General features: G+C 41.2%; 7 protein-coding genes and 1 long non-coding RNA gene across 18 annotated transcripts; 6 read left to right on the top strand and 2 right to left on the bottom strand.

The window, feature by feature from the left end:
* The first annotated feature begins 46,106 nt into the window (after positions 1-46,106).
* On the top strand, positions 46,107-59,766 carry LOC128440315 (ATP-binding cassette sub-family G member 4-like). 2 transcript variants are annotated; one of them, XM_053422996.1, is made up of 15 exons: positions 46,110-46,160; positions 46,212-46,371; positions 47,960-48,077; positions 48,301-48,433; positions 48,611-48,661; positions 51,414-51,559; positions 52,536-52,659; positions 52,850-52,964; positions 53,058-53,200; positions 54,242-54,340; positions 54,507-54,675; positions 56,119-56,219; positions 57,957-58,115; positions 58,198-58,316; positions 59,541-59,766. In XM_053422996.1, the coding sequence occupies exons 1-15, from the start codon at positions 46,110-46,112 to the stop codon at positions 59,764-59,766; spliced, it is 1,914 nt and encodes a 637-aa protein (XP_053278971.1). The 2 variants fall into 2 exon arrangements, with proteins under 2 accessions (XP_053278973.1, XP_053278971.1); XM_053422998.1 differs by having other exon boundaries at positions 46,107-46,371.
* A 4,043-nt stretch (positions 59,767-63,809) lies between these two features.
* akap1b (A kinase (PRKA) anchor protein 1b) lies at positions 63,810-83,126 on the top strand. Of its 2 annotated transcripts, XM_053422522.1 has the most exons (12): positions 63,816-63,964; positions 67,762-67,918; positions 68,188-69,827; positions 72,485-72,609; positions 72,982-73,108; positions 73,272-73,399; positions 74,225-74,402; positions 74,949-75,099; positions 77,463-77,530; positions 77,726-77,799; positions 77,877-77,942; positions 78,758-83,126. In XM_053422522.1, the coding sequence occupies exons 3-12, from the start codon at positions 68,213-68,215 to the stop codon at positions 78,818-78,820; spliced, it is 2,595 nt and encodes an 864-aa protein (XP_053278497.1). In that variant the 5' UTR covers positions 63,816-63,964; positions 67,762-67,918; positions 68,188-68,212; the 3' UTR covers positions 78,821-83,126. The 2 variants fall into 2 exon arrangements, with proteins under 2 accessions (XP_053278496.1, XP_053278497.1); XM_053422521.1 differs by lacking the exon at positions 67,762-67,918 and having other exon boundaries at positions 63,810-63,964.
* Positions 83,127-87,987: 4,861 nt separating this feature from the next.
* Positions 87,988-100,523, bottom strand: cuedc1b (CUE domain containing 1b). Of its 3 annotated transcripts, none has more exons than XM_053422466.1 (11): positions 100,391-100,523; positions 95,473-96,017; positions 94,922-95,049; positions 94,101-94,227; positions 93,437-93,698; positions 92,339-92,404; positions 92,096-92,176; positions 91,717-91,807; positions 90,992-91,050; positions 90,736-90,805; positions 87,988-89,771 (listed from the first exon to the last, which is right to left on the bottom strand). In XM_053422466.1, coding segments are annotated over exons 2-11 (1,197 nt in total). In that variant the 5' UTR covers positions 95,785-96,017; positions 100,391-100,523; the 3' UTR covers positions 87,988-89,770. The 3 variants fall into 3 exon arrangements, with proteins under 3 accessions (XP_053278441.1, XP_053278443.1, XP_053278442.1); XM_053422468.1 differs by having other exon boundaries at positions 93,437-93,695; XM_053422467.1 differs by lacking the exon at positions 100,391-100,523 and adding an exon at positions 100,174-100,384.
* A 3,720-nt stretch (positions 100,524-104,243) lies between these two features.
* Positions 104,244-118,971, top strand: wsb1 (WD repeat and SOCS box containing 1). Its single transcript, XM_053422182.1, has 9 exons — positions 104,244-104,643; positions 106,194-106,362; positions 108,216-108,499; positions 109,685-109,816; positions 110,779-110,879; positions 113,131-113,303; positions 113,774-113,887; positions 115,003-115,110; positions 116,724-118,971. The coding sequence occupies exons 1-9, from the start codon at positions 104,604-104,606 to the stop codon at positions 116,884-116,886; spliced, it is 1,284 nt and encodes a 427-aa protein (XP_053278157.1). The 5' UTR covers positions 104,244-104,603; the 3' UTR covers positions 116,887-118,971.
* A 13,196-nt stretch (positions 118,972-132,167) lies between these two features.
* On the top strand, positions 132,168-159,576 carry LOC128439866 (kinase suppressor of Ras 1). Of its 2 annotated transcripts, XM_053422344.1 has the most exons (19): positions 132,168-132,276; positions 134,936-135,070; positions 145,319-145,466; positions 145,921-146,245; positions 146,728-146,891; positions 146,976-147,042; positions 148,941-149,024; positions 149,123-149,184; positions 149,441-149,553; positions 149,689-149,863; positions 151,375-151,432; positions 151,830-151,884; positions 152,795-153,028; positions 153,107-153,303; positions 153,488-153,584; positions 155,932-156,065; positions 156,161-156,292; positions 156,661-156,796; positions 156,904-159,576. In XM_053422344.1, exons 3-19 carry the CDS (start codon positions 145,358-145,360, stop codon positions 157,048-157,050), a joined length of 2,289 nt encoding a protein of 762 aa, XP_053278319.1. In that variant the 5' UTR covers positions 132,168-132,276; positions 134,936-135,070; positions 145,319-145,357; the 3' UTR covers positions 157,051-159,576. The 2 variants fall into 2 exon arrangements, with proteins under 2 accessions (XP_053278319.1, XP_053278318.1); XM_053422343.1 differs by lacking the exons at positions 132,168-132,276; positions 134,936-135,070 and adding an exon at positions 139,016-139,173.
* A 1,831-nt stretch (positions 159,577-161,407) lies between these two features.
* On the top strand, positions 161,408-171,851 carry LOC128439864 (galectin-9). The gene is made up of 8 exons (XM_053422342.1): positions 161,408-161,569; positions 163,110-163,198; positions 166,464-166,668; positions 168,985-169,104; positions 169,206-169,385; positions 169,614-169,696; positions 170,873-171,029; positions 171,213-171,851. The coding sequence occupies exons 1-8, from the start codon at positions 161,537-161,539 to the stop codon at positions 171,354-171,356; spliced, it is 1,011 nt and encodes a 336-aa protein (XP_053278317.1). The 5' UTR covers positions 161,408-161,536; the 3' UTR covers positions 171,357-171,851.
* A 3,992-nt stretch (positions 171,852-175,843) lies between these two features.
* Positions 175,844-288,027, top strand: myo18ab (myosin XVIIIA b). Of its 6 annotated transcripts, XM_053422336.1 has the most exons (42): positions 175,844-176,870; positions 206,031-206,096; positions 207,023-207,110; positions 207,940-208,046; positions 209,350-209,526; positions 210,330-210,540; positions 211,464-211,606; positions 211,831-211,931; positions 213,650-213,713; positions 214,126-214,270; positions 218,026-218,196; positions 218,708-218,798; positions 220,540-220,732; positions 221,133-221,219; positions 226,013-226,154; positions 226,267-226,426; positions 227,548-227,734; positions 228,398-228,605; positions 229,662-229,771; positions 235,541-235,606; positions 239,352-239,480; positions 248,936-249,079; positions 249,459-249,548; positions 249,814-249,933; positions 253,272-253,383; positions 253,876-254,003; positions 254,223-254,377; positions 254,741-254,864; positions 256,409-256,516; positions 256,657-256,749; positions 258,370-258,480; positions 259,211-259,315; positions 260,012-260,158; positions 261,819-261,932; positions 268,300-268,416; positions 270,214-270,297; positions 271,224-271,361; positions 274,301-274,486; positions 274,675-274,814; positions 276,381-276,425; positions 281,642-281,764; positions 285,914-288,027. In XM_053422336.1, the coding sequence occupies exons 1-42, from the start codon at positions 175,854-175,856 to the stop codon at positions 286,077-286,079; spliced, it is 6,213 nt and encodes a 2,070-aa protein (XP_053278311.1). In that variant the 5' UTR covers positions 175,844-175,853; the 3' UTR covers positions 286,080-288,027. The 6 variants fall into 6 exon arrangements, with proteins under 6 accessions (XP_053278311.1, XP_053278313.1, XP_053278312.1 ...); XM_053422338.1 differs by lacking the exon at positions 206,031-206,096; XM_053422337.1 differs by lacking the exon at positions 276,381-276,425.
* LOC128439865 (uncharacterized) lies at positions 224,959-228,463 on the bottom strand. The gene is made up of 3 exons (XR_008338459.1): positions 228,349-228,463; positions 225,986-226,133; positions 224,959-225,314 (listed from the first exon to the last, which is right to left on the bottom strand). It is a non-coding gene; the product is annotated as an uncharacterized LOC128439865 (long non-coding RNA).
* Positions 288,028-288,358: the final 331 nt, after the last annotated feature.

Raw genomic sequence — 288,358 nt, 5'->3', positions numbered from 1 at the left:
GAACATACTTTTCTTGAGTCTACAAATTGTCATCAACAAACATGTCATAATTATACTATAAAGATCTTGTTAGAGCTGCAAGTGAATTGCTATTGTTCTGCAGTAAGATATCAACCTCTGTAAATCCTATAAAAATGAAAGATGAAGACTGTTTTCCCAAACCAGATCTGCAATTATTGTTATCTTGCATTGTCGGGCATGCTACCAGACTGGTTCACAATGGCAATGTTGGTTGCATATCAATCACGTAGAATTTTGTGTTACCATTCATGATGCCAAGAGGTTGAATAGTAATGACTCATAAGGACTTTGGTACTCCTGTGACTTTTCCTCTTATGGCATGAATTTACTATAAAACTATCTGGTAGAATGTCACAATCTTCAATTACTATTTTGTTTTTTTACAAACAATCATAGCTAACCCTAACCCCAATTTTTCATACTGACCCTGGTAATTACAGCCCCACAAAATCAGGCGTGGCTCTAGACTGCTAGTCTTGTTTAACAGTGATCCCAGTCCTTGTCCAACCTTAACCAAGTGTCTTAGTTATCTAACCTTCATTTCATAGGCCAAAGTGACAATCTAACCATATCAAGATATCATAGAAATATAAACTTATTCTGGGATCTGTTCTGATTAAATTCAACTAAATGCTTGTTTCTTGTGATATTAAATAATTGCTAAATGAATGTAGGCACTGTTCCTAAACCTCTAAATGAACTAACTGCCCTGATAATGGTGCAAAATATGAAGTACATGGTTTTTGGAGATCCAAAATACGCAGACATCTTGACCAGCTGAACATTGCATTATGTCTCTCTCAGCCCTCACTCATCCTCAGGTTTACTGAACCAGCAGCTCCCAACACCCCTGAACGGCTGCTGAGCAGAGGGCTGTGGTTTGCACCCTGCAGCAAAGCCACTCTGGTCCAGTCTGGCACAGTCCAGCCCCAGGGCCAGACTCACTGGGGAATTTCAGCTGAATTCAATTTCACCTCTGGCCTCTGCAGCTTGAGCCACACAGACACAAAGGGCTAAGTTTCACATTGAACGTGAGAACCCCCTCATCTTCTGACCCCTATTACCATAACAACCGACCAGAAAATGGAACTCAGGGAATGAGAAAGGAGAGATTAAGTTGAGGCAAAATGGTTCATTTTTTAGACCTCGGTTTACCTTTCTCACTCGCAGAGAAGGGAATTTTCCTTTTTGTGTTGCTGTGACACACACAGCATGCACAGATATCCCCTGAAGGGTCACTCTGAGGAGTTAGGAAAATGTACTTCAGCTGTATAAGAGTAAAAATATTTGCAGTTCTAGATTTAATTCATGGAAAACATGTTCAATCCAAGGATCAACTTTATGCCTGGCTTCTTAACTTCCGACTCCACAAGTAACCTCAGCATTTCTCTTTCACAGCGTCAGTTGTTCTTTCAGATTGGTATTATCGGCTCATTTTAATGGCATGACTGTTTTCAGAACATTTTATAAAAGGTTGTGGCTACAGGTTTCCTAATAGTTAACATCTTTAAAAGAAGTAACAGTTAGCAACAGTGTTGTCCATCTTAACCAGGGTTTGATCCATGTTTTTACATGACTGAAACAAGAGAGAGCAGGTGTTAAAATGAATAAAGGCCAAATAAGGACGAAGATCAGAACATAATATATGGGATAGACTGTACATGTTTAGATGAACTTAAGTGAAATAAATGGTAACTATCAGGGGATTTGGGTTTAAAAAGGACAATGCCAAATCTTATTTTTTGTTCAAATCAGATTCAAGATTTAACAGAAATCTGGTGCAGATATAAAAGCTGCCCAATGCAAATATAAAGCAGCCTGAGAGAGAAACATGATCTGTAACTAAAATAAAAGGAGCAGACAGCGATGCAAACAGCACCGCCAACATTGAACACACCATATGTTCTTATTTTCTCTTCTTTACAAGGCAGACCATTGACTGCTTCCACTTCTTTCCTGCATCACTTCATTTGAAGTCTGTCATATATTGAGTCACACGAATACTTTATATGTCGTTTACCATGAAAAACTCTGTCATCTGAGAGCTTCTTTCCTTGCCATAGCTTTTAGATGTAGCTTATCCATGGAGGTCATCTTAAAGAATTCTTCTAGCCACAGTTCCTCTTTCAGTTCATCTCATAGCTGTCATGCAGCACTGTGTTTGGACCAGGCTTATTAAAACAGTGTCCTTCAAAAGGCAAATGGCTAGATAGTAATGAAAAATAATTCCACGAATGCTTTAATGATTCTTCTAATTCCTGGTTTGCCTCATGGTTTGACTCAGACCATCATTTTGGGAGCATGGCTTGGTTGAGATCTCGGTTTTGAAAACGATCAAAATGTCAGTTCTGACTTGAATGTGCCTGATGGATTCTGCAGTCTCAGAGTTATAATCGAGCTTGATCTCACTACACTAGTCTAACTCATAGTGGTAATTGTGGAATAAAAGGCAGTTTTGTCCTATTATTAAAGTAATGAGAGCTCAACGGGCTGCACCTGCAGTGGTGTCGGTGTGTTGGGGTATGATGGTTGTGTTGCCTTGTATTGTGAAACAAGACAGTGGATGACTTAACCTGAACCTGTATTTTTTGTCCCTCTCGGTTCATGTCTCGTTCGACCCCTTACAGACAGTGGTATTTCCAAAGGGACTGTGCACGATTTCCCCGGAAGGTTTAAAATTTAGAGGAATCCTCGAGCGTAAACTGATATGAATATCTTTATCTCGTTTGTAGCACCCATTCTATGTAACTGAACAAGGTTGAAATAGGTTATAAGTGCAAAATTGGAATTCTCCAGTTTGCTCCTGATGTTTTGTAAATGTCTTTATTTTAATGCAATATTGCTGGGAAACAAGTTTAGAGTTCAACATAAGGTATGTTATATATATATAGATTTGAATACTATATATTGAGTCGTTTCATTTGGAATCAGTGACCAGACAGAACCCCCACTCCCCCCCCCCCCCCCTGTCCTCAGAGCCTGTGGTCATTACTGCCCTCCAGACTGCTTTTATCATCTCTATAAATTTCTGCTGGCCCCGACTCGGCATAATGAGGAGACCTGCATGGCTGTCAACCTGCACCTCGCACCCCTGTCGAGAGAGAACAGAGGGGTATGAAATTGGTTGAGGGAAGCTGGAGAGAGACAGTCAGAGATGTAGAGTTAAAAAGAGAGAGTAAACCCTCATGCCCCACCGCCACCTGACAACATTTAACGTACTTCTTTCCATAATTCAATAATGTGTACCCTCAATTACTTGATTAGTTACCTTGAATCAAATGATTTATACCATGACTAAATTGTGCTGTAAATGACTTAATTCAAGTTCAATTCAGTTCAGAGTGTTATTTCAGTATAAGATTGGGACAGCCTATGAACTGTAGATATACTACAGAATTTAAGTAAAACACAGTACTGGTAGGTTGTCGTTGAAGTACTTTACAGCATAAATGACCTCTTTCATGATCATATGATGGATGTTAGTTCATAGAGACTCAGCTTCGGTAGAACCTCAATCTAGCAAATGCACAGAAATAACGGCTTGAGCTAAATATTGTACAAAAGACAATTCAAAGAGGGAGGGATTATATCACTACATTCAAAGAACAATTCAGTACAGTATACTCAGCCCTAAGTCCGGCCATGATTTAAATTGTGAATGAAAGATTCACAATATTGTCCTCCCTAACACGAATGGTCACTGCAAATTTGATATGAAGACTGTATATTTATGATGCATGTTTTTCATGTTTTAGTTCTCAGGCCCCTGGAAGTGTTTTCTGTAACATGACATATGTGTGACCAAATAAATAAGCAACAAAAAAAAGTTTGGATTTGGAATAAAACATCTATAATTATTGTTTATGTAAAGGTCAAATTCGGTGGACAGAGAAACAAGACATCATCTTTTCAAACATTGCTTACATAAATAGACAAACACAGAAATCTCTCATAGCAAAGACTGACCTTTTGTGAATGTAATACAGAATCAGGCTGATGAAAAAGCTAGATTAGACTTTAAATTAGATTTTAAATGATCAATGGTATAAGATCTAATGTAGGACGGGACGTTACTCCACAGTTTAGGGGCAGAAACAGAGAAAGAGTGGTCTCCTTGGGTTTTCAACAGAAAACTGGGACTGTGGAGAGTTGTTGTGAGGATGACCTGTGACCTGGGGGCAGAGAAAGCTACCAGGAGATCAGAAGTATAATGAGGGGCAAGACCTTTCAGAGCTTAGTAAACCAATAGCAGAATTTGGATTCTGTATTGAACTGGCAGCCAGTGCAAGTTTACCAGAATGGGAATGATATGTCTTTTTTTTTTTTAACTACTATTAGTTAGTACGGTTAGAAGTCTAACAGCTGCATTTTGGACCATTTTGTCATTGGGAGAGGGTGGAGCCTTATGTACAGAGATTTAAAATAACTTAGCTAAAAGGAGATAAAAGCATGGATGATTGTTTTGGGATTATAATTTTTGCATAAACATGACCTTTAATTTAGCTTTAGTCCGTAGCTGATAAAAGCTGCCTTTCACAACACAAAAAAAACTGTTACAGTGTCTTCTTCATCTTCTTCTTCTTTGCTCAGTCCACCCCTTCTTCTTCTTCTTCTTTGTTCATGTACTAAAACTGTCCTTTTATACTGAAAACATTTCTGTTATTGTTTTTCTGGGAACTGCACCTCCTTGCAGCTGGCTGGTACAACTGCTTTGGGGGGAAGTGACAAACAGCTCTGGAGAGACAGACCAGCTCTGACCTCAGTGACCCAAGGTTTATGTGAGAGAGAGAGAGAGAGAGAGAGAGAGAGAGAGAGAGAGAGAGAGAGAGAGAGAGAGAGAGAGAGAGAGAGAGAAAAAAAACATGTAAGCCAGCTGAACTCGTCTACCTCTCCACTGCCGTGCGTCGTTTTTTGATGTCAGACAGAAGAACGTTGCATCACTGCTGACGCCCGTGCAGCCGGTAAACGAAACACTCTCTGACAGCTGATGCATTGCACGGACGGCGGCCGGCGATGAACCCTGCAGCAACAGCCCCGTCATCCAGCAGCAGCACGGCACCTCCTCTGGCTCGGTCTCATGCCCTCCCACGCTGCCAGGAGCTGTCTCCGAACCGCCCGCGCTCGGTTATGTAAGGGGATAATCCTCTGTAGTCGTTAAAATGATGCACAACACTGGAGGTATACTGCCACATAACTATTTGATGTCTTTGGTGAAATCAGTGCATTAATGTTTGATAAACCTAATACCTCGCAGCAGATCAAAGCGCCATATATGAAATTCCTCCACTAACGAAACCCCCACTGGACTGTATCTAAAATGCAGAAGAATATTTGAGGGGCTGCTGCTTCTCCCTCTGACACGTTAATGACCCCAGCGTCTCCAGACTCCCTGGCTCTTTCTCAGACATCTCAATCACCCTCCTCACTGCTCCGAGAGAAAAAACTCATTTCACACGAACACTGTGTGGCTCCTCCGACAGAAAGAAAATGGCAGCCTCTCCATCATCCAGCAAACCATAAGCCTTCCTTTATTTCCCTTCCTCATTAAACTCTGAATAACTCAGTAGAGAGGCGGAGGGTGGAGAGACAAAAGTGATTGAATTCTGGTGGAGGAATAAAAGACCCTTGAGGTTGCCATTTTGAATGTGAGCCATGTTGAACAGGCTTCATCCAGAGATCCCAGAGACAATGGAGCAGCGAAGAATGGCCTATAGACCGAGCTCCAGACCAGCTGACCCACTGTAGATAATGTACCATCGGTGTTGTGTCATTGTACTGGGAGGCTGGGGTCATTATGATGACCCATCAGGACCTCGTAGGGAAGTAGGCAAAGGCGGAGGAATGAGCGGTGACAGGGAGGTCAGAGGCAAATGGCGGCACCACACTTGATATCTCTGTTCCGAAGGTGCGCCGAACATTCTCGTATTGAATGCAGCCCAATTATTTCAATACACCAGCAATCCTGGGAAAATGGGAACGCAAGACAAGAAAAATGGGTTTGACATTCAGCCAGGCGGGCCGAGGGAGGTAACAAGTTCACAGCCCTTTCACAAAACATGGCTGCCTGCTGTGTGATGGATCATGGAGCCTCAGACGGGCCATTAGGGGTGGGACTCGAGGAGGAACACATGGAGACCCGGTCCCCCCACGAAGAAGGGAGTCATCCTGACAGTTGAACAAATGAACTCCTGATGGTTGTGATGTATGCAGCTCCAACAGCTTTTTCTGAGTTGCCCCATACGGAGCCACAATACTGCGGCTAAAAAGACGACAAGGCCGATGCTTGAGACAACACCTCACATTCACACGTATTCTGAAAACAAAGAAAAATGTCCTGAATGATGTTGCTGAATCAATGCAGTTGAGACCTCACAATAGTGCCCCTCAGCTGCAACTGACGGATTATTTAATCAAAATGAGGCAAACCTCCAGAAATCTTGTGTCTTTAGATTCCACAAAGCGACTGCAGGAGATTGATTTAGAACAGCAGAGGTCATGATTTGTCATTCTTTTCATTTCCTCTTTTGATGGGTCTTCCTTAATGATTCCCTCTATTATAGATAAATGATGATGACGATGAGAAATCTTGACCTGTAGGGAGTCAAGCATCATCTGTCATTAGACCTTTGTCTTTCAAAATGTTTGTAATACAGATTTCTGTGTCAAAGCCCAATCTGAGATAACATGGATAATGGTTGGTTTCAAAAGCTGAACAGTACTAACTGTGACGGCTAAACTGACCTTCAAAGCGTGTGCAAAATCAGTGGAGTGCTCCTTTAAAGTCCCGAGTTGAAAATGATTTTTTTTGCCACTTATATGTGGGCTTTAGTTAGGCTGGACCTACCTGAATAGAAAAGGAATTGTGACTAATATAATGAAATGAGTGTCGCCAGTAAATCTTCACTTCATGAAAAAAGAAAATATCAGCTTCAGTATGTCTGTTATTTCAGAGATGATGACTACTGCCGTTATTACTGTAAACATATTGTAAGTAAAGCTTATCAGTTAATAAAAAGTCAGGAGGCAAGAATGTATAGTGACTAAACATCATTTTGAAATTGTATAACTAACTGCTTCCTTTCGGTGTCTAATGTCGAATACATTGCATTCTTTTTTGTGGTTGCTGTCTGGACATTTATGTGCAAGATATCTTTAAAGTAAGCTTAATCAGACTTTGTTAATTAATCTGCATCTGTTTGGATAATCAATTGACAAATTTACAAATTTTTAGATTTAAAACTCAAAATCTAACTTATGGAAATCAGTTTCTGCTCTTTGTCAAATCTCACTGTAAACTTAATTTGTATGAATAACAAAAGCAGTTTCAGGATGTAGGAAATTACACTGTTTTTCACAATTGTCTGTCATTTTACCCCAAAATATGAATCATGAAAATTACCAGCAATTTGATCAGAAATATAACAATTATTGGTAAATTTAGCCATAAGCCCAAATTGCCCAAAAAGTGAAAACGCACACACAAACACGATCTACAATATTCCTTGAATATGACAATATAATAATAATAATAATAATAATGATAATAATAATAATAATAATAATAATAATAATAATAATAATAATAGTAAGTAGAATATGAATAATAATACAAATTATAATATGAACTGTTCAAAATTCGATCTCTTCTTGCCATAGTATCCATGGTGTGCCCCACTTCCACAGCTCAGGAATAATAAACCTGTCAAAAACAAGTCTCCTGGGAAGCCACTGTTGACACTTAGTTGTCAGTGGCAAAGCATGCTGGGATGGCTAATGGGACTGGCCCTCAGGGGGCCCTCAGATGGAGGACAGTCACAGACAGGTGAGCTGTCAGTCGTGTTTAATATAAAATAATAATCAATAATAACCTTTCTGCCTTTGTTGACTTAAAAACTAAAGAGGTTTGGCTTTTACAGGTATCTTTAATTAATCCTTAATTGTAACTTTGATTAAATGCAGAAAACATAATTAGATTTGGGGAAATTAAGTTTAAGAGAGGGCAGCAAGAATTTATAGTTATGAAACCAACTAGTGGACAACCTCACTCGTATTCAGTACAGACAATAGAAAGATGTTCTGGGACAAACACATTTAAGACCCCTCCACACAACTTGAAATGTAATCATGCCTCTGTCACAAGCCCTGCACCGCAAACACACCCACACACACGCACACGCACATGCACACACACGCACACACACGCACACACACACACACACACGAGTGAGAGTGAACAACCAGGCTACAGTGCGTCTCTATGATCTCTGCCTTATCGTAACCACGTGTCAGCATTCATCAAGCTCGTCCTCCCTCACCACACGTGTGCACATGAACATCTGAGCTGGTCAACGGATCAGTTTCCGTACAGTGATGGAAGCCGCTTGAGTTTCAGTACTCTCACTCTGCTGACGGATGGTGCTGAGAGGAGATGCTGGGATGCACAGCGGCTCATTCAGTGTGTCAGTCAGTCCTGTTCCACAATTCCGTGGCAGCACACACAGAGTTTTTTCCAAGTCATAAAACAAGCAGATGTAAAAGGACTGTATGCACAATGTACACAAACTAAACAGGAGTTTGGAGGCAGTACAAAAAGCAAGTAGAAGGAAACAGAGTGAGCAGTTGTTGGGTCTTCCCTGGGCACTGACCTGGACAGCATAGCAAACACAGCGCCGGTCAGCCTCTCATCTTGCTTCTCCTCTCAGATTTCACACTCCAGCTCCCTCCTGGCCGCCTTTTGAAGTTGGTCCCTCCGCTGTTTGTGAGGTAAAAGTCGTTGGCAGAGGAGGGAATGAGGGAGAGTGAGAGGGAGATGAGGTGAAGTCTTTGTCTCTTGCCTTTTTTCCTTCATCCTCCTCTTCCTCCTTTTCCTCTTCTTCTTCTGAGTCTATTTACTTCCCCTTGTATTCTTCACAAGCTGAAATCTGCAACTCCTCTTGCTCTTCCATTGCATAAAAATAAAATAAAAAATGAACACACACACTTACACACTACTGGGAGAGGAGGAGAAAAGGGACATAATAGAGAGAGAGAGAGAGAGAGAGAGCAGCAACAAAAGTCTCAGTCACCTTGTCTCCCTCCTGTTCAAATTTAGAGGCTGCTTTTCAGGCTGCAAGGCAAACTCTACTGGGCATGCCCACAACTAAGCACACTTTGTAATGAACACTCACTTCTTGTGTTCTCCCTCCTCCCTCACGGCTCTTTCTCTCCCTCCCTTCCCAACCCAGTCCTCCCTCCCCCCCTCCTTGCAGGTCTCAGTACAGCAGGGATTAGGAATGCTGCTTGGACCTATGTCAGAAAATAAAGACAATAAATAGTGCAATGCAATTTAAGATAAAATTTAAAAGAAAATATTTTGCTGAGTAACATCATTTCAATCACAAACTGCCAAAAATACCATTATTACTCGTGTGCAGAATATTTTCGGTCCAATAGTTCAGTCATGTGCAATTTAAACGGCTCTCTGAACTTCAGAGATGTCAAATTTTATCAAAACTGATGGACATGTCATTGGAAATGGCAAGGCAATACATTTTGATTCTGTGCGTCATTTCTGCTTCAGTAAGATAAAAACATTATTTAGATCTGTGTGGCTTTTCTATTTAAAGTATGCCTGGGCGGGGCTACGTTGTGCCTTATTACAGATCCCACCAATACACGTGGAGATATGACTAAACCTAAAGCAGATACAGGAACAGCCAAGCATTGCGTCCTCTGGTCTGTGTGACGTCTGTGACGTCAGCCTCGTGTCTGTGCTATCTCAGGCTCAGCTGACCCAGATTCTCCCCAGCACACTATCAGGACATTATGTATCAAACCCAGGCTATGGAATGAGGACAACATGTTCAGAGGGTGACAGACAGTGGTAAAGAGAAATCCAAGCAGATAAAGTTCCCCTGGCATCTGTATTGTGTTTCGCAGTAAAAGAGGCTACATTATAAACACTATCAAAAGGGAAATTGGAAAATTTTAATTCAAAGAAAAGCTTTGGAATCACTAAAAACATTAAAGCCAAATTATATAATCAACTGAATAATTCTGTGGCCAGAGCAGCTGTTCAGGCCAGGAGGATGGAGACAACAATGTAATCCTGGAGCCATCCTGAGCAGACAGCAATCCATCTGCACCTTCCAAAATGTGGCAAGCAGGACCAGGTCAAGGAGGAAGAGTTCCAGACGGCTGGAGGCCTGACCCTGAGAGGGCAGAGGTCATGGGAAGCAGTGGGTCAATATGAAAATGAGAGGTCAATGCCATTGCTGGATAAGCCAGAGCCGCATGTGTCTGGGTCGCAGAGGTTGATGGAGCGAGGGGGAGTGGCAGGAGAGTGTGAAGAGGTCAAAATTAAAAGCTGCAAAGTCGAACAAAGGAGGTGACCGGCCAGTCAAGCTTGGGGAGTCACAGTCAAGCTTAATTCAGAAATACTGTGAGTACGAAGAAAGGAGCAAACGTCAGCTCCACAACTTTCACTCATTTAAACAGAAATCAAGTGAGTATGTGCCTAAAAGGAGGTAGTTTGTATAATAAAGGCCAAAGTGTTTATACGTCCACACATGAGGTGGGAAAAACCCTACCATCATAACCTCTTCCTGGCCCCCACTGCCAGAACTCTGTTGTTGTGTGTCTCTGTAGCCCTCAGAAGATTAATTTAGCAAATGAGGAAAAGGCCCTGCCTATTTTCCACAAAGGTATTCATGTTTAAACCAACCTATGCAAACGGATCCGTGATGCCGTTTAGACAATTGTACCCACGACTCTGTACTTCTGCTAAGATGTCAGCGCCTGTGGTGTCCTGGTTCATCTGCTATAGGGTGTTATGTGTAATCATTTGTCACAGAGGATGGCAAAGTAGCTGATTTTCTGAATTTCAAAAACCTGTTGTGTTGGCGCAGTGCTTCAAACCGATTTATTTCTCTTGACAGGTTCAATTCAGACAATAGATTATGTCAGAAAATAGCCAGACCAATGGTGTGGCTATTTCTTTGTCCAAAAGACACCCAAACCCACTTAGTTCTGACTAACCAAACCCCAGTTTAAACTGCGTGCCAGTCCAGTTGGGTAGGGTCCCACTGTATTGCTGAGGGTGTCAAATGTCTCGCATCCAAGAGGATCAGAGGGATCATGCCATCAGATCTGACCATGTTGTACATCACACTCATTTGATATTCCTGCTATTTCGGACCAAGATTGCTGTTAAATTTGTGGCTCATGGTTCTGTTGCTAGTGTGGATGTCAATGCTGGAACAGGTCTGACTGTCCTTGGGTCCCTCTTTTAAATTGATACATGTTGACTCTAAGTCAAGTGGGGTTTCCAACGGTCCCTTTTATGATCCGACGCTCTTGGACTGGGGAAGACCTCTGATTAACAGGCCTCTAGCCATACAGCTCTCCAGTTAACTCTTGGCAACTCCTGTCAGGAGACTCCCCTGTCAGGAACAAAACAGACAAATTAGCCTTGGCCGTGTCAAAACCATCTGAGCCTGCGGACCACACTGGCCTGCTGCTCTGAGCTCAATACTGGCTCATTAGCCTGCTCATCCTGGCATCTGAGGACCTGTGACCTAAGCTATTGTCTGGCTTGAGCCTATCCTGGTGTGAGCCTCAGCTCTCAACAAAGACATGTCATTATATTTGGCTTGGCTGCCCCCCTCAGCAACAACATGCAGCCCCCAGCTGCCTGTCCTGGACTAAATGAAGTGGGTCAGGCAAACATGACGCACTGCTCATAAACTTTAACCCCGTCAACGACCACCACCCCACCGACCTGCCACCTCAACTGGGCAGGGAATGACATGCTGTTTACAGGCAATAGACGTGCTCCTTTGCAAACACAGATGTGTGAGGTGAACTGCAGCGAGCTTACACTAAATGCATAGTGAGGGGCGGTGGAAAGCAATACTGGTGGCAAGGCAGTTATTTAGTTTTCTCATTCTCTCAGTCAATAAACCAAAAAGGAGTAGCTAAGGAACAAACAGACATGTTGAACTTGCTAAGCAGTGTTGCGTCTGTATGTTATAGTGTCGTCTATTGATCCTACCTTACTAATGTAAAACAAGAAATTCACTCATGTTGAGAATGAGGTCACTATGATCTAATTTGGAATGGACATGAAAATAAAAAGCAATCAAAATAACTTAAAACTGACCTATTAGCTCAGAAATCACAATTCAGCAACAAGCTACTGTAACAATAGATAAACTGTAGGTAATGTGTCCCAAGGCGATCCTCAAGTCACGGCAGGGAAATCTCAAACTATTAAACAGCAGATAGATACAGTTTGTCTTCCAGACTTTAGAATCAATGTTGACAAAGTAGGATATCCAATAAAAACTGCACCACCACACCTGTAACATAAAATATTAAATGTCATTCATTTCATTCATTTCATTAAACCAGTTAGTTTAGCATTCTGATCAGAACAGACTTAAAAATGTATTATTCAGCTGGTAGAAAACATCTCCTAAACACTCGGCTCATACAACTTATGACCGGATGTGAAACGGTCATAATTCCTCTTTCACACACAGTCACCTATTGATAAAACAATTAATTGATCTCACAATCAATTGTATTGATCTTGTGCTGCCGGTATTGGCAGGGTATGGTTGGATGCTATCATAATGACAAATAAGCTCAAAGTATCATCTGCACAAATGAGGGAACAGCCATTTTGTAAACCCCTGCAGCCCGCTGTAACTACACATACTGTAACACAGGATCGTTCTAGAGACATAGGCTTATCTGCAGAGGCAGTGTAAGGGACAGTGTGTTGAGAATAGTGACTTGAGTTAAACTACAGGAGATGAAACATGAAACAAGGCGGCGGACTGAGAAGTGGTGATACAGGCAGCACAAGACTTCCCTCTTGTCCTTTGCGGTGGCTGTTTAACAGCTAGTGCAGGTGGAGGGACCCCATGGATGCAGCACTAGCACCACCCGTTGGACAAAAATCATACTGCATTTAATCTATTGAGGGATCAATCCCTGAAAATCCTTTGGCTATATAGGATGTCTGTGTGTGGTAGGAAAATATTATTATATATTTATTGATACATATAGATACATATTTAACCAGCATATTAAGTTTGTCCCAACCCCAGGTCAAGCACTATACCTCCGGTGGTTTTGTGTGTACAGTGTGATCACACTGGAGATAAATAAGAAAGCTCAGAGAAAAAGTTGTAATAACTGCTCATTGTAGTGAAGCAGCCTGTTTCACTGCAAACCAACTATAGGGTCACATGAAGAATATAGATATTATACAGCAGCTTTTGACATGTCACAGGAAACATGGGGACGTGATAAATGATTTTCATAATTGATCGGATCCCTTCAGAGTTCCTACGACACACTGCATTGAGCAAGCGCCAGAGGTGTTAATCTACGAAAACAAATCATTAAAAATGTAGTCTGATTATAGTAAATCATTGTTGTCACTGTCACACTGTCAACGCTCTTGTGAGATAACTGTTGCATAAAGGCTGCTGAGATCTTTTCTGTGACACACACAAGAGAGGGGGAATAGCTGGAACTATCTCATAACTGTCGTATCACATGTAACTAATATATCACTTTGAAAGTCCCCCCCCCCCCCCCCCCCCACACACACACACACAAACACACACGCACACAAAGTCTCTTCTCAAGTAATGTAAAAAAAAACTGGTCCAAAATGACATCTTGATGTTACTTGCTTTGTCAGATCAACAGACCAAACCGAAAGATATATGTTTTATCTTTTATTATGATGTTAACGCCTCATTTAAGAGAACGGAACAAGCAAGCGTTTGTTATTTTAACCTAAAACACTCAAGGATTCATTTATATATTATTAAAAAAGTAAAGCAACCAATAAATCCATTAACTAACCTTGAAACTCTTTGCGGGATTATCAATGACATTTTTGTTGCTATATAAACTGGCTCTATTAGAAGCTAAATGCTAAATGGACGTTTTACCGTTTCGTATCAAAGGCTTGCAAGCTGTTCTGTAGCCGTCTAAACATAAATCTAGGTAGAGTGATCTGAGACAGTTATTCGTCCGAGCCGTCATGACCTACCTGCTCAGTTGCAAGTCGTCTAGCAGGAGGTTCTGGAGGCTTCTGAATTCCTCTGTTTGAACCAGGACCGCAGCTCTGAGCAGCAAAACCACATCAGCTCCACTTTTATAGTCTGGATCCTGCAGCAGACCGAGAATTGAGTGAATAGATTTCCAAGACAAAACCCACACTTCAATCGATCCGACCTTGAAAAGAAGAAATACATTGTCATCGATGATGCTCCTTGTAGGAGAGTGATTCACATGCAAACAGCCGACATCAATCGGTGCTCTATTAAGAGACACTCCTGTCATTACACTGAAAAGGTTATCAGACCATCTGGACTCGGCACTGCAGTCGATAACGTGAGAAAGCACAACTGGAGTTATTTGATGTGGGGATTGAGGATTAAAGTATGATATGGATATTCTCCTGACAACATTTTTTTGTTTTATAAATTAGACTATTAGCTACATGACCACAAGATAAAATTGGGTTCCCTGCACTTTATAGTTGAGAGGTTCCAACTTCTTTATTGAAAAAAGGCAATTATGATTATTCACATGTATTGAGGCCTATTGAGCTTTCTGAACAGGCACATGGTCGACAGTTTAAATGAATAGCTGCTTCCATGCTGAGAAAAGAAAAAAGGGGCCTGAGTTATCTCCAGAGATACTGTCAATGATAATACGTGATCAATCACAAATTAGTATCAAAGCTCTAATAGAAGAGCACTATTAAATAGCAATGATTCACCCGTCTACAATAATTGCTTTGGATTTTTTTTACAGGGAACCAAAATCCTCCTGTTTTTTTTCTGTGACCCCCATAAACTAGATTTAAGGAGGCACTGGAGTTATCCCAGTAGGAGTTCTGGGCAAAGTTCACACATTTGCTTCTTTGACTTATGGATCAGTGCATTTTAATAAACACATGTGAGCCACACTTTGTAGAGCCGTGACCTAAATTTCATCATGCAAATGACCATAATGAAGACAGTTTAACTAAATAACAGACATACCTGCTATAGTCACAGCTGGTAAAAGACCTGAGCCTTATGTCAATAGGCCCTACATCCCTAATGCATGGGAGCAGTGTCCTCTACGAAAAGTATCAGGAATGCATCCGAGGATCCTATATTCGTTTTAGTCATTGAAACTCTAACAAAAACCTAACCCTAACCATTTTCTAACTTGTCTCGAGCTCTTTACTTACATTATAAAGTTATGCATTATTTATTTTAAAGACAAATTTTTGCTCCTCAGTGAAGGTTTTGGTTTGAATCTCTTTTTTATAGGCAGAGAATGACAAACATTTTACAAATGTGAGTTAGAGCATTAAAATCAATAATGTATTAAACTTCCTCACTGTGCTTACACATCAATATATCAATGTATATTGTACTAATGTTATATTTTTTTATGATGACATTTTATTGAATTTACTATTGTTATTGCTTTATTGCCCATCACTCCAAGCAAAGAAAACAAAACGCCTGAGCAAATAACAGGAATTAGCAAAAACCTATCCAATGACAATCAATGTTATATCAACAGATTATATTTTTGTTAGGTGAAGAGCTTTTAAATTCTGTGACTTTTACAATGATTCAAATATAACACTCACCAATTCACATTCACCACTCTCCAGCTCCATCTGCTGTGGGTCAACAAGATTACCACATCCTGGCTCTTCTCAGTGTATATTGTGGTTTCAGTCTCCTTCTTTGACTTAATGAGTTCCTCAGGGAACAGCCAATGAGAAGAGACCAATTAGATGTTTGATGGCAGAATACAGGTTTCCTGCTCAGCCTGTGTCTTGTACTCTGAAGCAGGAGTTGCAGTTATCGACGTAGCTTTATGTTTAACTTCAAGGTTTAATTCTACGAAGCTGGTTTACTTTCTAGAGTAAATTACCGTGGTTACATGCTAAGTGTTAACCTGCTCCAGATAACAGATCAAAACCTGTCAACGACCCAACTCCTGACCAATCAGATGACTGGAAAACCAGAGTCATCGAGCTACAGGATCCTGACAGGGACAAAAGAGGTTGGTCTGTAGCTTAGTGAGAAAATAATGTCAGCAGATATTTAATAGATGAGTTGAATCTTTCATAGAGAGCTTCTAATGAACAGGGGGAGAGTTTATCACAGTGTGTAAATACATCACAACTGTTATAGCTTCATTTAAATTCAACAAAGACGTCATGATTACCGACATAATAGCTAAGAGTGTTGATGTGAATTATATTACAGATCCCAATTATCAACAAACAATATTTCCATTATAAATTAATATTTCAGTCAGGCTGAGGTCATCAACTACTTCTCTTCTCTCTGCTTTGGCAACAGAAACAGTCTGACATCAACTAAATAAAAATGTATCTGCATCAAACGTGTTCAGAATAGTTTGAATATGATCAGACAATAAACTGAAATACTCAGTTACAAACTTAATACAATTATACTGCCTAATTACAGATTTGTTATGCCTTATACTTTAAAGAATTAATATCTTCTTATTCTTTTGTTATTATATACATTTCACTTGTTGAATGTCACTTTTGGATGTTTTATTACAAACTCTACAGCATTTCTTAATAGGAGCTTTATTCATGGTTCTGATGATGCCACTTAAGGAGCCTGTTCTGCATGAACATGCTTGTATCTGGATAAGAAAACCCAGAGTTAACTAAGACATTTAATAACCGGTTTTGTAGTACAGATTATCAGAACGGTTGATGTTAGGTTAAATGAAGCTGAATAATGAATTTACCTTCACCTGATCTGAGGAAGATTAATATACCCTATTTTGTGTATATCCTGTGTGCCGATAAAGCTCAGCCCAGTTTTGTTATTGTTGAAAACGAAGTTAGGGTGTGAGAAGCAGATGTCTAAAAAATAAGAAATACATTTCTGCTGCATAAACCTGCCTTGACAACTGTTCATTCTCTTTTAATTACAATTAATTACAACACATGTAAAGAGGATCCTTTATTCAGATGTTGTTGTCACTCAACAGTCGATACTAATCATAGATGAACGTTGTTTACTTGTCCACCTATGAAATAAAGACATATGCAGACAACTCCAGCGCCGGCTCTGATCCCGTGTTGATGCACATCAGTTGCTGAATCTTCACCACTTTGTAAAGTTCAGAATGATTTTCTCGTTTTCTTTGGGAATGTAACACCCAATGCCTACAAACAAGATCCATTTGATGTATTATTAATCTGATTCAAAATGACATTGACTGATCAACTGATAGTTTAATAATGGACTTACCAACATCTGTTGCTATGATTGTGTTATTTGGGAATTGGACCAAAACCTCCCAGTATGTGTGGTCTTCTTGACTTCCAGCCAAACCATTCACACTCTCCAGGAATGGGCCATAGTTTGGATCCTCTGTGTAGGTAAACCTGCAGGACCAAACACAAGAACAAATTACATCCACTAAGTAAGTTTTCGTTAAATGATCAAGAGCGTGGGTCACCACGGATGCATCTGATACTGACTCTGACCTTCAAATGTTACTAATTAGCTTTTATCAGGTTAAAATTATCTTCTAAATTTTCATCCTGCTAAGTATGGTCTTGGAACACAGACAGTCAAGAACATCGAGCTGGCCTAGATTAAGATCAAACTGAGCAAGTCCAAGAAGAGGGCAATGAAGAAGTGGAGAAAGGGAAGATCTCCCGCAAAGACCCAGCTGCCATCTCCCAAGACTCTCAGAGAGTGATATAGAGATTACCTCAACTGCCCTCTTTGCCTGACCTCAGCAACTCTATGAACGGTAAATAGTTAATTATCATCTGCATTAACTGAACTTTGAACTAATTCATTATAAGTGTGACCTGGCACAACACTGAGAATAACTATATATTAAACTTTTTAAGTTGTGCAATCAAATATGTTTTGTGTCTCCAGATGAGTTTTATTTGGTGGAAAAGGGGCTAAAATGGCTCTTTTGATAGTAATAGTTGCCGACCCCTGGGTTAACCTAATAGTCAGGGGTGGACTGGCCATCTGGCATACCGGGCATCGTCCCAGTGGGCCGTTGACCCAATGTGGGCCGGTCTGGTCCGCTCTGTTTTTTTTTTTGTTTTTTTTTTTCTCTTCTTCCTCTCTAAATTCCCTCCAATTGGGCCGCCCAATTGGCTACAGAGGGCTAGCAGTGTGTTGCCAGCATCGACGCATATTATTGGTCTATTGTTTGTCATTGTCAATCAATCATGGGCTGACAGACTCAGAGAGCCCTGACAGTGCTGTCAATCACAACACAAACCAGGGTGGGGCGGGACCTCATGGCATTGGCGGGGGGAGTCGCGGGACGGGCTGCTGCTGAGACAGAAACTTAAAATGGATAATAAGAGTAAAAAGCGCCCGGGTGGCGCTGAGAAGCATCGGGAAAAAAAGCTGAAGTCTCTGGAGGTGGAGGCTGCTAAATGTGCCAAACTGACGGAGCTATTTGGTGCCGGGTTCACCAGCTCAGCAGCAGCAGCTGCGCCGGGAGACGAGCGAGGAGGACTCGACAATGATGAGCGAGTGGAGGCAGACGTGGTAAGTAACGTTGGCCTGGGGCTGGCTAGGCTACATTTTTGAGACATGTCCAAAACAAAGTAGAAAACGTTTTTGATTTTGTTTTAAAATGCCGAATTGTGCTATTATGGGTTATTATTGTTCAGATGATTTAGCTAAGCTAGCTAAGAGCTGCTAACGTCGTTTACTGTTGCCATAGCTGAGCTGTAAATAGAGATGCAGAATCAAGCTGTATTGAAAACAGAATACAAGTAAACCTATAAGGAATAATTAGTTTAATTAGAAATATTTGCCATTGAATTTATTGTAATCTTTTTATTCATTTATTGTTTATTGAGGTGATAACTATTTAATAGGTATAATTTGTGTGTAAATGTTCCACTGATAAGGTGAGAAATATTTAATATTATTGTTATTATTATCACACAAGTTTTATTGTGCTTATGTGTTGATCCTTAATGGTGTGATCATGTACACTAAATGATCAATTATTCTCCATTACAGGTTGTTGTGATATATTTCAGGAGTCGTTCTCCCTCTGTTTTATATGTGGACATTTGGGACCACTGTTAGAATTTGGTTAGTTTATCATGTATTTTTTAATGTATAAATTCATACTTCATAATTATAATAATTTTCAAAAGGTTTTAAAAGAGGTTTTCCTTCCAGGGAAAGACTCTCCCATCCACGACCTGACTATTAACTTTGACAACTCTGTGTGGGCAACCACCCCTAACCAGCTTTGGGGGGGCCCAGCTTGCAAAAGTTTGAGAACCCCTGCTCTAAAGGCATACTTATGCACAGATGCACAAAATAATTACCATACAAAGTCATTGAGAAGGTTGGGGAAGTTAATTATAAAGTACGACAACCCGGAAAGCGTAAAGGGGAGCAGATATACCATGTTAATCTCTTGAAGAAATTGCATGACAGAGAGACATTGTTTACTGGCCGTACCCCAAGGGAGCCAAAATAATTAGCCCGGGAAGCAGTGAGTTTTGGCCCCGAACTTTCCCCTCACAAGCAACAGCAAGCAAAGGAGCTGGTAGACCGCAACCAAGATGTGTTCTCATCCCTCCCGGGCTGCACACACCTGGTGGAGCATGAAGTACGCACCCCAGGAAGGAAAAACAGTAAACCAAAGGCCGTATCGGGTACGAGAGGCCCGCAGAAAAGTGATTGAGGAAGATGTAAGCAAGATGTTGGAATTGAATGTGATGAAGAGTCAAAGAATGCCTGGTCAAGCCCTATCATCCTGGTGGCCAAGCCTGATAACACAGTACGTTTCTGTAATGACTTTAGAAAGCTGAATGCTACGTCTGAATTTGATGTATACCCAATGCCTTGTGTTGACGAAAAGTCAAATTAATTAAAATGTATATTTTGGGGGTCACATTAAATTGCTGTGTATATTAAATATCAACAAGAAAGCTAAGATAATATAATACAACATAATAAAAACTGAACTCATGGTCCGACCTCTGATAGGCTGAGTTTCACCCGTCTGCACGTGGGTATCGCTTTGTGTTGGTCCTGGTGGATTACGCAACGCGATATCCAGAGGCAGTGCCACTGCGCACCATCTCTGCAAAGAGTTTTGCGCAGGCACTGTTTCAGGTCATCTCCCGAGTCGGGACTCATGGTCCGACCTCTGATAGGCTGAGTTCCAAATTTGCAATCTGTACCTCTAAAGACACTTCTTCAACACTTTGAAATGAAATGAAAGCGCTTCTGCAAGTTCCACTTTGATCAAAATGATTTCATTTAGCAGCCCACTTCTTTTTGGTGCTCTGGTTCTTCTCTGGAGGTTATACATACATATATATATATATACATTGGACATACACAAAAGTGTTACATTTCTAGGCTTGGTCCTATCTACTGAACATGTGTGAAGATGTTTCTTCTTTTTCTCATGCAATGACAGTTTTACCACGCTGGTATAGCAGAAAGATTCAATGTTGTTCAACATATTAAAAAAGACCAAAAGCAGTTTTCTACCCAGATCCAGTGTGTTGGCACATTATTGCCATAATCTAAATGTCATAATTTGACATCTTATCTATATGTGGTAGTGGGGGATGGTCAGCGTCGGCTACAGGAGGGAGGGAGTGGAGATGGGGTGCTGGGATCGGTGCCTGGGAGAGAGTCTAATTGTACTCAGGTGTTCCAGTTCCACTAATGACTCTATCCCCTTATCAGCAGTAGCGAGCTGGGGCTCGGGACGGGCACGAGAAGAGCCAGTGCACGCCCGGAGAAGAAACGATACGCTGCAAAGCGAATGATGATATGCGTATGAGAAGTTTGATTTATGTTTTATATGGGTGTCTGAAGTAATAAAAGAAACTACTGAGACACACTTACCTGCGTCCCCACTGTTTCCTGACGACTAACCCACGGTGACAAGGGAGATCCTGTTACACTGGAGCCCAACCGGATCGTTATGGAACAGGAGAGGGACCAGAACCCGACACAGCCGGCCGTGGCGCTCGGCCAGATGACGGAGGGCGTCGCGGCCATGCAGCGGGAGCAGGCCGCATTTAATCGGCAGTTCCCGGGGATGCTCCAGAGCCAGATGGAGCATCTTTTCTCCAAGCCGACCGTAGCGCCGCTCCCCGCGGCATGCTCCCCGTTGGCGGGTATAACCCTCCATAAGATGTCGGAGGCGGACGACCCGCAGTCCTTTCTGGAAATGTTTGAGTCACATCAGGAGGGCAGTGCTGGACCGGCTGGGGCTGACGCCGGAGGACCATCGCCGGAGGCTCCGGGACGCCAGGCTGGGGGAGGACCGGCTGTTCGCCTACGCGCAACAGCTGCGTGATGCGGCTACACGGTGGCTGCAGCCCGGGGGCTCCTCAGCGGAGGACACGATGCTTGGGAAGGTGGTCCTGGAACAGTTCATGTGGGGGCTACCGGACCGGACCTCGGCGTGGGTGCGATATCACCGACCAGCGACGCTGGAAGCGGCCGTCACTCTCGCGGAGGACCACCTCGCCGTACATCCTGACGGCCAGGGCGGAGGCAACCGCTCCCCCACCCGGACCCGACCGATCCCAGCCCCTCGGCGAAGGGGCCCTCCTCAGCCCCATAACCCGGGGCGGGGCCCACCTGATCCCCGTGTTAACCCTGTTTTGTCTCGGTTCTTTCACCCGCAGGTCCCAGCCGCTACAGGCACCGCTCCCAACCCGCAGGGGGCGCCTCGGATGCCTGGGCAGGAGTGTTGGAGGTGCGGACAGCTCGGACACTTCCGGGAGGCGTGCCCCCTCATGGAGGTGGGGCAAGTGATCCGGGTTGCCGGCCCTGCAACACCCTCCCCCGGTCCGGGAGCGACATACAGCATCCCGGTAAGAATTCAGGGGGCTGTACATCAGGCTATGGTGGACTCAGGCTGCATGCAGTCCATGATTCACCAGAACCTGGTTCGACCCGGGGCTTTGGTGGAGGCTTGTTGGGTAAATATTAGGTGTGTGCATGGGGATATTCACAGATACCTGATGGTGACAGTGGAAATTAGACACCAGGGGAAAAAGAATAGTACAAAGGTCGCGGTTAGCTCCCACCTGACGCACCCCCTAATCCTAGGGACTGATTGGCCGGGGTTTCATTCTGTAGTGGGGCAATGTGTGGGGGTGCGCTCACAACAGACAGGGACATATGACGTGTGCGCTGCGCTCAGAGGTGACGCAAGGTTGTCCGACACTGCAGACAGGGGGGAGGAACCAGCAGTGACTCCACAGGAGGCGCCGCTGGTTCCTGAATTTCACTCCATGGAAGATTTTCCACTCGAACAGTCTCGTGATGACACTCTACGCTCAGCCTTTGATCAGGTGATACAAATTGATGGTCACATGGTGCGCCCTGACGCTGCGCAGACGTTCCCATATTTTTCATTGATCAGGGACAGGCTATACCAAGTGAGTCGTGACACTCAATTAGGAGGAGAAACCACCCAGTTGCTGGTGCCTAAAAGCAGTCGGGAAATGGTTTTCCAGGCTCATTTTAACCCAATGGCTGGTCACCTGGGGTATGATAAAACACTAAGCCGGATAATGACCCGAATCTATTGGCCTGGCATTCGCGGGGAGGTGCGCAGCTGGTGCGCGTCTTGCCGTGAATGTCAACTGGTGAACCAACCAGCCATCCCAAGAGCGCCATTGCGCCCGCTACCATTAATGGAGGTTCCATTTGAGCGCATTGGTATGGACCTCATCGGGCCATTTCACCCGTCTGCACGTGGGTATCGCTTTGTGTTGGTCCTGGTGGATTACGCAACGCGATATCCAGAGGCAGTGCCACTGCGCACCATCTCTGCAAAGAGTTTTGCGCAGGCACTGTTTCAGGTCATCTCCCGAGTCGGGATCCCAAAAGAGATCCTGACTGACCAAGGCACCTCGTTTATGTCACAAACACTTAAAGAACTTTACGGATTACTGGGAGTCAAATCTATTCGGACCAGTGTGTACCACCCACAGACTGATGGGCTGGTCGAGCGCCTGAATAAGACATTGAAATCCATGATCCGTAAGTTCATTCACGAAGACGAGCGCAATTGGGCTAAATGGCTTGATCCTCTGTTGTTTGCAGTGCGGGAGGTACCCCAGGCCTCCACGGGATTTTCTCCCTTTGAACTTTTGTTTGGCAGAAAACCACGGGGTATACTGGACATACTTAGAGAAAACTGGGAGGAAGGTCCAAGCCCCAGTAAGAACGAAATTCAGTACGTCCTGGACTTGAGAGCGAAACTCCACACACTGGGGCGGTTATCACGGGAGAATTTGCTCCAGGCCCAGGCACGTCAACAGCGCCTGTACAACAGAAGAGCCAAGCTTAGACAATTTACACCGGGAGAAAAAGTACTTGTATTACTTCCCTCTTCTAGCTCTAAATTACTCGCCAAGTGGCAAGGGCCCTTTGTGGTCACACAGCGGGTGGGGGATGTCGATTACGAGGTTGTGCGTTCTGACAGGGGTGGAGCCACACAGATATACCACCTCAACCTCCTTAAAGCATGGAGAGAGGCAGAGCCTGTTTCTCTGGTGTCGCTGGTGAGTGAAAGAGATGAGTAGGGACCCGAGGTACCAAATTCTATCAATCCGGCCTCGCTCCCTTGTGATGACCATCTCTCCCCGGCCCACAGAGCAGAGATTGCCATGTTGCAGCAGCATTTTGCTGACGTGTTTTCCCCCTTGCCAGGCCGCACAAAGCTCATACAACATCACGTTGAGACTTCCCCTGGGTGAGTGTGCGTTCACGACCCTATAGGCTTCCTGAACGTAAAAGAAAAATTGTTCAGGAAGAATTGGCAGCTATGCTCAAGATGGGGGTAATAGAAGAGTCTAACAGCGCCTGGTGCAGCCCCATCCTTCTTGTCGCCAAGAAGGATGGGTCTGTACGGGTCTGCGTGGACTACCGCAAGGTGAACGATGTCTCACAGTTTGATGCATATCCAATGCCCCGGGTCGACGAGCTCCTGGATCGGCTAGGCACTGCATGTTTTTTCTCCACACTGGATCTGACCAAGGGCTACTGGCAAATTCCCCTATCTCCAGAGTCTAAGGAGAAAACGGCCTTTGCGACTCCGTATGGGTTATACCAATTTGTCACACTGCCGTTCGGGTTGTTCTGGGCTCCGACCACTTTCCAACGCCTCATGGACGGGGTGCTGCGTCCGCACGCTGCATATGCCGCCGCCTACCTGGATGACGTCATCATTCACAGTAACACCTGGGCGGAGCACGTGCAGCGGGTGGCCGCAGTGCTGGAGTCTCTGAGGCAGGCCGGACTCACAGCCAACCCGAAGAAGTGCGCAGTTGGACGGAGGGAGGTTCGGTATCTAGGGTACCACTTGGGCGGCGGGCAGGTGCGCCCTCAGGTGGATAAAACGGCAGCTATCGCAGAAGTCCAAAAAAGAGGTGAGACGGTTCTTGGGTCTGGCGGGGTACTACAGGCGGTTCATCCCCGCGTTCGCTGACCTGACCAGCCCACTGACCGATCTGACCCGAAAAGGTGCCTCAGATCCGGTCCAGTGGTCGGAGCAGTGCCAACAGGCATTCGAGAGGGTAAAACAGGTCCTCTGTGGGGAACCACTTCTCCATACACCTAACTTTTCTCTGCCCTTTCTCTTACAGACTGACGCGTCGAACAGGGGGCTGGGGGCGGTTTTGTCTCAGCAGTAAATGCTGTAAATCAGCCGTAAACTGTCAGAGAGAGAGGCCAGATACAGCACAATAGAAAAAGAGTGCCTGGCAATCCGGTGGGCGGTCGACACCCTTCGATATTACCTTCTGGGACGCTCTTTCACCCTCTGTTCGGACCATGCTCCGCTCCAGTGGCTCCACCGCATGAAAGATGCAAACGCGCGGATCACCCGTTGGTATTTGGCCTTACAACCCTTCAAATTCAAGGTGATCCTAGGCCTGTCGCGATATGCAATAAATCAATTAATTGCGCGATAAATTAAAATGAGCGATAATTTTTTGCCGGCTGCAATAAATCGCCGGATGGTGTTTTTTTGCCCCAACTGAATTCTTCAAGGCAGCGCGCAGGGTTAGGCATTCAGTTGGTGATGGTTATTATTTCCTGCAGCGCAGCCTTAAAGGCCGAGCTGAGGGCACAATAAGTTAACCCCCTCGTCACGTCTCAGTCACTTGTAGCATTGGTCTCTATGTGGGAGGCGGAGCCCTGGCGTTGCGCAGTGCAGAGTGCAGCATGAAAGTCCCGAGAGGAGAAGAGAAAAAACATTTGGAAGAATAAAAAGATGGAGTTGGTTTCTAAGCCGAACGCGACAGCTGCCGTGTGGGAGCACTTCGGCTTCAAACCCAACGGCCGGGGCGAACCAAATAACTTATGCGAGCCGACATGTCGCATTTGTTTGAAAACAGTATTGACAAAACGCGGTAATACAACAAACCTGCATCTTCACCTGAAACACAATCACCCGATGCAGTTTTCCCAGCTTGGGAAAAAACAAACAGTTGGGAAGTCTCCGTCTTCCCAACTGTCCACAATCACTGGGGCGTTTAGTCGGCAAACAAAGTACAAACAGGACAGCGCAAAATGGTGCGCGCTCACTGACTGTGTAGTTCGCTTCATTGCTAGAGAGATGATGCCTTGCATTATTATGCCATTATCATTATATAAGTTGAAAATGGTGTCAAAACGGCAATATTATCGCTTATCGCAATAATTTCTGGGGCAATTAATCGCACAGAAAAATGTGTTATCGTGACAGGCCTAGGTGATCCATAGACCGGGTGCACAGATGGTTGTGGCCGACTTCCTCTCCCGTTCAGAGTGGGGGTGGGAGTAGGTTAGGCCGGACGGCTCCCCGGCCTAAGTCGGGCGGTGGAGGTATGTGGTAGTGGGGGATGGTCAGCGTCGGCTACAGGAGGGAGGGAGTGGAGATGGGGTGCTGGGATCGGTGCCTGGGAGAGAGTCTAATTATACTCAGGTGTTCCAGTTCCACGAATGACTCTATCCCCTTATCAGCAGTAGCGAGCTGGGGCTCGGGACGGGAACGAGAGGAGCCAGTGCACGCCCGGAGAAGGAGCGATACGCTGCAAAGCGAATGATGATATGCGTATGAGAAGTTTGATTTATGTTTTGTATGTTGAATATCGAAAAAAGAGGAGATGTGACCCGGCCCGGAGGAAGCCCGGGGCCCCCGTCTGGAGCTAGGCCCAGACGGAGGGCTCGATGGCGAGCGCCTGGTGGCCGGGTTTGCCACGGAGCCCGGTCGGGCACAGCCCGAACAAACTACGTGGCACCCCCCCTCTCTTCATCTCATGGGCCCACCACCTGTGGGAAGACCCGTTGGGGTTGGGTGCGCAGCCACATGGGTGGCAGCGAAGGTCAGGGGTCTCGACGGACCAGACCCGGGCGGCAGAAGCTGGCTCTGGGGACGTGGAACGTCACCTCGCTGTGGGGAAAGGAACCGGAGCTTGTGAGGGAGGTGGAGCGCTATCAGTTAGATCTGGTGGGGCTTACCTCCACGCACAGTCTCAGCTCTGGTACCGTACTCCTGGATAAGGGTTGGACTCTATTCTTCTCCGGAGTTGCCAAGGGCGTGAGGCGCCGGGCGGGTGTGGGGATACTCATAAATCCCCGGCTGAGCGCCGCGGTGTTGGAGTTTACCCCGGTAGACGAGAGGGTCGCCTCCCTGCGCCTAAGGGTTGTAGGGGGGAAAACTCTGACTGTTGTTTGTGCGTATGCACCAAACAGCAGCTCAGAGTACTCGGCCTTCTTGGAGACCATGAATGGAGTCCTGTATGGGGCTCCAGTAGGGGACTCCGTAGTTCTGCTGGGTGACTTCAACGCCCACGTGGGCAACGATGGAGACACCTGGAGAGGCGTGGTGGGGAGGAACGGCCTCCCTGATCTGAACCCGAGCGGTCGTTTGTTATTGGACTTCTGTGCTAGCCATGGATTATCCATAACAAACACCATGTTCGAACATAAGGGTGCTCATAAGTGTACCTGGTACCAGAGTACCCTAGGCCGAAGATCAATGATCGATTTTGTGATCGTGTCATCTGATCTGAGGCCGCATGTTTTGGACACTCGGGTAAAGAGAGGGGCGGAACTGTCAACTGACCACCATCTGGTTGTGAGTTGGATCAGGGAATGGGGGAAATTTCCGGATAGACCTGGTAAGCCCAAACGAGTAGTGCGGGTGAACTGGGAACGTCTGGAGGAGGCCCCCGTCCTAGGTATCTTCAACTCACACCTCCGGCGAAGTTTTTCTGGCATTCCTGTGGAGGTTGGGGGCATTGAGCCGGAGTGGGCGGTGTTCAAAGCCTCCATTGCTGAAGCTGCGGCGGCTAGCTGTGGCCTCAGGGTCTTAGGCTCCTCAAGGGGCGGTAACCCTCGGACACCGTGGTGGACACCGGTGGTCAGGGAAGCCGTCCGATTGAAGAAGGAGGCCTTCCGGGATATGATATCCTGGAGGACTCCTGACTCGGTTGCAGGGTACCGACAGGCCCGAAGGGCTGCAGCTGCTGCCGTGTCGGAGGCTAAGCAGCGGGTGTGGGAGAAGTTCGGAGAGGCCATGGAGAAGGACTTTCGGTCGGCACCAAAGTGTTTCTGGAAGACTATCCGGCACCTCAGGAGGGGGAAACGGGGAACCATCCAAGCTGTGTACAGTAAGGATGGGACTCTGTTGACCTCAACTGAGGAGGTAGTCGGACGTTGGAAGGAACTCTTTGAGGAACTCCTGAATCCGAATAACACGCCCTCTATGTTGGAGGCAGAGCTCGAGGTTGATGGTGTTTCGTCGTCAATTTCCCTGGTGGAGGTCACTGAGGTAGTCAAACATCTCCGCAGTGGCAAAGCCCCAGGGATTGATGAGATCCAGCCAGAAATGCTAAAGGCTCTGGGTGTTGAGGGGCTGTCATGGTTGACACGCCTATTCAACATCGCGTGGGAGTCGGGTACAGTGCCAAAGGAGTGGCAAACCGGGGTGGTGGTTCCCCTGTACAAAAAGGGGGACCAGAGAGTGTGTGCCAATTACCGGGGTATCACACTTCTCAGCCTCCCTGGTAAAGTCTACTCCAAGGTGCTGGAAAGGAGGGTTCGGCCGATCGTCGAACCTCAGATTGAAGAGGAACAATGCGGTTTTCGCCCCGGACGTGGAACTACGGACCAGCTCTTCACTCTCGCAAGGATCCTGGAGGGGGCCTGGGAGTATGCCCATCCGGTCTACATGTGTTTTGTGGATCTGGAGAAGGCGTATGACCGGGTCCCCCGGGAGAAACTGTGGGAGGTGCTGCGGGAGTATGGGGTAAGGGGGTCTATCCTCAGGGCCATCCAATCCCTGTACTCCCAAAGCGAGAGCTGTGTTCGCGTCCTCGGCAGCCAGTCAGTTTCGTTCTCAGTGGGAGCTGGTCTCCGCCAGGGCTGCGCCTTGTCACCAATCCTGTTTGTGATATACATGGACAGGATATCAAGGCGTAGTTGTGGTGGGGAGGGGTTGCAGTTCGGTGGTCTGAGGATCTCGTCACTGCTTTTTGCAGATGACGTGGTCCTCATTGGATCATCGGCCTGTGACCTTCAGCACTCACTGGATCGGCTGGCGGCCGAGTGTGAAGCGGCTGGGATGAGGATCAGCACCGCTAAATCTGAGGCCATGACTCTTAGCAGGAAACCGATGGATTGCTTACTCCGGGTAGGAAATGAGTCTTTAGCCCAAGTGAAGGAGTTCAAGTACCTCGGGGTCTTGTTCGCGAGTGAGGGTACTATGGAGCGTGAGATTGGCCGGAGAATTGGAGCAGCGGGGGCGGTATTGCGTTCGCTTTACCGCACCGTTGTAACGAAAAGAGAGCTGAGCCGCAAGGCAAAGCTCTCGATCTACCGGTCGATCTTCGTTCCTATCCTCACCTATGGTCATGAGGGCTGGGTGATGACCGAAAGGACGAGATCGCGGGTACAAGCGGCCGAGATGAGTTTTCCCAGAAGGGTGGCTGGCGTCTCCCTTAGGGATAGGGTGAGAAGCTCAGCCATCCGTGAGGAACTCGGATTAGAGCCGCTGCTCCTTTACTTAGAAAGGAGTCAGCTGAGGTGGTTCGGGCATCTGGTAAGGATGCCCACTGGGCGCCTTCCTTGGGAGGTGTTTCAGGCACGTCCAGTGGGGAGGAGACCTCGGGGAAGACCCAGGACTAGGTGGAGAGATTATATCTCAACACTGGCCTGGGAACGCCTCGGGATCCCCCCGTCAGAGTTGGTCAATGTGGCCCGGGAAAGGGAAGTCTGGGGCCCCCTGCTTGAGCTGCTCCCCCCGCGACCCGACCCCGGATAAGCGGACGAAAATGAGATGAGATGAGATGGGTGTCTGAAGTAATAAAAGAAACTACTGAGACACACTTACCTGTGTCCCCACTGTTTCCTGACTAACCCACGGTGACAAGGGAGATCCTGTTACACTATAATTACTTTGTTTATGCTTTTTTATCTGAAGCTTTCAGGGCAAATCACGACCCTGCTTCATACCAAACAGCTACATTCATCTGTACCATGGCAGAGCCATTTTACCAAGAAGGCTGAAATGGCATTTTGAAAATAGCTTATCGGAGCATATTTTTTTTTTTTTTTGTGAATGTGATAGATTATAAATCATGTGAAAGGCTGAATTTAATTGGTTGTAACTGAGCCTTTCAGTGTCAGACTGTGAAGCATTTACCTATCTTAGCTTAGCTTAGCCTTACGGCCCACTCTTAATAAAGGCTTTGGGTTTGCATAGTTATTATAATCACATGTTTACTTTTTTTTGTATGTTACTCATATTTACCTTTTTATACGGTGGCCGAGCTCAATTCACTGCAACAAAACACCTACAAATAGAAATAAACACATGCATGTATACATCTATTTATATTCATTTTAGAGACGTAATCTTTTTTTTAGAAACAAGATAGGCAAGAAACACAAATATATGTTGATAATGAAAAGCCAAAGACATAACATTATTTTATGCGGAAAACAAACAAGGTAAATAAATAATAGTAATGACAATAATAGAATAGAAAATGAAAAAAGATGAATAAGTAAATACACACATACACCCTATAATAAACCTGAATATATCCTATAATATAGTATAATATAATATATAATAATAGGTTTTATAATATAATGAAGAATAAAAAGCATCATCATATTTAATATGCATCTCTCCAGCGATGAGGTGGGGCACCTGGCCAGGTGAGCGGCGAGGTGAGCAAGGTAGAGGCCGACAATCCCAACCCCCGCCAAGGCGACACCAGAGCCCTGTGTCCCCCTACCTGGGGGAACAGGCAGAGCATATGGACACACATACCTTAAATTGCAAGGGCTAATATTACTAAGCGAGAGAAAACAGAAACGATTGGGTATGTTTATAAGTGTGTGTGTGTGTGTGTGCATGTATATCTATTGTTGTGAGGGTGTGTTAATTTGCAGTGCGTTGAGTTCTCTCATCCACGGTATATTTATTTCTATTTATTTTTCTCTGATCTCTCGTCAGGTGGTGAGGGTGGCTCGCTAAGTGCTATAGTCCATGTGTTGTGAATCTGTCGCAGTTCTTCCTCAGGACAGACTGGACTCTACTGTGACTCGGTATCAAAAACTTGGGCTTAAATGGGCCATGGTTCGCTCATTAGCATGCAAACTTTAGTGGAAGCAGAGGAGTAATAGAAATAGAAACAAGCGTTAACATTGGTGTTGCTCTGGAGACAGCTCAGGGAGAGTGAAGGAATGAAGTTTGATGCTGAACTACAAGGTGATACACTGAATATGTGTATTGCTTAGTAAACAGAACCTTTTTTTAAATCATCTTTACATCCCCATCCTATAACCCTGTCCCTGTGTGTTTGTGTGTGTTTGTGTGTGTGTTTTTCCCCTCATCACTGTTAATACACTGACACGGGCTGATGTGGTTACCCGACCTGTTTTGCAATGTTTTCCAAGTGTCACTTGAGGTGATATTATGAAATAATGTTTGCACTGGTAAATTCTGCTAACCGTACAATGAACAATGACTTGCAAATAAATTGAACTGTCAAGGTGAGTTTACTAACTTACTCACTACTCACCTCTCATTCTCTATAGGCATACTTATGCACAGATGCACAAACTAATTATGTGAATGAATTTGGATAAGACATACACGAAGCAACAATATTTTAATCATTAAAAGTCAAATTAATTCAAATGTTTATCTTTCGGGTGCATCCACTGGATGTATTCTCCCCTCTGACCACTAGATGGCGGCAGAGTGCTTCCAAAACCTTCCTTGGTATGTGTAGTATTTGCACCATCAGGCATTAGAGGGATACAATCGCCACCTCGGCTGCATTAAGACCGGAAACGGTTTGATGCGAATTCGCGACAATCTTCTACAAGAGGCTAAATTAGCCTGCTCCAGATAACAGATCAAAACATGTCAACGACCCAACTCCTGACCAATCAGATGACTGGAAAACCAGAGTCATCGAGCTACAGGATCCTGACAGGGACAAAAGAGGTTGGTCTGTAGCTTAGTGAGAAAATAATGTCAGCAGATATTTAATAGATGAGTTGAATCTTTCATAGAGAGCTTCTAATGAACAGGGGGAGAGTTTATCACAGTGTGTAAATACATCACAACTGTTATAGCTTCAAGACTTGTTGATTACTGACATGTTGGGATTTTACATTTTAGCTGGTCTGGGTGTCTGACTGAACTCTAAACAATAAAGAAAGGAGGGTGCGGGCAGGAGCAGTTTGGGCCAGATATAAGGCCTTCACACAAATGACTTATAATAGCTGTTGCTGCTTGGTGTTAATCATGAATCTTTTACTTGTTCTCATTTCTAACTTTTTATATTAAAGCATAACTCCCTTAGCATCATAAGACAACACACAGAGTTCAAGCAGCTGTCCCAGGTTCTGGGGGACAGACAGGGTGATGTTGTTTTGGTTTAGAGGTTTCGAATGTTTAATCAAACAGAACATACAGCCGATAGAGCAGGAACACAATATTCTTTACTCCAATGAACAACACCACTGACCAACAAAGCGTCAGCTGTGTCAAGGCTGGTCAGGAAGTGAACATTTAGCCTAGCAACCATCAGAGGAGGAGCGAATCGGAGCTGCTCTTCATATCCGTATTCCAATGCCAAGAGGGTGGACTTAGCCTGCGCACCATCGAGGAAGAACCAAGGAAATCTTCCCCTCGTTATTGACCAATCCTGTTCTATCTACTGCTTTAAAAAAGTACAGACGCCTTCTGTTTGATGCGACTCATGCCCGGTGCCGCTAGAGGGCCGGGGGCTGTGCTTTTCATGCCCATTGTTTTGTTGTAACTTTTCAAACCTTTTCATTGCTTCTAAATAAATACTTGAATTAGACCAGACCGGCTCTTCTCATATTTAGGATAAACGAATATCCAACAACACATAATAGCTGAGAATGTTGATGTTTATCATATTACAGATCCCAATTATCAACACACAATATTTCCATTATAAATGAATATTTCAGTCAAGCTGATATTGTCACAGTTCAACTACTTCTCTTCTCTCTGCTTTGGAAACAGAAACAGTCTGACATCACCTAAAAAAATGTATCTGCATCAAATGTGTTCAGAATAGTTTGAATATGATCAGACAATAAACTGAAATACTCAGTTACAACCTCAATATAATTCATCTGATTATTTAGTTTTTTTTAGCCTTATACTTTTAAGAAGTTAATATCTACTTATTCTTTTTATTCTTTTGTTATTATTTACATTTCACTTGTTGAATGTCACTTTTGGATGTTGTTATTACAAAGGCGGGTATCAGCATTTCTTCTTATATGTTAATAAAAGTTTTATTCATGGTTGTGATGATGCCGCTTAAGGACTCTGGATAAGAAAACTCAGAGTTAACTGAGACAGTTAATAACCAGTTTTGTAGTTAAGATTATCAGGATGGTTGATGTTAGGTTGACGGATCTGTCGCCTTGTCACTAATGTTGACAACAGTTCATTCTCTTTTAATTACAATCAATTACAACACATGTAATGCAGATCCTTTATTCAGATGTTGTTGTCACTCAACAGTCAATACTAATCATAGATGAACGTTGTTTACTTGTCCACCTATGAAATAAAGACATATGCAGACAACTCCAGCGCCGGCTCTGATCCCGTGTTGATGCACATCAGTTGCTGAATCTCCACCACTTTGTAAAGTTCAGAATGATTTTCTCGTTTTCTTTGGGAATGTAACACCCAATGCCTACAAACAAGATCCATTTGATGTATTATTAATCTGATTCAAAATGACATTGACTGATCAACTGATAGTTTAATAATGGACTTACCAACATCTGTTGCTATGATTGTGTTATTTGGGAATTGGACAAAAACCTCCCAGTATGTGTGGTCTTCTTGACTTCCAGCCAAACCATTCACACTCTCCAGGAATGGGCCATAGTTTGGATCCTCTCTGTAGGTAAACCTGCAGGTCCAAACACAAGAACAAATTACATCCACTAAGTAAGTTTTCGTTAAATGATCAAGAGCGTGGGTCACCACGGATGCATCTGATACTGACTCTGACCTTCAAATGTTACTAATTAGCTTTTATCAGGTTAAAATTATCTTCTAAATTTTCATCCTGCTAAGTATGGTCTTGGAACACAGACAGTCAAGAACATCGAGCTGGCCTAGATTAAGATCAAACTGAGCAAGTCCAAGAAGAGGGCAATGAAGAAGTGGAGAAAGGGAAGATCTCCCGCAAAGACCCAGCTGCCATCTCCCAAGACTCTCAGAGAGTGATATAGAGATTACCTCAACTGCCCTCTTTGCCTGACCTCAGCAACTCTATGAACGGTAAATAGTTAATTATCATCTGCATTAACTGAACTTTGAACTAGTTCATTTTAAGTGTGAACTGGCACAACACAACAATATTGAGTATAACTATGTATAACATTTTATAAGTTGTGCTATTAAATATGTTTTGCGGCTCCAGATAGTCAAAGTTGCCGACCCCTGGGTTAAACTATTAGGCAGGTGTTTTTGTGAAGCTAAAACAGAAGCTGTTTGTTTGCAGTGTAACTTAGTTTGTCATGGATCTGGTTAAAAGAACTTTGCCACCACCAACCCATCTAATCTAGACAGTGTCTATATCTCAGACTTAAAGGAGATCCAACTTAACCGATCAGAATGAATAACACAGTTTCCAGTTGTAGGCTCACTCTCAGTTGACAGTGGTTGTTATGATCTTACTTAAAGTCTGTGTTTGAGTTCATGAGTCGATTCAGTGCACCCAGTAGAATCCCTCTTGGAGCCACAGAAGTGATGAAGCTCAGCTGTGGGGTGCTTAGTAGATTGCTTTTCACTATCACCTCAATGGGAGCAAAACCATGATCTGAATGACAGATGAAAAACAACATGGGAATCTGTTAAAAGGATTTCTTGACATTCAATCTCCATAACAATCATTTGAAATAACATGTTTTCGAATTTAACAGCATACCTGCAGTCAGAGTCCCAGGACTCAGCAGCAGCAGCAGCAGCAGCGCTGCAGAGTGGAGGGCAGGCTTCACCATCATCAAGGCTGTGGGGTAGTGGACGGAGCTGACTGAAAGCTGTCCCAGGCACTGGGTTTTATTCCCTAATCACTGTTTACACACTGACGTGGTCGAGGTGGTTTCCCGATTATGTTTTGCAATGTTCTCCCAAGTGTCACCTTGAGGTGATATATGAAATAATGTTTGCACTGGTAAATTCTGGTAACAGTACAATGAACAATGACTTGCAAATAAATTGAACTGTCAAGGTGAGTTTACTAACTTACTCACTACTCACCTTGCTAGACTGGCATTCTCTAAAGGCGTACTTATGCACAGATGCACAAAATAATTATGTGAATGAATTTGTATAAGACATAAATATCAAGCTGGTTTAGCAGAAAGATTCAATGTTGTTAAAAATATTAAAAAAGGCCAAAAGCAGGATTCAGTGTGTTGGGTCATAATTGCCATAATTTAAATGTCATAATTTGACATCTTATCTATTAATACTTTGTTTACGCTTATTTTTTCTGAAGCTTTGAGGGGAAATCACGACCCTGCTTCATACCAAACAGCTACATCCATCTGTACCATGGCAGCGCCATTTTACCAAGATGGCTGAAATGGCCTTTTGAAAATAGCTAATTGGATCATTTGTTTTTCTTTGTGAATGTGACTTGTGAATTGGTTGTAACTGAGCCTTTCAGTGTCAGACTGCGAAGCATTTACCTATCTTAGCTTATCTTAGCCTTACAGCCCATTCTTAATAAAGGCTTTGGGTTTGCATAGTTATTAAAATCACATGTTTACTTTCTTTTGTATGTTACTCTTATTTACCTATTTATACGGTGGCCGAGCTCAATGCACTGCAACAAAACACAAGCAAATAGAAATAAACACATACAGTGCTGTGAAAAAGCATTTGCCCCCTTCCTGGTTTCTTATGTTTTTGCATATTTGTCAAACTTTAATGTTTCAGATCATTAAACAAATTTTGATATTAGACAAAGATAACCCGAGTCAATATAAAATGCAGTTTTTAAATGATGATTTCATTTATTATGGGTAAAAAGCTATCCAAACCTACCTGGTCCTTTGTGAAAAAGCAATTGCCCCCTAAATCTACTAACTGGTTGTGCAACCCTTGGCAGCAACAACTGCAATCAAGCATTTGCGATAACTGGCCATGAGTCTTTCACATCGCTGTGGGATCTTTTAGCCTACTCCCCTGGGTCAGACAGGTTCTATTTAAGTGATTTCTTTATTCAACAGGTCTGGCAGTATCAGGCCTGGGTGTGGCTTGTGAAATTTAATTCAGCTTTCCGAAAAATGTTGTTAATCACAATTCATTCATGATTTATCATGGGGGGGCAATTACTTTTTCACATAGGGCCAGGTAGGTTTGGATAGCTTTTTTCCCTTAATAAATGAAATCATCATTTATAAATTGCATTTTATATTTAGTTGGGTTATCTTTGTCTAATATACAAATTTGTTTAATGATCTGAAACAATTAAAGGTGACAAAATCATCATATTTAATATGCATCCCTTCAGGGAGGAGGTGGGGCACCTGACCAGGCGAGCGGCGAGTTGAGCGAGGTAGAGGCCGTCAATCCCAACCCTCACCAAGCCGACACCAGAGCCCCGCTTCCCCCTACCAGAGCATACGGACACACATTAACACCTTAATTGCAACGGCTAATATTACTAAGCGAGAGAAAGCAGAAACCATCGGTGTGTAGATGTTAATGGTTAAAGGTGTGTGCGTGTGTGTGTGTGTGTGTGCGTGTGTGTGTGTGTGTGTGTGTGTGTGTGTGTGTGTGTGTGTGTGTGTGTGTGTGTGCATGTCTATCTATAGTTGTGAGGGTAAGTAATTTAAATGTATTTTTCTCTGATCTCTTGTCAGGTGGTGAGGGTGGTTCTCTAAATGCTATAGTCGATGTGAAAATGTCCTTTGAGCCGCAGTTCTTCCTCAGGACAGACTTGACTCTGCTGTGACTCGGTATCAAAAACTTGGGCTTAAATGGGCCATAGTTTGCTCATTAGCATGCAAACTTTAGTGGAAGCAGAGGAGTAATAGAAATAGAAACAAGCGTTAACATTGGTGTTGCTCTGGAGACAGCTCATGGAGAGTGAAGGAATGAAGTTTGATGCTGAACTAGCCGGACTTGTCACTACAAGTTGACACACTGAATATGTGTCTTGAAGTTCTTTGCTTAGTAGACAGAACCTTTTTTTTAAATCATCTTTACATCCCCATCCTATGACCCCCTCACTGTGTTTGTGTGTGTGTGTGTGTGTGTGTGTGTGTGTGTGTGTGTGTGTGTGTGTGTGTGTGTGTGTGTGTGTGTGTGTGACTGCAACAAGTCCAATCATCCTGTTTGACACCAGGTGTGTACACTGGAGAATGTCTCCCCTTTGGCTGACAGACAAGGGGGGTCTATTGTATATATTTGTATATTCTCAAGTCAGAACTTGTCAGCCTCAAGTGTCCCGGTGCACTCAGACTCGGAGATATGCACTTCTTGTGGTGGCTTGTTGGTCAATTGTCCCATCCACAAAAACTTTGAGGAATTTAACAGTGTCTCCAACTTCCGCAGGATGTTTCCCAACAAGCTTTCCATATGAAATTTCCATTCAAGCTGTAGTTGACAGTTATATGGTTTAATATATTGTAAAAATGTAATTACATTTAAATTATTAATTAAATGTTGAGCCATTTACCACCTATATGAGCAGATAACAAACAATTTCAGTGTGATGGAATGCTGACAAACAAAACATCAAAACATAGATCAAATTTTGACATTTGCATTAAAAGATATTAAACAAATGTATGTAACTTGGCATGGACTAGGGTTCAGACCACTGTCTTGCCCATTCTTTACCTTGTTTTATTTTTATATGTATATTTGTCCATTGCACTGAATCAACCAATACTTTGAATCAATACAATTTTACTTAAACTAGAAACTGATTTAGCAGCTGATGGGACTCTATTAGGATAATGACTATCCATTTTGGCCTAGGTTTAAAATGTGGGAAAAAAGTCCCTCGGTGTGGAATTGTGGGTTACATAAACATAAGCCTACACCTGTCACCCATGATGAAGATTAGAAAGGCAGAAATCCACATTTCTATGAAACAGGGGAGTCATGTCTCTAGCCCATGTGACCCAGTCCTGACAGGAGGGTCCGCACAGTGGTTCAGTGTCCTTTCTCAATCCGTCCTGCAGCGTTCCAGCCCACCCACCCCCCGGCTGCACTGATCCGCCCTCTCTGCTCTGAGCTGTGGGGCATTCAGCGATGCTGTAGATGCTGCAGAAGGCTGGAACGGAGGATAACATCATTCTCAGAGGAGGACATCAACTCTTTACTGGAAAGCAGCTCATGTAAGCTCTTAATATTTTTCCTAAGAAGCGTAACTTAGATTTTCTTATGACTCATATTCCCCTTTAACAAGCTTGCAAAGTAGAACCAGTACCTACCTACAACAAATAGTGAATTGTTATTCTTTAAATCAAAGTAGGGTGCTTCAGTACAGCTAAGGAATTGATTAGAATACATTCAATGTTGTTTTTTTATATTTAGCAGTCTTTTAAATGTAGCAAAAAAATCATGTTTTCATTAGAATATGGGGATATTTATTATTAACTTAAAAATTACATTTTAAATGACAACACAGGCATGAATCTCCTTAGTTTGTGAAGTTGTTTTACGATGCAGAGAAAGAAGCCTGATGATTTGGTTGATGTTTGCGAATTGAAATGATTGAACCAGAGTTATTGTCCATCAAATCACTTAATTGTAAAAGAAAAGAAGTGGAATCATCATCTCTTGGTTCAAAGACAACTGAAATGTGCTATTAATTTAACATTTTGTTATTTTATGTCTCTTAATATTCAGCTACTGAAGTTGATTTTAAACTCTTCCAGCTCCAACTATTGAGTTGATTTACTGTGTTGTGACATTAATTCATAGCTGAGAACATACAACTATGAATGGCCCTTCGAGAGTAAAAAAGTTCACAAGAACAACTGAATTATTTTTCAATAAGCTAATATTTACTCTGTAATTATATAGTGTTAGTGGTTGAGTCCTACTCTTTATTTTATCCACTAACTACTGATAAAATGTTAAAATGATAAAATCAGCAGAGATACACAGGTAAGAATACATATGTTAACTAAGGAGACTAAACATTTTCTGAAGAGATCTACATGTGCTCACCGTGGAGGTTTAGCCGTTGATGTTGAAGTTGGAATGGAGGTTGAAATACAAATTCTGAAGCAAAATGGGAATGCTGACAGAAGCTCAGAAGTGTAAGCACTGAATGAAATGGAAGTTTCGAGCGTAAATAATGATTGAAGAGCTGAAGTGACTTAAAGATTCACTAAATGTGGGAACACTGAAAGGAATCAAAATGCCAGTTTAAGTGATACATCGAAGAAATTGGTGCAGTTCATGTAATATAAACGAAATATTATATATTGCTGGTAGTTTACACAAATTTCACAACCAATCTCATAAGATTACAACTACCATTTAAGAGTAAAAGAAAAGAAAAGAAAACTTTTGTTTCAGATCATCTATTATCATCCATTATTAATGATGATCACCAACATCATACAAGCAGTTTATGGTTCTCTTTATTGATCGCTGATGAGCTGTCGTTCTGCCGACACTGTGAACATGAGAGAATGCTACACACACACAGAGTTTTGCAGTGGCTCATGGAGTCTGAGCTTGTTGTAGCTCTGACAAGTTTTTTTTTTCTGTCCAGTGAATTGGTTCTCACCCATACTGAGTCATGGGAGACCAGTACTGTTGACCTACTGGCCTGATCTTAATAGCCTTATGCTCAGTCTTCTGGTGTTGTGTAAGAGCCGCCAGTCTGACTCTCAGGCTTGATGTCCACTTGCAGAACAGTCCAAGTATAGCGTGCCATTTTGTCAGCTGCTAGGTGAAAATCCAGCTGACACAACACAGTGCATACAGCTGTTAGACAAGACTCCAAGCAGTGTGTGATTCGTCTTTCAGCGTTTTTACAGGTACCCATTACATCTACCTGCAGCCTATACAATCTGTTTCACGTACAGCTCAGTGGACTGGGTCACATCATATTGTTTGTCTCTAGGTTTGGCTTGGAAAGCTAAATTGGACCATGAGAGTTTATAATGACAGCCGCTGAACTAATTTATGTAATTCATTTTTGTTCCTAAAGTGGGTGTGTAGTCTGCAACCTCAGGGAATTAAAAAGTCCATTCTAAACCTGGCTGTATGGAATGGACTATTCCATACCAAACAGTGGTAAAGCTTGTGTAGCTTTCTTTCGGAAACAGTAAAAGTCAATCCACTGAACTTTAAAGCTCTCCGCTACATGAAACAGCTGTGCAGGAGAGGGCTGCACAGCTGTTTATTCAAAGTTCAGTGACGTTTGACCCAGTTATCTCCCAATTTTACGGAAAATACCCAAACCTGTACATACTAAACAAATTAAGGTTTTTGTTCCATGGAGGTGCTATTATTTTAGATTTTTGTCTTTTTGTTCACTAGTCAAAAGTTTTCAATCATACACTTACGTCAATGATAATTAGGTGTGAACACATTTTATTACAAATTAAAGACATTTTTGAAGATATTAGTAGGTAAGAAAAGGTGGGAAGGTATATCCGATAAATATGATGTAAGACAAGATTTATAATTCTTCTTAAGCTCATTGACCTCATTCACCAAAGAATAGTGACTTTGAGACATCCTGAAAACTTTACTTGAAGCATTCATTATTTCATAAGAACACTTCAATCTTTTTTTTTCTCCCTTTATTCTCTTTTATCATGAAATTTAATTCAGATAACAACAATAAAGAAAGATTATCAAAGAATACTTGCAAAACAATTACCCAGTATATATATTTTACCTGATTGTGAGAAATAACTTTGTTCTTTCTATGCACTTTCTAAGGCCATGACCTCTGGACTCTAGTGGTTGACATGTCCGTCAACCAGTATGGATACATCAATTAATGATCAGAAATTCAACCTTACATGAAGTAAATTTACTGAAATCAGTCAAACAAGCACATAGAAATGATGAATGTTGGCATCAAAGAAATCCTGTGGGCCCTGTGCCAGCAGCATATTATGACCCACATCACATTGTATTCTTAAGCAACGTCCATCAACCAGAGTAATAATGGCAGGCACTAAAGAGGAGGTCAGGTGATTTAATGGAAACAGTGACAAAGTTCACATTTGGGGGAGGTTGAGCTTGTTGGATGGATGCACAAAACACAAAAGACCCCAGTTTGTATTTCATTCCAAACCAGTAGTCAGTGTCCCACAGTTCCAGAGCCTTAACTACACCTTAACTACGTGGTTATGGAGCTCAAGCATGGCTCTGGAAGATCCCTTCATTTCCTCAATAGAGATTTTTGTTATCAGACAAACTGCTGTAACATTTATGGTAGACTTACAGAAAACTACAAGATGATGAAACAATGTGAGATGCTCCTGTAGAAGCCACACTTTTGTATGATGTCAACTTCCTTTAAAGAAAAACATGTTTTATTCGAATGTCGAGGAGATATACTACTAAACCCAGAAACCTCAGGGGTAATAGAGACGTCACCAATTTGTGCATCTCGCTGTTACGATCAAATTGTTTACCACAACCATGTCGGCTATGATCGGATCCTTCAGTGTTTGTTGCTCAAAATCAAATGTTTTATAGTTATGATAATAAGCCATGAGGCCTGGTTTCTGGCTCAAGCTCTTTTTGGAACCATGATGAACCTCAAGGAAGTACCTGCTCAAGACCAAACCCCAATTTGACCCTAAACTAAAATAGTCTATGCTTAAACCATACCATTTTATGTTACTCTCCACTGCTATCATTAAAAAAACTAGGGAATATATTTTGGTAAAATGGTGTTCATTCCTACAGTTAAGATCCAGATACTTGTATTATCTATGCCGAGGTGCATTGAAACTATGCTAGCAGCACAATTAGAAGCAGGAGCATCAGCAAACAGTTGTGTTTTCATCCTATTCTCCATGAGGATGAGGAAAAATGGCTACCTGGCCACCAGACAGAGCAAACTTACCCTTTGTCCTCTCCTGTAACTTTCAACTGGTGGAAATGTTTAGTTAAGTTAGCTGATTATCAAACTGCTATTTGCCTTTTGATATGAAGCACAGTGGGATCAGTTATACCACAATCCGTGCGTGTCAAGCACCAATCCAGATCCCAAATCATGTGACCAACATATAAGCATGCAAAGCAAACTCTGTTTTTTTGGTTAGAAGAAGAAAGAATCTTTTTCCTTGAGCTTCTTTCCTGGAACTGTTTGCACTCTTCCAAATAGAGAATATATGCACAGCAGGGCCAAGGGGATTTCTCAGCATTCCCTTGATCTGATGTTGGCTCCCTAACTCTCTCAGGCGAGTCTATAGATGATTTGCAGGTGGGGTAAATATAGCCTATTACTCTGTTGTCTCGTTATGGTTTTCTATCACTCCCTAAGTTTGAATGGCCTCTTTGGAAGAATGGCTCCTATGTTTACAGGCATTTTCAGTTCCTGCCTGCTCTGGAGCTAAACCACCAATTTAACAGCTTTTGTTTCACTAGTCACACTACTTGGTTTACTAGTAGCTGGCAGACAGGTCACCGTGTTTAAAGTTATGTCAGATGTCAGATATTCGGTGTCCCCACAATGAAATATCTGTCCTTAGGAAACCTAAAAAATGCAACCAATCCAAAGGCTATACATAAATCCTGCCTGTTTGGCAATCAAAGCAGCGGATTAATGATCAATTATGTGTGCACACAAATTTAAATTGCCATTCAAAAATTTAGCGCAACACGTAGTATAACCATTGTACAACAAGTGATTACAACAACAGTGATCCAGTGATACAATTCTCCACAGCCGCATTTAACATAAGAAATGCAGCTCCTGTTACACCCATGTCTGAAGACATCCTCCTTTTATATTCAGTAGGCTATTCAATTTCATTATCCTAAAAACCCTGAGTCTCCCCCATACCAGGATGGTTTGACCCTACCTGGCACACGCCACCTGTCATCACCTGTCAATCACTGCTGCCTTGAAAACTCATTAATGGAGTCGTGGTTGAAGCGTAGAAGCATTGCTGCTGAAAACACGGAGGGACGAAGAAGGCGAAACCAGAGCCAGCTAAATTCTGTCAGTATTCAGAACAATATTTTTTAATGGGATTTACGTCCACGAGTTGCAACCCACCCAAGGCTTTTGGTTTTTTCTGTGGGGAGAGATTAGCCCAACAAATAGTTCAAGAGATACCACTACAAATGAGCAATGGTATGCACATTGATGGAGTTCTAAATCGTTTGTTGATGTTTTTCCAATTTTTTTTGCCCAATTTGCTTTCCCCACATATGTTGTGTGATCCATTCCATAAAGAATCAGACCGCTCTTCGGTTCGCAAAGTTATCACCATCAAGTCATCTTGGCGAGTAAAGTCTATTTCCAAATAATTTCCAAAAGAGACACACATCCAACATAGTGGCATAACCATCAAAGTAAGGCGGTCAAACAACTCTCACCCTTAATACCTGTTGACAGCAAGGGACTTTCTACTTTGTGAAGAAACATCATATCATTGTCTCATAGCTGCTACAAACACACCTAGACAATATTCCTAGTCTGTACCTCTGTACCTGTCCAGAGTGGACCCCCGCCCAATGTCATCTGGGACTGGCTACAGCTCCCCATGTGATCTTCAAGGCACAAGTGTTATATTTGTCAGGATGAATGGATGGATCTCTCATGTGAGATTTCTCAAGTCTGCTCGGACAGAATCCTAATCGTCACTAATTACATTACATTACATATCATTTAGCTCATGAGTACAATTTGCTTTAAAAAAGCCAAACCCCAAGTGTTACTTGTAAGTGCCACATACAAGTGGAACCACACTTAATCATTCACTCTTTCATTAAATATGAACACCAGAGTTGACGATGGTAATTAGACATCATCTTCTTAACCAAGCTGTAGTCGGAAGAGATGTGTTTTAGTCTGCTGCGGAAGATGTGTAAACTTTCTGCTGTCCTGATGTCACTTGGGAGCTCATTCCACAATTTAGGAGCCAGGACAGCAAGCAGTCTGGATTTTGTTGAGTGGCTAGGTGTCCCGTGCAGTGAGCAAGCCGATTGGCCGATGCAGAGTGGACGGACTGGGGTGTAAGGTTTAACCATGTCCTGGGTGTAGACTGGACCCGATCCGTTCGCAGCACAGTACGCAACTAGCTGTGTCTTGAAGCGGAGATGGGCAGCCACAAAAGCCGAGCGTCATCGTTTGATTCCACTGTTGCAAGTTGTGCAGTAAAGGCCGGCGCATGCTTCTGCAACTGCGTCGGCGGCTTTTCACGCAGCTGTGTCACAGGACTCTTTGTCATTCATGCTTCCCCAAGCATGTCTCGTCTTACAAAGCAATTCCCCGCCAGAACACTAGGCGGAGTAATGTTTTTTGTCGAAGACGACCTTAGAGACTCCTTCTTTCTTCGTCGATTGTTTATTTACATAGCCACTGCGGCTCCTTGTAGCCTTTTTCTGGCGGACAAATCCACCAGTCAGTGACGGGTTATACAAGTGGTCATACTTTCGGATCTCTTCTGCCAAACGCTCTTCTATTTGGTCCATATTCGTTCTTCCAAATCTTTCGATGTTTCTGCCGGTATTATGTGGCATGAAACCGGAAATGAGACTCCGGAAAGGATGTAGTTAGCAGACCAATCACAGCCTTGCGGGCTGCGTAAGGCTCGCCGAGCTTTGTCGTATAGTTAGAAAAATGGGGCGACGCACGTAAGCACGTAAGAAGAGATACATAAGCACGTAAGGGGCCCGGAAGGGCTCTTGCGCTTGCGGGCCCGTGAAAGCGCAGAAGCATGCGCCGGCCTTAAGGCTTTGCGTGAAATCTTGTCAATTCCTCCACCTATCACGTTGTTGTTTATTTTTTGTTGAGAGATAATTACATGTTGACGCAGTTCTCAGACTTTTTTCTGTACATGAATGTAGTGGTTGGAAGAGACAAAGAACTACAAGTAGATGATTCGATTTTACACCATAGAGAGATCTATGGTACACAAGATCTTCAGATTAGACTTTTGTTCAATTCAGTTGATTCACACAAGGTACCAGATTTTTCTCATCGCTTTGATGTCCCCATTAAGCTGCATCCACCTGAGCACTTCATTTGAGTCTCATGAGTCTTTAATGAAGATGTATTTGGGCCATCAAGTTTTAAAGTCAGATACAAGTTTAACAGTGGTGTTGTAGATAATCTGAAGTGGTATGATCCCAGTTCACTGAGTTCTCTACCTCCTCCATGGACCTCCCTTCTCCTCCAGAACACAGCAGCTGACTCGTGACATTTTGGCAGACATAGCATGTCTCTTCTTTTTCCTTCCTCCTTCGTAGGAGCACGACATTCTCAAAAGAGTGTTCTCTGGCTTCTCACTCAATGATAGCAGGGAAATGTGTCTGCATGTATGTGTAATCTGGAAGGCGAGTGACAGAGCAGGCATTTCCCATACAATAACTTGGCTAAGTCCTTGGTAGTGTACCTCAGTCTGCAGTTTTTTCCCAAACTGGAAACTCTAGCCCCCTCCTGCTCCAAGCAGATCAAGGGTAGAAAAGAAAGTTGATTTTAATCCACAAGGAGATTATGAACCCCATGAGTGATTAAATGAGACTTCTGTCTCAAAAAGGATAAATTACTGTACCACCTCAGACTTGGGAACCATTTTTACAGTGGTCAGTGCGGAACAAAGTAGATTAAACGTATCTCCATTTCAGTGATCATTAATCACCCTGCGATCACAGGGAGGATTGCATATTTCTGCTGCTTAGAGTCCTGCCAGGACAATGGTCGTGGATTTTGTCTGACGGTGGTCATACCTAAGCTACCTTTTCCCAGGAAACATATATAAATCTCCAATGAGGCTTGACTGAAAATGCACTATTACTAATGTTTTGTGACTTGAACATTTTCTAGAAATCTTCGACATAAAATCTTCAAACTGACTCACTGACTAAATAAGTAGGTGGCTTTCAATACACCTGTTTTAAAGAATTTGTGTTTTTTTTTTACTACACAATAGTGGAAATGAGGAAAACTAGAAAAAAAAACTAAAAGAAAACTGGATCCACAGCCTAATCAGATCTGATAAATGTTTCTCATTCCATTCCATGCACTTTTTTGCATAATCCTGTAATAGTCTGACCGAACCCCCCCCCCCCCCCCCCCCCCCCCCGAAAAAATGCAATATCAATGTTCTTTTTGGTTTCATATCCATAGCAACTAAAGTGGAAAACTTAAACTTAAATATGTCCATGTTTTGTTTTGTTCTGTCAACTATGTACTGAAAAGAGGGGGCACATACATGAAATGTATTTGTGTTGAGGATTTTTTTTGACCTTTCTCTTACCCTTCTGTACACAAACAGAGCGCAGGTATGGACAATAAGGCATTGGAACCGGATTCTGTGAGCATCCCCATGGAGGAGGCCATTATTTGTAACAGAGACGGCCAACCTCTGGCCCAGCTTCAACCTCAGCAGCAGCAGGAGCCGTCCATGTTGACCCACTTGAAGAAGGTTGAAAACGATATCACTGAAGCCCAACGTTTCTCCCACCTACCCAAACGCTCAGCGGTGGACCTGGAGTTCAAAGACCTCTCCTACACCATCCAAGAGGGACCATGCTGGAGGAGGAGAGGTATCACACATCTGCTATCATGTCTCTTTCAATCAGTTTGTGAATGGGTAGGCTAGTGAGCTGTACAGTATAACTACCATATAGGTACTTACAACTAGAGATAGGATCACATCAGTAATGCTTGTGTGAACATGTCACCTTGGTTCTGAGCCATGACTACATTTTTAAGTACCTTAGTACACCAAGGTTCAGACAACACCGTTCTTCTTTTTTTATTTGTGAAATGGTGAAAACAGAAAGTGACATAAAAGAGATACACAGATATGTACGTAATGAAAAGACATACAGGCATGACATAATGCAGTTAAAGTGATGTGTATGATAATGTAGTGATTGAATACAGTTTTTTTAGGGTGTGTTTGCGTGGGTGTGTGTGTTTTTGTGCGTGTGTGTGTGTGTGTGTTTGCGTGTGTGTGTGCCAGCGATGTCTGCATGAGTCCATGGTACAGGTCTATGTTTTAACTGGTTGATTGAGAGATGAAAGGATGTGGTGTTTGTACTGAGGTAGTAATAAATATATGACGATATTTTATACATGTTACCAAAACAATGAAATAAATAAATAAAATCAAATAAAAAAATACATACATACAGTATACCCTATAATATACCCAAATATACCCTATAATATAGTATAATGAAATATATTATATAATAAAAACCATCACAACAATTATTATGCATCTCTTCAGCGGTGGGGCCTTACACCTTACAAGGCGAAAAGCAAGGCCCCCAGACATTCTGCTGTTTTTCAGACATGAACTGAAGAAGATGCGTCGGACTTTCTGCTGAGTTTGCATTTCAGACATGAACAACGCAGCAGGAGATTCTCTGCTCAGATCCATTCAAAACAGCAAAGAAATCTCATAATGCATCAATTCTGCTGCAGAGATCACATATTTTTGTTTCCAGTACATCGACATCGGTGTATGTGTTATGTACACTTTGTGTCCTCACATCTCCCTCTGGAGAATACCCGGAGATTATCCGGAGTTCAGTGTATGTGTGGAAGCAGCTACCCCACATACTACCCAAACCACCTCTGGGTTCGATTCTGCTATATTTGGTGTCTTCATAAATAATGCCAGCAGTAATTTTTTTAAGTAAATCAGTCAAACTTACATAAACCACACACATGAACAGTCATTAAAGCATATTCAGATTTATTTAATGAAAAACATTGACTATAAAAATCTTCATTGCAGTCAAACTAGGTAGGATGAACAAATAAATGTGTTTCTAAACATTTTTGACAGATTTTGCCCATTTGTAATAGCGAGGTGTATCTTAGTCCTTCAATGCTGCATACCAAGTTTGGTCAAAGTTGAGAGTTTCTATTCATTTTGCAGTTTGCATTTGGCTTACTTGGATCCCATGCTCTGCCTTGACCTTGGTTCTCCCCTAACCCCACTCAACTTGCCAAGTTAAATCTAAATTGGATTAAAACTGCCCGGGTTATCACTGTTTATTTTATTGTAACTCTGATTACAAAGATCTGCCTACTACCGCATTGCGCAGGTGTAATACTTTGCTATTTTCCTTCCTGTTGTTGTTAAATGTCAACTAGCGTCCTCTCTGTTGTTGTTAGGGTGCAAAGCCCTACTGAAGTGCCTGTCTGGAAGGTTCTGCAGTAGGGAGCTGATCGGTATCATGGGGCCCTCAGGTGCCGGGAAGTCCACCTTAATGAACATTTTGGCTGGATACAGGTGAGAGAGCAAAAATTGCCCTATGCAGCTATTTTAAAACAAAAGTAATCTTGTCTTTATCTGAGACAAAGCATTTCTGCTGCAAACAGCCAAAAGCAGGTTAATAATTCTGTTATCATCAGGTTTTTACTCAACGAGCCCATGTAGTCCTGCCTTCAGTCCATTCAATGTCGCCAACTGATAAGTTCATTATTTGTGTATGTGTGTCCTTCCTGCTAACCAGGGAGACGGGGATGAAGGGTCAGATCATGGTCAATGGTAAACCCAGGGACCTGAGGAAATTCAGGAAAATGTCCTGCTACATCATGCAGGAGGACATGCTGCTGCCACATCTCACTACACGGGAGGCCATGATGGTGAGCTAATACAGTACTGACAGGCCCATAGCAATAATATTATACTTTCTGAACGTGAAACAGATGATCGTTAGTGTGTTGAGGTGCAAAAGTCTTAAGGCTGAAACCTACTGCTGGTGCTTCACAGAGAATACATGTTGCTTAACACAATTGTGACTGTATTTCTCTTTATTGCAGGTTTCGGCCAACTTGAAGCTGAATGAGACTAAAGATGTGAAAAAAGCACTGGTGAGCTAAACAAATTACATCTTCTTAGTTCACAGACACTAACAAAAACTGGTTAACAATATTTCTTCCCCTTGAAAAGCAAATCATGAGTAACAACAAACGCATCGTGACACATTCACAGTTATCACAGTTTATTGGAGGAATGCTTCTTTCTGGTGACAGTTAGGACACACCTGCGTTTGTCAAACATCTGTCCCTTTGCTCTTTGAATATCACCAGCATTAGAGATCACTAAAGATGTTTTGATCCAAATCAAACATATAATTCAGCTGATGTGTTCAAAAATATTTGTCAGGCTCAACCTGGCAATGGTATTTTGTGTACATTCAGATTTTTTTTTTAATAAATGACCACCTACCATTTGCCGACAAGGTAAAAATGCTCTAATAAGAATGAATGAGTTTCTCTGACACGTGAGTAAATATCAATACAACAGGTCCAGACAGTGTTTCAGATTAATCACCTCCACTGTGGCAGCCGCCATCATCTGATTTCCTCCACCACAATCGATCCTCATTTTTTTTACACTTCTCATAATAATCACCCAGTTTTGTTTGGCTACAGCTTCATTGTAGGGCTGTGTGCAGCGCTCTGTGCCCAACTGTCGTCTGTCGGACTATGAGAAATCTCTCCTCTTGGTGGTACAGTGGACCGTCAACACATCCATAAAGGTTTTTACCTGTGGGAGCTGTGTGGGTTCCCGCAACAATTACTCTGGTACACATGAGAGTGAACTGCAGAGGAGGGAAGTAGCTAAGTAGAAATACTTCCTAACTGTACTTAAGTAGATTTTGTCACATATCTGTACTTTACTTGAGAACTGATTTTCCTGATGACTTTTTACTTTTACTCGCTACATTTGAGCACAAATTTCTGTACTTTCTACTTCGTATACTCTCAAAACTGACTCGTTACTTGAGCAGAGGAGATGCGCCTCTACGCACGGCCCACTTCTCTCTCACTCACTTGTGTGCCCGCTGCCTCCAGAGATGTGCAGGTGCGGCGGCGTGTTTGCCGTCGGGGGGGCAGCACATGACCTTAAAAGTCCGGATGTTGATCGGGCTGCCTTGGTCGACCGCAGGTTCACCTTCAGAAACATTGTTAAGAGTTTTACTTCCTCTAGATCAGCCATTCCCAAACACCTTTAATCACAACTATATGATCCACAAACAGGACTAGAATCATACATATTATTAATTTTATAGCAAAAATAATTATATATGAACGCAGGCATATGCAGTGCAAATCAAATAACATCCACATTTAAGCATAACAATTTGCACAAAAAAAAGAGGTACAAATAGGGTATTGTTAAAAATATATTCTCACTGTTTGTATAACAGAGCACGTCAAGGATATCCTGGAGAAGACATATACATTTGAGGCGTAAACAAATATACTTAAGGCGTTTAAGCTGGGCCTGCAACAGGTACTCACTTGAGTCCTTTCTGCGAGTCCTCTTTTTAGTTTTGAATGATTCAGTTGGACTTTCTGATTTCTGAAATTTGGCCTGCAGCAAAACGAGACTGGGTCCAGTGATTTTTTTCTCCTCTGTACTAGCACTGGGCAGGCTGTTAACAAAAGAGAAACTATCTTATTTTGTGTGCCTATAGAACTTGTTTCCCTTTGCTGAGTTATCATAAGGGGCATTTTGTATCATTCCTGCTACTGATGTAAGGTCAATGTTTAGTGATATTTACAGAATTATTTAGTGGTTATACTGTGGTCTATAAGTGTTATATAGGTAGACACAAGAGGCACTTGTTTATTCTGTTGTGTTGATTATTTGTTGTCCCTAGAAGTTCAGATGCACTAGTCCAATACTTTTTGAACCTCTTGTAGGGTTTCAAATTTGTAAAATTATACATTATATGCATATTGGTGTTATAATTTTTCAGTAAGTTGAAATAAATCCTGAAGAGGACAATTTTGGGTGGTTTTGTGTCTGTATAGGAGTACTATAAAAAGCACTTTGCATTTTTTATTTTGGTACTTCTACTTTTGCTTTTGATACTTAAGTACATTTCAACACCAGATACTTTTGATACTTAAGTACATTTAATATGAGCTACTTTACGACTTTTACTCAAGTCATTTTCTGACTGGTTCAGTTACAGTAAGGATACAGGCAAATAAAAAATAATCACTTAAGTTAAGTTAAGTTACAGAGCTGTGGTGGGGGATTTTCCCATAAAAAGTTAGATTGAGTTAGAATCCTTGAAAGGACATGTTCCACTCCCTCGTTCGAATTTTCAGAACTCCAAAATCTGTAAATATTAAATTTCTGGTGTTAAACTGCTGCTAGTTACAATGGATAATAAATTAATAGAAATGAAGCATTGAACCATATATGAACATTAAAAAGAGGGAGATGGGTGGGGTAGGGCAGCATTATTTTTATATTTGTTTGATTATATTGTTTTGACATGATATATACTTTCCCTGACACATTAAAAGTTCAAATGCGTTAGATTTAGTGGCATCTAGTGTTGAAGTAGCATTTTGAAACCAACTGAATATACCTCACCTTACCCTCCCATTCTAAGTATATAGGAGGACCTGCAGTGGCTTCCAGGGAATGTAAAAAACGGGAAAGGCACTCTCTAGAGCGAGTGTTTACTTTGTCTATTGTCTGTCTTCTTTTTTTCACTCATAGCTCAACATATGTATTTTAATAAATGTTAAAAGAGAAAGTTCATCAAACTGACAGATCATGAAACCCCATTCTGTCCTTCCTGCTCTTCCTGTTCAGGTGAATGAGATTCTGACTGCCTTAGGGCTCCTTGAATGTGCTCACACTCGCACCAGCTCGCTGTCAGGAGGTCAGTGTAAACGGCTGGCCATCGCCCTTGAGCTGGTCAACAATCCTCCAGTCATGTTCTTTGATGAGCCCACAAGGTGAGTCAGGCACTAGTGTCCTGCATAGGACTTACTTCATTTTATCTGTGTAGATTGTGTAACTGGATGAATTGAATTGTTGAAAATGCCACATACAGTAGATTTGAAAGTGCCCACCATTAACAAGTTCATAATGTTAATTTGAGGTTTTTCTACAACAGGTTTACAGTTTATCTGTATATAAAGATAAACAAATGACTGCTTCCCCAAAGTGAAGCCAAATTATCTCGATTGCCACCTGGTGGCTGACTGCAGAATAGGTCATAAATCCATCTTCCTCCATGTTAACTAAAACGTCCAGTACACATCAAATAAATTATTCTCAAAGATGGTTTATGTTATTTTAGGTCGTTCTTATCACACTGATGGACGTTCAAGTGTGAAACATTATGATGGACGGATGAGACCATCCCCCGATCAGTACTGCTCAGCTTTCTAATCCAGGATATTTTGGCTTTATTTCTGGATAGTGGGAGGAAGTGGAGACATGTTGTTTATCTTTAAATATAGTCTGTTGTTTACATACAGAACTGATGGGCTGATTAGATTTCGGGAGTCAAAGTTCGTCTCTGTGACCTTGTGAAAAATTCATCTTCAATGCATCATTTCAGGAACAAATTTTGCACAGTCATTTACATGGATTCAAGGATGAACTTATAGGATTCTGAAGGTCATAAGTCAAGGTCATTGGTTGCATTTTATATCCAAAAGTTCAAAATCTATTCGATTGTGACATTATAATTTTTCTTCAAAAACATTCTTTCTGATTTTTTCAATGCAACTTGACAGTTAAATTGGAATTATTTTCGTTTGAAAAATTGTATTCTGTAATTCTACTAAATTCTGACTCACAGGTTGTGTACCCTTCGCTGAATTAAACACGAAAACAATATCTAATGAGAGCTTGGCTTTTCAAATGACTTCCCAGCTGCTCATTAAAGGTGTCACTTCTGTTTGTGTGTCTCTCTCTCTTCAGTGGCTTAGACAGTGCATCGTGCTATCAGGTGGTCTCACTAATGCGTTCTCTGGCGCTGGGAGGACGGACCATCATCTGCACCATCCACCAACCTAGTGCCAAACTGTTTGAGATGTTTGACAAGGTAGGCCTCTGACAATAAAGGAGGAAATAAGGAACTGTTTTCAACCTCCAGATGCTATTTATCATATGAGAAGCTGTGGTAATATTTTACACAGGCCTTTTCTGTTTAAAGAAAGGTCCCAGTTTAAAGAAAGGTCCCAGTTTTTGAAAAGTGTTTTACTTGTTGCATTAAACAATCTTTCCTTCCACAGCTTTACATTCTCAGTCAGGGACAATGTATCTACAAAGGCTCAGTCCCTTACCTCATCCCCTATTTGAAGAGTCTGGGCCTTTACTGTCCCACCTACCACAATCCTGCAGACTTCAGTATGTTCACTCCACATTTACACATGTATTTGCTGAGGATGATTTCACATCACCCATTATGTTAATTTCCTTCTGCTTTTGTCTCCGCTTCAGTTATTGAAATTGCATCAGGAGAGTATGGAGACTTGAACCCTGTGTTGTTCGAGGCAGTCCAAGGTGGAATGTGTGCACTAGAGGAGAAGAAGAACCAGTGTGGTACCAATGGGACGTCGGTCTGTGCCACAAAGTACCCTACGGTGCGTAGTAGGTAATGTGCTGTTAAACTGCAGTCAAGGCTGAATTATCACCTGAAAGAAAGACGGTGCTATCCTGGAGCTACTGACCTTCAGTAACCCCACATTTTCATTGTATGGTAATATTTGGTGGTGATTCAATAGATTGCTAAATTGTTTGGTGATATGCACCAACAAAGCATAATATTATATAATGGGAATGGTAGATTGCTGCAATAACAGCAGTAAACTACCTTAGCAGATGATATGACCTTCACTTCATAAGCATGAACTTCCCTAGCGGGGTCAAGGAGTTGGACACCAACAAATCAATAATTTCCAAATTCCTGTTGGTACAAACACAGAGGTGGCGAGAAGGTTCCGGGTTAGGCCAGGATCTTTCTATGTGCAGTTTGAATGTTCTCCCCAGGACTTAGTGGGTTTTATTTGGGTACTCAGGCTTCCTCTGACATGCTGATTGTGACTAAGTTAATTGGAGACTCTAAATTAACTGTAGGTGTGAATGATAGAGTGACTGGTTGTTGTCTCTGTATATTGGCCATGCGGCCGGTCCATAGTGTCCCTCGGACTTTAAGCAGTATACATAAAGTATTGATGGATGTATTGTTAGTGATTATTCCCCATCAGCTTGGCTGCAAGTTACAAGTTTTGTGTAACCATGTTAAATGTTCAATTTAAACAAAGAAGAAGGAGTTCCTCAAGTCCAGTTCTTCGTGAGTAGCCATGTCTGAGCTGGACAAAGACAAACGTCTTTCCTGTGAGCATACATTGATCCATCTGTCTAGTGAGGTTAGCATTAGTCTGCCCCCGATTCTACTGCAAAAGCAATGCCTCATATGCTTGATCGTCCTCCAGGTTGGTGCCTTAACAGCAGTATCTGGCCTTGCAGTGCGTAGCAGACCTAGGCTCTACAACTTTTAAGCACAAAACATGGTCTTTTGAACAGACCAGAAATATATTGCTGCTGACTGTAGTATGCTGTGGTGTACTGCATTTTCATGTGTTTTATAATCACTGTTATAATATTACCTGTTTCTATTACAGAATGCTGGACACATCGAGAGCCATACTTTTTCCACAAGCACACTAACACAGTTCTGTATCCTCTTCAAGAGAACCCTCATAACAATATGTCGAGACCAGGTAGGTGACATCTTTAAAAACTATTGCACAAATATTTAGTTTACTAGTTAAAAATGTGTAACTGTCAGATACAGTGATCTTACAATCAAGTGAAAACTGTCCGACAGTTTAACCCTCCAAGTCTAAGATTGTCATCTATTTTACTCTGCATTTGATCTGTTGCCAGGTTTTGACCCACCTCAGACTGATGTCCCACATCGCCATAGGTGTGTTAATAGGCTTGCTCTATCTGAACATTGGCAATGATGCCAGCAAGGTCTTTAACAACACTGGGTTCCTCTTCTTCTCCATGCTTTTCCTCATGTTTGGTGCGCTCATGCCAACCGTGTTAACCTGTGAGTATGATCTAGGGCTGGGAATTGACTAATATTTACAGTGTCAGGATGGTACCCCTGGTCAAATTGATGTTAATGTGTTATAGTTGCGTCAGTAGAAAATGAACTGATTTCATAAAATTAAAAGAGAAATATTATTTTCAACATATTAAGCAAGAATTTGTCTTACATTGTTTAGTACAATGTCAGAGTAAAACAAAGAAGTACCAAACTAAAGTTTGGACACTTTGTAATGCTTTATCATTATTCTGACTCCTCATACCTTGCTCCTACATCAGCCATGTGTTCTTCCAAGCAGCTATTGAAACCCTGACAATTAAAATAACTGATGCACAAAGCAGGTGAAGGAAAGAAGAAGATGATAAGGTGTTTCCAGATGGCTGTTTCCACAAATCATAAAGTAATTAGGAAGTGGCAGTTTAAAGTTATGATGGAGGTCAAGTTGAGATCTGGAAGAGCAGGAAGGACTGCTGATTGCTAGACAGGCAAATTAATGAACTCCCAGACCTTCAGGAAGATTTAGTAGATTCTGCAGGGGTTGTGCACTCTTCTATCTGCACAAATATTACCTTGTTGAAGAATCATCAAAGGGAAAACCTGTTCTTGGTCCTCAACACAAATTCCTCATCAGAAGCTTGAAAAGGAAAATCAAAACAAGCCTTATTTGTTTTTGATTCAAAGAAAGTCTTGCGGGCTGTGAAGGAAAATTTCATGAATTTAAAACACCTCTTCGGTCAGTCATAGAAACATTTCACTGGCAGAGGGAAGAATGGATTCAAGTAAATAACAGACAATTCTGGAAGTTAACATCACACCATCGGTGAAAAAATAAAAGATGAAAAATATTCTTGCTTTTTCAACAGGATAATGATACTAAAGGCAACTCATAATGCACCATGCACAACCTCGGCCCCTTAATACAAACATTATCAAACATCGGAGGATAAATGGGTTTACTGTATTTTTAAAGCGCTTTTGAAGTCTTATCAACCACTCAAAGTTCTTTACAGTTCAAGTCACAGTCACCCATTCACACACACATTCGTACAACGCTTCTATATGCTCTACTAAATTACTCGTCATTCATACACTGCACCGCACCTGTCAAAGCTCAGTATCTTGACCAAGGACACTTAACGCAGTATAAAGGGAGCCAGGGATAAAACCTCCAAGCTTCTGTGGATGGCCCAATCTAACTCTTGAGAGAATCCTTGAAAGAATCTTTACTGCTACAAAAAGCTGCTTGTCAAAAGCACTGACCCACAAGGTGCCCAAACCTAAGTTTCAGGATGTTTTCTTCTTTTATTATTTTGAAACTCATATAGATGAAAACAGAACAGAAATGTCTAACTTCATGCCTTTTGGAAATTTGTTAACTTTCAAAATCTTAAATATTGTGTCATAAACAGATGAATGTACATGTTTCAATGCACCATTATTCAGTTCCTCTGGAGATGTCTGTGTTCCTGAGGGAGCACCTTAACTACTGGTACAGCCTGAAAGCCTACTACCTTGCCAAGACAATGGCTGATATCCCATTTCAGGTGAGCTAGCAGTGTAGAATTTGAAGGGTTGGGCTGGGTCATTCTGCCAAACCACACACGCAGCAAAATACCACTACATAGTTCACTACTGCACTCTAGTGTTTGTTGAAGGTACTATCTGTTTTTTTTCCAATGCACAGCTCGCATCTCTGCTAGACTTGATCTCTTACCACATTTACACCTGATGGTAAAATAAATACTGCTGATCAAATTTGAATTGAATTGAGCTTGACCACATGAAAGTACAGGTGTACATACACCCAAGTGGAGGATAGACTTCGATCAGATGAGCCAAACCAACACTGGAGGTGGTCAGGGGCACATTTGACCATATTAAACACAGGTGTAAATGCAACTGCATTCTCAATCAAAATAAAACAACTCTGTGATCAGTTGTTTTTGATTCAGCTGAGGATCAAACTCACTTTGACACCAGCTTCACTTCAGTTTCCAGGACCATCAAAATACCCCACCAACATCCATTAACGTTTGGCTCTTTCTTCAGTAGGAGAGACAGTCAGCATTCATTCTAATGGCTCTGCTGTAGTCACAGGCATACATTAGTGATGCAGACATGACACCCCTGTGGACACTCATTTCTGCCACTTTTTCTGTGCTGTGACGCGTTTTAGGAACTCTGTAATAACATCTGTCCCCTGAAACAAGAAACGCCACAGTTTCACCTTATTTGTATACATTGTGGTCCACCTACAGCACAACACAGCTATGCTAACAAGGCTAGCGGTCATACTAGCCTGTAGCCCAGGGGTGTCCAAACTATGGCCCGCGGGCCAACTGCGGCCCGCTATCCATTTTTAATTGGCCTGCATCAATGTCTTAAAATATTATTTTTTTTATTTATTTTTTAAACTAACAATTTAGTAGCACTTATAGCACTTTGTTTTGCTTTATTTTTGAAGAAATTTTACTTTCTTGATTCTTGTTGTTCTGGGTTTATACCCTCGGTGTTGATGCACTTATGGCCGGCCCATGCCTCTGCGTTTTCAGAGACATGCAAGAAGGGGTGCGCAAGCAAGCAAGAGCCCCTTGCGTGCCTCTTGTGTGCTTGCGTACAACTTCTTGCGTGCTTGCATGCGTTGCCCAATTTTTGTAACTATACGACAAATATACGCAAGCCTCACGCAGCCCTCAAGGCTGTGATTGGTCCGCTAAGTACATCTTTTCCGGAGAACATTTCAAGTTTCATGCCTCATAATACCGGCAGAAACCACGGAAGATTTAGAAGAAAGAATATGGACCAAATAGAAGTGCGTTTGGCAGAAGAGGTCCGAAAGTATGACCACTTGTATAACCCGTCATTGACAGAATACAAGGACACGCAGATGGCCTGCAATTCCTTGAAGGACATCTCGGCTTACTTCGGTTTGCAGGTCGACGAGTGTAGGAAGCTGTGGAGAAAGATCAGGGACAAATTTGTCCTCCAGAAAAAGTAATAAAGTAATAAACAGTCGGCCCTATTGCAGGCCTGCTGAGTCGGTGCTGCACTGGTTTTTAAACACACATTTAGCAACCGACGTGTGTCAACCAGTCCACACAGCACCTAGCATCTCACACTCAAGAAGACAAACTCCGCTACTGGCAATGTGACAGGGGTCTATCACCTTTTTCAGTGGGTTCACCTGTGTTTAAAACCTGTCTGAGTTTTTGTGTACAAACAAAGATATTGAGATGAACTATTCTTTCACTAATTAACGCTTAATCAAAGTGTTATTTTAGGTTATCTGCCCCATCATGTACTGCAGCATAGTGTACTGGATGACGGAACAGCCACCTGAAGCCACCCGCTACCTACTCTTCTTAGCCCTGTCCACCTGTACGGCCCTGGTAGCCCAATCCCTCGGCCTGCTGGTGGGGGCCGCTTCCAGCTCACTACAGGTATGGCTGGTATGCATTGGTACACATGAACTTTCTTGGCATACATTACACATCTAAAACAGATAATGCTCTCCGCATCCAGGTAGCCACATTTGTTGGACCTGTCACAGCTATCCCAGTGCTGCTTTTCTCCGGATTCTTTGTGAACTTTGACACAATACCCAAGTATCTGCAATGGAGCTCATACGTGTCTTATGTCAGGTGGGTAACTCTGTAACTCAGCAAAAAGTTTCCTATTTTCAATTCACATTCACATTACAAACGGTAAATATTTGGTTAACATGATTTACATGAAATGAAGTGCGAAATAAAAAAACACCTAATAATGAATGACTAAATAACAATTTAATGTGTTTTGGTTTTTTAGCTGTGGGGCATTACATGTGGAGATGCAGGTCACTAAGTCAATCTAGATCAAACTATATTTATCAGTAATCCATATTTATTAAAACATGGCACTTTTTCAGAAATCTGGTGGTCATTTCTACTTTTGGCAAGTTGTTCTTTTAGATCTGTGGATACAGCAACTTCAAAATAATTAACAAGGGTCAAGAAACATAGCAATAGATATGGAGACAGGTTTTTAACAAACTTCCAGGTTGGCCCAGCATACTAAATTATTTATACTGTATAGCTGTCCATCGAGAAAATCCCTCACAGTTTGTAGACCAAATTAGTCATTCAGTTTGATCCATAGTACTGTACACTTACTGCAGTTTTGCACTCACCTATTCTGTGTATTTCAGGGATTATTTAAAATGTTACTCCCAATAAAGTGATCTAGATAGTTTACAGCCTGTAACAAACCAAAATGTAATAACCTGAAATCTTTTTCCAACCACTTCACACATATGTATAAAATAGATATTTGTGATCATGGTCCCTCAGAGGTTGATTTTTGAGTAGTTTTCCAACACTCCAATCAACAGAGATTGCAGTCCATAAAAGCTTTGTCAAGAGATAGTTCATGAATTTTAATAAATTTGTCCGTGGCTATTCATGGTCCCTAGAGGATCTACTGTATTTGAATGTGAGTTTTTTAATCATCTGGCTAAGCAATCCAATTCAGAGTCAGACATGTTCATGGTATCCATATGATGAACATTCTGCATTTTAGATACTTAGTGGCCTCTCTTTAAGACACATGTCAAATTTCTAACCTAATAACAAGATTGCCTTTAAATCTACTAACACACCCCCAAGAGAATTAACTCCACTGACTTACCTCACCTCATGGACTACTCTTCTTACTATGCTAAGGACAATCTTTATAGTTGAACCAAATTTTTTATAATCTTCTCCCACTAACCAAATCAGCCATTGGTCATGTGTTTAATTTCTTTTGATATTTTGACTCAGAATCAAGAGACGATGCACGATTAGCAATTGTGAATTGGCCTCAATGGTTGTATCTCATTCCCACAGGTATGGGTTTGAAGGAGTGATCCTGTCTATCTACGGGATGAACCGCTCCGAACTGGAGTGTCCCGGGAAGGTGTGTAAATTCCAACAGCCTGAGGAGGTTCTGCAGTTACTGGATGTGGAAGACGCAAAGCTCTACATAGATTTCATAGTCCTAGGCATTTTCTTCATCGTCCTACGACTGGCCACCTACGTTGTCCTGCGCTACAAGATCAATTCTGAGCGATAGGTTTTTTAAATCAAATGGCTCTCCCTGATGTCGTCGCTTCCTGATCTTTATCTATGCACAAAAAAACAACCTCTGTAATGTGGGAATTTCATTTAATTTTACACATTGCTGCCAACAGGACAGGCAATACATTCTGACTGCCCTGTTTTACCTCAGACATAGGAACTTAACTTCTGCACACACAGCCAGACCAGTCATGAGGACGGAGGGCAGATATACTGCAGCCTCAAACTGTACATTTCATATTCCTGTAAGACAGAAATGTTTTCACAACAAGGCAGATGTGCTCATACAGCGTTTACATTCCCACAAACAACCGGATGACACACTGGAGAACAGGTTGCATGTGTTGCGCCTGAAAGAGTGAAAATAAATTACAAGTTTCCAGCTCAATCATGGTGTCATTATAACTGCACACTGGATGAGAGCAGTATGTATGAGTTATTTTTTTCTCTTTTTCTCATCTTATGAATGAATATGGAGTCCTAAAGCATTTATTTCCTGTTTATCAATGTAATCATTTGAGCTAGATTGTTTTTAACATGTTGATAGTTGTAAATTAAGCTCTGTTACGATTGCCTACCAATATTTGGTGTTTTTATACTCATCCTATAATACAATCAAAAATCTTACAGATCATAGTTGGAAGAAAATTGTCAGCCTTAATGATTTTATACTGAGCTGTATTATATGCATATGCAATATCAACGTTTTTAAGCAAAATAGGTGAATTACTCACTTTAATCACTGTTCATTTGTTTCCTGAATACGTCCAGTAATGTCACATGGACACAGCATGCTCACGCTGTGAGGTTTGGTGCTATCTGAAGCTTAATGTTTGATCTGAATGTAAACTTTTTTAATGTGCTGTTTGAGGGTTAAGACTTGGTTTTAGAGTTAGGGTTAGAATGCGGTTTAGCTTAGGGTTAGGCAGATATTTCTATAGCACCTACCCAATGAATCAGTTTATCACTGTTAAGTGAAAACATTATGTCATCTCCTCTCACACAGACATTCCCATAGATCATCTCTGAGCTCTGCTCTCTGTCTCAAATGTTAGACAATGTCACGTATGAAGAATTCATCAGATTGTCGGGTTCATATATGTAACAGGGACATTTTTTAAACATACAGACGAGTGGTAGAGCACACAGGAGGCAGGACATAATGTATAAAGTCTCTTGTGTCCCTTCAAGAATTTCAGCATCGGTCCTTATAGCCAAATGCTCTCGAATCTTGTTGTATCTTGAAGTTGATGTGTCTTCTATGGCTCCTCTTTTTCATCCAGAACTATTTGTATTATTTCAGTTTAGCATCACATGTAAGAAACACATTTTTCAGTGTTCAGACCCTTCAACATCTCAGGGCAAATCTCCTCTCACCCAGGTGCCTTACCACTGCTACCTCAGTGTGATATGAATGAGGGCTTCCTCTGAGTTCCACGTCTTTTGTGAAACGGCATTATCCATTGGTCAGTCACTTGGGTTGATACCACATAAAATAATGTACAGCCTTACACTGGAACATGATGCCTATTATGGACAACTCATTGTGTAGCACAGAAGTCCCAAAGCAAAGCATAATTTAGGTTCAAATATGTCCGACTGTTACTCCCCAACAGATCCCATCTTAAATCTGTCTACGACCTATCCAGAGACTCCAAGAAGGATGATAGTCTGAACACATGTTTCTTTGAATAAGTCTGACATGAAAACAAGTAAGACTCTGACACCATCACTAATCTTTTTTTAGCCTCCTCTCACCACCACGCACCAGCACACACACTGGTTCCTGTTTGCAAATGTTCGCTGTTTTTCACTGTTACTAATAAACTTGTTTTCGCACTAGCTGGCATTGTTTGATTATTTATCTTATATTACACGGGGTCTCATAAGGAGTCTTGTCATGTACACAAGCAGAAATGGACCTTCAGGAAATACATGAAAAGCTGCTTTATTGATATTTCATTATGGGATTAAGCCTGGAGTCGTGGGTATGTGACCACACTTTACACTAAAAGCTGCAGATCAAAGCAGGTTTACCATGTAGATAGGAGGTTTTGTTTTCATCTGGATTTGTTAGTTTGTCTGTTATGGGTAAACATTTTCAAGTTTAAATAAGTGCATTTGATCCTAAATTATAATTTCTCAAAATGCTACAGAATCCCAACATTTGTGAGAGACAGGGAGGTACAGTCATCACCCAAGGATCCGTTTCCCTGCAAAGCTGCACAGGATGAGTTTTTTAATTGTTTTGTAGATGGGAAGACTATCTTGCTTGATCTAATAGTGATAGATCTTGACCAAGGCTTGCTGTAGGTTGTATACTGGGAGCTTATGTATAGGTTCAAAGCTGTGGTAGATGGATATGTCCTTCGGTAACTTTTGGAAAGAACTTTTTGGAGGAACTTTTCACACAACAAACTGAAAAACATCATCCATTACTTTCTCTTACCAGGGAACAAGATCTTACTTTTGTTCAACATCGTCCAAACCTTTGAGCGTATGATTATCAGCTTGTTCATGTCGTCATCATGACACACCATGCTGTAAATGACTCTGTAAAGCCACTTTCAGACATGACCTGCTCTGCTATTTGCTTCAGTCAACGTTTCAGGGAGTACATTTGAAGGTCTTACAGCCACCAACCACTGACAATCTCCTCTGCAGCTAGATCAACTTGTGAAAACTTGAGAAGATCCAAAATCAAATCAATTCCCTAATAAAGAGGTGTATCGAACCACCATTATATGTGAAGGTAATGGACAAATTGTTTTGGTAAATAAATAAATCCATGGCTGTGTCTAATTATTTCTATTTTTTCAAACTACATGGGAATGTGGACATTTAACTAGCAAACTACAACTGCAGAATATGATTTACTGCAATGTCATCTACATAACTCTATTGCAAACAATATCTAGTTTGTTGGGTGCGCTCTTTGGCTCAATTTCATGGGGTAATGGCTTCCTGGACGAGCATTTAGCCCAATGTCAATCATTTGTCATTCCATATTGCAGGGCCAGGCAGATAATGCTAAGTGCAAGCTCTACTCTTCCTCTCACCCTCATCCTCCTCACTCTGCAAATTAGAAAGCATCTACCTGAGGAGTCTGGTTTTGTTGTGGATGTTTGTTGTTCTTTTTTGGGGTGGGGGTGGGGGGTTAAAGATATGATTAGGTCGGCATGGTGTCAATCATGGAAAAATAAGGAATGGGCTCCTCTACCTATTCTACCTGTTCTGCGTGTTCTACCTGTTTCTGATCTCCTGGAAAGCATGTAAACCATTTAGAAGCCCACTGGGAAAGAGCCCGGTCTGCCAGACCCACCACTGACAACATTTCACATATTTAAATTGTGTCATACAAATCCTCTTCGATGGAAAATGTTCGCAAATACATTTTCAGTTTTGCATGATCTCTCTCTCTCTCTCTGTGTGTGTGTGTGTGTGTGTATGTGTGTGTGTGTGCACATAAACGAGAAAAACTAGGATAGTGAGATCAGTTTTCTTTTACATTCATTTTCCTGTAGGCTTTAATTAGACTTGACAGTACCTTTATCTTAACAAGAACCATGTTATGATATGGCGCCTCATCAATATAATTGAACTCAATTTAATAAATTAAATAAAGATTTTTTATTCTTTTGGTCTGGTAACTGGAAATCTTCTCTAATAGACTGGTCAGATATGAGAAGAGCTTCAAACTGGATCTTTGCTAATCTTCTCTTCGATTCTTTTTTTATGAGATGATGATTGACATATGACATTTATCTCGCGGCATATTCCACCTTGTGCTGTTACTGCATGTTTTAAGTGGATCTGACGCCAGTTCGGTTCAGATTTGCGCCACGATGACACGGTGAGCCAGAAGGGTGCTAATCATAGACTGTGCACAAAGGGGGAGCTTATTCGGACATGACACCTTCAGGCCTGAGCTGCCATCAAAGTCATGCAAATGCGTGTCTGACATAGTAGCCTTCTACTCTACTGCATTCTCAGTTAACGCGAGATCAAGGACGAGCAGAGCGCCCAAGTATCGCGAGGCTTCACCAGCTGTTGGGTCTGTTTTTTTTTTGGGAGTGATGCTAGTCGGTCAACACGTGGGGAGTAGAGACTGACTTTCCAAAGAGGACACGTTAGAGAAAGCCCAACTAGCAGTAGAGCTCTCACCGTGGCGGCGCCGTGGAACCTAAAATACTGTAAGTAAACCCAGACACTGCGGAGAGGAGGGGGCGCGTTGAGCGGCGAAGGTGGAGGAGCGTGCTAGTCAGTAGCATCTGCATCATGTCCACACCGTGCAACTTAGTTCAAATCCTCACACGGAGGCGTCACACACGCACATCGTGAGAAAACACCGGTTGACTGACATCGCCCGCGGCGCCCTGGGAGCTGTTTGCGGTGCCCGGTGCCGCTGGAGGGGCGCAGTGATCCCATGTCATTGAAACGACTAGCCCACACATCTCAGTGAGTTCACAGCCAGCGCACTCGTGCTAGCCTCTGTCCCTGTTGTGTAAGTGAAATCCCCCCTGATTCCCTCGCTCCTGTCGTCTCTGTGCATCGGACTGACAACCGGATCGTGTGGCCTGGATGGTGACAAACGCGTCCCGGCACAATGTCCCCGGCTCTCAGTCAGCCCAGGCCGGCTAGCAGGCTAACTCCGGAGGTCTGAGGCCCAGGCAGAGCATGAGCGCTCCTCGACTCGAAATGTCCTTTAACCCTGCGCCACTGTGACACTTGCCCTCGGTGGTGCGTTGTGGTGCGTGTAAAGCTGCGTTATGCAATGGCTGCGTGTAGTGGCCCACAACACTGTGTTCAGTGTGGTGAATGGAAGTCCTGAGGTCGGGTCAAACACGAGGCTTTAACCGTGTTACCGGCCGACCGCTCATGGTCGCCGGGCCAAAAGCAATGCAGTGTGGGGAATGTGCGTGTAGCCGCCCCGTGGTTTTAATACGTGTTTACAATGATCGGAGACGTGTTTTTAGGATTATAACCAAAAGGCTGGTTAGTTGGCTAACTTAGGTGATGCCTGCTTCCCCGCACTGCGGCCTGCCAGCCAGCCATGCTTTATTCCCAGCAGTGTAACGTCAGGTCACAGCCTCCAGCCCGAGTCACACCAGACTCCCCGTGGATATCTGTCATTTAACACTCGACCATGCTTCTTGCAGATTGCTGTGGGTTTTATCCCCCGTCCCAAGTTCCTCTGTGGATATTTAGAGTGCCCTGGTTAATTCGGCTCCAATGTCAGGGGCACACGTTTCCATAAATTGCTCCCATTGCCTGCTAACTTGTCCCACGCCAGTTCAGTTTATTTAAGACACAGGCAGGATGAGGTGCAGACAGACACACGTCCCGGGTCTTGTTTTTATCTCGTAGTCTTCCTGCACTGAGGCGTCAGCATGTTAAGGTTTAATCAGAGAAGTTAGCGTGCAGCTTCACGTTGTCGCACGGACCGGTTAGCTAGTGCCATTAGCCGATGTTTTTATGGAGCGGACGCACACGGGGATGATAGTCTTGCGTTTACACGCCAGTGCCGGACGACGCCACTGGGATTATGTATTACGCTCGTCGTGTGTATTATGAGCACGTAGCTCGTGGGATATTAGCGAAGTCGCCTCTGGACGTCGGGTCGTCTAATGGACAACGAGGAAGACGGAGGTGCGGTTTTCCCGACGCGTTCTTGAGGCAGTGAGGTGCTTTTCTCTGGGGTTTGGTTGTCCGTGGGCTAAACAGCAGGATTAGCATGTAGCTAACATCAACGCGACTGTAGAGGTGCAGCCACCGTTGCCTTCTGGTGTCCCGTCAGTGTGAGGTGATTGTAATTATTATTCCACACAGGAGACGTGTTGAGGAGCCGGCCTGCATTTCAACCTGCAGGCAGATTCCACATCAATGTTAATGTCGCCCTCAAGAATTGGGCTTGTGTTTTGCAAACCACACTCCTCCATGAGAGCAGGCAGTGACTGAAGAACAGCACAGTGGAGTTAACTCCATGTCGGCGGCGCAGAGTCCTGCCTAGTTACTAGATGTCAGATGTTACTAACCCTGGATTGACCTTTTTCTGATATCGTAAGCTCAAAGGTCATGTTGCGTGACAGGGAGCGAGCCTGTGCTGAGTGAGTGCAGAACAATGAGGCTGATAAGAGAAAGTGTATATATATCACAAAGGATCAGCAGAAGTGTGGTGTGTAATAGGGGCACGTCGTTATTGGGTGATGAGGGTGCTAGTAAGGACACTAGACTGTATCCACTGTGCAAGCTGCTTAGGTGGCTTGTGCTGGGCTTGTTGGAAGTTTCCAACATGTAAATTAAGCCTGACCACTCCCCTATTCAAGCCACCAAGGTCACAGAGCCGGAGCCTGACTGGAAGGTCAGGATCAGCACCGGGGAATACCAGTCCGTCCTGTAAGGAGCGCTGTGGATTGGTTTGACTCTCCGTAACTTGTATTATAACCTTGTTCAAGGTGAATGTAGTGTGGGCAACCATTTCATAGGCACATGCTCAGATCAGCCACAACATAACAAGGGTTAGATATAGTTGAATGTTGTGTAAGTGTTTATTTATGTGTTTGGTTGTGTGTTTATATATTTACTTTAAACACACACAAAGTTGCATTAAATAAAAAGTTCATTATTTGATTTACTCGTTTCCTGTTCTAGGCCCATATGGTGACCTTTTAATTGTTGATCACTTAAATTTTTGCACTTTTATTGCTATAATGAAATTTTTAGCTTTATCGTGAAAATACATTTTTTAAACTCTGGAGCACTCCCTGTTCAGGCCCAAATCGTTTGTTGATGAGCAAACTCCTAAAAATAATAGATTCCTTATTTAGTGTGCAAAAGTTGAAGGGTAAACGCTTGTCTAGTAGTAGTAGTTGTACGTGCTGATTACAAAGCTTTACATTTTCTGCTATAACCTATAAGCTTACCTAAGATAAACCAACAAACCACAAACTTGCCTTATGCCGTAACCAACTGTGGTTAGAGGTTATGACGCAAATGTCTTTTCATAAATTAGGAATTCTGTGTTCAGTTACATCGTGTAGCTCTATGATATGTTGGAGGTTTGGAGTTAACCCAGTCTCAAGTGGCTGTTGCTTTCAGCTCACCAGTTCATTGGGGATTCTTGTCATATGATCCCTTAGAAACTGAACTGGCTGCTTATTCTTAGCCAGGAAGAACCAGGTGCACATCTTACACACTCTTTATTTCCTAGATGTGAGTATATTGTTGGAGCTCATGGACAGTCCATCTTACTTTTCTGCTTGCTATAGAGGCTGTAGACCTTTTGATGAGTCTTGTTTATTTCCGTTGGATTGAATTCATAATATTTATCTACATAATTGCTGTTTACACATAATGTCTATAGTGCTAATGCTTTTTCTGTGATACTGACCTGAAGCCATGCAGCAACAGGTTTCAAAATTCACCTATTGATGTGTTCAGAGATACTTTGACATTTAACAGCAGCGTTTGTATTACATCAACTTACCAAATCCACTTGGACACTTTACAGATTCTTGTCATATTTGTATTTCAAACCATGGAGCGAATTGGCAAAGGACCCCTTGCTGATTTTGACTTTCAGTATGTCTGCACAGCATTAACTGTTAAACTTGAACGTCCATGATTACAGGAGCTTTGACCAAAATCAGAGAGAATGCATATTAACAGTTGATTGACCTATTTCAGGTTGAAATTTTCAACCTGAAATACACGACTGATGATTTCTGTTTCACCTAATGATCACATGTCTTCCAGTGCCTATTTTCACTGGTTGAATTGACTTGCTAAGAGACAGACGACAGCTGCAAAACCCTATTTTATCAATGCTCATCTTATTACTAAACAAAGTGTCCAACAACAAGTAGTCACTGACGGAATGTAGCTCAATCTTTACATTGCATATTTAATGTAGAAAATAAGTAATATAAATGTTTTTCGCAACATTATAGCATGTCATTAATGTAACTGTTTCATTTCCCTTACTTGACAGATGCACAAAGCTTTCATTTCCTAGTCCTGGAACTACAAATTACTACAATTACCATTTTGGCCAATTCTCAGTATTTAGGTTTGGGATTGGGATCTGACATCTCCACTCCTATGTATCCTGCTGTTATAAAAGCCTACCTAAGACTCACAATCTTGCTGTGAGTGCCCTAACCCCAAGGTTGGATCTTAAAACTGTCATGCCCTCAGTAGTTACACATGGATGCATCGTTGTTTTCAAGAGGATCACAGCAGACTTATTGATGATATGAAATACAATTTTTGTTTTTTTGTCTAGCGTATTGCCCGTCCGTTAAAAGAATTGATTAAAGGGTGAAATTAAATTCTTAAATCGTACCAGTTTTGCCAGACCTGCTATGAATTGCATTCAGTCAACTAATACTAATCTGTCTGTCTTTGCAACTTTCAGGTGTAGCTGCTAGTGTCCTGAGGAAATGCCGCTGAGGTTTCGCGCGGTTGTACCCTACACGCTTCCCGGAGTACTCGCACTTATCGGCTGGTGGTGGTACATCTCGCGGAAGAAAGAGCGGCTCATCAGTCTTGGCAACCCAGAGGAGGCTCCGACTGACATAGGCCTTCGAACATCTCCAGCAGAGGGTAGCAATGGTTTGATTGAAAAAGGCACTGTGTCCCCCACAAATGACACAGAATGCCCAACCCACAGACCCCCAAAGGTCACTGACAAGAAAAGCGATCCTGAGAACATTTCCTTAATCCATGTCCTGGACAGCAAAGCATCACCTTTCCCAGAACTAAATTCTGGAGAAGCCGCCTCTCTTCTTGGCAGAATAAGGGGAGAGGAAGTCCATAATGCCTGTGTCTTGCCGGAACCAGCATTTGGCAAAGGCGACAGCCTGCAGGTGTCTTGGAAAGACCATAAAGACCAAGAGAAAAGCTCATCACTTGGTTTGGTAACAGAGTTGGAGATACACCAGCTCAATGATCCAGCCTCTGCTCCAGAAGCCTCGGTAGAGGAGGAGGTCTTGCCTTGCCGGTCTAATGAGGTCACCAGCTGCCCCCCCACAACAGCCTACCTGTCTGATGCAGAGAGGCCTGAGCCAGAGGGAGAAGTTGCAAAGTACCACAGCACTATTAATGCCCAAGATGAGATCATTGTTTGTGCAGTCACCCCAGCCAAAGTGCAGAGAGGGATCCGATCAGAAGCTGACAATCTAGAAACGCCATCGGCGCAGGATCTTCATCAACCTATTCTAACGAGCACACCTGCAGATACGGATCCAACCTCCATAGCCTCGACCATTGCACAAGACTCCATCACCTCATCAGTGAGCCGAGGGGACATCCAAATACACAGCAGCAGTGAAGAGGAGCAGGATCTTGAGCGTCTGGCAGCTGGACTCATATGTGGGGTCATTTCGGCAGCCACCCAGGAGGTCCTTGGGGTTAACATGTGCCAGGTCACAGACAACAGCCAGCCCAGCTGCAGCAGCAGCACACCACTGGCTAGCAGCAGACAACACTCCAAACAGGAGCCAATCATAACTGCACAGCAGGACCACCATCATCTACTGACAAGCTCCTCGCAGATCAGCTGTGAGTCTCGAGAGGCAACAGAGCAAGAACAGCTAGGAATGACTAATGGATGCTCCTCAGCTCCCTTATGGGAGACCGATGAGATCAGGCAAAGGGTTCATCAGACAAACACTCAGACAGGCCACTGGCCAACCCCATCGCAGGAAGAAGCACAGAGTGTGCCACTGCTAAACACGCAACTGAAAGGTGATGAAGTAGCCGTGCTGGCCGAGGACTCAGCCTGCAGCACATGCCACTCTGAGGATGGCATCAGCAGCGAGGATCTTCAAAACAGCATGTTCGATAACCAAATGGATGTAATCCAAGTGACAGACTTGTCAGCAAGAGAAGCCACACAGCCTGGGTCGCTGGTTGAGACTGCCACAGACCCATCAGTTTTGGACGTGACTGAAGAAAACTCTGTAGATGCTGCATGTGAAATAAAGAGACTCAACGGAATGGGCCTGAGGAATGGAGCTCATGGGACATGTGAGGTGGAGACGGACCAGTCGGGAGGTGAGACATCAATCTGATTGTTCTGTGCTTTGGTGTAAGCAGTGTTGCTAACTATGACATTTTGTGATTTAAGAATATGAGCTATACAAATGAAATCTGATACTGATATGAAAAAAACAAGAAACTACACAATACTATACAGTATTGCAATCTAAACATATTTTCCCCTCTAATCAACTCATCTTGCCTGTGTGGGGATCCACCAGTGCACTGCTGATACGTGACACACTCAAGTAGATGTTAACATTGAATGATATAGAATAGGTCAAATCTATTGGCAGTTATCCCGAAGCTATTTGAGTCAGTATCACACCAATAGACCATATGACTGTTGGATCGGTGCATCCTTAACTCCCCTTGTGAAAATGTCTGACATCCTCCAGGAACCATCATCAGTCTTCAACTGGCCCAGCCTTTTTGATCTCCCCCAGCTCCCTTTCACTAAAAAGGTCTGGTACCATCCACTAAGTGAGCCCCCAATTCAAACTCGTTTTAATTACACTTCTAAATGTAATTACTGAGCCAACGTCAAAGACTGCAGCACAGATCTAATACATGACTGCACCGCCTTTCTGCTCCAGTGGCTTCAATCAATCCAACATCTAGGTCAGAGAGTTTTCCCGAAAATCAAGTTTGAACAGATTTCACATGACTCACACTCTGTTAAATATATTCAGAGGAGGTTGAACACTTAAACACATTCCTCTGGTCTGTGATGCCTCCTCAGCTGCTGCTCAGAGGTGAGCCCACAGATTTTTTTTTATAAGGCAGTTGCGTTGTACAAAGACTGACAGTCTCACCTTTGATCATAACTTTACCACTTACATTGTAGAACCCACAATACTTCCACACGCTGCTTCTACGATGCTCTGGTGTCATGATACTCCGCTCAGGAAGGCTTTGCTTGCTAGCCTTTGACCTATTTTACAGATTGGTCAAGGGGGTGCAATAGATCAAGCTGACAGTGAAAGCCCTCTGCTGGATCTGGAGACAAACTACTTCACGTGGTCTGATGCGCTTCTAGATTGGATATTTTGAATTTGGATTGGCCATTACAGGTTGAATACAAACATTTCCAAACAAGTTGAATAAATTGGTAGAATTTTGAATAAAAGTGACAGCTCTAAAATTGACTCCATGGCCCTTTCTCCGATATGGTATGGCAACTCCATAGGACCCGTCCTGTCAGAGAACATAGTTCCCCATGGTATTCCCCTTCAGCCAGCTGGTATGACGTCACTGTGGAATTTGATCTGCCCAAGCTCAGAATACTCCTGAAGCAGCTTGATGGCCTCCTCCTCCCTGAGGCCTTCAGGGTGCAGTTTGTCCCACGTGTCTCGTGTCAGACCTACCTTTCCTGAAATGCCCACATGACCAGAATAGTCCTCTTCTGCTTGGCTGGGATGACATTCAATATTTAATTAGTGCAGTAGTATCAAATACTTTGTTATTGTAGTGGAACGCTTTTGTTGTGAAGCAGTGATCATGATGTTTGTGTCTTTGTCTTTTCGTAGAAGGACATGAGTGAGCACTTTGACTGGAGATCTGAGTGGAAAAAAAGCATTACCTATTAAATGCAACCAGGCTGATTGTGATGTAAAATTCAACGTAAATACTCATCTTTACACCAGCACACTAATGTCTCTCAAAAACCTCATTTAAATGCTTAACATATCCCCAAAGCAGGGTTGAAGAATATTCATCCTCGAGGCAAAAAGTACAAAAAGCCTCTCAGATATACAAAAATGTTTCCCTCATAGTGCATATAGACAATATCATAAAATAGTAGAGTAACATGCGCTCCAAGGTCGTGCCTTCAGGCTTCATGTCTGTAAGGTCACTGTCAGGGTGAAAGAAACCTATGCAGCTGTTATGTGTCACTGCTGGAATCATAGTGACTCGAGAAAATAAAACAAGGTACAGACTTTCCCATAGAAATGAACAAAACATTTATTTTGTTGAAGTAAAAGAACCGGCCAGTTTGCAGCAATGTGCTTGCTGTGATGAAAAAGACTTATTCAAGTGTCGTTCAAGCTGGAAACTTGCAGCTAAACTGGATGAGTTACAAGTCACTTGAATGACGTAAATACTCTTCAGCAGAGTTTGAGTGGACAGCAAGTCCACACTGACAGAGACAATATTCTCCAGGCAGGTTTTGTAGTATACAAGCTTAAAGCAAGGAAGCTGAAACCTCGTTCAGTTTGAGAAGTTTTGAAGGAGCCTTGTTGTTTGAGTCAAATTGTTTGTTGTGTGCAAACACTGTATTTTCCTCCTGTGCAAAAACAAAAGTCTGCTATGAAATCTGAATATGCTGGTGACTTTGCGAAAGCCCTTCAGGCATTTGGCGAGACGTTTTACTTTGAAAAGTAAACAAAGGGAACTGAATATATTTGCTGAGCCGTTTAATGTTGATGAGCCTGAAAACCTACAACACAATCACTGAGCCGAGAAGCAACGACAAGTTCAAAGCTCAGGACAACTCTTCTGAAGTTCTCCTAAACTGTTTTTATGTCCCAAGGATTTCCTGTGTGCAAGAAGTAGTGTAGGATATAATGTGCACCTGTGCCTGAACTATTAACATTGTTGTGAATCAGAACATTGCTGGTAAAGGGGATGGTCACTGATCATTGTCTGTGTATGTATGTTTGTGTGTCCAGGCTCTGATGTGAATAGTATGGACTCAATGGACAGTGGCTGCACTATGGGTACTGGGGAAAGCCAGAGCAACCACGCTGTCCCCTCGGGCTCTGAGCTCATCATCTGGGAGATCGAGGTGCCAAAGGTGAGTCAGGACAAGTGACGGGATAAAAAGGGATAAAGCTCACTTCCTCTTTCCCAGCGTTTGTGCAGCAGTTTACCCATATATGACTGACTCTTAATAAAATTGACTTGGAAGAAACAGCTTTCCAATATTTTGGAATATAATAATATAATTGCAGACTGAGAATTCATTGAAAAGATCAGGTGATTTTTCTTTTTTGAAATGTATTGTCTCAAGACTAAACTTACTAGACACAAATAATTTATAGGGAATAAGTTTGTTTGTATTAAGAAGAGTCTGTATTGTGGCTTGGCTCTTGGTGTTTGTTACGTTCTTGTTTTGTATTAATGCGTGGACCTTTTGACCTCTCATCTACGTTTCTTCCTGAACCAGCAACTTGTCGGGCGGTTAATCGGCAAGCAGGGAAGATTCGTCAGCTTCATCAAGCAAAACTCTGGTGCAAAGATCTACATCTCCACCCTGCCTTACACCCAGGACTTCCAGATCTGTCACATAGAGGGTGAGTGAGGCCGACCACGTCTTCACTTATACTCATGTCGATTTGGTGTGAAGGGGTTGGGATGGCAGGAAACCAGATTGTCAGTGGGAGAAAACCAGCAGATCGTGTCACAGAAACTTGTTCTGGACTGCACCTAAACTAACTGTGAGGTCTCTCTCTGCAGGTACGCAGCAGCAGGTGGACAAAGCCCTGTCGTTGATTGGGAAGAAGTTCAAAGATCTGGACTTAACAAACCTATATGCACCTCCAGTGCCCCAACTCGCATTGCCATCACTTCCTATGACCTCCTGGGTAAGGATGGGCCATATAACTCCTGAAAATCCTTTTAGTTTTGTAATGTTAATCAAATTGACTAATTTAGTCCTTGTTGTGTGGAAGTTACACGACAAAGACATTAAGCCGTTCAGTGGCCTCACCTTGAGCCACAGTTGGTGACAGGTGCCATTTTGGATTCATTTTTAGTTCGGTAAAATACAGATTTGTTAAGCTGAACAGCCAACAAATCTCTCATTCCCTTTTGCCTCTCTCTCAGACATCATAGTGCAGTGACAAAATATGTTGTTAAAGTCCAGTCAACCCAGTAGAATATGTAGTTTATATACAATACTGGTTGAAATAACAATATTCATAATTTTCATCCAAATAAGCTACCTAGAAGTACAGAATGGAAAAATCGAGATTCAGAACCTGTAAAAATCTTTCGTACTCCATCCTGTCACATTAGAACGACAAAGCACCACAAGTGTTTCCTCTGGTCACTGGTGAGAAAATATACTGCAACAGATAATCCAGTTAAAAGACTAAAACGACACCAACATGCTGCACATACACGTAGGTTTGTTCTCATGTCAGACAGGACTTTACAACATTGGAACATGAATTCATCAATAGTCATTTTCTTCTACATCCCAGTGTTTGCAAAGTAGATTTTACAATTGGCATAATTCAAGCTATAACCTTCAAGGTGTTTTATCTTGAATGTTTATTCATTGGCTGCTGCTTTACATTCCAGGACAAGATTAGTGAGGTTTTAGTCAAATTACATGAGCTCTAGATGGTAATTGTCCTAATTTGCTGGAGCAGTAACAGTTCCTGACTTGTCATTTGACCTCTCAGCTCCTGCTCCCCAGTGGAGTGACAGTTGAAGTGATAGTGGTGAACATCGTGTCAGCCGGCCACATCTTTGTCCAGCAGCACACGCACCCCACCTTCCACGCCCTGCGAAGCCTCGACCAGCAGATGTTCCTCTGCTACTCCCAGCCCGGCACCCCGGCCCTGCCCTCACCTGCTGAAGGTAACCGTGATCACATGGTGGGATCAGAGCACACTCTTGATGTTTCTGCCCTTTCAGTCATTCTCTTCCCTTGTAAATCGTTGACACCATAAGCTGCTTGAACTGCATCTTCAAATATCACCCAAAAAAAAAAAAGTTAAATTGGTGAGAACAAAAATAATTGGTTAAGGACTGTGGACTTTCTTTTCTTAGCAAATTAAAAAGAAGCAAAATTGTGTTTCATCAAGTTGCATTTTATGCAACTTGTTAGATTTAATTAATATATATTAGAGTGAAGAAGGGTCATATGCATTGTTACCAGCTGCATGTCTTGTCATCTTACATGAAACTCAAGGCAGTTTAAGTGTGCACACGCTTTATTAGATAAATCAAATCCTGCTTTAAGATTATAAATTACTTTTTTAAAATTTGACTTGGTAAATATTTAGTTTCTATTAAAGTCAGCACTTCAACACAAAAATAGTTGCCATGACCACAGGGCATGACTCAGCGTGGTTTCCCTTGGACCTACAGCATCAATAATTTGTGTGTTTGTGTGTCTTCCAGTTGGTGTGATCTGTGCAGCTCCGGCGGTGGAAGGTGCCTGGTGGAGAGCCCAGGTCATCACCTTCTATAAAGAAACCAATGAGGTGGAGATTAGATATGTGGATTACGGAGGCTACGACAGAGTGAAAATCGACTCACTACGACAAATAAGGTGAGTTTCTCTGTATTAAAACCATTTAAACAGATGGACGACATGACTGCTCCCCAAAAGTGAAGCCTTAACCTCTTCAATGAACCCTGGTGGCTGGCTGCAGTATATGTCATAAACCTTGTGTCCTCCATGATGGTGGATGAAACATTCACAAAACTAAAGTTAAAAACAAGTTTTTCTCAAAGATGGTTCCTGTAATTTTAGGTAGTTCTTACCACACTGCTGTATGTTCAAGGGTTGATGGTCTTTTGGGGGTTGGCTTTAATTACTTATTTAATGCTATAAAACAGGGGTTTACAACTGGTTTTGTCCCAGGGACCACCATTCTGACTAGAAAGTAATCCGCGGCCCACTCGTGTGCGTGCGTGCGTGTGAGTGAGGAAGCTATAACATTTGGTTTTCCATGTTGGTTTTATTTAAAAACCTAACAAATCTAGGAAAATCTGTGTAAAAAACGACAAAAACGTTTGATTTTTCAGTGCTTAAGAATTGAAAACCAAATTAAAATGCATTTTGTAGCTGTACTGCACCTCAGACCCATATGTACATCAATATATAACGTTCATGACTTAAATGTACAATTACAGTAAAAAAAAAATTACGAATGCGTCAAGCTTTTCATAGACTTGACGTTTGCATCTCTCCCTTGCATGGAGCTGTTCAACTTATTAAGCTCCGCAAAAACATCTGTGAGGTACGCAGGGGGCCGCGGACCCCTGGTTGAAAACCCCTGCTATAAAAACTCCTGACTCCAAGTGATGTCTTGGTAAGATTACAGTGTTCATGTAAAGTTGAGACTTGTTGTTACACTCAAAACTTTAAAATTGAAAAGGGTTTCTTGGAAGCATATTGCCAGGACTTCTCTGGACTTCACAATCCAGAAACAAGCCAGAACTGTAATAAAAACAAATGTAGGGGAAATAGTGGTGGAACAATATGCCAGTAACATTTCATGCTCGGCGTGAATGTTGTTATAAGAGGTTCCCGTTGCGGCTACTGCCGGACGTGTAGAGGGGGCAGTGGGTAAGTTCACAGTCCAGACTGCTTGGAGGCAGAGAGAGCCGAGCAGAATCATAGCCTGGTGGATAAAGATGTTTCTCAGTGTGGTGTATCAGCGTCTGGTATCTTCTCCCAGAGGGCAGGAGACTGAAGGGGCTATGACAGGGATGAGTGGGGTCACTGACTGGGGTCGCTCACTGTGCTGGTGCTGTTGTGGGCTCGGCGTGTGATGGAAATATCCTAGAGGCAGGGAGCAGTGACCTGTGCAGCCTCATTTCTCTGCCATGTAGGGTAAAGGCCAATGTATGCTTCTCCGTTTTGACGGACACGGACAGATAGGACCGCCCTCTCCAAAGTGGAACGCCCTCTCCGTGCCTCTCCGAGGCTCCTCGGAGAGCTTTTCGTGCCGCGCTCATTTTTCTAACTATACGTCGAAATGACGGACAGCCCACGGATAGCACTTGGCTGTGATTGGTCCGCTAACGCCAGCATTTCGGAATGGAAACTTCCTGTTCCATTCCCTACATCACAATAAACCAAAATCACAACTACGACTCTATGATTAATGTGACAAGTGTGTTAAGCCAGCAGCGTTGTCCGGCTGAATGTGGCTGGTTAGAGCACTTACGGCATGTGTGTACGGTCACATACGGTTATAACGAACTTTCATAACGGGGCTAGCGGGCTAGCCACCATGCTAACTGCGGTGGGAACAGCGCAAAAACCCGCTGACTTTAATCCCACGGCTGTCATGACACTGTTTCTCAAACACCGTCAGGTTAGAAGCAAACACTTGGTAGTAGTTAGTATCGGGAGTCCCTGCTGACTGTGTGTGGAAGCTGGGCGGAAGCTAGCTGCCTCCGTGTAGCTTCAAGCTGTTGCAGCTGTTGAATTAGCAACGCAGTTTGGAAACAAGACCGGGGAACCGCTGCGTTAAGACATGATAACAAAAGCATTTTGACCCGCTGGGTGTCACTTTATTCAGCAAAAACTGTCGCGTCATCAACATCCTTTTTGTTAGTTGCCATCGTTCACTGTGTGTGAGGAGCCGGGAGGACGTAAATAAACCAGCGTGGACTTCTTCTATATACCTCATGAAGTAGGCTTGTCTAAGCTCGACTGGACTCGGAGAAGCTGAGGCCTTAAGAGACTCTAGAGGGGGCTATTGTTTTTGTTCTGGAATTCCTAAACCAAAGAGGAGGTATAATATCATACGTGTTTTAATATTATTATTACTCACTGACAATATAGAACGTTTCAGAAAAAAATCTTAAAGCTCCACGTTTTTAATCTTTTCCCAGTATTTTTTAGATTAAATATGCCTCTAACATGTGATTTTCCTTTTCCCTCTTCTTATTTTCCAGGTCTGATTTTGTAACACTACCATTTCAAGGTGCCGAAGTGCTGCTCGACAGCATCGCCCCGATTCCAGGTACAACATTGTTTGTCTTTACACATTTAAAAACGTACAGAATCAACACCAGTTTGACAGTGGAAGTGTCAGTTCTTTCAGTGTTGTCTTAATTTAATTTGTGAATTTGTCCAAGTCTGAACTAATGTGTGCAAAGTGCAGATATAGTTAGTTGGAACTGATATGTTGTGACCTATGTGAAATGTGTTTCATCAGGAGAGGATCGTTTTTCACCAGAGGCGACATCGGCGTTGGAGGAGCTGACCAGAGGAGTGGCGCTGCTTGCACAGGTGAGACCACCTCCACCACTGAAGCTCTGCCCAGAGTCAACACTCGTCTCTAACCTTTCATTTGTCTTTCCGTGAAGGTATCGAACTATGACAACAACACAGGCCTCCCGCTGGTCCACCTGTGGAATATGGTCGGAGAGGAGGTATGATGCTCTGCTACACCTACATGAACAATCTCACTGTGCTCCACACTGAGGGTGACGTCTACCTGCAGTTTTACTGGAAATGTTAATGTAGATACTGCAACACGACTTAAAATAACTACTTTGTTCCATGTCCCTCAGTGCTCCAAACCAACTTATTAATGCACAAGTGCCTCTAACTCTTTCATTAATGTGCACCCACAATTTTTCACTGTGCCCTTTGCCAATAATACACATAATAAACCTCTGCTTGACAGTTCCAATATACATTGACAATTGCTGTATTGCCTCCCTGTACACTTCTAAATTATTTCCTTTGGTGTTAAGCTGCCATCGGTTAAACTCAATATTTCCTGCTCAGTTCTTCTCAAAAAAAACGTTCAATTACTCAAAATTTATAATAAACATTTGTGGACCCAATTATCTGGACATTCTGGTGTTTACCGTTTACACAGAGCGCAATAAATTGTCCTGGCCAGACACATTCACAACAAAAGAACATTTCTGGATCCTTCAGGCAAGCGGTGGAGCCAGGGTAGAGCACACAGGAGGCGGAACATGATCCTGTGTATATTAGTGCTATTGTTAACAGCACATCAACACTGGCGCCACACACACATTTTTGGAGCAACTGACATTTACCCTCTAACATACAGCTCCTCTATAAAATTTCAGGAACAAGTGCGCGTGTCAAGCCAGTATCTGTCTTCAATGTGAATTCAATTTGGAATTTCATTCATGGCAATTTATGCATTAAAAATTGAAGCAATTTAGAGACGACTGAAAAGGATGAATGACTTTTTGTCTCTTTCCAGGTGATTTCAGTGAACCGTACCCTGGCAGAGAGAGGCCTGGGTTCTTGGGTGGAGGGATTTTGAACTCCTAACATGCTCTGACCTCGACACCTCCAACTGCACCCCCCCAGTCTCTCGTGGTCAGCAATCTGGGATCCTGACCCGTGCCCCCAGCCCTACCACTGGATCTAAGAAGATTGTTCTTCTCGACTTTCTTTCATCATTTTTGTTTTTGTTTTCTTTTGTTGTGGTTGTCATCGTTACCCTCCCTCATTCCTTTTGAAAAGAAAATGTAAAGATTGTTTGCAGGCATACTCTAAAAGAACCCAGCACTGCTTTAAAATGAGACAACGTCCCCCTCTTGTACTTGTACAAAAAGAACTCCAAGAAGGAAAGGGAAGAGGTACTTGGGAATTTTTTTTTAAAGAAAAATCTATATTATAACTAAATAAAGGTGCAGAAAATATTTTTTCCTCCTCCATCCTACCTTCATTTTTGCTCTGGGCCTTTGCACTTTGACTGTGGATCATCATGCTGTGTGGAAGGACTGGCGCCTCCATCAGACTATGTAGAGTGAGTTTCACTGACACATCGGCTAGAGTCGCCTGTAGGGCTTTGCTTTTCAAACTTGACTCAGCAGATGTTGTGGTCAGAGAGTCGCCTGGATAGAATGTGGGGGGGCAGAGAAACTGAGACTGTTGACCCTGGTGGAGCACAGAGCACCCAGCTGGTCTGTTCAGCCCTGTGGCCTCATGAGACATGGACTTCTCTGGGGTCTCCCTCCAGAGCTACAGCACCTCCAGCTCGTATAGAAGAGCGAGCTGGTTGCCTCTGCTCTACGACTCTCCACCAACTTTCACTGCGTTAAAGAAGAACCAGGAATTTCAAGCACCCAGACAACAAGCAGTTGAATAGCTTTTCCCAGTGGAACTTGGAAAGTTGGGCAATAGTTCTCAAAGTCATTATTTCCAAGGTGCATTTTTCTAACTGCCTGTTCAAGGCGACATCCAGCTGATACGCTTCTTTGTGTTGGGCCTGTTTTACTTTTGTTCTATTTTTAAAAACTGACTTTACTGTAAACACTTATTACAATATTGTAGTGGCTCTAAGTCCTAACATTGAGTGTCCCCAAAGTCCTGAGACCTGATGATACACACTCACTGAGCACTTTATTAGGAACAGCTGCCTATTCACGCTGCGATCTGAGGAACAATCCATAGTCATGGAGACACAGGTCAGACGCTTCAGTTAAATGTTCAGTGCGTAGAATTTAGTGACATCTAGTGGTGAAGGTGCATTTTGCAGCTGAAAAGTCCTCACTTCACCCTCCCCTCCAAAACATGAGAACATGTGGTAGTTTGTCCAGTTTGGACGACCGTAGAAAAATAACATGGCGGCCTCCATAGAGATGACCTGCTCCTGTTGTACATATAAAGTATTTAAATATAAAAGTCCCATTCTGAATTAAAGAAAATAAACTTATCAAATTTAGATGAACATACACTATTGAAAACATCCCTAGGATTATTTATATTAAATTCCTGCCAATCGATCCCATTCACCTGAATCCTACACACTGAACTTTTTTATGTTCACAACAGAGTGACTAAAAAAACAGATCCCTGGGATTGTTGGGGCCAGATCTGCTGGTTTGAATATTTCTGAACCCTCTGATCTCCTGAGATTCTCAGTTTCTTGTGTCCAAATTGAGCCCAACAATATCCAGTGAATAGCAGCTCTGTATTTTCTAAGAGGTCACACACACACCTGAATGTTTCAGTGGTGAACCGTCGCCTCCTGTTCACTTCCAATCTGTGTGAGCAAAGAGGTGACTGAATTACTTCCTCTAGCGAGGCAGATTGCAGCATGGCTTCCTGTGGACAACTTTGACCCGCGATACGTTTGTCCGTGCCATCTGTGTGGTGTTCCCAACAAAGTGCTCAGTGAATTTATATACAGTACATTAGTGCACAAGATATTTCTATGGAGATAAAAACACAATCTGAATAATGTTGCACTCCCATTCAAAATTTAGTAGATGTTCTGCAACTACTTCACGTCCCCAGGTTTAATCCTAATTCCAAAGAAAGTGGACTGTGTCAGCTGGTTGCTGCATTAATACATTATATTAGTGATTAATGTGACGTAATGGCAGACTGCTGCTGTTACTGTGACTTCAATAAGGGACCCATGAAAAAGGAAGTGTCACTGTTGCCCTCACTGTAGACTTGCTGCGTCCTATGGCACATTTTAAACTTATCAATGCTCGACACTGACAGTTTTCATCAGGCTGATGCCTGTGTTCACTAGCAGAGCAGAGCCTTGTTCTTCACATGTGGACAACAGTTAACTTTATCTTTCAATTCTTCAGAGCATCACGTCCTCAAGGCCAAACCTGAGGAATGCTGAGCTGGTGTAGTGAAGCATTAACATTAGTGATCCTGGATAGAAAGTATCATGAAGCTGATCTTCAGCTGACCCTTAACTCTGGGTTTTTCACTCCCGCTGTCAGCGTTATTCATGTGGAAGTTCATCATCAGAGACATTGGCTTCTTGAGGTGAATGTTTTTAATTTGAACAAAATGCAAGAGCAGAAAGAAGTATCGAAATATTCTTATTACAGATGTGAATTCATAGGTTAAAGAAGAACTTTTTTTTGCCTTTCAACATAAAGAGCAATCATCTGTTTCCCCTTTCTCTGGAGATGGGACATCATTCTCAGATGTTACACATGAGAATTTAACAGTAATCTGTCTGACCTAAAGGATGCTCTTGTGATTTAATAGGAGCTAATTAAGAGCATGTGGATTTCTTTGTCTAATAGACAGTGAGTAGGAAAGGCCTTGACTGCCGTCCACTTCAGGCAGAACAAGTCATTATTAATATCTGTGCAGCTTGTGGTACCATGGTAATATATCCCAGTTAACTGTGAGCCAGATTTGTGATGCACAAAAATGTGAATAACAATTTGAGAGGAAAAAAATGGGATCAAACCAAGTCTGCTGATTGAGAAACAGGATGACTTCAGATTGTTGACATCTTGTTGAGGGGAGTTTTACAAAAGAGACTCAGGGGTTATTGTTCACAGATTAGTTACCAGGTTAATGATCTAGTAAACACGACATGTTCAGATGAAGAACGAGTTAAAACGTTAAGAGGGGGTTGATGAGGACGAGGCCACGCTGGTGATGTGAGGATCCATGATAACTTTGGCTTTAAGAACCGGATCTAGACGTGCTGATGCTGCTCACCGAACCCCTGGATTAGTTTATCCACATGTGAAGAACAGGGTCCTGCTGCGCTGGGAGCATTTTACCACGGGTTTTAACTTCTATCTCTTCAACTGTCTTTTCACTATTGTAGACATTTGTTTATTTTTGTCAGACATGTTTATTCAGTATCATGCAGTCCGACCTTCCCTGTGTTTGCACGTATATACTAACAATCGACTCAGCTGGACGTGGCTGAGTGAAGAAGGGATTCCTTTCCACATTATGACTCTAATTCTAAATAACGTTGGATCTACATATGTCATAGTTTTAATGAGGTTTTTCAGTGGAAAAAAATGTTATTCTAGCAATAAGGCAGCTTTATTTGGACTATTTGAAGGACAGAATGTTGGGGGGGGGGGGGGTATTAACTGTTTAAATATCTGACACTCATGTCTAGAAGGATAACCGCTGTCAACGGTAACACACTGTAAGGTAATCTACACTTGTTCAGTTCAATAATTTATCTCAGGAATGGTTAATAGGGTGATGAAAGCAACATGCACGAGGGCAGCTGATGGTGGATTGTGCTAGAAAACATTGGATAGTGACGTGCAGTAAGTGGGTCGTCAGTGTGTGTGTTGACCTCCTGATGAAGGTCAACACACGTCGGTGCTGGGATCGGAGCAGTAGCCATATTGTCTGTCCCTGGCCTGTGTGCATCCTTCCTGTTTCACATGGACTCTGCTCCTCTCTCTCTCTCCTTTTTTTAAACAACTGTTTAAAATAACCCCTCATCCATCCCACCGCTGCCCCCTGCTGCCCATAGACCCTGTAGACTAGTGTTAATTTCTTTGTATATAAGATATTGGACTGTACTTTTCTATAACACTGGAGAGAACAAGCTATAAAGGGAACATTTTTTTCGTTTGGTCTGCTCTAGTTCATCCCCCCGCCTCCTCAATCAACTCACTCACTGTTGTCACGCCGTGGGACTGATTTGTAAGTGTTTGCACAGCTAGACAAGTCATCATTTGATTATTTAAATGGATGTTAAGCTGTCGTTGCCTAAAAGCATTTAACATGTACAGATCAGGTTTTTTTGCTAGGCCCATCTTTAAGTTTGATTTGCTGATTGTACAGATCTATTAGGGAGAAAAAAATAAAAGTTATTGAAAGTGTTTTGGCATTTTCTTTTTCCGTGTCTTCATTGGTGATGTGTGATGAGAACATTTCTACAATAGATTGAAAGGGATTTACAAAACAAGAGGATACATGTCAAGATATGGTTGATTTCAGATTTTCATATATATATATACATAATGTGATGGAGCTGCAAATAACCCTTGAAGGGGCTTAATCACGGTGCTCTCCAATAGAACTGCTAGTGGGTCATCTACCTGATATTTTCACAAAGTCTGTCTGTAGCTCCTATATCCCACACACCGTTCATTTCACCGGCTCCGCACTTGGTACCTGTAATTTTAAGAGCCCAAGGATATGCATTATTGAATTCGGTGCGATTTATAGACCCAATGCTTTCAATATTAATGAGAACAAAAGATGACCAGCGCTCTGTAGCCGTCAGGCTGTGGACCAAGTTGTATCTTCTTTTACGTCCTTGGATAAACTACAGCACTACCAGATCCAGAGACAGACAGTCACAGGTGACGCAGGGACTGATTTCCATGGCAAAAACATTCATAGAATCACCTCTCCTGCTACGACATTTGTTGCTGCAATTCTTTATATCGAGCTGAATAACAGCTTTTATTTTGAAAAGTTGTGAGCTTGTTTCTGAAGACTGTCGATTGCTTAACAGATGTCAGAAATGAAAATTTAACGTAACATATGAAACAAATTATAGGAGTTGAAAAAATCATTCAAACTTAAATATAAGTGTAAGAAATTTTTTCTTTTATGTAAAACATTGACTATAAAATTCGCTATTTCAGATAAACCAGGTAGGATTAACAAAGTTTTCTAACTTCTCTCTGGACACAAACAATCATTCAGTACTGTTTGAGGAGGACTCACTAAGGAAAAGGAACAAATCTGAAAGTTTAGAAAGGGCATTGCACTAGTTTAAACAAAAAACAAGAAATCTATACACCGACAGATACATGGTCGTCCTAAAAATAAATTGGGATGACATGATTTGTAAGTATAGTTTACAAGGAGAACCCAAAAGGAAAACATAGCAAAGAGGAGAACTGCCTTAAGGGTGTGTGTGTGTGTGAAATCATGACTTGTGACAAAAGGTTTTGCTTTATAGAAAAAAATTTAATGGTTAATATATTTACAAATATACAGTAATTCATAAAGAAATGACCATGGTACAGCACGAGTAAGAAAGGACTAAGAAATCCTCACGTAAGAAAACTTCTGTGGAAATCAAAATGTAAAAACAGAACAATCACTAATAACCATAACATGAGTGTGAAGAGAAATAAACCTGTGTGACGTTAAACCTGCAGCACAGCATCTGCACAGTGATGTGATTTCTGTTGATATGACACATTCTCACACTGTGATGAGGCTTGACAGTCATGACACACAGCACTGCACCTGTACAACACATGAGCATCAACACACAAGTCAGCCACAAACGACTGACTGAGCCAATCAGACATCAGACTAAAGAGAAAATCCACCCAAATGACTTCTACAGGCCCTTCCCCTCAAACTGTTATTAGGATGAGGAGTGTGCCGGTGGCAGAATGTTCAGCATTTATTATTCAACAGAAAGTTTAAGTGAGATGAAATTAACTCAAAATCAAAATATTAAATTGATTTCAGCTGAAAACTAAATTTTAGAAAACCTTTAATACAATATAAAATATACATTTCCCCACATTGCTATAACCGATGATGGATATTTTCTTTTGTTTTTTTTAATATGTATTTGTCAAATTTCTTTTTTTGGTTGCACACTGATCATGTCTTTAAATTTAAGACAGTCTGTTAACTAGGATGACTCTTGGTAGAGCGCATACCTGCCCCAACGGTTAAATTCAATCAAGCAGAAAAAAATTCCAAACATAAATATCCTAACAGATCCATGAATTATTCGCTGGGATAACTGTGAAAAAGTTCTCCCTCTTTATTTTAAAGAAGGTGAAAAAAATAGATGCACCCCCTGGTTCAGATCTACAACAAAATCTAAGTGAGTTCTTCCCTGACCCAAACCACAGCCTACCACCAAGTGTGGTCGTAATGCATTCAGTTGCTTCTGTGTAAAACAGACAGGGGGTGAAAACATAACTTCCTTGTTTTAAGTAATTAAACACAAACTGAACTGTGATTGTAAATGACAAGCACCCACATCAGTGAATTCAAATGTCAAATGAACTTTATGATTGCAGCTTAAAATTCAATTATTGAGCGATATTCTTTATATTTGTGTTCAATTTTAGTCATTTCTGATGAGTTGTGTTATGAAAATCTTTCATAAGGAGGATGTTCATGTTCCAAATACCAGCGTGCTTGAGTGTGAAGCACTACGTGGTTTGAGTTGGGTCGTTCTTAGCGTATTTTCCCTTTAGTGCTCGGTCACATGTGGACATCGTTGAAATCATGCTCTGTGTATCGGAAGACTAATCATTTAGTGAGTAACTTTAAAACAGAAAAGCTGAATGTGATGTGACCGATGAGTAGAGGAAGCAACTTGAACTTCTTTCTCAAACTCTTTTGCATCATCTTATGCAAAAAGTAATCCTGGTCTCCTTTATGTTACACTCTGGCCAAACAGTCAAAATGATGCTTTAAGTTCACAAGAATAACCTGAATGGCAGATCTGTGCTCGTCAGGTGTGTCAAACTAATCAAAGTGGAGCAGAATATCTCTCTGGACAGGTGGGGGGAGGGGGGATGCTATGTGGTGGGGGGGAGGGGTCCCTGAGAGGAGAACACATCAACAGCTTCCCCACAACAAGTCAGACAAATATAGTCTCTAGCAGATCCTAAAAGAGCCTCAAACACTGTTCTTCTCCACTAAGTGTTACAGGCCGTGGATATGTGAGTGTGTGGTGATATTGTGTACATGTGGAGTCAAAAGTGACCGAGTGAGGGAGTGCGTGTGAAACAAAAGCCGCCCATCCCCTCAGCCTTCTTAAGACTCGTGTGGTCGTCGGGTTGCCTCGTTAAACCTATTTTAAATGGTTATTTTCATAATTAGATTAAAGACAGTGTTTTGCCTCTGTACACCAGCCCTGTAGAGGCCTCTGCCCATTCACCTGGGAAACAGATGAAACCAGGCAGGACTTGCAGGATGATGGAGGGAGATGAGCTTACTGGTGTTTGCTGGTAATGCAGCAGGATGAAATCCTGAAGTGTTGGGGCTAAAGTAGATTAATATCTTCTGCTCAGATTCCCCCAAATGCTGCAAAAACTAATACTAATAATGTCAATGATCTCCAGACCGGTGTTGACAGCAATATCCAAGCATTGAAAATTACATTTTATAGTAATGTTATTTTCTCTGTTGAGCCTATGAAAATGAAATCGGAAGCCATTAGTAGTTTATATATATATATATATATATATATATACTTCATTCATGGCTACATTTCAAATTCACTGTGGTGGTGTACAAAGGCAAACTCATAAATTATCACTGCCTGAATCCTTATGGAAGCAACTGTGCCTGTCATGCCTGTTCAATTCCCCAAAAGCCGATAAATGTCCATTGAAAATTCTCTCTGATCTTCAAAAGGAAAACTCTGCAAGTTGATCTCATCAATGTTCAAACACACTGGAGCTAAAATCTCAGTGAGAAATGAGGCGACTCTTACAGCCGACACAGGCCAACGTCCGGGTAATTCTGATGGAGGGATTGCTTTGTGGATTAACTTCTTACAGAAACACTGCTCTCTCTCTCCTCTTAATCCGCACCTCAACCTGCTGACTGTCCAACACATACACAGGAGCAGCACCACCAGTCTTCCGGTGACGCTGTGAAATCTACTCTTGAGGTGCTGCCAAGTGGAACCAGTGTGGGTCGGCCTGTAAACACAACCTGCAGGAGCGAGCGTTGGACAGCAGGTCAACAACAGTCATGTCGCTGCCCTCACACTCGCTACAGCCCAGCACTGTGTCTCTCTCTTCTGCTTTTAGAATTCACTCTTCAAACATTAAATGAGAATATGAACAACAACCATTTCCTGAATAAGAGAGGTCAACCCTGACCAGATAACTGGTTTTGCACATTTCAGCCCATTCCTTAAAGCTAACTTTGTTTCTTTTTGGCCACTGGTTGGCAGCAGTAGACGTAAAATTGCTACATATTGCTTTCTGAAGTTGATATAAATGTGTCAGCACAGAGAAGCGACACATCCAGCACACACAGAGCAACACAAGGGTTCATTTGAAGTCGTGCTTACGACGCAGACACCTGATAATCAGTAAATTGTGGCTTCTTCCACCATCAGACTGCTGACAGCGATTGGAAACCACTGCTGGGCGCCAACAGACCAGCAGATCAGCCTCAGAAGCGACTGACAGATCACAGCCAGTGGATTCGGCTCAAGTGGAATGACTGATACTGGACTCACTGGAAAGCCGAACACCTGTCAGCGGTCTCCTGTTCTCTGGAACTTTGCAGATTTCAGGGACAATTGAACACAAGCTGAGGATTTATCAACCGACACAATGTGACAATACTGACCATGTGACCTGTTTTCCACAACCTAAGCCAGACCAAGATACAACCCCTCCCAACATAACGCTGAGAGTTTTGTGGTTTTAGATTTTTGCTCAGTTTTGGTCTCCACCTCAGAAAAACATTTGACATTTTGGCTGAAAAGGAGCCATTATGTTACCGAGCTAGTTGCTATTTGGTTCTCCACAGGAAGTGTTTTATCCGAGCGTTGGTGATTGGTCCGGTGGTTCCCACGTTTTCACATCATCATGATCCTAGATTCATATAAAAGTATTCATAAATGGAGCTTACAGTAAATGGTCTACAACATGCATTTACACTGAAATGGTCCATTGACTGGTTACTGCCCAACATTCAAACTTTGCTCATCACTGAATCAGCAAATAGTTTGTTAAATACTTTTAATCAAAGGGGAAAGAGAACGTTCACATGACTGAGAATAATAATCCAAAAGTGATGAGAAAAAAAATTGTATGTACAAAAGGGAGAAAGTAAATTCTTCTAAATTGTCTATATCTGAAATCCAGACACTTTCCCAAGAAATCTTTGCAATGCAATTCTACTACACACATTTACGCTTAGTGTTCCTCTCCCGACATCCTCTGTTCACACAGGCTACATCAGCCTGGTACTACTTCTCTAAACCATGCTAGATTCACATCTACACATACAAAGGAAATGCACAGCAGAACGGTGAGGATGAAAACCTCAAAAGCTTTTTTTTTTTTTCATTTTCCCCAACTTCAGTCCCCCACTTCATTGTCATCCTCCCAAACACACACACTTGACCATCACAATTCTCTGACGTGACTCGCTGGGAGAGGACAGGGACGACCTGAGATACAGCAAAGAGCTCAGAAGGACAACTTGGATTTCATCAACTTCTTGCAAAAACCATTTAACGTAAGAGTTGTGGAAACTTGGTAGATTATCAGCAAAGTTCCTCTGGAGGTGGCATGAGAGAAAACATTAAGCAAACCAACAGGGCAGGACCCTGGAAATGCAAGGGCTTATGGGTAGGAGGAGGTAGATGTTGACATCTGGTAGCCACTCGTCAACATTTGCTCTGACGAGCATTTGATTTTTTTTTTTTTGCTATTATTTGTATACTTTTTATGTGGATCACTCTTTCTGCTATGCTGCCAGGGGTCACCATGGGCCGTGTAGGGGTGATGGTACCCAAACCGACCAGCAGGAGTCACTGATAAGCATTTCTAATTTGTCCTTTCTGCTTCTCTGCCATTAACCCACACATGATCAGTTTTACTGTCATTGAAGTTGTGTTGTTGTTGTTGTGTAGGGATGTGACACCCACTCTGACAACATCAGCTGGGCTGACTCTGACATTTAGAATACCTCTCTCAGTTCAAACGACACCAGCTTGTATGCTGGGATTAAAGTTTCATAGTGTTTGCTATTTGAAAGTGTGAAACTCAGGTCTGCCACCCATGTTTAATGTTCTCACCACACTATCTCATCACAGCTTTCACCCGTGCTGCTACAATAGACTGGTCGGCACTCTGACAAACAAACCAAACCAGTCGTTCTTTAAAAGGAGCACCGTCTTTTAACTGGGATCGGGTGAGCTACATCACAAGCGGCCACAATGTTCTGACAGCAAAGAGTTTCTGTTCCATAACCCCTGACGTTGAGAAACAGCTAAATATCACAATCTGGATAAGAAAACATGGTAAAAAAGAGCTCTACATGGTTGAGTGTATATAAAGGGGAATGTGCACACTTTGGATTTGAAATGCCCGAACTGAGGGACCCCGCTCACAGACTGCTACTGAACACAACAGGAGAAGTAACAAAGGTTCACAAGGTGTGTGTTTCCTCTAAAGGAACTAAAGGAAGCCGTTAACAAATACTGGTGAGGACTAATGCTTTTTTCCTTTACATTTAAAACTATATATCAACAAAGTGTTATAATACAGATAAGACGTTTATAGACAGTCAGCCCAGTGCTGGGAACAGCCCATTTCTGCTCCCTGGGTAAAGGAAGGGAAGGGAGGGGCGGGGGCTCAACTCATTGCTGAGCCTTGTATTGGCTGGTCTGGATGAGGGTGGGGGTGGGCAGGTGGAGACTGGAAGAGCTGCAAGGCCACCACCCGTGGGTCATGTTGCTCTGTCCATGGAAACCCTGACATGGTGCAGCACGGGAGGATCTGAAAGGCAGAGCAGAGTCCGGATGAATACAACTGGGACTGAACAATTCCACAGACAACACAGGGTTGTGTGGTGACCTTTGTCTTTTTTAACAAAGCTACAAAAATGTGATTGTTCACAACAAAACCATGACACTGACACATACGCAATCCCAAATTATTTTTTGTCCCCATCTGTTATGACAGATCTTAAGTATACGTATAAATAAATAAGTATTACATATAAGTAATATATTCTGTATTTCTAAATATATTTCTACTTTAATTTATCTCTTCATTTATTTAATTATATATATTTACATATTTATTCATTCATTTCATACCTACATACTTATGTTATTTATTACCTTTCATAAACCGATACCAGTGTGATGTTAATACCACATATAAATTCTTCTTATATCAGGGTTCTCAGGAGTTTCGGAGTATTCACTTTCACTTTGCCTTACACACAAATAAATATAAAGTTGGTGCCTATGATAAAGGTATTAATGAATAGCCCATAAAAGATCATGGGCCCTACTGTATATTTATTTTCTTTTTTCAAAGGGATGTTGCAAGCTGTTAGGTAAAGTTTAACTTGATCTGAACCAATATGAAAAGCTCCCTCTGCCAATGAGCATTAACTTCAAAAAATTACATCTGATCAACAGCTTTTTAAATCATTTTCTAATGAGATTTGTGATGAAACCAAACTCTAAACTGTGAATTCTGTTGACGGTAGAACAGTATGTATGATATCGGTTTGGTGTTGGGTTTGTGGTAAATTGTGTATCTATTAGAGACAAGTGTAAGGAGTGAGATGGTGATTTGTATCAGTATATGAATATCTGTATTGTTTTTTCATTAAACACTTTAAATGAGGTGTCCATATGGCTTATATTAACTGTGAAAGAAAACTTGTACCCAAACAGTGACCGGACTCTTGTGAAGCTCCCTGAGGAACACCCGAGGAGCATCTCACCATGATATCGGCTCATTACGTTGTTCAGTCTCTTCCTGAGTGTTTGCCCTCCTCCGTTGACCATCTTCGTCTGGTCACAAACACAAATGCTGAGTTAGAAGATCCCCTTCAACAAATGTTAATTTATACATTGCCCTCTCTTGCTTTGAGTGCTTCTGATTGATCGTCAAGCAGATGAACTTAAGTTCAAATTCTATGCATTAGAATTGAAGCGTAGCTCTGTGGTTATGGATGTGGGTGTGACATCGCTTCTTACCACAGGGGTTTCCCTCCACATTGTCCAGGAGATTGGCTGTAGAGTTGGCTGTGCCCAGTCTGACAGGAGCTTAGTTAAGAACACCATGGTCTCAGTGATGTGGACAAACAGATACGTTACGGAGGCTGATACATGACAGGTGTTTGCTCTTTGTATAGAACAGAATTTCACTTGTTAGCTGTCATTGAGGACAAGAATGTACAAAGTCAGATGTTACTGCTGAATGAATTGCTGTTATTAAAAGGTCCAGTGTGTAGGACTTAGGTGAAAGAGATCAAGTGGCAGAAACTTTATATAAATCCTAGTGATGTTTTACCAAGTGTTCAAATTGTAATTTAATTATTTTTCTGTACCCTAGAATGGCCCGTTTATATTTAAATACTTTATATTTAGATCAGGAGCTCTCTACGGAGGCCGCCATGTTTTCTACAGTAGACCAAACTGGACAATCTCAACACCTTTCGAGTTTTTATGACAACTGAAGACTCCAACAGGTTCTCTTTCATGTCTTGAAAGGGGAGGGTGAGGTGAAGGGCATTCAGCCGCAACATGACACTTCACCACTAGATGTCACTAAATTCTACACACTGAACCTTTAAAGCAGAATTAAATCCTCTCCTTCTCTTTAAATGGAATTTGATTGTTGTAAGTAAATACGATTCGACTTTATAATAAAAAATATAAAATGATCCAGATAATGTGAGCAAGTTTTGACCAAAGGATACGAATGGTGCTTCAGGAGCCTTCTTTTTGACTTTCTCCTCTTTGTCTTCTCTGAAAACGTCCTGGCAATTTCAAACAGCTTCTTTCTCGTTGCTGCAAGTGAAAAAGTAATAATAAATAATTAACTGCACCAGACAAGGACCTTGACCATTAGGGTGTTTGTATCTTATCTGTAACAGTAATAATTATGGCTTTGTCAACTGTTGTTTCTGCAATTACTTGTTTTCTCTGCTGCAACAAAATGTTACCAAGATGTTATTTCAAAAACTGGTACACACTGAAATATACTTTGTTTACAGTTACACATCTACCTTAAAAGGTTATTGCAGTGCTTTGTGGAATACTACTAATAGTAGTATTACTGTCAACCGTGAGACTTACATTTGCCCATGAGTTTGAGTTTGTCTCTGAACAGAGCGTCATCTGAGATGGCCTCCATTGAAGCCGCAGTGTGCTGTTCTCCTGCACGCAAACATATGTTAAGTATTTATAGTGTGAATCCAGCATCAACAAATATCAAAGGGACACACACACTCACACACAGACCCAGTGCTATCAGAGAAGTCAGAGAGCAGAAACATTATAAATAGCTTTGGCAGAAGAAGCCGGATGAGTGATATCTACCTGTGGAACTCTCCATGCTAGATGAATTACTGGACTTTGATTTCTTTGATTCATACTTCAAGCGATCTAAAAACAGAGAGCAGATGTTGTTGATGTGAGGAAGACGGGAAGAACAAGATGTGAAGATTTCAGGTAGAATGATAGAAATTCCCAAAGGTCTAAACCACCACATCAATTCATCCTGACAAGCATCTGATGAGGAGGGAAAACAGTTTAAAGCTTTGTTGCACCAGAACAGCCGCAACAAACCGTTTGACCAATCATCAATCGTGTATCAAAAAGCTGGTCTTAACAAGGCCAACATTTCTGAAAGTATTAAATGATTGTATTTGGGCTGCTTACAACATTTCTCTGTAAACGGTCTTTCCTCAAAAATGGTGTTAAATCAGTTAAGAGCTAAATAGTTGGTTTATCACCATGTGAAGAACAAGGGCTGTTGATAGAAGACACTGAAGATCTTTTGAAGACTTAAGATCCATAAAAGACGATGGGCCTGTGGACGAATAAATGTCTTGAGCTTTAACTCAAAATTGTTGAAATCTGAGCTAGTAGACATTTATTTAAAGTCAGGCTTTAACTTTCATCTCATAATTTTGTCCTCTTTCTTTTTAATTGTATGTGAATAAGGACATTTAGGAAACTGAGAACTCAGCAGTTCGTCCTGTTATGTAAAATTACTGTTTATTTTTCATTATAATTTTCTTAAATCTTTAAGGTTCAGTCTGAATGTTATGACTTGGGAGGGAGAATGCGTTGGATCATAAGATGAGTGCAGACAAATGCAGAAATAACACAAACAGCAGCAGCAAGAAACCAAAATTATGATTACTGCTTAACCTCAAGGAGGTAACCTTTGCTTTTATCATCTGGATTCTTTCAGTTTAAACTAGATTGGCACTCAGCGGAGTGCATGCTTCTCCCAACAGTCACCTTATGAAAGCACATTTAAATTCACTGGATCCTGATTTTATCAGGATCTGCACCAAATTGGATTCACAACATCAAATGTGTAGGTTTTTATGTTCTACGCATCATTTCCACTGAAACCCAAACAATACTATGAGCAGGATTCCTCTGTGGAATGAGTCACGGTCATACCTCTCTCTAAGGCGATGAGGAACTCGCGGTTGCGCTGCAGCTCTTTCATAAACTCCTCGTTCTGGAGGAAGAGGGCGATGCGCTCGTCATCCAGGTACTGCTTCAGTTTCTTGTCTTGCTCGGAGCCGCCCGTTGTTAATCCCGCACCTCCAGTGGTCCCTGCAGCTCCGGACCGAGAGCTAGACTGGGCTGTCCACTGGCTTATTGGAGAAACTGAGGAGGTTGACGATGAAGGCTGGGACACACTGCTCTGAGAGCTCTGCTGGGATTAAGACAGCATGGGTCATTGGTAAAACAAATCAATTCATGTGCTTAGATGAGAGATCACTTGAAAAGTTGTTCAGTATAATCACTGGTATCTTGAAACACAGCGGCCTGTGCTACTGCTGCTGTCAAACCCCACACTAACAATCTTCTACTGCCATTCACCAACAGCAGTTTACTTTACCTAACCCTGGTGATACTCATATATAAACATGAGTGGCATACAAACTGGACTACTACTACTATAAGTGCTCTATGGAGATTGCTCCACATTTTGGAATATACCAACTATTCGCTTTCTCTCTGAGAGTTAGATGAGATGATGAATATTTGTCTAATTTGTTATCTCTGTTTGACGCCACACTGATAAACACACAAACTTAATGCTCAGAGTTTTTACCTTTATACTGTTCAACTGCTGCGGCAAAATACGTAGAAAATCATCCGGGAGGTTTCCAAGCATTGGAGGGTTCCAGTTCCGGTAGCTTCGGACCTGCTGGTGACCGGGAGGTGGCTGGACTTCAAATCTAAGAGTCACAGAACAGAATAGTAATTCTACCAACGGCTTTAGGCTCACTACTATTATTTAAAGACCAGAGTGAAATCAGAGACACAAAAAGAATCGTAAACTCCTGTTCGTAGTTAGCGATGCATTGATTCCCTGACATTTCATCTAGCGCCATTATCAGGTTAGAGTCACATGCTGTCATATTTAATGACGAATACATGCAAAACAAAGATGTTCCCCTCAGACTTGGTCGAACCTTTTTCTTTAATGGTAATTTAATTATTTTCAGCATGTTAGCATTTTCACTGGGATCAGGCCGATGTTGTGATGTCAAGTGTTGAAGGTTAGATAAGTGTGTTGTCTACATTTTCATGGAATTATGAATCATGTAATAGAATGCACTGAGTTCAAATGAAAAGTGATCAGTGTGGCTAATTACTGAAAGGTTTTTTTAATACAAACAATATTGAACAATGCAGAGACGCACCTCTGATATGAGAGAATTGTGATCATTTTGAATCATCGGTCAATAAACCTCTTCTAGAATCAAGTAATGGTTTCATGTTTAAAGTGCCTAAAGTATGTAGAACTACACCAGCAAAGCACGTTAACCTTTAGCCACCTACAAAGCAAGTTTCTAAAGTAGCTCCTAATCTGATAATTACAATATCAAGGCTTAAGCTTCTTCTGAGGATGTCCAGTCCCTTACTCACCTTGGTGGGGGGGTTGGTGGGGTCTCTGGATATTTCCTGTCATAAATGTGCATATCATACGTCGGTGGAGAGTAGACTGGAGGCGGTTCCTCATCAGAACTGTCAGGTTCTAGTGTTCGCTCCAGAATCTAGAAACAAAGACAATATGAGCTTTTTTCCCTTCAAATGTTTTACCCTCAAACTAGTCAGTTTAGACCAGAGGGAAATGTAACATGCCACATTTAGCCCTCTCTGTGATATTGTATTTATTTTGTAAAATTAAGATGGACAATCAGCAGCCTCTGTATGTGTAAATTGGTGGGTTTGCTCTGTTAAGCATTTGATACATTCATTCTGTAAAATAAAACCAGGGCTCATAATTATTCTTTCCTTTTAATGGACTCGACTCGAAAAAAATAAAAAGGGGAAGCACGTACATGTCTGAATGTTCCTGATGTTTGTGCAGGTAATGCATAATAGTGTAATTCAGATCAAATATGATGTTTTTTTTTTATGAAAACAAATCCATGGATTCCTAACTGGTGTGGGTGCCCTTGGTCCTTTTCACTGACCTCAGGTGGGATACTGTCATCTGAATCCGAACTGTCATCCGAGCCCTGTCCGTCAATGCTCATCTGGAGCAGCTGGTCGATGGTGGCGTCCACAGCTCCGTTGTTGGAGCGCAGCACGCACTCAATCACCTCATAGTCCATAGTGGGGAACATGGTCTTGAAGTCCTCCATGGCCTGGTTGAACTCCAGGCGTCGGACCTGCCGGTTGGATCTGCTGTTGTTGAGCTGACCCTGTCCGCTGCCGCTCCCGCCACCACTTCCGTTGCTTCTGGAGCCTCCATTGCTGCTGCTGCGTCTGAATAGGCTGGTCATCCTGTCTCACGTGCCACCAACCTACTGACAGGGTGGCTCTACTTTTCTGTCACCACCACCACAAGAACTACGGCCCCTTCAGTCTCACTTGCTTTTCGTTGTCCCGCCCAGTGCTGCAGGGACTGTACCAGTCAGGTGGTGACAGAAATGAAAAAGTCCAAGTTTCTGTCACCAGGTAAAGGTTAGAGTCAAAATCCACCCAGGAACATGCATAGCTGCATCACAGGGGTCACCTACAGAGAAAGGACAGACAAAGGATTAGTTACTAACACTTAGTTTTAAAATGAAATTATACCACTGTAAGTCCTATTCAAAATGTGCTTATGGCTAGGGGCTAATTGGTTGGCATGTGGAGTGGCTGAGACACACTACGATTACCTTTCACTGGATCATGCTGAGCGCACAGAGGTGCGGAGCCCTGAGGCCACAGAGGTTTAGAAATCTGCCTGCAGTTTGTCAACTGTGATGTTGGATTCTTAATTTTCTTATCAAACAGAACTTAAAGCTGTTCCCACTGTTTCCTGTTTTTACCATATTCCCCGAAAAACCCTGGACAGTAAGACAGAGTCACTCAGCACTTTATAAGGAACACGATCCAAACACTGAAGAGTTCTTCCATTTGATCTCAAACAGCCTCTGGTGCTCATGTCAACTTTCCTCTGAGATTCTGCTCCATGTTGACATGACTGCATCACATCATCTCTGCACGTTAATGCTGTCAATCTCCCCATAAAAGAAAACACCACAAAAAAGATGCATGTCAACTATTAAAACTTCCAGTGGCAACAAAACTAAATTGACAATCTGTGCACTGGAGGTGAAGCCTGATTAAACTCAAGGTGGTTTGCTAACTGTATGTGGCTTTTGCAGAAAGTGATCATCAGCATCACAGAACCTCAGGTAAAGTGGAACAGAATTGTAAATTGGTCAAGTCAATGTCGCTGGCCATGGAGAACGGGGATTTTGAAAATGCTGACACACAGATAGCAGAAGGACACAGCCACATGAAATATGCAGCTATAATTAAACTAAGAACTATTTTTAAATTTTTTCTACAGTATCTAGATTTTCTTTAACGACAACCTTCAAAACATGCTATATTTAGCACACAATCCAGGACTCTGAGTCCTCAGAGGGGGGGGGGGGGTTCTGTACAGGTGTATGGGAGACAGCTGCTTTCCTTCCTTACTGGTACCAGAAGTGATGATGGAATCTGAGCTGTGGGCTGCACTTGTCTGCACTCGTTACATGATGTTGGTCTAGATTTACACTTGCATCTTATCAACAATGTTTCACAGCTCTACAATGAGCCTCAGATGTCACAGACCACAGTGTGGGATCAAATCGACTTCCCACATCACCTGTTGCCCAGCATATGTACATCTGTAATTATGTTGATCTAATGACAAATGAGCCTGGAGAGAGGAGTCCGAGGCAGCTGGTGAACCTGGTTTGTTCCCCTGGTTATGGAGTCTAATTACTGTGTGCAGCACTGCTTCCACAGCGAGCATGGCACATTAGCACAAAGCTAGCTATGTTGTGTGTTTTTATTGTTATTAATTGTTGTCGTTATGACGAATGCGAAAGCACCAAGCGTCGGGCACAACCACTGTCAAGGGTTAGAGGAACACATACATGTGAGTATTCAGTAAAAGAATGTGGCAACATGTCCATGACCACCTCCAAATATGGTCTGAGTGATAAGATTTCACTTCCTCAATGAGACCACATCGAGGGACCGCCAACTCAGCTGATCTTCTGACCCTGACAGTTTCAAAAGGAAGCAAAAACATGCTTACACTTCTCAGTTTCCCATAGACTGATTTATTTGTGGCCACTGCCACAATATCAACACCGTTTGCATATCAACTGCAAACGGTTAAATCTTATTGTAAAGCTGTTTGCGGCACATTGATTCAATCAGCCCATCCTGGCTCTGCTCTCTCTCCTTCTAATGCAGACACAACTTTGCGCACACACACACGAACGCAAAATGTTGAAACTGTCTTTTGTTCCGTGTATTGCCAATTTAAAGCTGCTGAGCATCAAGCTCAGAGGAGCCATGATTCTTAATGTGTCTCCTCTTCACCATCATGAATGTGACCAATGGCTATGAAGGGAAATGGACATTGAACCTGATGACACAGCAGCACATGTACAGGAGCCATCTGGGGAATGGAACACGGTGCTCCCCATGAAACCAAAGATTAATTTAATAAAAAAGACAACTGCACTTTTAGCTCAGTCAGAGTTTCCAGTTTTACTGTCAATTACAGTCGTGTGTCTCTCCACTGCTTTGTGAACTGAGAGTGTGAGAGTTTGTGTGTGACTGTCTTTGCTCCTCCACACACAGACTGTACTGAGACAGGTTGACGACTCATTATGTTAGGTGCAATAAAAGCTTTACGACAAGTGTTATAAATCCCTCTTGAATCAAAGATGGACAGACATCGACTCCAAACTTTGTTAATGATCCACTTAGAGCAGGAGGCACAACACCCTGACAGAAAGTGGCCATAAGTGACAGAAAACTGTCGTACCTTTACTCTGCCTCACAATTCTGTGAAAGAAAGGTATTAACCAAGAATGTTATCATTGGAAAATATAATTTACATGTATAGCCTCATGTAGAGGCTTTTCTCAACAAGTGGTAAATTTGCTTTCTGGGACAGGGAGGGCTTAACACATCGTACCCATCTGCATGACATCACTAAGTTCATATACATAAAAAAACGCACTACTCCTTGGTTGCAGGTCTTTCTTGTCCCTGCAGGCCTCTCGAGCAGCACTTCCTCTCTGGTTGTGTGCTAATCTCAGTGAGCTCCACCAATCAAATGATTCTGTTTAAGAGAAATCTGCACAGTCTGAGAGGAAGTGCAGCCTGAGGGGCCCGGATCAGTTCACCTCACAGTTTCTACTGATAAAATATCCCTGCATTTGTAAAAGTGAAATATGCATTGTTAGACACAGGGCTCAGGCTAATTTAGTTAGATATGGAATTTATGGTGTTTAAGAGGGACTAGTATTAACCATCACTTGTACTAAATGCTGTGCACTACTTTTGCGTTAGTCTCATTTAGAAACACACATTGGAGGGCGAGTAAAGCCGAATGTCCCTGAATGCCCACATCCGGTCCTGACCTCCATTAGGCCCTAGGTAAAATACTGCAAGGGTTCCATCCTACCTGACCCTTCAGCCAAGTTAACCATTTGCCACTGCCACAGTCCCACCTGACACCCCAGTGCTCCCACCACAATCATTCCTTTATCAAAGTTTTCACCACCTGGCAATGAGGCAAGACTGGGTGTGATGTGCTCATTTTATACAGTTCTTTTAAGAACCCTATAGCTGCTGAGGTTTAAATAAGTTGATTTCCAGTGGAGCCTTGTAGATAATGAGTAACAGTAATCTAGAGCAGTGGGGCTCAAACTCTGCAAGTAAAGGACCCTCAAACTGACACAAAAAAAACACACAAACCCCATGTCATGTGTGGAATCTCGGAGGAATATAGTCATTTTGATACCAATAGATAAAATTATAGTAACGATAAAGGACATTTGAGAAGCACTGGTCAAGAAAGGGCTGGAGACACAAACTTGATTGATGGTTTGAGCGTTATTGACAGAAGTGAATGATCTGGACAATATTCCTGATTTGAGGAGAATGTAGTTTTCTCCAGGTGAACGTCAGATAACAAAAAAAGCATTAAATCCACGTGTTCCACAAACTGTCCACCTCAAATTTGATAGCTGCACAGCCACTGTAATCATGTTCATCCATCATATTTATATGGCTGCTGTTGCTAAAATAAAGTTGTCCTCGGTGTCCTCCCCCACCGCTAGTGCTTTGTATCAGTCTCCATCACAGTGGCCAGCAGGGTGTATTTTAAGATGAGGGTATTTTAGGAGGAACAGCTGACGAAAGGAGCAGATTTAAAGAGAGCTGGGGGGGGGGGGGGTGGGGGGAGAATAACTCCAGTTTGTATGTTTCCATAACCCGGCTCACACGAACATATGGTTTTTATGAAGTGAAGCTAACCTGACACTGCACAGCTCCTCTCGCTGCTAGCAGGCTAACGGTACTTTACAAGCTCCTCGCCGGACCCCAGCTCTCGCGTTCTGCTCCGCTTCATCTTCTCGTGTCACCTCAGCCCTGTTGTTGTTGTTGTTGTTGTTGTTTCTCTTTTACTGCAAATGACTTTACGGTAGCTACTATTAGCAGCGGCCTGTAGTGAGAGCAGGCTTAGCAGCGACCTGTTAGCAGCCCCCGGGCAGCTCTCGCTCACTAATCACTAGCAGACACCGAGCCGCTCCACACAGGGATTCACCAGCAAGGCCTCGAGCCCAGATTCGACCCCAACATCAGCTCCGCGTAAACATGTCACCCACCTCCACGCACTGGATGTGACCGAGCGGGCTCGTCTTCCCACCGCTGACAACAACAGACCCGCCGCGGAACCCCTCGGTCGTGTTGTTGTTTTGCAAAGTGAAACGCTGGACTATGGTGGGGTGTTTAATATATCAAAAGGTCCGACCCGGTCCCGCGGCTGTGTGCATGTTGGTTCGGCGCCTGGAAGCGATGCGTCTGAACGGCGGTGGTACTCACTGTCAGCGGCACGGACACACGGATCCTCGGTTCGCTCCGGCGGCGACAGGAAGCGTAGCCGAGCGGCAGGACGAAGGGGGGGGGGGGGTGTAGCATCATAACGGGAACCAGCAGGAGCGCGTCTGTCCCTCCTCCTCCTCCTCCTCCCCCCACCTTCTCCCGCAGTAACACAAAACAGCGCCGGATGTGCCAGCTCACACACAACACACGGTCTCCTTCAACATAAAAGACACGTGTATGGTGCGCGATGGGTCGTATTTCAATAAAGACAAAAAGTGCATTTATACACGTGGGTGATTAGGAAAGCATACAACTTTTCTCGAGGCAGGCCGCCGCACACATCGGCTAAAGCCAGAGGTTTCTTCCTGATGAAAGTTCCTCTTTAAAGAACTAGTGTGTAAGATTTAGGAGAAAGTGATCCGTTGGCAGAAATTGAACATAAAATAATCCTAGTGATGTTTTGACTAGTTTGTAATAAACTAAATTGTACAAATTGTTGATTTCTTTACACTAGAAAGGGCAATTAATATTTAAATACTGTATATTTACATCAGTTGCTGGGCCTTTCTACGGAGGCCGACATGTTCTTTACAGTAATTAAAACTGGACAAACTTAACACCTTTCAAGTTTTATGAGAACTGAAGGCTACTCTTCTCTTTCATGTTTGGAAGGGAGGGTGAGATGAGGGGTATTCATCTGCCACAAGCAACTGCAGAAAAAAAAACACACACTCAATCTTTAAGGAAATGTAAGGCAATTACATTTCAACAACAAGGCAATTCAAAGTACTTCACTTAAAATACTAAATGTTCAAGACAAGAAGCAATTAAAGCATAAATTAAACAAGCTAAATAAAGAAAAAATAATAATAAATAAAAGAGTGAAAATATCTTTCTTTCTGGGAACTGTTGGGTCTCTCTATAATTGTTAAGGTCTAGATCTTACTTAAGAGCTTTTAGATAATGTAAGTTGTCTTACAAGTCAAATTTAATTGAATATAATATCTTGATCAATTATGTTTCAAATTTGGCCCAAAACACTGCTTACTGGGGCATAGAAGGAGCACATAAATATTCTTTCCTCCTGATCCAGAGACAATGGCTGCAGCATTCCACAGTGTGTGGTGTGTCTTCTATGGAGGAGACGACCCGCAGAGTCTGTTAGCCACTGGTCCAAATCCACCAACATCTCCCAGTCTCGGGCTTGCTCTAACTGACCAGTCCTGCAGTGAAGGAGATCTTTTCTGTCCCTGTTCCCCCTCACGGATAAATGTTGTCCTTTGAACTGGTTGAAATTGATATTTTGAATGGCATTGGTAGCAGTTCTCTTTGTTCCTATGGTTGCGGCAAAGCATTTGAAAACCTGATTGTCTAATTATTACAAATCCTAGATTCGCGACTGTTGCCAATCTTAGTGCATCTAGATGAAACATGTAGCTGAGACTGTTTTTTTGGGGCTCGGTCAATCTTTGTTATGTTCACTACTGCACACGTTTTGAAGACACGTTTACCCATTTATTTTGAAGGGCGAGATATCATAGTTCCTATGTCACTTTATGCATCTTGTTCTTATGCACCTTTGGGGAACTGGGTTGTTCAAACAGTAGCAGATGAATGAAGACAAGCCAAACAGTGTCACACGCTCAAAACAATGGCAGCTTGGCACATGTCATAGCTCACATAGGACAAACTGATAAACACTAAACATGTAACTTTCTTTTGCTGGGTGATGGTGAGAAGGGTGAAAAGATTAAATGAATATTATTACATTTTCAGTGTTAATTAACAACTTTCAGGTATTATTCGGTCAGGGTGGATACAGTAAGTGAGAGACTATCTTCAGGAGTTGTACATGTAGAAGCAACTGGACTTGCTTGTGTTTCTTAAAGCCATTTCACCTCTCATCCAAGAGGCTTCTTCAGTTCTAACTGACTATCGGGGGGCTACATACACACACACACAAACACACACACACATACACACATACACAGAGGTAAATTCCTTTGACTATGTTATATGTTACGATGTTATGTTATATGTTATATAATATGTTATTTTTTTATTTTTTGTAAAGTCGTCTACTGCGTAGATGTTGCCTGCCATGTCACACGAATTTCACTGCTCCGATGACGCTGTCATTGGTGCATGTGACAATAAACTAAACTTTGAACTTTGAACTTTGAACTTTGAAATACCTGAAACCTCCTTCTATTCAGTTAGAACTGAAGAATTCCTTTGGAGGAGGGCTGAAAGTTGAAGATACACATGTATGTCAAGTTGTCTCTGTACACATGTAGAACTCCTGCAGATACCATGACCTAGAATCATCAGAGAAAGAGGGACACTACTACTGCATTCGAAATTGAAGTTAAATCCAATATTTTCTAACATAACCAAGAAAAACACTCTGAACATTATAAGCTTCAGGAAGGTCAAATTGATCAATAAACTGGATAGGAACCTTCCATGAAAGTGTATGGTGAGCCGGCTCCAGACGGAAAAAACAGTTGTATGATGATGGTGAATGTGAACTCAAAACCTAATTTGCTGCTGAGCTTGACACCTTGGTCAGAAAAACATACTGGAAATCAGTGCCAGGACTGTGGAGAGATTACATGTCTTTCCTTCGACCTCTGTTTGTCACTCATTGAGAAGGGGAATAGATATACAATGATTATATAAAGTGACTTTTCAGCCTGCAGCAATAAGACGAATCTGGTGCGTACAGAATCTCTGTCATGAAGTGGAAACCAGTGCAAATTGTCAACAATCGTCAGTCACAGCCTCCTTCTGTCAGCCAGGTCATCTGACCACATTCAGATGGATCTATGGTCACATTTTTCCTGCACGTGGCATCTATTGCACTTCTGTCCGTCCTGGGAGAGGGATCCCTCACATGTGGCTCTCTCTGACGTTTCTACATATTTTTACCCTGTTAAAAGGGTTTTTAGTAGTTTTTCCTTACTCTTGCTGAGGGTTAAGGACAGAGGATGCCACACCCTGTTAAAGCCCTATGAGATGAATTGTAATTTGTGAATATGGGCTATACAAATAAAATTTGATTGATTGATTGATTGATTGATTTTATTGTCGCTGTGTGATTGCAAATAGAGCCTGGGCAACATATGAAGGACCGCCTACTGATTTGCTGCAGTTTCACCATGAATGAAGGGTATTATTATCTGTCACTGCCATACACTACAGACTTATCTGTGTCCAACAGAAGTAGGGAACATATTATTGACAAGCTTATGCGGCAGGAAGTGAAGACAGCAGGCAATGAGTCCCGTTTTAAATGAAGCGTGTTTTTAAATAGAAAATTGAGAATTTATTTGATTTAATTTGCATTGACAAATAAAAGTTTTAAATACACTGCTATATTTAATTTCAAAATTGTGTTTTCGGAAAAAAAATCATTCTATAATTCATCATTCAGTAGACTTGGCCTATTTCATCATAACTTCTTTAAAACCAGATATTATTGCTTGATAAAATAAAATAAACAAATGTCGTCTGATACGCTTTAATAATTGTTTTATTAGCTATAAAATATTTGGGTTGGCTGAAAAACTCAGGCAGCAGTATTGTGAGTATGAACTAAAACTCAATCTCAACTAAAATCCTTACAGCAAAAATATGAAGGAGAACATCTGTGGGGATGTTTCACTTGTAAAGTTCTAGGTCTCTCGTGTGAAGTGTTGAAAGGCTCCGCCAGCTGGTGGCAGTAATGCGCCATTTTGTTGTTTCTTGTCAATATAAGGAAACAATGATGAAAAAAAAAGACGAAGGGGGGAGGTGTTAATAGTATTACCGTGGCAACTGTGCTGACGTGGAGAGGAAACCCCTCCCACTGTGTTATGATCACCTCCTCCTCTGCTTTCGGTCAGAAGCCATTTGTTTCCCCCTAGATCGTCCTCACGCCTCCTGCAACTAACAGTGTCACTGGGATTCTGAGTGTGTCAACACGGAGCAGCTGAGCGGCGGATACCAGCTGGAAACTCTAATAAAGTCTTCTGTGGAGGACGTGACGGCTCAATAAACGACGACTGTAGTTTGCATCCGGGACGTGGTGCTCGGCGGAGGGATTTGGCCGGTTTTCGCAGACATCCGAAGAGGAGAAACCACCGTTTCAACCCGCGCCGGTTGATTTTTCCCCTCCCGATTATCATCGTTTTCTCGGCCGTGCTTGGACTTTTCTCCTGCGCTCATTTAGATGGCAAGCTTCCCAGACTCTGTAAACCAAAAAGAAATAGGTAAGTAGGCGTGCTGCATGTGGGCTGTGTCTGTGGTAGTCCCGGGAGGAGCCTGGTAGGGCTCACTTCACACGGTTTACCCGGTTTACCCTTTAGCAGGTCTCTAACGGGCTAATATGAAGTATAACTTTATTTTAACGAGCTAAAACAAGTTAGCATAACACGTCAGTTAGCTTAAAGGGTCTCTCAGTACACATTGTTGGGCGGAAGTGGTTAAGCTGCTTTATATCTATAAAATAAACTGTAGCTGACCTCTATTTTATTATTATTGTTTTACATCATGTTGAGTGTATGTTAAGAACACTTCCGCCCCCGCAGGACTTTAAACAACTGCGTAGGAGACGCTCCGGAGCAGCGGCCAATGTTCACCGAGTATCGGTGGCGACTCGAGATCCGTATTTATGTCTCGAGCGGAATGTGGGTTAAATGCTGTTCCAGTGCCGTCCTGGTTGACTAAAAGAAAGACCTCCGGCCGGTATAACACATTCTAGTTGGGACTATCGGTTCATTTTGTGTAACTCTTCGTGCTTTTTTACGAATTACTGTTGATAAATGCTGTTTGCTGTGGCGGGGCTGCCGATGCAGACGGAGCTTCCCTCCCCCACACACCAGCAGCAGCAGATGATTCATATCCTCATCGAGACGTACGTGCGCGTGTGAACGACCACCAGTATTAGCTCGGTAGTTTCATTTTTCACATACAGCTTCTTCTTCAGTGTAGTATTTGAACACATCGTTTTTTCCCCTTTTTTGTCAGAATCTGCAACTTTAGCCAGTTGCAGAACCACGAACTTTGATGTATATGTAACTCTTTATTCAACATCATGTTTTTTTTTTATGTTTACCTTCACTCTAGTGTGCTTATAAAGATATATCAACTCGTTCTTCCCCAGTTTTTACATTACCCACCCCTCTGCAGAATGCATAGGTTAGGTTTATTACTCTTTATTAAACTGTCATCACCAATGAAATAACGTGTTGTTTCAAAAATGGTTCAAATTTGGATTTTATTTTTCAAATATGTTAAAGTAAACCTTGTCGTATTTTTCAGTTGTTTCCTCCCTGGTGATAACAGCTGCCTCCTGTATTTTATGTACAGTTGTGAAATTGTAGGCATTAGTCCATCAGTTGAGTTTCCGTAAGCTTTAAGAATGAAAAGGGAAGTGTTCTCAGATCTGACGGCCTCATGCCTATGGGCTCCGGGAAGTTTAATGTGTAATCATTCAGAGCTTAAACATGGATAAAGTTTATATATATATTTGGTTCGTTTTGTTTATTATTTCTTCAAGCACACTATCGTTTCAATCAATTATATTACAGCACCTTTAACTTATTTACCTTGTTGTCATCGTGTATCTAGCTCCACACCCACCGTTTCTGTACAAATGATTCGCTTAACGCTTAAGCCAATCAGATGCCTGCATCAGAGTGAGGATGTTACCTTTGGATGATTGGAATTCCTGCGGTTGGCCCTGAGTAAACAGAACCGTTATAAAGAGTTAATAAGTGACCCTATAGCTGAAGTAACCTTGTTGTTGTTTTTTTTCCAGGTAAGGCTAAGTTCATCGCTGAACTCCAGGTGCCTGTTGCTCCCTTCGACCAGAAGTCCGGGCGCGAGGCTTGGACAGTAGCCTTTGCACCCAATGGTTCCTACCTCGCTTGGTCTCAGGGGCGTCGCATTGTCAGGCTCATTCCCTGGGAAAAATGCCTGAAGAGCTTGTAAGTGTTGATACTTGGTTGCACTCAGTCACTACAACTGCCTTAACAAGGCAACCATGTTCATTCCAATACAGCAACAATAATAACAGTAAAACGGAGATCATTAAATGTTCCAGGACAATATTTACTGTATAAAAAAAAACACTCCAAATGTGAGGGCAAACTTTGTAAAGATATCAGAAAACCTTTGTCTTGATCACAAGCATGCATGAGGTTTTATTCATAATTTGTGAAAACAAGAGAAGTCCTTGTAATCCAGGGGTTAACATACCGACCATGAGCTGCACGATTCCTTGAATTCCAGCATGTAACTCTTATTGACTGTGAACCCCATCTCTCTCACCTTACCTTCTGTCATATTTCTACTGTTGACATGGTAGTAAAGGCATAGAATGCACCGAAAATAGTTCACCCATAACCTACCACTTGTTTTTAACCCCTTTTCACGAGTCATTGCTTCTTAGAATCTGGAACGCCATGTTGTCTATAGAGCAGGCACTTGTTGGTTTGTTTGTTTTAGTGTAGACAAGCAGAGGCATAGCAAGGAGTCCTATTGGTATGAGACCTCTGTATAAACGGTTTCTGTAAAAACTAAAATGACCAGCTGTTTCAGAAATCACTATGCTTTATAGCATACATTTTATTTGTGAGCCGTTTTAAAGGTACACTATGCCAAATTTATCATTTGAGTTGAAATAAAGAAATCATGAGTGGAGGGGAGCGGGGGTATGATTCCACTGGCTGCTTTGCAGTAACATTTTATTGCTCCAAATTTAGTTAGGTTTTATCTTTTGTAGCTGTTAGGCAGCGGAAAGCCCCAATTCCTTAATTGTACTGCTTTAAATAGCATGTTCTAATTTGCTCTCTCGTTGAATGTTAATAGATCAGAATAAAAACAAAAATTGGGGCAACCCTATGTGCTTGTAGAACTTTCCAGCAGCTTATTTGTCCCCAGAATCCCACCCTAATGCAGGAATGAACACAAAGAGGTGCTCCACAGTGCCAAGGACACGTGGCTCGCTTTATCACCTCTCTTTCTGCTTAACAGGCTCTTTTTCCAGTCCATCAGACCTTGTGACTCTCATATTGAAATTCTTTGTAGAACAAGTACTGATTGTTCCAAAACAGCATGCTGGTTAGCTGCTTCTTTCCCGCAGTGCACACAAAACCAATATCAAACATTGCAGCTGTTAAACCACATTTAAGATTTGCGCAGAGTCGAGCTGTGAGGACATGGATTTTTACTCCAGCTACACAGCAGGGGATAGCCAGACTGCTGTGGTCCTGCTTGGTAGCTCGGCCAACATGCAAATGTCTTTCACACACTGGGCCAGTGTTGCTCAATTGCTAATGGTCAGTCATGGCTGAGCAAACCAACACAGGCCCAGGGAAAACATGCCATCTTTTCATAGAAAGGCCAACCAGCCAGCTGGTTCAAATTCAGAATCTCCTTGCTGTGAGGCAACAGCGCCGTGTCATGTTTGTTCAATCACTGCTGATACAAACCAAACTGTTCCCACTGTTGCTTCTTCACATTCAAACTCACCTTTGAAGATATAGAAAATGAAATGTGCAATATAAACTTAGTCATTGGAACTTAAATGGTTGTGATACACCTGAAAAAAAGCCGCCCTAATTAACCAAATATGGATAAATTGTGTACAATATGGTGGGAAGTGGTTAGAGTCAAGAATACCAACAACATGTCAACAAGGCGTAAAAATGTGTTTATGGCATGACTCACCTTTTTTGGAAATCTCAAAAATTTTGAACATAGTGAAGCTACATCCTCTTAAGTTGTCATGCCCACTGACCACCTCTTGTATATTTTTCTCCCCTCTCTGTTATCACAGTTCACCTAGCCAGTCTGGAGTGGGAACCAATGCCTCGAGCCCGCGGCGCTTATCCTGTCAGAGCAGTGACGGAGGCCAGCTCATCCCAGCGTCCGGTGAGCCATGCGAACACACCATCGACTGCGGTGACATTGTCTGGGGCCTGGCCTTCGGTTCCTCTGTTCCAGAGAAGCAGAGTCGCTGTGTTAACATCGGATGGCACCGCTTCAAGTTCGGCCAGGACCAGCTGCTACTGGCAACAGGCCTCAACAATGGTCGCATCAAGATCTGGGATGTTTACACTGGTGAGAACACATTATAGTTAATAGAAATAGTTAAGCCTTTACTACCTCTTCTCCTTCATCTGTTGAAAATCAGACTGTGTGATTAGATTTAGTTCATACAGTAGCCCATTATCTCATAGAATGAGATTTCATAAAATAATGAAAACAAAGTATTGAATGAGGTCATGTACCTGGATTTCTTCCAAAATGTAATAAGTTCTTAATTTGCTCATGCACCACTCCCTAACAACATTGCATGGAAAGCAGGTCTGTTTCCTCCCCCTCCTTCATGGAGGTAACACAATGTAATTGAAAGGTTTGGAAAACAGAAACCAGTAGTAACATTACTATAGGCACACTGTGAGTAGATATAAAGGGAATCTCATCATTAGTAGGTTTTTGTTTTAAAATGTAATAATATTCAAACGGGGGAAAATGATTATATAAACCACCTTTTGCACCAAGGCTTTACATTTCTTTAAACTCAAGTAAAGATAAATGTGGAGGATGATACCTTGTTGTTACTTAATGTATGAAAAGTAACTGCCATACTCTATAGCCAGAATAATTCTGATCTCACCTGCTTATCTGCCACCAAAGTGAGGCAGGAGAGGCACCAGAAATGAGTGGATCAACTCTGGAGCCTGATCGAAACCCCTACTGTTCACCACACTGATAGTCAGGACTCTTTCCAGAAGGTCTTTAAAGGCAAATACCAATAACTCAGCGTGATTCATATACACAGACAGGTGCTCGAACACATGCTATCACATGATATCTCCCCAGTGTAGGCTCAGTGTTGTACTCAGAGTTGATCCTGGGATTATGTTTTATGTGTTCAGTAGACGTTAAAGTTGTGTTTGTCATTGCACTTGTGCTCCTTGAGAATGTATCTGTATTTTCAGTGATATAAGAAGAATTTAATCTAAGATCAGGTTGTTTCATTTTTTTTTTTTTTTACCTTTTAGTTTTCTCTTGACCTCACAGAACTGGAGGATCTGAGGGCTGTGTCTGTTAACAATATATTCCAGATATTTTCATTCCAGTGGGTCTCTGTATAGACTAGACCTGCTGTACATGAGAACTGCTCTGAATAAACTTCTGTTAGAATTGATTCTATATAAATCAAATGGACGTAAATTGACTTGTAGTTGCACTGAGAGATAAGTTCTTCAAACCTCTGTTCGTTGTAATGGCTTGTTGCAGGAAAACTGTTGCTGAATCTGATGGACCATACTGATGTAGTGCGAGACTTGACCTTTGCTCCTGATGGCAGCCTCATGCTGGTCTCTGCATCCAGAGATAAGACCCTGCGTGTGTGGGACCTCAAAGATGATGGTATGTAGATGACCCCTCGTTGTAGAAAGCTACCATTTATATTCATCATTCTTAGCTGTAATGATCCAGGGCTTTAAATGCAGAGAGCAGTCTAACTAATGCCCAATCTATTTCAGTATGTAAATGTCTGCGGAGAAATTAAGTGACACACAGATACTGTGCAAGACCTTCATCTGTTGTATGAGTGAAGACACTTCAAACCTTAACTGCTATGACCTACTACTCTTCCATTAATTGTGAACAAGTCAGTTAAAATCAGTTAAATGCTGCGTATACTCTATTTATTGTTATTGGTTCAAGCTCAATTTATAAAAATGATTTTTTTGTTTGTGTTGTCTCAAAAAAAGGGTTAGGGTTAGTCTGATGAAATCTATATTTCTGTCTTACTGTCAAAAACTTTAATGAAAAGACCAAAACCAACACTTCTTACTAAGTAACAGTAAATCTATATTATCTGCTGCTATAAATTATTTACAACAAATACATTTCACCTTATCTAAACAAAATTTATAGACCAAAAGAAAATGTGGGAATGAAACATTTTATAAATCAAAAACTCTGACTTATTGCAAAGGTTTCCATGTAGATGATTTAAGTATAATCAAAATTATGTTCATAAGAAACTTGATTTATAGTGCACCTTTCAAAAACAGTTTAAGGTGCTTTACATGTAAAAAATGTACAATTTAAGGCAAACAATATTAAGCTATTAAAAAGCAAATCTAAAATCACAGCCTTGGAGCACACCATTACAAAAATAAAATTGGCTATGGATGAGAAAAGAGTTAAAACAAAATAAAATAAAATAAATTATTTAGTTTTTAAAAAAGTCGTAAGGTTCAATAATAAAGGTGCACACCATATTTCTACAGCATCAAAAGAGGGATCCATTATTTGTGGATTGTGACGGCTGTGCAGCTTGGAGAGTAAAAGAACTGGTGCACTGCTTCATTGTCTTGCAGGTAACATGGCAAAGGTTTTGCGGGGGCATCAGAACTGGGTCTACTGCAGTGCCTTCACCCCAGACTCCTCCATCTTGTGCTCAGTTGGCGCCGGCAAAGCAGTACGTATACAAGTTCCTTTTTATTGACTTTAATGGGTTTTCTAGCTAATCTGTTTGCAGTGGCTTGTGTTCAGTTATGCTTGATCAACCTACAAGTTAAAACACTCCTCATCTGCCCTGTCCACCCAGTCCCACCACAGAACAAACTGGGCTTGGTGTCTTTATAAGTTGAGCTAACTGCACCTAGATTATGTTTGGTTTTTATTTGCATTGGGGGGGGGGGGGGGGGGGGAGGATTTTGGTGTTTGCATGCAGAGCAGACCACTGTTTTCACTATTGCTATTTACCATACATACACTATAGCTCTTAAGGCCTATATGTTTCTGGATAATTATTCTACAGACTGGCCACCATTCATTCACCTTATCTATAGTGTTGCAGCTCTACATTTACATAGTGGTTATGGTAGACATGGTGGTAGCTTTTATAGGTTGTGTGTGTCCCTACAGTGTGTGTCTTGCTCTCCCTGTCACAGGTGGGGGCAGAGCTCAGTGTGTGATTGGTTTTGAAAGGACCGCCGCGCTGACATTTTGAGCAGCCGGTGTAAACCGGGGACGCACAATGCGCAATGCCCAAAAGCCTGGCCAGGGGCAGCCTGGCACCTGACCAGCAAGGTCAATCTGTACGTAGGTGCTGCTCCGTGTCTGTCTTCCTCTGCTGTTGCAGTTCCTTTGTTTATTTTATTAATTTCAGTCTGAAACTCTCATTAAACTGGTGCTTAAAGTATCCCCTCTATTCCACCTCAATCCCCACCTCTCCCACAAACCTACCTTCACACTCCCCCCACATCATCTTAAAATAGCACCATCAACCATCTGCACATACTAGATTCTCTTCTGTTATGAGGATTTGTGTTACTGTCACTTTAAATGTTTCCTTTGTGACATTGTACTGCTGTCAGTGGCAAGTTAGATAAAACAGTTCAGCCACAAGAGTTTAACAACCAACCTGCCAACTCCCCCCTTTGTTACGCAGCACTCACACATACGCATTGCTTTAATGCTTGATGGTGACCATGTCTAATACTTGGTGCCGGTGCATCGCTATAATAACCACAGCCAATCAGTTTCCCACTTGGGACACAACATAATCCATGCAGTGGTAATGTGAAGCTCATTGGAAATGACCTCAACTCTACAACCAGATGAGCACACAGCAGGCTCACTTTCTCTCCAGGATCTTTCTGTTGCCTGATGTCAGGCAGGACCTATATTTGCATTAATTTGGTTTGATTGGCTGATAACTAATCTGCATCTTGAAAAGTTAAGCTTTTCTTAACTTCCACCTCACACAACTCGATGTGAAGCTGTGCAACCACAGTGCAGTTTGGCAACGCATTCTGTCACCACATACCAACTGAATGAGCAGGGTTTCCAAAGCGGTCGTGTGAGTGCTCCGTAAGCATTAGCCAGCAACTGCCATTCCTTTCTACAACTGATGTCTGCAGGTTTCATTTAACTGTTGATATAAATAAATAATTATGAAACCAGTGCCTTTGCAGAGCACTTTGCCACACACATGTCAGCTTTTCCCTTGAAACTTCTATTAGAACAAATCTAAAAAAAACTTCTGATAAATTGACCAGTTAAGTGGCAACTTATCTATCTACAGGAATTCAAGAGGAAAAATATGTTAATGCTAAAATTCAGACCATGGCTGACTGTTAAAAGCAAAAGTCTTCCAGAGATTAGCACCTTTCTCCCAGTCTGTGTGTGTATGAATGTGTGCACTTTGCCAGAGGTATCAACCCTTTGGCCATAAAATATTCTTTTCTTTTGCAGTATCTGTCTCTCTTCGTAGGCTTCTGCCGGAGGTGCGAGCCTCTTGTAAACACTGAACTAAAACTCTGAGAGTGGAAACCAGTGGAGTAAAAAATATGTTACCATAAGTTACTGCTTGTTTTATTTTCTCTTTGTCTAGAAACTTTTTTTTAAATAATAGAAGTGTTTATTTAGTATGTTTAGTAACACTTAAGTGTTGATGTAGTTTAATGTTGGATTACTAATAATAATTGTCAGTGTAGGTGGAGAGCGGCATTGTGACGTAGCATGTGCATTTGTTTGGTCTTTCTTAATGTTACAAAGCTTTAACATGACACTGAGCACCTTCATTTAATTGTTTTGATGCCTGGTGCATACTTTTAATTTCTAAATGTTTTCTGTGAGGATAGTAACACTAACAATAACATAGCTCACCTGTACTGTTTCCATATCATTCCATATGCTATAACAGTCCCCTCTTCGCATTGCAGGTGTTTCTATGGAACATGGATACATACACGTTGATCCGGAAGCTGGAGGGGCACCACAATGACGTGGTGTCCTGTGACTTTTCACCAGATGGGGCACTGTTGGCCACTGCCTCTCATGACACCAGGGTCATCGTATGGGACCACCACAAGGGCACCATTCTGCTGGAACTTGGGTAAGACAAAGGAAGAGGGTGTCATAACCATACAAATCCATTTACCAGTTGTTAGAACTTTAGCATCTTTACTTAAAGTCTGTTTAAAAAGCTTGAATTGCCTTTCATGCCGGAATATAGTTTATTTCTTATATTTTTATAATTTGTTGTGTGAGGTCACATGAGTCACAAGGGGAATTTGGAGGATAATGGTAAATGCTAAAACTGTGTAAATTGGGTCATTAAGTCGATGTATTGTCCATTAAACAGCAATAAACAGTAATTGTCTATCATTTCTAACATTAGCTGTCTGTCAGACAAAAAATATTGCTTTAATTAATTGAGCTATATGGAACAAGTTCAGTGCTTCATTTCAACTGAATAAAAGTTAGCTTTCATTCATCAAGTCATACACACATCGACTTTTTTTTCCTTTTTTTTTTTATAACATGTGTCACTGTTATTGAACCCTTACTCTCATCTTTCTCCAGCCATCTGTTCCCTCCTCCATCACCCATTTTTGCTGGAGGGTCAAATGACCGCTGGGTTCGCAGCGTGAGCTTCTGTCCTGACGGTCGCCACATCGCCAGTATCACCGATGACAGGTAAGACACTTGCATACATCTCAGTGTCCACTTTTGGGTTTGATTGAGTTTAGTGGTGAATCTCTGAGTTGACTTTTAATACCTTTCCTTACCACTTTTATAGGAAATTTTGTTATTTATATGTGAGCTTGTTTAAAATGAAATGGTTAGCATGTCAGTACTTTCAAAATGGAACCTCAAAATTTATTAGCATTTTACAATGCCTCAGTTTGAAGACTACTGTTTACCTCTATGGTGTCCAAAAGCAGGGCTATTTCAGCAGGCGCAGATAATCAAGAACAAACATCTATATTTCAAAGCATTGAACTTCTGAAAGGTGACTTCAGTATAAGCCCTGACAAACCCATGTGTTCATCCGAGTTCCTCTCATGAGGATGTTTGTTCACTAAAGCCGTATTTTTCCACAAGCCCATTAGTGCACGTGGACAGATAATGTAAACAGCAGAGCGCAGCAGAAAAGTTCCACTGTTTGCTTCAGCTTGTTTTTAAGTCCTGCTGGAGTCATGAGTCTTAATGGGGCTGGAGAGCACAGAGCTCCTGTATTTCGCTCTGGTTGGACGGGTCACATGTCTGTCACAGGGTAGCTACTAATCACTCTGGCCACTGGCAGGCCAAGCGTTGAACTGTTTGTGGAAAAACATGTCAATTAAAGCAGCAGCAGGAAGCTCCACAAAATGGTGGCTGGTGGGGAAAAGAGAGAGTGCAGCTTTTCTAAGAAAGTCTTTAGAGAAACACAGCCAGTAATAACGGTTTGATCAGCAGTGTAATGTATTTATTGTCCCTTCTGCAAAGATGCAGTATAAGTCATGCAAATGATTAGAAAGTGACTTTGTGTTTCCTCAACAGAAAGATGCAACATAGATTTCTATGGAATTTAAGATGTGCTTATAAGAAATTAATCTTTTAATCTCAGTGTTGTCTTTTTATCAGTAGTTATCTAAAAGTAAGGGGGCAGCTGCGTTCAGACAGAAAGCAAAGCAAAGTTTTCACTTCTCCACGTATACAGCATTCTATCAGTCATGTATGTAAATATGTATGTAAACTGCTATTTGGCTGGTTGGCGGACGCGTACAACCACACGACTGTAACTCAAGTTTCCTGTGTCTTTGGCTCAGACTGGTTCGTTTCTGGAGCATCGAGGAAAGGGCCCCTCAGGCCATCGCGCCTCTCACTAATGGCCTCTGCTGTGCCTTCTCTCCTGAAGGAAGTGTCCTTTCGGTTGGGTAAGACACCAACACATGTTCAGACACACACTATCCTAAACACTCAGCCCACATTACAGAACAACAGCCACACCTTATTGACTTTTGCCTTTTTGATAAAGGAGCCAAAGGAGCCATGTTTTATCTCAGCTCATGGTGCCAATCTGCAGGACATGCACATTCTGAGATATATTTCCACCGAACTCCATGTGTGCTTGAAATGCACTCTCGCAGTCTTAATGAGGAGGATCTGAGATATAATTATATAATAAAACTGAGAACTACCCAGAGCAATAATGTTAAATGATTCACTGTGTCATCTGATAGTATAGTATTATTTAGAACATTTTAATGATTTTTGATCTCATGTATAATTACAAAAAACTGATGAGATAGACTTGATTGAAAACAAAGGTCACAAAGTACAACCTTAATCAAAACAAGTTAGTCACTTTACCTGTGATCACTGACAAAACAATTATTATATTATATATAGGATAATACGGGACCTGTGATCAGCTCAGCTTTCTCAGTTCTGGCCTGGGTTGTGTCTAATGCAACATGACTCCACATGGGGAGTTATAGACTGAAACGTCAAAAATTTGAGGCGGGTACACAAGCATTAGAGACAGAACACAGGCTGTGACACAGCTGAAGAAGAGGTTAGGAGGTACAGGAGGAAACATGCTGAACAAAAACAGAGAACAGTGAGGGTCCTGGTAAAATGACACCACACACAGTTCACTATTTACACAATCTTGCACTGAAAAACCGAGGGGTGAGTGTTTTTGCACCGGCAGGGGGATTATCTGTTCAAGTAAACGATCAGAACGTGACCGACACTGCATGAACCTCCTCTACCTCTACAGACAAGGTCCGAGAAGAAATCAGAAAAAATGGTGTGAATTCTGAGAGCAAAATGAGTCAGTCTGGATCAGATAAGGTCTCCACAGTGCTGACAGTATAACATGCAGGAAGGAGTGAGCTGATATGGTTGTTCACAAGCACAAAGGTGTGTATATATACTGTAGATAACACTACAAATACAAGTTTGTAAACCCAAAACTGATTGTAAAAAGTTTTTGCAGGACAATATATCACACTTTTTAACTACATTACTGAAAATGTGATGACTACAACCGGTCCAAGTGTGCCCCCTGAGTAGAATTCTATAAAGCACCTCTAGATTTGAGGGATACAAAATATACCAAACAAACACATGGTCTCACTAATGGAGGGTGTTGCTGTCCAACCGGCAGCTGGTTCTTTAATATTGACCTGTCATAGTTTAGACTACATTTTCTGTTTTTCCACCTCTTACTTGGCAAACAATTAGCTATCCTCTCTGACCTAATTACCTCCAAACTTTCAGACACACCAGTTGAGCCACTACCATGACCCTCCCTCCAGGCCACTCAGTCCACTTAGGGCTGCCCTTCACCCTGAACGCTTTTGGTCCTCCATGGCAACGGCATGTGTGTCTTATATTCAGCCATCAAATTTGATTTGTGTGTGTTAATGAACAATCGGCTGTTCTTGATCACAGAGGGTCATACTCCTTCTTCAGGTAACTGAACTATTTAGAGCTGTTATTATGGGATATTTCGTCACCATTCTGTTTTCTGTTGTTGCAGGACTCTCGATGGAAGCGTGCACTTCTATGAGTCTCCTCGTAGCATTGCCAGTCTGCAGCACATGTGCAGGATGGCTCTCCGCCGGGTGATGACCACCCAGCAGGTGGAGACCCTGGCCATTCCGACTCTGCTCTGCGACTACCTGACGTACAAAGTCATCTAACCCCCACCCACCAAGCACCAGCTGACCCAACTGCACATGCCGCAGCAGGGATATAGTGAAAAACCAATGAATTCAGACACAAACAGTTTTCCATTGAACCTTGTTGAGATAATGGATGTGATCAGGACAGGTGGGAAAGGATACAACACTTTTGAAACCCTAGAGACACATCCTCATCTCAACCTCACACCAAATCCACTCACAGCTGAATATAGTTTTGTGTCGTACATATTTATTTTTGTAAATGTTTTTTTTTTTTTAAATATACCTGTGCTGGGGTCATCACGCCATCCGTACCTGTAAGGTTAAGTTATTTCTAAGGCCATCATAGCAGGTCTGTACCTGAAAGTGCTCCTCTGACTCTACCAAGTTCTAATAACGCATCATCAGTTTCGTATGTTCTGAAATAGCTGTTGCACCTAAAGTGAGAAACTTTGCAGCGGTGCTTGCCCTTACTGTCAGGTCTCCTGTTGGCAAGTGGGTGAGCTAAAGGGAAGAGATACACTGGGCGTTTAACGGATGCAGGGTTAGGAAGACGATTCTCATTATCTGAAGTGATCATCGGTTATCGTTATCGCTTAAGATTAAAATATTTGTCTGAGACAGTATTTACACCATCATGGCAGTTATCACTGGAACCTAGATTTCTAATGTGACTAAGCAGTAGTTCTTTATATCCTATACAGTTTTAGCAGTTGCCAGATGTATCAGCCATTAATGACCCAATACAGTATGGTACCAATCGCATTTCTGCATTTTGGCCACATCGGAAACTGACAGGGTCAGCCTTCTTGATCTGGGTAAGGATATTTCCATTAATGTGGACTGCAGTGACTGTGGTGGTAATGCACCGAGGAAGGAATGTATTCACTGTGTTTGTCAGGCCTATCGGATGCATACCTGGTGACAAAGGCTGAATGTAAACAGACAAAAACTCCAAAGGGTACATTTGGAATCCTCCACTCATAATATTTACCAACAATCTGCTCAACCCTGACACAATGCAGGTGTAGCTCACCCACAGTGTCACCAAAAAATATAAAACACTTCCCAAACTGGCATCAGAATGCTTGAATTTACTCTCCTGCCCTGTGGAGCAGTAAAAAACCTTGTTTGAGGATTTCACACTAAAGCTGAGCACCTCTGCTGCTTAAGCGCAATATATATAGTTGAGCTTGTAAAAAACCCTGTATACAAATTTCCATGTGATATGTATGTATATACAAAATTGTAACATGTCCATATACAAATCGGATTTTTCACTTTATTTTATCTGGTTATTCTGTTGACTGTGTATTTTTGTAATATGTTCTCCTTTTAAATGTGAAATGTCAGCAAAACTACACGTCTTACAGCCCATCAGGGTGTTACTACATTACATTGCTTACATTACCGTTTTGTGCATGTCACTTTTAGACTGTGGTGGTCACGTTGTTATCGGGCCCTGTCACATTTTCTTTTCTATATGTAGAAAAACCCTGAAAGTATTCATCAGCAACCAACCAATTAGCTGCCAGACGCGGCCATCTGCTGTTAAATATCTTCTTGGTCGCTGAAATATATGCACAGGATCATTTGCAATGACTTTTATTTGTATTTTTTTTAAGATGCAGCATTTTTGGTATGTTTGATAATTTTTTTTCAGTTTGTGTGCCAGTGAGCGGAGGTGGGAAGAAGGGAAAGTGAGCGCTAACTGTCGCCTCTCTGTGTTTCTGTAGGATGTTGGCTACTGAGCAGCTGTCAATCATTCTTGGCAATAAATTCTCTGACAGCGACTGCTAAAGCCAAAGGTTCCTTTTCAGATAGTGTGTGTCTGTGTGTGTAAATGGTCATTTTTATAATTCCCGCCTGAGGTTGTCTCTCAGAGGGTGCTTGGTTTATAAAGCTTAAGAGGGGTGTGCATGGTAAGAGTTTGTATAACTGCAAACATTGTGATTGGAAAAACACATTTCTGCCTCAGTGAGATGTAATATGAAGGAGCAAATATATCATATATATATGAATGTATTTAGTTCCTGCATTTTTTGGGGTGTGAGTATGTGTGTGTGTGTGTGTAGTTTCAATAAAGGCCTTTCGACATGACAATGCTGTTGGTTTATTTGTGTCTGCACAAAATATCAGAAACATTTGAACATAATAAGCAACAAATGAAGCTCAGCATAAGTTCAGTCAGGAAGACTTTGCCCCCATTCAATCAATCACAACACTCTCACTCTCAACACTTAGTTTGACCCACTTTTTTCAGCCAGCTGGAAGAGTACAGACACACGTGTTCAAACTTTGGAACAGTATATATGACTTCACTTCATTGTGTTCATGTAGTTATGGTCTGACTCATAATTTGGCTCCAGGAGATTCAATCATTCAGTAATGCCCTGATATCATGTCTTCAGTTACTCAGAACTCAGTGGAGTCACATGATCATAACTCATACCAAATCACCCAGTTTTTATACAATATATTATTGTGTGTGTTACATAATGGGTAACGAGAAGGAGTGGATTTATTGAGCCTGTTTGACTTTGGAAATAGGAATAAGGCAGGACAGTTGGAAACAACATTGAATGATTTCAAATGTGTTTCTCATTAACCCTCCATCTTATCAGCTTTATAGCTGGCATGTCTGTCTTAGTGGCCAAGGGAAGTGCAGAGTCAAATTTTGTACAATTTGGACTCTTTGTGTGTTCAATATTAATAAAAAATATTATAGACATGTTAACAGTGCTCTGGTATTTTTAGGATCCCTTCCTGTTTGGCATTTTGTTTTGAAAGTAAAAGCACAATGTTCGTTTTTGTTGCTGCAATGCTTCATATCGAGCTGAATAACAGTTACTATTCAGAAGATTGTGTCAATTATTTAACAGACCTCAGAAGGGGGGGGGGGGGGGGGGACTGTTTACATGAAACATGTGGTTTGCTGAGACTAGAGAAGATGTTTTAAAAGCTCAGCATCTGTTTTCAGAGATTACAGGGTTTCTCCCGATAACACACTGACCTTACTGAGACCTAAGCTACACACTAGAGCTCATGAACAACACATGCAAACGCACAGCAACATTACTTGTATGTCACCTTTGGTAAAACTCTTAGTGCCTTACAAAAGGAATGACAAGCTGATAAAAAGACAGTAAACGTTTTGAGACTAACGCATATGAGAAATAAGTTTATGAAAATGTATGAACTAAACAATGAAATAGTTTCAATAACAAATAAAATAGCTAAGGAGGGTGTAAAACCTATAAAAACATGATTAAAGTAAAATAAGAATGGAACTCAGACACTCAGAGATATCAGGTCCCTTACGATTATTTTCATCAAGATCCATGAATTATGCCCTGAGATATTAACAAAAATGTCAACTACATCAAAAACACCAGATCTTGCCATGTTAATGAAAGTGAACAAATATTCCTGGATTTGCCCGCTGATCCAGATCTACATCAAAATGTAACGGGTTCCTCCCTGGCCCATAGTGCGTGGTGGTAGCTTGTCCAGTAGTTTTTGCGTAATCGTGCTTACAAATTGAGACTCTGGAAGGCTAAGGCGGAGAGAGCCTGTTAACTTTTGGAGTGGATTTGTTGAAAGGGGCAGATGCAGGAATCAGGTATTGCCCGATAAGGTTACTTTTGCGAAATTTGTTGTGAATCATTTAGGGAATAATGCAGAAATATTGATCAAATCAAGCACAATTAGAGGAATGATATCTAGAGTGTGCGCAATTTGGTGCAACTTGAGTGAAATAATAGGGCCCTGTTGGGAAGGCCCTGTTGGGCCTTGCCAGCAGGTATACGCCTTACAGAGTGCTTTTCTATTTCATGCATGCGTTCATCTATTCATCTTCCTTTCCCACAGCACTAACTCCGCTGTCATGTCAGAATGTGCCACACCCTCCTGCCAAACATAACCCTGCATCTCACCTTTGAGTCACCTGACTCAACCTGTTCCCAGATTGTCTGCTGTGCTCTCCACACTGTATCTTTCTGGCCTCTATGGCCTGTTGTGGACAACCTGCTTGTTCTTTACGTTGAATTTTGACTATTTCATCTTCCTGCTAGCAAGTACACTGCAGGCCCTGACTTTACTTCCTGTTTGTCCTGGGTTGCTTCAGCCGGCCAAGCCTTAATGAAGCTGAACCATTATAAAATTTAATGTAATTATGAGTTTCACTTAGCACGAGATGTGAACCAATATCGGTGAAAAAAGATTAAAAAGTAGTGGCCCTAAAGTCGATCCTTGGGGAACTCCACAAGTCTTTTACTCTCTAGTTGCTTGCCAGAATGTGGTAATACTGGAAGAAGGGTTGGACCCAAACCTACGACTCAGACAATGGCTGACAGTATAATAACAGTTTAATGAAGCAGACTGACAGACCACAAAGACAGTAGCAAAACTTGAGCCAATACTGTAAACTACTACCGGTAGTCGGTTTGTATTATCTGGTGATCTCTCTCTCTCTCTCTCTCTCTCTCTCTCTCACACACACAAACAAACACGCACACACACTATGTCTGCTATATCTGTTGGAAATCTGTTGGAAAGGACAAGATGAAAAATAAAAATGGTTGTTCCAACATGCAGACTGGAATAACTGGAGGGATGTGGTGAGGATGGAGCATAATGGAGGAAACTGATGTTCGTGTGCTCTCTCCAACCAGTGACGTTTGTTTTGGGGCTCATTCAAATATTCCGTAGAGAAGCTATTCTGGGTTGTTATTGAAAGTCTGAGGCATTTGTGTAGTCGACTGCTGTCTGGCTCAATTTGATCGAGAATAAAACGGATTTGTACTGTAACAAATGAGGCCATGTGATTTTCTCTGTGGAAAAAAATGACCTGTCTATGTTGACATAGAACTAATGGCATTCTGACAATGCAGAGATGGGAGGGTTTCTTTATCAAATCAAATAAATAGATCGATCCATTCAGTTAGATTGAATATGAAAACCAAACATGTGGTTTACAGACACGATATGTAGGCTGTGGCAGTCAAACAGGAATTTAATTTCAGATATATATTAAGAATAGGATTCTAATATTTATACATAGGATTTTGACGTATACAGTGGTGCAGTGTCCTGTAGGATTTGGTGTCTGTTCAGAGCAGTGGTATGGATTTTTCTTTTCATGTCCAGGGTGAATAAAAAAAAGTTTAATCCTCCAGTATTTAATGTGCTACATACGTGTCTGTGCCCAGAGACTCCCTGGTCTCATTATCTGTCTGTGCCCTCTCAATGTGTGTTTATGAAATTAAAGTTCAATTAAAGTTCACTTCCTAACTCACAACCGACTTAAATATCACCACTCTCCTTCTTGTGTTTCATCACAACACTATAATAATATTGAGATATATTGTCATGTTTCACTGCACTTCGCTCAAAGTTGGTACCACACACAAAATGATCTGGTTACGTTTGTAATACACCTTATTGCTGTATCATCATCATGTGGTTCAATGAGGACCTGAAACTCAGTGAAGAAGAATTTTCCATAACAGAGGAAGTGAGTAATTGCTGTGTTATGGGCTCTCAAGGACAGAAGGGAGGGGCAGTCAGCAGGCAGAAGAAAACAGCAGGCTTCAGTCCTTCAGTTACTGGAGCATTCTAGTCTTCTTTTTTAAGCAACAAGTTCCAGAAATATCAACATGTAACATGTGAGAAACCATTTATTTTTTCCAGATGGATCAGAAGGCATCTGAGTTTTGGAAGTGAAACCCTCTGCTGCAGCGGGGGAATGTAGTACGTGTCAGGCTGCACGCAGCAAAGTGTTGTTCATCAAAAAGTCGTAAGGCTTTAACCACGGGACAACGCCAAAGTTACACTATTAGTCATTTTAGAGTCAACTGTTGTATGATCTTTTTGTGTTGTGTGTATGCGTGTGTGTGTGTCTCTGTGTGTGTGTGTGTGTGGGGGGGGGGGGGGGGGGGAGGGGTGGGGGGGGGTGTGTGGGTGTGTGCATACCATGCAGAATAGCCTACAGGGAGCAGCAAAACACTATCTAACAGAAACATCTAGAACAAATGCGGGGCAAACCCGTCACTAGGTGTTTATCAGGATTAAGCTGATAACCACAACTAATATAAATATGATTCATTTAGAAGAGAAAACACTGCTATCATGTTGAAGTAGCCTGAATAAACTGGACCTGTTCAGCTAACGTGCAAACATATAAAGTGGGAGTGCAATAATAAATGTGGGACTTCTCCTTTAAGAACAGTGGGGAAAAAACCCACAGATAAAGATTCATGTCCAAACAGGTTGGTGTTGAAAGTGTCCTGTGTCGTCAGAGAGAGTGATTCCACATTTTAGTTTATCTATCTATCTATCTATCTATCTATCTATCTATCTATCTATCCAACGGCCTGCTATCTATCTATATCTATCTATCTACATTAAAAATAACTGTAAGCCCAACCCAACACTGTGTTATTATAATTTTTTGCTACAAACATCGACCCCATCTTGTGGTAGTTTTAATCATTGTAGTTAGGGCCCGAGCACTGACAGGCACTGACAGACAGTGAGGCCTATTGAAATTGTAAGGATTATTAATTTTTTTTTTTTAAAGAATTGGCTTTTTAAATTTTTTTATTTATATATACTTTAATTTAATTTAATTTATTATTTTAATGTGCGCAGAAGTGGACTGCGCATCTCCTGGGCAGAAGTGAATTGGGCACCTCCTTTATTATTATTATTATTTATTTATTTTTATTTAATTTCTAAATTTAATTTCCCCCCCCTTTTTCTAATTTTATTTATTTACATATATATATATATTTCTATTTTTCTTTTTTTTTTACATAAAATGTGCAATTGATAGCGGGGACCGTAATGAGCAATTAGAAGGCAAGAATCGACAGGTCGTGACGGATGGAAGTGAAGCACAGTGCTCTGCACGGGCCCGTTCAGTGCTGCTTTTCAAGCCCTAGTTTATTCTTTATTTTGTATTGTTTAATTTTGCTCCACAGTTTCCTATTCTAACTCATAACAATAGTAGCAACAGCTGTCTATATACACAACGGGATTTACTCTTTTTGATTTGGGATTTGTTACAGACTATTATTTGATTTCTTGAAAAACCAAAACAAGTCAAAAATCAGTTTTAGCCTAATCCAATAAAACTTTAAGATTTATGTATTCACTGAGGTTGTGAAAGACGTCTACTATTTCACAATCATAGTTCATATTATATTCACATGCTCCACACTTCTGAATAAAGTTGTGTTCGATAAAAATTATCTCGAACTAATGAAAATACAGTTGGGAATATGGCCCTGATGGATACAGCACAACCCCTCCCATCAATATTTGTCATTAACTCTTGATATTTATTGATTAATTGAACTGTTGAACAGTGTTTTCTGTAAATGGCTCTAAATGTCGTAGCTGTACCTTCTCAGAAAACAGAAATCTCTAACCCTTTTAAAGAAGTTCCAGTGGGAGTGAATCAAAGCAGCTATCGTGCTCTTATTGTGTGAAGCGTCCTGACTGCACAAAACTCTAACAAAGTATTTTTTGTACCAGGTGACCCTCTGACATCATACCTCCAACACCCACTGTCTGTGCTTTCTGCCCCACTTCACTTGGCAAATTGCATCATCAGGTACAGGGTAACAGACTGAAGATAACAGCATGAAGCACTGCATTCAGGAAGTCAGGCTCGGCCCAACCACAGCAGATGCTTCACATTAGATCTTTACTGTACAGCTCATGGGCACTTCAGCAGTGTGAGGGTTTAACAACTGGTTCTTCACTGACTAAACTCTGACAGCAGATGGCAGTGTACTCTCATTTATATCAAAGACAAGGCAAACCTTCCACTGGAACCTTTTTCTATAAGACTAGTTCCTGTTGTCTAATAACACAATTTTAAATCAATAGAAGCCTTTTCTTTGTCAGTGGAAAAACACGCTGAAAAACGCCATGCAATGCAAATGTAATGCATCTGAAACTAACTTAGTAACACAGTAGTTTAAAGTAATCTGTCAGGTCAGTTGAGCATTATTATTATAATTCTCCATCTCTTTCATTTATCAGTCCTCTGTGAACATCTCCTCATTGGGTTGGATCTAAACTATTCAGCAGGGGCGTTGCAGCAAGGTGGGCAAAGCAGGGCCCCCAAGCTGAGACAGGGGCCCCCGAGAACTGAAAATAGATTATCATTGAGTACAATATCTTCATGTCTCTGGGATAGGGTAGATGATTAGGGCCATGTGAAAACATTTTTTTGAAAATTAAATGGAATTCTGACTTAAATCTTAGAAGTTAGATATTATTCAAAAACTCTAACTTCAGAGAATAAAAGTCAGATATTTCAATAAGTTCCCAGTTTGGGATCAATAAAGTACATCTACCCGTTTAGATTGTACTGATTAAATTCAGAATTCTATTGTTTTTACTTTCTCTCTATTGTTCTTAATAAGGTTAGGCTAGATTATGTCTCCCTTATTCTTGTTGAGGGTTAAGACAGAAAATGTTGAGTTTATCTCTGTCTTTCTTTCTTTCATCTTGTCTTTCCTTGTTTCTTTCGATGTGCCCTTTTCAAAGAAGCTGAACAAACCGACTTCCTTTACCAATGTCTTGGTTTAATTTGAAGGTCACAACAGGAAACTTGTGCTGGGGCCTTGTTATGTCAGGTGGCTTGGTGAAGCAGCAGCTTGACGATGGAGGCAGAAACACGGAAACACGCTCACACAGACCATGCATGGTTTCAGAGGAAGCGCTGGTGCATGGCAGTTTGTGTCACCGCCGCGGAGGAGTGGAGAGACGAGCGGCCGGAGGAGACAGTCACAGGCCGGGCCACAGCACCGCTGAGCCGGGAGCAGCAGAGGAGGCTGTGCGTCAGCGCCAAACTCATCCAGGAGCTGGTGGACGTCAGCCTCACAGGACCAGATGCACCTGAACCAACCAGCACAGCCAGCAGGAGATCCGCAACGTTACTGGTACAACACCAGCACCTCTGACACCCATCACATTCTGTGACCTTGATTGGAAGGTTCACTGTACTTTTTGCTCAAACTTTGATATAAGTTAGATTTTTTGATCGTTGTTATTCAAGTAAGTTTCCATGTGGTGCTGGTAACCTATCAATGGTCAGGATTCATTAAACAATGACTTTATACAGAGCACATTTTGACATACCAGAAAAAGCACAGTCACAAACTGGAATGGCTCACAGCACTTCTCTTCACTAAGGCCCAACAGTTTCCTTAAATTCAAGCAAGCTGCACCAAATTTCTCACTATCAGTTCCTGTAATGTGGGTGTTTGACTCCATCAAGATCTATGAATAATTCACAATTTAAAAAAAACAAAAATGTTTCTCGCATTTTAAACCGCATCTTCCAACCACGTTTTGTAGGAATCCCTTCAGCTGTTTCTGTATCATCGTGCTTACAAACCAACCAACAAAGAAATGGGGGGGAAAACATGACCTCATTGGTGGAAGGAACTTACTATGTGGGAGGTCAAGTGCTGTTAACACAAATAGACTGTCTGATGTCTTTGACCCATAGACATCAATACTGTGTATCTGCCCTGGTGGTGTTTCCTCGCAGCGTCACTGCAGCCTTCTTCAGCTCTTGCTTGCTAACGGGTCCCTGACTTCAGTTTGGTCTTCACCAAATAAAATGTAGATCAGTCAGTTGATCCGAGATCTGGTGATTGTCAGAAATTCTATTCCCCCTTCTTACCTTGACAAGCTTTTGATGAGAATCATTGTCCTACTGAATGATAGATTATTATCAAATGACTTCATGCATTTGGCAAAATCTTGGCTCACAGAGGGCTCTTGGACATCTTTCATTCGTTCTTATATATTTGTCAGTTGAAAAAATGGAAGTTTACCATATCCACTGGCAGCCATACATGTTTGAGTCATAGCAGAACCAGCACCATGACAGGGGAGGTGTTGACTTTGGGTCATGAGCTGCTGCTCAGTTGTCCATAGAACTTTTTTTCCAGAAATCCACCAGTTTCTCTTCGAGTGTTGATGTGAACTGCAGCCGGGCCTTTCTGTTTATGACAGTTCACATCTTGTGGTGAAACCTGAAGTGAATGTCGTGAAGTCTTGATTGTTGACAAGATACCATGTGCGATCACCTACATCCTGGAGAGAGTTCTTGACTTGCTTTGCAGTCATAAAGGGTTTCTTGTCATTGTTATTCACAGTGGGCCAATCAGTCTACAAGGTGATTCACCATTTTCTAGTTGCTTGCTAACTTGGCAAAACACAAGCCTTTTATAATGATCTTTTAGATTTTTGTCTATTTCAAGCTAAGCTTAAACAACTCCACCTCAATCTTACTCTTCTATGCATGGCCTAAATTGAAATGAAACAAAGCTGGACAGGAAACCTATCGTAGCCTAGTGTCAAATAAATGTTTCACACTTGCACTCTGTTTACTATGTGTTTAAAACATTGTTATGTCTCTGACATAGTTCTTTATATATTGATGTAAACCTGATAAGAAAGAGAGTTTTGAAACAGGTCTGTTATTATGAAGAGTGGAGGGGTCAAGGAGCTATTTATAATTGTACAGAATGAAAAGAGTAAGCTAAGTCTCCTTCAGTAGTCTGGTGGGAAAGTAGATGGCTTCATGTTTTTTAATCATATCATTGGGTTCAGGTAAAGTCGCTGGAGAAAACGAGTTGAGGGATGGCATGCAAAGTGCTTTTTGGTCAGGGGCAGGCAGGCTATGGGTTTTGCTGCTGTTTTCTGTGATGACAATGTTATATCTTTCAAAGAGGTCAGGTGATGCATGCAGATGAATGTTGGGTGGGGCTCCCACACTCCAGTCAGGTGTTTTATAGAGCACTGTAGAGTCCACCTCTGTTTAGCAACCCAAACACACCTGGATTTAGCAGCATGACGCTGTCGACGCAGGCTGCTGATGTAGGCTCGTTTTTCAGATTCATGAATGTCGCTTCAGCTGAATCACATATAATCAAACCAGTTTAAGCTCCAACACCAGATCAGACCAACAAAACTGTAAATCAAAACTTATCTATGGATTCGCGACTACAACTTTTGATGGTTGTGTTTATCCTCTCATAGTACTTGGTTAACCTTGGTGAATGAATGGAATGTTGAATACACAATGTGTGAAGCAGCATTTTAAATACTTTGAGCTGCGAACACAATCGTAAGCCTAACCAAAGTGCTGGTGTTGCCATAACCAGACAGGAACCTGGATGCAGACCTCAAACTGGGCATTCACAGACGTGCACTGTTTGCCAGCAGTCCACCTGGAACAACTCTCTGATTAATACATAATCACCATAACATAAATTGGAAAATAGTTCAGGACTATAAGATGTTACAGGGGACATGCTCTGGCAGGCCCAACAACTTCTAGCCTTATCAGAATGACAAGCTGTGTAACTGACACTCATCACTGTTTATAGACAGTGACCAAATACACGTCATATATTTTTCCATGATTCTTGTCATTGTTAAGTTGCTAAGCAGTAAGATGAATCACTCTGCTCTTTTCTGAAGTCCACACACTGTTTGAACCCTCCCACAGGATTGGTCTGGTTTGTTTGGTTCAGTGAGAATCAGAGTGGTGATGTTTTTTGTGTCTCGTAGCAGTGACATCATAGATCTGTCAGATTGGCAGGTTTTCCTTTTTGACAGATTTTCAGTCTGATTGTGTGTGTGTGTTCTTGTTTTTGTTAGCTCTTTGGGACATTTTACAGCATGCACACTGACCAGTAGACTACATGGGGACTAAAGCCAAGTCCTAATTTCTGAGGTCCCGGTTAAGTTGTATGAGTCAGATGTGGTCAGGGTTAAGCATGGATTGGTCATGGCTAAGGTTAAGTACAAGGTTATTGTTAGGTTGTCACAATAAATGGAAGTCCTAATAAGGATAGCTGCATAAACCTGTGTGTGAGTATCAGTGTGGTTTGAGGTTTTATGTGGTCCAAAAGGTCATGTAGCAGTAACATCACAGATCTGTGTGTGTTCATTTACTCATCCATTTGGGAGGACCATTTTAGGCATAGACCACACAGAGTGAGGACATTTTGGGAAAGTGAGGACTTTTTGTCCGGTCCTCACTTTTTCAAAGGGCTGATTGAGGGTTAAGACTAGGGTTAAGAGGGGTCAGGTTACAATTAGGTTCTGGTTAGGGTTAGGCATTTAGTTGTCATGGTTAAGGTTAGTGTGAGGGGCTGAGAATGCTTCATTTTAGTGAGTGTCCTCACAACTATAGAGAGACGTGCATGTGTGTGTCTGTGCTTGTGTCTGTGTGTATGTGTGTTCTTGTTTGTGTGTATGGCTGAGGAGTAGCCGTAGCTGCCTACTCTCTCGGGGGTTTAGAGGAGCACAGATGGGTTGTTGGGTACATCTGTGGCGAGAGGCAGAATCTAGCTGTGGTTTCCTCCCACGCATTCTGAGCATGTCTTGTTTGACAAAAACATTGGATGACGTGAAAGAGTGGGAGGAGAAGACGAGAAGTATGTTAATGTACTGGGGGAAATGGATGTGTGTACCATTCATGTGTGGTTTCGAGGTTTAAAATATCTTATTTTATTTTCCTGTTTTCCTTTGAGTATGTGTGTATGTATGTATATATATGGACGTCGTGTACAGAGCTTTTTTATTTTTTATTATTAACAGTCTATGGTTCAGATTGAAGTTATAAAAACTTTGTGTTCATCCTACCTGGTTTATCTGTAATGAAGATTTTAAAGTTATTGCTTTTCATAAAAGGAAACCTTCATCTGTGTGGTTTATATTTAAGTTTGATAAGATTTACTGAACTGCTGTTATTTTTTCATACATTTCATGTTGGCTATTTTAAAGTCTCTTAAGCAATCAACACAAGTTCACAACTTCTCAAAATGAAAACTTTGTTGGGACAGAGATCAGCCCCTCATGTGTCTGTGTCTCAGTCCAATGTGCTGCAATACAAAGAAATCTAATTATCAAAATGATCTGCTGAAGTTGGCTGTGGTTTGTTACCGACCAATGCTGTAGTTAAGTTGTGACTCAGTCCAGCAACCCAAACAAACACAAAGTAAACATCAGTCCTGTATGTATGATCAGTGATGGTGTAAAGTGAGCGCAGGTCAGCGGTAGTGAGGAGGAAACAGACTCTGACAGAGACTCTGACACAGACCGGACCTCTAATGAGTGTCTGTCTGATCCTGAAGCAGCGCTAGTTCGAATTATGCAGCGGCAGGACACCGCTTAAAACAATGAAGGTAGCCGAAAACATGAATCGATTATGTTCTGTCTCTGCATCGTTCCAGAGTCGTCCACGCCTGCATCTCAGAATCGAGACATTTCTACACCTATTGCAGGCGTGTGGTGCAACTTGATGCGTCTTTACTGGCTGAGTTCCTAACTCTTTGTTCTGATGCAGCTCCGTGCGATCACTGACCTTCTGCTCTTTCCCTTAATGAATCAGAAACATTGGCAGTGTATGCAAAGTGTTCATGACAGTTAGGAAAGCCCCGTGTGGTTTCCCCAACTGCCTGCTGTTGTTTTCTCTCACCCCCTCCCCTCTTTCCTCTGTCATTTTTTTTCTGACCTTTTTCAAGTCACTTTTGTTTTTACTCTTTTAATCTTTAGAGATTATTTTGCAGAGAAGCAGGCCCTTGTACAGTTTACATTTCTGATCCCCCAATTTGCTTGTATCATGTGAAAAAACAGTATGTCCACATTTATTAGATGGATTGGCACAAAGTGTGACTTTGAAGTGGAAAAGAAAATAATTTGCCATCTAATTTGACAGAGCTGTCGCAGAATATTTCACAATTTCAGTTTTGTAATTTGGGGGATTTGCTGCATTTCTTTGTCCTATGTGATAATAAATGGAATATCTCTTGTCCAACAGTTGGACAAGAGACTGTTGCTTCAGCGAAAATAATCCCAGCGGACATTGAATGAGAGCACAGTGGACGGGTCGCCAGTGTTTCACAGGGCCAACATATAGAGACATTCAACCATTCAAATTCAGACGTATGGTCAATTTAGAATCTCCAATCAACCTCAACCCAATTTGAATGTCTTTGGACTGTGGGAGGAAGCAAGAGTACTTGGAGAAAACCCACACAGACACGAGGAGAACATGCAGAAAGACAGACAGACAGACAGACAGACAGACCCTGGCCAAACCAGGAACCTTCTGACTGTTAGGCAACTATGTGCTATCCAACAATATCTCTGCTTTTGTCTAGGGATCAAACACTGAAGACATGACAGATGAGATTGCCCACTGAAAAGCAGCCGTGTGTGTGTGTGTGTGTGTGTGTGTGTGTGTGTGTGTGTGTGTGTGTGTGTGTGTGTGTGTGTGTGTGTGTGTGTGTGTGTGTGTGTGTGTGTGTGTGTGTGTGTGTGTGTGTGTGTGTGTGTGTGTGTGTGTGTGTGTGTGTGTGTGTGATACCCGCTTATCTGTGTGTATTTAATCAGCTATCCCAACCCGTACTTACCCAGTCATTGTGTCGGTGGATGAGAGAAGGAGACCTGAGCGTAGCTGTATTAGAAATGTGATGCTGTTTACAGTCTATGCAACATGTGAACCCTGTGGCACATGTAATGTAGTTGCAGTCATCATGTAACCGAGCCGAGCGAGATCCCCGACAGAGATACACGGTGGAGAAGTGCCGGCTCATCACTGTCGTTTGGGTCCAGTTGTTGTTCAGTGCAAACTAACACCCTCCAGCTTTTATACACGGGGCTGTTCATCAGGCCACTCAATCACAAGGGACTGATCCTTTGGTTGCAGGCAGATTACTTTCCATCACAGCTTTTCCACAGGCTGGGACATTTGCAGTTTGTATACACATTGTATAGGCACTCTACATGCTTAAGATGGAGGGTTCTGAAAGAGCTCTTTAGCTTGCATACAATTGCATATAAATTGCATATAATTCTAGCTAAGTTTAAAGTGAAGGTCTCTTCATAATCTTATAAGCAGTGTTAGTCTATAAAGTTTGAAACATCTTTCCCATTGAAAGTTGATATAACAGAAAGCTCAGCTCAATTAATTAACCCATTCAACTAGACTAGTGTCATAGATTAAGACCTGACCAATAAGGACGACTTAAAAAGACATAGACAAATTTATAAAATAACATGTTTTAAAGCGTTTAAGTTTTCTATTCAAAACTCACAGATAATTATGTACAACATGCAATGTTGGAGAATATGATTGGTATGTAACAATAATAAAAAGAAGTGTCTGTCAAACACCTGTTGGTTGATGAACCTTCCACTACACCTCATTAAGAAGTGTGTGGTGTGATGGTGCCCCCTACAGGTGAAGCTGACCAAGTGCATGTGGACACAGCTTGCTGTGGAAGCAGAAGGTACCAGAACGGGAGAGACCTGAAGCTCTGACTCGATACCTGAGACCTGGATCTCTCACCACAGTTCATACAGGTACTGTGTCTCCACGTGCTCAGTATGAATCTATGTTTTGAAGCAGCCGTGAGACGCTTGCAGGTGATGAGTGTAGCAGTCTTTACTCTCTAATGGATGAACCTGGGACAACACATTTACAACAGTTTTCTTGCTCCTGTAAGTATTCTAGCAGCAGCAAGTTGTAGATACTAAAATCTGAAGAGTGCAAGACCTGAGGAGAATTCTATTCCCTTATTATATCTACCTCTGTGGGTCGCAGCTTCTCAAACACTGATTAGAGTTGATATATTCAAATAACTTTATTGAAAATGATGTTCAGTGTAACAATTACATGCTCAAAATGACAGTTGGTAAAATGTATTCTAAGCTGAACAGCAGACCTGAACCGGGTCCTTGCTGGGTGTTTTCTTTCTAACATGTGAGGACAGATGCGGGTGAATTCAATGTGTGAACGCGTTTCAACATGAACATCACTCCATGTATAGCGTTGTAACCTGCTCACTGCAAAAAAATCATTCTGAAACACATTTAGATACTTCCACTAGGTGCACAAAATAAAGGGTTTATCATACCCTCAATATCTCTCTCTTTTGAGAATATTTCACTTTTTCCAATTCTAGTGCCCTTTGGGAAATCATATTAATGGCATTTAGAGACAGGAAACATGTTTGTCTTCTATTGTTTGACAAGGCCAGGAGCAATAAGTATCTAGATATTGAACATTGCATTCCAGATAAAAAATGGAACAATATCAAAGTTTGAAAAATATGAAAACATGGGATTTGAACAGAAATATTTTTAGAGGCCTTCATTTTTAGACTTACCTCTTACCTGACTGATGCCAACGTTCTATCCACACTGAAACATTAACAACAGACTGGTAAAAGATTCCACTTTACTATTTACATGATGATTTGTGACTGGGTATTTCTGGAATGCCCCAAATCCTACTACCAGCCAGTGAAACTATCAAATCAGTATGGGATAATACGAAACAATGCCTTGGAGAGTATTATGCAATTTTAAACCATGGTTGTGTTCCGACAAATTACAATAAAAAAATGTTTATATACCACGTCCAGCACACAAACAATAAAAAGTGGTAGTATATTGTAGAACTGTTTGAGGAGGACTAACAAGGACTAATTCTGAAGTAGCTCCAAAGAATCAACACAGGACGAAAGAAAACACAGAACAGGTTTGGAACAGGCACAGGAAATGTTGAACACATATGTTGAGAACTAAGAAAGACAATATACGCAGAGAAGGGATGATTTATATAAAGATCATTTAGCAGAATGCACAGCTCACTACAAAATCTGATCAGAGGCCCTAACTCAATAGAAGTCTAAATAGTTACATGGCAGCTCAAACGTTTGAAAGAAAAAAGAGTGTCTGAAAATATTGTTGGAATGTCTTTGACTTTTTGTCTGAACATAGGAGTTGGAGACGTCATCTGTTGTGTAAGAGCTGCCGGCTTCTGAGAGGGTTCTCTCTAGTGTGTTCTGTTTTTTATTTAGCATCAAGCATGCAGGTACAAACATGGGAAGATTTAGCATCTAAGCGTACAGGGACCGGAAGTAAGAAAATTGGGCTCATGCTACATCTGGAAGTTTTTTTCATTTTCACTTAATCTGTGGATCATTTACTCGATTTATTTGATGAATCGTTCAGACTATAAACTATTACAGCATACTGTGAAATGATGCGTTCAGTATGAAAGTCTTCATCTGCTTGTTTTGTCTGACAAACCATGAAGACACTTAATGTATGACAATGAAGGCAGATTCTTGCTCCTATTTATGAAGCTTGAGCCAAAGACTATTTGGCATCTCTGCTTGAATAATGACTAAAGTAATTCATTGATTATTAAAGAAGTTGCAAAGCAGATTTTTCAATTGACCAACCAGTTAATGGACTAATCATAGCAGCTTTAGTTGTCCCCTACTGTTTGACACTGTCAGGTTGACAGCCATCGAATTATAACATGACCGTGACAAATAAAAACTTTTAAGACTTGATTGTGTTCATCCAGATGTGTCACCACTGCCCACTCATAACTTCCATGTAGTAGTATACAGTGTGACATCGTTGACAGAATTTGTTAATATAACCCTTGCTCCAGTTCTACAGTCACTGGTAACCAGTAGTATTGATCTTTTTAATATCTTGGTGCCATCTTGTACTGTTGGAAGCTTCTTTCCTGTGCAGTGAAAACACATCACGCAGCTTGTTGATCACCACCTTGGATAAGTTCAAATTCAGTGAATTCTTTCCCTGTTGTAACGAGGTCTGGTGATTATGCGCTGCAGTGTGCTGGCTGGTCAGAGTCCTGCAATGTTTTGAAAAGCACCAGCCCGACTGCCCTGCGTGATGAGCACTCACCCAAACTAGAATGTGTTGAGTCAGCTGCACTGCAATCCTCTGTCCCTCCCCAGTGTGCTATTTATACACACCCAAACCAGCCTCTGCACATACCAAAACACACAAAAAACACACACACACACACACACACACACACACACACACACACACACACACACACACTAATGTTGTGTGATACACACAGAGCTCGGCAGATTTGATAGCTCCTTGTAAACAATAGTGCACAGAAACCCTGGAGGCAGGAGGGTTGGAGCTGTGCCTCAGGGTGACTCAGTTTTTTTCCCTGACACAGTGTTGAGGAGGAAGCAACAGGTGGGCTCCGAGGCACAGAGCAGCAGAGTGCAGGAGACTCTCAGGCGGACCGTCAGCCCTCATGGGAGCAGCTGGACTTTACCAAACCTCACAGGATCACATGTAGGACACTGAGGTAGGACCACAAGTGAACCTTCAATTCAACTTTGAGAGTTAGTTGTGTTCTGCGATCTCAAACTCCGTTGTATGCAGGTTGTTTTCGTGCCGCTGCCTATAGAACATCTGGCCAAGGACAACAGACGGAGTGAAATCTTTCCCTCTGGCTAAATCCAACACGTTTAGTAATGATTCTTGATGTGCAGTGTTCCAAATGATTAAATAGATGAAAGGAGGAAACTGTTTGTAAAAAAACATTTAAAGTTTTAGACATTTACTATATGTTCTCCAAAAAGATGCATTCTTAATTACTGGTGAAAGAAGTTTTCAGGTATTTTTGAACAAGTGCCCCAAAAAAACCACTTGATTTATATAAAAGATCTTGAGGTCATACTTGTACCTTAAATAAAAGGCAGACCCTTTACAGTGTTATACTCTATATTGGATCGTCATTATGGTGTTTGTGTATAAAGCGCTTTTTAATGTTGGATTTGGTAGCGGTGGAACAAATAATAACTTCATTATATACTTTTATGTGGTTAAATTGATAATAGTGTGTCATAATTTACAAAATCACTGAAGCTGTTGTATGTAAAATCTGTATTAACTGAATTATTGTCAAGGCATCGGATAGTAAATGCTGTAGAATATAGCAGGAGTGCATGTTAGCATTTTATGCTACGTACAAAGTAACATAAAATGCTAATACTCAGATGAAGTATGAGGGTAGAATTGTCTTTGGCCCCACAAAACCGGTCCACCAATCATTTATTGGCTCATATTTGAACCAAATGGGGCTTAGAGTCGCTGTATGTTAGGTACCTTAACGGTGGGTATCAGCTGTTTACTCACCTATCTAGCAGAAATGTTGAGGTCAGCATCAAACTTCACCCACTTTAACCTCCTGCTTTCAGCTGTGCAAAGCAGTACCAATGTTACTTCACTTCCAAGTTAGCATGCTAACCAGCTAGCCCCGGCCACGCTGGTCTCGTAGCGTACCGATAGGAAGCTACTGTAGTGTCCAACTTTAAGAATTCATGAACAATTTGAATTCCACTTCAAGTCATATTTTAGTCATATTTTCTTATGTTTTAAGCTCAACACAGGTCGTTTCGGGTTCTCAACGCTGGCAAAACATGTGATACAATCCATATACTCAGTGTAATGTCTGAAGATATCTGTAGACCACTGACGCAGTTGCTGCTGCTCTGCTGCCGTGTTTTTGCACAACAACTCCTCAACTCAACAGAATGCAGTTCCCCCGTTTCAAGTAAAGCTGGTTTGTGATGTCAACACTGTAATATAACCTCTCCTAATTTGCGCTCGGTTGATGAATAAAACGAACCACGGCATTGTTCATGTGTCACCGGTGTTAGTTTCACTGGTTCAGGTTGGAGTCTGCTCCCACTCTGCAGCCCTGACCCGTACGAGTGGTTATTCTGTGGACTGTGGCGCGAGCTTCACCCTGAGTCAGGCTGCAGGAATGTTTGGTCACCGAGCAGAAGAAGATTATAATAGGTGACACAGGGTGCTGTCAGCTTTCGTTGACCACATCTGCGTAGGCTCTATTTGTTAGCAGCTATAAATGTGTGTGACTACTCAGCTCAGTTAAATGCATCGTGTGGGTACGTTTCGTATTTACACTGCTTGTGTTGGGACCCAGTGATGGAACTCTTTTGCGCCTCGTCAAGTTTTCAGTAAATTTATTGAAGATGAGGGGAGCTTTTGTGAGCACATCCTCTTTTCTAGCTTCTATCATCTTCTATCTAAGCTATTCAATATTTGTCAGGGAGCAGAGAGTGTGTAAGCAGTAGGCTGTTGTCTAAACCCTTTAGATTTGTAAGGTGTAATGGACTTTGTTGCCTCTAGAGGTCACAAGCAGGGTCATTTTAACGTCTATACTCCGTTCGAAGTTACAATGAACTTTCAAATAGTATTACCCAGTTACTTCTTTCTATCTCTTCTGAACAATATGAATAAGGATTCAGGAGATAAGAAAGCAATGAATTGGTTGTTGATCTTTATTTTCATAAAATTCATATTTGCATATCCGTGGTTTGCATGTGCCTTCCTGTCATGCATTACTGTGGGAGAGCGGAGCAATGCCCTAAGGGACGGAGCTGGGATCAGACATGTTCGCACAATATTAACATGACATCAGCAGTTCATAATAACGAGTGATTGACGGTCATGATGGTGGCTGGAGGCTGTTCCTCTGCATAATTGCATGTAATAAGATCATGCAGTGTTTTGATGAACTGCATGAGGGAAATCGTGTGTCAGGTGCTGCACAGTGTGTTTGAATGGTAATCCAAACAAAACACGAAATCTGATAATGTCACCTCTGTCTCGTGGAAAATCTGTAGGGGCACTTTTCATTGTTCTATGACAGTTTATTGGCTAAACAATGCATCAATAAACAAGTTGTTGTATGTTGCAGCCCAAATTCATATGATAATACAGAGGAATCAGTGCACAAATCTATGTTTAAACGAAATAAAAGCAGCAAACCTAACCCTCAACTTATATACATGTGTTCAAGAAATGACGAAAGAAACTTCACTATTTGAGTCTCCCCTGAAGCTTATACATCCAACAAGTTTCCCTATATCTCAACAGCACATCCCTATATCTGTGCTGACTCAGCAATTTGTTTCACTACAATATGAAGAAATGGAAAATCTTATGTCATATTCCTTAGTTTTACTCCTTTGAGATACAAGTTCCCCTTTTTTGATCTAACTAAAGCAGTGAACAACCCATGGACACAATGCGTGCGTGTGTGTGCGTGTGCGTGTGTTAATAAATATTGAATAAGCAGATGACCAGCACTCTAGGAGTCAGTGGGGGTGGGGCAGTGTTCTAACGGTCACCACTTGGCAAGAACATTCATACCTTTGCGACTTCTTTGGCAAGTTGTCTTCAAAGTAAAAGCACAATGTTCATTTTGTTGCGGTAAGGCTTGATATCCAGCTGAGCGGTTGTGAACTTGAGTCTGAGGATTGTGTTGGTTGCGTAACAGACCTGCAATGTATGAAAAAAAAAACACCAGTTCATTAAATCATTAAAACTTATATTTAATACAGTAAATTCAGTTTTATCTGATAAAAAACATTGACTCTAAAATGCAGCCAGGTAGGATGAACACAATGTTTCTGGAACTTCCCTCTGCACCATAGACAATTGTATGAATTGTTTTTTTTCTTTAACTTAGAATGTGCCCTTTATATTTAATACTTTACATTTCCATCGGGAGCAGTTCCTCTCTATGTGTTTATGACAACTGAAGGCTGCGACATGTTCTCTCTCGTGTTTGAAAGGGGAGGGTGGGGTGAGGGCTATTTAGCTGCAACATGCAATTTCACCAGTAGATGTCACTAAATTCTACACACTGAACCTTTAGCTCATTATTTCATATTTATATAACAGAGTGACGAGAACGTAGGATACATGGTGCAGTTGCCTCTCTGTTCAGTTTAGGCTGAGACTGATCATACACTGTGCACCTGCTGTGGATCCGTCTCTTCAGTCTTTCCCTGAAACAATGCTGACCCAGGCTTGTCGATCTTACATATCAGCTTTTACTGTCAAACAGAAGATTCCGGGTCCCACAGACACCCTGAGTCATTCCAAAGTATAGCGTACATAATACTCAACTAAAAACAAAGGGAGAGGCACTCACTATCAGTTCCCACAGATATTTAGAGAGCAGCTCACTAAACAAACCTCACACCCAGCTGTTAAACCCAAGATGTAACTAAAATAAGATTCCAAAGTAAATGAACCCGCTCTTTCCCAGAGGGAGCATGGCGCCCCACGGTCGGTCGCCACTGGCCGCCTGAAGCCCAGCATTGACATGTCAGGAAGTCTGACTGGAATCACTATCTTGAAAGACCTGCTGAGAGAGAGAGAGAGGGAGGGAGCGAGGGAGAGGGGAGGGGATAAGAAAGAAAGAGGGAGGGAGGAAACAAAATAGGGAGTGTAATAACGGCACTGGGAAGATCTGTTGGCTTCTGTCAGTGTGTTTCCCTGCAGCTTGCTGCGCTCATGGATTATTCTGTGACAGAGCCTAAATTAGGAGAGCAGGGACCTCAGTGTCTAGTAGATACTGTCAACCACATGGTAACGTACAATCCCATCCTATGTACTGTGTCTGTCTGCCAGTTTAGAGTGTGTAGCGTGAGATCACAGCGTCAGGAAAGGTGTTTCCTTCACTTCCTCATTGCTGCTGTCTCAGGCACTTACAATATATATGTGTGTGTGTGTGTGTGTGTGTGTGTGTGTGTGTGTGTGTGTGTGTGTGTGTGTGTGTGTGTGTGTGTGTGTGTGTGTGTGTGTGTGTGTGTGTGTGTGTGTGTGTGTGTGTGTGTGTGTGTGTGTGTGTGTGTGTGTGTGTGTGTTTGTTCAACTGTTTGGGTTGTGTGTGTCAGTGTTGCCAGTTGTGAGCTTCAGGACAGATTTGTATTTGCATGTGAGGTGGAGAGACGTACAGTATATCCAAAACCTGCATGCCTGTTAATGTGGACTCTAGCCCTCTCATTCATTGTGTGCGCTTTACTGTGTGTTTCTTTCTATTTGTGTTAGAAACCACTTATTAGTGTCAAAGGAGGGTTCAGTGTTTTGGTTGTGGCTTTTTTCAGTGGGACTCACCTTCATGGTGTAAAAAGAAGTCTTCTCCTCCTATAATTTCTTCTGCAGTCAGTGTCCTAACTTGCTGTCGAAGCTTCTCCCTCTTTCCTTCATTTCAGTTTTGGGCTTTAGTCCACTTTCAGCACAGGCAGCTCAGGCATGCCCGGGCACTTCCCAGGTATTGGTATGCATCAACATTACAATGTGTGAACACAGTTTTTTACCTTTTTTATTTTTTTATTTTCTAAAGAGGCAGAGTTAACTGGAAACCATCATTGTATCAAGAAAATAAAAACATATTTACTGTATATCAACAAGTAGCTGTTAAAATGAGTTTCCACTCATCTGGACTTGATGGAACATGTTGACTCAGGGCTGGGATGAAACACTTCTCAGGCCAATACAGAAGTCCTAGTTAGTTAAATAAAGTGCTGTTATAATGAAATGAATGGAATTTGAAGCACTGTGCTTTTATTTTGAAGCACCCCAGCTAGTGTCAGGCACATGGTCAAGGAGCTGCTGTGAAGTTGGAACTTCTGGTCAGCAGCCGGTCGTCAACAACATATGTAAACATGCACTACATGCATGCAAACATGTTGCTATGGTTTCACCCCCTCCGCAGCTCCTGTCAACACAGTCACCTAACATGCAGAAGTCATTATTACATTATTACATGTAGTTATCGGTACAGTCCTCCACACATGCAGGTGAATTTTATGAATGCAATACTTATACTTTATAGCAGTTACACTGTGCCTGGTATTTGTGAGAGGAAAATGTCTGGAGTAAAAATTCCTAATTAGTTAGTATAAGGAAATACTAACACTACTCTTCTTCTGTCTCTCTTCTAATTGCTGAGTACCCCTGTAATAATGCACTAATTAGCCTACTGAGTATAATGTAGTAAAGAATTACTGTATTGAATGATTACTCATATTATAATATAGTAATGACTACTGAGTTCTAATGGGTTAGAATGCAGGGTTGTACATAAAGATGGACAACATGACAGCTCGCTGAAAGTGAAGCAGCGTTTTCTTAAATGCCCCCTAGTGGCTGGCTGCAGTACATGCCAAAGTATATGGCATATACATTTTTTCTCAAAGATGGTGTCTGTCACTTAAGGTATTTGTTTAGGTCAAGTTTCAAATCGCATTAATGTCTGTTCAAGTGCAAAGTTTGGGTTTAAATAGTTATTTGATGCTCAAAAAACAGGGTGAAATGTCAGGATTGACATCTGAGACTGCCTCACGATTGGTCGAGTGTCTGGATCGGCAGGACCTTGCTCCCTGCACAGAGTCTGACTCTAAATGTGTTTCTACAACACTCAAGATCTAAAACATTTATTATGAACAAATGCTAGCTAGTAGAGTGTGAATGTGAAACCCTCTGATGAATGTGGAGGAAACACTTTGCTGAAAATGCAGGTTTAGAGTCGATGTAGTTTTTTTAGCTTTAGGACAAAGGGGCTGATAGTTCACACTTTGACTCATCCATCTACCTCTTGACCTAAGGATTGAAACCATTAAATAGATTTTGGAAGTGCATACAACATCTATCTCCTCTGTACACTTCTATTGATGCACCTGAATTTAAAAGTCTAATCCAAACAGGGCTTAATGGATAAATAATTACCTCCACCATGGAGGTTATGTTTCCATAGCTATCTGTCAGTCCTGTCTGTCAACCAGATTATGAACCGATTTCAAGAAGATGTTATTCAGGGGTGTGGCATGACCCAGGGAAGAACCCAATACATTTTCTTTAACATGGTGAGATTAAGGGTTAGCCTTCGGTGGAGGTATGCGTTCTCCAGGTGTCCTTCTAGTTGCCTCCTCAAAAATGCACAAACTAAAAGTAATAATTATCCTGTTATTATAGTGTGTCAGTCAACAGACCAATGTACTGAGTATTTTACTTGGTGTCTTATGGCACAACAGCGAATTTCGGCTTAATGTTAGCACCTTTCAATTACAAATGGCTACAGTTTAAAGAGCATTTAAAGGCCATAATCAAATCACTGTTAAAGCTAATTAAGAAACAGAAAATGTATTAAATTAGAGCAGCCACAGGTTCACTGCGCAGCATGCTGTTAACACACCAGTCAGAGTCAATGAGACCCCTGGTGCAAGGCTTTTTGTTTACTGTTTGTCAATCTGACCCATTCTCAGGAACATGATTTCTCATGAACACCTTGAGGGAATTTCATTTACTTCAACTCAATGGTTTGATTCACACTCAAGGTGACCTCCTTTTTTAACCCAACAATCTCAGCTGTAAATCTTTGATAAAAATATAATTTGATGTGTAGTTTGACATTTGAGGAGAAGCCAGAGTTGTGACTTGTACTGCAGCCGGCCTCCAGGTGGTGATCAAGAGGCTTCGGCTTCACAGTTGGGGAGCTGTCATGCTGTCCATCTTTATATGCTGTCCGGCAAAGGGTGTCATTTTCATTTGCAGCCCCCGCCTATCAGTAAGCGTGGCTGTTGTGAGTAAACATTTAGCAAAACTTTATTCAATTAAATAAATAAAAAACTAAAATTGAAAATTCAATCAAATTCAAACTAAAACATGTGGGATACTGTTTTGTTGACTACATATATATATATATATATATATATATATATATATATATATATATATATATATATATATATATATATGTGTGTGAGTAAACATTTATACTATCTGAATATTAAGGCTGTATATGTTGATTTAATTGGGGAAAATCTCAAATTCAGCGACAACATTGTCTCCCAGATAAATCCCATCGTTCACATAACCCAGCCTGTCCCTGTCACTTACCATGGACACTGGACACAATGTAGGAAGCAGCCAGTTGCCGGGATATTAAGCGATTAAGCCAATTCGTTTCCCTATTCTTTTCATTACACACAAACACACACACACACACACACACACACACACACACACACACACACACACACACACACACACACACACACACACACACCAGACACAGAAGGTTGAGAAAACACATTCCAGTAAATTAGAAGCGGTGAAGAGTAAACTTGTCTTCACAGTTTGCCAGCCAATTCTGGGAATCAGTCGCGGATCAAGTCAGAAGTCAAAGATGTTTTTTCTTTACTATATAAAATCTAAATCGGGCCGTGTTCCTTAAATCTAGTTCTGTTCCAAACAGGTAAATCCAAAAGGTTCTAATACCTTTTTTTTCTGTGTAAGATAAGTCAGACGTTAGAATGTCCTCCCTTCTCCACTCTGATTATCTCTGTTGAAGCTTGTCCTGCGACATACAAGGAAACATTTTTACATCTCAATTCTCACCTGCGCCACATTTTAGACCCATTATGTCTTGTTTTAAATATGAACAGACTTTATTTATGAATGAAAACATGGCATTTAGAAGAAACCCTCTAATTCACTTCCTATTTTATGATATTAAAAATAAGAGAAGGATAATTGTGAATTGTGCAAATGTTTGTGCACTCATTCAGCTCTTATTGCTTCTTCTTTCTCCAAACACACCTTTAGTAGGGGTGGTCAAAAAGTTGTTTTTTAACTTCATCTGTCCTGGGCATTCTTTTCCAAAATAAGTCTGACACATGCAGATGTTTATTTGCAGACTTGAGGCGTTTTGTGAAGAGGTCAGAGGTAAAGTTTCCTTTTGGATCAACGCTGCAACAATGCACCACCGCTCCTGCCTCAGATAAACCCTCCGTCAGCTCCTTCACAGTCATGGCTCAGCCTTTTTACAGGAAGACATCCAGAGTCAACTGAAAGGTTTGCCCCTGGTTCTCCTTAATGTCAATTTCTTGATGACCAATGAGTGGAAATGGAAAAACTGACATTTTCAACCTTTCATAACTTTGCTCCGCTTCATCTGGCTGCATTTTTTTAATCCTCGGTCAGTTGACACCACAAGATCTGAAGTCATCAGCTGATTCCTAAAGTGAACTCTTGACCTTAGTGGAAGCAGGTTTGTATAGCAGACAAATGGTTGGCAAAATGAATTCAGCAACATTCATAATATTTCTTAAACTTAATTTTTCTAAACAATAATAATGCGTTCTCAAGAGCAGATAACTGATGACCTCTGCTTCCGCGTTTCACATGAACTTATCTCCAGGGGCTGCAACAAGCTGTGGGCCTGAGTGACTCTCCCCTCAGCCCTGTCAGGTTCACAGCACTGGTTAGCATCATAGCCTGACTCATATAAGCTGTTAGCAGGCCAATCAGAAGCAGGACAGGGCCACGTCTTTTTCCAGCCCAATTGGACAGTTCTACTTAGTCTGAGTGGATGGTCATTGAGCAACTTGCTGAATAGTTGGTCAACACAGGTGTAGATACAGGTTCAGGATTTGTGCTTGTTCGTATCTCAGAGAGCATCGAATGTAAAACTAAGAAAGTGAAGGGGATGAAATTAGTAATTAGAAAAGTGAGGATTGTCTTAGTTTGTTGATTAACTATGATGTTAGTCAACTTTATAAGATAGCATGTTGGTCTTGTGTGGTGACAGCACTCTGGTACAGTAAAGACATTATCAGACATGAACTGATGTCCACACCCAAGTGTCCCAACATTTTCCAGAGTTTGCCTTTCATATACGAAGCAGAGCAGGAGATTATCTCGGTGATACATGTTAACTACAGGAAACACTGGGTGGAGAATGCAAGGCGCAGGATATGACGTGAAAATGATGATGCAGAAATCACATGTTTTTGTTTTTCAGCACATCGGTACCATTGTTGGCCCTTATCATCTAATTTACCACAACATCCTTGTCATACCTCTCTCTCTGTCTGTGTGACTGTTTATGTGTGTGATAATAATGGTCAGGTAGTGACAGATCTGGATCCTGCAGCTCTGGAGTCACAGATACCTGCAGAGAGAGGGAGGGAGAGAGAACAAGCTACAGGACACTACACTATGCTGTTCACTATTTGCATCCCATGCAGAGACAAGAAACACACATAAAGTCAAAATCAGCAAATATTCTGTCAAATTGATACTTATTTGGTTCTTACAGATACATGCATCTCATACGTTCTGAATTACTAATAAACCCTGTCATTCATTGTTGTTCTCTTGCCAGCATTGTTGTGTGGTGCTTTACTCTGCATGGTTGTGGAACATATTATACATGTGGTGGTTTTACACCGAGAAGCTACAATAACTTGTTATGATGTCAGCTAAGTGACAGCTTCCATGCTGATCTACCAGGGGCTCAATCACAGCCCACACTGTGCTGACGTCCTCTTCAGTCTGGGTCTCATGAAAAGCAGGTTTTGTTGTTGCTGCATGCAAATGATCCATACTGAGTGTAAGACATGTATAGTATATAGGGTTCACACCTACTCCAGGGATTGTGTCTTATTCTCTGCTCTGTGGGTGTGTGTCTTTCAGCATTGAAGGTGAAAGGAGTGGAACTGGGGAAAAGCCTCTTACAGTTTAGTGTCAGAATCCCAGTTCCACTTCCATGATGACCCATGAGGCTGCAGTTATAAATCAGAATCTGTGGCAGTTTGCTAAACTTTAACAAACACTGGAAAATGCTGTGTTTCCTGTGTTTGTGACGTTGCCCCCCTGGTTCCTCAGTTTGTTACAACTTGAATACATATGATCGTGACGGATGCATGTCCTCCTTGTCCTTGTGCAGGCTGCCGCACGGAAGCTCTCGTTGGACGGTTTGCTGCAGATGTCCAGCTCTGAGCTGCAGGACACGATGAGACGCCTGGGCTCCAACTCGGAGGATCGTTCTCGCCTCACGGCTGCCCTCTCCTGTCTGAAGAGTGCCGATGAAACAGGTGTGCAGAGAACACTGGACTAGATTGTAGTTAAATGCATGTAATTCACACAAGGTGATCCAGACTGTGCTGATAAAACCGTTTGATTCATACATCTCCAGAAATAAAGTTATAGAGCGGTTTAACCCCGCCTCCTTTTGTCAGACAAGGTGATACTTTATGGTGGTTTTTAGCTCAACTGTGAGAACTTCATATACAACAGTCTTCTCTGCCCAGCAGCTTTCAAACACCTGCAGCAGGGTTTCTGGGTGAGTGGGGGATCGCACTGGTTTCTTCCAATGCAGTGGAAGACCCAGATTTCATAAGGTCTTTTAGTATGCAATACATATTATACTGTAGAGTGTATAATGTTGTTTTAAATCACTTGTAAACTGGACTCAATTTTTAATGGAATTATTGCAGATATATATTTTCCTGTTGTTGCTTATATGTGGCCTTCCCTCTTTGACCCCAGGATGCGACCAAAGTAATGCCTTCCCTCCGGTTAGCAAGCCGGCTCCGCAACCTTCTGGTCCCCGCGGCCACTCCATCTCCATATCAGTGGCACCTTGTTCAGACAGTCAGAGACCATACGTGTCACCTGACGAAACGCCCGATGTCTTCACCCTGGACCCAAGCTCCCCTCCGGCCACCCAAACGTCAAAGACGCGCACTGCCAGGGCCTCCCACACGTCACCGCTACCTTCAAGGAAGCTGCTGCAGCTCTTCCCAATCATCTCGAAAAGCAAGAGTCAGGAGTCGCAGCTGGCCAATCGCATCGAGGACCCTGCCTCACACAAGTGAGTTTTTCTACTATTAATACTACAGTCATGTCTTTATGACTTATATCTTCTAGTAGAACAGGCAGATTTCCATGTAACATGGGTTTTCTCTGGCTTCCTCCCGCTGTCAGAGACATGTAGACTGGGGTTAGGTCACTCTAAAGTTACTGCTGGTGTGAATATAAGAGTGAATGGCTGATTGTCTCTATATGTTGGCCATGCACTGGTGACCGGGTGTATCCCACCTCTCACCCAATGTCAGCTGGGATTGGCTACAGCTCCTCCTGTGTCCCTTGAAGGTTAAGAAGTGTAGATAATGGATGGATAGATGTCATTTAGTGGAGGAAGACCAGTATTACACCAATGTTCACATTTTACTTCTGACATGTCCATTCTCTGTCAGTGGTTTGCATTGCAAAGTTCACTTGTGTCCCAGAGATAAAGTGGATTGCAGTATCTGAGAACCTGCATTAAGTGCCAGCTGCTCTCTGTCTCTGCAGGAACTGTAAGAGGAACAAAGTGCTGGCTGCCCTTCACATCAACGGATCTGGGAACAGTCATGAGGATTCGGTGCTGCGCTCGCCGCTGCTGTCTGCCCGGACGCCCGGCCCTGTCCCCGCCTCAGCCCCATACATGATGCCAGCCGTCCCCAGCCTGCTGGACAGTGAGTTAAGAGTCTGGTGCTGGATTATTGTGTGATCTGTTTCATTTTCACATGTTCGCTGTTGTGTTTTTCTGCTCCTCGCAGATGTGACCATGCACAGAAGTTCCCCTCAGACAGTGAGGAGAGACATTGGCCTGGCCGTAACACACAGGTCAGTCACCGTCGCCTCAACAGGCCGCCTGCCTTGTCTGGAGTAAAGAAAGTGATAGTTCCTGTAGAAACCATCTATGACCTTTTAATTTGGTCCATGTCCTATACTGAAACCAGCCACCAGATGGCGAAAAGAGGCTTTGGCTTCACTTTTGGGGAGCGGTCTTGACATCAATCTTTATATATAGTCCATGGTGTGAAAGGTTACACATGATGTAATGATATAATATTGTTTAAACGTGAAAGTAAGCAAGGTAGAAATAATTGCAATGAAAAAGTATTGCCATCAACCTCAGGACAGGATGCAACCATTAAAGAGTGAGTCTGGGTAGTTTCATTAAGATTATTTCTAAGGTCTGGACAAAAGTCGCAATAATTTCTTCCTGTCCGATTATGGTCGACTTCCCAGACTTCCCAGATCTTCTTCACGAGGTCAGGACACTGAGCAGGTTGAGGAGGACTAACTGACATTTAAGTGTAAAATCCTTACAGCTGTAAATCAGCCATTTTTCTTCAGTAGTCTCTGTGATGTGTTTGAGATGAACCCACAGGGACAAATTAGCTGTCTCTTGGATAGTTGTACAAACAAACAGGCCCACAAACTGTTTTGGAATGTTCTGCTATCGTTGCTGTGGTTTCCTGTGAACTCCCTGAGACAGTGGATGCGGGGCAGACAGCGTGACTCGCTGAGCCCTCGCTCTGAGCCCTCTGGTATGAACCTCTGCGGAGTACGGGCATCCGTGTTGTTAGAACGCAGGAATGTGAACATTGCAGAGTGCTCGGTCTTACCCAATGTTTATTTTACCAGACTGTGAAGGTAATAATATGAATCTTGCCTCTGCATCCAGCTGTGTGACATGGCTGCGTTATGAAAAGGATTTGGTTGCATTTTGAGGCCAGCTTTTTTTTACAAACCCCCATTCTAGCGTAAAGAAAATATTATATTATATTTATATTCAATTTCTGCTTATAGATCCCTTTCACCTAATTCTTACACACTGGACCTCTAGTTAATCGTTTTGGCAACTGAAATTATCATTACAATTTAAGTTGATATTGTGAATTTGGCAGTTGCTTATTAATAAAGCCCCTGTAATGATCAACATTAATTCCAGACGTTAACCTCTCACAGCATCACTGCTAAACTGAGGGTCAGATTTTAAAGTGGTCTTCAGATTCAGTCTGCATACATTTTTATTTCCAGACTCATATAAGTTCACCACTTACCACTGAAATGTGTCATCTTTGAGTCCACAACCAGAATAACTGGTCAAGAAGTTCTAGTCAGTCGTCTATGTCACCAAGTGAACAAGTTTATCTAATATGAAATAAGATATCCAGTTCACAAGGGAAAGAAATCACCCTATGAGCTGAAAGTGACATTGACCTTTGATCACTAAAAATGTAATAGTTTATCTTTGAGTCAAACTGAATATTTGTACCAAATTTGTAGACATTCACATAAGTCATTCTTAATATATAATGGTAACAAGAATGAGATAGAGAGATGGACAAAATATAAACACAATTGGTCCCGCAAACTCCAAAAAAGGAACCAGACAAGAAATCAAACTCGGGTGCAATAACTCATTTCACTAGATATCACATTAAAAAAAATACTAAAATCAATCAACCATAAAGCAATAAGGATATCAAAGTATTGTTATGTTACTGTAGCAATGAATAAATGCTGGAATCAGACAAATCAAACTAATTCCAGTCTGTCACTACTCACCAAATCATTAGCATTGTATGTAAAATCATTTCTTTGATCAGTCATTCACAATAGCCTCAGGGGCAGAATTATAAGGCCCAAAACACAATGTGTATAAATCCTCATCACATGTGAGAGGACAGTGTCTTTATGATAGGTGTCCATTGGTCTTCTGTCCTTTTCAGGTTTTCAACCAAGTCTTGGCTCTCCCAGACGTGCCAAGTGTGTCACAAGAATATGATGTTTGGTGTCAAGTGCAAGCACTGCAAGTAAGAGATCTTAGATATGACCCCCCCCCCACCTTGTGCGATCATAATACTGCATGTTACGGTGTCATCAGTGCACGTCATCATCCGTGTGTTCACAGGTTAAAGTGCCACAACAAATGCACCAAAGATGCTCCCTCATGTCGGATCTCATTTCTCACATGTAAGCAACATCATCACCTTTTTTTTTTTGTATTCACTTTATCGTTTTCTTCCAATTTTTTTATTCAGTTGTGTTGTGTTGCTGTGTTTCACCATAACATCTCAAGTTAGTCAGTTGTGTCTGTGGACTAATCATTAGTCTGTAGCAAGTCGTGATTTTTATGTGTTATGCTCTTGAGTGACTATTTGACATTATCGAACACATTCAACACATTTGCTGATGTAAAATCACGTTAATGCTTTGATCTGACTTTCAGTGCCAAGGATGCGCAGGGCTGAATCAGTGCCATCAGACATCAATAATCGCATCGATCTCATAGCGGAGATCCCACTGCAGTGGGGCACTTTACCAAAGGCATTAACCAAAAGAGTAAGAAGAGATTTTACTACATTTATATGCTTTTAAATCAGCTCTGGCCTCAAGATGCTTGTTCAGGTAAAGATTAGAAGTATAGAGAAGAGATAAGGTGAGTGCATTGAAAACATACTGTGTGTGCGTTTACAGGAGCCAGCCCCCAATTTAAACCAGGTGGATTCGAGCAGTAACCCCTCGTCAGCCACCTCCTCCACACCCTCCTCCCCAGCACATCTCCAGCAGAGTAACCCCCCGAGTGTCAGCACCACCCCTCCAGCCAACGCCTCACCGCGGGGCTCCTGCGACAACCGCTTCCACTTCCCAGGTGAGCACGGTTGCCTTGTCACCGGTGTCACTCCAGTACACCGAGGCCTCGTGTCATGGCAGCAGGGTTCACGGTTAAGAGCAGCTGGTTTACCCTGTCTGTAAGTCTTGAACAGGTTAAACTGGCAGATTCAAACATCTCACTTTACAACACAGTAGAGTTTATCAGCCTATAGAATAACCATAAAGATGAACCAACATTTCTGAAACAGACCATTATATCCTCTGTAAAACCATAATGACTGCCTTTAGCCAAGCGGACGTAATAAACTGTCAAGTGTACAGGTTTATTATGTTTTAATTTTGCATTGAATGTTTAAAATGTTGCCATTAAAGTAGCCCGCATATTTGGTTTTGTGCTGGGGTGCTTATGCTCTTTGTTAAAAGAAGACCCATACAAAGTTAGACATAAGTGTAGAAACTGACACAGCATTTGTAAAAATGTGAGCCAAAAAACAAAAAGGTATGAGGTTCGGACCTGTGGACTTTTCAGTTTAACCAACATAATAATTGTGAACTGTGTCTCTGACCACGATCGGGATCCATGATCTATTATTTAGACCAAATGAGTTGGTGTTGGTCCAGAACAACCTGAACCAAGGTTTAGTTCATTTGCAGTATAACCGGTAATTTTTTTGTTCAGACTTTCAGAATAACTGCATTCAAGAGATAATAAAGAGATAGAATAATTTATAATATATAATAATCCTTACAATTTCAATCGGGTCTCACTGTCTGTCAGTTCCTGTCAGTGCTCGGGCCCTAAAAAAATCAAATTAAATTAAATTAATCCTGCGCAGTCCGCTTCTGCGCAGGAAGTAGTTTTTTTTCTTTCAAATTAATTTAATTTAAATTAATTAAAAAATATGACCAGGATTGCGCAACCCTTGAAACTACCAACTATAAAATACAATTTCTAAAATTTCTACGACTGCAAAGCAGCATCGAGTGGGCCTGAGCACATGCATTTTGAAGCGTTGCATGCGTTTTGCCTTTTGCCTAAAAAAATAAAATTATGACACATAGAGCTGTTCAGGCTTGGACTCTGATCATGAGACAGAAGTTTGGTGGTGAATGCACAGTGGAAGTTATGACAACATAAGGATGGATGAAGGATGAACCTTCGCCGTACCTCAATGTTTACATGGCTTGAGGAAATGTCCCAATTCTGAGAGAGAGCCCTAAATATGCTTTGTTAGTTCTGAAGGAGAGAGACATGTGCAGCAAGGGATTTGTAAGTGGAAACCCTAACGACCAAAAATCCATCCCCCTTGATGGCTCGTTAATTGTGACATTCTCTCTCAGCCGTCCCCTTGATTTGTCTTTTTACTTCAAAAACTTACTTAATATGTAATTTGCTCATTGGTGTCCACACTAGTAAGCTGTATCCTTTGATTGAAATTCATTCACGAAGTAAAACAGTAAAGTATTGACAATAAGCAGCATTTGTGAATGATGAGCATTACTCTTGTATAAGTGTGGTACTCTGAAGCTCTGTGTATTTTCCAACAGATGTTCCTGCTTCCACACATACAGCTGTTCTCCATTCTGGCAGCTGCCATGAGTCTGGGTAAGAGACACTGATACAGATACTCAGTAAAACACTTCCATCCACTACATATTACATGTGCCACATAATCAGCTGTTAGCTTATCACTGATATGTGTATAAGTCAAAGGTCATTTAGATATTGTCTTCATTACAGTCTGTCCACTAGATGGCCCTGAAAGGTTCGTTCTTACCCTGTGAAATGGCCTGTCTCTGACACCATACTAAAATAAAAAATTTAGGAATCATTAACTTGTTAGTCGGACATTTTTGTTGTAAAATTTTTAATAACAGAATCAATATTGAATATCTATTATTGTTCAGTCTCTTGTTCAGTCTCTTTTGTATACTGTTTACACGCATACAGGATAATATGTCGTTGATTTTGTCAACTGCTAATTCTTCTGATCTTCTTTCAGAGTGTCTCAGGGGGGCGTCACTGAGGCGCAGCGACCTGCCACAGAACAGGAAAGGGTGGGTATCAACAAAAAGATGTGAAAAACATTATTTGCTTGAATCATTAGCTTTGTTTGACAAGTCTTTATGTGCCACTGACTGTCCTGCCGGCGCTCTGCAGTGGAGCAAACTGGACAAGCTCAGGTGGTCTCAGTCTGGATCCATGGTTCAGTTTAACTGCACTACACTTATTTGTTTTGGTAGTTCAGACTTTCGGACCAGTTGCAGGAAGTTGAGACAGCATTAAACAATAGAAGAAAAACGAAGACACGCAGGATTGAATATAATATTTGCCTCTGTTTGAGCTATTTACTGTTTTCTGTAGTGTTTAGTTTTTGTTTAACACGTTAGAATAGGCCTTTAGAAATGTTATTTTAGTTAGTTTTGGTGGTTTATGCTTTTGTTTTGAAGGTGCTGGGCACCAGGTGGTTATATATTTACATGGGTAGGTTGGCATAGGCAGCCAGGCACAAGAAGGGGTTCATTGTTTTTTACCAGGGCGAGAGAGACAGTCAATGCCATTACTTTGTTTGTTCGTTAGCTGGAGAAATGGAGAAATAAACCACACACAACGTGAGTTCTGTCTAGACAGTTGACTTTTTATTCCCTGCATAAGATCACTCCTCAGGTGCCTCTGTGGCTTTTCTTTCTAATCAAGTTCGAGGACAAATTGCTACCACAGGCTCTGAAGACGTTCATTTCACTGGTAGTCAAACTATAATGATATTGCAGTGGCAACGATAAGGAATATCATTCAGTCTCCATTCATACTTTTTCGCCTGTCTACAAACCAATCAGTGTAAAGGTAGATGCAGCCCACGTAGTAAGTGACGACAGGATGTAAATATGTATCGCTTCAATGTCAAACCAAAACTGAAGACGCCCTAAAAGTCTGTGTTCATTCCCCTAATTCTGCCATGTGTCTCAGGAGGAGGAGGAGGCTGAGGATGAGGAAGAAGCTGACCGGTGCAACAGTAATAACAACTATCCCAATGAGGAGGATGATGAGGACGGACTAGAGGACCTGCCGTCTGCCATATGTCGTCAGACCGCTGGCCGCCGGAGGGGCCCAATCTCTCGTAAAGTCAGCCAGAACAGCATCTACCTGCAGGAGTGGGACATCCCATATGAGCAGCTGCAGCTGGGAGAGCTTATTGGGAAGGTAAAGATGGAGACGGGATACATTATCAACATTCGGGTCCAGCACAGCTGACACTTTTGACTTAATGTGACTGAACAGGGTCGCTGGGGGAAGGTACACAAGGGTCGCTGGCACGGCGAGGTGGCCATTCGCCTCCTGGAGGTTGACGGGAACAACCAGGATCACCTGAAGCTCTTCAAGAAGGAGGTGATGAACTACAGGCAGACCCGGCATGAGAATGTGGTCCTGTTCATGGGCGCCTGCATGGCCCCGCCCCACCTCGCCATCATCACCAGGTGCAGCCGCATGACTCATCAGATTAGAAATCAAATAGATATCCACTCTGATGTTTCCCAATATTTCCAGTACAGTTCCAGTCACACATGTATGTTTGTGCCACACAATGTTTTTACATGTTATGTGTGATGTGGAGTTTTGAACTCAGTTTTACTGACAGGGCTCCATGTGCTCTGTCTGCAGTTTCTGTAAAGGTGTCACTCTTTACTCTGTTGTGAGGGAAAGAGGTCACATGCTGGACATCAATAAAACCAGACAGATTGCACAGGAGATCGTGAAGGTGAGCAACACTCCAGCTGCTGTCAGACTGTGTGGGATGGATTAAATCCCATGTGATCATTTGAAAAAACTCAGTATTACATAACAATGTGCATGTCGAGGTCCTAGGTTTTTTCTTCAACTCTTGCCCAACTTGCAATGGCAAACTTATTTGTTAATTGTTTGCTGGTTGGTTCATCAGGTTGAAAACCTTCAAAACACAAAAAGAACAAGATATACAAATATTTCAAACAACTTCAATCCAACGAATCAAGTAAAGCTTTTTTACAGTGTACGTAAATGAATGAATGCACAGTATTCAAACATCAATATAAATTGAACAAACAACTAAGTACACTTAAACAAAAAGCCAAACTTATATGCATGCCAGCAAACTGATATGCAGGCTGCTTGGTTATTATTTTACAATTCTTCAAACATGACATCCTTACATTAATGACGATAGCAGCACTTCCAATATTAACTAATCTTCCAAATAAAAGTCTTACCATTAGTTGAATGCTCTCTCCTTCCTCTCTATCTCTGTTTGCTGAGAGTGACCTTCCATTCGCAGGTGTTCCAACTCAGGTCGTAATGAGCAGCCTGCACTGGCCTGCTTGTGGTGCATTATGGGACTTGAAGTCAAAGTTCATCTTTTTACCTCAACAGTGCATTTAAGCCAGATACCATTAGATGTTTTTTAGTGTAGGGATGTATCACACAGCATTCACAGTATGTTGTCTGATAACAGGACATAGATGCCATGAGATAAATGCGGTTGTTTAGAATTCAATGGCTCCTGTCCTTTCTCCTTTGAGTTACTACTGACCTGTTTAGGAATGGAAACAGGGCATTGTGGTAAAAAAGTTCTCAAACAGTCAGTAGAGTATATTTATATTTTAAAGAGCACTTTGTAAGTCATCATGTTATTTATCTTATCAACCCTTAAATATCAATATCAAGAATCCAGTATGGTCAAATGTTTATTATTGGTAAAAATGACAAAAGAAAAGGAGGTCGTTATTTTTGTTACTATTATATTAGATTATTTAAATATTGGGAGAGTGAAGAAAATAGAAGGGACATACGCAGCAAGGTGAACCCTTTCTTTCTGGATCCCAAATCTTGAACCAATCTCAATGTTTCTTGCAGTCGACCACAACCACACATTTCCACCTCCACAAAGAGGCCATTTCATTCTTTCTTTGGAATAGACACTGTTAATTTTGGCAGCTTTTTTTTATTTAGTCTTAGTCTTAGTCTTTTGACGAAAATGCATATTAGTTTTAGTCACCTTTTAGTCATTTTAATCCTTCTTAGTTTTAGTCTAGTTTTAGTCGACGAAAACAAATTCCATTTTAGTCTAGTTTTAGTCGACGAAAACTAATTCCATTTTAGTCTAGTTTTAGTCACATTTAATAGCCACATTAAACTTCTTTTCTATAAAAACATATAGCTGCAGCCTAATAGCTTAAAAATATATATTTAATTTTAAATGTGAAAACAAAAAGGGAGAGCAGGTCAGACTGGAGCCGGACACAGAAACTGAACATCGGTACAAACCAACTGCAGCTTCTGCTCTGATGAAGAAGCTGCGGCGCTGATCTCTGACCAGCTGAGACCAGAGAAACTCTGTGTTTTCACTGTTTCCATAGTTAAGAAGCAGTCGGTCACTGAGAGGCTGCTCCACGAGAACGCGCTCTGTTTTCACTGTGTCTCTCTGAGCGAGTGCGCGAGGCGGGGGGCGGAGCTACGGACCGGAGCGCTATCTGGGAGCGCACAGGCACACACACACACACACACACAGATTCACTCGCCCGCTACTGATACTTCATGACGGCCTGATACGATGATGTTTTAAAAATTATTGTGACTTAGTCAACCACCAACATTTTCGTCTCGTCTCGTCTCGTCAACGAAAATTAAAATAGATTTCGTCATAGTTTTTATTTTCAAAGATTCGTTTTCGTTACGTCTTCGTCTCGTCTTCGTCATGGAAAAAAGGTCGTTAACGAATATATTTCGTCATCGTCTTCGTCAACGAAATTAACACTGGTGTCTTACACATTCTCTTTTCTCCCTGACACCTATGATAATTTTGGCGCTGATAAGTCAAATGATGACGTATGTTGTTAATTGCTAAACTTATACTTGAGTATAATGAGATGCTCCATATTCCTCATTTAACAAAGTGAACAATCTGATCTTCTGAGATTCCTGCAAATGGCAATAGATATGGGGGCCACTTAAAAGGGTTTGAAAGACTGTATGAAAACTAAGTGATATGAATAGAGTTCTTTCCTACAAAGAAACGACTCATCATCCTCGTAAGTACTATGTTGTGTTAAGGAAATCCTTCTCTTCTACAGGGAATGGGTTATCTTCATGCTAAAGGCATCATCCACAAGGACCTGAAGTCTAAGAACGTCTTCTACGACACCAACAAGGTTGTCATCACAGACTTCGGCCTGTTCGGGATGTCTGGCGTGGTACAGGAAGGCAGGTAGGAGTCAAGCAAAGGAATACTACAAATACTGCTGGATCAGTTGCTATCTTCATAACTGCATGTACTGAGTGTGTGTTCACGTGTGTGTTTAGAAGGAAGAACGTGTTGAGGATACCCCGGGGCTGGATCTACTACCTGGCTCCAGAGATTGTTCGGCAGATGAGCCCAGAGGTGGAGGAGGACCAGCTGCCTTTCTCCAAAGCTGCAGATGTTTATGCATTTGGGTACTGACTGATGTTCATAACACTTAAACAGTGGGCTTAGGTGGAAACTTAACTTATACTTCATGCTGAATGTGGGGGAAATATAGGTTATTCACAAAGATTTGACCTAATGACCTTTGGTTCCCTTTCATTCATTTGAATCAAGGACAAAAAGCAGTCCCATCAGTCATTTGAATGTGTGACTTCACAAGTTCAGCTTCATGTTCTACAACTTGTATCCCTCACTGGATATTCACATTTTCTGAAAGCTGTATTTCCCTGTGTCTCCTTAACTTGATGTAACATCCAGTGAAGGAGAATCTGATTCATGAGGTGGTTTCACTGTCGCCAAATTTCCCGACCTGACTTTTACGTTGTGTCTTGTTCAGCACAATCTGGTACGAGCTGCAGGCCGGAGACTGGCCAATCACCAACCAACCTGTGGAGGCTAAAATCTGGCTGGTGGGCAGCAATGAGGGCATGAAGAAGGTGCTGGCAGAAGCCAACCTGGGCAAGGAGGTCACGGTGGGTCTGCTAACATGATTCAGTTGCTTGCTAGTAAATGGCCTGTGTTTAAAGCATCCTGGTTCCTACTGTTTCACGTATTAATTCTCTGTATTCCACCCCAACAGGAGATCCTGTCTGCCTGCTGGTCCCCTGAGGCAGACGGCAGACCCACCTTCACCACGCTGACAGACATGCTGGAGAAACTTCCCAAACTGAACCGCAGACTGTCTCACCCCGGACACTTCTGGAAGACAAATGAGTATGAATCATAGAAAGAATGTGTATTCCTGATCCAGGGTTAACCTGCCCACAACACCGATCGCACCAACATTGAAAGGGGGAGTCTACATCATTTTATTTAGTAATAAATCTATCATTAAAATCCGCATTTTCCTGTTATGAACGCTTAAAAACGAAAGCATGAAGACAGAGGTGGGTTCAGGTAAAAGTACCAATACGTGATAAATCAAATGGAAATTTTGTAAATAGGATTTTGAAAAGAAATGTGAATAATATGAAGCTATCCTGCTGAGTATCAAGTACTATAAAAGATTGTCTCTAATCTGACTGCTGTGTTGTATTTTGGGGAAATTGTCATATTCTTTATATCCCAGATTACATTTTAGTTGCTGCTCTCTACATGTCCTTCTCTTTTTTTAACAGACACTTTCATTGTGTTTCTCACAGTCTGAAGTAACTCTCATTCTTATGTTTCTGAGAATCACTTCTCCTTATTTCTCCCCTCTGTCATTTCCTCTTGGGGGCCGACTGATCCACCTGCCTGCTCCTGCTGTGCCTGATCTCCGCGGTCTCCCTTGGAACCTGCTTTTCCTCCTCCGTCTACGCCTGTCTGTCTATTCGCTCGCTTGTTTTCCAACACTCCTGATTTCTGTCTCTTCACTCCGTTCATCTCCTGGTGTAGGTCGTGGGATCGTCATCACTGTCTGAGAGATCACTGCCATCAGGGCCTGCATGCACACTGTCCATACATGTACAAATACAGCAGCTGAGAGGCAGTGGTGCTCTTTAAAACTGACACTGGATTTGAGCAAATACTGACTAAATTATTAGGATTTTTTGATTCATGTTATATTTATTCTGCCCACATTGTCTTGGCTAATTTTCGATACACTAAGTTGTCAAGTGTAACATACATTAGCCACAGAGCCTGCCATCGTTTGACGAGGCTCAATTGACACACACCAAAGTCACCATGAAGCCAGAACAATCAGTTGAGATATAGGAGCAAGAATGTACTGATCCAGGGACTGTGATCAGACAGCTGATTTCCTGAAGAGGATATATAGATCAATCGAAACTGAGGACGAGAGATAGTGTAAAGAGTTATTTAAAAGACAAAGGTTAGGAAAGTTCTTTTTATTTAACAAGTTACATACAATAAAAACTGGTAAATTTGATTTGTCATTTCTAGTGTTAAAATACACAAATGAGTAAATGTGTCATTCATATGAATATAAAGTTGATCATGTTACAGCCACGCTAGACAGCAGCTGCTCAGTAAGCAGCTCAAAATACAGATGGCTGTCAGCAGAAATTGACGTTGGACAAAACAATTGTGAAGATTACTTTACTTGTCTTAGTCAGGTACAGACCACGAGCATCAGTTACCACATGTAAATGAGCTGCTGTATTTATACATGCAAAAAAATAGGGAAAAATACTGGCTGCACAACTCTAGTCTCTTACTGTGGCTGACTGCATATTACCACCATGACAAAAACGTTTGGCTCAATTCCTTGTTTTAACCAGATCCTTTCACATTGAGAAAAGATATTTTCTTTTTTATTACATAGTTTCTTGTTAATTGCAGATACTGATTCATTAAACCTCTAGAAAAAGTACATGTTCTGCTGCAATGACTTCCCTCGCCAACTGTTTTTTCATTACAAGAATGTTTTGTGATGTAAGAAGATAAAGTAATGATGTTTTCATTTCCACAAAAGTTACGAGACATTTATTGAACAAAGAGGAACGAGGTTTTCTGCACAAAGGCTCTTGCTGCTTCACCTAGTAATACAGAGCCTGGAGTTAGTGGTATACAGTCTAGATATACACATAAGAGAGCACATAATGGAGACGCTCAAACTGATGTGATCTCGAGAGGATGTGGTTTCTGCATCTTTATGTCCTGAACACCTTCTACCGCTGAACAGAAAACAGCTTCTCAGATGTTAAGACATTAGCACACTTAACGATTCAGTGGTTCAGATTGACAGCGCCCAAATAATGGTTTTGTTCAATACAAAAGAGAAGTGTGATATTGCCACAAGTGTGTGTGTGTGTGTGTGTGTGTGTGTGTGTGTGTGTGTGTGTGTGTGTGTGTGTGTGTGTGTGTGTGTGTGTGTGTGTGTGTGTGTGTGTGTGTGTGTGTGTGTGTGTGTGTGTGTGTGTGTGTGTGTGTGTGTGTGTGTGCGCATTTCTCGTGTGTTTCTGTATCACTCAAGTGAACAAAGTGTTTGGTTACACAGTACACTCACTGATTGTGTCTGAATGTTTTTGGGCTTCACAAATGCAGTGGAAGCCAGTCAAACGTTATCAAGCATTAACCGAATGCATATATGTATATAAAGAGCTAGAGGTTGTATTTAATATACAGTGCTGTTTTTTGATTCGTTATTGGTACTTCTTTCATATTTATATGATTTTAGACACTGTAAACTGTTGACAGTTGATTGGTGTTTGTTTTTTCTCGGGGTGGGGTGGGATAATTTTTGTACAGGATTTGTTGAAGTTTCTGTTCTGAACTGCTGTAAACATTAAAACTGATCTCCAAAGAATCTCTGAGCGGCTTTTTTGTGCTTTCATATTTCTGAAATGATCGAAACTCATCACAATAAGACCTGCATGTGCAGTTGTCATGGATGCAACGGCATACCATAAGAGCAGGTTCTAAAAATCATTTGAACATCACAGACTGACCCAGTCCAATTTAAATCAAGACCAAACACATGAGACTAAAATGGGCATTTACCTGTCAAAATATGAAAAAAAGAAGGAAAGATTACATTAACATTCTCAACTTGAAAAGAATGCTTAAGAGAAGAGATGAACTATCCTAAATGACAAACTGTAAAATGTATTTGATATGTACTACAATTTGGTCTTAGTCCCACCCACAAACATGAAGGAGGAAGGATTAATGACCTTTACTGCAGCCAGCTACCAGGGGCCTTTACTGCCTGAACCACTGAAACCATTCTAGGCTGTAAACCCGCATCTGATTTCACTAGTGAGCTTTTAAACACATATAACCTCCCTGCCTCCTAATTCAGACTGAAGACTAAAACAAAATATATAGGGCTGTAAACAATTCTTCAGTGACTCGCTTGAAAAAATGTACGATGCAAAGGCTGGGCTAATAATACTTATGGTTATATGTGTAATGCTATTAGGATTACAAAACGTAATTTCGAGTAAAGACCAGTGTCCTGGTCTCGTAATATATGACTCACAATATGTGGGATCATGATTTCACTGATTGAAGCAGAAAGGTCACAGGAGCTGCTCAAATAGAAGGATCATGTCACACAGAAGTAACTTAAAACCGATCATGAGTTTATCTGTATTCCATTGTCTGATGTTTGGCCTTTTTCATCAGGACACTTCCTGTTATTTTCTTGTCAGCTCCCAAGTAAATGGAGGAACTTCAAATGCCACAACTGCACCATATAATGTAGAGCTTAACCTGGATTCTAATCTTTAGTTATCTATTGTTTGCACTCATTGAACACACCCACACAGGCACACACAAACACACACACACACTTTTAGTAGCCAAAGTTAAACACAGTTAAATTTCATAGCTGCCCTCTCTATCAGGCACATGACTGGTCATTCATCAACTTGTGTAATAAATCTGCTGTAGCTTTCATTTACTAGAAATCCGTACAGGAACTGACCTGTCCAGCAGCTCTATGGTATACAAAAATATGTAAATTGATTATAGCATATTTAATTATCATAATTACAAAGATTACCTGAAACAATAATATATATAGTTAATAGAGGAGATAGATGGATGGACGAATGGATGGACATTAATGATACGGAATCGTAATTTATTGCTTGTCTTGGGATAAACATTAACCATGTGTGTGTGTGTTTGTGTGTGTATGGGGAGGGTGTAATTTACACCATGTGTTTAGCCGCTGTTGTCACTTTGAAACACAATTAGTATGAATATACTCATAGAGAAACTACAGTTACTGGAGTTAAACTATTGTAGTGCATCCAGAGTTGGCGTGCATGTAGTAAAAGCACAGTGAGATAATTGCTTTAACTAAAGTTAGGTTATGCATGTGGCAAGGATCCTGGAAGATGAACAGGAAGGAAGCAGCTGGTGTAGGTCGTGGGATCGTCATCACTGTCTGAGAGATCACTGCCATCAGGGCCTGCATGCACACTGTCCATACATGTACAAATACAGCAGCTGAGAGGCAGTGGTGCTCTTTAAAACTGACACTGGATTTGAGCAAATACTGACTAAATTATTAGGATTTTTTGAGGTACGATGCACACACACACACACACACACACACACACACACACACACGCACGCACGCACACACACACACACACACACACACCCACACACACACACAAACACACCCACACACATTGATACGGACCTCCTACTGAAGGGGAATCGAAACCTAACTAAAACTCTGATCTGCATTAGAAAAGTCTCCATTTTACCGCAGCAGACTTCAACAAACCCGCGCAGTTCAGATTCGGACCATGGCTTTCAACCAGCAACCTTTTTGTAACCCAGTAAGTGATCCAGACGTTTTGAAATGCATTCCTCTTAAATACAATGATAAGACAATGTGATTACCGATCGACGGAGAAGGCGGTTATAACAGTCCAGCCGAACTCGGTTGGGAATTTTTAAAATGTTTGGTTTTCCTGCCAAAACAGGAAAGAAACCGAGAAGCAAATTGTTTGTGAGTCAGTAAAATGTGTGGTTACGTTCGGCCTACTTGTTTCAGTACACGAATAATCACACGAGCAGAAGAAATGAATTGCAAACAGATTCTGTACAACACTGAAACCAGAGGAAGACTGGACTGAAGGACTAGGGTTTATGTTTATATTTAATGAAGACAGCTCTGGGTTCTGGCTCAGTGCTGAAGCCCTGTTGAACTGTGCACTCTCTAATGTGACCAGTGGTCATGTGCTCAAACTATAATGTAAATTATTATTCACGTTTGATAAAAACAGTCAAACCTTTTTTGATTTCCACTCAACACATTTATAAGTAAAATGAAATTTAAGATCATATATTTATTTTAAGGTCAAATCCGTTTCATCGTGGCACTTATAGCATGCTCCTATTAAATATGATCTTTTAAAAACATCCTTTATAGGTGACAAATAAGTTTCGCCTCACTCTTGTTCATGGAGACACCCACTGTCTGTATGTGAAGTTTTTAGTGATATTTTAGAAAAGAATTTTGATAATATATGAAAGTGAAAGTAGGCTCAATATTCAAAACTTGCTCCGATTGATTATTTATAAATAAATTAAAAATCCCTAATAGGTGGCAAAGATATTTCACCTCACTGTCTGGATGTCAAGTTTAAAGTCATTGTACTGCAGAAATATTGGCTATACATACTGCTGTTGGTGAAACTGTGTAGGGGGCGCTATCGAGCAATGTTGCCACGACCATATGCAAGACCCATATAGGAAGTAAACGTTTGCCATTTCAGATGTGTGAGATGAGTTTCGGGACTTTCCGAGCATGTTTAGCCCCCGAAAATGTGATCGTTTGTAAAAACTATATCACCTAAACCAAACAACATTCATAACCTATTATCTACCACGTCTTCTGACCAAATTACAGCTGGATGTGGTCAACCTGAGCAGAACATTTCTTGTTGCCAGTAAAATAAAACTTGCTATAAAGAATCAAACTGCATGTTATGGTCTCAACTGTCCATGGCTGAATATTGTATGTTGCTGCTTGGGCATACAGCAAGTGTGTCTGCGTTTTAGAGTTAAATGTCCTAAAACAGGTGTCAAATATCGTTGTCATTTACGATAGGATTATATAGACGGATATCCAGGGTCCATGCATCATTAGCACACAACTTTCTTGAGGCAGCAGAAATTGGCCAATAAAAACCTGGTCTAGGAGCAAGCTCACCTGATGCCTGAATCAAGGATCAGGTATGGTGGCCTGTGTTCTGTTATAAAATAAACAAAGTGTTTTTGAACACATCCTAAATGCACTTGCTTCATGCGCAGTTCATGTTTGCAGTTATAATGAAAAGCAGCTATTTACATGTTGCATCCTGTTCTTTCTAGAGTATCCCCTTTACTGGATTAATCCATGGGGGTCTGCAGGAGGGGAAGATGATCACCATCAGTGGACGAGCCCTGCCTGGATATGGCAGGTCAGGCTGCTCTTTTTTTCATTTCAGCTTGACTATAAATAAATCTTTTGTACATGTCCTCTCTTTATTTATTTTTCAAAAAATTATACGTATGTGTTTGTAAATTAGATACATCTTGTAATCCCAGTAGGGGAGGAGCCATATGCATTGAAATGACACAGAAATAGAAATATATGTCTATAGGCCTATGTGTTTATTCATATTATTTTGGTTTTCTGATCTTACTAAGAGGCTCGTGCAGTGACTAGCACAGTCAGCTCACAGCAGAAGGTTCTTGGTTCGAATCCCAGTTCAGCCATGTTTGCATGTTCTCTCTGGGCACTCTAGCTTCCACCCACAACCCCAACCCATATAGATTGGGGTGAGGTTAAATGGAGACTCTAAATTTGAAAATGAATGGTTGTTTGTCTCTTTATGTTTGCCCGCCTTGCACCCTATGTCAGCTGGGATTAGATCCAGGGACCCTTACAGGATAAAGTGTGTAGTTAATGGATGGAATAAATGGATCATTTATTAAGTTCAGTAAATTGCTAATGAATGAAATCAACCTCAGACTTTTGTGTTGACACTATGTAGTTCATATAACAGCTCAGCTCATCAATCAATCCCCCACATTGATCCATAGCATCATTTGTATTCAAAACTCCCCAATGAGCCTGACGATTATTTGCTACCATTCATTTATATTATGGAATAGTTTAGTTTATGTTTTTATTAGGGCTGTGAAATGATTAAAATTTTTAATCAAATTATTCACAGGTTTCTATGGATTAATCATGATTAATCACATTACCGATTTTCTCGGAATATTTTTGTGAAAACAAGATTTATGACATTTAACTTTTCTTTTGTGCAGCAGTTCTTCAGCAGTTATCATTGCTTTTCCATATGGAACATTAATATAATCTTCATCCTAAACAATATTCGGGCTCCTTAGCCATTGTGTGGTTGAATAAAACTTTTTTTTTAAAAATCAAACAGAAATTATTTGAGCTTCTTAGCCATAGGATGGTTGACATTTTTTATATTTTTTGTCACAAGCGAGTGCGCGGGGCGGGGGGTGGAGCCTCGGGACCGGTGCGCTATCTGGGGCACACACACACACACACACTGATACGATGAAAGAGCTGCCAACTCTCACGCTTCCGCCGTGTGACACACGCTTTTGCATGTTTTCACACGCACTCACGCCACACATCCAATTTCTCACGCCAAAAAAAACCTGGATCTTTTAAGTGAAGTGCATGACTAAATCTATTTTAACTTGTTGACGAGACGAGACGAAAATGTTGGTGGTTGACTAAGTCACGATCATTTTTTAAAACATCATGAAGTACCAGGAGCGGGCGAGTGTGTGTGTGTGTGTGTGTGTGCCCCAGATAGCGCACCGGTCCCGAGGCTCCGCCCCCCGCCCCGCGCACTCGCTCAGAGACACAAGACCAGAGCTCCTTCACGTGAAGGAGCTGGTCACTGACTCACCGGCTGCTCAGTGGAAACAGTGAAAACACAGAGTTTCTCTGATCTCAGCTGATCAGAGCTCAGCGTCTTGATCAGAGCAGAAGCTGCAGTTGGTTTCTACCGAGCTGCAGTTTCTGTGTCCGCCTCCAGCCTGACCTGCTCTCACTTTTCGTTTAAATATTTCGCCAACTAAAATATATATTTTTAAGCTATTAGGCTGCAGCTATATGTTTTTATTTATTTAAAAATAGGGTACTTCTTATTTCATAAATTTTCCACAAATACGGGGAGGACTCAAATAACCCTACAAAGGTCTGTGTTTAATTTATTTCAAAGTAGGCCGACACTTGCCTGTGTATTTTCTTCTCTTCATAAGCGTTTGGTTTTTCCTTTGTTGTAACAGGTAAAAATATCAATCAAATGTCAACAGTTTTCTTTATTGTTGTTCGATAATTTCATAAATGCAACAAACCATAGTTTAGTATAATTTAACTTTATATAAAACTTTATTAGCTTTGTTATCAAATATGTTTTGCGGCTCCAGACAAATTTTATTTTGGGGAAGAGGGTCCATTGTGTTGCTTAAAAAGGCTACTGTTTAAGCACTTTATTTGTTGAACTTTTTGATCTGATGAAAAGTGTGGTGGGAGGCGAACATAAATCATTAACTGCTCTTAAGAATACAATTATTTAAAATATAGGTTAGGTTTCAGTTCAGAATTAGTTGAAAACCATTGTAATCAAAATGTCAATCAACCTACCTTGGTCAAATCTTAAACAAAGGTCTATTAATTAGGCTATATTGTGGTCATTGAGGCACAACAATAGTTTTCTGGTTGAATGTTCAGCTCAAGGCTAGAAGGCCCTACAAGTCATGATCAGAGGAACATGAATCAGAAGAAGTTCAGGTATTGCACATCTTTAGCATACCACCCAAAAATCCACTAGAATGCAGGAAACAACATCTACTTAAACCAACATTTCCTGGGGGTGGACCTTCAGCTATGTCTTTGCGTCACAGAATCTAACCAATGTTGTCCATCTCCAGTCGGCCGCTCCTATCAACGACTTTGGGCCCCAAAGGCCACCAGAATGCAGCGAACAACATGGATACAACGCCAAATTCCAACAATTCCCTGATATTTGAGCCACCAACGTGTGTGGCTGTGTGCGCGGCAAAATGTTGGTCACCCCCGACAAAATCTCACTCCAAGGTTTTTTGAAAAGTTGGCAGCTCTGCGATGATGTTTTAAAAAATGATCGTGACTTAGTCAACCACCAACATTTTCGTCTCGTCTCGTCAACAAGTTAAAATAGATTTAGTCATGCGCTTCACTTCAAAGATCCAGGTTTTTTTTGGCGTGAGAAATTGGATGTGTGGCGTGAGTGCGTGTGAAAACATGCAAAAGCGTGTGTCACACGGCGGAAGCGTGAGAGTTGGCAGCTCTGGAATTATCCATGTTGTTTGTTTGTTTGAATGGCAGCTGCCGTCAGACTGCATTAGAGCGGCAACTAGTGCAGAGGCGGCGGAATTGGAAGGTCCTTCTGCGCATGCGTTAAATGCGTTAAAAAAAAAAACGAATTAATCCTGTAATTTAATCATAACGCGTTAACGCGTTATTTTTCACAGCTCTAGTTTTTATATAATTTTCTGTAGCTTCAACTTTCTGTAGCTTCAATTTGACTCCAGATTTCTCAAGGAAGAAAAAAGCTGCATTATGGAACGTCTCATTAATGATGTCAGGCTCTTACACACCATTAAATGACTTTTCACATGATTAAATGATTGAACTCTCTTTTTCTTTAGGTTCCATGTGAATTTACAGTGTGGCTCCAGCGCCGGAGCGGACATTGCCCTCCATTTTAACCCCCGGTATGATGGTGACTCTTGTGTGGTAAGCAACACTCTCCAACATGGCAGCTGGGGTGCTGAAGAGAGGAAGAGCATCTCCATACTCCCTGCCGGCTCTGCCTTCAGCCTGCTCATCACAGTCGGCCGTGATTCCTACCAGGTCTGTCGAGACAAAATTGTTGACTGTCCGAAAATGATCTACTCCGCTTTGTCGGAGTATTGTTCCAGCAAATGTTACCAATTCTAGAAATGTAATTCGAGTTACTACATTATATTCAAACCCTCATGTCTTTCAAGCGATATCTGTGTGTCTTTGTGAGAGCACAGAAGATCAATTCGACTTTTATTTTTCTTTGCCTGTACAAGAAAATATATTTGGTACAGTTATTGTCATCCATCCATTATCTGATGCATTGATACTTGTGAGGGTCGTTGGGAGAGCTAGAGCCAATCAGACATTACCCTGGACTAGGGTTGCAAAATTCTTGGAGTATTCAAAGTTGGAAACTTTCCATGGGAATTAACGGGAATATACAGGAACCCAATTGTGTGGGTAATTTATACTAACTGTATTCACCTTGTCATATACAGACATAAATTTAAACATTTTGTTTTGTCATAGGCTGATTTGAGCCCTGAGGAAACTTTGGGCACTTGACTATATGCTTCTGCATCTTTGTGTCATTCTTGACATAGGTCTTTGCACAGTATTTGCAAATGTACACAGCCTTTCCTTCTACATTGGCTGGGGTGAAATGTCTTCACACATGAGATAGTGCACGTGGCAATGTTCTGTAGAATAATATGAGAAAAAAGATTGTAAAAAAACACTAATGCAATGCTATGAGATATAAATAGTTGGCCAACCAATTGGAATCATGTTTAAAAATATTTTAAAATTGATGGATAAATGAATAGAAATAGGCTAGATGAACAGATGAACAGGTGAACAATCCTCAATCAGCATGCTAATATATTTTCCCCAGTAATATCATTGAAACTTACCTGACTAGTCCTGCACACTACAGCAGGCCTCAATAGCCCTGCTATCAAAAGCAGGCCTCAAAAGCCCTGCTTTCCTAAAATTTACCGGAAATTGTTTGCCCCTTTGCAACCCTACCCTGGACAGATCGCCAGCGTATGACTGGTCCAACAAACAACCATTCAGTGTCACATTCACACATGTGAAATGTGTGAATGAAATCCCACGCAGACATAATGAGAACATGCAAACTCCACACAGAAAGACCCTTATTGAACTGGATTTCGATCGGTAACCTTCTTGCTTTGAGGCAACAGTTCTGTCTAATAATTTCATCCATCCATCAATTTTCTGCAGTTTGGGTCATGATGTCAGCAATATAAGCAAAGTAGTTCAAACATCCCATTTCTCAACATTTCCAAGCTGGGGTATTCAGACGCAATCCCAGGCCAGATGAGATGTATAATCTCCAGTTGGTTCTGGGTTGACCGGTTAGAGATGTTCAGAAGACATTCTGATCAAATGCCTAGACCACAGGTTTTGCATGAATGCCAGTTGGAACAAGTCTGTTAAAATGTTGCATCACTTTCTACCAATTTACATCAATTTACAATCATCTCTAAATTTTAGCCTTGAATTTCAGCTGCATACTCAATGTGCCGAAGTGTCCTTTGGCAAGATGCTGAGCCCCGAATTGCCTCTCATAGAACAACAAAGTGCTGCGAATAGATGCACTGTATGAATGTGTAAAAATGAATGTAAAACTGTACTGTAATGCGCTTTGAGTGGTCATCAAGACTAGAAAAGCGCTACAAAACCATTTACCATTTATCAGATGCCTAGACCGCAGGTTTTGCCTGAATCCACCTCAAGTCGGAACAATTCTGTGAAAATGTTGCATCACTTTCTACAAATTTACATCATTTTACAATCATCTCTAAATTTTAGCTTTTAATGTCACCTGCATACTCTATGTCCACCTCTCACAAATACCTAACACCCCTTTTTAGCCCAAACAGACATTTTTATAATTACATGCCTATATTTTAAATAAAAACAACAGAGAGCGGGAAAAATAGACAATGTCAGGAAATGCTCTGAAACATGAGCTACGTACAAAAGTAGTAAATGTAATGAACTCAAAACTCAAACAGGGAAAAAAAATCTAAAACCAAATGCAAGGAAGACAACAAGGCTAAAGTCCATAAACACAACAACCCTAACAGAAGATCCACAAAGAAATAAAATCCAAAGTCCATAACAAAACATAGGCTTCAGACAGGAGCAGGATCATGACACCACCCCCTGCCATAATTTGGCCTAAGGTGTTATGGTACCAGGAACACTTATGGAATCACCATATAGAGTCATTAAACTGGCATTCAAAACATCTTTTTCAGGTTGTTATTTTTAAAAGATTATTTAATGGTAATGTTTTTTTCTACAATGTATGTAAATGAGAAAAAGTTGAATTTTATATTTGTTATTTTACAGCTGACGATCAACGGCATGCACTTTAGTGACTACAAGCATCGTATTCCATTTTATCCAGTGGACACCATCTCAGTGGGTGGGAAAGTGACTATATCCTCCATTGCCTTCCAGAACACTGTGGTGAGGGAGCTAGTAACATTAAGACACTGTGGCAGACTCTGTGTTTCATGTACTATCAATGAACAGTGAATGGGATTTAAGTGGTTTTCTTTTTTGTGTAGTTCCCCGGACACGTGGCCTTTCCTGCTCAGGCTGCTTTCAATACATGTCAGGCGTTTCCAGCTCAGCCTGGATTCCCATCATATCCGGCATTTCCAGCTCAGCCTGGATTCCCATCATTTCCGGCATTTCCAGCTCAGCCTGGCTTCCCCTCGCAGCCAGCCTTTCCTCCTGCGATGCCTGTGAGTATCAGACACGGTGCAGTTGGAGTTTCACAGACATTTAGGACACCCGCAACATTTTGATCCAAGTTAAAGGGTCATTTCACATAAATTGCAAGAAAAACACATGTATCACTTACCTCCAGCTTTAGGTACAGAAGCTACTATATGTAGAACTTTTTATTTGCGTTCCACTACATTGTGATTAAAAATGAATGAATAATTAATTCTGATTCCATCTCTGTACAGGCGGTTCCATACAGGAGCACCATCAAATTCAAACCTGGCAGGTCCATCACCATCCAGGGGACCCCTCACCCCGGAGCCACAAGGTTCGACTCCATTATCAGCTGTATCACTTTTAAACCAAAAACGTTTACACCCAGAGTTGTTGAGAATATGAATAACAGAATTAAACCCTGGAAAATAAACACGATATAAAGCAGACTAATATCTAATAAATAAAGATATATGAACTGATTTAAATGTATTTTGCCTCAAACTAGTTTGATCATACATTGAGCCTCAGGCTTAAGATGATCATTCATATCTGCAATATTGCTAGACAAAACTGAACTGTACTAAACAACTAAAATCGTCAAAGTATTCATGGTTCAGGGAGTATAGTGTTAAGTTGATGTTTTTGTCTGTTTAAACGCATGCACCACATTAGAATACTTCTAAGTCATTGACTTAGAATAAGCCAATGACTGTGTAATCCCAGAAGTCATTCTATTACTTTCAGTGAACAACAGGGAAGTATTTATATATATATAGAGAGAGGAACTGAATTATTCAATGATCTGTTGCAGATCTGTTATGAAGAAATATTTATCCCATTTATAAAAAAATCTTTATGTGTTGATCAGCTTTGATATTGTGGCATTGACCAAAAAGAAATCAACATATGGTCACTGAGAAGAAGTCAAAATATTTTTAATTCATTGTGAAACTGTTGCAGGTCAGAGACATCATCTGAGTCGGCGGCCCCTCGTCTGTGGCCCAGGACACATTTGCTTTTACACAGCTATGAGAATTTGGCCACAGACCACCTTCCAATGTGATCGGAGTGATCGGATCTCAAGAAGCATTGAGGACACATTTGGTTGCTTTCAGACCTGAACTCAGAGCTGACCACTTGTGATCTGATCACTTAAGACAGATGATAACTTCTCTATATTGGTGCCACCTGATGGTAATATAGGTTACCTTTGGATGACTTTGACATCAATCACATCAGGTTACAATACAATGTACACAGCTTTATTAATCCAGAAGGCATTTTGATTTAGGACAAGTGAAAGATGGTGATGACATGCACTGACAAAACACTAGAAAGAAAGAAATGAAAATGAAATGGTCCACATTGCAGGCTAGGCATTTAGGAGCGAGTGTGTTCTCATTCATGTGCCAAGCTATAGATGTCTTGTTCACCAGGCAGTTGGCGTCTATAGGGAGCATCAAGAGCAATAATGTCTCATGTTGAACCTTCCTCTGTGTCCTCTCAGGTTCCATGTGAATCTCAACTATAACTTCGGCATAGCTCTGCATTACAACCCACGTTTCAATGACAACGTTGTGGTTCGAAACACCAGGCAGGGGGAGAACTGGGGCGCCGAGGAGCGTGGTGGAGGGTTGCACTTCCAACGGGGAAAGCCTTTCACGGTAAGGCTGCTCACTCTGACCAGGTGGAGATACAGTGTCCCTGATAATAGACCTTCATCTCCTTCCACATCACCTTGTTGTATCTCTATGACTCAACCTGGTCTACTTCTCCTTCTCTACTAAACATTGTGCATAGACCCTTTTTTTCACATGCATTTGCAAAATGCCCTTTTTGTCTTTCAGTTGACCATCTGCTGTGAGAATGAGTGCTTCAGGATCCTGATCAACGGGGTCCAGGCACACACCTACACCCACCATGTGCCTGCGTTCAAAATTTCCTCTCTGGAGGTCGACGGGGACGTCAGTCTGACCTCTGTGACGGTGTAGATCTCTGGCTGGCATCTCCACATCTACCACCACAAAACCACAAGTTATTGCATTATTACTGACTTCATTATCACTGAATTTATTGCATAATGGCGTGTATACCCTCTGCATCTTCATAATATAAATAACCATACTCTGAATATTTCCTCAACATCAAGTGTAAAAAGACTAAAAGCAGTTAACCAACAGTTTGAGTCACACTTTAGTAGTCTGGGATTTGTCCATTGTCATACTCTGCGATGTAAGTGAGCTGTCACCGAGGCAGGAAGTTGAGGAAAAAGTCTCTGCACCAACAGCAGCAAAACATTGCATCACACAAAAAAATCCCCCAGTTGTTCCATCGTTTACTGGAATCAGGCTGAATGCAGCTAAGGAAGTTGGCCTGTTACCGTAAATGTGAAGGATAACGAAAAATATTTACCCACTGTTGTGTCTTAACTGTTCAGTCATTCATGCTTTGTGAAACTAAAGAAATTAAAGTTAAATATGAAAGCAGGTGTTATGTTGTGATAATTTGTCTTTCCTCCTGTAACATGATAAAAGGTAAATCAACGACTAGTTAAGTAGATTTTTAAAAGGATATAGACACAATCAGCAAATACCAATATTTTACACTTTAACAACAGTATAAGAAATATGTATATATCTGTCTGTCGACTTATGAAGCCTGCAAATGTACCGCAACTGAAGGAAAGCAGTTTACTTTTCAATATGAGATACATTTTCTCTAAAGAGGTTAAAGTTTAACAAGTTCCTTTGCTATTGACTAAGTTTATCAGCAAACAAGAAAGAAATGGCTGCCTCAAAACGGCAACATTTGCTTTTTAGAGTAGAATTAAGATAGGTAAGGCAAAAGGCACCTCAATTTCTACACCTTGAAGATTTGTAACTTACTGGGATGCTGAACGCTTCTCTGGAGCACTGATAAATAAACAACAGTTTTCAATGCCCCCTAGAGGAACAGTTACAACAAGACTTTATAGTAAAAACAACATCTAAATACTGCAATTACATTTTCTGTAAAATGTACAAATTACGATTTTATGGCAAAAGAAAATCCTGTTCTATATATATCCATCTCAAATATACACTGTAAAAGTATTCTTCACCACCTGTTAGGATTATTGCTGTCTGAAAAAAATAAGCTTCTATACGTCATTAACACTGCCTTGCCTTGTTCTAGATGTTTGACCACAAATGTGAATAATGTTACCCAGTTCACACAGATTAAGCATTTAAAAATTGTAAAACAAAGCTAGATATACCGTTAGTGTAACTGTTCTAAAATAAAACCTTTTTTCAAATTAAACAAAAGCATAACTTGCCTTTCCAAGGATTTATTAATCTCAAAAAAGTGCAAAAACATTTAATTTCTCCACATACATATTAGTTTATGTACATTGCAAACATCAGAACTCTCTGTTCATGCTCCCTGCATGTGACAGATTAGTGCTCATATTATTAACTGTTTTATATATATAAAATATTACACAGTAATTTTCGGACAGCAGCAGCATATGAGGCATGAGAAGAATTTTCGAAATCTTCTCAGCAGCTTTTACTTTCAGCCCGAGGAAGCTCTGGATGCAGCGGTGACGTCTGAGGCCTCGTCAGAACTCCAGGAGTTTTCCTCACTGGTGTCATCATCTCCGATGGACAACCAGACCGAGCTATCTCTGGGGTTGATCCTCAGGTCAGACCCTTTGGAGAGTTCCTCACTGGTGTCATCGAAAGGTGGCGAGCAGGTGCTGTCTGTGGACACTATTGTCAGGTCAGAGGCTGTGGCTGCAGCGTTGATCTCTCAATCAATTTGCCTGAATAATAATAATAATAATCCCTACAATTTCAATAGGGCCTCACGTCTGTCAGTGCCTGTCAGAGCTCGGCCCTAAATACAACATTCTGATGCCCATTGACAGCGAGACAAAGACTGGGCCATGTATAAATTGCGATTTATTACTGAAGACAAACAAACATAAGCAATTCATATGAATACAATTACAAGAAAAAAGATGACTAAATGGAATTCAAGGTTAACGGATTTTATGCTACAAATCTTCTATGTAGTCAGAGATAACAGAGACAAAAAACAACTAATTTGGTATGGTTAGTCTGTCCTATTATCATGAATAACTAATATGTATGTGTTTATGTATATATATTAACCTACCTCTTCCTGTCAGATTTGTATTGTATTTTATTGTTGAATATTTTTTATTAAGAAAAGAATACCGCCTATAGAAACTGACTGTACCAGCACACACACACACACACACACACACACACACACACACACACACACACACACACACACACACACACACACACACACACACACACACACACACACCTCTCTATAGTTGTGAGGGTAACTTCACATAATGCATTCCCTAGCCCCTTACACTAACCTTAACCATCACAACTAACCCTAACTCTTACGCTGACCTAATTCTAATCCTAACTCTAAAACGTCTTAACCCTCAAAAAAACTATTTATTTTGTGAGGACCAGCCAAAATGTCCTCACAATCATGGTATTGAACCACAATTGGCCCTCCTAACTATAGATAGACATCCGCACACACACACAGTTGCCCCTAGGTCACCCTCATAGCGGTGACGCGGCGGGCAGGCTGTACCTCCGCGGTGTGTCCAGCAGGGGTCGCCGGTTGAGCGGCCTCTGCTGCAGGACGTGGAGCAGCAGCTCTGATCCAGTCTGCGGCTTCTGTTCCCAGAGCTGCGCCCATTAACCAGCGGTGCTCCATTTGCTGTCCCGCAGAACAGTGAGTGTTGTCCTCCTGCTGTAGAGCCACAGGACACGTTCTGTCTGGAGAGAGGAGGCCTGGGACAGACGGGACACACGGGCTGGTTTTTCTCTGGATACCTGACGCCTTCCAGGGTTTGTTCCCCCAAAAAGAATGAGGGCAAGGCACTGAGGCTGTGACTGGAGCCAATTAGGCTAGTTAGCTAGCTGCACTGCTGCTCACTGGGAAGTTCCACAGAAAACCTCTCGGCTGACGCCGGCGTGTGCTTGTGGAGCTTGTTTCTTCCACTAGCAGCGGGATAAAAAGGTAAATATTAGTTCTGGGCGGTAGGTCGCGTCTCCCCCACACACAGCAAACAGTAGATCGGCTAGCTAACGTAGCCGACCAGCTACACCCTCCAGCCCTGTCATGCTTTTTGTCCCCTGACTGGAGGCTGAATGCGGGGCTGCTGCGTCTGGACCGGTGCTGCCAGGTGTTAGTGTCGGTTTAACCTGTGAGGAGCTTCCAGGAGCTTCCAGGAGCTTCAAAGAGCTTCCAGGAGCTTCCAGGAGCTGCGTGGAGGCTGTTTCAACGTGTCCTCGCTGGGGTTGTGGGCAGAGAGGGGGCTCGTGTTGACACAAAGCTGTGCTGTCACCACGGCCCTGCAGACTGGAGCCGGGCTTCTAGGAAACTTCATGATGATTCGACTTGTTTTGTACACTCTCCCCCGGCCAGCACCTGATTTCTGTAAACCTACATGGATAACTGAGTCAACACAGTCGTTTTGTTTCATCTACCGGATCAGAGTCAGGTTTATTTGCCATGTGTGTGTACACGTACTTGGTGTACTTACACAGATATACATACGATTAACCATTGGCGACAAGACACTAGCAAAATACACACAACTCCTATGTGCAAATAGAGTTAAACTGTACAAGACAGTTGTGCAACGGGGAACAAGATTGGTAAGGGTGGAGAAAAACCATTTAGTTACTCTGCGGATATGATGGAATTGGGACCAGAGGGCAGTAGTGCAGTGGTGCAAAGATGCTCAAACAACATGTTTCACTCTGTTCTCATGATCTGTGTTGATGTTATTGTTTTATAAAGTAAAGCACCTTTCTTTTCTGTGTCTGTCCGAGTGAGCAGCTCAGACTCACGACAGGCACAAATTAAACACTCATTACAGCTGAATGATATGGCTGGGAGCACAGCGTGTTCCTCATGGGAGAGAAACATGCCCAGTGTCTCCGATGGTTTTATTAAAGTAACAAACTGTTGCTTGTCAGGGTTTCAAGATCCAAACAACTAAGAACAAGGAAAACAAGAATACAGCCTTTAGAAAATATCTGACTGTTCAAGCTGAGTAATTAGTAACTGATTAAAATGTTAATGTTATTAAATAAACCAAACAATGTCATTCCCAGTGCCGAAGTGTCCTTGGGCAAGATACTGAGCCGTAAATTGACCCTAATGGCTGTACTGGTAGTGTATGAGTGATGGAGACAGTGCTGCACATAGATGCACTGTATGAATGTGTGTGTGAATGGCAAAACCTAACTGTAAAGTGCTTTGAGTGGTCATCATAACTAGTTTGACCCAGTTTTCTCTCCTTGTCTCTTTCCACAGGGGATTTGTCCCTGTTGGTCACAACCAAACCACCTGCCTGGTGAATTGGACCTCCAGCTCTGTGGGAAATAGAGCCACGCTAGACGGAAACGCAGCGTTTGATTTTTTTTTTTTTTTTCACGATGTTTAATCTAATGAAAAAGGATAAGGAGAGGGAAGGGAGTAGGAAGGAGAAGAAAGATAAAAAGGAGAGGATGTCTCCAGCAGAGCTGCGCAGCCTGGAAGAGATGAGCATGAGGCGTGGTTTCTTCAACCTGAAGAGGGAGGCTAAGCGTGAGTCCAAGAACAAACTGGAGATCTCCAACCCCATTCCCATCAAAGTGGCCAGCAGCCATGAGCTCACCCTCACTGACATTGAATCGGATGGCCTGAGCAACCGAAGCAGCATGGTTCTGGATGACCAGCTCAGCGCTGCCAGCTCCACTGATGACCTGAAGGGTGAGGGTGGAGGACAGGACGGACACCGCGGCTCAGTACACGAGCGTGTCGCTCACTTCGGTTCACTTGCCAGGCAAAACTCCTCGCAGGTGGGTCAAATGATGAAGCGCTTCTCCTTTTCCCAGAGGAGCAAAGAGGAGAGCCCTTCAGAGAGCTCCACCCCTTCGGGCCAGAACTCTGCTGCCCCATCTCCGCATGTGGAGAGCAAAGTTTTCAGCATGCTCCGCAAGCACAGCCTCAAGCAGCAGCCAGAAGCACCAGTCACCAAAAAAGTGAGCATCCCTGAGGTGGTCGACAAGACCTTCCCTGCACAGCTGCAGCTGCCGGCTGTGATCGCACCCAGTGCGCCAGAAACACGTGAGCTGGAGCTCCAACGCCGCAACACAGGCGACTTTGGATTTTCTCTGCGTCGCACTACTATGCTGGACCGCAGCCTTGATGGAGGAGTCTACAGGCGTGTTGTCCATTTTGCAGAGCCTGGTGCCGGCACTAAGGATCTGGCTCTTGGGTTGGTGCCTGGGGACAGGCTGGTGGAGATAAATGGAAAGAACGTGGAGAGCAAGAGCCGGGACGAGATAGTGGAGATGATCCGTCAGTCCGGGGACACGGTGAGGCTGAAGGTGCAGCCAATCCTGGAGCTGAGTGAGCTGAGCCGCTGCTGGTTGAGGAACACCGAGGGGCTTCGCAGGGAGGCCAGACATGTAAGCATCTTGTCCACTTACTACAGTGTTACACGGTTTTCCCATCTCGGTTGTCAGGATCTTCCAGTGTTTTCTTGCATTTTTAAAGATCCCAGTGTGAGAGTTTCTTTCCTGACAGGCACATTGACTGCAGCAGATGAACTACAGTTTCCCCTATTCTCAGTTTTGTGGTCCTGCTCTACTGATGAGCTATTACTGGGGAATCATTTGTAAGCGTTGGATCATGGTGTGGGAGGTGATGCTTGATGGATACCATGGTTACTTCAATGAGTTTGGAGTCTTGCCTTGACTCTTGGCATATGTTAACATATGTTAAATTGTGCTTTTTTTAAGACTAATCTTTTCTATTCTTAAAGTTTTTTTTTTACTAATGTTTTACACTGTTTTCTATATCTCTAATATACCTATATTATGTCTGATCATGATGTGGGAGTTCATGGTGCCTGCTGGTGTAAGAGTGAGATTTTGGAGCTTATTTTAGGACGCTGATACAGGGCTCAGTATCCTTTTCTTCTATTTTTTGCTGTGATCAACAATAGTGCACTGCTGTGAATCACCCACACACATTTTCTTTTACACTAAAAAGCCCTGTCTCTTTCAAACAGTGTTCATTTTCTGTTTCAGTTTCCATTGTACTTTGTTGTATTTTCTTTTGAACCAATTTTTTTTCATTCTTTTTTCCATTGCGATTTATTTCATGTGGAAATTGAAAGAATTTACATATTTATTTCTGTGCACTTATAATATTTGGGTTTATCTAGTGTTTTTTTTATCAGCCAGTGGCTTACAGAGGAGTTGGCTTTCAAGCTCGATAAAAATGGATATAGATACAGGAAGTAGCATCATTGTTACCTCACAGCAGGAAAGTCCTAGGTTCTGGCCTCTGCCGGGGATGCTCTAAGTGGATTTCCTGCCCCAGTATAAAGACAGTAAGGTTATGCAGGTGATCCGGTGGTAAGATATTTTCAGTATGTACGAGCCTCTGTCTGTAGGATATGAGTGGGAGGAGATGATGAATGGATGAATTCATGGATTGTGTATAATCCAGCAACTTCTATCCATAAAGCATGTTTAGCCACATCATGTGGATAAGATATCATACTTGTATTGTTAATTCTACATTTAACTTCTTTTAAGTGTTTTGGCTCAACACAAATTATGTTTAACATCTGGCAGACAAATAAAGTAGTGAACTGATTTGCATCTAGCAGGTCTGCACTCTATCAGCACAACAAGCTGCTTTCATTCTGTCAAGTTGCTATTATTTTATGAGCTACTGTGGATTAAAAGCGTAGGCCTTTACTGTGAAAAAATCTCTCTATAGTTAGTTTGCAGATGTCCTGCATTAGGAGTAGCTTAGTGTCCTCCAGTAGGCTCAATGTCTTGATCATGGCCTGTTTGGCAGCGTCAGAGGGCTTTCTTTGTGTCCTCCATTGGCTTTGGTTCAAGGGTCCTTGTGACACAGTTGGACTGAGAGGAGCTCTAAACCCCCCTCCTCCCTTTCCACCACAATTGAATTCATCTGCTCTGGGAGGCAGGGAGTGACTATGTAGCCCATGTTGTCCTTTTCCTGACGTGAGACAGAAGCAGCAAACGGCTGTAGAAGCTCATGCTCCACAGTGGCTGTTTGTTGGAAAACTCCCACTCTATTTGTCTCATGTGACAAGCTGCTCTTCTGATTTCCATTGAGGGAACAGGAAGTGTTAACCAGAGCATTGTTTATGTGTATAGGGCACAAGCAAACACGCTTGCATTTAGACATTACATTTATTTGCATTCACTTCCTGGAGACTAATGCTGTTTCTCAAATCAGACAGTCTGTGAGTACACGCACATGTAGTATACACAGTGTACAAGATAAACTCACTGGCGTAGTGCGTGGATTTCCACAGGATTATTTTTCTCAAATGAACGTGGATTCAGTAGAAATCAACATTTTTTATTATGCCATCAATGCAGAGCAAGGAGGACACATCATTTGTACTGATGGTGACTTATTCTTACATTGTTTGAAAAACGCTAGTGGTCCCTCCCCTTCCACTGCGTAGTCACGATGGTTACCACTGAGGCTGATAAGTGTCCATCTTTTAAACTCTACTTTGACTGTTTTGAGTGCAACATAGGGTACTTTGTCCTTCCTTATACAATTAAAGTAGCATGTGTGAGTATAGAATTACACAAATTGAGACCCAGCATGAAATTCAATTATCCATAACTTCTACTTACTTACTTCACTTCCTACCCCCTAAAATGGAATAATTAGCATTATGGGAGCTTCCATTTTGTCCCCACAAGGAAGGTCAGCCCACATAATGTGTGCGAACAGATTTACGGTTCACCCGTGTGTAATACCTTGACCACACGCACACAACTCCCATACTTAAACATCATGAGCCTCTCTCTGCACTTGATTTGTGTGTGTGTTAAACAGCAGGCCTGTCTGTGTCTGTTTGTCCACTTTAACAGATGTCACCAGCTTGACTGCTGGTTCAAATAAAGGCGAGCCTACAGAAAGGCCATTATTCTGTCCAACACAAGCTTCTCTACATTCTCTGCAAATTATGTTTTTCCAAAATGTTGCTTAAACATTTCAGTATCTGACAAACATCGGTTATCATGTGCTACTTGATCTAGATTCAATGAGACAATGAGACCCTTTCCGTAAAGGCTATCAGCCTGATGGATGAATCATTCTGTTGAGAGTTATTGCTGTGACATTCAAAATGATGATTTATGAAGTAGCTCATTCCAATCATGGGGTACAGCTAATGATTTTTATGATGCAATAAAGAGCTGATAATTTCTTGATTATTAAATATTAGATTTTTCAAGAAAATACCAAAAATGACCATCACTATATGTCAGAGCTAAAACCCATATTAAAGCTCTTACTTTGTGAGGATGGTGTCATTGTACCCCACGCGTTTTAATAAAACAACATATACTGGAATTGTCTTTGACAGAGCAGTGTTATGGCTGTTCCCAGCAAACTGAAGCAGTTGAAATGATTTAGCATTGTGTCAGGCCATCTGAAGCTGGTGCGTCGCGTCCTCCAGACAAACAAGAATAACACATTAAGATTCAATCAAGATTTTGAGGCAGACAGACAGGATGCAGCCACTCTTGTAGCGATGACCAATACAGGGCAGGATGTTCTAAAAACAGCACAGTTGAGAAGTGTTAGGAAAGCAAGAGACATGTTCACCCTGTACAAACAAATAAGACAATCACTTGCTCATGTTGATTTAAGGCCAGTTCTGAAGTTAAGTCAACTCATTTCACTGATCTGGACAATTTCTTAACATTTAGTTTGTGTCGATTAATCTGAGTATTTACTGAGTGAACTGATAGGAGTACTTTAATATGAGAAGAATCTAATAGACCTTGTGTCTCTTTAAGGTGATAATTACTGGTGTCCTTGTAGAAATTCATAATATATAGTGTCTTTCATTGATTACATAGACTGTGGCAGCTTACCATAGTCAATCATGTAGATTTCTCAGTGTTTTGCACTGTTGCATCATCGTAGAGCTGTTTGCAGTGTTATTCCAGTGTTTTGCGCTCTGTCTCTCACACATATTGACCAGTCAGTCTTAGATGGACTCACCATCAGAAATTCCACCGCATCTATTGGTTAACCATAAAAGCATCCTTAAAGTTTTAACCCACCTCTGCAGAAGTCGTCATAACAGTCTTAATGCTTAAGCTGTGCATGTTCAGCAGGCATACCTCTGCTTTATGACAGCCCTCTATCCCTGCCACACGTTCACTGCCCAGTCACAAAAAATAGACCATCTTCCAAGGCCTGCATGCTCTCCCAAATGGAAGAGTAGCATTGTCCCGAAATGACCACAGTCAGAAATTTTTTAATTTGTAAAGTATCCTGCAGAATGGCTCCCACAACACATTAATCATCATTAACCTCTTTTATCACCTACGCAAGCATTGGAAACAGTCAGAGAGAGTCTATAGATCCAAGATAAGAAATTTGAAGAGTGCCCAGAAGTAGCCTATGTGCAAGGAGAAGGACAAAGTCTACAACCCTGCACATTTGTGCAGCAACAGTATCTGAGTGCAGACCAACAGTATTGAGCAAACTTGCACGTGATCAGCGATGACCTGAGATAGAGAGCAGGGTTTTGAAGGAAAATCTGAACAGGAAATTAAGAAATTATGCTCTCAAAATGAAAGAACATGAAGTTGAATCAAAATAGGAAAGATACTCGTCTATCCACACCGGTGTACCTTCAATAGTACCTGGTAATGTACAGAGTAATTATCGTTATTTTGACCAACTCAAGAGGCAATTTCATCTTGCTTCCTTTTTTGTTTAGACGTCCGTTACTTCCTATACAGAAACAATTTCCTCAGACATCTAACTATGTGTCTGTGTGTCAGTGGTATACCTGGATATTCAATGGAAGGCCCAGCTGGGTGAATGCAATGGTGAGGGTAGTATGGACACAATACATTCAAGCCCATGGAAATGGTGAATTTAGATGTAATAGGATGGGAATTCCATTATAAGTTGGATTATGTACTGTATGCATATCTGAAGCTCCTTGTGGGCCACAGCTTTATATGATATTGTATCTATTTTACCAACCACTCTCCGAACAACTCTGCTTACTGAGATGTTAAATGGTGTGCAAATGGTTAAGCAAACTTATAAGCTTGTAAATCTGCTTGATTCGTAAACTTTAGTATATCTTTAAACTCTCTGACACTTGAATCTAGAATGAAGAGCCTTGGAGGGAAATTATAGAGGCAAGAGTGTGAGAGAAAGGTTAAAATAGTAATAAGCCATCTTCACTTGTCTTAACAGGCTGACTGGGAACAGCGGGAAGTAGGCCTCTCCCTTTAGGTCTCACTTTGGTATTTGTGGAATCTGCTTTGGAACAAATAGACCACTTCCTGACCCTCTCCTCCTGGGATTCTCTTATGGAGGAAGAGGAATGAAGTTCTGAGGCTGTGGGCTAGTGGAGAGGGAGAGAGAACTTGATGTATGTGAATATGGTTGATAAAGCTTTGTTTTCTAAGAAGATGTTGGTTCCTATACAATGGCCTTAAAGTATTAACACTCTTGAATCTTGATCTCCTGTTGTAGATTGAATTTTAAATGGATCAAATATAGGTCTTTTAGAACAATAGGAAAAAAGATAATCTGGTCTGATGAAAAAAATGAACTCAGTTATGTTTGGTGAACACATAGCAACGCTCATCTGCTGGCTAACACAATCCCTACCGTGACCCATGCTGGTGGCAAGTTCCATCATGCATTGTGGGCTTTTTTTTTAATTGTGGCAGGGAGACTGGTTAAAAAAGTAAGAATAAATCCTATCAAATACAGAGAGGTCCTTGAAGAAAACCTTTTCTCGAGTTCACACGGCTGGAAGGGCGATGTTTAACCTTTTGGATTGACAATCACCTGAAGCAAACCACCAAGTAAACCCTGGAGGGGCTTCAAGACAAGTCTGTTGAGTAGTTCAGCCTAAGCCCAGACTTTAACCCCATAGAACATCTCCGGAGAGACCTAAAGATGACGTTCACAGAGATTTCACAGACAATCCAATGGACCTTGAGAGGATTTGTCAGGATGAAAGGCTTCTACTGCAGTAAATCATTTGTGCAAAGTTTGTAGATTATATACTACACACTTTAACTGCTTCAAAGACGGCTTCTACACAGTACTGAATCAATGGTCTAAACACTCAATAAATATTTTATTTTTCAAACTTCACATGAATACATGCATGGGTGTTTGCATGTGATGGCCATAATCATAAACAGCAGTAGTCCGTACAATCATTCCAGCAGAATTTCTTGTCAGCAAACCCCCTCACTACTCACACTATACTTTATGGAAATAGCCACACTTGTGAAAAGAGCATACCATTTCTTTATCTGTTGGTGAAACCACATCGTGTTCCTGCATAATCTCTTATGTAGTGGTTGTGATTTCAGTGATATAACCTCTGGATTCTTTGTCTTTATTCACATTCCCTGGGCATCAGGCTGAGCGAGCTATTTCTGTATGCCATGATTATTTACATAACCACATACTTCGATAAAAACATACTTTTCTGCGCAATCTGGCCAGAAATGTGTTGAATCATGAACTGTGATATTCATGATTCGGTTTACAGTAGAATACTACTACAGAATGAATCAGTGTGTCTTGCCTTTGTTTTGGTTTAGCATATTTGCATTATAAATGAGAAGTAGTGGTTTTAATGCTGGTGGGTTGCGGCTGAACCGAACAGAAGCTTTTAGGCTCCTCTCATTCCTCAGTGCTTCCTGTAACCCTTAGTGTGTGAGAGTTCATAGAGCAGTTACGTCGGGACGAGGCAAGAGACAAGAATGCTGCATGACGAGTTGTAAAAAATGAGTGACATGTCACTGGTGACACACGCACAACACACAATAGATAGTTGGAATTACATCTATGCAGAAACAAGTTCCTAAGTTAGTAAGAAAGCTTCATGAAACTCAGTGCAAATTTCTAAAAATATCTCACTTTAATCTCTTTCACACAGCCACACAAAATCTGAAATGATATTTAAACATTTAACAATATCCATGAAGCATTATGTTCCCTTTGGAGGAAAGGGGAGGATGCTCCCTTCAGCTTGTGGCTGAGTTACTGCCTTTAGTGACGGAGTTTGAGTACGTCTGCATATTGTCAACCAATTAGTTCAAAATGTAGTGTTGGATAAGTGTTTGACAGGCAGATTATTGCAGTATCAGCAGTAATGTGGGCATCATAACAGACTGTTGTGGTGAGAGTAGGAGCCGAGCCCAAAGTCAAAGCTTTCAATTTTCTTATCTTTCTACCTACCAATCATCACCTATAGTCATGAGCTTTGGATAGACTGAAAGAAGGATATCATCAATTTTGCACAGTGAAAAAAGTTGACTGGATCACAATCCGTTGGGGCTGGTCGGCCCACCCCTGCTGCAAAAATAAATCCAAGGAAAACACTGGGATTCGTAGCAAAGCACATTGTGATTACATCTTCATTAGATGTGAAGATAAGTGGATGACTATTCACTAATTAATCCGTATTATTGGTGAGACATTGTGTCGGACTAATTCGTGACCCGTCACTCTACTGTGCCTGTCAAAGGATTATGTGCATGTGCTGCCACTGATTTACCAAACAAGAAGGTTAACCCTACACTGATAGGCTCTTAATCCTCTTTGCTAGTTTTTCACTGCTGACTTACACCCATACAACTGCATAGAACAAAGTAGCTAGATCACGGTTTTCTACCACATGTTACAGTGAATTAGAAAGAGCTGGCCCTCTTACTGGAAGCTAATTCTCATGCCTTCCAGTGACAGGTATTAACTGGTTCTGGGGGGTTATGGTTAAATGAAGAAGGAGAGGCACTTGGTTTAACAGAGCCTTTGCTTCTTCTGATGAGTAGTAAGAGACAAGTTATGAAAAATGCATCTTTCCTTAGGAGATGTTCTTAAACACATAGCTTTAAAATGTTATAGTGACTTTAAAGGGGACATATTATGAAAATTCCACTTTTGTAGTGCTTCTACACTAGGGCTGCTCGATTCATCGAAATTTAACCGTGATTACGATTATGGGGTCAAACGATCTCCAAACTACTATAATCGAGTTGAAACGATGCGCAATTCAGTCCTTCCCCCAAAGCATTCAGCGGCCCAGTTGACTGGCTCTCACTCTCAAACAGCTCTAAAGTGAAGGAGGCGAGTTGTGTGTCGATTTATTTCATCGACGAAATTCTTAATGATCAATTAATCGATCATTAAGAATTTCGTCGATGAAATAAATTTTTCATCGAGAAATTCGCTAATTACACATTTGACCACTGGGGGCAGTGTTTTAAGAAAACGCCACAGTCCTACTCAGTTACCTGCGACTGGCTGCGAGTTACCGTGTAGTTCCATTTCCAAAGTAAACATGAAGAGGTCACGGCGAAGTGTAGCGTGGGACCATTTTGAGTTAAAAAAGGACTTGGTTCACTGCCAATACTGCGAAGCTATCCCAGAGACTGGGGGAGACGAGGAGCCTGCGTTGTCAGACACGGACGAGGGGAGCGCAAACACCGGAGCCGCGGCCAGGCTAGCCAAGTTAGCACGGAGCTACCTGTGTATCACGGGGACGTCAGTCCCCTCAGAGCGGGTTTTCCGGTGGCTGGACTGACGGTCACCAGGCTGCGTTCGCGTCTGACCCCAGAGCATGTTAACATGCTCATCTTTCTCAACACAAATCCGTAGGCTGGTGCTGAAGTTGTATGTGAGTTACTGGTAATTTTTATGAAGCTTTCTCGACTCGGTACCTTGTTTGATAGTTTTGAGTTACAGTTGGCAAAACCTGTCAGACCTAAGTATTATATATTTGTAGTTGTTGTTTAACATTATGTTTTTTTATATTATTATTATTTTATTTTGGAGGAAAAAAACACGAGGGTCAGTTGTGCAACATGCGCTGCCGCCGCTTAAGATTACGGCAGCGCATATTTCGTTCATCTTGTAATAAAGATCTCAATGAGGAAACACGCTTTTTTTCCCCACTGCATTTTAATGTAGCTTATAAATAGTGAATTTTTTAACTTGAAAATATTAATGATTAATCGAAAATTCGTCATTAACTCTCCCGACGATCGACGAGGACAATTTAATCAAACGCCCATCCCTAGTACAGGCAAATACCTAAAGCATTGGAATTGGTAGGTTTTTGGAGGGAAAAGTCAGATTTCCTAATGATTTTTCCCATTTTCTTAAACTTGAAGTATATTCCTCATAAACCCAGATACCCCTTTTTCCCTTTCAGAATATGTAACCAAGTGGCTGAGATCTAGATGCCAGTTTTGCAATGGCACAGTGACCGTTTCTCTGTCTTGCTTAGATGCCACAGCTTTTTTCAGACTCTCTGTGCTGGCGGCTACTGCTGACTGAAAACTGCTTTGTCAGCAAACCCTCCCCTTCCACACAGAGCACAATGACTTAGCAGTACAGTTAAAATGCGCTGCCTCAATAGAAGCACCTGGCTGTTTCCATAGTACCTGACTGTTCTTTGTTCTTGTCTTATATGCAGCACGATCAATTAAAACTCATTCTGAGGAAAGTGAATTTGTCAGATCATGTCTTTCCAAGTCATACAGACCTTGTCTACACGACTTTAAATATGTTTTTTTCTTTGTTTTTTAACTCTGTCCACATGGCCATAATTTCCCAAAAAATCTCCATCCAAACAAAAACACAAAAAACAACTCCTAAAACTCAAAATTGTCTGTAGGTTTCTACATCAATCTACATCAATTATCTGCCAAATACCAGAAGAACACTGTGGTCCTAGGAACATTGGGATAGGCAGACCCCTGGGAATGGAGTTAATGTGGTACAATAATGTAACATTTAGCTGCAAGACCCAGCAGTGCTGACAAAATGCAGAGAAACCATTATATAGCCGTCATACTTATTGTTTCCGGTGCATCCTCAATAAAAAGGGCATGGGTAAAGTAAGCCATGATTGAATTTCCCAAACGCTCCATCCTACACGTACACATCTATACACAAAGGTTATGCAGAGGAAGACGTTTGTTTAGAAAAATATCTGCATTAGTGTGGACAGGGCCAGAGTCAGTTGTTAAACGTATCTTTGGAAAGACAAGCATTTTCACATATTGGCACTTAAAGAAAACTCTGTTACTGCTTGGTTTACTGAAACTGATACCATATGGCATGCCTTCTTTGACTTTATGGAATTCCTTTGGGACACTGGCAGTTACTCTTTCCTCTGTGATAATTGCAGGCCTACTGTGAGCCTGCAAACATCACAAATACAAATAAAGCAGGGAGTAGATCAGTGGCGGTTTCGGTGGGTGCAGTTTCTCACATTAAATACTGATGATGGAAGGCAGGAGAGCAGCTGACCCTTTAACAAACATTGTTTATGCTAGAAATAAGCTCTTAGTACAGCAACCCAGACCAGTGCATCTATGTTGTGAAGTTCTTCCATTTGCTGTGTCCAGGATATGCCAAACTCTTTCTGCATGACCACTCCACAACCAAGCAGTGTAGAGGATACAGGAACTACCATGTGCACTCCTCCCCTCTGAACTTTAGGGATGAAGTTGTCACTGTTTACGCCCGGAGCTGAATTGAGGAGGAAATTGCAGTGGAGGAGCATGTGCATTCAGTCTACACTTAAGGAGGGAGGGGTGGCCATTGGAAAGTCGTCATTCTCCAACTAATCCACTTCTGAGTCTTATTCTGGTTTTGATCAGGTTTGACATATGGGACTCTGTTGGTAAACCCAGTGGCGTGGTGCAGGAAAGCCCAGCACTTTGATGCCAGACGTTTGGAGACTCAGATATTCTGCCAAGAGCAGATGATGTCTCTTTTATAAGTCAAGTTTATTTTTCTGGTAATGTGGACGTATAACATTGTGTGATTTAATTACTCATCAGTTGGTATGTTCATCATTAACAGTTTTACTGTTAACTGACAATAAGAATCTTGACCCAGCATCATGTGGACATGTTGCTATTTTTGAATAGAAAACCAGTAAACAAGCTGTCCTCTGTGCTGAGGGCTTAAGTAGACAGGCCTGTTTATAAGGTTTAATTTGTATCATGGTCCACTGAACATACACACAGTACACACAGCGACTGCATGGCTGTTGTGGGGATGTGCGATTTTATGACAAGGTCTGTCTGCCTGCAATGTCCAGTCCGACTATGACAGAGGGGTTGATGTGTAAGAGAGACACAGTTTATCTCCATCATATTTTTATCATGGCCACACGGTTGCCTGTTTCTTAATAGAAAATGCACGACTCCGAATGGAATTTGTCAGTCAGAACCATGCCTGCTGTTGTACACTATAATAGACAATACTTAACATTCAAGAACTGTTATTTTGCTAAATCCCTCAAGGGTAAAAAAAGTGCTAGTTTGATAATTCCTCTAGTCATCATTTTGTTACATGTGCAAGCCATAAGCATAACAGCAAATCTCTTGATATTTTAGACCAACTGTACACTCACAGTAGGGTGAAGAGTTTAAGTTGGCTAGCAAGCTAGTTAAGTCCCAACCCAATGAACTGCTTTGATCTCTCTGCAGGTTGGTTCTTTTGTTTAAATTCCCCTTAAATGAATCAAAGCTCTAAATTTACAGGCAGGTAATGTCCCAGCCTTACACAATCACTTACTCAGCACAGTTGCACAGTATGCACTCTGCTTGAAGGCCACACTCCAGCACATGTCCAGCACCACTTGGCATATCGACTTTTCAGTGTCCATTTTGTCAAACAGGACAGTGAATGGCTCAGAGTTTTATCTACTATCAACCCAGCTGACCTAAGCCCTGGGGCTTCTGACAGCTAGAGAGAACAGAATGCGCACTAGGCTCTTTGTTTAAAACAGTATCGCATCACTGCTGTGTGTGGGTGTGTGCATAACTTTAACCCATGGCTTTGGAATAATTAAAAGATGAATTAATTAACCGTCATTGCAAAATACATTCCTGAATGAGTTCAAGTGTAAGAACGCAGTAAATGTTCAATCACTCACAACTTGAAATGCAAATTTTTTTCATCATGGGTATTATAACTGGACCAACACAAACCCTAGTATCCCATATTTTAAACGTCACACTGTTGTTTACTCTGTCTACAAAGCACTGAACAGTGCACAGTATGTTCTTGCATGGTGTAACCTTTACAGTATGTTTTACTTTTGCTTTAGGACAGTTGAAGCCACAGTAGAAGTGGGACTGTCGGCATTGTATTGATAGATGGTATGTCTGTTCGTCAGTCCACTAATCTGGTCCAGTACGACAGGTCGAGCTGTTCCTGCTGCCCTCTCCTCTCGTGTCTCATGTGAGCGCAATGTATGATGATATATATTGCTCGGTGATTGACCATTGGTCGCACATACTACTTTTTCACGATGTGTGGTCGGGAACAATGTGCACTATATAGGGTGTGACATTTTTCACCAAACATCTGGACAGCACTACATAATGGTATCGGACACAGCTATACACATAAAACTAAGTGGTGAACATAACACAAAATCACCTACTAAACACCAACATGTTAGCATAGTTATTTAAGCTAGTGTTTTTGCATGTCTGAGTATGCAAGGGTCTGCTAGAGTCCAAGCTATATAAATCATCATCAGCTAGGCTTTAGGAGAGACTGTTAAATTGTCTGTACACGCCCCAATTGTTAGTCTGTTTGACCTCTGCGTTATAATTGCCCATTCACTCCTCTAAGCGGACACCGGTAATGTCCACAGCTGTCCAAATGTTTGGCTACAAGTTAGTACAATTAAGGCTAAGTCATGTATTATTCTATAAAATCTGATGGCCCTAAGATGGTTAAAGGATAGAATTTGAGGTTGGAGAGTTTGGAACGTTAAAAAACATCCTTTCAAAGTAGAAGAGGGTTACATTTTCAGCTCATATATTTCTACTCCAACAATTAGGTTTTAGACTGGAACTAACAAGGGATGCCAAGACATGCTGTTTTTTTTACCCCAAGTATGAGTCAAGTGGAACCTAGCCCTTTTACTACACACTTCAATAGCGTCTTTTGTCAGCCAAACTGACATAATCAGAGCTCCTTTCTCAGCCTTGAGAAAGCTCCCCCTGGGCCTGTTATTGTGAAAAAATATTTCCCCATTCAAACACATCTCTGAAGTGATTGAACAGCAGCAAAGGAAAGTAGAACACTCCAGTGTCATTAAAGCTAAATAATGGTTTGAAAGCGTGTAAGTATCCACTGAAGTACTGGATGATGGTCTGACTTTTTACTCACACCAGAAGCATACCTTATCTAAAGTTCCTGGCTTTAAGAAACTGTACCCGGTTGGCTACTGTCATGCATTAATCACCAATACAGTCAATCCTGTTACACATACTTTCAGCCACTCTCTTGAGGGGTTTAAGTCGATGACTAGAGATCTCATTATCATTGTTTGGTTTTTGAACCCGTCACTGTTCAATCTGCCTCGCCCTTTGGCCTGGCATGTGGGGTCAGAGAAGCCACATTCTTCGCAGTCGTGTCGAAAGCATCGTCCATGATTTGTTCTACCCAAGCACTCCACAGGGAGTACTGCAGTCAGGCTGATAGATGTTCAGTCTGGAGCATGTTGTAAGATCACATCTTCTGTCGCCGTCATTGTTCTTATCGTGTTGCTCTAAATGCTGTAGGAACATATATGTCGCCTCTCTGTCGCCTTATTGAATAACTTCATGTGGGATTTATCTTCAAATGTGAACAGGTCTACAATCTTGAGCACCTACAATTGTCCTCATAGAACTTATGTTTTCTTTTTGAATAAAAAAGTATGTAATTGTTCAAAACAGTTGCATACTTTGAACTTCATTACAACACCATATTACAGGCTGTACGTCTTGGGATAAGTTCAACCAAAAAGTGATTTTTCCGCTCAAAACTACTGATTGTTACATTGTTCAGCTCTAAGTTGAGAGGAGAATCTGAAAATGTTTTCCTAATATGACCCCCGTCCCCCTCAGATTACTATTGTGACCCCTTGGAGGGTCTTCACAGTTGTGAGGAATTTTCTAATCAAACCTTCCCCCAAGTTGACTGACCGCTGTTGCTCTGACATGTACACGACTGAATAAACAGATGTACATTGTTAAATTCACATAACTGTCCTGGACATTAATGAGTGCCAACACCCTTCATTCCTGTACAGATCTCAGTGTTGCTGCACTGAGGATGTCACATCATTTTAATCGTGACATAAGTGCTCTGTCCGTGCATTTCCTAGAAAACCAGCTGTTCTCTGCAGCCCAGTTAGAATTAAATGATAAAATGTGATCGCAACACATGAAAACAACAGACACTAGCTTGACAAAAAAACGATATGTTCTTTTTTGTATGTAGAGGAAATTGATCTGGGCTTAGTGGGCTGCTTGTCCATAATTGTCCTGTGACAGAGTGAGGTCCCTAAGAAAGGCCAGTGATCATGATTGCGAGCTCAATCGGACATTGCTTATAATTTATTTTTTATCCTGTTTGTTTCCAAGGCTTTTATCTCAAGGATATCTCTCATATGACAGTGAGTTTTAGTCGTGTCCCGACAAGTCTGTCCATTAAGCGGCTTTCTATAGCTCTGCCTCAGTCTTTAAGACCCTGTTTGTGTGTTTTATCAGTTATATCTTAAAATCTGCTGCATGTTTGGAGTGTTAACAATAACAGCTAGGGTTTAGAGCCATCATATGCGCTTGTGGAGCCTACACCTCCCAGAGTTCGCAGACGTGTGTGTGTGTGAGTGAAGTTATCTTTCTGACAAAGACATCATACACTCTGTTTGACCTACATCTGCCTCCCTTCAACACAACTGAGACGCGAAAGAGCTAAGACACACACAGTGCATAGCAGCTCTCATTTGTTTCAGCTGCAAGTGCATAAACAGTGATTTGACCCTAGCTCATTAATGCTAATGATACCTGCTAACCAGGCAAAGCTGAACTGCACAGTTGTGCTGACTCGCTGGTTCAGTCACTGTTAAGATCATGATGTTGTCTGAGAAAAGTTGACTTAAATGCACTTAAGTAACAACATCTGAGAGAGGGCCACACACACTCTGCCTGTCCTCCCTCCATACTAGCTTTGTCTGATGCAATTCATCTTACAGCCTCCTCCTTTAGCCCTGTCTGAACTACATCATAGGTTAAGTTTTATTAGATATTCTTTTGAATGCTCATATTTTGTACAAATAGAATTGTTGAGTAAAATATGTTATTGGAGTTAAGCAACATGTTTACGCCACGGTTGATCTCACATAACCATACGGAGGTGAGCAACCACCCTCTCCGCTTACACAGATAGCTGAGCAGGCCTGTATCAGTTTCATCCGAGAGTATCCAGTACAGTCTTGTTTAGTCTAGTTCAGGACAAAGACTCGAGGCAAAATTAAGCTGCTAGTTGAAAAAAATCATCATCACATTTACGAATCTAAAGGATTGACTTTGTGAATCTTTCTCCTTTGTGGTACATAGACTCGTACATGTGAAACCAACATGCTGTGGCTTTAGGAACAGATATTTTTGGAGTCATTTGTTTGATCACCAGCCTACTGGGTGTGGTGACTGCAAGCGCAACATCTCTGCTGTCCCTCCTGGTGCATGGGTGTGTCAGGTTTGACTTGAGTCGGAAGTGAGGCTTGGTCTGCTTAGACTCGTAAACAGCCGCTGGTGTTGATGATGAATAATATTTAATGCTATGGCATTTCAGGTATCATGTTGCAAACAGGCTTTACGTCAGGGAGTGGGGTGTGTGTCACAAGGAAGTGCTCATTTAATTCTCCTGCTGAGCTTAAATGAGTTTGTGTTTGTTGAGCTGCACTGATGTCCCGATCAAAACCCTTGAGAAGCCATCATGTAGAGTGAGGGTGGGGGTGTGTGTCTTACTGTGACAGTTCACTGAGTCCTTCACATTCAGTCCTGACAGCATGGAAGTGGAAATGAAATTGTGGACTGATGGATTGAATTTTTGTGTTTGTGTTTGTGTGTTTGTGTGATTTTGTGTGCGTACGGGGGTGATTTGGTACTGACACTGTCACCATCTGTTGACATCAGAAAGAGACCATTAGAGTACATTCCTCTCTGTGCGTTGGTGGAATATCACATGCCATTGAAGAAAATCAATGTCTATGGGTCTTTGGCCTGTTGTGGAACAGTTTATCTGTAAACAAAGACTCTGTGCTGGACAGGATTTAAAGAAACACAGTCATGTAATTAGTCGCATACTGGGAGTAGGAAGTGAAGCTACAGTAGAGAGCCACTGACTGTCTCTGCCAGTGATTAGCCTGTAGTATGGAATGCATATTTGAGCTTCTTTATTTTCTCTGTTTTAGGAATTTATAAAATAAATGGTGTGTATTTTATTCTTGGAATTGCTTATTTAATAAACAAAAAAAGAAAATAAAGGCGGCCAAAAAAACAAGTCAATTCACAAGCCTGGACCTCAGCGATCACACACAGTCAAAGAAAACAATGCAAGTGTTATAGAAATGGAAAAAGAAGGTACGCTTTTGGGAAGGTTTAACACATCTAGGTAGAGTACCGAGAGATATTAACCTGCAGGGCAATCAGTGATGAAGTGCACTGACTTACATTAATATAGTTTCCTGTTAACAGAAAATGAATGGGTTTCCTGACTTTAAACCCATTGGTGAAACACTTTGTTGTCCCAAACAACATGTTTACAGAACTTTTCCTGGGATGCACTACTGTGTACGTTGCCCATTCTGTAGTTTTGTCAATGGTTAAGAGGCGACAATAACACTCATGACTATTGTGAGAAGCAAATGTCACTATATCACGTACACACATTACACACAGGACAAACTCTTCATCCCCCTCAAAAAAAGTAATTTTTAGAATCTATTTTCCTCATCAATTCAGCTGATTCTTCCTCAGGTTGACCCTACTGTTTATTCATTATGATGGTAGTATGTAGCCTGTAACTCGTGCGTCTATTATTATTACATGGGCTTCAGGCCTCTGTCATCACTGGTCTACTGGATAGTTAAGGTCCATATTCACTTTTCACTCCCCCATTAGCAGCACAGAGTCACGTTCTGCACATGTGTATTGAATAAAATCAAGATATTAGAGAGGAGTTTTTTTGGTTAATTTTGCCTTTGCGATGAAATTGGTAGATTTCTCTTTTCCTTCCAAGATTGAATGATCTCAGTCCCTTTCTGTCTGTAGCCTGCTGACTCATGTCTTCTGGAGAATAGGGAGAGATTGAACACGCAACACATCTCCGCCCTTTACACCTTAAATGCTTTATCCTTTACAGCGGCGTTTACTCTATGTTTATGTAGCCTTTTTGTTGTTGAATGACTTGGAGTTAAGGCTATTAGGGTGTTTGCTCGTACACGTGACATGCTTCCTTACCATACATAACACTAGCACCCCCCCAAACACACACACACACACACACACACACACACACACACACACACACACACACACACACACACACACACACACACACACACACACACACACACACACACACACACACACACACACACACACACACACACACACGCATTTCATAGCACACTTTGTTTGCACTTTACCTCTGTCACCTATAGGCATTCAATCCTTAGAAAACCATGGCAGCCGCTGGGAAATAATGGGGGCTTTGTGTGGCTCCAAAGCTTTTCCTGGTCCTCTGGCTCCACCTAGAGGTTGGAGAGCAGACGTGGTGGTAAATGAACAGAGCTGCATCAGATCACCAGCCGGCTGATCTGCTGATAGTCTAATGTGGGGATAGGGTGTTAGACTCATTACTAATTTGAGTATGTCAATGTTCCCTTCCAATGCTGAGAGAGGAAGTCGATTTTTGGACGCACAAAGCACAGCCTGGACTCAGTTGTATTATTGCTGGTGAAAAGCTTTTCTATCCGTGTGATATTTACGGAGCCTGTTCTTGTTATGTCTTGGTTTGCTGTACAATACATTAAGTTTGGTTGTTGCAATTGGAAACGTTTATCTTTGGATGTGTCTGTTTGACACAGTCACCAGGGGCAGCTCCTTGATCTCAGCATTGTACAGCTCTGTAACAATTATTTTCTTTTCCTGGAGACATTTGGGAAAAGTTCAGTGTGAATAAATTCTAGAGACTTGTGTCTCTTGTGTTTGATTGAGTCAGATCTCTTAAGCTTTAGTATAATCTTAAATGTTATTCACATGAACCATACAGAACGAGTTTACGTTCAGTGGGCACAGTGAACAGCCTCTGGTTTAGCTAAAAAAATCACTAATACTATGTATACATACATAAGGATGTATATATATTAGTTGCATCATCCATTGATTTAACTTGTGATGGTTTATCTTTGCAACAATAAACCTGAGAAAAGGTTTCAGCAAGAATTCAAAGACAGGGCTAGTTCTGCTGTTCATTGATGCAAGAACCTGAAATTATTGTTCAGTTAAATTACTTTTTAAGCTCTTATCTGTAATCAATCTGTTCACCAATGAGAGAATATACTTGACTTAGAGATTTTCATTGAACTATAAAAGAAATTACTTTTATCATAAGTGATTTGATTTGAGAGGCAGCATCAGCAGAAAGGAAACGTTGAGTCGTTTCTCATTCAGTGTGTGTTAAACTTCCGGCACATGTTCAAACTTTGCTTCTGCTTTTCTTTGTGCTGCCTCCTTCCTCCTCCGCTGCACAGTAGTTTCACACAGGAAGACAATGCTGCTCAAAACACACACAAAGTTCAATATATACACGGTTATAGTCCTGTTTATTTACTGAAACAGAAGTTAGGGAGAGCAGAGAGGATTTGAGCTGCAGCTCAATACTGTAACGTGTGCTTAAATTGCAGAGCAATGATTGGACAAAGTGTAAAGGTATGTTACTCATAATTCTTGTTTCTGCAAAGGTCCTTGAACAAGCTAAGCTCAAAATTGGCATAACTTATATTTGTAGCCATAATTTTTTTTTTTATTATAAAATAATAATGAGCTTCTGGAATCTTTGTTTTTGAACAGTGAAAGTTTGATGCATCTTTTGACATCAGCTGTGGAGCATCTTAAGAAACTGTAATAGTGCAGCAATTCCGATTGTTACAATGATGGTTTAACTTTGCCGTACTATTGGCAACCAAGATGAATTCAATGTTATGCAGCCCTAAACCATAGTATATCAAATTTAAACTGTCACCTATGTTAGCATGGCGGTAAAACATTTGCTTGCTAACAGGTTCTTACATTCACTATTTATTTATCCAAACAGCCAATATTCTGTTGACACAAACAATTTCACTTTGTGTTGTTTTCCTGCTGCTTTCATATTCATGTGTTCACAAAAAAAGTCTTGTATAAACAGGTAAGTTAGTCTTCACCTTATTTGCCGTAGCCAGGGGAAAATTCTCTTCATGTGCAACTCTCCAATGACTTTATGACGTTTTGTTGATATTGTCATTTTTGGGATTCAAACAAGTCATTCACTGTAGTTGACCCAAACGTAGCATTAGCTCTGTAGCAAAACAAACAGTATGTGAGAGCTGTGTCACATTAGCACATCGGGTGCCTGAATGCATCAGCTTTAAAGCCCTATTGATGACATACATGATCAGGTGTTTCACACAGTATGTTCCCAATTACATTTACACAACCATAGCTGCGTTTGCTTACACACACTCACGCACACACACACACACTCACTAACACACACACACACACACACACACACACACACACACACACACACACACACACACACACACACACACACACACACACACACACACACACACACGCACACTCTGAGGCAGCTGAACAGACAGCAACTGCAGGAGCATGTGTTGAACATTGTGGCTGCTTCTTGGAGTGCGGAGGTGGCGGGGGGAGCTGATGGCAGACCTGTCCTGGACAGACTGCAGAGGCTCCTATTTTTACCCACACTCATATCACAACAGCTGTCCCCACATCTCTTGTCTGTCCCCTGTCAGGAATAGCCGGCCCATAAGAGGCCTCCCACTCTGCCCAGCTCTGCCGGTTCACTCTGCTCTTTGTGTCTCGAGCCGCTTGCTCAGGTCTCCTCAACTTGGATAGTTTCTAATTTGATTGGTGACGTCTGGGGGATACAGGAGTTGTGGAATTACCTCACTTACAGGTAGTACAATTGAAACTTTTTGGGAAAATTAGAGTCTTAAGTGGAGCATTTCAAACAACCAAGGGGCCTCGAGGCTCCACAGCCCGTGGCACTAATTTTAGAATAGAGTTGGCTCAGGAGAGGGGGGCAGCTTGGGAAGTTTTCCTACTTAAAATCACATTTTACAACTGGAGCTTTTGTGCTATTGAGACAATTACCCTCTTTAGAAGTCGATTTGAGTGGAATGTAAATGTTGTTGGTTTAATGAGGTGGTTTTGGATTCATGTGCAGTGGGAGCTCACCTGTGTTTGAACTGTGGCACTTTCACTTTTTCATGTTGTGTCACTGCATGAACGTTATTTGTTGCTATGTTTGTTAGTCTGACATTGAAATGTAAGATTATTATATATGGACTTTATGGACCAATTGTATGATTCTACAAATTTCCATCAATGAAATGTATGATTTATGATCAGTTTATTTGCCTATGGAACTATTGAAACGTCTGTCATATTTTTGACACATCAATAGCAGAAAATATATTAATATTGCTTTTATTCCTATTATTATTCAGAAAAATACAATTCACCAAAGTCTTTAATTTACATCATTTAAAGCCTGTTGTGCCACTTAACACCTGATGTGATGTAGGAGTCCACCTCCACATCTACACTTTACATATTCTCATTGGAATTAAAGACTAAAGTTTGACTCACTTTATGTGATGACAACAACCCCCCCTCCCCTAATTCCAGATACAAATGAGACATAGCACTTCGGAGCCTTCTGAGTAAACAGTCAAACCCCGATCAGAGTTGTTATTTAAGTTGTTATCAGTGTCCATAAATGAGGAACCCGGCAATGAATTTCTTTAGCAAATATGTGACATTTTAACATTTCTTAATTGCCAATTCACACCGAAGTTATACCAGATTTTTATATCGGTGAGTCATGGACGTTTTTGATTTGCCGCACACTCCAGAATACCTTTCGATACCAGGAATCAAAAGGGATTCCTCTTGGGATGTTGTCAGTCAATTTAAATCCTGGACATTCAGATTTTTGACCTTCCTGTAAGTGGCTTTAGCATTTTACGCTACTGTTTATGTCAGTGGTTAATTTGAGTTTGATAAATTAAAACTAATAAGAAGAACTAAGTCGAGCACGTTTGTTTAGCTTCTTTGTACAGTTTAGTATTACAAACTAGATCTCTGTGATTAGTGGCCACATCACCAGTCTATGTTGCCTATAGTTGCCTTGCTGGCCCCTCTCTCTCTGAAGGAGTAATGTGGCCCACAGCCCTATGATACCACTATCTAATCCAAAAATAATCCTGTTAGTCAGTGTGCTAATTCAGTGACCAATGATGAAGACCAGGTCAGACTTATGGCCTCATTTATAACCATTGTGTATGGGATGCATCAGTTGACCGATTCTGAATCGTCACCTTTCCTGCCAATATGCAACTTTAATGTCCCTAGTTCTTCTCATCTCGACAATATTAACTGAAGTCATCATCATCTTTTTTTTTTATAGGACAGGAGAAATGTGTATGTAGCCTTCTCTTAAAATCATCTAATACTCTAATTTGTTTTGCCAACTTCAACTGATTTCAGATATCAAAATCAATTCAGTGAAATGTATTATTGTTATTAGTAAGAGTGTGTGATATTAATCAGCTCTGTACATGTACCCTTAATACTGTATGTAAATACCAGGAGGTGAGCTTCAGTGTTACTGTGGCCTACTGGCTGGTCCATCACTGAGTTTTAAATTTGGGGAATTGTTCTGCTTGTTGCTTTAAGAGCTGCTGCAACAACTTTGTTGTGTTTGTAACACTACTGGTATTCTCAACATCAACAATGTCAATATTCATATTCGAATAATCAATCACATCAATCACATGGAATCAAATCTTTAAAGTGCTTGTTTAGTTGAAAGCATTTAACAGTGATAGCTTTAACCAAATAAAGCCTCTGAACCTGAAACACTGGCTGCCTCTCCAGTTCAAAGGTTGTGTTTGCACATTTCAATTGGAGTGAGAAGGGAAGCTGTCATCAGCTTCATTTTGTGTGGGTCACATTGTGACAAGGCTGAGTAGAGGTTTAATGCAAGTTGACCATGACCAGGATTTAATAATGAAGATAAAGAGAGATGAATGAACATTTATTCTGTACATTTTAGTCATGGGATCATGATGATGATGTGCATTTCACAATATGATCTTGCTTCAAAAAATAACAGTCAAGATCAAGCTCACTAGTTTGAAAGTTTTGTTGGTGAACATTGAAAAGGTTTGCGAGAGTGTTGCTCACTGTTGCGTGCGGTGAGATCATAATCTTTGATTGCTTTTTGCAAGGTTTTGATTTGAGCTTTGGTTGCTTTTTCAGTCTGTGTTTTCATTTCTCTAAACCCATACTTTCCTATTCTCCTGTTCATCCTCTGCTTTTTCTAGATCCTAGATTCACTGATTTGCCATCATCCTGTGGCTCGGTCTACATAGAGTTGTTCTATGCTCATCTGAAGATCCTAATTCATTTGTCCCTCTATTCTCGCCACCCTTCCTCTCCTAGCTTCCCTCCTCGTGCTGTCATCTCATCAATCACAGCCCATGATAGCAGCTCAGCAAAAATGGCATTCTCATCTCGCTTTTCCTTCTGGGAGAAAAAGGGAAGTCTCATTTGGACATTTCATAAAGCACTTTTTACCCTGCATGGTTTGACAGCGTTTTACACTGGATCCTAACATGTGTGATCTTTGTGTGTATCGCACTCAAGAATTTGATGCCTTCTTACTGTCATGTTTATATTAAGAGTAAATACTAGAGGTGGAAAGACTAATGGAAAATTGCATCCAGGTAAAAGTAGCGTTACTAACCCTGATTAACAATTTTTTAACAGACTGTGGAGTCTGTACCACAGCAAGATGTTAAGACTTGAAGTGTACCTCTACAAAGGGGAATTCTTCCGCCTGTTCATACAATTGACTATTAATTATTAATACAGAATCCACCTTCCTGTAGCCTTACTATAATTCATTTTAAAAGAGGGATAAAAATCGGAAATAATAACACTAGTAATAATTAAAAAGGACATCACAGCAGTTATCAATTTAATTTATGCAGTAATATTAAGCTGCAAAAATTAAATAGCCTGCACAAACAGCCCCAAGCTGAGTAGAAAGTTGTTGTCATAGGTCATCTCTGTCCATCAGCATATTATGACCCATTAGGTTTTATGTTAGGCGACCTCCAGAATCACCAGCTGCTTCCACGCTTGCATTGTTTATTATTACTTTATTGTTGTTATTTAAACCGCCTAAGCACTTTCACTTGACACTTTTCAAATGCAGTGAGCGCATCCATTTTTGGTTATTGGAATTGTTTGTGTCTAACAGAACAGATTTACACAGAAACGTTGCATGTTTTGAGGCTTGCACGGTTGTGTGATTGACAACAGCTTTTTTACAATATCAAAGGTTTGATTTAGTTTCTTTTTTTCATCAACATGTTTAGATCAAAGACGAGAACATACCAGAAAGTACAAGTGTAAGTAACTATGATCATTTAGAGTTTTCATTAGGGTACTTATATTTCCTGTTCAAACCAAAAAAACAGGGAATCCAAAAGAGTATACCCCCTGTCTGAATTAAGACATGACTGTAGCCTCCTTAGTCGGTCTTGGAGGGGTATGGTAACCATAGGTATTGTGTGTGCGTGTAAGAATACCCTCTGTATTTAGTGGTGTTTTTTATAGTCCTGGTTTTAAAGTTGTATTTCACATTTGCAGTCATATACTTGGCATTCTGTTATCAGTATACCCAGAAAGGTTTTCCCTGAAATTTGTTATTAAAGAATTGAGAAAGCTCAAAGCAATGGTCATAGGAATTCATTGATGAAGATAAATGGCAGTATATTGTCTAGAGGTGCATCAAAGTTACACAATTACTTCACTTTTGTTCTTTTTGGCATATAGACTTGATGCTCGGATTGTCATTCATTTCTCATGTCCTTATACTTCCTCTTTTTGCTCTCTATGAGTAGCCAGACAGTGATGGGCTGCCCACCCGGGCCAAGTCAGTGCCAGCTCTAGACCCTGGAAGGGGGTTATTCGGGGTAAAAAGTCCCCCACCATTTTCTCCTACGGAGTCAGTGGGCCGATTCAGGAGTCCCTCCCCCCCTACATTCAGGACACCTGTTAAAGTGCCAGAACGCCTTGAGGCACCATTAAAGAGAGGAGAGCAGTTTAGGACTCTTGAAACACCGCAAGCTTCTCTAAACACAGAGCCAGCTATTAACAGTGAGCGAGAGCAAAATGGAACAATGGGCAAAAGTGTGGTCAATGGTTCAGCCAACAGTAGCATTAAACATCCAGGAACCAGCACTAACCAGATGGATGCAACAGATGACCAAGGTCTGACACGCAAGAAGGTAGTAAAGGTTGTTCGTCGTGTTGTCAGGAAGGTCCAGCCCACAGAGGAGGATGAGACCCCTCCGCCAACACAACCATCAGAGAAATCTCTGCAGGCCACTAAGCCGGCTGCTGAGCCAGTGAAAGCAGCACCAGCTGCAGCGTCTAAGGCCCCGATGATGTCAAAGTTCTCTTTTAAGCATGATGTTATCAAAATGGAGGATAAGGAGGACATCTCTCGAGGTCTGACGAACCTCATGGTCAGAGGCAGAACAAGGGAGCCTCGCCCACGACTACGCAATGATGAACGACCAGAGAAAATAGAGTTAGAGAGGAAAAGTGAGAAGAAGGTAGAACAAGTTGAGCAAGAAGAACAAAGGGAAGACCACAAAGAGGATGGAACTACAATAAAGCAACAGGAAGTCAATCACAAACTCACAAGCTCTGGTCCAGTTACACATAGGGTGAAATCTCCTGTTGTTGCTGTAAACCCAACCAGCCTGGCTTCTATGGGCTCAGCGGCAGCATCTTCCATTTTGCCTCATTCCAAACCATCTCTCTCCCCAGCTGCTGGCTTCACCCCATCTTCCAAGTCTTTACCCTCGTCTCCACCCCCTAGTGTCACACCTGAACCTAAATCCACCACTACAAATCCTACTCGACCTACCACCTCAGTCGTCCAAAAAGCCACCTCCCTTTCTCCTTCATCACGCTTTATCCCAGCCCCGAAACCCTCTCAACTTGCAGCGCGTGTGAATCCTTCTCCTCCCTGTTCCAATACTGTCCCACTATCTCCCCCTCCAAGAGTCACTCCCATTCAGCAACCTGCTGTCAGTCAACAAGAGGTACAGTACAGTGTCCATACTTCGCATGTCTGGTCAACATTTCAGACGTTCAAGTGGAAATTGCATGGCCATTTGAAATGCATGTTTGAAGTAAAAGAGCACTGTGCTGTTTGTTTACAGACCCCACACGTGTGTAACCTCAGTGTGGTGCGGTTCTAGAGTCACTTGATAGCCACTGTACGCAAGCTGTGGGGCATGAAATAACATGAAATATTAATCACTTTAACAACATTGAAGGCAAAGTTAACTGAGAACATTATCTTTTGAGCCACTGTTTCTGGCAGGGACCAAGGATGGTGATGTTAGTCGCTTCAATTGCTGTCCATTTGTTCATTTCCCCAGCACTTTGGGATAGAGCAGGAAAGGGTTTTAGCCTCAATGAGTGTTGCATGTTGAAAGTTGATAATCTTTGCCCAGTGATAATGGGCTGGAGTCTGTGTAGCCATTACTTGTATTATTATGTTCAATTGTAGGTCGATAATCAGTGATATAAATCAAAAATATGACCTTGGTCATGGTCTTTATGGTAAAAAAAAATGGGGGTTGGGATCTCAGTTTTACCCACTTGCTAGATTAAAACGAGAGCAAGTTTACCAGACTACCATGGAATATGGTTTAAATATTGTTGGTTTTCTTTAAAATTTTGGAAGCTCCCTTACCTTTTTTGAGTTGCCACAATCTCCTCTCACCATTAGGTAAAGTAAAGGCTAGAATGATATGAACAATTTGAATGACTCCATAACTTGAATTTGTTCAAGTTATGGAGTCTTGAACATAACTTGAACAAGAGTTCAAGGATGATTGACTTTTGTTGTGTTTGACAAATTTTGTCATTGCGCTTGAAACTCTTGGTCTTTGGTTATGGTTGTTTGATTTTGAGCTAAACACAAACGTTTTTCACAAAGGTTTTTTGTTTATTTCTAAGAGATTACAGAGATTTTTGTGGCCAAGAACAGGTACATGGCCCTTCTCTCCAGGAACTTTACAGATTGTGAACATGGATACAGAAACAACTTTTCAAACTTCACTAGGTATTAGTCTACTCCAGAACAGTGAATCCACTGTTAGATTATCAAATGACTGTGTTGAATTTGAAATGAATGATGTTTTATATTCCAAATCCATAGGAAATAGGTAATTTCTAATTCCGTTTGCAGGACAGACATTGAGTTTTTAGATATGCTCTATGTTTCACTTACTGCCATGCACAATATAGTTGCAGAGGGATTGGGATTTTGCCCTGGAGGATTGGCCTAAGAATATTACATTGATTTAAATCAGTGAAATTTATACTGGCTCTGTTTGTTTTCTTCTCACTTGCTTGGCTTGATTTAATATTTCACTCTTAACCAGACAATGATGTTATATAGTGTGTGGACGTTATAGATTATTTTGTGTGCGCATGCTGTTTGAAGCTCGGTTGTGCATTTATTTGCTTTACAGTGTTTTCACGTTGGATTCCATTTAATTCAAACTGCTACTGTCATGACGATGACACAAGTGTGTGTTTGTCTGTGTGCAGACTTGGTTTCTTGTAATACATAACTTTAAACTTGTATGGCTGACAGGGTGTTAGACTTGTAAAAGGAATTCATCAAATATTCATATATTTTGTAAATGTGTGTTGTCATAGGCTTTGCTTCTCCTGTACTAGTAGGCCTAGTTTCAATGTGTTGCTTGCTGCTTTGACTCGTAGGAGGCACCGCTCAGTCCCACCGAGGAGGCTCAGAGACGCCTGATGAGGATCTTCAATGCCCCTGTAAACCCCCCTGCTATCCATCTGCATGTTGTTGATGTGCTCTCTCTGGTTCATGCGTGTCTTTTTCTGTCATGTCAACAACTCATGCTTATTGCATGTTGGTGTATGCTTATAGAGGCACATAGCAGAGAGAACTAGGGTGTCTGTTGCCATCCTGACTGAGGCAACTGTTGGTCTGTCGGTTGTGACTCATGACGGTGTGAAATGTTATCCTCTCTGCTGGTGTCCTGGCTTCAAAGCTCGAGCCCTTATTAGTGTAACTCTGATTCTGTGTTTCCCACACTTATACTTACCTATTTTTTTTAATTTACCTGCTGGCTTTAGCTGCTGTCACAGCTGAATCAGTTAACCAGCAAAACATTTTGGACTCTTTATTTCAGCTGATTGGAAAAGTTGATACCCACACCATTGATTTTCCAGTTATGTTTATTGGTCCCGTCTGAGTCTTTTAAGTTTGAGTATCAGCCAATGCTTTGACAAGAGTTCAATTAAATACTTTTATTTACTTAAATGTTGATTAAATATACTGTGTGATACATTAAAAACAAATCTCACACCCCGATTTCCACATGCTATGAAGGTCTAGATTCAAAACTATTGTGTCATGAGCTGCGTTTTGACCAAAAGCACCTCTAGGACCTAAAAGGTTAGACTAGGGAGGATAAGGGAAATTAGCCTGCTGACTTATAAACAACTGACAACCATGACATGCTGTTCCACTCCGGTCAATCAGGTGATGGCATTGCAGAAAACTAAACAACAATTATAAATTAACTCAAGTAGTGATCAGCTTTGGTTTTATGAGAGAAGAGGTATCAGCTGTAGCAAACACACAAACCTGGCTCGCCATCTAGTCACTCATGAGATGAACATTAATTGGCAACAGGTGATGAGTTTTTGGCGGAAGCAACGTCCCAACATCCTAAACTTGACTGATACCTGAATGTTTTTATACACAGAATTTAAGAAGGGAAAGAAACCAGTCAGTGAATTAAATCAGAGCTCGTTGAATTCAGAACCGTTCTGTTTCAATTATGAACACAACAACGCCCCACAGAGTCTGAGTTCATAAAAAGTTTATATCGGGCTGTGTATGAAAGTGACGCATATTAACAGCTGAATGTATTTACGGCTTTTATTATGTGTAGTTGAGCTTTCTAAAGTTGTAGTTGATCTCATTCATTTTTATACCCAGGGGCTTGTAACACATTTGACTTGACTGGCAAAGAAGCTCTGTTTCTCTTTCGTAGGGAAGATCAAACCAGGGGTTGAGTCAGCTGTCAGGAATAACATGACATGTGAACATGACACATGAACATGACTTTTACCTGTGTAGTCCAAATGTTGGCCTGAACTGACTAAATGATCAGATAGGCCTGTGAAATTCTGACTGGGTTACAAGCCTTATGCTTAACATCACTTATCGTCACAACCTGAACACCCTTTACCAAGCAAATGGTATTTTAGTCCATCTGGTTTAATATTTACCTATATGAGTTTGATATTAAGGCTCTGGCCTTCAGCTTGAAAGCACATTGTGTTTCTAATAACCTTTTTGCAGTCTGCCCCCTCATAGTTACTTATTTTAAAGCAATTTCCACTTTTCCGCTGCTCGGTCTCATGACCATGCTTTTGTTGCCATACACTGCATTTTATTCATGCAAATTTCCATGTTGACCTTGTCCTGTGCCTCCCCCTCGCTCTCTTTCCCTCTCTCCACGCCTTATTCACTCTGCATTTGCTGGCTGCCATCGTCTCTGTGGCTGCTTTGTGGCTAAGCTGGAGCCAGTAGCAGTCAATGTTCCGTCCTCTGTCCAAACCCCAGCCCCTGCCGCCCTGCAGCCTCAGGGTTCCCTCCAGGTACAGCAGCTCCCATGCCAACCTCCGGTGCCCGTGGCTGGAATTTGTACTTGTGTTGCTTGTTGTAGTGTAAGGCCCAGAAACCCTGCAATTTTCTTCCTGGTTTGAAACCAGAACATGGACTCATTCATGTTAAGGGTAGCTGATAGCTGTCTCAAAAGTCTGAATTATTCTAAAGCGTCTTGACAGATCATTCCTTGTAGTGTTGTCATTGTGAGCTGCAGTTTGTAACTTGTGAATATGATGTCAATACTTATTTCATGACAAATTAGGCTGATAGACTCTTGTGCTCTTATATCTGTGTGATTGTTGTGTAGCTATTTATTATGGTAAAGGTGCTCTCAGGGCTCTGTTTTGTGAGATGATGGGTTCATGGCTGACTCTGACATCCATTTTATTCCATCAATCTTTTTGCATTTTAACAATGACACTGTACATCTTTTGAAGCAGTTCTACGATTGATATTTGCCTAATGCTTGTAGTTTGAACTGGATTTCCCTCCCAAAAGTATACCGACCCTTTGTCATATGCAGCGACACAATGTAGAGTTTTTCCTATTATCTTATATATTGGTCTGTGTGTGTGCATGTTGCTCATATATAACTGTGACCTTTGACCTCCTCATGCTGGCCAAATCAACAGGGTTCAGTGGAAGAGGATCCTGTGGCCCTTCTTCAGGCATCTCATGCTGCAGCGCAGCAACCTCAGGTCTGGCCTGCACTGTGCCTGAGTTTGATTCACCAACAGCTCGTCCCACATTCACCAGTGTTCACTTTGGAGTGTTGTGCTGTGTTGTGCTCTCTCCCTCTGCTTGTGAAATTGTGTGCGTGTGTGTCTTGTTTACTTTTCCCTAATCTTTGAGAAATGTACTGCAAGTATTCATCAAAAGATCAGACTTAATTTGGTCCTTAGTTTACATGAAAAAATATACTTATTTTATCTTATCTTATTTATAATATACATTTCCTCTTGTTTTATTCTTTTTGTTTGTTCACCAGGTTTGCTTTTAAACCCATTAACTGTATATAAAGGTGGACGATGTTTCTTCACTACCTCCCACTGTGCAAAAATGAAGCCCAAATATCCCAGACACGGATGGCACCATCCTGAGTTTTTTTTACTGCAGAGTCCGCAGTACTGATCGTGGTGTAGAAGTACTTAATTGAGGTCCAGCTGATTCACACGCTTGACCATCGACAGTATCCTTAACACTTGAACATACATTAGTTTGATAAGGTCTATCTAAAATTACAGAAACCATCTTTGGGAATCATGTATTTTACATGTACTTATTTGTATGGTTCATGTCCCATCTGCTAACATAGCAGAGGCGACCAGATGCCAGGAGGTGATCAAGATGATTTGGCTTCACTTTTGGGGAGCTGTCATGTCGTCCATCTTTATACGTTTATGGTTAAACCCCTTTCACACACCCCTGAAGCTTGTTACATTGACGTGTTTCTGGTTTTCACACTTGACAAGCTTTCCCTTCATGACCTTTCAGCATGTGCTGGTTTATAATATAAAATGGAAAAGTTGGCGATTTCCGAAAGTCCTGATGTGACTGAGTGCTGTGAATTTGACAGATATAACTTTCTTCCACTCATTTTCTCTCTGTCCTTTCTGTCCACCAGGTGAAGACAGAGGAGCAGATCGCAGCAGAGCAGGCCTGGTATGGATCAGAGAAGGTCTGGCTTGTCCACAAAGATGGCTTCACCCTGGGTGAGATGAGACTCATCCTTTTATTTGTATAGTGTCATCTCCATCGAGCCACTAGGAAATTAAAAAAGTTGTTAAAAATGTGATGGTCATTTAAAAAAAGCAAACATAAACTCCCCCTGCTATCTAGTACTTTCAATTTAACATTCTTACTGAAAAGATGTCATGATAACATCTTGTAAATGTTGAAAAAGCGTCAGTTTGAACCCAAACCAACTAATTTTGTTGGGTAAACTTAACGGTTACTGAAACTGAATATATAAAAAAATATATACTGAAGATGACAAGTCAGGAACTCTAACAATATGCCATTTCCAGTTGAAACTCCATGCCTGGGCTTATGGACACTAGGATGACACCACAGGAGAAGTGTTATGTTTTTTACATTTGAAGAAGTAGACACCATTTAATTCAATTGTACTGGATTCAGCTTCAATGTTGTTCACCCAAGAGACTCCAAAAGTGGTTTGTGGACACAAAGACTTCCCACACTTGTTCATCGGCATAGTGGTATGTAAATAGTGAGTGTATTTAAATTTTTGGGTGAACCATCCCTTCAAGCCGTTCTGCTACAAATTGGCCTTTGATATATGCCTGACTGTGGCAGATGAAAAGAATTCAACCTCTTATGTGGAGTTTATGAAGTGATGCTTTGCAAAGATGTGCACTTTTCTGTACACAGTTTTTTACAAAATCCCATTTGGTGAAAATGGAAGCCATTGTTTTATAAATAACTGAATATATGCCTTTTTCTTACACTGGTGAGAGTACAGTAGCAAAGCATTGCACTAGGCTAACATCTGTCAGTGTTTCCTGTCTTTTCTCCGCACAGCCACTGTGGTTAAGACAGAGGATGGTTCCCTGCCAGAGGGCAAGGTGAAAATCAAACTGGAGCACGATGGGACGCTACTGGATGTGGACGAAGACGACATTGAAAAGGTGAGTGGGAGAGAAGGTGCACCAGGACTAATCTGTTCAGATTGAGTGGATCACTTGAACTTGAATTTGATGACAACTGTTCATGACCCGAACCAACTGATTGCTTTTTGTAGTGTCCAAATACTTCATAAACTTTATAAACAGCAGTGTTTCATGGATGATATTTTAAAGAATGAATCCGATGTCATCATGTATGTACAGCGTATTACTGCTTCAATTGCAGTATATCACAGTATTGTGATGTAGATATCGAATTATTGGTTCAGGTAAATATTTTTTTGTCATCGTCACATTAACATTTGGCATTCATAAGTCATCCCACACTCAAGTCAGATATTCGTTTCAAAATTAAACTGAATCAAGAGTTATTTTATTTTATCTATTCAGCAGCTAACATGGACAATTAAGAGATAGAGCCAGATCTAGCCTGAAGCTAATGGGCATCAGCAGGCTCACAGAGGACACTGACAGCCATCCGGAATGATGGGAAGGGTTTGGGACAGTTCAGGAAGCTTGGCAGGTGGCAGTTGCCAACTGTTGACATTTGCTCACTTGGCTGCAGCTCTTTTCCCACTCAGATGTTTCTCAAACCTCTGAAGATATGTTAACCGGACCAAAACAGCCTTTGTTATTCATGCCGATGCCAAGATTTTGACAGTGATACTCTAAACATCACCCAGAGGACAAAAATGTGTCGGTCATTTGGTTGATGATTTAATGATTTCACTGACCCCCCTGTTTAATGGTCTATCCAGATATCTGCAGAATCACTGTCAGTATAGATTTTACTGAGGAAAGAAAAGGGGAGACAGGCGAGAGGGAGGAGTCTTTTTTTAGACCTATAAGATAAAAGTTACAGGCGTGCAAAATGCTGCTCTTCTTTTGGAGATCTCTTGTGCAGACCCAAATCAACATTGTGCATTCTGTATCCTCTTATAACTAATGTATGTGTACACAAAGCCTGATCTATCTTTTTCTGATTGTATATTAATAAACAATAACATTAGTGGTTACACTAGCAGTTAATGATATGAAGCATTTTTCATTTAGTAGTTGCAGAGTTAGTGTCATTGGAGGAGGGGTGTTTTCCTAGTAGGAATCAACCTGTTTGACCCGAAAGTGCCTGAACCCAGGCATAGTTATGGCCCTGGATAATTTGACAGCACCACTTGACCTTTGAACTTAGACTAACACCTGTTTACACTATTAGTCTAAGGGTTTCCCCTGATCAGGTTAAATATTCTGTATCTGGTTACCATCTATGCCAACATTGCTATACACCTCTCTCCCCCTCCATTTGCAGGCCAACCCTCCATCATATGACCGATCAGAGGACCTGGCTTCACTGCTCTACCTTAATGAATCCAGTGTGATGCACTGTCTGAGGCAGCGCTATGGAGGAAATCTGATTCACACCTACGCCGGAACCAACATGGTGGTCATCAACCCCCTCAGCACACCCTCCATGTACTCTGAGAAGGTAAGTTTTAGACTGATGGCTGGAGCCTACTGCAGCATCCTGTTTTTATGCCCATGATTTCACTCTGATTTCAACTTATTTGGGTTCCCAAGAAGAAGAACTGCTACAGCAGAAATAATCTAGTTGTGACGTTGAACATAGATTTGGGTAGAAGAGATATTATCGATAAATTCAATACATTTCTAATGTGTTTAACCTTTTAGGACCCAAGACACAGAATTAAAGACACATTCTAATACCTAAGCATTGTTTGAAAACAACCGCCTAAACCTGATGGTTTTCTGAAGAGCTGACAGAATTGCCAACATTTACCAAACTTAACCTTCTCAGAAAGCGGATAGAGACATGAAATATAAATTATTCAATAGCTTAGGTAACCTCATGGTTGTTTTCATCAATGAAACACTGTTGTAATCTGCTTCAATATCGCTCTACTTGATTAGTTTGTCAGTCATTGTCTGAAATGCTACATTTTGGTGTTATCTTAAAGGGCAACGGCAACAGTCCATGAAATGTCCACAAAATAATTTATTTCACAAATAAAAAGCAAAACTGTTATTCTGGGCATAAACTAATAGTCTGAAACCAAAACCACCAGTTTCCAGATAAATTTTTTGTTATTTATGTTTTGTTTTCTCATGTTTTATTTTTATGACCTCAGTGATTACTGTGGGTTTCTGAGAGAAAAATTCTTCTCTCAGTGCTCTAACATACCTCATACCCATAACTTTCTATGTCCTTCTCTTGTGCTCATTCCGTGCTGCATGTTTCTTCCTCCTCCATCTTTGCTCCTCCCTCATAAGGTGATGCACATGTTCAAAGGCTGCCGGCGCGATGACTCGGCTCCTCACATCTACTCTGTGGCTCAGTCGGCCTACCGCAACCTGCTCACTACTCGGCAGGATCAGTCGATCGTGCTGCTGGGGAAATCTGGCAGTGGCAAGACCACCAACTGTCAGCACCTGCTGCAGTATCTGGTCTCCATCGCTGGCAGCACGGGCAAAATCTTCTCTGGTGAGTCTGCAGACTGCATATAATGCAGATTACATGGATTTTTATAACGTTGTGCTGCTTATGATGAATATGGCAATGGGGACTGATGTTAAATGTCTAATATCGAGTTATAACATGGTCTTCGTTTTTCTAAACTTTCATTAAAATTTACAAATTTGCAGGTAAAACTAATATCAATAATAAATCCTCATTGCACTGGAAATGTAACTGTGCATATCTATACATCCGAGGTTGAAAGAGGAGGTTATTCTATAACTATGAAAACATGGCCTTTGTTAAAAAAAAAAGGAATCATTCTTTAATGCATCCCTTTCTTCAGTTTCATTGTCAGTGCTAAAGACAAGCGGTAAATGTGTTGGTGAGAGTTAGGCTGAGACAATAACAAGCCCCACTGACAACAATGAAGACACCAGTATTTGGCTGAGTTTCAGCCACTAAATCTAATATGGAATAAGCTCTTTTTAGATGATACTGAACCTGTGTTCGAACAAGATGTTGTAGAAACAAGTCCAACAACTGCTTCAAGCACAGCAGTTAATTTCCACCTGCACCCACAGTAAGACAGAGTGCTTTATAAATCCAACAGGGAAATAGCAGTGTTGCAGGAGCCACTTCACATAAATCACAGTCAGCACTAAAAGTGTATGTGTGTTTTACACAGTAAAGACTAACTTTTCTTTTCTATGGTAGGGAAGAATTGATTAACATGTTTGATGTCTTTTGGGATAATCATGAAATCGTTTAGATGTTGTGTGTGCAATATAGCGGCAGCGAAGTGGAGTTGATGATGTTGCATACTGTGTCAGCAGCCGCTGATGAAGGGATACCACTGTTACATGTGTAACAGTTGAGTGTCGATTCTACAGAGACACCGCAACTCTTCAAATGTGTTATTTATCTATTTATTTAATTTTGTAACACAGCTGAGAAGTGGCAGGCAGTCTACACCATCCTGGAGGCTTTTGGCAACAGCTCCACGTCTATGAACACTAATGCCAGCCACTTCTCCCATGTTGTGTCCCTCGACTTCGACCAGGCTGGGCAGGTGGCCTCTGCCTCCATCCAGGTTAAACACACACTCACACTTCCTCCTTCCGTCACTTCACTCCACACACACAACACCTACTGTATATCCATAGCTTCAATAAACTGAAACAATACAAGTCTTTACAAGATGAGGGTTTGCAGACTGCAACAGTCCAGACGCTGAGATCCTCTCACACTACCACACACATTACTGAGTAGATCCACAGCAGCCCATTGGGACTAATGTTGTCTCCTCCTGTTTAGACGATGCTGCTGGAGAAACTGAGGGTGAGCAGACGACCTGAGGGAGAGTCCACCTTCAACATCTTTTACTACATGTTGGCCGGAGCTGACACCAGCCTGAGGTGAACTATTGATAATTCTTTAATTACAGAAAAAATGGCAGTGAGATTACTGTAGTTTGGTTTGAGTGTCACAACCAATCTGGGATGTTTAGGGATTTTTTCCCGAGATGTATTTGATCATTGGCTGTGTGTGAAATTTCACCCTCAACCGTCAGTTAACCTTTTACTATTTAATAAACACATAGTTTACTGCAATGAGTCAGACATTGGACTGACATGTGGGACTTTTCAGTCATTATTAGATTAGATTAGATTTCTTTATTTATCCACACAATGGGGAAATTCACTTGTTACAGCAATAAAGGAAAACAGAATTAAAGTAACAGTGCCGAAGCACAAATAAAAAAGATCACAATATGTACACTACTCAAACTACACATAATAAGAGTACAGATAACAAACAGATAACAAACAACCTGCAAAACAGACACTGTGCAAAAGCAGGTGCTGGGGATAAAGTGGAATGATGTAAGTGTTATTGTAATGAAAACAAAAATATTATAAGTAATATTTCAACAGTAGTGACCATGATACAGAAAAATAATTAAAAAGTAAGTGACCATAATATAAATAATACTACAACATAGCATACTGGAAATATAAATAATGCAATGTAACCATTTTAAGTGACCATGATATAAATATAGATGTAAAGTGTTGTAAATAAATATTGTGCATGGTAGTGGACTGAGTAAAACAAAAATACAAACATAAATAAGAAAAATAAAAATACAAATACAGCTATGGTGAGAGGTTGAGTGGAGATGGAGATAATCGACAGGGACTACAACATTATCAGGTGGTGCTGGTGTTGTAGAGCCTGACTGCGGCCGGGATGAAGGACCTGCGGAACCTCTCCTTCTTACACCGTGGGTGTAACAGTCTGCTGCTGAAGGAGCTGCTCAGGGACCCCACAATGTCATGTAGGGGGTGAGAGGTGTTGCCCATGACGGACGCCAGCTTGGCTAACATCCTTCTGTCCCCCACTTCCTCAATGGAGTCCAGAGGACAGTCCAGGACAGAGCTCGCTCTTCTTATCAGTCTGTTGAGCCTGCTCCTGTCTCTGTCCGTGCTACCCCCCCTCCAGCAGACCACCGCGTAGAAGATGGCTGAGGCCACCACAGAGTCATAAAAAGTCCTGAGGAGAGCCCTGCACACTCCGAAGGACCTCAGCCTCCTCAGCAGATGGAGGCGGCTCTGGCCCTTCTTATAGAGGGCATGTGTGTTGTCCAACCAGTCCAGTTTGTTGTTGAGGTGAACACCCAGGAATTTGTAGCTCTCCACCACCTCTATGTCCAATCCCTGGATGTTCACTGGTGTTAAGTAGGATGCTTTTTTCCGGAAGTTCACGATCATCTCCTTCGTCTTGCTGGTGTTCAGCTGAAGCTGGTTCAGCTCACTCCAGCTGACGAAGTCTCTGCTGTAACTGAAAGGAAGAGACACCATTAACTTTAGTTGTAAACATATTTAAAAGCAGAACTTATTTTACTCAGCTGGTTAGTATGACCTTTTTTTCAAAATCAAGTCTAAAAAATCAGATTATAAGAATGTTGATACAGGTCATCTGATACTGTTTTTTTCTTCTTATGGTTCATTAATCATTATTTCTGAATAAGAAATTATGTTTTTGTTTCGTCTTTATATTCTCTAATAGTCAGCATTTTACCGACTCTTTTGTTGACATTCCCCCTATCCCATGATTTTACCCTTCTCATCAGAACGGAGCTGCACTTTAACCATCTGGCTGAGAACAGTGTTTTTGGGATCATACCACAGTCTAAGGTAACAAGAGACAGTTTCACTAAAATTAAATTATATTTTCATATAATCTGTATGGTTTTTTTCTGAGCCCTGTGTTATAACCCAACCAATGCCTATATTAATGTTTGAGTTGGGAATCATTTACCCCATAAATAATACAACATTTTACAGTTGAAAGATACTTTTTACTGAGAAATTACAGAATTACTATTCTCTAATTCTGTACTTCAAAAAAAAAAAAAAAAATCCTGACATAGTCAATGATACCAATATATCTATAATCAGCTACTGTAACACTGGACTGTATATTGGTCAGCCCCTACCGTGCATTGGATGGATGCATTGACTGACTGACTGACTGAATGACAGACAGACGGACTGACTGACTGACATATAGATCTGATATAATGTGATCTGATGTGATCTTCCTCAGCCTGAGGACAAGCAGCGAGCCTCGCAGCAGTTCACCAAGCTGCAGGCGGCCATGAAAGTACTGGGCATCTCTGGTGATGAGCAGAAAGCCCTTTGGCTCATCCTAGGGGCCATTTACCACTTGGGAGCTGCAGGAGCCACTAAAGGTAGGAGCTCCCATATGACTGACTGAAAATACCTCCATTTCTGGACTAGTGTCTGATGACTTATACTGAAATGCTCGGCACATGATGATATCATAGACATAAAATGGTGCATGTGTTTGCTTAAATAACACATAGGTGTAAACAGAGGTGTAGAGGGATTTTAGAATGTGAAAGAAAAAAGATACCACGGAATTGGGTCAGACATACCCAGAAAGAAAAACAAACATTGTTTTACAGATATTTAGATGTTTAAAAATGAACAAAAGGAATTCATATCTTTAACAAAATACACTTCTTTATCCTTGACATCCAAAAAGCAGTGGAAAAGCTCACCAACTGAACTGGTCAGTAGGGTCAGTGTAACTTGACGACTATGATGTAATTTACTGTATCACTATCTATTTTCACTAAATGACCCAGTGTGATGGTGTTTTTTTATGGAAGACAAATGGAAAAGCAAATGTCATTAATACAGAAGTCGCTCTGACTGTGTCACCAACAACCAGACTACATTTCACACCTAATGAACAAGATACAATCTGCATAGAGCAATGGAATCAACAGTAAACGTTGCCTTCAGGTGCTCCTCCTAAGACTGTACTTTCGAGGTTTCAGGGATTGAAAATAGGACTTGGCACATTTTCCTCTGCTATATTTAGGCGGAGGCCACAACTTATTTCCTCCATGTCTGAGCACTTAGTTTATCCGGTTTAACTAGCAGCTTGTTTCTCTGTGCTGCCAACCAAACTTTAACTCATTACTCAACATCAAATTACCACAAACTGTAAAGATGTAAACCCAACTCCATATCACACAGCAGTGGAGTTTACTCTACTGACTGCCACTAGGTGTCAGTCTTGCTATTTGAATAAACACTTTTTGGACATGTAGACTGCAACACTAACCAGGATAATAGAATTATAAAATGCTGTTTAAACAGATTTTTTTTGTACATGTCAATATAAAACGACAAATTAAAAAATATTGTAGTGGTAATGAACCATGGAGATAGTTGTTGTTTTATTTGTCCAGTTAATGATGTATCTATCAAAGACTTCTTAGAAGTCTCTCAACAACGCTGCAGTGGTCTGCTCCCATCCAGCCACTGCAGCACTGGTGAGGTCCATCATTTCTTCTTTAGTCAGCGTTCCGTTGGTGCTGGAGAGGCTGAGGCTGGACTTCAGTGCACAAACATCGAATTCTTCCACACTAGTCTGGCATTACCAGTTTTAAAGACCTTGCTTTATGCGCAGGAGTATTGTCATTGAGAAACAGAAGTGCATCAAGAACAAAAGCCCCAAAAAACCGACCCAGACCGAAGAAGACACAGAAGTGCGTGGAAAGGTCTGTCCGTATACTTCTGGCCATATCATGTATCTACATGGTTAGATTCAAATAGAGGAGGTACATTTTCTACAATTCTTTTTGCTTTTGCAAAACCATTAATTGGTTTATAAATTATAACAGTAGAAAGCAGATGAATGTAACTCGAAGAAACACTAACAGGCACATATCTGCATGTGTTAATGCGATTCCTGTCTACATGATTGACATTGACAATGACAGTTTTTGACACGGACAAAGAAATCCTGAAGGGTGTGTGGGCTGTTCGCTCCTCTCCCCAGTAAAATGAATATTTCATTACCGTATATATTTATTTTCCTAATGTTAGGTGAAGGGGTGGCCTACCTGTATAATAAACCACTTCAGGATTCCACAACATGAAACTAAAACCACATTGATGGATTTTATTAATATTCGCCAAGGGTTTTTACCTTTCCAACTGGAATAAACAACTTGTCCAAGATCAGATATGGAGAATTCCCCCCTGTGTTAACATTGTAACTGTAACAATAACAAAACATCTTGTAGCTTGAATATTAAAATGGTGTCTGATATTTTGAAATCTCCTGAGTCTGCACTGGCTGTTCCTGCACGTAGGAGAATGTGCTTTCAGTTGAGTTAATTGTCTTTTTTGTGGGGGGGAAATGCTTCAAGGACGTGTGCCAGTCCAGAGTATCTTTTAACATCCACTGGTACTGACATGTCTAACCTCTCAGCTCACTATTCCAAAGCATGACGGGTGGTCTTTGGTCAATGTTGTTTAATACTAATGTTTATGCATTCCTGTACCTTTGAATTGATGAATTCATGAACGGTGTTATCTCTAACCCCCTCTCTTTACTTGCATGTTTGCATGCTGTGCCCTATCAAACACAGATGGAGATGAAGGTAAAAGAAAAAATAACACATGTTGTTGATAGTTTACTTCAGAGCCTCTTGTTTGTTTTTTCTGTCTTAATGTCCTTCCAGGACTTAAAGGCTCAATGTGACATAAAGTGGTGAAGTTGCATGTAGCAGATGAATACCCCTCACCTCACCCTCCCCTTTCAAACAGGAAAGGGAATCTGTGGTAACCTTCAGTTTTTATAAAAACTAAAAAGGTGTTTGGTTTGTCCAGTCTGGGCTACTACAACAAACATGGCGGCCTCAATAGAGAGGACCCCCTCATGATGTAAATATAAAGTATATAAAGTATAAAGGGCCCATTCTAGGTTAAATAAAACAACAATTTGTCTAATGTAGATCAAAACACTTGTGAAAACATCACAAGGATTATTTTATATACAATTTCTGTCTATAGATCCCTTTCACCTAAATCTTTCACACTGGATCTTTAAGTCATCAGCGTAGTTATTATTCATGCCTCTCCTACCTCTCTCTTCACCTCCTCACTGCCTCAAGACAGTTTTTCATGTCTCGCCACTTTCTAGATTTTAAATACAAACTCAATACAAAATCAGGCCTGTCAGAAAAAGAAATGCACTCACTGAGCACATTATTAGGAAAACCATACTAATACTGGTTAGCTCCTGTCTTGCTCTCAAACATCCTCAGTCATTGATTCCAAAAAGATGTTGGAAAGTTTCCACTTAGATTCTGCTGCATGTTGAAATGCATCACATCATCTCTGCATATTTGTACGCTCCACATTCATGCCATCAATCTCCTGTTGTACCCAATCACAAAGGTTCTACTGGATTCACTTCTGGTGAATGAGGAGCTCACTGCAGTTCACTGAATCCAATAGAACAAGTAGAAACTCTCACATCTTTGGATCAGCAGTTTCACATTTACCCAAACCAGTCTATCTGAAACCAACAACCATGTCACAGTCAAAGTCACTGAGGTCCTATTGTCTTTCCAAACTGATGTTTGATGTGGACATCCTGATCTGCATCTGCATGACTTCATTACCTGCTCTGCGGCCATATGATTGACTGATTGTATTATTAAATTCCTGATAAAGTGCTCAGTGGGTGTAATGTTCTACAGACGACAAAACTTACCTGAAGAAGAGAATCTGTCAGTTTTCACACACACCTCACAGCTTCCTGCCTTCAGCTCCTGTCAGCAGCCGAAAGAAAATATCTCTTTTGGATACACACCGCCCAGACCTGCCATGAGAAATTCTTATCTGGATTAAAGGCTAAGACTGTGGTCGATACTCTATTTGTACTTTACAGTGTGTTTTCAGTTTGTGTTAGCCATAGCTCAGAAAAAGCAAAAGCACCGTGTAGCTTGACAGAAACCACACACACATTTTCTTAGAGCATGGATCTCTGTTTAGGTATGAACCTTTTTACACCATTCATTCTCCACCTTCTTCCTGTCATCTGCATTATCTTTCCTCCTCAGGTCCTTGATACATATTGTCTTGTATTTGATACATGTTTATTTTACTCTCTCTTTAGCGGGACGCAGGCAGTTTGCCCGTCATGAATGGGCCCAGAAAGCGGCCTACCTGCTGGGCTGCACTTTGGAGGAGCTCTCCTCTTCGATCTTTAAGCACCAGGCCAAAGGGCTGCAGCATTCCACGTCATTCAGAGGAGCACCGGACGAGGGCGGCCAAGGCGACAGCTCAGGTACAAACCCAACTGCAGCGTCTTTAATCTCACATGTTCGATCATGTGCACACTGATGTTGGCTGTTCACTACAAAACAAAAGTGGTCAGCTAAACCTTCCCTACACCCTTATATGATGGACATGGTATTTGCTATACTTTAGAAAAATACTTAATTGATAGTTGTGAAATATATTTTATATCTAATATTCTAATTTAAATCTGGAAAAAAATCCAAAATGGGACCATATATTTTAAGCCAACTTTTGATACTTGACCGTTTTTCAATTTTTCTGTGCTCTAAACACAATTTGAATAGTGGTTGTTTTTCATGTTTACTTCTAATGCTTGAAATGCTTTCAAAGCTAAACGCTTTCCTGTGTTTTGCTTGAAAAGAGTTGACATATAACCTGGATGGCAGGTTTAAAGTCTCTCAGCACTAGGTTGTTCCAGATGAGTCTGATCATAGTGAGATCAGTTTCGAAGCAGAATACAGCTTCTTAAAATGCTTCTTCCCCCCCCTGTCTCTCAGGCTCTAAGGTCACAGCTCTGGAGTGTTTGGAGGCCATGGCGTCAGGACTCTACTCTGAGCTCTTCACTCTCGTCATCTCCCTCATAAACAGGTTAGATCTCACAATATTATACCTCAAATATTTAACTGTATTTGTCTTTGATTTTTATAGGAAGTAGAAGAAGTATTCACTATATAGTTATTAGATATGAGAAAGCTTCAGACCCTAAGTCTGAATCATAACTACTTACTACTCTCTTCATATTATTTTTCTCTTCTTCCCTTCCTTTTCAGTTTTAGCCTCAACCCTCTGTTTTTTCCCTCTTTTTTCCTATCCTCTTTTTTATCCACTCATTGTTTCATTCTTACCTGTTTTTCCGCCCCTTAACAGTCCAACTTTTACCAGCGTTCATTTCAACTCCCTGCTGTGTACTCCACTTTGCCATTATGGCTTACTTAGTGCAGATTGATGGGTGAAATTGTGATTATATCCATTTAAAATTACATTAACAACAACTGTGTAAAGGGTCTGAATACTCTCTGAAAGCCTTGTAACTCAAACTTGATGATTGTTTAGCTCTAGCTTTCAAATGTCTTTGAAGCAAATGGCCACCTCCTCTACAATTTTGTATATATCAGCTAATTCCACTGCCACACTTCACGTGACTCTTAAAGTGCCACATCATATCCTGTCAATGTTTACTCTGAACTCCCTTTACTGCTTCTCTTTGTTTTTTTCATCCCTTTTTAAAAGTTAAAGCACATTTAACACTTTTGCTCGCATTACTTTACTCCCACCTTGTTTGTGCTCCATCCATAAGTCACAGCAATTTTAAACCACATTTATAATGTTGTAAAACAAATGAAATAAGAATATTTCTCTTCTCAGTTAACAGTATGCACAGTTCTGCTCCTCTACTGTGGCACACATACACAGTCTGCAGATTCACAGTGTTGTTTAAATGTTCCTTTCAGGAGGACCTTTTGTTCAGATGCATTTGTTTTGCAACAATTAGTTGTGGCATTGTTACATCGGAGGCTGTGAAATCAATGTGCTGCTTCACTTCTTTCTAGTTCATTTCGTTTTACTGCGCCTTTGTCTCGACAGCCTCTGCAGCAGCTCTTTTAGAAAACCCTGCACACACGGTGTTACTCACAGATGTCAGTTCTAATCGCGAGGGTTTCACATTTATCTTTCTATACTTTCCACACTTTACATTAGTGTAATGCTTCTAGTGCCATTGGCTGCTACACAACCTCAATTACCATTATGTATGGCTCATGTTTTTTAATGACTGACGGGCCTTTTTTTCTTTTCCTCTGTTCACCTTAAAAATCATCCAAATATAAACATTTGCAAATAACTGCATCTGAATATTGATCTTTACAGTTTACACACCCTATAGGAATTTATACTAAACCTTATTATAAATTTATACTGATAACATAGTCAGTGCCAAAATACAAGTGAATCACTCACAAATATAAAAACCAGACAGACAATGAAACTAATATGTTTAAATTAAAATGAATTACAGAACATCTGATATGGTCAAGAAACTGCTGCAATTTCTTCTCATAAAAATAATTCATTCATTAGCGTAACAAAGTGTCTCATAAAAGGTGTTAGGAGTTTTTTTAAAAGCTGGTACCATGCACACGACCATTCTTTTATTCTGTCTACCTGTCGTATATTGATTGTATTTAAAAGATATTCATAATGAGGATTTGTTAAACCAGACACTGATTTTTGTCTCTGTTGTACATAAACATTTTATATCTTTGGGTTCTAAACAGACAATCTGCTGCTTTCCAGTGTCAAAGCTACATCATGATCCATTTCTCTCCCTCAGAGCTCTGAAGTCCAGCCAGCACTCTCTGTGCTCGCTGCTGATCGTGGACACTCCGGGTTTCCAGAATCCGCGTCTGGCTCAACAGCAGAGAGGCGCCACATTCGAGGAGCTCTGTCATAACTACACCCAGGAGAGGCTGCAGACCCTGTTCCACGAACGCACCTTCGTCCAGGAGCTAGAGAGATACAAGGAGGTGCTGCGTGGCAGACAGAGCACAGTATTAACCAGTGTACCAGAGAGAACATACACAGATTAACACCATGGCCTGCATATATACAATATACACAGAAACGCTTTCACTTTCAGAGGTTTGTCTCAGAAATCTCCATCCTTTCCACTTTACTTACCATAATTGAATCCTATTATTCAAAGACAATTAACTCAATTATACTTGTATGCATAATCAAATGAGAAATATTATAGAAACATTGCACTAATTACGAACCCCTACACAACCCAATCTACAATCTAGTAATGGCTAATACCATAATTGCAGTGAATAGCTCCACTTGTGATTTATTGATTGAATCATCTTCTGCTGGTTGATTTGCTGTAGATCACTAACCTGAGCATTTATCCCCTCCCGCATCTAGGAAAACATAGAACTTGCTTTAGATGACATAGAGTGCAGTACCTCACGGTCTGTAGCAGCTATTGACCAAGCCTCATCCCAAGCTCTGGTAAGCACAAGAAACCTCATCTGCACTGTCTATGTTCCATGCATATGTGCATGTGATGCTGTTGTGTTCTGCTCCAACCTGGAACCCCTAATGAGAAATGAGCGGTCTTCATAACAGCACATCTTCACTTTGTGTTTATGTCTGGTAAATCACTGAGGCTGCTCCCGTTCAGACTCAAGGGTCGTTAGTTTGAGCCTGAGATTTAATCTTAGTCAGGGAGACATTAATGCAAATCAGGTCGTAGTGTAAACGTGCTCTACAAAATATGACAGAGCCAGCAAATAGCCCCATTCATCACCCCTGGCAAGAGCAAATAACTGTAGCTTAAGGCTAATCTAGCAAAGCTGGTATCACTGAGCACAAAAGCCATCTGATCTGAGAGCCGGGAAAGAAAACCTCTGCTTCATGCTCATTTGACTTGAGATGACACTGATGCATTGTGCAGAGGTAAGTTGCATTTATTTGAGATGTATTGGTAAACAATGAGCAGTGTTTATTTTGAAATACAGTAAAAACCGAATCTGTGTTTAAATATGAGTCCTCAAACTTTTATATGTCAAGTACTGTGATTATCTGACACTGTCAAATGTTCCAATTTGGATTGAAATATTTCAGATGCTTTGCCAACAAACCCACAAACAACCTACATCAAAAACATAGTGATTTGAAAAGCAGTAATTGTCAATATTGGAAAGAAAGACTTTCATCAAATTGAAATCTCTTGATGTTTGATAATATTTAAATAATCTTAAAAAAATTGTTGAACGAAACCTTAAACCTTAAGTAAGAACTAAAATTGATTGGAAATAATACATTTTACTGAAAAAGAAGTAGAGAGACTTTCAATGGTCATTGTTACTTTGGTCAATTTCAAAATGGTTTGGTATAATCTAACCGTAGGCTTCATGCATGACAAAACATTTTCGTTCTAAACCGTGTTGTAGACTAAATCAAAACGTTAGTGTACAGCACGGATTGATTTGATATTTGAAGGCGATGGACTAAATAAGCTTTTTAACAAGTCCTAAATTCTCTAAAGCGATGATCTAATTTGCATTACTTTCTCTTGCTTGTCCCAGCTGAAGTGTTATTTTTATTTATCAGCCACATATTGGTTGTTTACAACCCAAAACATTTTGTCAAATTAAATCTATACCCTTAGAGACAAAGCAGACATTGATTACCATGCTGTTCCAGGCCCGTTGCCTCCATCCACGAAGTTTTTTCTTCGTGATTGTGGCTCATTTTTTTTTGTAATTATCTCCATTTCTTTTTGGATTTCCACCTACTCATTCAGTATTAATTGGAATTGAGTTTGAGTTGTTTCATTCTTGTTGGCTTGAAAGAACTCTCAGCTCTCTGCTCATCAGCTTCTTACAGCAAAGCCCAGTCATGCCAGTTATTAGAAGTACACGTGTGGCACCAGGCCTTTGCAGAAAATTTGCAGCACTGATGTATATTGTAGTCACTATGTGGCATCAACATATGCTTTATTTCAAATTACCATTTTTTCTCAGCAAATTATCTCAATGTAAAAAGTCCGACATATATACGATGTTGCAATTCTCATGAAGTGATATGTAAATATTCGTGGTGTCCAGGGAATGAACCCTACAGACCTTGAGGATCATCCGATCATTCCTACAATACAACTAACAAAGTTTCACCTTATCCTGTCAAATATCTCAACATTTACTGAATGGATCGACTCAACATTTTATGCACATACTTTTCACAGATGGTGTGTCCAAATGACCATTCTAGTGCCATTGTTAGATTCCTCACTCTGAGCTGTATGTATGAAATCTAACTTTTCTCTTTTCTTTACCTTGGATCTATTATCAAGACTAATGATCTACCATTAAGTTAATTTTCAGCTTTACTTTGTGTTTGGCACTAATTAGATTCCCTAAACCTAATCAAAAGTAGTAATACTAGTTTTTGTTTTTAGTTTTTGGCCTAAAGGGATAGTGCTTCCATTTTCAGAAATGTTCACATGGACGACTTTTAAACTTTGATTTAGTGGTGGAGACCTTGTGATTAACCAAAAATATCCTTGAATATGCAATCACACTATAATTTGCTTGAGAATAAATGATACTGATCAAACTTATAAACAAGCTTATTGAGAGTAAACTCGGAAATATAAAAAAATAACATAGTGATGGCCAGTTTCAGCAGCACATCTTGACTAAAAGACACAGTGAGTCAGATAACTTTCAATCTAATCAAACGGTGCCGAGGTCCCTCTTCTTTATTTAGACAGTCGGATCTCGGCCAAGCACACAGTTTAAAATATCACAAGGTACAAATCACAGCAGAGGAAGCCACGGAGCAAGATTCCGATATTTGTGTTGACAAGAAGAGCAGCAGTTGTGGCATTAATCTGCAGTTTATGAGGCCGTGTCAGGGCTTGCCGAAGGGCTGTTTCCAACCATCCACTGATCATTTATCAGTTTGCTGGTTTTATTGCAAGATTATTACATTTACTCCTCGCTAAAGACCTCCACATTTTTCAGGGATCAGATTGAGTTTTTACAGGAGGTGTTATCATATTTCAAGCAATGTTTAATCCACTTGGTTATAAGACTATCTGCACTGAAGATTTTATGAAGAATAAATGAGCAGGATGCATCTTCTGGAGCAGATCGTCTGGATCTATCCTCCAGGACTCATACTCATTTAAAGCTATCAAATAATATACAGAACTGTAGATAGTCTTTTGTGTAAAATATGTGTTTATCTGTCTCTTGATGTATTAATAAGCATCCTGGATCCTAAAGTTTGGAGATGTCAAAGTCAAAGCCACTAAAAACCTGCCTGACTATAATGTCAACTAGAATAGCACTCAGTAGAGCGCATACCTCGGCCACAATCACAACTCTCCATACAGTGCAACCAAGATGCACCCAATGCAATTTGTAGATATAAGTCCCCTTTATATGGATCTTAATTATATCTTTCATCAAGATCCATGAATTATTCCCTGGATAAATATTGAAAATGTCGAAACACACCGTATCTCACAGTGGTAAACCTGACCTATACTGCAGCCCTCCACCTGGTTTTGTTGTAATCTGTAGAGTAATTTTAGCCTAACCTAGCCAACTAACAAATAAAAGCAACGTCTTTGGCTGAGGTAGAAATAGAGCCCAGAATCCTGGTTTGAATTAAACATGATGATAATTGGACCTGATGTAAATAATATACTAGAAGCAAATCAGCCATTGCAAATTCAGTTAAAAGTAACTTCACCCCAGTCAAACTTTATTCTCGGCTACTAAGCATCCAACAAAAGAGAAGTGGGGAACTTGTGTCGTATTAACTTCAGGTGCTGATTTGGAACTTATTGAAAGTAGTAAGAAAAAAACCCTGGCAGGCATTCTTCCAGGATAATTCATGAGACAGTGTGCCTTTCTGCACGATCTTTATTTTGCATTCTTCCAGTAGAATAGTTGCTCATGAAATGACTTTTTCATCGATCAGTAAAGAAAGAAGTGTTGAAATATCAATGCACCGCTGTTGACGGCTGCTTACTGCAAATATTTCAGCTCTGGCCAATTACTGTCAGCCTGTGTGAGTGTGTCGGCTCACTCGGCTCTGATGTGGTGACTTGTTGTGCGAATAACAATGTTAGAGGCATAACGAGGAAAGTTATTGAAGCTAGAAAGTTAGAATCCTTGGCTGTGGTTCGTTATATGCCAGTTTTTGTCCATTTATTTAAATCTGCCTGGTGTTAAATAAAGTGGATAAGATAAACATGTTTTCATAAGATAAAAAAGGAAGACAAAAAAGAGGTTTCTGCACAGAATGTGTTAACGCTTCTCCCTGGAGCACCATTCATATTCATGTGTTGATGACTTCCTCACAGAAATTACATCATACCAAGTATTTTCTATTCAGCGATCCACTGTTAGCGATCACGGCCCCGTAACACACGGAGTAGATTTAGCATGTATAAATCCACAGTGTCACCAGATGGCGCTTTAACACATCTATTTTCAAGAGCCCAGATTTTGGCACTTCCAATAGAAGCAAGTGGGCATCCTTCCTGGATACAAATGACTCCCCACAGTCATCACCAGCTCGGAAAAACTGTTAAAAGAGAAAAGATTATTTCATCCTCTGTAAACAACAAGAAAGAAGAGGAAAATATAAATTTCAACCACATGAAATAAAAAATAATGAAATCAATTCCATATCCAATAAGGAACTTCCACTACAACAATACATCTGGTATTTACAAAAAAAAAAAGGAGCAACAATCTCAATCACAAGAACTCAGCAGGGACACCAACACACTCACCTGAAGAGATAAATACAAATTTTCCAATGTTTCTATGCCAGAAAATTACCCAAGGGAGGAAGACATCAACTCATTTCTCAGCAGTATTGATTTACCACAGCTCAGCGACTAACAAGCCAATATAGACTCACCACTAACACAGGAAGATCTTTCCTGATACTCTCAACCTAAAGCCTGAAACAAATCCCCAGTACCTGGTAGTTCCCATGCTGAGTTCTATATGTCCTTTTAAAGCCTGACAAAGATCCAATCTTTCCATTGAGTCCTTGTCTTGATTCTCTCACCAACATGGATATAAAATTCATCAGTGACTCCCTTGTCCACACGATAGAAAGATGTCACGCTATAGATGGTCAGGCTCTTACTGTATGTGCCCAATGTGAAAGGTGCATGTTATTTATGTTTTGAATAAACCTGTCCCATCAAGGTCAAAGTGATTGTAAAAGAATAAATTGGTGACATTAGTGACTGTCCACATCCATCACAGGTTCGCACCTTGGCCAGGAAGGACGAGGCTCGGGGACTTCTGTGGCTGATGGAGGAGGAGGCTGTTCAGCCTGGAGGTTCAGAGGAAACGATGCTGGAGAGACTGTTCAGCTACTACGGCTCTGCACAGGGAGAAAACAAAGGTGAGCGCTCGGCCCATCATCTGCGGTTTACTGGAGAGTGACAGGAATAACAAACAGCAATGTTCCTGATGTCACTGGAGAGAGTTTTATAAATCTTCTCTGTGTGCTGCAGGAGCTAGTCTGCTGTTGCGAGGAGAGAAGCCCCACCTCTTTCTGCTTGGTCACAGCCACGGGACGAACTGGGTGGAGTACAATGCTCAGGGTTGGTTGAGCCATGCCAAGCACAACCCTGCTGCCCAAAACGCTGCCACACTGCTGCAGGACTCCCAGAAGTATGTGTAACACAGTCTTACACACAGAGCTTTCAGTTTATTAGAGCCTTGTTTGTAGTGATAAGTAAACAGTGCTGTGTCAAACTGTTTCCAGTGCTGCGGTGTCGCTTTTAGTTTGTTTTGACCAGTAACTTGGCTGATCTTAACTTGAAGAGAAAAACAAAACTTTTTGTCTGCACCAGATGACTTTCCTGGGACACGCCTCCAACATTGAATCCCTGTCAACCTATCAACCTTCATTACAAAATATGAGGGTGGAAATCACACAAACTGACCAGCGAGAGTAATGACATTTCCTGTGGACTGAAAAGCTTAGTGATAAATCAGGAGCGGTTCAAAAGCATAGCTTAGAATGAACAACACGTCCAACCTTGAGGTGGAGACCACATCAGGTCCGATGAACCTGGATTTATTGCTGGAGCCTGAACTTGCTTTGAGTCCACAGTCCAGGCTGCCGATTTTGCCGGGATGATGTAAGAAAAGGTTTTCTTCTCAATCGTCAGTTCCTATAATCAAATTATAGTTTGATTATAGCCTTATCTAGTAAGTTCTTCCACAAATGTCTGTCTGTCTTATTAATGTCCCAGGGAAGTGCAGTGATGAGTTTGGTGCTATTGGGACACATGATACTTTCAATAATAATACAATAAATATAGAGGACTCACTAATAATATAGGATAATTCGGTAATAGCTCCAGAGCATTAACACTAGACAAGAGATCAGTCCAGGCAGGTTTAGAAAATGGACTAAAAGAGAAAATTATCACAAGTACCCATTACTATCAAAATAGATTCCATGTGTGTAATTTGCATGTAGAATTAATTCATTTTACATATTAATAGCTTGATTCCTCATATTTCACCAAGCAACTGGTCATCTGATGTTATTTATCTGATTTCAGTGGGTATCTCAGAATCGATCTTTTTCTTAAATTCTGAAGCTGCAGATTTATTTTTTTCATATTATCATTACAGATTATTACAAACAGTCAGGCTAAAAACCAGCAATTGTTGCCAGCATGGTAATGTCAGAAAGCAAAAGTCCTTTCTACCTAGTTTGATGGGTATGAAAATGAGTGCAGCTGTGAGTATAAAGACTATTCATCCTCCTGCCACCACAGGAAGAATATCAGTGGGCTCTTTATGGGCCGGGCCAGCGGGGCCACCGTGTTGTCGGGCTCCATCGCTGGTCTGGAAGGCAGCTCTCAGCTCGCCCTGCGACGGGCCACCAGCATGAGGAAAACCTTCACCACAGGTGTGGCCGCCGTTAAGAAGAAGAGCCTGTGTATCCAGGTCAAACTCCAAGTGGTAAGCAGATGAAAAGGTCTTTTCATCATCCAGTTCTCAGGCTTCTTATCTTATTATTGCTTCCTTGAATCCCAACCTAATTCACAGTTTCAGCCCCTGAAATCATCTGTGAGGAGGTTTTGAGATTTTGTTTAAAAAAAGATTCAAGTATTGCCTCCTTTTCTGTTATACCAAAATAATGTCAAAGCATTCAATACACATCCATGTTATTGTTTCATAAAGGCATCCACATACTTAAAGCATAATACACTATATTAATAAAGTTAAAGCATTTAAAGAGATTTTGTGTTCCTCTAAGGGCACCTTAGTTGCGATTTTTAAAGCCCCTGTGCACCCATAATCCACTCATACACACACACTGTAACATACACACACACGCACGCACGCACGCACGCACGCACGCACGCACGCACGCACACACACACACATACACACACTAGTGTATCTTTTCTGTGCATGTCTTCTAAACACAACTCCTCTCACAAAGCTGTTGACCTGTACAAACACTGCTTGCCATGTTCCTCACATAGAGCTTGTTGGCATAATTTAATTCCCAGTTTATTTCTCTACCCATCCTAAACATAACTTGAGATCTAGTCAGTAGTTTCACTTACTGACAGCAAGCAGACGCTGATGTCACAGTCATGTCCTTTCTGTTTTTAGGACGCTCTGATTGACATGGTTCGTCGCTCCAGGGTTCACTTTGTCCACTGCCTGCTGCCCAAAGCAGAGGCAGTGGGAGGAGGAGGTGAGCCTCGGGTGACACACGGTGAGAGCCCTGACTCGGGCCTTATGACTCTGGATGTCGGCCTCCTGAGAGCTCAGCTCCGAGGGTCAAAGCTGCTGGATGCACTGCGCATCTATAGGCAAGGTGAGGAGGACAACTTTATCTCTTTATTGGTAACTTATATAAGGATGGTCTTCCTTGTGTTACATTAGTGATTATTTTCTGAAGTATACTGCTCTGTGACTCTTGGAACATGTGGAGTTCCACAATGGTCAATACTTGACCCTATTTTATTCAGTTTGTATCTGCTGCCTGTTTGCCCTATCATAAGCCATATCAACAGTGTATGACCATATTCATTTTTATTGAGTCCAGAAAACCTTAACAATTTGAAGTTTTAACTGCTGCTATCAAAGATCGGATGCACCTCTTTATGTTCTAAAAATTAATCTTTGATAAAAGCAACTAGTCACCACATGAGTGTTGTGTAATACTTTTATTTACACAGTAATGCCCAAGATTAACCAATACTTCAACCCAAATCCTGATTGAACAAATCATCAGCTTCTCTGATTCCTCCGACCTTGATTATTGAATGAATCATTATTTACTCCTCTTAACCATCCAGCCTTTGCCCATGTATTTCTTGATCTTAGCTATTCTGTCAGATACAAAAGTTACTATTTCAAATGTTGCAGTTCCTCCAAGTTAAACCTGCTTTCAAACTTCATTTGTCTGTCTGATGATATCAGTATGAACCTACACTTTCTTCTTTTCATGCCCAAATTATTTTTAAGCCAGTGATGAAATTAACTTCCAGAGATACAGAATTTGACAGGGCCCCAATAACCTTAACAGCTTGCTATCCAATTATTTTCTGTCTTCATTCAAAGGTTATTTAGTACCTTTAATGCTTTGTCCTTCAATATAAATCTCTTCCCATCGGCTTTGTTACTGTTCCTACCTCTCTAAAAGCTTGAGAAACCCTTGTGACCTCCAACATTTCAACCCGTCTAACCTTCCTCACTTTGCCTCTTTGCTCCTAAGTCTGTTAAAGTAACTTTTAAATTTGGGCAGTTTTTCATCTGAAAATAAAAGTTGACCTTTGCCACACAGGTGACTCTCTTCTAACCTTGGTGTTTTTTTTTTTCTTCTTCTTTTTATGCTCTAATCTCTGTTCTGCTCCATGACTGTCTCTAGGGTACCCGGACCACATGGTGTTCTCTGAGTTCCGCAGGCGCTTTGATGTCCTGGCACCCCATCTGACCAAGAGGCACGGCCGCAACTACATTGTCACAGATGAGAAGAGGGTGAGTGTTTGGAAGATTTAACCTGATACTTAAGAGTGCTGTTGGCACTGGGTGGTTGTGTGGCTGGACAGTGACTTCTGCTGTGATGGAAACTGCTCTCTGAGGGGTTCCCCACAGTCAGATCTTAAAAAGGAGTAGGCAGTATTGGCAATATCGGAAATACTGACAAAATATAAAAACATAATTCTCATCCCTTACCTTATTATGACCTTTACTGGCTAAATATTTAAGCAGGAACAATTAAATGAGGCTGCTTCGCCATGAATAGTTTTTTAATGTATCTTAACTTCAATACAGAGTGCAGTAAAACCAGTATTCGGTGTGGCTTAAAAACTCCAAATCTCAGAGGTAGTCTTGGGCAGGCATTTTGTTGTTGTTGCCTCAGTTGCTTCTTACTCTTCATTCAATCCTAAATGAAGAGACTGACTCCATGATCAGATCAGTGTTCTTTGGGGGCCAGACCATCTGTTGCAGGACTCTGTGTTGTTCCTTTCCCTGAAGATAGTTCTTTATAACAGGAGCTATGCGTGGTGTGATTGTCCTGCTGCACCTCCCTGTTGCCAGGACATGATGAATATGAAACGTATCAACTAAAGCTCCCTACAAAGTTTGCACGGTAGTGTACATCCAGTTAATAGTTGCCTCTGTTGTACTCTCTATATGACCCATTCATCTCGTAATCTCACTATCTATTTTATCTACAGTTGTTCTGGATGAGATTATCTCATTGAGGGAAAACCTACATCTAACTAACATGCAATCTTTGACAACTACCAAATAAATGTTTGCCTTTTATTTTTAAATTATTGATGCTTATGTGTTATTCTAACCAATTTCAAAATAACTGAGAAGTCTGAATCCCATTTAAAATTGTTTTATCCAATATGTTCATTTTCTGTTTATACATTGGAGGGATGCAACCAATTGTTACAAATTCAACAGAGCTCATGGGGGAAATGTTTTGTGGATTGTTGAAACTAAGGTTAAATTGTTCAGGAAGAAAACTCAGCAGAGATGGCACTTCATGAAAACATGAAAGCATCGCACTGTTCCAGTTGAGTACAGAGGAGATGGCATCATGATGTAATCAGTAGTTTTAGTCAAGGCACTAAAGATGGAGTCCGAGTTAAGTTTAGATTCCCCAGTGTTCAAGTATGAGTTTCTAAGGAAGAGTCAGAGTGTTCCCCACTTCCAGATCTGTCCAATCAACAAAACACTGAGTGCAAGCTCTCGCAGAGCGAATCTAAGAACATGCAGAGCTTATTTGAGTGTGACCACAGGGTTTTGAGTGAAAGCATTACGCATCCTAAACGCGAAAACATTAAGTCCTGCTTTAACACTGATAGACCACACTCTTAAATAAAGAGATGGAAAAAAAACATAGTGAACACACATTCCAGCCTTTGCATAAAATGTTATAATGTCACAGTGTTAATGCAACAGTCATATCTTTCGCCAAATTATTACGACCTTCAGTCCAGTCAGGGCTCAGACATTAACCCAAAAGAGATGCTGTGGAAACTGCTCAGTTAAACATTCCAAGCAGTCGGAACGTTTCAGAATTTCTCCTGAATGTGTTGCATATCTGATCCACAGCTAAAATAAGTGATAAGTTCAAGTTTTTTTTAATGCAAAAGGAGGTTCGATCAGTCATGTGATCATTTGCTTTTACCACCAGCACTTTAAATGTTTATTGGCTGTGTTTAATGAAATGACGCACGATAATAGCTCATTGTTCGTCTGTGATTGTGACTTAGTTGAAGATCACGTCACATTTTATGACCAATTAATGCAAACCAGAAAACCAGGTCATTCCTATGGGTTCAAACACTTTTTCTTGCCCTGTCAGAAAAAAACACATAGATCACTATGAGTAAGATAGTTCTCTTGTGATTAAAGTTACAGTCATACGGGTTTAAAACCAAATAAAAATGTACATGGTGCACATCATGACCTACAGCATCTCAGTTTCTGTAACGGTGCCTCTCCTGACTGCACTACAGTAGATGAGTTTGCCCAGCAGATGTGAATCATCAACACTGTGTATTTTGAACTTAGCTTCAAAGGCATAGAAAATATTGCTTCATAATCTCCCCCCCAGCTAGTACATGTATTGCAAACTTTGAGATGAGTGCTACAGCAAAACTTCTCGGAGAATGTGTTGCAGGGAAAGTTCATCCATGGCCACCTTTTCTTTGCTAACAAGCTTGTGAACTGAGCCACACATTAGACCAGTTTCTTCGGAGGAAAATCCATTTCCCACGACATTGTGTGGCTTTGTAAGACATCGACTGAGCTTCTTTGAGTTATGTGACTTTTTTATTTTGTTGCTCTCTTGTGAGAATGTTCGGTCAAGCTGGTCAGAGCCTGAAAGAAGTTCAATGTTTATTTTAAATGAGCAGTTACTAGTACATGTTCTTTACTGTTTGTTACAAACAGCGTACTAAAGGAGATGCTTCAATCCAAAGGGTTAGAGATGGATAAGATATCCTTAAAGCCTCATTCTAATCCTTACAGAGAAACGCCTTCTGAAACAAATAATTTGTCCACACATTTTGAGGAAAGCACAATATTTCTCATTCGTTATCTGTTATTTGTTAAAGGTATTTTTGATAAATCATTAAATATTGTGTCATCGACTGTGCCTATTCCTTTAACACGCTGCAGTCATGAATGCAATTTGTTTTTAAAAAGTGTTTGAAACCACATGAGCTTCAGTTGTGACAGTTGTATTGTTGAGGTTAATGATGAGTCCATGGATATGGAACTAAATTGATAATTTTCAGTTGAATTAATTTAAATTATGTTATCTATGGCTATCGAGGGGCTCTGTGAAGAAAGACCCTGATGATATCGTCAGATTGTCAATCTAAAAAAAATATTTAAAAGGAAAACCTGTGTGACAAACAGAAAGCATGCAGGCAGGGTCTGATAAAGGCATGCAACTGAACTGCATTGTGGGGAATACAGTCAGAATACGGTTCCCTCTGCTGTGCAAATGTTGATCACTCCAAATTTGCGCAGGTGTAAGTGCCTCCTAAAATAAGATAAAATAAAATCTCAAACCTATTTACTTATCAATAGTAGAGTGGAGCACAAACCTTTTCCAGTCCCATTAAATTGAATCAAGCTGCACTCATAGACATCAGTTCCCTAAATGTGCCTGATCTGCTTTCATCTAAATCTATTAATTATTCCCAAAGAAAATGTTGAAAGACATCCAATGTCGCAGCTTTAAAGAAATCAACAAAAACAGTCCTGGCCCCATACCACTTATTTCCACCAGTTGTTTCTGTGTACTCTTGCTTACAAAATAAGCTTGGTGGGAGTAATAATTGGTTGAATATTGAAGCTATAACATCTTGATATTCAGTATATCACTTTTAGTCCTCCTTGTTGGAATCCCTCGGTGTGAACAGAATCACTTCATTTCACCTCTCCTCCTGCTCTCCTCTCTCCACCGTCCTCATCCTGCTCCAAGTGCGCTCTTGTGTGTAATTAATTATGATTGTGCAGGCTGGCAGCATACGGCTACTGTACTGATTAATTACCAGCACCGGGAAGAGCTCTTTCTTTCTTGCTCTATCTCTGTCTCTCTCTCTCTCTCTGTCTCTGTCTCCCCACTCTCTCGTCTCTTTCCACGTACTTCCTTGTCTCATTATCTTTCCATTCCTTTTGTACATGCATCAGAACAGTTTAGGAACATCCCCGAGCATGTGATTAATGTCTTCTCCACATTCTGTTCAGGCAGTATATAGCAGCTTTGCACAGAGGGCGCGATTAGCTCTTATGAGTGGGAGGTGGGGGCTGGTACAGGCAAAGCATCACCACATTAAGGCTGCGCAAGAATTTCTCCTCATAAATATAGAGAATGTTTTTTTTCCTGTAAAGACAAATCTGATAGGCTGCCTATTTGTCTATGTCAGTTAAATGTGGAATATGAAAGGACTATCTACGGACTGTCAACAGAGGTGACGAAAGTGGATTAATAAGGCAGATAAGTGAAAACAAGCTCACGGCCAATTGGTGGCAAAGAAAGAAAGAAAGAAAAGACAAGAGGGGGAGTATTTGGAGGAACAATTTGAAAGAAAGGATCTTCAGAAAAAGAGAAAGTGGAAAGACATTAAAAGTCGTTTGACAGCACATATTTTGAAAGGTGCGGTTGTTCCTGATAAACATTAACATTCTGTTCCAGTTATTCATTTCATTATGTAGACTGTGATTTACCCACTGTTTCTTGCTAAGTGTCTGTGCTGTGACCTATTTTTTGCTCAGTATTTCTGTTGTGAACAACCCAGTTGTGTCAATTCTTCCTAATAAAGCGTGATGTAGCGCTGATATCAGCAGCCAGATTATAGAGATATCTCAATATGACCCCCAGCTTTTCTGAGTTTTGTCACAACCCATTTACAGGAGACAATTAAAACAGTGACCAAGATATTGAGACTTTTAACCATAGAATCCTTCATCTCAAATAATGCAACTAGAGATTGCCTTTTGTAGGATACATATTAAAACTCCATAGCCCATGTTTGTAATCTACATCAGAGTATTAGGGCCAATTAGAGGGGAATCAAGTCATTCATTTATGAGAATAAAGTAAATAAGTCATGTAAATAAAGGATTTATGTCTTAATATTACATCATTGTAAATGAAAGGGTGAGATTTGTTGAATATTTCGGATCCAGAGAGTGGAAAGTGCTTCTTATGTCCTAAAAATGTTTTTTTTTTCATGATTATTTCACATTAAAATATTACTTTTTTCTCGTAATATTACAACTTTATTCTCATTATGCTATTACTTTATTCTCTCCCCTTAAATGTTTTTGTTTTTTCCCCTTTAAGTGGCCCTAATACTACTTTCTATAAAGTTACTGACTTTTTAAGCATATTGAGCATACTCTCTTAATTTCCCTTGACAAGGTGCTTTTACAAACTAGTTGTGATACAGAAGACAACAACAGCTTAGACTCTTTGTCCCTCAAAGAATACTGCCTACAGTGGTCGGTGCTCATATTATTATGAATGGACCTGAATTAGATATACACATTTGCTTTGTGTCACCAAATATTCAAATTTGAATATCTCATGGCCGTAAGACACAGTTCACATTTCAGAGCTGCTACTGCTGCAAAATTTAAAATTCAACACTTTCCTCTTGTGGAATAAAGAAACTAAGGGATTTGAGGCTTCATCTTTTTCCTCTTTTTTGCAAATAATATAAATATTGTCACTGACTACCAGATATTGAAATTCTCAATCAATAATGCCAGTATCAGCCTTGAAAGGTCAGAGTTCAGCTGCACGACTGAGCAGTGTGCGGTTTGTCTTCTAAAGGTTTGGTTGACACATCGGGCGAATCCTAAGAGAGAAAGGACCTGAGAAGCTTCGCTGTATGACTTGTTTTGTGCTTTCAGCTTCCTCGAGGCGGTTCGAGGGGAAGTGTGTGTGTGTGTGTGTGTGTGTGTGTGTGTGTGTGTGTGTGTGTGTGTGTGTGTGTGTGTGTGTGTGTGTGTGTGTGTGTGTGTGTGTGTGTGTGTGTGTGTGTGTGTGTGTGTGTGTGTGTGTGTGTGTGTGTGTGTGTGTGTGTGTGTGTGTGTGTGTGTGTAAGCTGGTGCTCAGGGAGAATGGTATTTGTTGCTATGGCACCAAGCTATCGTCCTTTGGGCAACCAGGCTATGTGATCATGCAGAAGTCCGAGGGCCCAGAACAAACCGGGCTTGTTTTTGTTTATCTGTCGACTGAATGTTTGTTTTGCTGGTTTCCAGGCGGTGCAGGAGTTGCTGGAGTCCTTGGAGCTTGAGAAGAGCAGCTACCACATGGGGCTGAGCAGGGTGAGTGGAGTCACATACAAAACACATGCTTCACACTCTTATACACACAAGGCCTGTTTCCACAATATCATAACTCAAATCATGACCACACCTTCACTAACCTCCACCACAAACAGGAGGAGATTAGAGGATTTATTCCAATCGTGCTAGCTTTGTTTATCTTTGTGTTCCATGTTGAGATTCTATCTTTCCTTGCAGCCTTTTAATGTGAAATGATTCAGTTAATTTGGTAGTAGCTTAACAACGCTCAATTAACAGCAAAGCAGTTGTTAAACAAGTGATTAAATACAACATATAATTGAAAACCTTCCAGTGGCTTAAAGAAAACAACATCTCACGTTCGTGCTGGGGTAGGCCTTTAATTTGTAGGCAGAGCAGGAAGCAGTGAGATAATACTGGATTACAAACAAACAATGGATAATAACAAAAGACAGCCTGGGTATTGAGTTTGACACATTTTTGTAGCAGTGATCTACTGATTCATACACAACCTGTTGTTCTGATGTTCTGATTCTGAGACAGTCGCCAGTTCATTGCAGGAAACTCTGAAATCTGACATAAAACGCTTCAAACTTCATATCATGTCAGCTTTGGCAGCTCATCCTGGGGAGAGAGTCTTTGGCTGTCTCGTCTTTTCCCTGTTCCCTTCAAGGAACGTCTCGCCTTCAAGCCCCGTTGTCTTTTCACTCTGTGACACTCTCAGTTCCACAGATAATTAAAAAAAAATCCTTTCACCTACCTTTCAAGCAGAAGGCGTTGCGTGTATCAAGAAATCAGTGTTGTTTTGTTCCTACGCAGTGACAACTCTTCACTCTTCCCTTCTCACCTTCAGTGGTCCTGGTGCGATTTCTTTTTGATCTTTCTCATATTGTGGGCAGAGGCTGATCTTTGTGGCTCTCTGTGTCTGCGACCCCTGCCAAGCAGCAGACAGACACTGCCAAATTCCAACTCTTTGAGATCAAGGAAGAAAACCTCAGCTAATCACCAGGAGAAAGACAGGCTGATGGCTGTGTTAATTAGATCTGTGAATGTCTGTGGAATAAAGAACACTGTGCGCCTTAAGCTGTCATTATGAGAAGTTTCCTGGCACGTAGGGAGTTTAGCCTTGTCTATGTGCTGGTGTGGCACACTATAATAGGTCCGCTGATTTTCCAAAGCTCAGATAAAGTTTCAAATCAGAACTTTCTCGTTTTCTGTAGTTCATAATAGTGATGTTTGATGTGTCTTGTCTTATGTTGTGTTATCAGACAAACAAGAACTTCTCTTTCAAGAATAGTGCAACACCGTGGATGATCTTTACAATGATTTGTCTACACCTGTTGGCTAAAATTCCTTAAAATTTACTTTTCACTGCAAATAGGGATCGAAGAGGAAGTTGGTTTGGTCCAGTTTTAGAAAATTTTGTGAACTATAACTGTGAATTTCAGACACAGTGAAACCTTAGCTCCGATCAAATCTGTTGCTGCCTCAACCCTATCCCATGCATTTTCCAAAAACAAAAAGATTACAAGTGGAAAATTCTGTTATTTCATAGTTCAAACAAAGCTTTATTTGTCGTACTCCTTAATCTTAGTACTGTACTCAAGGTATGACTAGAACAGGTATGGCAATGAGCTCAGAAGCTTCATGTTGAAGCAGCAGTAACAGTTTTCAGAAAACCTCCAGCGGTATACATGACATTGGAACAACCAACCCTTTGCGTTGTTGTTATACCTTTGTTTTATTGTCGGGTGATTATCAGCCAACATTAAAGTGTCAACCATAACATATGAAATGTGCACCACCTCTCTCTGCCAAAATGTCCCTGTGCTTCGCTGCCAACTTGTATGTGGCTCTCTGCCTGGAATCATTTAAACCGTCCCTGCAATGACAAATGAGTCTCCAAGGAGCACAGCAGTTCAGCTCAGATGTGTCCTCTCCTCCCAGGCCAGCTTGACATCATCTGCCCACGACAGCATTCCCCATGGGATCAGAATGTATTTCGGGTGGAATTTTATTCAACACAACATCTTACGCATCATTACTAGGCCAGGTTATCATTGGAAATTTTCCTTTTTCCTAGAATTTAAAAAATAAATAACAAAATACAAATTAAAATGAATTTCAGAAGCAAATGAAATAATACAAATCAGTGCCAGTGTTCTTAGATGGCCTATGCTACCCTGTACTTTTTCATTACCTAGTGAATTCCTGTTGTCCTGCACATAAATGTGATAGTGGATTGCTTCTTATTTAAACTTTTCATGGCTTAGACTAATTCAACCCATCATGAACAGTAATTGCTTTATTTTGCAGTTCCAACATGGCAGCATCAGCTTCCCCTCTGAAAAAACATTAATGGTAGAAATGCTCAGAGCAGAGCCAGGCTCACTTCACTTCCTGATGTTGTGTTCCTCCTCATCCAGGGTTTTTAACAGCAGCATTGTTAGTGGACCACTTAATTGATTTACCAAACGCCTCAGTATTGTTAGTCACCAAGGCTATGACAGAACAACCTCTAAAAAGAATAACATTTCTGGACTCCCTGACCAGCAGAAACAATTTTTCCAACAACGTGGATAGGGTTTTGTTGAGGTTTGCCGACCTTATTTTGAACTGTTTGATAAATAGATTCAGAACCAGTTAATTCAGCTCTCAGACTAGTATAGCCGCAAACAACTACATGATCTGACTGATCCCATTTAATTTCCAATTTGTGCATTTGAAATACCTAATATTTGGGAAGTGTAAATTAAAGTCTGATTCTCAAAACACTTACAGGCTAGGTTCATATTTACTGCACAATAAATAATTTTTGTATAGAGGTGAAGTCACAAGGTCCACATGACATTTAAACAACAATCTTATTTCCAGGCCGTATTCCAAGTCATGCTTCCTCTTTCGCTCTGCCAGTTTAAAAAATTAAGAGTCAGAGTAAGGAACACTCACATCGTCTGAAGGACAAAGCATCCACAAACTCTGCTTAATGAATCTAGAGCTGCCAGCTAATTCAGGGGCTAAGAAGCTGAGGTGTCTGTCTCCAGACACAAATTATGTAGAAGGGGTTGGAGGTATAATGACGTAGGTTTTTACAGGGGGCTCTGTGTCAGCCCATCTCCACATGATATTGTTCCTCATTGGTATACAAGAACTAGCACTGCTGCCCAAATCATCAGCAAAGGAGATGAAAGACAGCAAAACCTTTTAGACTGGACTTAAACATAAAGCGACCTCACAAAACAGGGCCTGAAAGAGGTGCTTGACACCAACCCACACAAAACTTGTGATTTATAAAAACAACTTATGCCCACCTGTACTGAAACTCTGAGCCAGTCTGAGCCATGCTGAGGACATTTTAGAGATGGGGGAAATTGGCAGCATAGATGGTGAGGTAGAAAATAGTTTTTAGAGAAAAGTTGACCTGAAATTTGTGGGAGTCATCGTATGAGCAAGCGGCGCAGGATATCAGGCTGATCCACAACAATTCCAGGTTAAGCATGATTTTTAAAGTGAAAACACCAACCATTTTAGTTGTATAACCTGATTATTTTGGCATGGAGCGTTGGAGATGTTTTAAAATAGTCACTCTTTCAAGGATTTCAGGCAGGTTAAAAATCCTCCTAAACCCTAGCAAGTTTTACATAAGTACTCAAGATGTGATGCATGGTACAGTTAAGGCTTTGTTAGGCTCAACAGAAGATGTTTTACCTTACTGACAAATGTTTTTCAGTTGCATGTTATCTGAACCTGTCTTCTCCTCCTTCAGGTCTTCTTCAGAGCAGGGATTCTATCCAAGCTGGAGGAGCAGCGGGACGTTAAGACCAGGAGGAACATCTCTCTGTTCCAGGCTGCCTGCAGGGGATACTTGGCCAGACAGGCCTTCAAGAAGAGGAAGGTAAGACTGTAGCACACAGTGGGTAGGATCCCATCAACATATCTGAAGGGTATTACGGTTTCTGTCTTTCCTTGTATATTATAGCAACCTCACTGTTCCTGCATGTTAACAATACAAATGAACCAATTTCAATCATTAGAGAAAGTGTGTTATGTGGTGGTACATGTATGCATATTATGGGAAACATCAGATACACAGACACACAGTACTGAACACAACCTCAATCTACACAAAAAAAAACAACAATGGGCTTTATAAAACTTGTGTTCACTGGAGCAATGTCTATTCAAGACTCTGTTTGTCATTTTTTGTGTAATATTTGTGTGTAATTTGTGATGCTGCCTCATGAACTATACAACAAATTAGAATAGCCCTTATTGGCTTTCCCCCAGCTTTCCCCACTATATAGATAAGGTAATTAACATTATTCATTGTCTCATGATATCTCTATAATGCTAGGAGGTAAGACAGAGTGGCAGCTGTTGTGGCATTTGGACTTAAAGTTCTTAATTAACTGTTAGGGAATACTTATCCATGAATGGCCTTAGGAAAATACCAGATAAATCTTAAGAGAGCACAAAGCTGGCAGTAGTAAATTGATTTCCTCTGAGATGAACTTCTGCTACTTCCTCATTTCCTTGTCACCTCCACCTGCCCCCAGGTTCTCCTACCAGCTTTAGAATCACATGAAATCTGAGCTTCAGTTCTCTGCTCCCCAGTGATCAGCTGTCAATCTGCCACAGCCGGCCTGAATGAATGGACGGAGAGCTGCCAGTCTGCTGCTTCTCTCTTGAGGCAGTTCACCACAGTGCCTATGTCTTCTTTACTGCATCTGTGCAGTTCTGTGCTTGCGCATCCCTGGGCAAATTTCATACTAAGTATTCAAAGAAAAAATAATACTCCTGCAACCGGCTTACACTGAAATATTTGAATTTTTCAACTGCTAATGAACTTTTATTTTAATGAACTTCGGGAGGAAACCTGAAAAGTGTTTTTGCATATATAAAGGTTTGCCCCTTCTGCTCATTAAGAACTTAATTAACTCATATAGCCTTAAGTGACACATTTGGATGTGTGGGGCAGGTCAGGAACAGTCATTACAATTTGTCAGCTGATAAAAATTCCAGAGCTGATAATCAGACCTCGTGGAAACACACTGCAACACTGGACACCTCCAGGCAATTGACTTATAAAGCTAATTGATCTATACAAAGTAGGGGGTGGCTGTAAAAAGACATGAAAACTCTTCCGGCTTGAAATTTCCAACTGTCTGAAATGTCAAGGGGAACTGTAGAGGTCAAACAAGATGTGGAAAAACCCCAAAAATGTGACTGCTAAGGACCTGCAGGAGGGTGGATCTGACACTGGTGTGGTGGTGCACTTTGTTCTCAATGGAAGAATCATCAGAAGGAAACTTTACCTCAGACCTCATTGCAATTGTCAACATCTGAAAAGCAACATCTGGATAAGTCAGTGTTGCTTTAGAAAATTTGTGTTGTGGACAGATGAAGTAAAGATTGAGTTCTTAGGCCAACATTAACCAAGGTGTGTTAAGACATTAATGTCAGTCAGGGTGTAAATGAAGCAACATTTGATGAAAACAAAAATGTGTGTGGCACGGGAATACATTGAACAGAAGGAAGAATGGATTCTGGATTCAAAATGCCCTGAGGTCAGCAAAGCAAGTGAAACTGAAAAAGGGCTGGACAATTATATAAAGTTATACCTCAGAAACCACCATGACCTAACTGCAATATATACAATAATAACTACAATATGGAATACAAGCTGGAGCTTTCCAGTCCCCCCCTGACCTGAACATTACTGAAAATCGATGGGTAGATCTTAAACATTTAATTACACGATCTGGCTACTTTGGCTTGGTCATTTACAAGCTTCGATAATGATTAGTCATCACCTCTCCTGATTCCTACGGCCTAGCATGCAACAAGTTCATGCTATATTTTAAAGGCGCAATTAATCTACGTTCTAAAAGAGATGCATCGGTTTCAAATGATGTAACCATCATCACTGCCTATGCGTCACATATTGGACTTTTTGTTCAGCAACGCATCTAGACAGCGCAGAGACGACAGTTTCTGACAAAAACCAACATGGGAATAGTGGAGGAGGTTTTGATCAAGTACCTCTGAAGAGTTTGTACCTGTAGTTTGTGACCAAATCACAAAGTCTCTCCTCCATTTCGAAAATTTCTCTGTCGTGGCTTGCGGTCGTATAGCTTGACAGATTGACTACACTGCCCCCGGCAAATTATGGTGGTACTGCCCCGTTTCATCTGTTTCAACTGTATCCCTAGGCTTTCAGAAGATGAACACAATTACAGACAAAATTAAGGCAGAGTAGGGGAGAGCGGGGTAATGTGGGACATTTTTTACATTTGCTCCCCTCTAGGCGAGCTAAACTGATATATCAGTAAAATGTACACATTTCCCATTAATTCAGGATGTTTTCTAGCAATAGAAGTGATCAGAATGTCTTCAGGACAAAGGGCAGTGAAAATATGATTGTTTTAAAAAAAGTGGTCTTGTGTCCCACTTTACCCCGGCTACGGGGTAAAGTGGGTCCACTTACTTTTTCCACTTTAAAACTACCATAGTTAAAATCCCGACAGCTAGATTGACAACCACTAATATCGGACTAGTAACAGAATCATGGGGATTGGTCAATTAAGCACATTTATAATTATTATTATTCATGTGATCTCTTGCACACCCTAGCTTGCCTGCACATTGTTTCTCTGTCCAATTGGCAGGGACAGGGATATTGTTTTTCTCTGCGTATTCAAATGCCAGTTCACGGCTCTTAACTGGAGCAAGACCATGGAACTGGTCAGCTAGTTGTTTCAAGTGTTTGGCAAGCTCCTCCTCCATCTCATCTGTGAATATTCTCTTTACCTCAGCTACTGCACCCCAGGCTACTGATTTTACTTTCCCTTTCTCTTTTTTCTTTATGAATCTTTTGAGGGTTGTCTTATCAATATTTCTATCCCTTCCAGCTTTTCTTAAGGACTTCTTTCCTTGCATGACCTCAGCGGCTGCACTCTCCATCTCTGAGAGGGGTGTTTGGCCCCAGGTTGTCTTCCTGGTGTAGTTTCTTGGCATGATGGCTTTTCTACAATGTTTAGTCCCACTTTACCCCGAAGCCACAATTTTTGAAAAACAGCATCTCTTAGCAATTCAGGCTAATCTTCAGCTAGCATCAATCACATGGTTTTATATGTTGGAAGTTCACCAACATGTATGATATAAGTTTTTCTACCTGATTCAATTTGTTTTGACACAACAGTTGATTAAGTTCAAAGCAAGAAAATTTACTTTTACATGCAAAAAACTAATTTTTGTGAAAAAACACACTTTCCACAGCACCAGCACCAACTTCTCCTTCATTGCAAGGGGGGAATAGGAGGGGCTTTTAAACATAATAGTCACATGACCACAAATGTGTTGCGTTGCCTAGATACAGGGGGTGTTTCACATCACCCGATGTCCCACATTACCCCGCTCCCCCCTACAGACAAAAGGCTCAGTCCGTTGCTGAATACCTATCTAACATTGAGCACGGATTTGCATAATGGGATAGTTCACTGAAAAAGGAAATTTAATCATTATCCACTCACCACTATTCCGATGGAGGGGTTGGTGAAGTGTTTGAGTCCACAAAAAACATATAGAGTCCCAATTGAGACCTCTTCTTCCAACAATATAAAACATCCGAAAAAACACAACATGCCTCCATACTGCTCGTGTGGTGTCATCCAAGTGTCCGCAAGGCCTGAAACTCATATTCGACTTGAAACCAGCTCCATCTGCACAGCTCCATCGGCGTAGTTGTGAGTGGATAATGAGCGAACTATCCCTTTAAGAGTCCAAAGTCTGTTCTGCACAGCCATCTGGACCGACCATCAGGAGTCACTTGTGCAACGACAAGTACATAATCCCTCGCTGGGTTCTGATTTCAAATCAAAAGTAGCACTTTGTGATGCAGGAAGGGGGCCTGCCTTCACTGATCCCTGGTGGTGGGCACATGCTTTTTGTCATTGTTGATGTGTTTACGTAAGACCATTGTGGTATTTCAGCTTCATTGGATGGTTCACAGTGAAAAGAAAATGAGTTCAAACCCCAAGGAGAGCATTTACATTGTAGCCAAATGAGCTTTTTGGATGCTTTACAAGTTACCCTTGTAGACGACTTTGCAATTTTCTTCTTTCCACACACTGTGTTTGTGTGCCTGTGTGCCTGTGTGGGTGTGTGTGTGCTTGTGTGTTTTCACCAGAGTGAACCTGACAAGTGGAAAACACAGCTGTGGTGCACTGACTGCCTCTTAAAGATGCCAGTGGGGATCTGTTGACTTTCTGTGTGTGTGTAACTTTACAGAAGTTTTGATGTCTCTTGTGGAAGTTTTCTGTTGTGAATACACAGTTCATCCAGGACAGAGTTCTTGTCAGTGAGTGTGTGCGTGCTTGCACACATGCATACGCTTTAGGTCCCTGTCCTGCTCTTATTATCATTTCAGTTTGTTCTTTCTTGCCACACTGGGCTCAGGCCTGCCAACTAAAATTACTTTTCAAGAGCATTTGTGTTTCACTTAACTACTAGGTCTCCCCTGCAGGACTCCCTTTGAGCCTCATCTCTTGGGGTAAATAGTAATCTCTTGTAATTGATGCCACTTGGAATTTGGTTTATTTCTCTATTACCACTGAAAGCAACTAGTAGCTAAGGTTGTTAGAACAATACATTTAATCTGTTACCTTATTTGAGATAAGCAAGATGACATCACTTTAACATCAAATGGGTTATTTGAAGACCCTGTGAAATGGATGACAGTGTGTTAACTGATTTGGTACACGTATGTGATTCTGGTAAATAAACACAGCTTGGGGGAACTGGCTTAGATATTATGGGTGTTTACTTTAGCCAACGACTCTTATTATCAATCATGCCACTGTGGCAGCGTTGACAGTAACTTGCAGCTCAACATGGACCTTCGACTGCTGATACAACCAATGAAGCGCACAGTGAAGGTTTCACGCACTGGTTGAGTATTAAGTAAAATGGATTATATCAGCCAACATTTCAAAAGTATGAGTCCACATTAATATCTCACATAAATGCAGAAAAAAATTATTATATTCTGAAACATTTCAAACTGGAATTTCATGTAAAACAAGGACTATTTTAGATTATACAATAGCGCTTGGTCAGTCCTGGCATTTTAGGTACAATTTGGGTGATTGCCTATCTTAACTCCTTTAAAAGTTCTGATTGATTTGAGTCGCAGGGCAAAGAGCACTGTGAAAGTCACACATTTTTAGTTTATGTTACTAAAATTGTGTTTGGAACTGTGGTGGGACAAATAAGACATCACTTAGATCAAATATCAGTGTCCTCTGAATTCCCCTGTGTGTTTTATTGGAAACTTCCAATCCAGTGTAGCACTGTTTGTCTAGTGCAGACATATCGTAAGAATAGAGCCGTCTTAGTATATCTGCATTCACAAAATGTCCCTGGTTACCTCATCATGTTTTTTCATCTGACTAATACTGTGAAGACAGGAGCCTGGCAGCTAAATATACATTCATCCTAATATTTATGTATGCCAGATATTGTCTGTAATGTCTGGACATTTATATTCTGAAGTGCTTTTAAAAAAACTGCAGCTGATAATAGCATTGACTCTTTGCCAAATCAGGATTTCTTCTTCAAAGTTGATCTGTATGAATCTACCCTGTTGTTGATAGGGTGAGGTTTTGTCACATTTGGACTTATAAAACGTTGGTATATAAAGATGGATGATATGATAGCTTCCAAAAGTTAAACCAAAATGCTTACTACCTGCAGTATAGGTTATAAACCCCACTCCCTACAAGTTCGCAGGTGAGATCTGGATTTAACTAAAGCTGTTTTCAGACATACATTTTTCTTTTTACATAAGACGAAAGCAACAATTCTACAGAGATAATCAATGTCAGATGTGTTCACAACAATAAGATAATGTCTGAAGTGTTCAGGTGAAGAGCGGCGCCTTGGTGGAGCATGCGGGAGAAAAATCCTTCTGTTGAAATTGCATGTTTTTGTTTAAAGCACATCAACACAGTCAACAACCCTTATCAACAAAAGCTTGCTAATCTCATAGTTTACAATTTGGCATCCGCTTCAGCCGTGTATCGTACATCATTTTACATTCTAAGATATTTGTTTTCTTTTTACATGCGTTGTGTGTTAGAAAGTCCTCATCATCCCACCCGGTTGCGGTGAATTTTCCGGACATTATCCTTGTGTATTCTCACATTGGCTCACTCTGACATTCTCTGGAATTTACATTAGACGATCTGCAATTCTTTTACTCGAGGGCTGGCGGGAAAAAGCTCCAGAGGAAAGTCCGAAACCACTGATTCTGACATTTGGGTTCTCAGGTATCACCACTATGGATAATTTCAGGACAGTATTCAGAGTTCAGTGCTGAATGTCTGAAAGCACCTTAATGATGATTAATAGGTTTGGTAGATGTATTGGTTGGACTGCAATGCTCCACGATCACTATTGCGAAGGTGCTGAAATGACCAGTGCAAGATGAAGCTCACAGGTCGGGGATTTGGCTTAAATTTATACTGTGGAAGTAAAGATTCGTGGTCCATTTTTATTAACAGTAACTGGACTTAAAGATTAAAACTTTCATTTGTTAAACAGTTACTGGACTTAAAGATTAAAACTTTAATTTGATTTGTGCTGACTCTTACTTTTGTGGAAATAAACGTCCATATAGAGAGGTCGTTTTAAATAAGCCTGGACCATCTTTTTATCACCACAACACAAATTCAATTAGTTTGTTCCTCCATCGAATCTGTTTGCCTACTCTAGGGAACCAACCCGTTCCTTTCCAAGTCCCCCCCCCCCCGCCAAGGGGAGCAGTGTTCAAAGCACTCCAGGAAATAAATGAGAAGTACAATGAAAAAAATGGAGAAAGGAAGTAAAGCTGGGAGAAACAGAGACTGTGCCTCTCCATGCGGGAATAGACAAATAGAAAGAGATCTGCCGGCTGCTTTGAGGGCCTGCAGTCTCGCTCTCTCCTCTCTCTCTTTGTTCTCATGGGGGAACAGTTGAGAGTGGAGGAGCATTGGGGATTCCACCGAAAGCCATTCAACATTGAATCTAATTAGATAGTTTCCCTAAGACAGAAACCAGTAACAAGGTTACCACACTGCGTAGAAAAATGTTCTCCTATTACCTGAGTAACCTGGATTTTTCTGGCTTGTAAATACACTCACTGAGACGATGGCAATAATCTTTCAGGATGGTCATTTTTCTTAAGGAGCAGCAGAAATAGGCTTTGGACTGTCCTGCTGTGAATATCTGTAGTACTATTTCTATCTTACCTCACTGTACAACTGGTGTTTGACAAGATTATTTAGCAAGGGTGGAAAATGAGACTGAACCAACCTAAAATTAGGTTAAAGTCTTTCTTGAGTTGCCCTGTTATGCTGAGTGGTAACTTGAAGGGAGAATGTTTTTGTCCGGGTCAGGACGAGGGCAGGAATCAGACATGAACCTTTTTTAAGTGTTCCGATGACAATTAAAGTGAAATGGGCCAGAAGCAGCTGCTCGTCAAGGCTCCTGATTGGTCCTTAAGCCCTGCAACACTGCTGCGACACAGACCTTCTCCCATCCCTCAGTCATCTCTGTGCTTTAAAACCACTCACTGGTCCACATGCTCGAGTTCACTTATCCAGCTCTGATAACTGTCATTCCTAATCAACTAAACCTGGCAACGGACACGGACCTTTTCAGTTACAAGTTTTTTTTCGGGGGGGGAAATCTTGTCGAACTGTCGCTGATTTCTACAATCAGGCCCAGTCATGCTTTACTGTAGAGAGCAATCTGTCCCTGTTGTGTTTAATGAATGGCTTTCCAGATTACCTGCAGTTTGAGAAAATGTCTCTTAATGCCTGTTCTACACGCTGCCAGCATATCATTGATGGTTTGATTTGTGCTTGAAACATGAACAGCCTGTCTGACAAACAATCATCATTCAAACCTCAAGTGCATAGATGCAAAAGTGAAAGATTCCACTGATGAATTTGATTCATGTTTTATCATAAAGAGCTGGCGACCGCTGAGGAATCCTCTCTTTGTTCATGTTATTGGGCGTCACTCATTTTGAAGTAAATTGAGAGATGATATTTGCTCTTATTGTGGAGGACTAGCATATAAACCTGGACAAACAGTGAGGTTGGACTGTCAACCCGCTTATAAATATAAAAAGCAAAAGATATTCAAAATGCAAATGTAAAAATGTGTCTACAATAAATCCACTTACCTCCACTTACTTATCAGAGTCGGGAACTGTGCATTGAAAAAAACCTTTATCAAATAATTAATTTCTCTGCCATGTACAAAGTCAGACAATACATTGTGGTCTGAGAAGCTGCTTTCACTTGTCCTAATGCCTTTCTTGGTGATGATTTAAAGGCACCATTAAGCTCCACTAATGGGTATAAAGTCCTACCACAGTCTGTCATCTGGACTTCCTCAACAGTCTGGCCATCTTAAGTTATGCTTCCTTGTTCATGTCACTGCAGAAAGCCCATTGGAGATCCCACCCAAACTTATGTTTTAATAGGAAGTTGATCTGTGTGAAGAATCAAACCATTTCACTGACCTTTTTTTTGTAAGATTTAGTATTACTTTTGCTTGTGGATTCATGGTTTATAACAGGGAGGATTTACAATAATTGTATGAGTCTGCACCTGCACATCTGTGAAGCGCTCATACACTGGACCTCACTATATAAAACTGTAGAAATTGTAAATTATTTTTCATTAAAAATACATGAAGGTTAAGCTGCATTCTTTGGACATGCCCACAGTGACTTGACTAATGGAGAATATTAAAGACTGCTGCAAAACATTTCTCATTAGTCCCAGCCAATTTACTGCAGTTACACCACATTGGGATAATTTCCCTTCTTTCAAGGCAAACAGCTGTGGCTCAGTGTCTTATTGTCTTCTTTGCAGTGCAGGCTGTGCACCATGCTGACGTGGTGGAGAGGGAGCTGGAAACTGAGAGCTTTGAAAGAAAGACTGTTCATTTGTGTTGTTGAGCTTGTGTATCCGCCCTAAGTTTGAGAGATTGATGAAGGACGTTCGGAAAATCAGACGCTTCACGAAGGACATATTATAAATCTCGTTTCACAATATGTCACTATGCCACTTTCTTTTTCAATATTAATTTAGTTTACTTATCGACCTGAATCACATTTTCTCATTTGTTTCTCATTCAGTGTCTGATATCACTATCACTAATATCACTTCTATAGACATATCAGCACTTGGGGAAACCAGCAATGTTGGTTTGATAACAGTTACTCACCCAGTTTTCAATTCTGTGTTCTTCCTCTGCCTAATACTGTCATGCGTGTGTCTGTGTTTGTGTTGACAGATTCAGTATTTGGCCATCCGCTGCGTCCAGAAGAACATAAAGAAGAATCGTGGTGTGAAATTTTGGCCTTGGTGGAAGCTCTTCACAACCGTCAGACCTCTGATAGAGGTGCAGCTCACTGAGGAACAGATCCGCGGGAAGGACGTACGTATTCACACACACACACACACAAACACACACACAGCACACATCATTGACGTTATATATTCCCTTGCTCCTTACCCTACCCTAACCCTCACAACGCCCACCCCAAATCTAAAAGCAACTTTGGGCTTGAGCATTTTCGTCCCTACAAGTATAGTGGGCCAACGAAGGTAGTAAAACAAATCAATGTACACACACACATTCTATTGTGAAATATGTACGAGAGATTTCAGAGGTAACGGTAAGCAACACCTATAAGTACACCTCCACAATACCCTTATGTATACAATTACCTTATGTGTTGACTGGCTCACTTTATCTGCTGTGCCCTGACAAACATGCATGCCGGGCTGTACTGTTTGTGTGTGTTCACCCTCAGGAAGAGATCCAGCAGCTGAAGCAGAAGCTGGAGAAGGTGGAGAAAGAGAGGAATGAGCTGAGACTCAACAGTGACCGCCTTGAGAGCCGGGTAAACACAGGAGCACACAGAAGTGTAGACAGGAGATCATTTAGCTCATGCAAGAGCATAATGTTTGAATTTTGAGCGTAAAGTAAAGATTCCCCAAAAAATGTATTGAATTAAAATGTCCTTTTTTAATTTTATTTATTGTCTTTAAAAGGGTCCCTGTACAAGTAACAACATTTGCTATAAATAAATGGAAAAAAAACACAACATTTTCAAATCAATACTAATAAAATGTACTTTCTGCATGTGTGCGTGTGTGTTGCATCAGATCACAGAGCTGTCGTCAGAGCTGGCTGATGAGCGGAACACCGGGGAGTCTGCCTCCCAGTTGCTGGAGACTGAAACATCTGAGAGACTGCGTCTGGAGAGGGACACGAAGGACCTGCAGGTAGAGACGCAAACACGCGCACACACACACACAGACACATCGCCTGGTGCATGGTGGAGTTTCAGTTTTGCCAAGGGGCATTTCAATCTATTTTTCCTTGCAATCACAAACACAGACCTTCAGAAGGAAATCAACATTCGGGTTGCCATACTCGTTTGATGTGTTAGCTTGACCGTATCGAGCATTAAGAACGAGAACTTGAGTTTGAATTCCTGTTGGAGTTCAACTCTAATAAATCAAGGTGTTTGATTCTTAAATGGGTGTTATGTCTCCACCCACTCAGATGCAGGGTCCTCTTGACTATTGACATAATGTGGGACAACTGTGTGGCCATGTGAAGAAAACATAACATGTAAAGATTTGACGGAAACTGGCCACACCTCTGTTACAGTCATAAACCACATAAAAAATATAATATGTGAACCCTGTAATTACTATTTTTTTCCTGAACTGATTTAATTTTCTTGCCTAATATTGATGGGGAATAAATTCGGCTCCATTTAAAGTGCCCTACTAATAGCAAACTTTGTAATCATGTCACCAAATTAAGTTCATCAAGTCCATGATGAATGGATTCTTGTAAAACATATTTAAACTCTAAAATGTGATGATTAATGAAAGCAGTTCTACCAAAGGACTTGTTTGTTTTCATTAAGACCTAAGAAGTGTGTGTTATTGTGAGGTGCAGTGCGCACATAGCATTTTTTGTCAACAGACAAAGAAAGACAAACTTTGGCAGCGTCAGTCAAGGTGTTAGAGGACCCGAAACAATTAGAAGATATTAATACAGCTGCCATCATGGCAGGAAGCCAAAGCAGTTCATTTCTAATATGAGAGGAAGCAAAAAGACATAACGATCATGGAGATATTGAATTATTTTTCCCTTCATGGTTTTCCTGGCTTGTGTTTCCGTGCTGATTGGGAGATAGTAGGAGCTGGATGAAAATAGACCCACAATAAAATTACACACAGCTGCCAAAAGAACGATGTCGGCATGATTTGTAAAACTCAGACTGATGAAGCCTTCAATAAGCTTCAGCTGAATGTAAACAATGTATGGACAAGTTGGTGCCCCCCTTTTTTTTTACAGTTTAGTCTATTAAGGGTTCACTTCAAAACCATTATGTAAAAGATAAATGATTCCAGCAACCATTAACTCTGTCAATGGAGTTTATACCTGACATGTACATTTACTGATGAGACGAGTATGAAAAAAATCATACATAATCCACAAAAAAATCGAATCACCAACTGTTGCACTAACAACTCCAACAGTTACAGAAACTAAATGACCTTCATGAATACATGGACACGGCCTGTTTCCAATCTTTACCCCGTTTTACATGGCATTCTTGTCTCTTGCTCTCTCTACCCCCTACATCCACACACACACACACACACACACACACACACACACACACACACACACACACACACACACACACACACACAAACTTTGACAGCTGTAATTTTGGAATCATATTGTCAGGCCATTTCTCCACCACTATCCTCCCTGTGCTCTCTTGTTCCATTTAGTTCCCTATTTGACATCTTTGACATGATTTTTTCACTATTTTCATTTTGAGGGCATTGGAATAGATTCTTCCACTGATTGCTTGAATAGCCATACGCATGGGCAGCCTGCAAGTGGCCTGTCTTATAGAATCTAGAAAGTCCTTTTCCTCTGTTTGTCTAAGAGAGAGGCACAACAGGGCCATCTGGGTATTTAACACAGAGGAACATTCTGAACTGAAATGGACCTGTGTTTTGTTTATTTGCATTCCTATTAATGCTGGGACACCAGTTGTTGTCTCTTTGATACCACATTGGATGTGGCCATCACAGTGTATGGTGTTTAGATCATCATCATTTTGCACCGCAGGTCTACAGCTGCCAGCTGCCCCGTCTGCATTTTCAAAAACATAGCAGAACATTGTTATTGGATCAGCATAGGACTTTAACAAAACTCCAGTCCACTCATGTGTTGATCATAAAAACGTATTCAAACAAGATAGTGTAAAATGACTAATTAAGTCCTTTATTTAAAGAATAGTCTCCAAAAGACCCAAAAAAGACTGATATTTCTATAAAACCTCTCACAAAACAGGGATAACAAATGGAATTTAAATCAAAAGTCAAGTCTGAGACGTAAATGATTCAAACCTGTCACATTATGACTGCAGGTACATTCAACTGTCTTGAATGCTCTTCAAGCCTAAGTAATATCACCATTATTGCGTCAAGGAATTTACTAATGATAAAAATATCTCAAGAAAATGTTAGGACGTTACTCACTGACAAATTGAACTTGGTTCACCTCAGGACGGATAAAGCTGGCAAGCTGTCTACTCCTTCAAGCCAACCAGGGCCTAATATTGTGGGATTTCCTTTGTTTTAACTTGCAAAAAAAAGTACAAAAAAATAAAGAAAAAAGATCAGCTATCCTCTTCACTGACGTGAACCCAACAGACACTTTTAACAGAGCTTCAGAAGATTTCTTTAGAGGAGTAAGAATCTGCTGGAAGGATAACTATGCCAGCAGAACTCCATCAATCAGGCCTTTATGGCAGAGTTGTTAGAGAGAAGACACTTTTGAGTCTAGAGTTTTTCGTACCCTGCTTGGAGTTTACCAAATGATATTTAAAGGACCCTGAGAGCAAGAGGAAAAACATTCACTGAGACGAAGTATCAGGCTCTGGACCTTACGTTTGTGAATTTGAGATGTGAGTTTTTGATTCATAACAATTTGTCATGGATTGGATTTAGACTAATGGGCAAGCATTTCAATTCAATCAGTGTGAAACACAACACAAGGGGAGTCTGCAAAAAGTAAGTGGGACTCAAGAGACTGAGCAAAGAACTCTTAAACACTCAAATGTATAAAAATTCAAGCCCTTTGAAGGCCTGATATGCAATAAAACTGTTCAACCTTTCCTACACCTGCCTAAACTACTTGACTACCATACATTTTCTTATAGTTGATTTGTAATTATATTATTACAAGTGTTCAGAAATTATGAAAAAATAAACTTTCAAATTCAATCAATTCAACTGTTTCTTTCAAATCCAACTTAGATGCACTCTTACAAGTCCCTGTCATCAAACTAAAACTTCCAACTGCTCTAGGCCACAATAATCATTTATGATGGGACTGACTGTAATCTGAGTTTTCCCCATCAGCCCTGATTTCTTCTGTGCTCCACTTTAAATTACTCTGGTCCAGATTAGGATGAATGTGTATGTGTTTGGGGTCCCAAGCATGAAAACCTGAACATTTACTGTTAGAAACAAATGTGTTCACATTGTAATTGAAACCGCTTCTTCTTTTCTTCCATTAGACCAAGTTTGACAGCATGACGAAACAGATGGAGTCGATGGAGATGGAGGTGATGGAGGCTCGACTCATCAGGGCTTCTGAGCTCAACGGAGAGATGGACGATGACGACACAGGTCAGCCACACCCTTTCTCTGGTCTATATATCCTCTCTGCTGATTCGTTTATTATAAATTGATCTAAATATTCTAGCAGATTCAGTGCATAATTGTTAATTGGAATATATATATTTTTTAAAGCGGCAAGAAATAATAGGATTTGTAGTTTACATAGGCCGACTGGGGATTATGAGTTATTTTTATGTATAAAAAAAGTTTTACAAATGTTTATTTTTCACAAATTGCACCCTGAGTTCATATCCTGAGCCATAATTCTGAAGATCTACTTCTCCCTTCCTTTGTACTGACTAAGCAGCAAATTATGCTGATATCATATAATGTAGAATTTAGAGTAAATTACAACTCAGATTGGTAGGAATTGATCATCTCCTACTGAAATATTTTTACAAAAAAAAATCTTTGTTGAAAATGCTTGATTATTGCAATCAATCATATTGAGATATGAAGCAAAGGAAGCTAAAGCAGACTGTGAACATGCTGATGTGACAGGAGGAGAATGGAGGTTGAAGTATGAGCGAGCCATCAGAGAGATTGAGTTCACCAAGAAGCGACTGCAGCAGGAGTTTGATGACAAGCTGGAGGTGGAGCAGCAGAACAAGCGGCAGCTGGAGAGGAGGGTGTGTGGACACACTGATACACAACTTGTATTTTAAATGTATTATTCAATCATCCTATCACAACTCCAAACTACTGACAACAATGCCACTTTTTCTTTTTATCTGATGTAGAAATCATGTATTTTCATCAACATCTCATAACATTTATTGGCCTGACTGTGTTCGGACTTTCACAGCTCCCTGATCCCCTTCATTTTTTTTGTGTTTGCGATTGTGCAGATCAGCGACATGCAGGCCGACAACGAGGAGTCCCAGCGAAACGTCCAGCAGCTGAAGAAAAAGACCCAGCGACTGACGGCTGAACTGCAGGACACCAAACTGCACCTGGAGGGCCAGCAGAGCCGCAACCACGACCTGGAGAAGAAGCAGAGAAAGTCAGTGCACACACAAAGTCATATGTGACTGCACACAATTGTAATGCTTCGTTAGATGAAGTCCCACGTACTGAGCGGGGTCCAGCTGTGTTGCTATAGTAACAATAATGGTACAGACAAGACTAGAGGTCATTTGTTGTACTGCTTAACTGTGTGCGTGCGTGTTTGTCAAGAGACATGCTCTTTAGCTGCACGTTGCTGTATGTTGGCTAATGTGCTATGTTGATACACAACTTTTTCTCACTTTTGAATTCTCCTTCTCAAATCATCTCTCATCAGATTGGCAGTAGTTGTGTATCATTAGAGTGCTTAGACAGAGTTGTTCAGCGCAGTGTGGGACCATGGGTATCTGTTTGTGTGCAGGTTCGACAGCGAGCTGAGTGGAGCCCAGGAGGAGGTGCAGAGGGAGAAGACCCTGAGGGAGAAACTGGCCCGAGAAAAAGACTTGCTGGCAGGAGATGCGTTCAGCCTCCGACAGCAACTGGAGGTCTGTGTGTGTGTGTGTGTGTCCGGCTTGTGTCACCAAACTTAGATAAAGAAACTTAGATATTTTGATGTAGGGATTTTACTCTGTTCTGTGTTAAGTTTTATTTTCATGCCTGGCGAAACCTAATGTGATACCAATCTTAGATTTTTAATACTCAAGGCTCCAGAAATAATGCCTGTATTTTTTACAGCCTACAAGGTGTGCACACACTTTCTAGTCGCTCTGACTAGAAATTAAACTATAATGTTGCTCTATCATTCAGATGCTCATCTTATAATAATGTTCTGAATCCATTTAATTTTTACAGCTCTAAAAGGATTTTTAATACTGGAGAGTTGTTTCTTTTTGTTACTATGGGAAAACAATTTAATGCGCCGACTGGACACTTACAAATTGTAGAATTTGGCGTCAGTGTTTGAGGAAAAGAAGCAAGCTCTCATGTGTGAGAAGATGGAACCTGTTGGACCTGAAAAATACGACATCAAATCTCATCAAACTTTAAGATAGTTCATTCACATTTAGTTTTATTACGTCAACAAGTATCCATTTAATAATCAGAAGTCCAATCTCACACTGTCTCCTTCAGCATATTTATATTATATTATCCAACCAGCTTTATGCATAAATAATTACCTCAATAGAGACAAGGACACATTTGCTTTGCCCAAACTAACGTAATCAACACTGAGTTCTCTGTGGAACATATTAGATGATAATCATTTGCATTATCTGTGATAGAGTAGCTGTTATGCATAGTAGCTGTTATACATTGCAGCTTTCTATGAGGTAAGCAGGTAACAAGCACATTGTTTTGAAATATGTGATTAAAAGCACAAGCATCAAAGTTCACAACAGACATAAGAAGATTCAAGACTTTATTTATCATGTGCACAACGATGAAATGCTTGGGTCACAGCGTTAGTAAGGAACAGTCGGGTGCACACACACTGAGGTTCCTGGGCTGACTTCCATCCGATGACCTTGTACTCGCAGGGTGCTTTCCACTCTAGTTATTCCTCCCACCCTCGCTCCTCTGACCCTGAAATTGATCAAGATCCCCTGTCATCTGTGGAGAGAGAAGGCTTTTGATGTGTGGAATTGTGTGAAGAGGGGATTCAATTTGAAACCTGTAAAAATTGTTATGACTATTTTCCAAATGGAAAATCACAGACCATAATTTGCTCAAAAGATGCAGAATAATCCACAAAAATCAAGGGGAAAGGAACTTTTCCTCTAAGAGAAATATAACAATACAATTAATTCAGCAGAGGTGACAAAACAATACCAAGAGGGTCCCAGTACCTCTAGTGCTTGGAACCCTAAAAATACACAACAATAAAATAAGAATACAAGCTACTGATGGTAAACCTGCAGACGTGTGTGTGTGTGTGTGTGTGTATGTGTGTGTGTGTGGCTACCTGCTGGGCTGAATAAATATTTGCTCACATATACTTTTGTGTATGTCTGTTTCTGCTCCTTGTTCACACTGTAATCCCCTGACATTTCCTTCCTGTCTGTTCCAACTGTAACCATCTGTCCTGCAGGACAAGGACCTGGAGGTGTGTGCAGTCAACCTGAAACTGGACCAGCTGGAGGCCGAGCTGCAGGACCTCAATTCCCAGGAGTCCAAAGATGAGGCATCACTGTCCAAGGTCTTTTTCTTGTCATGATGATTATTTGTGTTATAGTCGTATTACTACTGTATCCATCCATCCATTGAGGATCGTGGGGAGGGCTGAACCCAATCTACTTATTATATGTATTTATTATTATTTATATATTTATTATTCAGGTAAAGAAGCAGCTTCGTGACTTGGAGGCCAAGGTGAAGGACCAGGAGGAGGAGCTAGATGAGCAGGCCGGCTCCATCCAGATGTTAGAACAGGTACAGACAAACCACCGTGCTCTGATCACAGAAAAGCTGCATTTGTTGATCAAAGTTGCTTATTTACACACCCATAAAAAAAAAGAAAAAAGACACATTACTTTGTGAACGTAAAATGAGAAGATTGATAGCACTAATTACAGGAAGGCTGGAAAAAATATCTGTAGCATTTTTTATGATTTACCTCACTTATTGTCAACACTTATACTGATATAATACATATACATATGTACCCTAACTCATACGTTATGTATACGTATACTTATATACCCCCTGCAGAAACATTAAACCTCACTGCGGCTATTATAGTTTTCTATATTTTGATTCATTATAATTATTACTATTATTTATTTTATTTTTGCTAACATGCAACTGACAGACCGACAGGCAGTCATAAACAATAATATCGACTCAGATAGACATTCACAGTTATAGGTGTTCATACCCCTGCCTGCATCCCAGCTAACACTTTGTACGGCTAGAGTGCAGCTGTTGTCAGGATGTGTTTAGCCTTGTTAAGTCTGGATGCAGGAAATAACATCTAGTCTGTCTTCGTCCAAAGTTCAAAAAGCTATTAAAAAGCTCCATAGTTACACTGTATCCTCCTTGTTTACAAAAGGAATGTAAACATGATTTGTCTTTGTCATTTCTGTTTGTATAATGATTAAAAAACAAGAACAGACCTGTTAGTTAGAGACCATTGGAGGTGTGCGTTGGTGTATCTTTTGAATTTAGAAATAACCGGGCTATCCGTTTCCACGTGCTTCTGGTCTTTGTGCTAAGATAAGCTAAGCTCATCCTTTTCAACCTGTCTCCACAGACCTGAGGTTGATTTTCATCGTTTCACTCTTATAATAAATGATGTAAATGCTGAAGGAATCTTTCAAGCATTCAGTGGGTGAGCTGTTAGAAAGTACCAGTATTTGTTGACAGAAATTCACCAGAAAAGACACTTGAAGAGCAGCACCGTGTCTCAGGAGGGATGGAACGAGTTCTCCATGCTGCTGTCTTTGACGCAATCAAAGATACCAGATATCTTCATAGAGACTTACACATAGCAGCCATTGGGAGTTAATTATATTGGCCCCTGACTGCCTCTGATATCAGAGGAGCTACAAACATCAATCGATATCCTACTGACTGCATGCAGAGCAGGATCATCCACAGCTCGTCAATGGGAGCGGTAGGGGAGAGAAACTAAATGTAGTTTGTCAGAGATGTGTTGGGCATATTCTCAAAGAACATGGAGTTCAAACCCTGGCTTCTTTCCACCCCCATGCACCTGAGCGTGAAGTGGATGTGAACGCCTGATTGTTGGTTACAGAAGTGGTCACACACAGGAACCAGTCCAGCATCAGAAAGGTGAAACTTAAGTCTGACATCAGCTCTTATTCGAAACAGCAGAAGTGACATTTGCCTACCCTTATTGGATTGTCTCAGAGCAGTTTTCAGTAGAATTGTTTCTTTTCTGGCTGATGTTAATTCTGACACTTCTTTTGCATGAAATGAGAATGTAATTTGGCAAATGTAGAGACTTTCTGAAAAGGTCTGTTCAGCCCTGGTTGTTCTTTCCACCCATTAGTCATCGCACAGCGTTTAATACCTGTTTTTCTTTAAAAGGCCAAGCTGCGTCTGGAGATGGAGATGGAGCGCTTGCGCCAAACCCATTCCAAGGATATCGAGAGCAAAGACGATGAGGTGGAGGAGATCAGACAGTCATGCAACAAGAAGGTAAAGTTTATTTTAGATTTTAATACACTTAATACTCTGTATAATCTGTGTTGCTGTGCAGAGAGAGAGAAACACCGAGACAACAAACAGTTAGGAAGTGAAACCATTATAAACTTGTTGCCAGAGTGGGTAAAGCTCTTATATCTCTACAGTAATGTTTATATTCTAGTTTTTAGGATTTAACAAAAAAAAGGAGATTCTTCGCTAAAGATGCAGAAATCTCCGGGGTGTCCAGGTGATTAGCGCTGTTTTGTATTGATTTGCTTTGTGCTGACAACTCATCACTGGCTTCCACAATCATGTGGAAGCCCCTGTTGCCCTCATTAGCCCACATATAATTAGGTTGTTCCTATACTGATGCAAGCTGGGAATATTGGACATCTTGACATGCTGTCTACCAGTGACATTTACACAGGGATTTATATATTTATTACTGATCCCTGATTGATTTCTTCTGAATACTTAATTGGGGGTAAATGCAAACACAAGCTTCCGTAGACTGGACAGTGTTAGAACAGATACATTTTTAGAAACCATAACATATTCATTTTCAATATCGCATAATTCTGCTAGATACATTTCCTCTTCATGTGACAGTAATCATAATGATAGATCATTGTCATAGGTCAGCACTTTAGTGTGCACTATGTATGTGATCAGATAAAAGACAGATAAGGTTACTCATATCTGTGTGTGCATGTGTTTTGTATGCTTGTGTGTCTGTGTTTAGCTGAAGCAAATGGAGGTTCAGCTTGAGGAAGAGTACGATGAGAAGCAAAAGGTGCTGAAAGAGAAGAGAGAGCTGGAGTCAAAGCTTCTTTCCGCAAAGGACAAGGTAACTACACCAAACACAATGTGATGGATCCCAGTCCTGTTGAATCTTTACACACAGTCTATGTTTGGAACCAGAACAGAATCCTAGATAAAACATGAAAGAGACACTTATAGTGGTGTGTCCTGCAGTAGCAGCCGCCTCCCTCTGGATGAAGAAATTCCAGTTTAAGTCAGTTATAAAGGTTAAATTATAATTAGATGAAAATAGTGACATTTATTTTTCGAATAGGATTTCCTGTGTCCTCACATCAAAGGAGTTGGATAGTCAGAGTATTTTTCCACATAGTCTTCTGAAGCATTAATATTCAGAGCCCCACCACATATATTCCCACAAAAATTCATACACTGTGCTCATCAGGTCTCACACTCATTTAAGAGTGTGGCATTATCATCGTGCTAGCCTGCATCTCTCTGATTAAAAGGTAAACGTTTGATACCGAACCCTTTTAACAATATAGCAAATTGTGAATGTTGGGACTGCATAGACTGCAGGTATATCATCCATGAATGCATAGCTTTAAATTATTAATTTATGTAGAGGTGGTATATTAGCCTTCCACCTATACAAACTGAAAGGTATACACTATATATACAATATATATATATATATATATGCTTTTGAATGGTAAAATGAGTCCATGTCCTATTCATATTTTATCAGTGGAGTTGTTGAAGCTCAGCTGTCTCTGTTTTCCAGGTGAGAAGTGGAGACATAGAGACTGAGAAGCGTTTAAGGAAGGACCTGAAAAGAACCAAGGCTCTTCTGGCTGATGCCCAGATCATGTTGGACCACATAAAGAACAATGCACCAAGCAAGAGGGAGATCGCCCAGCTCAAGAATCAGGTACGACCATGACAATACCAGTTTATGTGCAAACTATTACAACCACTGTCGGTCACATGCTCGAGATTTCTTTTCAATTTACAACTCCAAACTTGACTTGACTACAATTCTATGAATTTGAGATTTAAAAGTCATTTAAAATACAGTAAAAACAGTCTGTTGCATATGATAAAAAAATGGATCGAGATCATTAGTACCCAAACTTTTAACTTGTGATTCTTTATAACAAGACAACAATGATGTTTGGGATTTTGAAAATGGCATTAAAGAGTAAAACGAGATTTAAGACCTGATTTCAGAGAAGCACAGAGGATATAGATAAGGGAAATAAAGGACCTGCTGAAGCCAAAGAATGGGGGGCAAAAAATAACAAATGCTGGGGAGAAATAGTTCGATATGAAATATGCTTTAAACACAGCATTATTGTACCAAAAAATGATCTGACATGCTGGGACATTCTTTATGATATTTGTTGTTTGAGCGCCTCTCTCTTGTCTGGGGGTTGACTGGATGAACAACGAGGCCGAGTTTAAAAATAACGTCATTCACCATGAAAAAATTGGAGATTGCAGCATGTTCTCCTGAATCATTCGTACGCAGCACTTAAGAACAAATCGGTTTTTCTTTGAATGGTTCTTGCAAGAGGCTCAACTGTGCAATATTCACTGTACATAATCTCATACTGCATTTATTTCTTCCTTTCTTTACACTGTATACTAGTTTATAACATTTACATGTTTCTAAATTTCTATATACTTTTTATATTCCTTACACTCAAGTACTGCACGCTACTTATTACTTGCTAATGTCTCTTTGACTCTTGCTGCAGTAAAACTGCAAATTTTCCCATTTTTGGGACCATTAAGGACTTCTTATCTTATCATATCTTATCGAACCCCTACTAAATCAGAACTGACTAGTCTAGGTATAATCTTAGACTCTGATCTGAGTTTACGCTTGGCTGCTAACCAGAACCAAGAGGAGACATCAGTTCTAACTGCTATGCACTGGTTGCCTGTTACACAGGACTGACTTTAAGGTTTTCCTCCCCACATACAAGGCTCTGAATTGGCTATAGGACCGAGTTACATAGATGACTCTAGTTAACTACGTCACGTCTAGACCGGTGACAGAATCTACAGCAAGGCTATTAAAGGTTCTTAATAAAAGCTGAAAGAAAATTTGGAGATGCAGATTTTGTAAGCCACGCTCCAAACAGACTTCTGCTAGATATACGGGTGAAGCTAGTTCAGTAAACAATTTGAAAGAAAAACATTTCTCTTTACTACAGCCTTCACCCACACTCCTGCAGTTTTATATTTTTTATCACTTTCTGTCTTCTCTGTTTTTATGTATTTTTTACATTTACTTGTATTATTTTTATTTTTTATTTCATTTTCTTTTAAATATCAGTTTAACATGTTCTTATTTTACCTAAAATCTGTTCTTTTATATGAATTACATTTGCCCAAAACACAACTTATGAAATTACATCAAACTCTCCCATACCTCCCCAATGGAGACCTCACAGTTTGAAATTGGCCAGTGGACAGGATAACTTTGCTTTCTTTGATAATGCAAACAATCACCGTTGAATTTAACAACAAAATGTACATTTGCCGTAAAGATTCACTTTCCTCGATTTCTCTGTCCATTCCAGCTGGAGGAGTCTGAGTTCACCTGTGCGTCCGCAGTTAAAGCTCGTAAGTCCATGGAGGTGGAGATTGAAGACCTACACGTTCAGATGGAGGACATCTCCAAAATGAAGCAGGCGGTCAGTACAGCTCTCTGCTTTTCAACCTCTCATTCTTGACAAGCCGCCTGGTGTGACGCAGCCACGGATGACAGTTTTGATCAAATTTATGGTTAAGTTTAATGCATGTCGTTGTTAAATAGGAGGAAGAAGCTAAAGCTGTCATGGCTTTTGGAAATGATTATCAGTGGTGTTCACGCAGGTTGGGTTTTTTAAGGCTTTTATAAGAATCTGCCATCTGTGGTGGCAGGAGGGCGGCAGTAGATATGTCAAAGCGGCGCCTTCAGCCGGAGATAAAGGGTTAGAGGACACATCTGTTACCTCACAGCTCATCCTCTTACTCCCACTGTTCCTCATTTTCTGGGAGAGGATGAGGTGAGGGGTTGGGGTATCTTGCTTATTTCCCTGCAAATATTACACATATTTATCTTTTTTCTTTACATCTGTAGTTTTTACTTTTATTTTTCTATTCTTCCGATCTCCTTGTCTCCTTGCCTGATTTGACCTTTACATTTTCTGTCCTTTTGACTTTTTTTTTACTTCATGCTCTGTTCCCATGGCAATCTGCTTCCACGTGTTAGTCAAACAGCCTTTTTCCTTCATTTACCCTCAATCATACTCTCTGTATCACTTTCACTCCTCCCTGTTGTATCCTTCCACCAAGTTTCATGGTAATCGGGTAATAGATTTTTGCGTAATCTTGCTTACAAACAACCAACCATACAAACCGACATACAAGTGGTCACAGGTGATAGCAAAGTCAAGTTTATTTTTTTAAAAAGATAATACTGTTTAAACTGTATTCAAGTAATGAAGTATTTATTTAATATTTAAATGAAATATTATTAACATTTTAGTTTGATGCTCTAATTTAGTCTGCCTTAACCCCTTTCTCTTCCACTGCATTTTACACTCAGCAAATTCACATTAGCTCCATGAGGCGGCTTGAAAACTCCATCTGACTTTTTTAATATTTATATATTTCGCCTCCAAATCAATGTTTGCACTTTGTCTATTTCTTACTGAATTTTTTTTAGAGTTACACAACGCACTGAGGACTTGTTGACTTGTTGACTTAACTGTGTTACTACTTTTTCATGCAAGTGCATGTTGTCTACAAGTTGTCTATCTCTCTCTCTCTCTCTCTCTCTCTCTCTCTCTCTCTCTCTCTCTCTCTCTCTCTCTCTCTCTCTCTCTCTTTCCTCTCTCTCTCTTCATACATTTCTGTTGATACCCTCTGGGAGGATTTGCTTTGAAAATGTGTGTGTCTGTTTTCCCTTGTACTGTTTGTAGAAAGTACAAGTTTAAGCAGTTGTTACTAACTGTATTATATCTATATGGATTATAACAGTCAGTTAGCTATATGTATTTTACCTGTAAGAAAACTCCATAGTATTAGCCAGAGAACAACATTGACATTGCATCAGAAATAGTCTCCTTGTGTTGCAAAATGGCAGGCTTAACATTTTCATTATTTAAAGGAAATCACTGAATCATATGTCTTCAGTATTATTATTTAGTTGTGAAGAAAACTCACAGATCTATACATCCCTTTAAAATATATTGGCTACAGATGGAGGGCACTTGCTGTGAAACTGCACAGAATTCAGATGCGGCTGTTCCAGGAACTGTATGTGGGCAATTCATGGTTCGACGCTTATTTTTAGGATTAGTGGGGAAAGTTTGACAATCTGCTGTCAGTCTCTCCAATTTGTCCAGCTTGTCTTGGGGAGATGACAGTGAGCTCACATCATCTCAAGAGAGTTAACCATTAGTAGAGTTTACATTATTGAAAGCAACAACACAAAGTAATGAACTAATTTGCCTCAGAGCCTGACTTCTTTTCTGTTCAGAGCAGCGTACCTGCGCTTGTTAAAGTTTGGCTTTAGCTAACTGGACCTCAATAAATCTGAAAATCAAGAGAGGCAATTAAAACCCAGACTGCCTGGGTCTGGGTTTGAATGCATCCTCCCCAGTGGCAAGGAGAAAAAAAAAAAAAAAAAAAACTTATCTTCCATATAAATCACCCAGAGGTGTGGAGAATGATGTCTCTACCTATACTAGCACACCTTTAAAAACAGATTCGGTCATCGTGGTAGAGTGACCATCTGTCAGGATGAAAGACTGGAAACTGAGACCACTATGTCGACCCTAGTTTATCATAAAAATCTAAGAAACACTGCTCCGGGGAATTCACACCAGTCTCAGCTTGTTTGATAGAATGTTTCACTGGCTGAAAGCAGAAGTGGACAGAAAGCACTGACCCAGCAGGCACAGAGTAGTGGGAACAAGAGGAGGAGAGAGAACCACCAAGAAAGACAGACCCTGACTCTCAATGCAACTTCCTACCCCTGACCTTGTCCCTCTCACACAGCCACTCTCTCAAACACAGACTTCCCCGGACTGACCCTTCCTATATACACCGTCATAGTCTGTACCAGTCACGCCAGTACCACAGGTGGTGCTACTGATTGGTTCAATTTGAAGTATACGAAGCCTATTGTTCCCGACAGTTGCAACGACCTCAGCGAGACTCCCTCTACTGAGCTTCTACCATTTAGAGGCTCCTTGAGCAAATTGTGTCTGTTATATGTTATCTAAAAGGGCATTGATTTGTCTGCTGTTTGGCAAAAATGATGCGTGAAGAGTGAAAGTTGCGGCGATGAGGACGAGTTAAACTGAAATATTCAGTTTAACTCGTCCCACCCACCTGAGCTTCTGAACATTCCATTCAATTATTTCTATCAATAAAGATTGCAGAGAAATATTGCTGAGAATCAAAGTTATCGTCTTGTTGAAAAAAAAAAAAAAGATAAAATGATTGTCCCTAGACAATTGTCCCTAGACATGGTGGTATTACTAGCACTAATGACTTAGACTCATAGCACTTTATCCATCAAGTGAACGATCATGAGGAAAATGTTAGTTTGTGATAAAGTCTATGATATTAATAGCTGAGATGGTTGGTAGAGGGACAGCACAGCTCATCACTTTTAATTAGCTTCATCTTTCATGACTAATTTACCGACAGCTTTGCAGTAACACCGTCCCCGACACCCCAAAGGAACTTGAGGCTTCCCAACTAGGATAAAATGACAATTCTCAAGTAGCAGATGTTTGTTGCAAAGCCAATCTGACCTAAAAGGGATATGGGCCATTTGGCTTTAATACTCAGTTACTTGTTTCTTTAAATTACCTTGTACTTAAAATACTGTATTATCAATATCTCCATTAGCACATACTTCTTTAAAGTGACAGCTGAGACGTTCGTCTCACGTACTTGCTCTTGACCTATTCTGACCTTTTATTATTCTAGTGCTCTTGTGTTTGACTATCTATCTATCTATCTATCTATCTATCTATCTATCTATCTATCTATCTATCTATCTATCTATCTATCTATCTGTCTATCTGTCTATCTGTCTGTCTATCATTTTGGTTTTTATATCAGGTTGTGTAGGGAGAGGTTTTGACAAGTATTTCACTTTAGAAAAAAGAACAGACTCTGAAAAGGAAATGCAATTAAATTGTTTTCACAGAACGTGAGGTCCCTTATGTAGAATAAACCTCCAGCAGAGATAAGAAGATGTGTGACCAGCTGTTTGTTTTAAGATGTTGTCTTTGAGGATGACCTCTGCAGCACACATCACGCTGCTGGGAAAGTAAACGTCTGTTAGACTTGATTATAGAAATAGTTATTGCATAAACTGAGGATTTTCTTTGTATGATTCACCAGTGGCCACGTCAGCAAAGACAATATCACGCAAATAGCATTTCTTTCAGATTGTCAACAATCTTTGGCGTTCTTCCACCATTCTCCTGGAATAATTGCAGTGTTTTGAGAAAATTGTCTCGCATGTTTTTGAAAGCTTCATTTTTTCCACTGAGAGCAGCACTCTGAGAGGAAAACTCAGATTGCACTGACAGCCTATTGTTAAATGTGTTAAATCACAGTTTGATGCTGCCGACTGGAACGTTTTTTTATCTGTGTGTTTTTTCCAAGCATCCATCACAATATCTTTCCCTACCGCACAAAGCTGGAGCTGGGTTCATAGCTTTTATCAGCACTCGTTGAGGCTAAGGGTGGATTTAAAAAAAGAAAGTGAGATGTATAAATGAATCTGCCCCAGATCTCGCATGGATATTTTTAGTCACTTAAGTAAATTTCACAGCAGTGGGTGGAATTAATAAAAAAAAAAAAAAAAAGCAAAATAACTTATTTACCTTTTGTATCCAAATCCATATAATCAAGAAGGCTTTTGATTTGTGATTGTGGTTTATTCTACATCTTGTTTGGACTCGTTCTTAATGGGACGGATGCCAAAGTGTGAGCTCTGCCTCTCCCTGACTCCTCTCGTTTATCAACTGTGTGCAATAGGTTCATTAGCCTTTTCACACAGTCACATTACTCATCATTTATTAATCCATTGCCCTGCACCAACCTCCCTCCTTCTCTCCTTTATATATTATCCCCGTCATTACTGAAATAGAATTACTCGGCTGAAGGTAAGAGACAGTCACTGCTAGTTCTTAGCCTCTAATAGGATCTGGGTTATGCCTGGGACTCTAAGTAACCTCTGTTGGGCCTTGTGATTGTTGAAGAGCTAATAAGGGCTCTCCTGAGAGAAAATCCATTGCTCTGCATGGAGTGGCACACCCACAAACTTAAATCTTCGTTTCAAACGTTGACCATTTAGTCAAATTATACAACTAGAAACGGCTGAGAAATTAAAGCGTAAAAACTAAAATGGGAGGAGAAACCGGATGGCACTTACCCCATTCAGCGGCATGAGGGGTAAATTACAAGGTTTACCGAATAAGAATGTGATTTAAATCATACGTTATGGCCATTACAGTCAGATGATCTCAACCCAGATAATCACCTACGGGAGAGTTTGGTGCTATGTCCTGGACAGCTCTCTTACAACCGTCATTAAAACTCCACATCAGGGAATATCTTTCGGAGGTTGTGCTCAGTCTGGCAGCACACGGTGTCCCAGCATCTTACTAATAGCTCTTTTATACCAAAACCTGCAGGTTCATGCAGGTTATTAAACCCAGGTAAACCCACTAAGTAACGATTTTCTTCTTTTTCATTGCCTCTAGAGGAGTTTGCCTCTTCTGTTTTTTTCCTATAGCGTGTTTGCGCTTTCACCCTGGTTTATCATGTCCATTAGTGCCGATCGTATAGCCACTCAAAAACATGTGTCTATTGGTCAGATGACCCGGGATTGAATGCCGATTAAATCCATTCCAACTGCAGACAAAATTCAGATGTTAGTATTTTTTTTTTTTTCAACAGTAGAAAAGGGGCTCATACTTTATGATGGTTTTTCTCTAAATGTTATCACCGAGTCTATTAATGGAGGTAATGCAAGGAAAATGTATAGATAGCCACACAAATGTGTTGACAATTTGCATGTGTCACTTTTCCGTCTGCTTAAAAATAAGAATATACTTTCAGACACACTGCAAAATGTGTTTAGGTGCCGTCTTTCAAATCACCACAGCTGCCTCCTATTTAAATTAATATAGCATTTGATTGGTAGAGTAATATAATGTAATTAGTGTTACCTTTTGTATTTCTTTGCAGCAGATATTTTCCACCTCTGCATTCTTTTGCGGTTGGACCGAGACACAGTAATATGCCGTAACCATGTTCCTTACCAATCTGAAACATCCTGCTCCAGTCTTGTACTCTTGCTGCCACTATTAGCCATTATTATTTTTCAATGTGCGTCTACCAGCCTGTACCCGACTTCCTGACACTTTTGATCTGCGCTGGAAGCAGTTGACCCGTTACAAGAGACTGTACCTGCTGGCAAACCAGAGCAGACTGGGCTTTGTAGTAGCGGGGGGCCGGAGCTGAAACTATATATCAGCTATGACTCTAAGTTCTGGTCATGCATCATTGTAAATCACAGTCACTTGCAGCACAGTTAGTTTTTAGTTTTTGAGGGTTACAGCTTGTGACAAGCAGGTCTTCTTTTCTATTCTGGTTGACTGTGATAAATTATATTGTTTGTTTCTTCAGCTGACAGTGCATTATTTGCAGTCCGGCATCTACCTGAGTTGTGAATAATGCACACATCTTAGCACATTTTATTTGAACTACCTTCTTTATAGTGTTGTGTTCTGCTAAAACATATTAACTCATAATAATCAGATGTTAATATGCAAAATCATACATGTGTAACAAAGATCGTGCAACGTGTTTTCTGGTTACAATATACATTTTATTATAAAAATAAATCTTCCTATTCTATCATAATTGCTCTTTATTACAAAAATAGTCAACTAATAGTGCACAAATTCTATGTCTGCATGGTGACATCACAGCTTGATCTGTCTGTTTACTCGCCTCTTTGTTTTGCTCTGCGTTGCTCAGCTGGAGGAGCAGATGAGTCGTGTTCAGAGGGAGAAGAACGACGTACAGTCCAGAATGGAGGAGGACCAGGAGGACCTGAACGAGCTGATGAAGAAACACAAGGCTGCTGTGTCGCAGGTCTGCTTTTCTCCTCTCAGTCACTTTCATATACACTGAGCTGCTGGAATAATTAAAACCTCCAAATTACAATTCCTTAGTAATACTTCCATTTCCTATCCAAAATGTATTCTTTTAATGAGTCATTTATAATTTTACTTAATTAATTTTACTAAATGGAAATAGAGAAATTACTTTTGATGATTATAAAAAGCTTTTTTTAAATGTAACCCTTTCTCTCTTTTTTTTCTAACTGGTCTGCCTCTTTTATTCAGTCTCTAAACTGATTTGTGCAGACTCTCCATTTCACAGATAGAGGAGAGAACATTTATTTAAATTCAACCAAAGATCAGCAACAGAACTAACTGGATGTATTTTATATAGCCATCTGGGTTCACTTGCAGTCCAGATCCATAACACTGATTAACACTTAAAGGTTCAGTGTGTAGAATTTAGTGACATATAGTGATGAAGTAGCATATTGCAGCTGAATACCTCTCACCTTATCCTCCCCTTCCAAACTTGAAAGAGAGCCCGTGGTAACCTTCAGTTGTCATAAAAACTTAATAGGTGTTGAGTTGGTCCAGTTTGGTCTACTTAAAAAACATGGCGGCCTCCCTAGAGAGGACCCGCTCCCAATGTTAATATTAACCATGTAAATATAAAGAGCTCATTCTAAAGAATATTTCTCTAAAAGGGAGACATTGACCCTTGGACACGAGCACATCCTCTGTGTGCGTGACAAGCCATTAAACTTGTACTTACTATCTCGATAATGCTATCTTAAAGTAACAGTGATATACTGTGCCACTGATTTTAGACCAGGTTTTTGATAACTGTGTCAGTCTGAAAATAGCAAAGACATGTGCGTCACTCTTTGTGCCAAGAGTGAGATTAGTCCCTCAAACATAATCATCTGTCATATAACAGATAGGTGACACTGTCTGGCTGTTGTATGCTATGCGAAATAAAACATTTACCCAGAATATCAGCAAGCTGATTCATCAGGATGCACAACGCATGCACACACAGTCTAGCATGCATGCTCTATCCCATCAAGACTGCAAGCCATCCAAAGTTAATTTATATAAGTAAAAATCCCAGGATCAACCTTCACTTTGAATTGTTTGAACTTCGCCCATCCCTGCCCAATGAGCTCCACTTGTGCAAGGCGAGGGTATTTTGTGAGTTCCGAGTGCCTGCCCTCCTCCCATTAGTATTAATGTAGCTGAAAGCGCAGAGGAGCAGCAAGTGGAAATGAAAGTGCAGTAAGAGTGCTTTCTTTCCATCCCTGATGGCTGATGAGTGATATGATGAGTGATCTCCCTTACTGGCTCCAAATGAATCCATCCTTTCTGTCTAAATTGAAGCAGCTGAATTCCCGCTGGGACCAGCTGTAGCAGCGTGCTTCATCTACTGTGAAAAAAGCACTTGTCTCAAATATTTCACACAGGTCACATTGAAATGAGATTTATTGATTTGCTTTCACCAGACTAAAAAACTCTCTCCAGCAGATTTATTTGTCTAGGTAATGTTATTGTGATGTCACTGTGTTTTACTGGATCTACTTTGTATCTTTTATAGTTTGGTTTTGATGGATGTTTTCAAGATTGAAGCTGTGTGCATAGTCTGCCTACTGCATAACTGATGGAATACTGTAAAAGTGAAATTCTCATTACCCTCCATCATCAGATACAATAAAAGAGAAAAAAATGTATGATGTCCACTTACAGTATCATGCCGTTTCCTGACTTATCTCCCCCCCCCCCCCCAACCCCCCCCCCCCCCCCCCCCCGTGGTGTTGTTTCTTGACTACAGTCAGCCCAGAACCTGGCTCAGATCAGTGATCTACAGGCCCAGCTGGAGGAGGCCCTCAAGGAGAAGCAGGAGGTTCAGGAGAAGGTAGGTGCCAGCGTTTTGCTCCTAAATAAAGGTGATAGTGACATGCAGAGAAAGGAACACTTTCTCTGTTTTAGTCTCATGAATATGAGGCTCTGGGGAATTGAGATTTTGTGTGGATTTTTTGCAGATTCTTTTTTAACTATTGCAATGCCCATTCTAGACCTGCCTGTTTGGAATCGAATGTGCTCTTGTCCTGTGTTAAAGGACATTGTTAAAGTGGCACCCTGAGAACTTTTTGAGTTTTCTTTTTGCAGTTTCCACCCAAGAGCCTCAATTACAAACCTGCATGAATGTGCAGCACTGCCTCAGCCCGTTTCCTTTTTCCTCTTAGCTGTATTTGATAAATCAAACCCAGCCAAGAGGAGAGGGAGCGCCCAAGGGATATTTTCTCTTAGAATGACCCATGCCCACAATACCATTTGAGACCTGAGAGTTTCAGAGCACTTACCTCCAAAGAAGAAGGGACATCATTCAAATTCTCTAAAGCTAAAGAGACAACAACCTGTCGTATTATTTTGAAATGGTAATATCACAGTTTTTCCAAGTAAAATATCTGAACCCATCACAAGGATGGGTTACCATTTTAATACTTCTAATGCCTGTTCTTATATAATCAATACCAATCAAACTTTAAATTATACCTTTCTTTGAAAAATAAAAAACCTTAAACTGAGTTTACATGCAGTGCCTTGATTATTTAATGAGGATACAAGAAGAAGCTGGCTAAGTACAGTGGTGGAGTTGAGATATGGTTGGCTTTGCATAAAGACTGGAAGTGGAACGGGATCCGCCCCTTAACCCGCATCCACGTCTAAGTTTGATTGTTAGTTGGAGAAATTTAGCTGTCAGAAAAGGTCATTGTGATCCACAGCTATCACAACATATAAAGACTAACGCATATCAACATGTTTATTTGTGTGTCGTAGATGCAAGCTCTGCAAAGCCAACTGGAGTTCCAGGAGCAGTCCATGGTGGAGAAATCCCTCGTCAGCCGGCAGGAGGCCAAGATCCGTGAGCTTGAGACCAAGCTGGAGTTTGAGAAGACCCAGGTCAAACGCCTGGAGGTGAGTTCTAAAAACAGGTGTCAAGGAGTGCTGGTCTTGGTAGGTGTGTTGGAGAGGATGTGGAGGACATGACAGATTGGTGCTACGAGGTTGAAATGTGCCGCCTAGGTCAGAGACTGGCTCGGGAAACATGAGAAAGTCAGGGTTAACTTAACAAGTGTAACCATTTCTGCATAACTGTTTCCTGTAGCTTGTCTAACTTTCATTTGGCAATACTATTTGTTATTCTGTCATTTTTAAATTACTTCCAGATTTTGCCTGATCCTCTCTCGCCCACTGCTAAATTACCCTGTATTACATGTTGCCGGTTCAGTTTAGTAATCACTTGCTATGCAATGTGCTCATCCGTATATGTTTCTTCTGCTCCTTGGTCTCCAACCCCAACAGAATATATTTATTTATTGAATGCATGTTTTTTTTAAATATTGTTAGTCTTCTAGTTTGTGCTGAATTGTTAAGAGTTTGGAAAGTAAACACCAGGGTTAGTCTCATTCTCCCTTTTGTTTTGCTTTTCGTGGTTTCTCCACAGCAATAAAACTGCAGTGAGTGAATATTTCAGGTTGCCTGAGTAGTGCAACTTATCAAAGCTAGAGGTAGCAGTGCTCAATCAATAAGGCTTTGAGGAGGCAGACTTACAACACCCCCTCAGTATGTGAAATGTGGACAGGGTGGCTAATGCAGGAGCCAACTCACTGGGAAAGTGTGCTGCTGGCATTAATGCGAAAAGCGAGTGCACATTCCCTGCAGATTTAAGCCTCATGCAGGAGTCATCTGTTTTAACTCTGCTGAAGAATAACACGTAGGTGAAGAAAGTCTGCTGCAGCACGTTATTGCATTATTGATACAAATAAGCTCATCAATAGTTAACTTCTGTCTTCTGACTGGGTTCTGTGGTACACTCATGACCATTCTCACTGAACTATAGCGGGTTATCATTCATATTATTTATGGGTTTACTTGGAATGTATGGATTTTTATCTCCTGCCATATGGGAGTTTGAGCTTTGGATTTTTTGATGCAGATTTTTGACTACCATAATATTAAATCTTGCTATATGCAGAATTGTTTTGCCTAGTTTCGGACAAGTCTTTAGAGCTAACATTCTTAGTATTTCAGATCAGGTCTTAAATGGAATATGTCTCAACGACTAGATTGCTATAAAATTTGCTACAATAGCTTTTCCTAGAGGAATGAGATGACTTATGACTTTGTTGATCTCCCGACTTTTTCTCGAGGGCCATTTTCACGGTAAGGGTAAGCATGTAGTGTTCTTGCCCTCATTATTGGTAGTCCTCAGCAAAAATAAATCCTTGATCCTCTTATGCATGTATAACCTTGTATGTCCATTTTTTGTGGAGCTCTCTCTGCCTGCATTCCCATCGTGGTAAAAGTCAGAAATAAAAGATGACATTGTTATTTTTTTCATGCAGGGCGAAGACCGTCTGAATATGCCCAAAGATGATAATCAGCTTGTCATTGTAATCATGTTAACATTCTAATGTCAACGTTTAGTGAGCTATGATTGCAGTCTAATTCCATGGTGGGAAATGTTTTAAATCAACCCAGTTAATATGCATGATTGCAATGTTGTTCTTTGTATAGACAGTCTTCATGTATTTCTATTTTCATCTGACAATCACGGGATAGAGCCCATGGGGTCTCAGCAACCAAACCTAAAGTGCAGTGTTGTAATAACCAATAGAAATAATGGCCAAAATCAAATAATTAAGACCCAATTTGTAATAATCCATAATTATTCTTTAATGGAAACATTAACACAAAATTTATTTTATACAGAAACTGCTCGTCTGCTCTTGGGAGCCTTCAGGCCAATTTTGTCCCAAACAGATGTAAATCAGTCTATGTCTGGAATCTGGTGTAGCTTCTTCTTAGTTTGATTTGGACATACTTAACTATTAGTTATATTCCTGCCAGCTTATTTTCCTGCATATCACATATCATTGTGGCTGTCCAAATGTCTCTAAGTCTTTTCATATAAGTTAAATAATACAATTCAAATTTAGCATTTTATTAGGTATTTCATATAATTATTCATAAATTTAAACATATCAGTGGAATGTATCAAATCATGGCTTCTTTATGCAGGATAATGCTCCAAGTCACTAAGTTAAAGTCTCAAACTGGTTTCATGAAAATATGAATCCTGTATAATTGTTGTGATGTGGTAGGAGAGGAGTTTGGAAGCATGACTGTGCAGCTGAGAGATCTGCAGAAAGGATGTGATACAGGACATGAATTTTAGAGGAAAGTTTCTCGAGACACGATCCCTTTCTTTGGTGATGCAGACGAGCAAGTGAAGAAACCTCAGAAGGTTTTTGTGTTCCTCGTTGTTCTGTCTATCAGAGACTGCAAGCTCACCCTGGCTTGTCATGCACTTACCCCACTTGTGTGAAGATATGAACCTGTGACTTCAGAGCAGAATAGTAGCTAGGTGTACGGTAGACTGGCTAAATCAGTTACTTTGAAAGGTAGTCAATATCACTCTTTTGTCACTATAGTGGTAAATGCAATAATACAGCACTTTTTTCTAGTCTTTCTATTCAAGTCCATTTACACACAAGTTATACAATGTTTCTATATATAGTATTTCTCTATCAAACATAAATCCAATTCACAATTTGGGGTTCACTGACATACGGACGGGAGGATTCGAGCTACCAACTTTCCATTAATGGGACAGACCAATCTACCTCCTGAGCAACAGCCACTCAATTAATGAATCTAAATAAAAAATATTACGGTGATCAAATCACAATATTATTCATTCTTGTTAAGGAAATTATTTAAAGTAGCTCATTTAGTTCACCCCATTACTCTATGTTTGTCCTGAGCTGGTTTTAGTATGGTGTTCTTCCTCAGTGAGTGTATATGGCATCAGTCTGACTGAATCGTTAAATCTTCTCTTTATTGTCTTGCAGAGCCTCGTGACTCGTCTCAAGGAGAACATGGAGAAGCTGATGGAGGAACGAGATCAACGCAGCAGCAGCGAGAATCGAGAGAAGGAACAGAACAAACGTATGCAGAGACAGATCCGCGACACCAAAGAGGAGATGGGCGAACTGGCCAAAAAGGAAGCCGAGGCTAGCCGCAAGAAACATGAGCTGGTAATGATCTGATGCCAGTAATGAGACAACTTGCTCACAGTTTGATCGATGATCGACCAGTACTTTCAGATACACCCAGTGTTTTAAGAATAGACTCCGTGGTATCAATCAACAGTAAATCAGCACCATTGAACTGTGTAACCTTTTGTTAAAGTGAAAAGTTCCTCCTGTCTTTGTCTCATTAACAGGAAATGGACATTGAGAGCCTAGAAGCTGCTAATCAGAGCCTGCAGGCAGACCTCAAGCTGGCCTTCAAAAGGATTGGTGACCTCCAGGCTGCCATCGAGGATGAGATGGAGAGTGAAGACAATGAAGACCTCATTAACAGGTACAAAAAGTAATATTCTAGGTTTTGAAGTTTTGAATAACCAGGAGTTTGACGATGTAATATGAACTTTAGTGTACACTGACAGTTTCACAGCCAAAGGCAGCTTCCCAAGGAATATTTCAGTTATAAGTACACATCATTAGCATGTGTGGAGCCCAGTCTTCATCGAATGGCTAAAGTAAGTTGTAGTACTAAAATTCTCTTGTTCTACATGAGGCAAGGTCATTGTGTTAAGTGAAGGCTAAAGGTAACTGTGGTCTGTACTTGACTAGAATACTAATTATTATGTTATCTTGACCATAATACACAAAAGTTTAAACTGACATCAGACTCAAAAATATAATCTTTAATCAAGGTTCGCTTGTTCCATTCTTTTCCAAGTATTTATCCACTTGTCACAGTCTTCATCATCAGAGTTTGGTGAGTTGTTATCTTAAAAAAAAAGTGGGTAGTGGTGCTCCCCAGGTCAAGAATTAATTCATACTCACCTGATTATTTCAGGCTGGATATTAAAAGATATTTTTCTTACCATTACTATAAATGTGTCATCCACTGTTTCTGTTAAAATGTCTGGCTGTCTTACTTTTGAGTTGACTCGATCTTTGGTTTAAAAGTGGTGGGACAGAAATGTCAACATGTTTCTATACCATAAATTGATGGATTTGTTGTATTTATGTCATATGACCTGACTTTACCTTGTGCATTCACTCTAATCTGTAAAGACAATCCATTGTAACTCTTCCTCATTCAACCATCACAGGTTGCCCGGGTGAAATAGTTACATATGTCGTGTTATTTCTTTTAGTTTTCCCAGAGTGAGATGAGAAGAGCGAAATGAGAATGTTGACATCGGCCATATGTCGGTGCGTAGAACAGAGCCTGGTGATCAGCAGCAAGGCACACTGTGTTCCTGGAGTCCTGCCGTCACAGTGAGGTTGCCTGCTCTCATCATGTCTGCACAGAGAGCGAAACCTCAGACTGTTCTCAACCCACGCTGTAGCCGTAGAGTTTCCTCAGAAGCGCTCGGCAGAATCCTAACTGTTGTTTGTCAAGAAATCAGTGCTTTGTTTGGCAAACCAATGTGCTGACTGAGATGGGCTCTCTGCTCAACATAGATAGACTCAATGTGTGTCTCACCTCAAATAGTCAGGAGTTATCCAAGCAAATGTCTTAGTCTGACTGTATTATTCACAGTAAAATGTCCTGTCCTTTCTCAAGGCCTCTTGTGAGAAAATGTAATCACTGTCTGAGTCTCACAATGGTCCCACAAAGAGTGAGCGTTGTTGTCTGTAAGGTGTTTTTCTCTGCTCTGTATGCGCGGCACAAGATTAGGATGAGACGGCATGCTGAGTCAATATGTAACTTGCACAGTACGGCTAGTTTTGCAAGGAGAAGTACAACCATCACAGCGTCTGCCATTACATCCATTGTTATTCAGATATTTCTAAGCATCCTCTATGTTTTATTTTTCACCTGATTCTTACTTTATGGTTTCCTTTTGTTTTGTCTATTGTATTTCTGTTTTCTTTTCTTTTCTCTCCCTCCACCCATCACCACTACGACCAGTTTGCAAGACATGGTGACAAAGTATCAGAAAAGGAAGAACAAAACGTGAGGAACTTGAACTCCTGATGATTCCTTTCATCACTGGAAATGATGCAGCTTTCTACAGTCTTTGAACATTTAGTCGAGAGGTTGATAGTGGAGAGAGAAACCCCACAGCTTTTCTCTGGGTTTAGTTTCAGTCCAGTAAGTCCATCACCTCTGGCTGTCACACCATGGAAAAGACAGAAGAGCTGATATTTCAAGGAGAAATACCCTCCGACTTAAAAGATGAAAAAGATATTTGGAATACATCTGGCTTCCCCTGCCGCTTTTGTTGTTTCTGGATTTCTCTGATTCCTGTGATAAGTCTAAACTATTGTTGGGCCCTCAGAATCAAAGAATGATGGCTCAGTTTCAGAGCCAATATGTTCAAAAGATCAAATAGGCAGAAATGTCTCAAAGAAGAGGCGGAGATTACGTAAATCTAAGGAATACTCAATGTGTGAAGACTATAGAATAATGCATCATCAACAGTGCACGGAGATTCCCCCATAACCCCAGTTTACTGCACTCTTCACTGCATGCCCTCACATGCTGAAATGCATGAAAGCCACTGACAATATGTTACCTAAGCCCCAGCATGAAGCCAAACTCCCTCAGATTCACTGTACGGTTAACCACTCACCAAAGCAGGTTGGAGGTCTTCCTTGCAGTTCTCCATTATGTGGCCAAGCGGCTTACCCAGCTGTGTGTGCTGCCTTGCCGAGGGTGTCATGTCAGACTCGGCTGTTGTTGTGTTTGAACAGCACCCAACCTGTCAGCCTCTCACTCCCTGGGCACTGTTAATTTTCCATTGCCCTGCTCAAGGGCTTGATGTGACAGGGGCTCGGGGTGACTGCCCTCCTGACAGCAGGAAAGGAGGGTGTGCTCCACATCTAGCTTTGACTCACAGTCGCTCAATAATGCAGAATCCTCAATGTCTAACGAAGAGCTCTCTCGCTCACCAGGCAAGTAGCACATGTAGGGTTAACCTCTGGCTCCAGTCTGTGTTTCGTTTTCTGATTGTGTAAATCGGAAATATAAGGCACACTTAAATACTTTACTAAATAAAGTTAGCTGTAGCTGAGTAACTTGTAGTAATGCTGATTTCAGGTTAAGTGTTGACTTTCATATTCCTATATATTTTTACAAGCGACTAATTATTAATACAGAGATATTTATTGACTCGAACAGGGTAATCCTCAGCTGAGTATCAAACTAGAGAGCTGTATTTGAGTTAAGTCTCGTATCTACGGAATATAAGAACTCACAGAATCATATCTTGAAGTGAGAACTCTTATTTCCATCATGGTGTTGAATAAATAGATTTGTTGCTTTTAAATCCTAGTTACCAGGGTTGATTTTTATTGCTACTGCCGGCTTAGCTGTCAATCAAACTTTTGCTCAACCTGCCCACTCAGAGGCTTGTAGAATGAAGAAATATGTATTTCTCTCTCTCTCTACCTCCTCCATATTTTAAATCCATCCATCCATTTCATTTTTGTCTGCTTATCGAAGCCAGGTTCGGTGACAGTGACAGCAGTACTGTTTTCCTGTTCCTCCTGGGGGATCCTCAGATTTGCCAGATGTGATATGTAATCTTTCCAGTAGGCTCTGTGTCTACCTTTAGGGTCTCCTACCAGTTGGGCATCCATGAAGATTCTCCAATTAAAGGAGACAACCTGATCAGAAGCATCTGATTTTTAAAACTTCAATGCATGACTGTATTTTTTAACAACCAACTCAGATCATCCACATTTAGAAACAATCTGCAGTAAGAGAGAGCAGCAGAAAATCCCCCGGCCTGCAATAAAACATCTGAAAATCACTTTGGCTGTTTTGGCAAATAAATTATTATTTTAATATGTGCAATTTATACTGTGCTGACTTCACTGGTCACTGCAGCGGGAGTTTTTGCAGCACTGATAAACAATGTAACCTAAGCATGTGACACTGTGCTCCCCTGATTGTCTTGGAGAGGATGCATATGTCTGTGCTCCAAAGGCACAGGGTCCTCACTGGGCTGACAGTTTCTAATATCGGAGACATAAACAGTGGTGTCTCTAAGACCCAGAGAGACACAGAGGAATGAAGCCAAGTAGAACAGAGCAGGACGATCCATAGACGCTAATGATGAATGTAATAGTGTGTAACAGAGATGTACAACCAATTGCTGCAGAATGTCACAGACAGTTAATGTCTCCTCCGCCCTGTGTTTGTTTGCTTCCCCAAGGCTTTCAGCAGGGCTTAGCTAATGGTATGGTGGCCGAGGATATAAATTTTAGGTGACACCATGTATGAAGGTGCTCAATTACATAGAGCCCACCATTGTGGTCTTGGCCATAGACCAGTGTCGCTGTACTGTGAATCTATTAAGGGTTAGAGAGTAAATACAGTTTTTCAGCTGCAACATTTACTCACTCACGACTGCAATATTTCTGCAATATGAGAAAACTAAAACCTGGTGGAAGTATATATTTCTTTTACTATTTTTAGACAAACTTTTAATTTGCATATGAAAGAAATCTGCTTAAACTTCATTGATTAAAACCTAAATATTGAAAAAAGTTTACACAGGTTGATTCCTTCCAAAAGGACAATGCTGCTGCAACCACACAATTATTTTCACACCTTGAGAAATATATCAATCCAAAACTTAAATTCCATCTTGAGTTGAAATAAGGAGTGAAAAAACATGAGGTGTCAGGGTAGCGGGTACTAAAGTATCAGCTTAATGTCCTTGTCTCCTTGAATATTTTCCCAGAAAGATGGTTTATTTTCAACTTGTGGAAACATAACTATTGCGATTGACGGAATGGATAACAGATGAATGATACATTCTGAGTTTACTCAATGTGTTTAAGTAACCTAAACCTGAAATTAATTCTGATATCATAATCCTGGACTCTTCCAGCAGCAATTCGCTCTCAATACCAGTCTATGATTGTAGTGTTGCTCAAGAATAACACCCCTGAAAAACTGGTAAAAATGTATAATTCCTTACCCTTTCAAAGAGGAAGAATTGATGTACTACAAGCTAAACAGTAATTTATTTAGTACTGTAAAGTCCTCTTGTTGGTTTCAGGAAACTCAGAGCTGTCACTTTGGTTACAAGGTGAAGAGCACAAAAGTGCATGCATTCTGCTTTTCTAAAAGCATAAGGCACAATATTTTATTTAAAACAAATTTCAGGAAAACAAGTTGACTCACTGAAACTAAGACAACACACAGATCTTACCCCACTTTGCCCTGAAAGGGGTCAGATAAGGTTCCATGTCTGGATTTTAGATCTGCGACCTGACATTTGAGCATCCAATCCTTATGGCTGAAGTTCAGCCTAATTTCTGATAAATCTGCAGTGACAGGGACACTTGGCTGCACTGTTATCATACCAGTAGACAGCAGCAAATCCCCAGATTGTCTAATAGCCGGGGCCTTTTCTGCAAAGTAAATTATAGCTTAAGAATCCATTGCTCTCCTCCTTGGCCCCATCCTCTGCCCCCGCTTTGGCGTGAATGCACTCTAGCATTACCACCCAAGGTAATTCTGGGGAGATTTGTCTGTGACTGCTAATGATTTAAATTATTGGTGATACTGCACCATTTTGACCTTTACAAGAAAAGACCGCTTTTCCCTCTTTCTTCCTCGACAATATGGGAGCCTTTCTGAAACAGATGCAGAGGAAAACAGAGATGTTGAGCCACCCCTCTGATGTCTCAGTAGGACTATTAAGCTGTAACAACTTAATTTCACAGCGCCACACAAGCACTGGGCTCTGACGGCACTTAATGAGAGTTGCGCTCTTTTCATCCGTGTCAAATTTTATGACAAGCCCTCTGTTTTACTCTGTGGCTTGCACTGGCTTTTGAACGTGTAATGATAATTGAGAGGAAGAATTGTGCAGTGCCCAGCTGTGTACCAAATCATTCTGTCAAGAGCTGAAATATGAGTGTTTGCATGTTATTGCTATATGTTTGTGTGTGTGTGTGTGGGGGGGGGGGGGGGGGTGCTCTTGTACAGCTATCTTTGTAAGGACATTTGGGGAAAGTGAGGACATTATGGCTGGTCCTCACTTTGTGACCCACCTTTTATGGACAGTTTGGGGGGTTAAGACCTGGTTTTAGGGTTAGAATTAGATTTGGGTTAGTGTTAGGCATGTAGTTTGGGTGGTTAGGGGCTAGGGAATGCATTAGTGTCCTTACTAAGATAGAAGTATAAACAGGAGTGTGTGTGTGTGTGTGTGTAGCTGTGCAATTTTTTCAACGCAGATGTGTTGTTTTCACGGTCCATGCCATCTTATAATTGGCTATAGTTTATTTCTTAGAGCTAGGAACAAAAGAACATGAACATTGTCTCACCTAGGTTCATTATGTAAGCTAACCTTTATCAGATCGATGCAGGCATGTTACTCTCATACACAATGACAGACATTGTCCTTTTTTTTAGACCTATATCCCTCTGATACACATAGTTATCAGGACACACCTTTCACATGCCAAAGTCCCACATCATAAAAGCAATTTTTCAATGTTCAGTGCGCGACAACTGCACTTTCTCTGAGTGAACTTGTTGCTCTGATAGATTTACAACCACTTATTAACTGGGGTAGTGCTGCTGTAACATTATATTTTATTATTCCAGTCTTCTTCCTTGTCAAGACATGGTGCCTGCATTACCCATAATTCAGATGTATAGCATAATTTCAGTTTAACCAAATCGTAACAACACTATTTTGAAGGTGAAGTTGTTAACTAGGCTGAACCATAATTCATATTCACTTTCCTTTTTACTTCTAAATGCATAGTTCAGATATCAAAGCCGCATTGCTTCACTCCCAGATAAATAAATGTGGTGTGTGAAAATCTTCATCATACATAAAAGGCTAGTGATGGCCCAAAAACTTTAAAAAAGGCCAGGTGGTAAAAACATAGAAGTGGGTGTTAATATCTATACAGCCTGTTGTGGGCATGTTGGCTGAGCTGACTGCATGTGCGGTATTTTATCCAGATTAAAAGGCACAACGACTAACACTTCATGCCTGACCTGCTTTTTTTTGACCCCACAGCAAAAGTTACAGACAGAAATGTGCAGGAACATTCTCCTATAACCCTAACATTTTATATACCTTGTTCTCTCCTCCCGGAATAACCATGTCTGTCTTTTGGTCATTGATAACCTCCTTTCTCATCTTGTCTGCCCTTTGCTTTCTCTGACTTGTTTTTCTTTCTTTAATCGCTTACCAGTCCAGGGGATTCAGACACCGACTCCGAGGTGGAGGATCGTGTGGATGGGGTGAAGTCCTGGTTGTCCAAAAGCAAAGGTTCTGCCAAGAACCTCTCAGATGATGGCAGTCTCAAGAGCTCCAGGTCAGTACAAAGGCAGCTGCTATCAGCATCATTTCAGCGGCTGATAGTGAGCCGTCTACCCAGACATTTGAATGCTTTGGAACTTTGAAAGAAGTGGTTTACATGGTCTGGCCCATAGGAAATAAAGCAATGTGAGCGGGTTACTTGGCTGAAATGAGGGAACTGCTGTTGCTTAAATGTTTTGTTTTTTTCAAAGTGTTTTGTATTTTATTGTCACCCTCCCAGAGAAGAGGGTTTGTTTCTAAAGAACACACCACCTCAGTGGTAGATTTATCAACATGCCCAATGGCCAGCTGGCAACGTCTACCTGAGACACTCGCAGAGATTAATGGATGTGTCTGCAAGCTGACAGCTTGAATTGCCCCAGATTTGTCTCCTTACCAGAAGATTTAACTCCCCTCCCTCAGCTGAGCCACTTCCAACTTTAAAAACTTTTTAAATGTCTCTTAGCAGCAAGTCCCCGTAGGCATAAACTGAGGGATTTCATTGAGCTAGCCAACACTGCCCCTTGTAGTAGTAAGTTTCAGATTCACATGACTTTAATTGCTCAGGAGTAAGAGAACAAGTACATTTGAAGTTTTGCCAACTTCTCTCAGTCATTTAACAAAGAACAGGCCAACAAAAGGGAGTAAAAAGGAATTTAAATATTTATCAAGTTTAATGTGTTACTTTAGTTTTCATATGGGAATGTTGTTCAACCAAATTAATCAAAATGATGTTATTAAAGTGTTCCGCAGTGCTCACAGGAATACATTATTAACGATCAGTGTCACATTACATACACGGTAACTATAAAAGTTCTCCTTCTCTTCATATGTAAGCACCTGACCTTTACTTGAACACAATGGTAAGATTTAGCTTCCCTAAACCTCAACCCTATCAGTCCGGTAACACAATAGAAACATCACTTCATAACTGAAACAAGTAGGATTTACTCTTTCATCTTTTCAAACACTTTTAATCCTCTTTGTCAGTCTCTGTAGAATAGCTCTAGCTTTCGAGCAGCAGAATATTATTTCTTCTTCTCTTCTGTCAAGTGCTACAAGTGGGGTTCAGGGAAATTCTTATCAATCTGAATCTAGCAGAAAATAAATAAGCAGTTTACTAAATTCAAGGCCTTTGTTAAATGTTCTGAGGTTAAGGTTTCAATAGATTCAAGCGACAACATTCAAAACTAATCTTACATTTAGGAACTAAAACTCATTTCTGCCAATATGCCATTCAAAATATTAATAATTTTTTTGTCCTTTGTGGGTCATACTATTATTTTGGTTTCTATCTTTACATTGCAGTGCAGGAAAAACCCATGTTATTCCATAGCCATTTTTCTCTAAATAAGCTTTTGCATACTCTATATTCAGCTTTTACATTTCTTCTCACTATTCTGTCTTTATGATTTCATTCATCTATATTTCTCTTCCTCAACTCACCTCCACTTGACCCTATGTCTCCCCATTTTCTCTCCCATTTTCTTCATTCCTTCCTCCCTTCCATCGTTGTTTCTTTCTAGATATGCTGTAAATTTAGACGCAAAAGAAGGGAAAGAGTGGAAAGAGGGTAAGGAATGGAAAGACATAAATAAGGAGGGCAAAGATGTTACACCGAGCAGGCCAGGCGTGATAAGTTCCCTTAGCTACAGAAAACGATCCAACCTGGATTCAATTGGAGGCAAAGAAAGTGCCCTCTTCAGTGCCCTCAAGGAGAATGCTGACCCAGAAGATTCACCGTCCTTCTCGAAGGCCAAACCCAAAACCTCGGATCTTCAAGATGACTCTTACTCAGTTACCTCCAGGAGGAAGTCCCAGGTAGGTGATGACATGAATGGCAGAGAATCAGTCATCTCCCAGGCCTATTCAGAGGCCAACAGCCGAGCCAGGAAAGGCATAGACAGTCGTTGGGGTGACTTTGACAAGGAATCGACCATTTCATTCCCTGCATATCGGGCTTCCACACATCTTGGGTTAAGCCCAGAGAATGATGCCAAATCTACCCTCAGCTTAGGTCTGTCAAGCCCACTTGGACGCGGTCGAAGCACCTCTCGCTTAGATGGCAGAGGTGGTTACTCAGTGAATGGCAGCAGTCCCAGTAGCCCTTGCTCCAGCAGGCGGTCTGGGGGTCGTAGCCCCGGAAGTGTTAGCCGAGCTGATTCTCGCATGTCACTGGCACGAAGCTGCCGCTTGAGTGAGTTTGATGTTGATATTGACGACAGTCGGAGTGTTGCCTTTACTGAGAAGTCGGCGTACAGTCCTATCTCGTCCACCGGGCGCAGCATCTCCATGCCACCACCACAAAGTAGATCATCAACTTCTAATAACGATCCAGTTGATAATTTAGAAATCAAAACAGTCAGTCATCGCAATTACCTCGATCCCGACCTAGAGAAAGCAATCAATGAGGTGCTGAGTTTTAAGCCTATCAAATTCAAGCGCACAAGCTTGGAAGACTCAGAGGGCGAACGGGAACAATCCAAGAATGATGAAGATGACAGAAAGAGCGTCAGGAATGGAGACACTTCTCGCGGCGCCAGCAGTCTTAGGCGCTCTGCATCTGCTGTGGACTGCATGAGACCGTCCCGCAGTGCCAGCAGCTGCAGCAGTCACCGTAGCAGCAAGAGCAAAGGCAAGAGTAAGAAAAAGAAGAGAAGCCACAGCTCCGAGTCTGACAGCTCAGGAGATGGCCGTCATCATAGGAGCAGCTCCAAGAGAGGGTCCAAGAAGTCCAAGAAGTCCAAGAAAAAGTCTAAGAAGCAGGATAAATCTTCATCGTCTTCGTCCTCTTCACCCTCAGATTCTGAGTCAGACTCTGATTCAGATTCAAGCTCCGGAGCCTCAACCATTTCCTACCGAAGCTCGAGTAGTGTGAAGAGGGCCCCAGCTCGGAAGGCTTCCAGCCCAGAAAGAGAAGGAGAGGATGGGCCACAGAGTGAGGGTCAGCCACTTAACACAAAGGTTGATAAGAAGAGGAAGAAGAAGGTGGACAGCCTGATGATGAAGTACCTATACCGGCCAGACAGTGACTGAGGCAGGCAGTAGGTGCTTGCCTGATCCGGACCTAAGAGTGCTTTGACGCATGGTGTGATCTAATCAAAGACTTTTTCACCATTATCAATCATTATCCTGAATGAGATCAGCCTCTCACAGTTCTGAACTTTGTGTGTTGTTTGGCATGCTCTCAATTTCTAATGTTTACCACTACTAGTTTCAAGCCAAACAATGACCACAGTCTCTCTGGCTGACTGTGATTTAATACTGTTGAAGCTATGGGTGCACTCAACGTGGATGTGCCCAGAATTACTCCCAAGATGTCACGTTGATTAATGGCCACAGAAGGTAAAAATAACAGTCAATTAAGAAAGGCCATAATATTTTTGCCCTATAACTTCAGGCATAATTAGAACCCGAGCATTGATAAACACAAAGTGGCAAATTCATCCAAGAGCTCTGAGTAATTAACCCACAGTTGTGTGTATTTAAACACATTGACTCTTTGACGGGTAATGACATTTGTTTAGTAAGTTATTCTGTATGTTTGTCTTATTCTTTAAGCTTATTCATTTGACAGCTGTTATATTTAAGAAGGGAAACTGTCACAGTCCTTTGTACTTCTTATTTTATTGACATAGATCTAACACCTTAGTAACCATATAACTGAATGGTTTTGCATTTAACATTGCATGAGGTTACTGAGATTTAGTTAGATGACATAAACTACCAGCAAATACAGAGATACTGCAAGTAGTCCCCAATGGAAGCGATGCATACAACACAACATACAACATTTCTTTATCAGTCCTAATATAGTACCATTATATATCATACATTTACTCAGTGTGTTTATTGCTGCCAGTACTGGATGAAAGATGAGCTGTAGCAACACTACAGATTAATACAAGAGTGTCATTCATACACAATCTAACAGTTTAAAGTTTTTGATGTTACATCTGCCTGATGTTGCCATTTTACTACTGGGTAGTTATTTGATGAAGTCCTGTTTTGTCACGCATCTTTTAACGCATGTGTGGTCAAACTGCTGATTTTCACTTGTGTGTGTGTTTATTACACTGAGTTGCACTGAGCTCTCTTCCCAATTTTTGTTTTCGGCTCGAGTTTTTTGATAACATCAGTGTCTCTTTGTTCTTTCTTGCTCCAGCCCCCCCGGTCGAAGACACTACTTCAGTAGATCTGATGAAGAGGAGGAAGAAGAAGAAAAAGAAGAGGGCGGGGCAGCCCAGGGCTCCAACCACTCCCGATCCAGATATGGCAGCCAAATAAAAGACGATGACAGCGAGGACAGGCCTTATGAGACCACATCGTAGTCCTTACTGTCATCACCCACAGTAGAAAACGCTCCCTCATTCCACTGTCACAGTTTGTCTTGCATGCGCAGTCGACCACAGTGTTGATCAGGTGGTCGCAACCACATAACCTAAACACTCACAACCTTGCAAGAGAGCACGGACGCTGAACCACTGTCGATGTTCATAACCCTCGGTCAGCTGAGGCAAATCCTCTCAGGGTTTGGTCCGAGCCTGACGAACCTCACAGTCCTTCTGACTCCTCACTCATCGGTCTAACCTCACTGCACACACTGCAGCTCTGGTATTAGCGACTCCACTCTGCTGGCTGCATGCAAGCAGCAGTTGCTTGGTTTGAGCAGCCATCCTGTTGAACTCCAGTCACGGTTGTTACTGACCCAAAGAACTTGAGGTTGCATTGATAATAGCTTCTTTCTCTCCCTCTCTTTGTCTCTGTCACTCTTCCTCTCTTCTTTAAATATAGTACGCTACAACAATATAAATTGCCACTGTACAATGTATTGCCAAAAAGCCTTTGTTCCAAGTATGTGTGCACATTGTTTTTTTTGTATTTCCACTTGATGCCGAAGTCTGGGAAAAGTTCCAGCTTTTTTCTTCTTCTTCTTCTTTCCTTTTTGGGATAAGTGCCATTTGACTTAAGTGGGCTCCTCTACAGCTGGCTTCTCTGCAGCTGTGGCATTTCATGAGCTGCCGCACTGTACACTGAAGATGCTCTCATTATCATCTGCTTGTTTTTGGTTTGCCTGAAAAGTTTTCTGCCTTTTGCTGGCAAATTACCTCTTCCTCACGGGGGAAGAGGATTGCATCACTTACCGCTCCGTCACAGAAGCGCCGCAGAGATTCGTTTCCCTCCTGTTGAATCTTTAGAAATTGATGTTTAGACAGATTTGATTTGCAGAGGACCGCTGTCAAGCAAATCATTTCCACGGGTTTTGAGCTTACCTCTGTGAAATGCCTCGTCTCGTTTTATTGTGACTTGATTTGACTACACACTTGCCAGAATTAGTGGAAGAGACTTTGTCCTTGTGCTTGTCGTTCACATGCTGTCTGTGTTTTAAGTTTGATGTGCTTTACTTCTCCAAAGGGAATTTATTTAACCTTGGGCACTAATCACTTGTCGATTTAATGAAAAAACCCCTGAGCGTATGGAATCCTCAGCCAGCATGATAAAAGAACAAGCTGCATTATTCTCTCATTTTATTATTCTTAACAAATCACATGGAAAGACTATAACCAATCATGTGTTTTCTCAACCTTCGGGAATAATATGTGTAAGAAAATATCTTTTTTTTTTCTTAGCTTTCAACCACATTTCTCAGCATTCTGCTTTGGGAGGCCTCATAGTCCCACCTAAATTAAATATTTATAGATGTATGTTTTCCATTACAGAAAGTTAATTAATTTCCTAAATTTACTTGCCACTATAGGTTGGGGGGGGGGGGATACTGGGAACTTGCTAGTGCTGTACAGCGACTGTATATAAAGATTGACAACAGGACAGCTACTCAGAAGCCAGCCCCCTGCTGGTTGCAGCACAGATAATAAACCATAATTTTTCTAACAGGTTTGGGTTTTAATTAGTTATTGGATGTTGTGAAAACACAAGTAAACATCATGATTGACAGGATTGATTAGTGATAGGTTGGGGGGGTGTATCAGTGGGACTTTTTTACCATGGCTTACTGATGATGTCACCGGCGCAACATGGCATCTCCCATATCCGAGATAATATGCCTTCATTTTCATACAGTGGGAGGAAGTGAACACGTGTCATGTTCACATACAGTCATTGGTCAATAATAACAGCTCAGCCATCCGGGTTATGAGTGGATATGAATTGGTTGTTCAAACTTTATATCTGTACACTAAACTGCAGTGTATGCTGCTGGATGCAACACAGCTAATAGGTCAAAAATCCTTACAAATTAAAGATGCTTACCTCTCCTTGTGTTGTTTAACCACACGTTACTTCTTAGGCAGATTGTTGTCACATTCAGTCTGAATGTGTAACCAAAAGAACATTCCCCTGTTAACAGGTAGGGTGACGGTCAGAGTGATGGTGTAAATCTTGTCCTGCTCCCAATACACTGACAATATAGAACACTTCATTTTAATTTCCAACTAATTTTGAATAATGGACAGATCAGCCTGGCCAATGTCCCTGAAAACTTCTCTGCATGATTTGCCGTTGGTCAGATTGGTACAAATTTAAATCATGGAATCAGATGGGCTGATTGAAATAAATGTCTTTTCATGGGTTTTGATGATAATAAGAAAAA

The sequence above is a fragment of the Pleuronectes platessa genome, chromosome 5 (assembly GCF_947347685.1).
Source record: "Pleuronectes platessa chromosome 5, fPlePla1.1, whole genome shotgun sequence".
Classification (NCBI taxonomy): Eukaryota; Metazoa; Chordata; class Actinopteri; order Pleuronectiformes; family Pleuronectidae; genus Pleuronectes; species Pleuronectes platessa.
Note: the sequence above shows the minus strand (reverse complement) of the source record. Positions and strands in the feature narration are given on the sequence as shown.

Excerpts from the sequence above, each read along its gene's own strand:
- LOC128439864 (XM_053422342.1), top strand. The coding sequence starts at position 161,537 with ATGGCTTTCAACCAGCAACCTTTTTGTAACCCA. Across the intron at positions 163,199-166,463 it reads GCCCTGCCTGGATATGGCAG|GTTCCATGTGAATTTACAGT; the intron begins GTCAGGCTGCTC and ends CTTTTTCTTTAG. Across the intron at positions 166,669-168,984 it reads TCGGCCGTGATTCCTACCAG|CTGACGATCAACGGCATGCA; the intron begins GTCTGTCGAGAC and ends GTTATTTTACAG.
- myo18ab (XM_053422341.1), top strand. The coding sequence starts at position 175,854 with ATGTTTAATCTAATGAAAAAGGATAAGGAGAGGGAAGGGAGTAGGAAG. Across the intron at positions 211,932-213,649 it reads GGAGCTGACACCAGCCTGAG|AACGGAGCTGCACTTTAACC; the intron begins GTGAACTATTGA and ends CCTTCTCATCAG. Across the intron at positions 254,378-254,740 it reads CTGGAGAAGAAGCAGAGAAA|GTTCGACAGCGAGCTGAGTG; the intron begins GTCAGTGCACAC and ends GTTTGTGTGCAG.
- wsb1 (XM_053422182.1), top strand. The coding sequence starts at position 104,604 with ATGGCAAGCTTCCCAGACTCTGTAAACCAAAAAGAAATAG. Across the intron at positions 104,644-106,193 it reads TGTAAACCAAAAAGAAATAG|GTAAGGCTAAGTTCATCGCT; the intron begins GTAAGTAGGCGT and ends TTTTTTTTCCAG. Across the intron at positions 110,880-113,130 it reads CAGTTGGCGCCGGCAAAGCA|GTGTTTCTATGGAACATGGA; the intron begins GTACGTATACAA and ends TTCGCATTGCAG.
- akap1b (XM_053422521.1), top strand. The coding sequence starts at position 68,213 with ATGCCGCTGAGGTTTCGCGCGGTTGTACCCTACACGCTTCCCGGAGTA. Across the intron at positions 77,800-77,876 it reads GAGTGGCGCTGCTTGCACAG|GTATCGAACTATGACAACAA; the intron begins GTGAGACCACCT and ends CTTTCCGTGAAG. Across the intron at positions 77,943-78,757 it reads GGAATATGGTCGGAGAGGAG|GTGATTTCAGTGAACCGTAC; the intron begins GTATGATGCTCT and ends GTCTCTTTCCAG.
- LOC128439866 (XM_053422343.1), top strand. The coding sequence starts at position 139,099 with ATGGATTATTCTGTGACAGAGCCTAAATTAGGAGAGCAGGGACCTCAG. Across the intron at positions 147,043-148,940 it reads GGCCTGGCCGTAACACACAG|GTTTTCAACCAAGTCTTGGC; the intron begins GTCAGTCACCGT and ends TGTCCTTTTCAG. Across the intron at positions 153,585-155,931 it reads TTGCACAGGAGATCGTGAAG|GGAATGGGTTATCTTCATGC; the intron begins GTGAGCAACACT and ends TCTCTTCTACAG.
- LOC128440315 (XM_053422998.1), top strand. The coding sequence starts at position 46,110 with ATGGACAATAAGGCATTGGAACCGGATTCTGTGAGCATCCCCATGGAG. Across the intron at positions 52,660-52,849 it reads TGTTTGAGATGTTTGACAAG|CTTTACATTCTCAGTCAGGG; the intron begins GTAGGCCTCTGA and ends TTCCTTCCACAG. Across the intron at positions 54,676-56,118 it reads CATGCCAACCGTGTTAACCT|TTCCTCTGGAGATGTCTGTG; the intron begins GTGAGTATGATC and ends ACCATTATTCAG.
- cuedc1b (XM_053422466.1), bottom strand. The coding sequence starts at position 95,784 with ATGACCAGCCTATTCAGACGCAGCAGCAGCAATGGAGGCTCCAGAAGC. Across the intron at positions 94,228-94,921 it reads CCACCAACCCCCCCACCAAG|ATTTGAAGTCCAGCCACCTC; the intron begins GTGAGTAAGGGA and ends TGTGACTCTTAG. Across the intron at positions 91,808-92,095 it reads ACTCAAACTCATGGGCAAAT|CAACGAGAAAGAAGCTGTTT; the intron begins GTAAGTCTCACG and ends TTTCACTTGCAG.